Genomic DNA, 235,997 nt, shown 5'->3' with positions numbered 1-235,997 from the left:
TTCAGCCCGATGTGGTCCACCGGTGGCCAACTTCGGAATGTTTAGTAAAACCGGGTTTTCCTAGGTGCGGAAGTGAAGAGCGGAGAGAGGAACGCGGAGAGCGGACTCCACTACTTGTCTTAGGTAATTTAATGTTACTGTTTTCCTAGAAGCGGAGCGGAATCCCTTGTTAATTTCTTTTCCACTCTCCACTCTCCGCTTCCGCACCTAGGAAAACCCAGCTTTAGGACAAAAATATGGGTTTGTAAAACATTGAACTATAGATAAAACATGAGTATATAGTTTTATCCATGTTTAATTAAACGTAGCCCGTTGAAGACGAAGCTCGTTTTTTCGTTTCAATAACAAAAGTGTGATCCTATCAAGTGTCAGTGTCTTAAGTAAACTATATAAACAACTCATATACAATGAGGGTGGAATTACGTAATTTTAAACGTGTAACACCGGTCACACTCTTGATTATTTCTCCATTTACCCATTACGCCACGGCCGCTTTTCCAGGTCGCGGCCTTCGAAATGGCAACGTCGCAAGTCATGGCCCCCACAAGGGTGGGGCTGGCGCAACTCTGGTCACAGGGCCCGGGCCCTCAGGGGGCCCGGGCATACCCATTTTTTTCTTTTTCTTTTTTTCCCCACTGAAGATCACTTTACAGTAGATCATAAATTGAAGATAAAAAATAATATATAAATTTTACAAAAAACAAAAGTTAAATAATTTAAAATGTATTAATTCTAGATTCTAGGCTAGTTTATATTTAAATACTATGGGTGCGTAGGTGCGTATGTACTATACAACAGCAGAACAGCCAGCTCGGGCCCCAGTGGCCGGCCCCACAAACTCCCTCTACCCCTTCCTCCCGCCAGGCGCCTAGCCACTCCTACCCTCACTCCCCCCATAATAAACAAAGTTTGGTTTTATAATTGAACTGATAGTTTCAAGAATGAATCCTTATAGTTATGAGTTAAAATAAAATTTGTAAAGCATTGAAAAATTGACATGTACTATGTACCATAGCTAAGGTGACCAGACGTCCCGTTTTAGGGGGACTGGCTCGTCCCGACAAATCCTCTCGGGACGCTTATTCGTCCCGTTTTATCAACATTTGGTCCCGGTTGCACTTTTATGTAGTTTTAAAAATATGAAAGATTGTAATAATTTTGACCTAAGTTTTCTTCCCAATTCGCACGGTACATAATACTGTACTAAAGCATGGATTGGATAGCATCGGCATCGACAGCATCGGTCATTCTCGGCGTTACTAGTGCACATTCGTTTTTCTCCGTGACCACTCGAGCAAGTTCGGCAGCTCAGGCATCCACTCCCAAAAAATGTAGTATTGTTATAATTCTTGATGAAAATTGTCACTGAATAAAATATGATTTCATTGGTGTAAGCTGTTAAACTCGATTTACGTAAGTTTTTTTCCTACTCCATATTACAAAGTACAATTATAGCAGTTAAGATAGCCAAACCCTTTTACAGGGAAATAAAAAACACAAAATATTAATAGGCATGGAGCTTTTGTGTATTGATATAATAGTTTTAATTGCTGATTTCGTGTAATTTTAAGTCTTATAAAACTCATTGAAGAATTCTTTTCTTCCTTAAAAAAGGCTGCAAAAGTGCCATTTACCACTCACAATTTTAATACCTAGATTGCCTTAAAAACTCACTAAAATACATGACATTTTCAAGATTTTCCCGGGGGAGAACCCCCGGACCCCCCGTCTAGGCTGGGGGGTATTCCATACCCCCCCCGACCCCCCGGTTGGTAGGGGGCCCGAGCCAGATCCTGGTAACAGGGCCCACAATTAAATGTGGGGGCCATGTCGCAAGTAGGTTTGTAACAGCTGTTTTGATTGTAAGCAGCTAATGGTATTTGCGTATTTACGAAAGCTTGGTGACTGCCAGTTCCTGGACTATGAAAATATTGACCCCGCTTAAATTGTACAGATAAAGATTTTCAATTGATATTGTTTTGGTTTTCAATTCTGTATGTATTATTTTCAATAGTTTAATAAGTTTATGTTCACAGATTTAAATTTAAATCAATAAAGTGCGAATAAATGAGCTGATGTCACCTCTGTCTGTCATGTTATCTTATGGGACGTCTGTCACTAAACAACCACGGCCGCCTTTAACTACAGGCCGCGGCCTGGTAGAATTGGCAACGTCGCAAGTGGTGTTGTTGTTGACAGACGTCCCATAAGATAACATGGCAGACAGGTGACATCAGCTCATTTATTTGCGCTTTATTGATTTAAATTTAAGTCTATGAAAATGAACTTATTAAAATATTGAAAATAAAACATACACAGAATTGAAAACCCAAACAATATCTAAATCATTAAATAGATTTAATGATGAACCTTTGTCGATCAGCTCATAGTAGTATTTACAATGTTACGGCCGTTTCAGCATCTTCGTGCCATTATCAGACGTTTATTAGCCTTAGTGGCGTCGTTAATATACAAAAACACAAACTGCCACTAAGGCTGAACGTCTGATGATGGCACGAAGATGCTGAAACGGCCGTAACATTGTAAATTAATACTCTTACGAGCAGATTGACGAAGGTAACTCTATTTAAATGATTTAGCCACAAGATCAGCTCAGTGGATTTTTTCAAACAATGTCAATTGAATCCATATCTGTACAATTTAAGCGGAGTTAATATTTTCATAGTCCAGTAACCACGCGGCAGTCACCAAGATTTCGTAAATACGCAAATACCATTAGCTGCTTACAATCAAAACAGCTGTTACAAACCTACTTGCGACGTTGCCATTTCGAAGGCCGCGACCTGGATCTGGAAAGGCGGCCGTGGCGTAGTTGGTAAATGGAGAAATAATCGAGCCACTTCGAAGGCCGCGGCCTTGAGTCAAAGAGGCGTCCGTGCGCGTAAACTACTTTATTGAATTGAGAAATTGTTTGTTATAAACGTTATAAAATACACAAACTATCAATTGAATTGATATTTTAAGTTTGATAATACCATAGATTAAATGTACGTTGGTTATTCCGTGATAATAGGACGGAGACAGGTGCTAAATTTTCTGTGCTTAAATAAGTATATAGTAAACTATTATTAATTAGTAAAATAGTTCATTAGAATAGCACATTTAACTTTTTGTGTGATTAAACACAAAGTATAACATTTGTTACAGTACTGATTGTTATTGGACTGTAAACTTCAAAGGTTCACTTATGATGCAATAATAAATACGTAACACGACATTGCTTTGGTGAAATGGTATACACATTTTCTTGTATCATTGTAAAGGGAATTGATTATGACATATGGTTACTTTCGAGAAAATGGGTATGCAAAGACATTTTCTGTACCAATTCAGTTGATAGTTTGGTTTAAACTTTATTTTAGAGCTAAAAATCGGTCTTATTTAAACGTGAAATATCGAAAATTGAAGGACTACATTAGGGTTTCAGTCTTCTTCAAGGGCAATGCACTGTGGGTACAATTTGTCCACTGCGCATGCGCAGATCAGTTTACAGTTGGATTTTGTCATAAAATGGCGTCAGCTAAGTTTCTGGAGGAAGCTCTTAATACAGACGTGGATGAGTCGGCAGTGAATGCGTTAGTGGGTTCGTTAGAAACGTCTTTAGTTACTACAACACCCGCGGCTTCTAATCAACAAGGAGTTGCAGTTAGTGTAAATCAGAACCATTTAAATAGTGCTATTTCAAATGGATCCTCACTTTCGTCTCAGAAACACGGTGTCCTCAACGGTGGATCGGATTCTATGAATATAATTCTCAACTCGGATGCTAACAAAGTTATTTCTTGTAGTAATCACCAGAGTGCTATACCTAGTGTAGTCAACACTGTTGTTGCATCTTTGCATGGAGGTGTTCAATCTAGTGGATATATAAATCAAATTTCATCTAATATAGGCTTAGTTCAGTCAAATGTTGCAAGCATAAATAAGTCACAAGACTCAGTGAAGCTTGTTTATCCTTCTAGTACTCAGTCAGTCACTTCTACTGTAGGAGGGACTAACAGAGTTACATATCCTAACAATCAGACAATATCATCCCTTCCTAATGGTAACTTAGGAATTTCTCAAATTAATACACATGGTAATGTCTTAAATGTGTCAAATGCCAATGTTCAAAGTGCAGTTTCTCAGAGTTTCTCTCAATCGGGAACTAATTTAAACAAACAAGTCAGTGGTGTTGGTGTTGTTGGAATGGACCAAAATAAACCTACCGGCACCGCTCTAGTTATTAAGTCTAGTGGTAATAATCATGGACCTCAGGGTATACCTTTGACTCAAGGATTAGTATCTGTGCCTATGACAGTGAACACAACAATGACTTTGACAGGCACTCATGTAAACGCTGCAATGGGAACTACGACCACAAGTGGTGTTCCAGGAGTGGTAACGCTGACTAAACCTATAAACCAGTCAGTAGGATCTCAACAAGGTATCGTAGGAAATAACCCAACAATCATACCTGCAAACGTTCAAATTTTAAACGTCAACGCAATCAGAGCGGGCACTCCGACACAACCAGGACAAAAAACAGCTCCTCAGAGGGTTATGACCATTGGAACACAACAGATGGTGGGGGCTCGTCCAGGACAACCAGGGGTGAGTTTTTAGTTTTTATAATTTGTGTGTTGCAGTTTTGTTACATGGTAGGCCTATTCCAATCCAAACTGAAATACCGAAATACCTCCTCTTCATCGTTGACCAGCCTGGGCCGGATAGATAGCGTTTACTGTGCCCGAGATTGAAACACTAAGTTTAGGTTACTTGTTTTGACTGTATAACTTAAGTTAAATAGTAGGCCTATCTTAGCATGAAGGTGAATAGGGGGGTGTCACACCTTAGTTTACACCCCACATTTAGGCATACGGTAAGTTACTATTTATTATTAGGTCTACATTATACATTAACTACCAGCTGTTTTTAAAATAAAACTGTTCTAAACTAACCTAACCTAACTTAGCCAAACATGCTAAATCCATGACATTTTAATGTTTTTTTCATAGGCCTGCAGCCTTTTGTGTAGGCCTATGTAGGCTATGTGAGTAAATGTGGGTCTTTAACAAAATTGCAGCCGAACAAGCCTACTTAAAGTGAAAATGTGATTCCTTATATTCACTAGTAAGTTAAATTACCTAAACAGTACAGTTAACTTAACCCTTGCACAGTTATCGATAATTTATAGACAGATTAATAAATGGCTTAAATAGGCTACCTTTAACTGTCAGTCATGTGAAAGCCCTATACCTGAGGGCTGAAACTGCGGTAGGCCTAGTGTATTACTACTCCAAGGATCACCTGACAGTTAAATAATTCCCATTTATTAAAAGTGATTGGGAGGCTAACATCATGAAATTATAGACAGAAAATGCAAAAACTATGTATTTATTTGCGAGATTGTCTTTGGACTACTTTTGGCTGTGTGACAATAACTTACAAGTTAGTAACTTAAATTAGATAAAATACACTTAACTGTCAGAATGTAGGAGCTCTTTGAGGGTTTGGAACTGGTTGCTGAGCGCTGTGCTATTTAATTAAGTGGTGTGCTCTGACTATAGAAGTGGTTACACTTAGTATACGTAACTTAGCCTAAGTAACAAAGCTATCAAGATCATCTCATTCCATTCTACAGTCACCCTGCGTACATAAAGGCCTATTTATTTATTTATTTATTTGCCAATGGAATTAAGTAGGCCTACACCAATTTTCAGTTTGATTACAAGTTGTGAATTGCTCATTATGACTAGATAGCCTATATGATTTATTTTATATATTATTATTATATATATAATAATAATAATGAGAGGGATATCAAAATTAACAATACATTAATAAGAAAATACAGTACATGTGAAAACTAGGACAATGAAAGAACTAAGAGTGACGAGAAATAAATAGTTGAACAACACAACTATTCAACATAGTTTATGGTTTATTCAACATAGTTGAATAAATTTCGAAGGTACAATAAATGGCACATGGACTAACCTAGAAAACAATAAATTATATAGCCTAACGGACAATGAAATAGCAATAATCATTAGGCCTATAAATATTTTTATACAAATAGGCTAACAACACTTCAGCGCATTAATAAACACAATGAAATAATAACAATTCAGCGTATAATACCTTACATAGGCCTACACATAAGTTAATATAAATGTTAGGGCCTAGTGCTCATGTAAACATTGTTGTTTACTTTCTGTTGTCATGGAGTATGATCAATAAGTTTAATATATAAAATTTATGAATGAATACTTTTAATACAAACAATACTTTAGTACAAGAACACTTTAAGAGACACATTGCCTTTGTTCAAAATTCAGTCTTGGAATTTAAATTTTGAATAGTTTCCGAAGCAGCCGCTAGGTAGACTATCTCGAACGCACGGCTAAGTCAGCTGACTACTGAGTGAGAGACAGTAAGACAAAGAATCGACAGAGAGAGAGAAGCACGTGACCGTTTCTAGCGGTGGTTGCGTGAAGGTCATTTCGGCGGCAAAATTCCAGTCTATTTTCCATAAGCATTTAGCTTCAACCCTAGTAGTGGCCAATGTTAGAAGTGGGGAATGGCCAACCCATTTTCGCAATTTTGCAGACCTTTTTTTGAAACTTCGTAAGAATTCAACCGTAGGCCTACAAGAAAACCTAGCCAACCTTATATTAATTTTGTTAGGAAAGAATAGGAGAATCTAGAAATAGTAAGAATAGTAGAAATATAGCCTAATAATCATTTAGACAGTGTATTTTTTCGGTGAAGTGAAAAAAATAAAAAAAATATAATCTCTTTTTGAAATTTCAAAAGCAGCCTCGGTAAAAAATTTTCTACAGATTTTTTATGAGAAATTCATTAGGTGGGCCTATATATACATTTTGTAGACAATCTGAATTCCCTAAACTTACATAGAAATAGCCTACCTAGATATGAAGTTTCATTTTATGATTTTGAAAATATTTGAGTTGCCCCGCAAATCCCCCCTTTAAAAGGTAAAGGGTAAAGGGGGGATTTGCGGGGCAACTCAAATATTTTAAAAGTAAACCCCCTTCAAGTGACACCTCATTTTGAAGGGTTTACAAAAACTTAAAGAATGGTGAAAACTAGAGGTTGCTATATCTTTTCTATCCAAAATGGTAGCCAGTCAAATGTTGTGGAAAATCAATAGTAAAATTGGTTCGTAATGGTAATATTGGCTACCATTTTGGATGAAGAGATAGCGAACTATGGTTTTCACCATTCTTTAAGTTTTTGTAAACACTGCAAAACGAAGTGTCACTAAAAGGGGATTTACATTTAAAAGTTTTGAGTGCCCCCCCAAAAGGGGGATTTGGGGGTCACTAAAATTTTTTCAATGTAAACAGGGTTGGTACGGTCAGGGAAAACCTGGAAAACCTGGAAATGTCAGGGAATTTTGTTGGTCTGGAAAAGTCAGGGAATTTTGGAAAAAATCTGGAATTTCTCTTGAAAGACTACATTTTTTACAGATATGCTACATTTTGCATCTACGTCTCAATACTTGGTCAAAAACATCGAAGTTTGACGAAAACATCGATGTAACAAAAACATCGGGAACCTACCATCGATATAAAAAACATCGAACATCAACAGACATTCTGTCATCACCCTCTGATTACTGGCTTAATTGAACGCACCGAGCTCCCAGTGTTTCTACACGACCAAAAGAATATAATCCCGGTCACTTGGTTAAGAAATCCCGTTTAATCCCTTAAGATTTTTGATGTTAAATTCTGAGTGTTGAATTGGACATATTTTGTTTAAATGGTTGTTTTAACATCGCTATTATATTTTGTTAAGGTAATTTTTACGATTGGAGTAAGTTTTTCACTAAAATAAATGCATAGTAAATAAAAACGGACGTCATAGCCAAAACTCCTGTTTTATCCCACATCCCCTTCAAATCCCGCTCATGCTCTAAAAATCCTGTTTTCGGGATAAGTTAATAATCCCACATATGGAAACGGAAACACTGCTAGTACCGCGATGCGCGGAAGAATAGGCCTACATTCATCGTTTCAATTTCAATACGATACTGAATACAATTCCTCATTGAATTTATAAAAATAAATACATCTGCCTTAAAAAATAAGGTTGCCAATGACACAGAAAAAATTATTCAAGTTAAAATTGTATGAGACTAATTAATTTTGATGTTAGCCATATAGATGATTTCTCATTATGGTCAATGAACCTCTTAATGTTTCATGAATAATAATTTTCAAAAAGGATCTGTCCAAATCATATTGTTTCCAAAAGTTCACAAACAATTTTGATAATGTTCCTCTAGAACCAATAAACAATCCAATCACCTCAATTTTCCAAATTTTAAAATTTTGCTTGAAATATTCAAAGGTAGAATCATATTTTTTTTTCTTTTCTTTATTTACTTCGTTAGGTTGATTTATGTTTATTTCAATTGGATCGAGAATTATGCCTTTGTTAGTTTCTCTTTCTATCAATAAAATATCTACTCTTCTGGTGCTTCCGTTAGAAGAAAGACAGTGTACTTCTTCTTGCACTTCCCATGTATTATACCTTTTTCGGAAGGCATTTGCTATGATACTTCTTATTTTGTGGTGCCTAGTGTTTCTTAGAAGTTCACCAAATGGCCAAGGGCATGTGCAAGGGTTTCAATCTCACCACAGGCATGCCTGCAGCGGTTATTGCCCTGACTTCTGCCGTGGAGAACACGCACTGGCGCCACATTTGCAATCATTTTTATACTGTCTTTCCACTCAGATTCTAACAAGCCTTCTTTATTAATAATACTTTTATTTCCCGGAGTCTTTGAAAAGTTCAACACCTTTACCCTTTCAACAACCTTTCAATACTGATTCAACCTTTAATAAACTAAAAAAAACTGCACTTGTAGGAGTTTATAAAAAAATTTTAACCTGTTAGTTGAAACATTTAATAGTTTAGTTTGGTACTACTTTTTGTCTCCGGTACAAGCATGGTAGTTATTTTTCCTATATCACATGTTTCTTCCGATATAAGCCGATGATATCGCAAGCAAAATATCGATATATATCAGTATCATAAGCACCGTATCGTCTATCTGCTAGTGTCAAGTCAAGGCCAAGTAGAACATAAAGTGTGAGGTTAAGTTAGTTGGTACTCTTAATTTTCCAGATTCCAGATGTTTAATTCTTTTCTTATTGGTTTTATGAGTAAACTATTTAGGCCTACATTTTTTCTAATAATTCTTTATTCTGACTATTCGATATTGTCTTACGGTATACCTGGAAAAAGTATAATATCAGTCTGGAAAACCTGGAAAAGTCAGGGAATTTCATTTTCCAAAATCAGTACCAACCCTGGTAAACCACCATCAAGTGACACCTTATTTTGATGTGTTTACAAAAACCTAAAGAATGGTGAAAACCATAGTTCGCTATCTCTTCTCTATCCAAAATGGTAGCCAATATTACCATTACAACCCAATTTTACCATTGATTTTCCACAACATTTTATGGGCTACCATTTTAGATAGAGAAGAGATAGCAACCTCTAGTTTTCACCATTCTTTAAGTTTTTGTAAACCCTTCAAAATGAGGTGTCACTTGCAGGGGGTTTACATTTAAAATGTTCGAGTTGCCCCCCAAATCCCCCCTTTTGGGGGGACACTCAAAAATTTCAAAATCATAAAATGAAATTTTCTGCTAAGATTGCACGACCACCAAAAGGATATCTCTGTATATTTACTTGGAAAAATATTAGATGGGGGGGTCTTGACTTTTTTTCACCCTGTACCTATGTTATAGGTATATAACATGTTAGTAAAATAATTTTTGGGGTGAAATAATATATACAAATGGAGAACCGAAAAAAATGAAAACCGTATACAGTGTTAGTTTTTGTTGTAAAAAGTTATATAGGCCTACCTAACATATGAAGCCTATACTAATAGTGATAGGTATCCTAAATGTTTGTAAAAAGCTAATGAAGTAAGTTAAGGAATCCAAAAAAGTCATAAAGCTTAGGCCTATATGGTAAAAATATTTTTTACTTATAAATGTATGTCGGCTATATAAAATAATGTTTTTATATTTTTGCGATTTTGTGAAAAAATGTTCATCCTTAGTACTTTGTATAAATCTTTTATACCAAATGTGTTTACCTCAAACCAACATAATCATTATTGTAGTGTACCTATTCAATTACCTACATAAAAATTTACAACACGTTGGGTAACAATTTTTGTCTTTATGTGTTAAAGGGGCATACCGGTAATAATAGAGCCCTAATAAACGGAAAACCGCAAAATACAACCGCAAAAAAAATAAGTTAGGCCTAACCTTTTATAAACACAATTCCACACTTTTTAGTAATATTCATGCATAATAAAATGCGTGAAGATTACTGTTAAATACACACACACATTTCTCTTACAATACAAAATAATAACACGCAATGGCGAATGCAAGGCACTTTGTGTATGAGACTGTGACAGTAGTGACGCACTTTCGTCTTCTTCCTGAGAAATAACCCTGAGCGCAGGGCTGTCACTATCACAAGCTACATTTCTTCCTCTTCAAAATGACATAGGCCCTATTAACTTATATGCCTAGTAATAATAACTTATTGTATGTAATTCGTATTTTCTGTACGATCGTCAAGCGACTGTTGGCCATTTGTTATAAATTTTGAAAACCCGCTGTTTTCATAAAATCATACCGGTTGTCCAATCAATATTTCGTTCTAAACTACCACAATGAAGATAAAATCAATGGCTATCCAGTGGTACCACCCGCAACATCCCAAGTCGAAAATTACCAGACCAGGGTAATGCCAAACAAGTTGTGTTTTGCCAGTTCCCAATTGTCGGCTGCAAAAGTCGTGCCATACCAAAAATTCATTTGATTTCTAATCGTCGTGACATTGTTATATACCTGCTACAGTGTTTGTTTATGTAATAAAATAAAAGTTCAGAATGTGATCTTTCGAATGGTAGGCCTATTGTTCTCATCTGAGTTAATTAAGTGTGTTTTTTTACCGTTAAAGTAGGCTAATTTCGGCCCATACAATCGCCTTACAATCCTGGCCGTTCTAAGCATCAACGGTGAGCGATCGTTGGCCACTGCTAGGGTTAAAGGTTTGAATGTTTTCATTAGTAGGTCTATGCCCCTACTTGAAAACTTTGAATTTTACAACAATGTGCCTAGATCAGTTTATCAGGCTAACTAACTTACCAAGACCAAGGCACATGTTTTGCAGCCTAACTTAGTATGTCATGATCTTAACTTTAGCTTTGGCCTAAACGTTTGATGTATATTATAAACAGTGCAATGTTCAATTTATTGGCCTTGAGAAGTAAGTTACCCATGAGGAAAATGTCATTGAATAGGCCTAAATTATGTTAAATTGTATGTATGTTGATGTATATATTTTAAAATTAAACCAGCCAGGGAATAAAGTTAACTTACTCAATACAATTAGGCGTTTCTTTGTAACAACCCTTTTTAACCCTTCCTATTCAACCTTAAAAACGTAATTTCCTAAAGGTCTTTATGCCTGTGAATTTGATTTATTTCTAGAGTTTGCTCTAAAAGATCCATGGGTGCTGACTCTAACTTTCTTAACGGTTCCTTTTAAATGTGTAGGTTTGTTAAACCATCCGTCAGTTTAATGTTTAAGAGGCCTAATCGCAGTTTGAACAAGAGAAAAACATGTTATGAAAATTGAATTTTTGACAGGCTAATTTTGTTGAATGAGGTAGGCTATACGTTAGACTCCATCTTGTCTAGACTCCCCAGGACCGAGGCCAGTCCGAATAATGGGGTTTTCGATTAAGTCTGAAATGAACATTAGTTAACTTTATCTTTGATAGGTAAAAGGACAAGAATAGGATAGCTTATTGTATTTTTGTTTTGCTTTGCAAATAAGTTTTGGTTCTAACTTATTTACAATTGGTTGCACCTGGTGCAATACCCACTAGTCCCCTTGTTTTTAATTATTTATGCCCCAACAATAAACACAATTTTACATTGTTAACTTAGGCCTATGTTTAAAAAACTCAATTATGGCTAAATACAAGATAGATTATTGATAATGTGAAAAACAAATAGCTTTCAACAATTATTGAAATAAGTTGTTGATTCATCTACATGGCTCAAATTTAACAATCTTCTTTGTAAGTTAGATAAGGAAGATTGGCAACATCACCTATGTACTAATAAAATTGTTTTATAAATTCAGTTTTAGAAATTCATTCTAAGTCAGCTAGACCCCTAGCCCCTTACCTTAGAATTCCTTGTGTTGTGTAGATCCTAAACAAATTAAGTCATCTAACTACAGTCTAGTTTGGCGATTTGAGTTAAGTTAACCCTGTGTTGTTTAAGTGCTCTTTGTGAGTTATTTTTATTGAAGGTATATTAACTGAATTTTAAATTAATTTTAATTAAAAATTACAAAGAAAGGTCATTATGGTAGAGTAGGCCTACCTAATTTTATAATCTGGCTTTTTTGAAACAGGAGGTATTTAAAAATGCCTAGGCTATGTTTGGATTTTGTAAACTTAAGTTAGTCAAGCAATTGAAAACAAAATGTATGTAACTAAAAATTTGATTTAAAGCCTTTTTTCAAATTGTAAGACAATATTTTGGTTTAGTAGGCCTAAGCTTAATCTCTTAATAGCTTATTAGGCCTATAGGTATATTCAAAAGTATAGGCCTATAGCAAGTTGATTCTTGTTAACTCTAACTTACACACCTTGGGGAGCGAGCTGGCGTAGTGGTTAGAGCGCGGGACTTCAGTCCCTGAGGTCCCGGGTTCGATCCCCGCCAAGTCACCAATGGATTTTATCTAAGTGATAATGCCGCAACCCCTAGGTCTAGCCTGAAGTAATGTGAAAAACAATTCCAGGCTCGTGCCTAGCGTCCTAGGACAAAAAAAAAAATAAAAAAAAAACTTACACACCTTAGAAACCTTTCATTTCAAAAAAGCTATACGTCACAATTTCCATGGATGGTGTTACAGCAACCAATAACCCTGCAGGCGCTGCAACAGTTGCAAGGAGCGCAGGGCGGCCACCTGTTGTTGAAGACTGAGAACGGCCAGTATCAGTTGCTGCGAGTCGGTCCTGCGCAGACACCAACAGCCGCTATCGCACCTAACAATGCTACCAACACACAGGCCTTCAGAGTGCAATCAGTACCTGCGGTGAGTTTTTAAAAAGCAATCTCAGGTAGGCCTAGTGAGTGACCCTTTTTGATTGATTTTGGACTCGATCATTTAACATTTTAAGAGTGTTTAGAAAAATAACTAAAAGAAAGTAAATTTTGTATAATTGGCTGTAGCCTATGTTATAAATAACTAAAGCCCCTGGAGAAAATCAAGAACAATTTTGATAGGTAGGCTTCCAAGTAATAGGCCTTTAGAGTAATTTTTACACAATATAGGCTATGTTTTATTCCATTATATTAGATGAATTACTGTAGGGTTAGGGTATCTGAAATCATCTAATTAATAGGCCTATTGATAAAATTGAATCTTACCCTTTTACAGTAAAATTAGCCAAGTCCTATTGCCAAAGCCTAGGGTTTTGACTCTAAACCAAATTTATTTGTGTAGACCCCTACTTGATGTTTTACATAATGGGATGAGAAATGAATATGACATATGTAATGCTTTTTTTTAGCTAAATAACAAATGAGGTTATAGGATGCGTCACCAAAATGAAGTCAGTAGCTTAGTCAAATAAAAAAGGTTGCAAGAATTTTCTGTATATGTGTAAATAAGTAATAAAGTTTAACTAGTTGTTAAATAATGATTTGCGTGTTATTTTGAAGGGCGGGGCTGTGGCAGCGACGGTCCAGACGCAGGTTCCTGCTCTCACCACACAGTCCACGGCCGCTGCTACAGCGGTAATGTTTCCGATATCTTACTAGTAGTAGATAGATAGGTAGTGTACCTTGATCATGAAACAGTACCGTTGATGTCAAAAACGTTCCATTATTGTGGAGTTGCTCAAGGTAAATGTAATTTCATTTTGGTTTTTATTTTAAAAATAGTCATAACTTGTTCAGTTTTGAGGACAGTAGGCCTAGTATTCAGACCCATTACTGTATTCAAAATTGTGTCAGAATTGTTAAAAAAAATTGTGTAAATAATTTAAATTAAAATACTTAGTATGAAATATGTGGCACATTGTTTTGGGTTTGTCCTTTTTTGTCGAACTGAGATTTCTATGTACCTACGATATTCTATAGCCTACCGCAGCTGTTTTATTGGGTAGGCCTAGTCTTAGGTGTATTATGCTATCTTATCTTGTTAACTGAAAATAACTTAATACTTAGCCTACGGATGTTTCTCTTTTATAGGGTGGAGTTGATCCCTTTTCATGGCCTTTTGTATTTCCTTTTTCAAACATAAGAGTGGATCTCTTTTGGGAACTTGCATGATTTTATACCTAAAATATGAAAGAATATTCCCAGTAGGTTATAATATTAAAGTGTAGATTCTGAACTATGGTCAGAAGACGTATTATGCATTTGCATTTTTATTTCCCCCTTAAAAAAATCCATTCTTAATTATGGTTTTTCAAAGAGAATTTAATTAGTTAGTGCTTAAATGAAGTTGTTAACTTCGGTGCTATAATGCCATAATATTTATAGGCGACACCGCAACGCCACCCGTCCGCAGATACGGTGAAAGAGAAATGCCGTAAGTTCCTAGCCAACCTGTTGGAGTTGTCCTCGAGAGAGCCCAAGGCGGTAGAGCGCAACGTCAGGACACTTATCCAGGAACTTGTCGACACTAAGGTGGAACCAGAGGAGTTCTGTGACCGATTGGAGAGATTACTCAATGCCTCACCACAGCCTTGTCTCATTGGATTTTTGAAGGTGAGTTGATAACTTATCTTTTGTGTTACAATAAAAAATAATTGGTTTTGCTTTTAGATTGGGAACATAGCTGTAAAGTTTTTTTTTATAGATTACGTGCTTAAGATTTCTTTTGATAACCCTCCTGCAGGTAAGCTTAGAGCTTCAATGGTCGTTAAATCTATATATTTAATACACAGTTGTAACACTGTTTCCTCAGTTATTCCTGGACCGATCTACAAGATGTATGTCTCAAATTAAAGGATACAATGCATAGATTTGCCGAACTTCCTTAGAATTTACGTTTTTTCTAAGGGCTAAGCACTACAGCCCTTCAAAGGTCGAGTCAATACAATTCTTATGGAAGATTATAATACACATTTTATGAATGATTTGTCAGCTGTTTAATGTTTGTCAGACATTTGTTATTATTTTTATAACCTCACTTTCGGTATGTAATTATTAATCTAGAAGTTCCTGTTATAAACAGACACGATTTCGATCAAGGAAAACTGTATTTTGTTAACTTATTATACCAAAATGTGTTATTTAAACAATATTTGTAGCCTATGTTTTGGTGTAAATTTTGTATTTTCGTATACTGTATTAGTTTTCCTGCGAACTGATTTGAAGGAAAGTGCTAATTGATTTTAGGTTTTAGTATGGAACATGAAATAATACCCAAAGTAGGGGACGAAAGGTTTGAGTATGGAACATGAAATAATACCCAAAGTAGGGGACGAAAACTGTTTATTCCGATCAATATAATTTATTCCCTACGGCCACCAGAACAATCATAGTGAAATCCGCTTGCAGGTTGTGTAGAAAATTGCTTATGTGTGGGAAACATACAAACATTTTATCATAGGTGATCAATATTACTCAAGGTAAGTGTTTGGCGTTAAGCAGTACCAAACTTTACCTTCTGGAGATGGCGATTACGAATACGTGTAACTACAATATAAATTTGTATTTTCGAAATGTGTTACTTTTCATGCAAAATGATCCAAAGGAAAGTGGTAATTGAGTTTGAGTTAGGGAATGGATGGAACGTGAAATTATACCGAAAGTAGGGGACGGAAACTGTTTGTTTCGATCAAAATCATTTATCCCACCAGAACAATCATGGGGAAATCCACTTGCAAGGTGTGCAGATAATTGCTAATGAGTGGGAAACATACAAACATTTTATCGTAGGTGATGATGAATCTTACTTAAGATCAGTGTTTGACGTTCAGTAGTACCAATCTTTACCTTCTCGAGATGGCGAGTATTCTAGATATGTAGAACTACAATTTATCAGTGAACTATACCCTAACTATTTTTTCCAGTAGGCACACAGGGAAGTTGCTTGAGAAACTGTGACTTACAATTTTGGTTCTGGCGAAAAAAGTGTGTGATTTGATGTTTAAAGGCAAATTTGACTCGGGTCATTACAGTGTTATACAACTTTATCATAATCCCCAGGGTGTGAAAAGTACAAAAAGAAAAAGAAAAGGTGGAAACTGTGCGTAAAGAGACAACCAGAACGATAAAAACGTGGGGAGCCATGGAACTAAAAAGTAAATAACAGTGATGGTGTTAAATGTGCTCTGGAAGTTCCTAAAAAAAAAACGCCTACTCTTTTGAATTGGGGTCGTTGGATTGGATTTGTTACTACTGCAAATCTATGAATTTAGAGTCAGAACAGACTAACAGGGACACGACACAAGTATTTTCTCCTTATGTTGTCACAAGGGGAAGGTAAAATTAGCTCCTTATCGACATTCTGAGTTCATAGAAAATCTTATCAACATGGACTACATAGGCTATAAATAAAATAAAAAAGAAACAAAAAAAAAACTATTTGAATAATATAAGATCTTACAACTCTGCATTTGCAATGCAGTCTCACTTAGATGAATCATCATTCTGGTAGTATAGGCCTATATAATTTTAAGATCCGGGGCTCCGTTTACCATCGGATTCGTTAATACCCTCTAACATTGAACCAAAGTATGCCCAACTTTATATTATAGCCTATACGACGTATACGCAGCTGTTACTTACAGAATAGGTCAAAGATCCGTGAAATGCGGCCAACTGCTGATGCGTGATTTAAATTACTATCTTTATTCCGCACAACGAATGTAATGAACAAGAAAACAACGAATGTAGGAATATAAAATAACAAATTATCTCCATAGCATAAGTAGCTTATTAGGTTATCAGCATTGTGCAGTTCATACACCATTTATTTTTCAAATGTAACTCGAATTAATTTAAAACATTAATTTGGTTAAACTAATATATTGGTTTGATTAACATAAATTGTTTATACAGGCCCAACTATCCGTTCTACTTCATATAAAAAAGCAGTCCCTAAATAAAATACAAAGATAAACAGTATTTGTTAATTATTAATGTCTTTTATTTTATCTATTTTTTTTTTTCAATTTCTAATATTATTAATTCCTGATAGCGGAAATCTCTCACGCACGGGTAGTAGCCTATGTGAGAGGCATTTCATATTTAATGACTATGTTAGTATATTATTTTATATATTTATATCATTGCATAACTATGAAATTTTTACTGGCAAAGTATTGTAACAATGTATTTACTTACTGAAATAAACATGATTTTGATTAGATTTTATTTGATTTGACAACATTCCCGTGGCAGAGCACGGGCGGCTAACTAGTTATATAAATTATAGGAGGAATACCGTGTGCCCTTTGTAATAGGACCTTCCACACAATGCTTGCTGCTCAGACTCTTCCTTGCTCATAACAAGTATTTTGACCTAGTGCGTATGTAAATGCACACACAACATACTAGAGCTGACAGGGCACGATTGTCTCATGTACTTTACTTCTCTGTGGTTAAACCTAACAACACCCAAATATGTTAATTTGAGGTTTGATTATAGTCAAAAGACAACATATTAGTCTTAAGGTTTAAATAACTTCAGGGTGAGGCTTAAATAAGGTGAAGAGACATACTACACACAGTGGTGTATGTCTCCTCAGGACTTCCTACAACAAACTGCAACTTTTCTAAAGTGAGGTTTGAGGTTTTAAGAAAGTTCACGTCACACTTGAATAATGGCCTCTCTCAGGAGATAAAAGCTCCAATTTCTACTCCTTCAAACCTGCAAGAATGAATGCCAGAGTATGATTTATTCTGGAATTGCATTTGTATTTTTGTATATGTGGGTAATCTAGCTAACCTAGCATGGATTATATTTTTGACTGAGTATTATAAATATTTAAAATACAAAATAGCGTAGGCCCTAACCCTTGGAAAAATATTCTTGAAACCTGGCTATTTCAATGTTTAAAGTTACTCATATATATCTTTAATATTTTCATTTACTAATCACAACTTTACCTTACAGAAAAGTTTACCACTCCTGCGCCAGTCGATGGTGACCAAAGAGCTGATTATAGATGGTATCCGGCCTCCACCTGCCAGTGTCTTGTACAATCAGCAGACGACGGTCGTTCAACAACAGACTTTACAGGTACAAAATCTGAACAGACATAAAATATGCTTTTGACTCATTGCCTGATTGTTAACCGTTCCTGGGAAGGTTACGTTCTGTGGCAAATATTGGAAGCTGATCAATTAATAATAAATTTTCAGCTTTGTTTGTACATATGCTTGTATATAACAGCATGTAGGAAAGGACTCATAAAATAGCATGTCTGAACATTCCTTCATTTACTCAACAAAAAACATTCCCAAAACCCTCTTAAAATCCACAAAAAATTGGGGTTTCTAAAAAAATGATTTAATTAAATTGTTTTGCAACTGGGTTGAAATCAGAACTTACTATTTCCATGCAGTTAGAATAGGACGAATTTAATTAAAAAGGAATATTTAGGATGTCCATTCAACAGAGTTGTATGAAATAATGTTTAGTTACGCAAACCAAGATATATTTGTCACATAGCTGCTGTAGTAATTTTCACGTACAAACTTTGAGGCCTCATAGTATTTCACCACTCACTTGCACCTCCACTAGAGACACGTAAATGTAGCTTATAGAGGATTTTAGTGGAGTTTATTGCTTATAGAGCTAGAATTTCTCTACATAAAGATTCAAATTGTTCATATAAATTTTATCCTGTTGTATTCCTCTACTAGTTTTTTTTTTTTTTCTTGAGGAAAAACACTTGGCTTAGGAATACACTAAGGAAGAAGGAATCAATACACATCTTGTACACAGGTACGAGAATCGTACTTGTACGGGGAATCGTACACATCAATACACATCTAAGTTTAACTTACCTAAGAAAAGAGTACCTGGTAGCCTAGTTAAAAGGATACAGAAAAACAACTCAATAAACTTGATATTTTTGCCCCTACAAGGGGTAGAAAGAAGTTGGATGGTTCAATGTTTAAAGTTCTTTTTTGTTGTGCCTTCAACTACTGGTATCTGGAACTCTTTTCACATAGGTAAGTTAATTGAGTAGGTCTACTTATTCCTTCTATACTAGTAGGCTATTTTGTAATTTCCATCTTCTTGGACTTGAGTAAACTAAGGACTGTTCTAAAAAATTGTGAAATAAAAAGCCGGTTGACAATAGATAATCTGGCTTGTTGAGAACTATGATAGAGCTAGAGCCGGATTTATGAATGCTTTCTGAAAATTGCCGCTAACATTAGGTTAGCAGAAAAACTGCATCAATTTGAGAGGTCAAAAAAGCATTTTCAGTGAATGTTTGACCAGCTAATTGCCTCAAACTCTTCGTTCCCGTCATCTACTGAACACCTAAAGGGCTGTTACATTCTTAAACCGATGCCAAATTATTGAATGTGCCGGATTAGTGAGATTCCAACTAGGATATTCTTTTAAAATAATATTTTTCCCAACTTCACAGTATAGTTGTATGTTGTGTTGGTAAATAATTATACAGGTATAACCAATCAGACCCATACTAATATTTTTATAAACTGTACAAAGTAAACAATTTCTCATTCATAAAATTAAAAAAGAAAGAATGGAGAAACTTGCTCAAGAATAGTCGCAGGCAGTTGACAGCTCATAAAATTTCATGGCACAATTATTTTGATTTTTATCCCTACCAAGGGGTGACATCACAAGGGAGTGGTGCTAGAACTCTCCTCATGGGTACTAAACATCAAATTAATTTTGTGTTGTGAGTTGTGAAATTTTGATGTGTTGTCAACTGCATGAAACTCTTTCTTGAGAAAAATAGTTGTGTATCCATTCCTTCTACCTTAACTGATTCCCAAGCCAACTGCTTATCCTCTAAAAATCCCTCATAACATCATGTGATATACATGACATGAAGCGTAGAATATCATGAGCTAACAGCGTGTACAAGCCTACTTGTTAGGTGTGTGGATGCTAGCATGTTTTGAGTGTTGGGTGTGGTGTTAGCAAGGGCAGGTTCGACCGCAGCAGCCTCCGCAGATGAGAGTGATTACGCAGTCAGCTGCGACTACAGTGTCCGGCACGCCTCCCCGGCCGTCACCAGTGCAGCATCGGATAGTTACTGTGAGTATCTAGTCTGCGGTTATGAGACTGTCGCTTCACTGCCTCTTGAGTTTCTGTACAGTGGAACCTCACTTTAATAAAATTTAGGGATAAATTAGTTTAGCCTATTTGGAATTGCACAGGATATCTGTGTTCTTTATTTCGTTTACTCCCTTCATTCTAGGCCCCCCTGTGGGATGATAAGTTTTGCGTATCTGAAAAAATGACAAATTCCTACGATTAGAATTCTCTGGTCTAATATGTCAAATACTATTAACACTTTTTTTGTTGGAAAAAGGACAACGACATAACTTGAAACACTCAACACAGTAACAAATTCTCTTAAAAATTAATTTTGTAAAGGGAAAGATCCTTTTAACATACTTAAAATAAATCCTCCTTTTGCAGGCCTGACGTTCAGTTTTTTTACTTGGACATAAAAATAGTGCTGAATTAGTGAGATTCTACTGTATATAAATTAAAAAGTTCAAAATAGGACCTAGTCAAGTGAAACTTTTTTCTTACACTAGATTTTTTCCTCTTATGTTTCTTATTCTTTTCCAATTGCCTTTCACTTCTCAGTGCAGCTTTGATATGCTTATGTCAAGATAATTTTAATAAAAAACTGTTATCCTACATGATTAATTAAATCAGTTTGAAACACAAAATAGTTAAATAAGTTTTTAAAAAGTGCAAATTTATTGTGAAAATTGTAACTTTAATACTAAGTCTATTTTAGAAAAATCTAAGTTTGTAAAAAACTCGAAATAAAGGCTATTTTTCTACTAATACATAAATTCTTTTATGATAAGTGGTTTTACCTTTTATAATGTAACTTAGATAAAAATAGTCCGTTACATTTACAGGGTGAATTTACAGTTTGTAAACCTTTTCCTGCGACAAAAAAAATTATAATCCAAGCATATGGGGTTAAGACCGCTTTCCCAAAAGGTGTTGGTGTACCTCTGATTCTTCCTCTTTTTGTATATAAATGTAAATCAAATATAAGAAATACAAGTGCTAAAGAAATAGAAATACAAGACGGTTTAGTAAAACCGTCAATTAAAACCCAGCATTCCACAGCCTTAGGGCACTCAAAGAAGTGCTATGTTACTGTAGACAAACGCTATGTCAAAGTATTATTTCATGTTTAGTATAATTAGTAGTTTATTTTTAATTAGGCTAGTTCAACTTTTATGGTTTTTTAAAAATAAATTTACAGTAAACTTTGGATTATCTGCTGTTGGTTTATCTGTTTTGTACAGGCTCCACATTATAGGCCTATATAGGCTGATTGTGTTTGTTTGCTAAAGCAAACTGCCAAGTTTGCTTAAAAAAAGGTAGTAATTTCAATCAGTCCTCTCAGACCTCTTAATAATCTCAAAACTCATTATTAGCTACTCTTTAATTTTTACCATTTTTTGAAAGAGGGCCCCAAGATCCTCCAGGAAGTAGGGAAGGGGTAAAACTGTTTGCAGGATGCCGATTACCCTAAACCAGGGCTTGGGTGCCTGTAGTAAAACATTTTTTATTCAATATGAGGATTGGCTGAGAAGACCAGATTTATTATGGATTTTTTTTGCTCAGAGAAATATCTCCTGAAACTTCTGATATAATAATGAAAATATCACTATGTTACTGCTGAACAATTATTGAGTTACTATGATACAACTTTAGAACCAACTGTAGCAGTTAAATCCGTATTTTCTCCCCCATTTTGAGTTTAGTGTGAAGATATCCGTTTTGGGCAATCTTGTGGCTTTATCCATGACATTTTTCGCAGTGTTTGCACCAGTCTACATTGCAAACAGTTGGGAATTTACTGTAATGTATAGTCCAAGCTCATCCCGTAAACTACTATTGTTAGTTGTTCCTGTTCTATACTAATGTACCAATAATAAAGATGAACATGTTATTATGTTATATTCATGGATAAAAACAACTGACATCTATATAAAAATCTATAATCAACTTTAAATTGAAATTTTGTTGAGTATTATATGATTTTTTGGACAGAAAACTTCTTTATGAAAATCATTAATTTTTACACTACACTATAAAAGTGTTATTTAACAACTGCATTTTAAAATGAGATCATTTGTTAATTAATATATTTTCAATTTTCATGCTTTGCTGAAGTATTTACAGGTAAATTCCAAAGATTTTATTGCCTGACAATTAAATAGAAACGTTTCACGAGAAACAAAAAATATTGCATGAGTTTTTGGTAGTATTTTATGCATGAAAAACAAACGGTTGATCTGCAATATTATACAATATTCAATTTCATCAAATTAAAATACGAATTTCTATGAACTACGCACTCTTAAAGAATGGTGTATCGCCTTGAAAAAACTTACATTTTAATTCTTTTCTACACTTGATTTCTACAGAAAAGCAAGTACAGAAGTATGGTCTTTATTCCATACTTTCAAGACTCAAGAAATTGTTATGAAAGCAATTGACTTCTGCTAGCATACCTGTGAAAATCAGTCATTAAAATTTCAAAAATTTTTATTTTGAAGGAGTAATAAATGCATGTTAATATGGTTTTATCGAAATGAAAGCATGCTGTAGTAGTGCTTTGGGTATTATTTAGTAATGTAAAATATTTTGGTCTCTATTATCAAAATGATTTTTTTGTAAATACTTAAAAAAAATATACAGTACAAACAGTTATTTGTAACAGTAGGTATAACTAACATGAAAAATGCAATTGTTACAACTTTTTAGGTTTATTATAATTACTACTGGCACTGTACTTGCAATTGTAAGGATAACATCTAAATAAAAAAAACCTCTAGTTATTTTCTGTTTCTAAATGCTCCTCACAATTTAAACAGGTTTTAATATGGCACGGCTAGTTTAGGCTATCCAAAGCTATCAAATTTAGGGAAAAGTAGGCTTTTTAGTTGGATATTTTACAATGTTGGATACACTGAATATATTCAATGTTATGATACACATAGTTATTAAGAACAACACTTTATGTCATTACTCATACTCAAGTTCATCTTAAGTTTTAAGGAACATTGTCAGTATTGTCACGTAAATGTGTGATTCCTACTCAGTTACAAATTTTAATGTACTTTTTGTTCACTGGTTAATTATTTGTTTGTGATTTTGTTTATTTTTGTTTATGTACTATGATAAGAGGGAAGTGTATATTTAAATCCATTAGTTAGTTTATTAACTTTTATAGTTTTGTCTTACAACACTTCTACTAAGTTTTTCAGGTGATAAAAACTCAATGAGTTCCAAAAAGAAAATTGTGATGTGTTGTTTTATATCAATAAATCTACAAAACAATTTCCTTAAGACAATTTTGTACAGCTGTTACTGTTGTTCTGTTTATTTCAATATTTATTTACATCAATTTTTTTGTCAATCATTTTATTTTAAAAGTTTTGAGTATTTTTAATAGTTACATTTATTGATGCAATAAGCATTATTTATACCACTCTTTTGCTTGAATATTTTAGTCTTGTTAATTTTGGATGTTGTGCGAGAAGTGTAAAGCATGCTAGAATCTAAACCAAAGAAAGTGAGTTTTGTGTATATTTTATGATGTTTGTGCATTTAGATTTTTTAATTTTGCTCCAAATGGTATTTCAGTGTTGCATGATTTATTATTGGGATAATTTGCACGAGAGTAAAAGTATAGCTTTGTATTATAAATACCAAGACGTGTTAGTGGTATTCATAAAAGATGTTACTAAGTTGTTAGATTGAGAAGAAGAAAATGTCTAAATTCCTTCAAATTGGTAGTCTAAATTTAATTTTGTAACTTACATAGATGCCTAGTCTACCTAATGTTATTAGTTATTACTGTAATATTTTTTTCATTCTTTTCATTTATGGTAATCAACAACTTGGTATGGTTTAGTTTTCTGTGTGCATTTTCTTATTAGTTTTCAATTACAAAATACAATTTGCCTAGAATAAGCATAAACTAAGATTATTAAATAGTACTCACATTTTGGGGTTTAAGAGCAATATTATTCCTAAATATAATTTGACAGTAAAATCACTATTTCATTGAAAAACCTCATAGTGATTTTCTTTTCTTTTTTTTAACTGCAACAGGGCTTTGCAATTGTGTGATCATAGTAGGCTAACCAATAACAATAATTTAGCTGATATGAACAAAACTAGTTTATTTGTAGTGTAAAAAGAATTCAGTGTGCAACATGTTAATTTTGCTGTTTAGGCTATTGTGATTGTGTTCTTAAGTTTAATCCTAAATTGATGATTTGTCTTAATTCATCATCTATATATAGCTAGTACTGTCCCTTTGATGCCAACATGTTATCATTCACAAAATATCACCTACCTCGCACAGTAGCAATCCTGGCAAAGTACCATACTCTTATCTCCTAAAGCTTGATCTTGCTTTTGTCTATGCTTTGAATTTATAAATCATATTTTCAGTTTAAAAATACATTTTTGGTGAAGTTACAGTACAAATTATTAGACGAGAATCAATTAAACTGTAGAAGAAAAGTAGGCATTTGAGAAAAGATCTATTAATTGCCTTCCAAGCAAACAAAGCTTCATGTAAATTTTTTGTAATTGTTTTAAACCTAAATTAAATTAGTAATGAAAGTACCTAATAATATTTCTAGATAGATATGTCTTGATTGCTATTCTAGATACTGATTGGCTTTAAACGTGTTGGTAGTGTACTTTTGCAAAAATTATATTAGTATACTCCATTAAATATTTGTCCATATGAATTTGAACAGTTAGTTAAGTTTTATGAAGCTCATGTTAGATGCACATAATTGTATTTTGGGTGATTTTTGAAGTGATGGAAGTAACTAAAACGTAAATGATATTGTTTATTAACAATCTAAACTCAATTCCACGTTCACCTATGATATAGTCATAGGTCATAGTAAATGAATAGTGAGAAAATTTTACTACAAACAAACAGTAATGGAAACATGCAGGTTATGTTAACTGGTCTCGCCATCTATCGCGCTACATTCTACATATTTACATCTTTATGATTAATATTAAGATCAATTAATTGATATTTTGACGTAATAATTTTTATTTTGACAGTTGTATAGTCAAGATTAGTTTTAAAACCTGTATAGAAAACGTAAAAATATAGCAGCTTTTAGATGTTTTTATTACGACTAGTATTGCCAAAAGTACCATTTAAAATATATGGCTATGGGCTCTGCATATGCCTACTCAGCGGTGAACGTGAAATAGATTTAAGTCACACAACTACTGTATACTAGGGCCGGAAATTATTTTAGATACTTTGTTTTATCCCCCCAAACTATAAAAAAATGGAAGTTATATTTAAAAATTGTAAATATGTATTTTTTAAAAGCTTGTCCAGAAAGATTACTTAAGTGTAAATACATAACTTTTGAGCCAAATTTTCTGCCTTACTATCTCAAGATGCAAAGGAAAGAGAAGAAAAGTGTCCAGTTTAGTCACACACAAGACTTGCTGTTATTGATTTTGATGGTTTTTAACAGCCTGCTGATGTGTATTCTATGATGTTTTAAATACTTACATATACTGTACATGACTTGGGTGTTGCTGACTAATAATGTTTGATACAGCCAATGCGAGTGCCAGCGCCCGGCACCAAGGTGGCTCCAGGCACACCCATCGTTGGGTTGAGGCCGCAAACAGCGACTGCGAATACCGCTATCAGAGTGCAGACGCCGATACGGACGAACCTGGCCAAGCCCGGGGTCCCGGCGGTAGGCCTCAAGCCTAACCAGCTGCTGGCCAAGGCCACCATAGCCACTCGACCAGTCGGCACCCCTCTGGCCACCACGTCTCTCAGACAACCCATCCACCCCTCCCCCTCCATACTGCTCAAGGCTGTGACCGCTACCAAAGAGAAGGAGAAGAAGAGCTATTCCTCCAGCGGATACACGTAAGTAACTCACCTGGTTGTCGAATATATTGAGCATGATCTATTATGCAATACATATTATATCATACGGTTATATCATATGACTAGGACGGGTGGTGTCATCCTGTAATCCAGCTATTAAGAGGTCACGAATTGTGGATATTTATAGGCATGCACTGTGGATGCGATACTCCCTGGTGTGGATTAACGTCCGCACGAGTGAGTACTATGACTATCCGCAGTACTATCCTGATAATTAGACCAATTCGTATATACCAAGGAAAAATGTGGTTCGGATTCCACTATAAACTGTAGGTCCCTTAGTTGCCATTAGCTGTATGGGCTATTAATTAACAGCTGTGTCGAAGGAATGTCGGCATTAGACACTAACAAGACTACAAGATCGCGTCACTCATCCTACACTCATCTCCATTCATACTTGGCTTAAAATACCTACTATGTATGGTCGCCATTTCATTGAACAGTATTAACAGTATTGTAGACTAAATCAATACAGTGCATACCTGCATACTCAGCACCCAATAAACATCGTACTCCAGATTTCTCACATTTTTTTCACAAGCTAGACTACTGCTACTTCTTTCCATCCTTTTTATGTTACCAATCCATCAAACTCAACCCTTTTTTTACTATTCAAATATTGTCTTGTAACATCCAGAGTGTTATGAACTTGTAGCGTCTCCGCTACAAGCGGAGTGTGTTTGTACCGAATGTAGCCGTGACGTCACAAAGACCACTCGCGACGGTCACGGTCACAATAGCTAGATGCGCCCGCACCCCCAAATTCATCTAAATATGATTTGAGCAGCGACAGGAAATGTGCGCGATTTGGCGGTGATTGGTGGAAGGTCCCAGGTATCTTAATTAACAATCGTTCAACCGCATTTCGCCACAAACTGTAAGACTCACATAGTTTTATCAGATGGTAAGTGACAGTGATGATTGATGTTGAGTGTTGTTGTAGTGGTGACGATGACATCAATGACGTCGCTGCCATGGGAGGAGTCAACCTGGCCGAGGAGACCCAGAGGATACTCGGGTCCACAGAGTTTGTCGGCACCCAGATAAGATCTTGCAAAGACGACATCTACCTTCATTCCACCCCTTTAATACAAAAAATTAGTCAAATCGGTGAGTAAAAGCAATGTCCACTGTTTGTGTTATTTATTTTACACATTCTATCTATTTACCGTGGACCTGCTGTAGCCAATTTTTTAATCAAACGAACATAGTTAAATGAGCCAATCACAGAGTTTGTGCTTTAAATTATATTTTCTCCCTTAGTTTTTTGTTACTTAGATAGTTGATGTGGCATAAAAGACCATATGGCTTACCTAACAGTTTGACTTGGTAAAAAAGTTGGCGTACTCGACACAAATGAGTTATCTGCATCTTAACACTCAGTCAGTCTGTGGCTCCAATCAATTTTTACCACCTTCATAAAAAAAACTTACAACATTAAACGTGAAACATTTACTGATTATTCCCCTGCCTACGAGCCTTTTCAGTTTTGTGAGTTCATGTGTATTGTTTGTTACAGCGGCAAAACATGGGTTGGAAGAACCAAGCTCGGAAGTGGCAGCTCTCATATCACATGCGACCCAAGAGAGATTAAAAAACATTGTTGAAAAGCTAGCTGTGATAGCCGAACATAGGATAGATCTAAATAAAGTAAGTAAAATTGACAGTCAATTAACTCTTACTCCAGAAAGAATTCTTAAATCTTGAGATTTAATTTTAATTGAGTTAGATAAATAAATTTACTTAACCTACCAGAATTTATTGTAAACTTTTCCCTTGTTCATCAGTTTTAAGACCAATCCTAATTATTATAGCCTAGTTCCTTATTATTCAATTCAATTCAATTTAAAAATATCTATTCATTCAACAATACAGCAAAATAACAATTGACAAATAATATACATCACATAGAATACGAGACATAAACCAATACAAATTGAGAATCCTTCATTTTCTCGTGCTGAGGAACCATTACAATCTAAAACAAGTACTGGAGAACAAAAACAAATAATACATATCGTATGTATAAAAATAAAACGTAAATAATGTCAAATTTGTATTCAAACAATTTAAAACTATGGAAGAAATGTTTTTCCACAGATTAAAATAAAACATTTAAGTGATAAATAATAACAATAAAATACAGTACAGGAAAAAATAAAACAATGTGTACTTCCATTTACAACAACTAGGACAAAAATGTTCCAACTCCAGGAAAAGTAAAAAGCCGCTTCTTGTTTTCATAAAATTAACTTTTTCTTGTCACTGGATTATTATCAGTAGTCATCACTGTGTAGCCATTTGCAAAAATTAAATACATTTATTTATTGTAAAGTTTATTTCCATAGCCAATATAGATTAACAATATATGTGTTGTTACAGCTGGACCCTAGGTACGAGCCTACGCAAGATGTCCGAGGGCAGCTCAAGTTTCTGGAGGAGCTGGATCGTGTTGAGCGCAAGAGACACGACGAGCAGGAGCGAGAGTTGTTGTTACGAGCCGCCAAAAGTCGGTCAAAGTCTGAGGATCCGGAACAGGCCAAGCTGAAGGCTAAAGCCAAAGAGGTCAGTGAAACTATAAATACAACATATCCTCCCTCAGGATTATTCCTTTCTTTTGCTTCTTTCCTGGATTGGTTAGGTGTGGACCCTGTTCTAGGAACTGAGCCACTACTCCAGCCAACCCTAATTTCTAAATATTATCAACCCAATAATAAAAATGATCCCTTTATGGGTGAAGCTGCTTATTGTTGGATGGTGCCTGGTAACTCACAGGTACCATTCAAGACACCAGGTAAATGGTGTCGTTCATCCTTTAGCACATAACATAGGGAAAGCCTTGTTTGGCTTGGAACCAAAAGCAGAAGAAGGGGGGAGGGGCAGAAAGGTGGATGAAGATCAAGCAGGAGGCAAAAAAAAAAAAATAAATAAATAAAAGATCAATGTAATAATAAGTGGAATAACATGGATTTATAAGAAGTCCAAAATGTGCCCACTAGGTAATGGATCAGCCAAGCTAATTTTAATATGGTAGAAAGTTTACATCCTGTTTGTTGTTGCACTTTTAACTAATTATTGTTGTTTTAAAGATGCAAAGAGCTGAGATGGAAGAACTGAGACAAAGAGAAGCCAATCTGACAGCCTTGCAAGCCATTGGACCTCGGAAAAAACCTCGACTGGACGGCTCAGACTCCTTCTCCATGGCCGGCCAGGTAAGATTTAAAATCCTTTTTCATACAACACATGTGTATAAACTGTCCAAAATTTAACAGAAATGCTTTTTAAAGCAGTCAATCAATTACACTTTTATCTAAAAGAGTTGGATAAAATCTTTGGCATCCAAAACTTTGTTGAGCCAATGGTAAACTGCTTTACCGAGAATTATATAGTTTAGAGGAGGTATTGGTTGAGGTTGCATGTTGTTATAGGGTAAGGCTCCTATTATATATGTTGCAACTTTGCTTTAGAAACTTTTATTCAGCCCAGTTTTGCCTACATTTTTTAGTAGGGCTTAAACTAAATACTAAATACTCTGTTACAATGAGAGGGACTACTGTAGTGGATTTTCAAACCAATGAAACATACTACTATAACATGTAAGGCTTCAATAAAGAACGGGATACCAAGTTTAATAGAGTGTATGGTAGGATTTGGTCTATTCTACAATGTTAAACAATACATTATCCTTAGAAATTAAACTACACACTAACACAAATGCAAACACAAAAGGCCACAACATAACATCATGATATTTTGTCCTAACAAACTTCTTCTTTAGAGAATAGATTGATGATATAGTACTATAATAAATATTTACAGAGGGAATTTAAGATCTTCCACTGATTTGTCACTAAATGCTGAATGTTACAGTCATTTTTTTGTAGTACATAAACAAAATCAAGTCCCATCGCATGTAAATGTTAAAGAATTGCAATAAATTTAGTTTTCACCCAAGTTTCTAGCATTTAACAGATCCATAACTCTTCTTGGAGCAAAGTTGTAACACATACTGCAATATTGGCCTTTGAGCTGCTTGGGAAAGCCTTTACAACTAATTGTATACTATTTTGATATACAGTATTTTGACTAGAATGTGCTTGCTTTGAAAGTGTTAAATTAAGCTCTTTCAAACAGATTTTTTTCGATAAGAAATTTACATACTACTGCTCTTTTTTGTTAGGAGTTTAAATTTTTTCACACGCTAAATAAATGTATGGATTGTATCTCGAATTTAGATGTACACAGAGCAATTAAATGGTCTATATAAAAATCATGCAAGACTAGTGATGCCTTTGAGAACTGTTTGTAGTGCGTAGAAAATACTGGTAACAAGGGGTGCACTTGATGATACGAGATTTTAGGTGAAATGTTTTTGTTAAGATTACAAAAATTAAAATTGCAAAGTGATCAGACCCTGTTAAAAAAATTTTTTCAAGGAAATGCTCAACTAATCTGCCATCATACACAAGGTATATTTGTATCTTTAGTGATCTATTAAAAACCAGTAATGTAACGGTATAAGTCAGACAGTAAGCCGATGGTGATCACAATTATTCAGCTGGTCTAGAACTAATGTCAATTCTCGCTTAACAATCCAAGCATTACCACTGAGCCATCAAAGGTGGTAATTGACTTGTATATAGGAGGATTTATAGGAAGATATTATTGTAAAAAAATGTGTATGGTTTATTTTAAACCTAACAAAATCAAAGTTTAATTCATAGTAACAAAATATAGTATATTGTAAGACAAAATCAATTATTTGTAGGAATTTGTAAAAATAAATAAATTAAAGGACATGTTTTTTTTTTTTTTTTTTATGACGAAGATAATTTCTAATCAACTAGACCTAAATTTTAGTAAGGTTTTTTTGTGCACTTTCTAAAAAAAAAAAAAAAAACTGCTCATATTTTACCAACTATACTGTACCATGTTCAGTTACTTAGGCCTATTACAGTTTATTTCATTCAGGCGTACAAATTATTTTCTATAAATAATTTTTAAATTAAGAATTTCTACTTAACTGCATGACTTTAGAAACTGATGGAAATTTGGGTGTAATGGACTGTACATTATTGTGCTTCATTATCTTTCTGATCAACCATTCCATTCTACATTTTACATTGTGATGTATTTCTTCTCACCTTTTCCATCCCAATCCTCTGTGTTGATTGGTACATATTCAACTTCTTCCATGACTCTCGTTCTTCTCATTCATTGTCTAAATAGTTTCCTTGGTGCTGGCTATGGTTGGTTCTTGACATTGTTGGTGATGGTGGAATCGGTTCGTCTCTGTCGTGTTGTTGGAAGTTATAGGTTTTTCCGATTGTTTCAGGCCGCTAGTAGTTCCTCCACATCAAATAGCAGTATGAACAGAACACAAGTAAGTGGAATCCTACTGGAATATCTGCATGCCATGAACCGAATTTCCAAACCCGCTTATAAAATTGCCCTTGTCTTTTTATTGATCCGTTTCTTAAGGAATTTGAGTTGGAGAAAATTTAAAGTTACAACTGTCCATTAAAATTATTGATCTAGGTTTTAGCAAATTTCCCTATAGGAAAGTAGCTATTACCGTAGGTGGCACGGTATGACCTAGGCCCGGGACCGATTTACGTTTTGATTTTGTTGTCCCCAGAGGCCAAAAACACCATTCGTTAAATTGTTTATGTATGTATATATATATTTAGGGATGGACTTGATACAAGACGAGACGGGATTTTTTATTTCTCATAAAATTTCGAGACGGGATTTCCCTTCTCATACATAACGGGAAATGCAAGTTTGACATTTTTACCTGATTTTGTAACATTGTTAAATACCTACTGGTTTATGACGGATTACTGTTTAAATACAAAAATAATAATAATAATAGGTAGGGATGGACGGGATTGAATTTTTAGTACGGGACGGGACGGGATCTTTTCCTGTGCATAAATAAGAGTCTGGAGTATTGCAGATACCAAAAAAGACAAACGAAATCAATTTTTACAGTTTCCACTGATCTATAAACCAAAAAAATGGTTTGGTTACTCAAAATGACTCGCGGTCACGGTGCGATAGTCAAAATGACCACGGTCACTGGGTGATCGTCGGTAGAACTCGCGGTCACGGTATGATCGTCAGTATGACTCCGCGGTCACGGCGTGATCGTCGTTATGACTCCGCGGTCACGGCGTGATCGTTGGTATGACTCGCGGTCACGGCATGATCGTCGGTATGACTCGCGGTCACAGCATGATCGTCGGTATGACTCGCGATCACGGCACGATCGTTGGTATGACTCCGTGGTCACGGCTTTGATCGTCGGTATGACTCGCGGTCACGACACAATCGTCGGCATGACTCCGCGGTCACGGCGTGATTGTCGTTATGACTCCGTGGTCACGGCGTGATTGTCGTTATGACTCCGTGGTCATGGCGTGATCGTCGGTATGACTCGCGGTCACGGCATGATCGCCGGTATGACTCGCGATCACAGCATGATGGTCGGTATGAAACCTAGACCATACATAAAGTAATTCATTTACGTAATTAATAAAGTAATAAGGTAATTAATAAAGTAAATCACAGTACGGTGTGTTACCGTATTGTTTGATTACGGTAGATCTGAGTCATACCGATGACTGATCATCGAAATGACTTCGCCTCCTGCGTCCTCGGAACATCTCTCGCGAAGCAACAAAATCGCCGACGGGAAAAATTCCCGAATCAAATGTAATCCCGTCTCGAAAATTGGGAATATTTTTTTCCCGAAAATTTCCCGAAATTTCGGGACCCGTCCATCCCTAATAATAGGCAAGAATATTTAATATCTTTTATTAAAAAACAGCAATCCTAGGTACTTGTTAAACCTAATGTTATTCAAATAGGTTTAATTAAAAATCAATTCTTCAGGCAAATGGAAATTCACTTAGACGGCAGGTTTGCTGCGGCGGGGGTATTTGATTAAATAACAGTTTCCCACTTAGATAATGGATAAAAAAGGTTGTGCTAATTTTAGAAACACTGTTAAGATTAAAATATTTATAATATTATAATTATCTGATTCAAGCTCAGATACAGATTTCATGAATTGAACATTACCCTGTATGAAAATATACCTTTTACAAAACACACATAAAATTACCACATTAACAAATAAAAAAAATTTTCTAAATCAATTGCATATTCCTGATTCCAGTTCCTTTAAATCGGATAAATTGTAAAACTTTTGTTTTTAGATTAACGAACCCCATCAATTTTATTTTTTTACCCAATATTTGTATGAGGGTTGTCTGTAAATTAAGCTCTCCATCAAGTTCACGTCACAGCAATCGGGCTGAGTTAATATCAGAGACCAAAGTCTTTTTTTTTACTTAATCCACTATTATTCTAGCGGGTTCTTACCCTCATAGGACGAGTAGTCTGGTTTTAGTATGAAAAAGCCAAGTGAAAAAACTGACACTCCCGCCAATGAATACACAAACTATAAAGAAGAACAGGTCCTATGGACAATATTCTAACAGTTTTTTCAAATTTGGCGCCGAAATATCTGTAGTTCTGCACTGAACCACCACTCAGCGCTGTAGTCAAGTTTAGCACGCGGTGAAGTGCGAGAGAGAGCGACATACACTGTTTTCGCCCCCTCTCTCTTTCTCTCGTGGCCTGGCCCACAGGGGACGAAAACGGTGTATGTAGCTCTCTCTCGCACTTCACCGCGTGCTAAACTTGACTACAGCGCTGAGTGGTGGTTCAGTGCAGAACTACAGATATTTCGCGCGCCAAATTTGAAAATACTGTTAGAATATTGTCCATAGGACCTGTTCTTCTTTATAGTTTGTGTATTCATTGCTCCCGCTTAGGATGTGAATTATTGTGTATTGTGGTTAGGTTTCTGTAGGATGGGGGTTAATCCTTGGTCCTGTTGCCAGTCGATAGATATATATGCAGAAACAGTGATTTGAAGTAGATAATGTGCAGTAGTGACTTGGGTAGTGTGTAGGTGCCTGTACATATCGGCACAACTGGGCCAGCAGCAGGTGTTCATCAGTTTACATCGTGACAGTAATTTAATTCGAGGATTGCTTGAAGATTGGCGTATTTCAGTTTTTTAGGTCTGACGGTAGTCCTTGAGTTTGATAATCTATCGTTCAGTCACACCACGAACCTCATGCAAAATTTCCTCAATCCTTAATCCATTTGCCAGTTAGTGTACGCCAACAGGTGTTTTGATGTTAAAAAAAAACTGTGCACAAGTAGTGTAGGTATTTTGGAAAATGCTGTACAAATTTGTATGGCCAGATGATCATTAATTTCATACAAGACTGGGAATAATGTTAAATATTGTTGCCGATCAATGTGAGGGATAGCTAACTCATAAAAAGTAGCTAATCGATAAGCAATGTATTAATTTTGCAAAATCTGGCACTTTTAAAAATTGCCAAAACAGTTAATACGTAATTGAAACTTTTGAGTTAAGAAGACAATTTTGTAAAAATGTAATATTTCTCGACCTAATGAAACTGTTGAGTTAGTGCAACAGTAGTTCATATTAAAACTCAATAGTTGATATTTAAATTCACCCGGTGTAAATTTTTACCAAGCGAAGCACATTTACCAGTGAGATAGTATCATGACACTGACTTTACACGTAAACAGATAATGTGTAGTTTTTCACCTAATGAGACCCTGGTGGAGAAAGAGTGTCGCTACGTCCGTGTGGTATGTTTCAGTCGCTGAGACCGAGATTAAAAAGAGTGAACGTGCGAGACCTGCTGTTCCTGCTGGAGACGGAGAAGGAGACGTGTCACAGCTCGTTGCTGTACAAGTCCTACCTCAAGTGATACAACTTCACGCCGCGTTGCCTTCACCTTCGCTTCACCCCACACCTTCATGTCGCGTTGTTATTTATTTTTATAGCTGAATTTTTTATGTGTTGAAGTGAGACAGAAGATAATATAGAAATTAAAATGTATACGGGGTTGTACATTTGTTGTTATGATTTAGTTTGTTTGCAAACTCGTATGTTTTATAGATTGTACAGTTATTTTTAGTTACCATATTGACGAAGTAGAAATCGGGGGCTTGTCGAATGGGTCTGTACTGCCATTCAACGCTATTTATTGTCATTGTTATTTTAAATATTAATATATTCCGTGTCAGTCTGTCGCAAGAGTTAGAGTCACTATGTGTTTAAATTGTCGATATGTGTTTATTAATTTTTAATTAACTTTATTGCACGGTAATCGGATAAACGTAAATCATTAACAATTCTGGCTGTGACTAAAGTTTGTGAAGTCAGATTTTGCAGCTGGTGTGAAAATAAAAAAACCAAAGGGGGAAAAGTTTTATTTCTCATAGGCTACTTCACAAAAGTATGGAGAAGAGCCAAAATAATTGTATTACATTTTTCATTATTGATAATACAACTTAATGGCATATATGCTATTTTGTGTTTAGCAAAATAAGGATAATTCTAGTTTTGTACTGTATTTTATAAATTTTAAATTGTTATATTTAGTTTAGATATACCCTATATTTACTCTGTTTCTCTGTTTCCTTGATTTTAAATTTGTTATTGTTCAGTTAATTTTTAACACTCAAAAAAAGTTATTGAGTATCATTTAAACGAATGAATTGTGTTCTAAGAAGTCTTGTGTAGAGATCAAATAATCAATTATTATTTTCTATCAGTGATCAAGAAAGTGGATTACCACCTTATGTTTAATTAATTAATTATTCTACCAGTTGATTCTGTGTCTTATAAACAAATTTCTTATGTAAAGCAAAACAACCAAAATTGATATAGGTACATTGTTAGTTCTACAACAATCATTTTATAAAATAAAAATGTACCTATACATTTTGTTCCAATTTATTCAGGATTGCACTATTACAGCATCCAGTGCTGTAAAAAGTTTACAATAGCCAAACAAATGTATTTGAAGCCAAAATTCAAGAAAAAAACTTTTCTCTTTGATTAGACAAGTTTATTATTAGTTTTTTAAATGATTATCTTTCACAATTTCAACCTAAACATTAAAATTAACAAAACATTCTAAATGGCGACACGCGTAGTGTTATGCCAATTGACATACTGTAGAGTATTTTTTTTTAGATTTATTTGAGTACTTTTCAATGCACTGTAGCGTATTGTGTATTGCATTACTCATTTAGAAATTGTACTGATATTTTTAAGACTAACTGTTTGGCCTGTCTTATGTACGGGGATCAAGTAGTTAGTTAAAACTAGTTCAGAACAGCTAGTTTACATTTTAAGTTAGATTTTTTTCAAGATCTGTAGATAAAAACATAACCTGCACAAAGGTAAATTCTGACTGTTTTAATTTGAAAATCACCTTGTTAGTAATTATCACGTGGTTATCAATTTTCATCTGAATGTATACAGTAGGCCTATGCATTGGAAAATTGTAATACAATAGTTTTACAATAATACATAATTTTGTCGATATGAAACCCTTGAATTGAGATTGGGGGCTGATTTACATGGTTATTCGTAGCTACATTTACTTTAAATTGCGTAACATTACTTACTTTGTCTTACCTCCGGCCTCACCAAAAACACACCTCAATTTTCTTCTATCACTTGCCTCTTCTAATGTACACCCCAATCTGGTGATGTCTTTCAGTTTTGGTCTTTCAACTTTATTTTTGGTATTTCAAGTCGTCGGTCGTCTACCTTGTGGTATTCCTCAAAAACACTGTTAACAGTTAAAGTATCTTCTCTCCTCCACACATGTTATTATGTTTACGACTAAAGTTGATTATACGAAAGTGTTTAGATGTAATAGAAATTACACATTTCCTGAAAACGCAAATTCTTTATGGTTGGAAAGAACCTAAAAAAAACTCAATTTAGTAAGATCGTAAAAGTCAATCAAATGGACAATGTTCAAGTAAACAACTTGTAACGTAAACATTTTAGTGATAGTTTAAAATTGTGTAAATTTATCCACGACAACTTAAATTAATCCGAGCCTACTTAGTAGTTGGCTTGGCTTGAAGTAAACCGTACAATTTTCTGCTGTATTGTTCGACTACAGTTGGTAAGTTTATTTTAAACACAGAGAAGTATTGTACAGAGGAATCTTGCTTATGGGATGACCGAGTTCATCCAGCTTTAGTATGTTAAGAGGGAAATATACTTGTGACGAGCAAGGAAGAGCCCAAGCAGCGAGCACTGTGCAGAAATCCCTATTGCACAGGGCACAGGATCTTCCTCCTATAAAGACTCATAAGAGTGTCATAGATGTAGGCAGTGTTGGACTTTTCCATAGCGACCAGCAACTAGTGCTAGACACCACTTAGTATACCATTGAATGTTTCCTCTGTACCTTACTTTTCTGAGCTTGAAATTAAATATTACTTTTGTTTAAAGTACAGTATCTTAATTTTAACAAATTTTTTTTTGTTAATTTGATTTTTCCCATGTATCTACATATGAATTTTCTGTTAAATGTTTTTAAATAGAAAGTTGTCCAAACGCCTAACTTAATTTACATGCCAGGGATCGGTTCAATGATTTGTTTCATTCAGTCTTTGAAGTCTGGAATGCTAATCACATGGCTATCAACATACTGTCTTATCATTTTATCTTGTTAGGTTAAAATGAATGTTGCCACAATTAACTAAAATTGCTCCTGTCCAACAAAAATAAAAGTTAATTGAAATAAACTCCATCCAAGGAAATCTCTTAAAGAGTATTCAAAAGGTAGCTTTATTACACGATTTTGAACCAAACTCAATTAATTTTGATCCAATTGTAATTTTAAGTAAATTCACGAGATGTAGTTAGTGAGAAAATAGTATCATTGAGTTATGACATTTTTTTGGTAAAGATGGCCTTAGGCTAAGATTTATAAGGAATTTTTGGCTACTAGGTTTAACAACAGGTACTGACAAAAATAGATGGACTGACAAAAATAAATGAAAATGCACAGAATTTTTGGAGCTAATAGTTTCTTCAGTCTCTTTTTTTTCTTGTAGTTTGTTGTTTTTACTAGTAGCTTCAGAAAAAGTTATATTTGTGCTTTTTCGTCTATTTTGTCAATAAAGTAAGCCTGCTGTTAAACCCAACCACCACATTGTCATTCTAAAATATAATCCTGCAAATTGAAACTCATCAGTTTATTTTGATTTTAAATAGTTTTAATCTAAGGCTTTCTTACTCTTTGGTTTTCAAAAGGAAAATGTCACTTTCTTTTCCTGTAAATCTAACACCAGCTGTTCTAAATAAATGTAAAGTCAACAATGTATCTTAGTCTTGCCACAATTAAGTGGTTGTATATTTTTATATAAGAAACGATGATTAAGCTGTAAAATTTGCATAGTATTACACAAACAGTGAAAATAATTTTACGGATATTTATTTTTGTATTTCATACTTTTTTAGTCAAACATAAAATCCACAACTTGTTAAATGTTGAGCATTAGAAAATTTTGTTGTTTTTAACAGAACCAATTTTTATGCTTTCTCAAAGTGTAAGATAAAATGTTGGTTTCATGTTTTCATTCATGTTAATTGTAAGTGTTGTATTTTACAGTGTAATATAGGTATGGCATAATTCCAGTTTGTTATGAATAAATTTTTGAATAATTTATTTTTTAACAATGACTATTTTATTTCAATCTTTTTCACACTTCTGTTTGTATTTTTTCTCAACATGACATGTCGACAGAAGGTAAAACTACCAATGTTCAACAGATGACCAAATAGTGACCTATAAAATGTATTATGCATCCGTTGGTTGACACAATATCTTTTTAAGTTAACAGTTATTACAATATTGAAGTTTATTGTTTAAAGCACATATTAGAAATACCAGAGTTCATAACCAGAACCTGCAAACTGACAATAAAAACCGGTTCCAGTTAATCTTATCAGCTAGTAAACAAGTGTATTCTTCACACCAACTAGTTAAACAATTAGCAATTTTATAATAATAGACGAACTAGCACTAATTTAAGATGAATGCTAATATGTGTCCTGTCTATTCTCAGAAATTTTATACTTCATCAACAATAAATTCCATGATCTACTCTTTACTAGTTCAGTTGTCTTGACTAGTCTAATTGTCAACATTCGTTCAGGTCAACACCTATTTTATATTTCAAGATAGTTGAAAAGTTTTGATTTTAACACTATTTGTATTTGGGATCTTTTCCGTAAACAATGCATTTGCTCAGTACTTCCCATCTCTACACTCAATTTACATTATGATTATGCAACCTGTTAATATAACCTAGGTATCTTGGTAAAACCTTACATTACTTCCTTCATTACCTACATGACAGTTTTTGACTGTATTCATAATTATTATGGTGATCTTTTGCTATTCCCGACCCATCACAAAAATCATAGGATTTAACTACTGTACTCTTGGAAAAAGATTTGAATCCTATCAGGATATGGATGAGACATTCTGATAAGAAAATAGAGATAGTCCTATTTTTATAGAAATGTTTCAGTTACTAGCACTTATCACTAGCATACTTACATTAAACAAAAAAAACTCTTTGATAGATGATTGCCATAAGATAAAACAATTAGTTGTGTGTATTACGGTTGTTTATTTAATTCATTCTTTAACAAATTTTACAACAAATTAATTTCCCTCCTTAAATTTCAGAGTTATGACAGTTAACAGCAATACTCTAATCATCAATAACCGATAGTATTATTGTTTCCCATTTTACCAAAATCATTACAAAAACATAAACACATATTGTAGAGTGGCTAAAAGTACAGTTGTTTTACAAAGATTCATACTTCTAGGCCTAACTAAAGAGTTGAAATTGTTTAGTTAATTTATTTTACGACAGAAGATGTAAAGAAACATATTTTTTATTTAAATTCAATATAAACAATACCGAAATGGTTACATATTTTTGGTAATTTGATATGTTCTTTGGTTGACTTTAAACACATTCAGCAAAAAAACAAAGACTGTTGCATATTAAAAATATGTGCTTGGATATACAGGAAAAATATGAGTGGGAGTGGATTTCATTACACTCATAAGTCTTTTACACTATGTCTCTTAGTTTTGTTGTTTATTATGGCAGGCCAATAATTTGCGGGTTAAAAATCAATTGGTTATCTGTTGTTTATTGGCTTTTGTGATGGTGGATTGTTGTTTAATTAGTTTACTTTCTGTTGGCTCAACTAAAGTCCTTAGCCATATAATTACTTATTATGATTCTGTTATCCTTAGCTAAAAGTACTAGCCTAGTTGCTTCATAATATTTAGAGGACAATGACCAAATCATTTTATTATTCTAAAATACTTTTGAGACCCAACCACAAACATGTTGGAAATGTCTGTATATACTATTGTATATATTAAGGGTACTGCCGAAAAATATTTTTAAAATGCAAAGTAAAATAATTTTTAAATTGGGATTGACTGTTTACTACTACCATATAAGAAGCCTTACTTATTGGTACCATTGATGTGGTATTACAAGGGGAATTGTAGAGCCTTAATGTTGATAAGTTGTTCGTTATTTTTTTTCCATAAATGATGTTTCAATCAAGAATTTTTTAACTTCACATCAAGTAAACCAATGTAATGGGCATTTAGTTGTAATTATTTTTCTCAACCCTCCATATACTGTTACGTAGGTGTAAGTATTGTAAATAATTGAATATATGTAAATAACACCCACATAATGTTTAAGTGGAGTTTGGCAAGTTTTTCCAAAGAAAGTAAAGTTTGGATAGGCTTAAACATTTCTTAGACCTATATAAGTTATTTGTATATAAGAATATATTGTACAGTAGTGCTTTTTTAAATCAAAACAAGTGTTAAGTTTCAATAAAACAAGAAAACAAAATACCTTTTGTAATTTTTTCTTTTGAAATTATAAAATAACTTGACCAGTTGACTAATATTTTCCTTTTGTGAGTGTCCGAGTTTTCCACATTCCATATTCCTGTTATAGTTTAGAATGGGTATTATAACTCACTTAAGTGATCACCCAAATTTTAAACCAACTTATTTCAACTCAAGAATTCATATACATTTGTTTTGAACAGTACTTCAAATGACTTTCTCCTGAAAAACCAATTTGTTCACAGATTAATTATTTTACTCTACAAATAACTTAGCATGATTTGTTTGTTGACAAAGCATAATTTGCATACTCAAGCGCAGTTATGTCACATTTCATGTTTAATTGACTGTGCCAAATAAGAAAATCTGAATGGATTTTCACTGCCATAGCGGCCAAAGATAAAATTATATCAAGTTATACAAAACAAAAGAAAATGAAACAAAACTCAAAAGGCGATACCATTGACTAAGGAAATAAAAGAGAACTTTTGATTCCCTTGTCTGTGGCGATACTTACTTTAGATAAGAAACCCCATATACAGAATGTCTTGAACATGAAAACTTATCAAGTGATATATCAGGCATAAAACGGTGAGCTTCTTAGTTTTACTCTAAAACCCTTGAATTCAACAAGTGAACTGTCAAATATAAACCCATCATGATAGTATAAAAAAAACCTCTTAATCCTAAACCTTAAATCCAGTAAATACATGCATTATAAATTAATTCACCAAGTAATATATACAACATCAAAAATCAAATAAAAGATAATCCTTATCTCAATCATGAACTTCACAAGTTAACATCTTATTACACTCCTAGGAAACATATAAAACTAATAAATGAGTTCCATTTTTAACACCAAAAGATAAAAAGAAACTTTTCAATTGGGTATTATTAAATTTTTTATAATGTTGTATATGAAAATAAAGTTTAGCTCACAAGAAAAGTCAAATTTTAATCAGTATTGAGATATCTGTATTTACAAGAAAAAATACAAAAAATTAAAAAAATACAGGGCATTAAAAAAATACAAAAATTCCCACTAAAAAAGCTGCCACTTTGAAACAAATTCTGATCCCACGAAAATGTTGGTAGCTTTAAATATGACATGTCATTATTTGACAGTTTTGATATTTGAGCTACTGAACCTCTGTTTTTCGAAAAATCTATTTAAAAAAACTGTATTTTTTACGTCATTCCGGTGTTGGTTTTGTTGGTTTCAGAGTCCAACAGGACAAAAAAACAAACATGCATTGGATTTTATATGTATAGATTAAAAAAACTATGCATTTAAGTACAAAATACGTCATATACAAAAATATTCTATACAAAATTCTAAACAAGATGGTCCTCTTCATTATCTTGTTAAAGTGAACGGGTATAGAGTTACAGAAGCTTAAAAATTGACATTTTTCAACCATCTTTAACGATTTAAAAGTCCCGGAGAGAGCTAAATATTTCAAAAAATGTAAACGATACAGCTACAAAACTTGTCCCCCCTCCCAAAACCCCACACACAAACCCGACGCTCAAATAGGTGTACCTTTTTACAGAACATTATGTGGACTTTACTAAACAACTTGTAGTCAAAAGTATGCTTTCACTTTGGATGCCTGGGTTCTTGGTCCGGGTTTAGGCAAGGCCAATCGTGGAATCGTGTGCTCCCGCTATCTCCGAACCCAAATGTGTCCCGCCACCTCAGAATTCTTGAGTGACCCTTATAATCCCATCACTGCCTGCGATGGTAGCTGTCATTGCATCCACGGCTGCGAAGTGCCGTGGATGGAAGATTTAATAAAAATTTAGCCCGTGGGTTAGGTTAGGTTAGGTTATGTTATGTTAGGACGGAAAGTCTTAACGCAGGTAGTAACCGAGGATTATAGGGGTCACTCTGAAATTCGGAGGTGGCGGGATGCGGAGATAGCGGGGGCCCTTGGTTTAGGACTAATTGCACCATACTATTTAGGACCAACAGTAACTAAAAACAATACTGGACACCTTACCCTATGAGATTCAACTAGCTAATAGAAGCACCATAATCATTTTAAATGTTTTTGTGAGGGACAAACGCAGGTCTTGATACTGTATAATAATGTAAACAATTTATTAGATAGCGCCATTGATTAATTGATAGCCTTATTGAACAATATTTGAGAATTTGATTGTTTGTTGGATGTATTTTTTTTTCAAGTTGATAATTAATACGGTATAGATTTATCAAACTGTAAAACTGGTCATTGTTTTCAACTCCATCATATTTGTAATATTTTTGTATTGGTGTATCGCCGGTTGCAATAAATAAATAGCCCAATTGCATCTAGAACCTAACTTCTCTAACTTGGTATCGAACCAGTGAACTTCATATTTGAAGACGAGTTGTTATATCAAAGTTAAACAATAAGATTAGGGTACTATGACCAAACTACACTTAGGTATTCCCACTGCAACTCATTCAGTAAATGCTAAAAAATCAAATTTTCAATTTAAGTTTGAGATATCAAACTCTCTAAGCTAAGCTGTTCTTGCTTTACAAACAAATGTGTGACTCGGTTGTAAGTTCATAATGCGAGAACAGTATATTATACCAAAATTATTTTAAGCTAAAATTAAATCTAGTTTCTCCTAATTCTATTTTGTAATGAGCCGGGTAAAATCATTTTCTAACAACATGGAACAAAGCGAGTGATGCAAATTGGCAATAAAAGGCTTTAAACCACCTTGTGTCACGAAATGAGGTTTATACTCAATGTGGCACGTTTCAAAGCAAATCACTTTAACGTCATTTTATATGGGCCATCAACGCCATCTTGCTCAAAAGAAGTCATTTCCAAGTTAAATTGTTTCTCAGCTGGTGCAGGATTTAACAGATTTGCAATTTGATGTGAGAATTGCCATGGCGTTGATAACAATACCACATCTTCTGTACAGTTTAGTATCACAACAAGTGAGTTGTAGTAGACCACCTGCCGTGGAGTAAAATTTGAATTTGAGAAAGATAAACATAAATTTACTGCATTTCACCCAACAGTGTAGTTTTCCACATACACACATCAATAAAGTAAATGTTATTTTAGAAATGCCGAGATTAGTATATTAATAAATGTATCCTGTGGTCTGCCTGTCTAGAAAAAATATCGGCCCCGAATTCTGTGCTGAAGAATTCAGTAAAAAAATACAAGTATCCATGTATGGATAAAAATGGGGAGACAACATTAAATCTTTCACATCAGAAAAGCTCAACAAATGAAATCAACAAAATCTTTGCATTTTATATTTTAAGATACATCTAAAACTGACATCTGTAAATGGCAGACATTTTACTGTTAACGTAAACTGGAGGTAAGTTCTAATTAATTAACGTCGTAACCGGAGCTGACGGAAGCAGGTGAAAAATAACTTTAGTATTAGGGAGAGAAGTTTGGAATTAATTATTGGCCGTCATCTCAGCTGACCGTGGCTGAGATCAGCTGATGTTGAGAACAGCTGTTTAGCGTTTACTGTTGCTGACGCTGGTTGACGGGCGCAGGAAATCTCTTGCTACCTCCAAGTCCCAAGTAAAGTAACCAACCATCAATGGACAATGTAAATCAAGTGTGTTTTTTGTCGAAACAACCCAAATTATTGTTACAAATACAGAGAGACACTGTTAGGGCGTTAGGCATAAAACAGCCGCATAAGTTGGTAGTCCTGCTTCCTTTACTCCATTCCCAAGCATCTGATATTGTTGCAATAACTGCCTGCACAGTAAATGTTGTTGTAAATAAGACAATATTACCTGGAAATGGAAACAAAACTAAGAAAAATATGAACCTTTCTTGGCATCAAAAGAAAATCAACACAATCACTGTTTTATTGTAAAATTATCGGATTTAAAATGCATTTCATATAGGCCTTTAACCGGATGAAAGAAATGGGTGGTCAAGTGAGATTTGTTTAGAAGATGATTTTCCCTACTAAAACTGCCAGAATGTGTCTTTTTGCGTGTAAACTATAACTGTTCTGAATTATTTTCAGTTTTAATCGACTACTTGATCCCCGTACGTAGGACGGGCCAACAGCTAGTCTACGTATCTTTCTACAAAATCTGATCTTTGTAAAATCACAGTTTTTGGTATTACAAAGGTATTACGGTCTCATTCACAACATATTACTTATAATCCTAAACCATGGTGGAAGGAAAATACATAGGTGTGCTATTCCCGTCATATTCTGACGTCACTCGGATTGCAAACAAAAGATCACCTGATTGTAACTGTCAAATTAGTATATGTATTTGTTTTGATTTTATTGTTATTGTTTTTTTCCTAAATCTTGTAAATAGCAATGGATAATATAGTTATATAATAAGTTATATCAGCTGATGGGTAATAAAGTAAAGGAAGCAGAATTACCAACTTAGGTGGCGTTTTTGTCCCCATATAGTGACTTTCTATACTTTAAATTTGTGTTGTGTTTTATAAAAAGATTAAGTAAAATGTTTATATTATTAACTAAGTCAGTTGTTAATTGATTCCTCCAACCAGACTAAACAAACCTATAAATTTGTGATATTTTGTGGGAACCACTCATCTTAATTTTTGTCTTTTGATATCCAGGACTCTTCAGATACGATGAAGAGTCCCCTTGCCACGCAATCGTCCTGAAAAATCAAGTCCGACGTTTCACAAAACCCGAAAAACGTACAGCTTCTTCAGGGTTAGAAAACGTTTTCTGTCCCGCAAACGGGTCGAACGCTTAGACAAACCTACCGTTTGGCCAAGAGTTCGTGGGTATATAGTACGTCCCTACTGGACGTGAGGGAACCCCTCAACCTATCGGTCACAGAAATTAAACTCACGAAAATCTTATGTGAAATTACTGTTTTCCATAAGATGTGGAACGGGGCGATGTCTACTTGTACCGGCGTCTAGTTGTACCTGCTGCATTTTGGTGACAGGCGTCTAGTTGTACCCCGTCCAAAGCTGTAGAGACAACTTGACGATGGTGCGGACGTCTAGTTGTACCTACGTCTAGTTGTCTCTACGTCTAGTTGTACCTCTTAAAAATCTACAGGTACAACTAGTCGGGAACGTCACAGTCTACTTGTACCTCATACGTCTGCGTCTACTTGTACCTACGACTACATGTACCTACGACTACTTGTACCTACGACTACTTGTACCTACGACTACTTGTACCTACGACTAGTTGTACCTACGCCTACTTGTACCTACGTCTAGTTGTACCTGCGGCTAGTTGTATCTCCCCTTCAACTTGTCACCAGTTTAAGGGATTTATTTAATTTCTTTAAAAAATCATACAATCTTACAACAATTTATTATAAACAACTTGCTACAAAAGCCAGGAAAATTTGGCTTGTCTGCAGCTCATTGAGAAACCCCTGTTCTTGACAACAACGTACTTGTGTCCCTTGGTCAGTCCTTATCCATATTACACTTTGGTTTTCCTTATTTCTTGTCAAGATCTGCTATCATTGTTTTTTCCACTTAAACTCTACCTTTCTATAGACAACTAACATTAACTAGCTTAAACAACAACTTTAAACAATTATCTTAAATAAATAAATTCAGAGTTTACAAAAACAAGTAATTGAGTATAATGAAGTGTTTTTGTACGGTATTAGTCACGGTGAATATTACAACAAGTTCAAATTAAAAATGTATATGTTATTCTTATGGATATTACGTAAACTGGCGTAGTTTGGTAGTTGATGCATACTTTGACAAATTAGTTTATTTCACACTTAACTACTAACTTTTCTCAAAAAAACATCTTAATTACCTTCTACGCAAACGTAATTAAAGCTCAGTATTGAAATACCATTGAAAAAATAACCCAGATATGACTTTTTTGCCCGCGCTTATTAGTTCTTAGTAAAACTAATCTTTGTTTAGTTGCAGACTACATAGCCAGTGTACACATACCTAGCTCAGTATAAAATTTAGTTGATATACCTCCCTTTGAATATGTCTTCCCAAAAAAAGTTTTCTTTTCAAATAAAATCATATTACACTGATGAAATCACGGAAGTGCTTAACTACAAAAGATCGACCAATACGATTTTAATACTATTTAAAGGTTCTTCCAATGGAAGAGATACCAAATAACATACTAATAATAACTCCGATGACGTACGGTAAGGGGAATATTTTATTCATTGAATGATCAACCGAATTTGGTGACTAACGCAATTAATATCAATATTGTTTTTACACTTATTATTCTTTAAACAATGCTAAATGCTCAAAATATGTAGCCTATATTTCATCCAATTTATCGCAGTTAGGTGAATTAACGTACTCCTTGAAAGTAACCGTCGATTTCGACGGGTTTCACCTAGTTACTATTAAATAGTATTAGTTAATATATCGATGTTCACATGACCGGATGAGTCATCAGCTCTATCCCTAGTCCGTCGGTCATTACCCCTCGAGGCACCGGCCGATGGACCAGGGAACAGCTATGATTTACACTATCACCCTCTACTACGACATTTTTTTTAGGTAAACATTCCAACGCTCATGATGACATCGAACACTCATGCATATTTGTATATAGGCCTAGCCAGTCCAAAACCTGAATACACTGTAGGTATGAATCAGACCGCTTATATCATAAACAACTAAATATTAAGGCTAGTTTCCTAACCAGAGAACACACAAGAATGGCACTTTACAAGACTTTTTATACCAAGCCTTCATAAACTAAGAGTATTTCATAAGTTACGTTGCCTGTGTAGATTTAGACTTAAAATCAGTATAAAATCAGTAATGGATTGAAAATCTAAGTGTTATTTACGTTTTGTTTGCATTACAGTATAATGTAGTGTACCTGTTTCTCGAAATCGACTAATTTTTAAGCTATGTGTATTACCAGGAATTATTTCAAAACTAATAAATAAATAACGTCTTTGTTGGGCAGCGTACATCAGATTATAGATCTGTTTTACATTAAAACTTTTGTCATTCAAGGAGTTTAAAATACTCAACTAAAAGCTTATGTTATTAATAAAAAAATCACACTGTTCATAACAGTTTGATATAATCAACATTTTTTTGAAAATGTTTAATACTGTGAGTGAAAGATTTTTTTTTTAGCAACTACCACAGTACTACGTAAAATCAAAACAATATTTAGGTTGATTGGAGGTCAATCACTTTCTCGCAACTACGCGATGGGGGCTGACCCAACACCCCAATAACTGGAATGGATTGTTGTGAAAGGAAACTCCAAGAATTTGCAAATGAAGTCCATTCTGAGTAACGTGTGGGGATTAACGGGACATTCTGTACGCTGTTTACAAAATATTTCCTTTGCCTTTCCAAGTACTGAATCTATATGGTTTTGCTTATATTAAACAATAAGTCAAATACGTTGTAGCAGATGTCTTTAGCTGCATTTTACAACAGGTATTTCGTTCACCTTTCTCAGAAATAGATGTTCATCGTGTAGCAGATGTCTTTAGCTGCATTTTACAACAGGTATTTCGTTCACCTTTCTCAGAAATAGCTGTTCATGGCGTGTTCCTCCTGAATCAACAATATGGTATATTGTGTTATTGTCCTAATAACTACATGAGACATTCGCCTATCTTTATGCTCGTATTATACAGGGTGTCCCGGAACTCTCTACCAATATTTTAGGGCATTGCTCCTGGGTAAGAAACATACCTAAATATCATATTTAAATTGTCCGGAAGTCCTTAGTTACTCACACAGCCGCCATTTTGTTTTTTTCAGTTATTAATTTTTTTCTAAAGAATGGTTAAACATACGAAATGGAAACTTTGCACAAACATTAATGACAACTAGACAAAGCTACAAAAAAATTATGACGATTTTTCAAATTCATAAAACAAAATGGCGGCCATTTAAAATTTTTATAAAATCAACGGTTTTTGAGCTATTTAAGAAACAACCAGCTATTTAAATGGTCGCCATTTAGTTTTATGAATTTGAAAAATCTTCATAATTTTTTTGTAGCTTTGTCTAGTTGTCATTAATGTTTGTGCAAAGTTTCCATTTCGTATGTTTAACCATTCTTTAGAAAAAAATTAATAACTGGAAAAAACAAAATGGCGGCTGTGTGAGTAACTAAGGACTTCCGGACAGTTTAAATATGATATTTAGGTATGTTTCTTACCCAGGAGCAACGTCCTAAAATATTGGTAGGGAGTTCTGGGACACCCTGTATAAATAACATTGAACTGATTAATTTAACAAATGATCATTGTTAATTTATTGTAACAATTAGGCTATTTATGTACTGTACATTTATGTTTTATGTTTTACATTTATGTTTTATATGTTTGTTTTGTGCTGTATTTGTGTTTTAGTATATATATATACTGTTTAAATATTTATTTATTCAATCAATATCCTGACTAATCAATACACAACCTAAACGATATTAACTAGAGATTTGATCATATTGTCATAGCATCTCTTTATAAGAAATCTGTCCAGAGTATGTGCAATTTTGGTTTATTAAACTTATTGGTAAATTGGTGTAAGATTGTTTTATGTTTATTCGTAATCCGGACGCATAATATCTACACGAAGTTGAAGCTTTTGCTTTGGTATTAACAGTCAAGTAAAATAAATAAATAATTAAAATAAATAAATAATTAAATAATCTTATAAATTTAAGAAAATGGGTTATTCGTTTGGCTCTGCTACCCGACCATTTTTATTATTGAGGTCTCAAATTAAAGGTATGCACGCACAAATTTGCCATGAAGCATCGGTGAATATTTTTTTATTATCTCACTCGGCTTATACGTAAACGAAATTGCTCCCCATGTTTTTCTTATGGGAGTTAAATTTGGTTTTCATGATTTTCTTCGTTAGGCTAAACAAATCATGTTAACAATTTAATTTTTGAGTTGTTCTAATTCTTATAACGTAATTTTCTAAAGTTATCTGTTGTGGCTGCCTAGAAATAATCGGACGTTTGTTCCTCCTTAGAAAATGTATTGATAATTATAATAGTGGTAGTTAATTATGTTACAAGACTATGAAAAATTGCCAATTATTGAGTCAACTTGGTCCCCACGCACAGGCTTCGCATATGTGGGCCCTGTCGATTTTTAGAAATTACGTTCATTCTGTATCTATTATTCTTTTGTTATGAATTGCTTTTGATTTTATTTATTTGATTTAATTTTACTATGGTATTTTTCCGGACAAACTCCATTATACATATAGCACGGGTCGATGTTAATTTAACAACCTAAAACTAATTCATTCAACAATAGTTTGCCTAAAAACTATTTTACTAATATTTGTTTAAAGTTTTACAGAATACACTTACACATGATGCTATTGTATGTTTTTATTTATACACTAGCTGGCCCGACAGACGTAGTCCTGTCCTATTGTGGTTTTATGTCACATGCTCGTACATTTTCAAGATGAGCTAGTTCGCATGGCTTAATCACGTCCTGGTTGAAGTTCGTTCGCTACGATAGTTTAAGAGTATATTTCGTACCTAGGGCCGAAAATGACTTTTTTCAGCTCGGGATCATTTTTAAGTTCGAGACGAAGATGAAATCGGTCCGTGGTACGATTGCTGTTTTTCACCAAACTATACAAAACTGAGAACATATATCAATAATGTAGGCAAGCATGTTTCTTTACAACCTTTTTATCAGCTCGTGAACATCACAGAGAAAATATCCGCATATCGGTGGAAATGTATTTTCCTGTCGATCTACAGAATGCCTTTATAAATTAAAATAGGCTAAAAAGACATAAAAAAAGAATTACAAATGTTTAAAACTAACATGGGTTTAACGGGTTGCTATGCTGGTGACGAAATAACAACTAATTATGAAAATAAAATCAAAACAAATGGAACATATTCCAATCACATTTATTATTTACAGCGTATGTTAAATGGAGAAGTATGTGTAGTATATTGCATAGTTTTTGTCGAGTTTTCAACCGCTGGACCTCAACTTCATTGTTCATTGATCACTGGGAAATCCATTGTAAACTTTAAGATATGCACACTAATCAATGCAAATACTTTAAGGTTATGTGAAAAAATATTTAAATGAATCAGCAAAAATAGTAATACATAATTGCTGGGCAGCGGTCTATTGCAATTCATTAGGGATATACTGCTTGTATATTTAATGATATATATAAATGTTTTAATTAAATAAGCGATTTTCGGTACTAGGGCTGGAAAATTTTAATCACAACTATAGCTGCCATTTCGACCCTGGACAGCAATGCGTAGCTTTCAGCCTCCAATTAACGTCTGTAAAACTACTAAAACATCGTAGTGCGGGGGAAAATATTTGCCAATCATACTCAATCGACTCGGAACACTGCAGTTCCTGATTTAATTAAGGGTATTATTAAAAAGTACTCGTGCAGTAATCAATTAAACAGGGTAACGAATTGAAGGATAGATACAACTAGACTATAAGGACGCAAAATACGCGTAGGTACAACTAGACGTAGGGACTACTAGACGGAGGGACCACTAGTCGTAGGGACTACTAGTCGTAGGGACAACTGGTCGCATCCGTACAAGCTAGGTGATACTACTTGTCGGTGGGATACACGTCTAGTTGTACCTACGTCTACTTGTACCTACGTCTAGTTGTACCTCCTAAAAATCTGCAGGTACAACTAGTCGGGTGAGCCACCGTCTACTTGTACCTACGTCTAGTTGTACCTACGACTAGTTGTCCCTAGGCCTCGAGGTACAAGTAGACGGAGGGACAACGAGACGGAGGGACAACGAGACGCGGTCCCTGTGGAACGTTTAAAATCAACGAACTGGAGTGTAAAGGTTAAGGCCCGCTCTCGGAGTTTTGGCTGCGGTGACGTTTCTTGAGCCTCCTCCGCGTCCTCCACCGAGGAGTCAAGAACTTCACAACAGCCAAGCGCTTTCAGAACAACCTCATAAGGTATAACTGTATAAGCCACCCATCCTCTACATTTAAGGCAAACTGGTTTCTCAACATACTGATACAAAGTAAGTTGCGTTTTTCCAGAGGAAAAGCTACGAGGAAAAAGAGATGTTTGTTTACATGGTTAAATCTATATATACAAAATATTGGTTTTTCTTTTCCAAATCGGTTCGGCACTTCTACCGGACCAATTTTCCTCATTTTGGTCTTAAATTAAAGGTATGACCGCACAGCATTTGCCATTAAATTTAAGGTATTCATTTATCTGGCGTGTATTTCGAGTCATGCATAAAAGTAACTTCCTTCCTGTACATTTCTTAAGGAAGTTAAATTTGGGTTTTTTCCGAGTTCGTTTTTGGATCTTCTAATTCTACCCGACCAATTTTCATAGTTTTTTTCTTAAATTACTGATATTCACGCACAGATTTTCCATAAGGTATCATCATTCCATTGATCATCTTACCATGGGTATGTTTCAATTGTTTACGTAGTTCAGTATTATATATTTTAAAACACAGCAATCATTGTTGCATTACAAATGTTTTGTAAATCCAGTGACACAAGAACCATAGAGTTTGGACGGAGACTTATGTGTTCCAACAAAGAAAAACACATCTGTAGAGCATTTTCCCTTTTGCTATGGACATTGATCAAATCAATTTACATGAAGAACAAGCGCTTAATCAACCAGCAGTTTGCTTTAGACAAGGTGGTGAAGAATCGCTATTATCTTCTCTGCGTTCTTCCCGTGGCGAGGCATGGGCAAAACAACAGTATGGTTGTTGCTAAGACAATTCAATGAAAAATCCAGCCACAGTTTAAAATTTGAGTTATTGGTTGATTACGACGTTACTTGATCGACAAAATTGTAAAAATTATCAACTGTTTTAGGTAATACAACAATTTTCTAATATTAATGCGCTTAAAGTCATGACGGTAATTATGTTTATTATTTAACTTTCCTTGTCTATGTTCACGGGGGTGGGTTGGGTGGACAAACCATTCTCTTGCGGTTGATCCACCCGAATCAAAACTGGCTTGCAGATATACGGGGCGGGAAATTTATATTTTTCATTTCCAATCTCTTAGACAGATGGGAATGATTTTGGCCATATTTTATACGAAAGTAACGTATTGGTCTAAGCAGCCTACACATCTTTAATGTATGAAAGCTGTTTTTCCATACAAGAAAACATTGAGAAAGGTTATAAAAGTACCTTTTTAAATCGTAGTAGACGAAATACAAATTTTCAAAACTATGCATGTATTGTTTCAATTAAAAAAATCTATTAGTTTTCGAAAGTTAACAGTATTGTAAGACCTAGGACAAACGTTACTTTCGTATGATGATTGTAAACTATTCTGTATATGTTGTCCGTTTCACTTTAAACATCTCATCGACACAAATTTTTACCCAAAGTGGATGTAATTAAAGAACACTCATAGGAAGTGAAAATTGAGGTGGAATACTTATTACAATAGTATCATTATCATCCACCAATATTATATTTTCGTAAAGTTTATGTGACTAAATTGGAACGTTTTTACACAAATTACACATACTGTGCCGAGTATGTAAAAAGCATACATAGGTTTTTTACCAACCACAAAATCCCCAAGGGAAGAGTGCGAGAGGAATACGCCGTCGAGTGGAGGGAAGGGAGTTGGTCAAAGTGAAGTGCCCAAACGCCCCGAGTGTACCTCCAGGCGTTCAGCACCTACCTACCCTCGTCTGTTCAGGGTGGATAAAGTTACATTCTCATTTGTGTTGTGGATACGCAATCTTTATTCTGAAGGCTTACCCAACTATTATTTTGGGGTATTTTTTAATACAAATAATTCAGATGGAATTTACATCTTTCACTCTAATCTTCACATTGCAAATTTACGGAAACATATTTATATTTTCGTTTCAAATTATGAAAAATGTTCTCTTTACCATGAATATTTACAATTTTGATGTATTATTTTGCATAGAAATGCAATCAAAATGTGGGACACCTTACGCATTTGTGCAAATTTCACAATTTACTCATATTCCACGAACTATGAAATAGGGGAAAAGTTTAATCAATTAAAAGTCCGTTAAAAACACCACGTAAACTCTTGACAATCTTAAAGTTGACACACGAAACTAAAAATATGGCTAAAATATATGCTGTTACTCACCACGCCAAAGACAAATTAACTTAATCTAAAAAACTTAAATTTTTTACATGTAAATCTTTCATTTCATATAGACTTTTGTAGTAATTTTAAATTTTTGAAAAGACCTATTTTAGGAAAAAAATTATGTTTTCATAGTCTTAAAATGGCGGCCACTAATGTTTAAACTTCAATAAAAAAAATAATAAAAAAATAAAAAACTTACCTAAACAAAACTACTATGAAAACGTTTTATTCAGTTAATTTTATTACAATTCTAGCGATACCAATTTAAGAACGTATAATGTTCACTCGCCTTTGGCTCGCTGGGGGCTCCGCCCCCAGGCCCCCTTTTTTGGTTGGGGGTAAATAGAAATGGGCCATGGCGCAAGACCTGCAATTGAGCCAAATTTCAGATCTTTAGCTAGTCTAGAAGTGGGTAAAATTGATTTAGACCTATGCACCTGTAGAAATAACATTGGGGGGGGGGGGTTTCTAATTTTCGTGTGGGGGGAGTTATATTTGTAAAATGTCACTTTTCGAAAAGGGCGCAAGATCAACAATCATGCAGAATTTCAGATATCCAGTTAATCTAGAAATGGGTAAACGTGATTTAGACTTATGCACCTGGAAGAATAACATTGGGGGGGGGGGGTGGATCGCCATTTTGAAACTAAACATTATAAAAAATAATATTTTCCTATAATATAGGCCGAGGTATTTGCGTTGTTAAACTATGTATCACATTTCAATTCACTACAAAAAGATGTTAGGAAATAAAAATGGTTTTGTGAAAAAGAAAAGTTGACAAAGTTATGTATAAGTATTCAAAGCACCTCTAATAGTTACACAGAAAGAGGATACTATTTGTAAAACAAGTACAAATTGAATTCTTTTCATAGCAAACAGAAACTTCCCTGGAAATAAAACTATTATTCCAGTTTTTTTTTTATTTTTTTATTTTATTTTTTTTTTTTACAAATTGAAACCCTATTCAAATATTTAAAATTCTAAAATGTGTTTAGGGACGTAAGATTATCTAGATCAGCACAATAAAAATACATAGTTACTGAATTAAATAGTTACTCAAGTCCTAAATCTGCCTGTAATCATAAACCCTACTACAAAACTAGTACATGAAACAGTTCTTTCCTCAAACGAAAAATGTAATTACATTGAAACATTTCAAATTCCAAATTGTGCCCGTGGGCCCGCTGTAGGCGCTAAACCAGCGGTCAGGGTGCCCGGGGCTACACTATATTGAGTTGCCACGTTTCTATGGAGATACCGTGCCTGAGGCTTCTATTTACCCTTTGCCTGCATAATTCTACCCTCCCTGTTTTTCGCCTGTCCATTGTTCACCATGTATTGTTTTTACTTCGGTTCTACGTACATTTGCCCCCGCCTTCACAGTTCTAGTATTGTTCTCACAGTATAATTGGTATTAAATTGTGTCACTAATGATCTATTACCTTTTACTCATCTCACCTCACCTTTGTGTCGAAGTTTGTTTTGAATTTAGAGGCTTTATGTGTTAGGTTTGACGTCTTTATTCTAGTGACAATAGTCTGTGTGTATTGTTTCTTGTTGAGAGTGATTTATAGTGTAGGACTAATTTCATTGGTTGATGCAAAACAGAGGTTGAAGTTATAGGAAAGACAATTGTGTGAACCATTCCCTTTTAAAATTGTAAACATTTCGAAAGGGAACACGTTTGGTTTTAATATTAATTGGTGGTGAAACATACGAGCCATATTTAAATAATCCTTTCTTACCCTAAAGCAAAGAATCGCGAGTTTTGTTAGCAATTAAAATGTTTCTTCGACCTAGTTTTGTTCTTAATAGATATATTCTTAACATAAGGCGCAATGTTTGATGCAATAATTAATGGAGATACATGCACTACAAGACATAGGCATCTTTGTAGACGAAATTTATAATCACTTGCAATATTACTTTCACAAATTACGTAGTTGTTCTTTGGACTAATCCTGGAGTAGAACCATTCATAGATTATTTAATAAACTCTCTCTAAAATATTTTTTCCCTTATGGATTGGCTGAAAAACAATTTTAAACATGAGACTCCTCTACGTAAAGGTACAATGGAGTACGTTTTCACGGTTAATTTTATCTTAAGCAAATTTATTGGAAGAACAGAAAATTCCTCAAGTTCATTGAAGAAATATTGAAAACGGAAGGAGGAGACATTGGTAATAAGATATCTTATGCGTATGAGGAGAGTAGAAAAAGAGAGGCATAGTCTAACAGCATTCACTTGGTGAGATGAATAATGTTTGCCAGTTCTGCTATGCAACTTACTTTGGAAGTGAAAAAATACACGAAGGACATAGTGTTGTCACGGTGGTAAAGTAAACTTGCCTAATGTTAGATCAAATGAATGCATGCAAGAAGAAGAAATGTTTACTTCTGACATTGACAGATCGACGAGTCGAGATATTTCAAAACCTTTAGTAGAAACTAAAATAATGCATTGACTATGATAAGTCCGAGTAGTAAGATTAAGTTATACAAAGTCTTTGCAGACAATGGTTTCATTGTAAACTTTGTATTACTCAATCTACTTCAATTGAGAAAAAACGCAAATGGATTGTTTACTTCAAGGTAATGTTGCCAGTTCCTCGGAAAAACTTATACAAAGTGTTTTTGACTGAATTCATCAACACAATCCAGACATTTTAAGTCAAAAACAAGACGCTTCAAAAACTTATTCGCTATTGAAAATTTAGTGGCAGTATTAGACCAAACATAAGTGAAGGAATTCGTGTTTATGTATTCAACGATCGACTAGTTACGATCAAATTTATTTTTATGATTCAGGAGAGGGAAATAATATACGCTGTTCAAAAAAAGAAAATAAAAATTGTTATCCAAATCTTACAGCTACAAGAGTTATCCAACCTATTTCGACAAATGAATCCATACTTTCAAATCTTTGAGACAGGTATTACATCCCAAAGAGAGAAACTCCACTGAACAACGTGAGGACGTTCTGACGCGGGGCATATACTGTGACTGACAGACAGCACGTTAAAATACGTTAACCAACTTTCAATGGTGTTGCTGCTTAGGCTATTCAAAGCAGATCATGGGTGTCCAGTTGGTAACCCAGAGTTTGTGGGTTTGTAGCTCATGACATGGTTGATATCACCATACTTTTCAGGATTCTCTATGGAGAAAATTCGTTTGATTAGAGGGATGTCTCAAATCAAAGAAATAAAATGATCCAACTTAAATTACTTAACACAGGTTATCTGCAAGGCAAGAGTGTTCTTAAATTCTCAATGCTGGAAAAACTCTGTTGTTAACTCGAATTGAAGCAGATTGTTTAGCATTCATTAGAAGTTATCAGTTAAAACTGAGTGCAGAAATAATGTAGGTGAACCTTGATGACTTAAATAGAGATATAATTTCTAACAAGTGTTTAAACAACTCAAAGATGTAACTAGAATTACTCGAATGTAATCATAACGTTTTCCTCGGCGTTATGTTTCATGTTTCATACAATGCGGCTCATTGGATGCATCGATCTCTATTATAATAGAGATCGATGATTGGATGCTAATGCATGAATAAATAATAATCATCGTTATTGATTTTTGTTATTTACCTGATGTACTTAATTGCTCACATGTTGGGAAGCATAAACAAAATGTTTATACTACCAGTTATGGGTTGTTAGTAAACATTTATTTTATAAAAACAAAATTTCATTGTTTACCTTTCAAAATCTTTAGTGACTTGTTATACATTTCCACAAAATACGTCCAAATCGTCAGTTAAACTATTTTAATGCTTGTCTTTCGGTGGTTTATTTTGTGAAATATTTTTAAGTAATCCTTTTTTCAAAATGGAGGATAGTGAAGAGGCATCGCGGCCAAAGAATGCCCAGCCCCAAGCTAGAACAGCGAATGACAATTGTGAAGCAATTGAATTCACTAGATTAAGACAATTATACGACAAAACAGTCCAGGAGTTCGTTGATCTGTTAAACCGGGTGGATCCAGATATAACAAGAAGGCTGCAAGTAACTCCTCAAGCAAATGAAAGTCCTTCATTTTATAGTAGGCCTAATAATAGTTATAGCAATACAAATACTGTGCCGTCAAGTAGAATAAGTGACACGGCATTTCCTGGTCCTCCCGCAAAAACATTTCAGCAACAACCAGACAACACTACGATGTTAAACCGGGTGGATCCAGCTATAACAAGAAGGCTGCAAGTAACTCCTCAAGCAAATGAAAGTCCTTCATTTTACAGTAGGCCTAATAATAGTTATAACAATACAAATACTGTGCCGTCAAGTAGAATAAGTGACACGGCATTTCCTGGTCCTCCCGCAAAAACATTTCAGCAACAACCAGACAACACTACGATGTTAAACCGGGTGGATCCAGCTATAACAAGAAGGCTGCAAGTAACTCCTCAAGCAAATGAAAGTCCTTCATTTTACAGTAGGCCTAATAATAGTTATAACAATACAAATACTGTGCCGTCAAGTAGAATAAGTGACATGGCATTTCCTGGTCCTCCCGCAAAAACATTTCAGCAACAACCAGACAACACTACGATGTTAAACCGGGTGGATCCAGCTATAACAAGAAGGCTGCAAGTAACTCCTCAAGCAAATGAAAGTCCTTCATTTTACAGTAGGCCTAATAATAGTTATAACAATACAAATACTGTGCCGTCAAGTAGAATAAGTGACATGGCATTTCCTGGTCCTCCCGCAAAAACATTTCAGCAACAACCAGACAACACTACGATGTTAAACCGGGTGGATCCAGCTATAACAAGAAGGCTGCAAGTAACTCCTCAAGCAAATGAAAGTCCTTCATTTTACAGTAGGCCTAATAATAGTTATAACAATACAAATACTGTGCCGTCAAGTAGAATAAGTGACATGGCATTTCCTGGTCCTCCCGCACAAATATTTCAGCAACAACCAGGCAACACTACGATGTTAAACCGGGTTGATCAATCTACAACAAGAAGGCTGCAAGTAACTCCTCAAGCAAATGAAAGTCCTTCATTTTATAGTAGGCCTAATAATAGTTATAACAATACAAATACTGTGCCGTCAAGTAGAATAAGTGACATGGCATTTCCTGGTCCTTCCGCACAAACATTTCAGCAACAACCAGAAACAGAGCCTAGTTTAGGGTCTACCATGTCACCAGTACGTACAATGAAAGCACCGAAAACTACAAATCTAATCCCGCAGGTGGCGCCGGTGTTGCTTAAAGTAGCAGCAAGTGCGTTGCTTCCACCTATAGCAAACGCTGTGGGAGAATATGTGGGAGAATATATGGGGGATTATGTGGGGGAATATGTGGGAGAATATGTGGGAGATTATATAGAAAGTTTTTTTGCCAAAGATAAAGACGAAGACATGACAAATCAGCCAGAAAAGAGCGTAACTAATGTTGTTGAAGAGTACATGCAAGAGTTTGATGGAAATGACAATTCTACTTATGTCAGAAGACAGGCAAAATATTACCAACAGTCTTCTCAAAATATACAAACTCCAATAGCAGGCCGATATCCACAAAATGGAAGACAACGTAATCCCGGTGAGCAGCAGGAGGTCTTACGTCCACGAAGTTCTCCGGGCCAGGGAGATCCTAATGGAAATGTTCATGGGACTTACTCCCCTCAGTGGCTTTCATCTCAAAATCAAATACAATCAAGTATGCCTATACAAAACACACGGGAATATAACCTGGATGAACGAAGCCCAACTCCGCCAAGGCAAGTTGGACCACCTTCAACTCCAAACATTCCCCATCAAAATCAAGCTCAAGCAGGATACCAACAAAATTATTCCCAGCCACAAACTCTACCACAACAGATACCTTCTCAACATCTTCAAGGTCCTCAGCAACGGCAAGCTCCTCCAAATGAGGGCCACCCACAAAATAACCAAACTATTACCACAGGTTCTCATGGAACTCCAACTCATCAACTAGATAGGCCTACACATCAATCTAGAACACCATCAGAACTTGGTACTAATCCGAGGTATTCCTATCGTAGTCGTTATCAACCTCAGAAAACTCGCGGCCAACCCACTGTACAATCACTAAAACCTCATAAACCTCAACCTGTCACTGGTAATTTACTAAGTCAATTTCAACAACCACAAGTACCTTACCAACCTCAAACATCATTTCAACAACTACAAAGACCTCACCAACCCCAAAAATCGCAGGTCCAGAGTATGCCACAGGTTTTACAATATCCTTTTCCACAACAAACCACTTCAAGTCAAGTACGCACTAGACCTCAAATAGCTGAGCATGGTTTTTACCAACATCAAACACATTCTTCCATTCATCAGTCAAGTCCTTATAAAACACAGGCTCCCAATCAACTAGATTCCCTTCCTCAACACCCTCCCACAGTAACACTGTGGGAATCTTCATCTTCGAGGAGTGTAGTTAAATCCGTAAACGTGGTTGCAGAAGGCAATGCTACAGCTAATTCTGTTGTTGCAGAAGGCAATTCTAGTGCTGTTGCCGTTGCTCATTCAAGGCCTTTTAAGAAATATCCTAGACCAAAACAATTTGAGCCCAAACCTCCTGCAAATCAAGAAATTGAGATAGAATTTCCACAGCATTCTTACGAGCCGCAATATCCATCCGAAGGACAGACTGTTCCCATGACAAACAACTTTTCAAATCCCCCATACAGGAATAATCAACAGGATACTGTTGACGTTGCTTATCCAAAGCCTTTTGATGGATATCCTGGATCATTTCTGCCCAAACCTCCCCCAATTCAAGAAATTGAGATAGAATACCCACAGCCGTCTTACGAGCAGCAATATCCATTTGAAGGACAGACTGTTCCCATGACAAACAACTTGTCAAATCTCCCATACAGGATTAATCAACGACATACTGTTGACGTTGATTATCCAAATCCTTTAAAGAAATATCCTGGACTAGAACAATTTCAACCCAAACCTTCTCCAAATCAAGAAATTGAGATAGAATTTCCACAGCATTTTTACGAGCCGCAATATCCATTCGAAGGACTGACTGTTCCCATGACAAACAATTTGTCAAATCCCCCAGACAGGAATAATGAACGGCATACTGTTGACGTTGATTTTCCAAAGCCTTTTGAAAAATATCCTGGGTTATTTCTGCCCAAACCTCCCCCAAATCCAGAAATTGAGATAGAATTTCCACAGCCATCTTACGAGCAGCAGTATCCATTCGAAGGACAGACTTTTCCCATGACAAACAACTTGTCAAATCCCCCAGACAGGAATAATGAACGGCATACTGTTGACGTTGATTATCCAAAGCCTTTTAATAAATATCTTGGGTCATATCTGCCCAAACCTCCCCCAAATCCAGAAATTGAGATAGAATTTCCACAGCCATCTTACGAGCAGCAATATCCATTTGAAGGACAGACTGTTCCCATGACAAACAACTTGTCAAATCCCCAAGACAGGAATAATGAACGGCATACTGTTGACGTTGATTATCCAAAGCCTTTTAATAAATATCTTGGGTCATATCTGCCCAAACCTCCCCCAAATCAAGAAATTGAGATAGAATTTCCACAACCGTCTTACGAGCCACAATATCCATTTGAAGGACAGACTGTTCCCATGACAAACAACTTGTCGAATCCCCCAGACAGGAATAATGAATGGCATACTGTTGACGTTGATTATCCAAAGCCCACACATGTGACAGGACAAAGTCAAAACGTTCCCTTTGGACAACCACAGGCTCCCAATCAACCAGAGTTCCTTCTGCAGCAACCTGGGTCTCAACAACCACCCACAGGAACACTGACGGAATCTTCATCTGCGGGGAGTGTAGATGTAAATATAAACGTTTTTGAAGAAGGCAATGCTACAGCTAATGCTGTTGTTGCAGAAGGCAATGCTAGTGCTGTTGCCGTTGCTCATTCAAGGCCTTCTAAGAAATATCGTAGACGAGAACAATTTCAGCCCAAACCTCCTCCAAATCAAGAAATTGAGATAGAATTTCCACAGAATTCTTACGAGCCGCAATATCAATTCAAAGGACAGACTGCTCCCATGACAAACAACTTGTCAAATCCCCCATCATCCTTTTTTGGTACTCTCAACAGTGATAACATTCGAGATGCGCCTATTGCTACATCAACCCCTCAACTTCATCAAACACGACCAGCTTACCTTGGGAGACCGTCAACGAGAGACAAAAGACCGTCTTCTGCAGGATCAAAAGTAAAAACTGATTACTCTTCTCCCATCTCATCTTCAAGTAGTGACTCAATTCATCTTCAAGCATCAAGAACAGCAAGAGGAGTTTCTCCTTCCTCCTCAAGACCCCAAAGTAGAGGCTCTTCGCCCAATTTGGGATCACATAAAGGAGGCTCTTCAAGTCAACAGAAAATTTCTCCTGGTCGTTCTTATACTCCCACTAGACCTTTTGTTGGCTTCAAAGATAGGAATGCTGGGTCCAAAACGTCCCCTGGGAGGAAAACTCCAGGCCGGAATAAATCCGCCGTAGTTGGGAAATTAGAAAGCGAAGTTTTAAGATCCATGAAAGATCTTGACAATCAAATAAATGTTATACTTAACAAGTTTGAAAGATAACTTTAATCTCAATAATGTATTGTCTTATTAAATGTTGTTCTTGATTAAATTCATCAGTTAATTTGTTTTCTTATGATATGCTTTCCAATAAACGAACATTTAATAGAAATTTTAATTTTCCTTCTTAAGACAATATCTTTGACTATTAATACAACAGCTTCTGTATCCAATAGTAAATGATAATATCTTATATTATACATATTATGCATAATCTTTTATTAGGATCTTTGTGATAGTAACGTATTATAGTAGTTTACGCAACGATCGCGTAAATCGACACGAGTAGAAAATGTAAGGTACGAGCATTGACTTTATAAAAGTCAATGGTACGAGCCTTGGCGAGTGCCTTAGAAACGTACGAGTGAGATAAATAGGGCTTTTTACGCGGGTTGCGTACACTACTTTCCCTACGACCGGTTTTTATTTACTAATAATCACTACTCAAAACTTCTAAGAGAGGTTATGTTTTCTTTTATAACCTCTCATTGTCACTGGCATTGATGCATGCAACGACCTATTGTACCAACCGTTAGCAATTAAATTGGTAAACTGCTGATTAGTTTAAGTTCCAAGCATTAAAGTTTTACTTCTTCTCTCTCAATCCTTGAACCTCATTTGTCCGTTACCCGTGTTGTTTTGTCTACAAAACTATGCTGTCATGTAAGTCCACAATGCTGCTTGAAACTTTTTAATTCTAAGAACTGAACTGAAACGGCTACTTTACAAACTGTCGTAGGTATAGTAAGTAAAAAATGCTAAGTGCGAGTGCGGGATTACGATTCCGGTAAATACCGTACATTTTGGACGAGTGACGTACGATATTCTACACCATACCACTCTAAGCTAACTTAACATTAAAAGTCTGTACAAATCCCTTTATATTCCCACCAACTAAAGGACTAACAATCACTACTCTAACGTTTAAGACAGGCTATGTTTATGCTTATAACCTCTCATTGCCAAATAATCAGCTGATTGGTGTCCAGTAATAACTCATTACAGTACAGTAGTATATGTAATGAAACCCGGCCATTTAATTAAGCTGGTGGCAAACAGCTGTTTTCTGGACTAAATTCTTGCGTGGGAAGTTCGTTAAAACAGTATAGTGTGGGTATTTTAAGGGTAAATTTTTACTGAATGGTTTATGAAATAGCAATGATAGTCATTTCGCAAGGAAAGTTGAGTAAAAAACAACTAAGCAATTACAGTTCAACTTAAGCGTTAAAAATCTAATTTAAGATAACTTGGTAAATCATGACCTTGTCCTTGTTTGATTCCAATACAGAATATTAAATATTAAACTGCCCAATGATCCACATTTTGCTGACCAACAATTTGTGGTGATGAACCAAGTTGATATCTCATAAAATTAAAAACGAAAAATAGAAATAAGGACTCATCCAAAGGTCATCCATCCTGTTTATCATGTAAGTAAATCATTCTTAACAAGACTCTCATAGATCCTTTCACAGGTCTCTAAACCCAAAAGTATTTTCTGTTAAGACAAAGCACAAAGAAGACAGGTGTCAGGGGAAGAAGTGGAAGATCAAAGAGTTGGTAACTCGAGATTGTTAGCAACTTTTAATTACCAGCAGGAGTCTAGTTGCCGCACCTTTGACTGTGAAATTGATACTTGCCTCTTCTTTCATAAGTACAGTAATTAAACTAAATTTCCCTCTGGTTGTTTTGTGTTTTTCGTGTAACTTTCCTCTTCGTATTCAAGCCTTTTTTCGTTTTATTGACATATTTAAAGTGTAAATATAAAAAAAAAATGTTTCATGCTCAAAATCTTGAGACAAATTTGAAGAATATTTTTCGTTTTGAAACTAGTTTGGCAGTACAATGGTTGGAAAGGAAAACGGTAGGTTGTTACAAATACAAATTACAAATACAAAGACTTTTTTACTTTAATGAAGTTGTTCAATAAACAGTTCCAACAATCCAAAATAAAGGAATCCAATGTTTTTATTTAATACACAAATATAATATGTTTCACCAATTAATTCCAAAGCCAAAGGTGTATAAACATACTAAGAATAAATAAGTGGCAACCAAATCAAACATTAAATCAAGAGTAAATTAATTATTCTACATTGGCTAAATTATACTACAAATATATTTACATTGGCCTTTTAAGGGGAGCTATGCTGGTGACGAAATAACAACGAAATATAAACAGAAAATCAAAACAAATGGAAGAAATTTCATTTCAGTCACATCTTTTATTTACAGCTTAGGGTGAAAGACATAAGTATGTACTTCTTTAAATAGTAATTTGGTCGAGACGTCTAGTAGTAAATAATTAGGTAGGTTACTGGAAATCATTAAAATTGTCGTCAGTTGATTAAAAGGATGGGAAATTATAGGGAAGTAAATTTTAATTCGCAATTCTGTGAAATAGAGAAGAATTTTTTAAAGTAAACCTTTAAAAAATTAACAAAGCTACTTAACAAATACCCCCGCCGCAGCAAACCTGCTGACTAAGCGAATTTCCATTTACACTCAAATATGTCTCCTTAAAAATATCACATTTATTCCCTATTTAAGGTAACATTAAGTAGTGTAACGAGTACTTAGGTTTGCTGCAACAGGGAGGGTAAAAAAGTGTTTTTTGTAAAATGTTAATAGTTTAGTATGAAATGAATGTATTTCCCAAATTTGATCAAAATATGATCATAAACAAGCAAACTACAACAGTTGACTTATTCTCCATAAGAATAACATGGGAATTTCAAAATTAATTTTTTTTTGAATTTTCTCCGTAACAATTAGGCGCATAATAACGCTTCAATATACTAAATTATTTGTTTTTTTAAGCTCTACAAAATGGTTTAAAAATAAATTGTGAAATTTCGTGTTTTTAGGGACAAAAATGGGAAAAACCTATTTTTACCCCATAAAACCCCCCATAAACCCCCGTTCCCATAGTCCGATCATGCTGGTTCGCGAACTCATTCAAGTTTATCCCGCCTTACACCTTCAAACCAAATTTTATCAAAATCGGACAAATATTACTCAAGCTATCGTGCGGATGGACACACACATATATATATATATACTAGCTGACCCGGCGAACTTCGTATCGCCTAAGTTATAGGTTTCTCCTAAGACAGACCGATGGAAAGAAAGTACCGTTACGTTTAATTTTCAAGATGATCTCGTTCGCATCGCTCAATCACGTCCTGGTTGAAGTTCGTTCGCTACGCTCACTCACCTTTGGGTTGGAGCTCATTCGCTACGCTCACTCACCTTTAGGTTGGAGCTCGTTCGCTGCGCTCACTTGCCTTCAGGTTAGCTCGTTCGCTACGCTAACTCGCCTCCAGGTTGAAGTTCGTTCGCTACGCTCACTCACCTTTGGGTTGGAGCTCGTTCGCTACGCTCACTCACCTTTAGGTTGGAGCTCGTTCGCTGCGCTCACTTGCCTTCAGGTTAGCTCGTTCGCTACGCTAACTCGCCTCCAGGTTGAAGTTCGTTCGCTACGCTCACTCACCTTTTGGTTGCAAATTAGCTGTTGTCATAAATGTAAAAGAAATAATAGTGCTGCACCCTGTTGGTAATCCTTGTAACTTTAATGCTATTGAACATCATAGAACAGAACCAACTTGTTTAATTGAAACAGCTGTTAAGATTCATTAATTCCATTTCTCATAAGGTTTACATGGGAAACTCCACAGCCACTGGGGTGGAGCCCTTTTAAGAATTTCGAAACGGGAAATAGTTTACGTCCGATTCGCATACCTACAGAATTTACACACCAAATTTCATAACGATCGGTGAAGTCGTTCCGGAGGAGTTTGCAGACAAACACTGTGACACGAGAATTTTATATATTAGATATATCAAAATGAAAAAGTAAATCGGTCCCGGGCTTAGGTCTTACCATGAGACCTACGGTAATAGCTACTTCCCTATAGGGAAATTCGCTATAAGGGGTATTTCAAAACCATCATATTCAGTTTTGTGTCTCTTTTTACCAGTATATCGACTACTTTCAGGAGGAAAAGGTTGTAAAAATCATTGAACTTTGTATCAAAACTAACAATAGTTTTAATCATGTAAATTTAAAAAACAAGGAAACTTACAATGTTTTATACATTACATGCGGGATCGAACTAGAATTACAATTTAGTACAAATTGTACACATCACAGGAACTAAACACTGTATAAGACTAAGTCAACTGTATACAGACAAAATTTGATTCGGGAATGATCAAAACTACACAAACAACAGAAATAAAAACTATCAACTAAACTTCAAAATGATCAACAGTGTTAAATACATTTCATAATTAAGTAGTTGCTAATGTAACAAATTATAGATTCACTAGGTATTTAATTTACTAATGTACATTGTATTTACAACAGTTTTATGTACTAGTTTAAACACTGAACACTTATTTATTTACAGTTTTTGTTTGGACGAACTGAATCAAGAACCAGATCAGAAATAGGCTGCTTAGAATAGTGTATCTCAGCTCGAAATACAAAATTAAATTATTATAAAAGGTATTTCATAGCAACATAGACTTAAGAAGGCATTAATTAAGGAACATAGATTTTAGTGTTTTTGGCATTTAAAACACGAAATGTTTTAGAAAATATGTTCTCATTTTGTACTATAAAATTGGTTTTGAAATATTCAAAAAATAGTTTTAAAGATGCTTCAACTGAATTAAAAATAATGATTTCAACTATCAACTGAGGGTGCACCCTACATAACTACATAACAACAATTTAGATCAAGTTATGAGTAACTAAATGTTCATTATTAGAATTAAGTTGTCAATTATAACAACATGCCAATGTTTTTAAGAACATTTCCCTGGTAAACGAATTTGTATTTTGTAATTTAGTCTCAAAATTCAGATTTTTATTCTTGTGATTTTAGAGTCCTATAATAATCTGCAATAGTTTGTCAAGGGAATAAATTGTATGCATATTTCCATTCAATACCTACAATTCAAAAAATTAAAATCCAAAAAAAGTGATACAGTACTACATGTTACTGCCTTGTAAAATACAATTTCCTCTTTAAACACTATTAGCTTTATATTTTATCAAAGTACAACCCAAGTTATCCAAAGTAAGTCCAATAATTGTCTTTTTAACTCAGCAAAACCTTCTTTTACAAAACCCTGAGGTTTTAATAAGAGTACAATAAGTTAAAGCTGATTTTAAGTAAAATAATTTTAGTATATAATACAAAACAAATTGCACACTTAGAAATAAAGTTCCGAACTGTACATAAACTAAAATTAAGTATTAATTACACTAGTTTTAACTTAAATATTCACATTTTATAAAAGTTAACAATGGCTTGTAATAACAAAATCTTGATGGTGATTTTGTATATACATGAGGGTAAACCTTACGAGCACTATAATTCTGACATGAACATTTAGTATTGTGTTGGTCAAAACTTTTAATCGATCTAAAGTTTCAAATTAAGTTCATATTAGAGAACCATACATATAACAGTAGAATCCCTCAATAGCAAGCAGAATCAAACCTTGATCAGACACAAATATATAATAAATAGTTAAAAGAGCATAGATAAAAAACAGAGGAGCAAAAACACAATTGTTCTTAAAGTAGTAAAATTATTCCTAGTAAGAAAAATTGGTATGTTTACAGTCCAAACAGTTGAAAGGTACAATTAATGAGTAATATATAAACAACTATGAAAACTTAAAGATTGATAGAGTTGAATAATAGGAGGGGGGGGGAGGTTCTACTGTATTTTTAAAGCTAATTTTTCTATATTTATAGGTTTGCACCAAGTCTTCTAGACAGACCTTGATTTCAAAATTTATCAAAACTAGCATATTGCTTTACAAGAGTGATCTTGTAATTATCATTTCACCCAAGAATTTAAATGAGTTATTTTTATTCAAGCCTTAAAAACCCTGAAACGCATTTGCAAATCCACTAGCAGGAACTTCCTACTTTAGTTTTGACCCCACAGGAACCTCTGGGCTCTGGTCATCTCTGACCTTTAGGTTCTGAGGCTGCACACAGTATATACAGGGTGTGTCAAAGATCACACCTTCCGGACAAACAGATACTCGGAGAACTGTTGACCCTCCACGCCGCCTCCATTGCTCGCTGCCACCTTGAACCCTGCGTTCAGCAGCCTCGTGATGGCTTGGACGCTGTTCAGCTTGCAGTAGCCGTTGAGGGGGAATCGTATGACGTGCCGGGTGTCGACTTGGTTCCACGCAACACTGGATCGGGAATCCAGCAACGCTTGGTTGGACTCGGGAAACACCTGAAAAAAGACAGTTAATGGTTTTAGATACGAAGTGTTCAAAGCTTAATTCCAAGGTAAAAATAATAATTCAATAGCCTTGAACTTTTGAAAGATCTAGATCTATACCATAAAAACTGAATAGTGAATTACATACATCAATCAGGTTACAATTATCAAAAACGTAAAATTTAAAAATTTATTTAAAATTCATTTTTATAAACAGTCTCTTGTTTACAATCTGACCCTGGTTAAACATTCAATTGAATGATCAGCTGTTAGATTACAATTAATATTAACCCGTTATAAAGAAAGATTGTCAGCAAAACTGGATCTTTGAATGTAGCCTCTAGAAATAATAATTGAAACGCAAGGGGGGCATAACTCTTATGGAAATTATTTTTTTCAATAACATTCGCAAGTGCACACACTGTTAAGTAGGACAGCTAAAAAATGGATGATAAGAGAAACGCTAATTGTTTTAAGTATATAAAGAGGTTTAAGCTTTTTATTTTATGAAATTTGTTACAAGATTTTCTTCATCTTTGTGTATGCATTATGATTACTTTGGATATGGGTAAGGTTATTTCAAATGTAATTTCTCTATAAAAGTTACCAGTTGAAGACAAAAGATGACAAATCAAACCTTAATGTTTGCATCTGCACTTAATTGATAATTGAGCTTAACTTTACTAGAAAATATGAATGTACCTCATCCAGTAGCCCTCGCTCCCCGCTCAACATGATTCTCTCCCCCAGGTCTGGACTGACATGGAGTGCTACACATTCATAACTGCCACCCTCTCCTCTGGTCACCCCAAACCCTCGCTCACTCCCTCTCTCCTCTCCGTTTCCCTGAGGAGTCGTGCATGTCTTCGGGCTCTTCAGCCTATCTTTCTTCAACTGTTCTAGCTGTCTGCACATCGCTGCAATAACAAGAGAACAGGTAAAAATTAGGTGAAAAAATATGTTGTACTTTATTGTGTTTCATTGGTTCAAATGATTGTTTCTGAGGATGTAGCATGAATCAAAAGGTTTTGAGGATGTTAGTATAGAAGGTTCGTGAGAATGCTTTACATAAATAGTTGCTTAGATATTTTTGTTCCTTGAACATGAGTGGAATCTTTCCCTCGTCCAAAAACAAATCGTTATAAACTCAGTTTTCTATTTTCGACCGATTTGATCAGACAAGAGGATGAAAAAGGGCAATCCTAGCTAATCCAGGATCCACCTCATCTTAATTGTCCACAGAACGGATATAAATAAGCTCAAAAATGTTGACAAATAAAGGTTATTGAGATAATTTTAGGTATGTTGCCAAGCAGATATTGTTAGTAGGTAGTACAATAATATTTTTGGACACTAGAGTGACGAGTTTAATTCCCTGTTTTTAAGGAGACCCGAACAGAAATCCACACATCATTTTACTATCAAATAAGTAGACCACACTTATGGAATTCTACATGTCTAAACTTACGGGCAATATCGAAGTACTTGGCCTCTTCCAAGAGTAGGTCTATGTCAGCAAAGTTCTCAGGAATAAGAAGTCTAGAGTTGCGCATGAAGTTAAGGATGTGCCTGAACATTCCGCCGTCTCTATCAATGAAGTAGTGTTGTTTTAGCGAGTCCAGGACGATGGGGATGCTTCCGTTAAAGAGTTTGGCCAGTCTTGAGTCTGGGTATCTGAAAAAGATCAAATAACTGTAAAGATTCTAAAAAATATGTATATTGTACTATTTGGTAGAATTCATTCAAATTACACTACCTCTGAATCCCGATTATTCTATTGACGGTTGTTGGGTAAAAATAAAGTGCCCAAATTAGTTGGAGGAGGGAATATAAAAAGAGGAACTAGGAAGATTATTTAAGAAAGCTGCCTAGAGAATAACTCTCTGATTTAAACCAGGGTTGGAGGGGGACCTACTGACTTCGACCAACCACCTCTTGAACATGTTCTAGAGAGCAGTTTGATGGATACAAGTCAATCTTTCTTCTGCTCCATTTAAGTTCTATTTTCAATGTCAAAAACCAACATCCACTTGCATTAACCAATTGTGAAGGAAATTTTGCATTATATGATAGAGATGCACACTGTAGGCTAATACAGTAGTAGGCTGTGTTGTGTTCATGTTGTAAACGGTTGTGTATGTTCAAAGGAATAAAACTGTGAAACAACTATTTAAACTAGTGTACATGTTGCTCGAATTCGAGCAATTACAAAGTATTACAGGAGTTATTTCAGATTGAATAACAGTCATATTTACAATGAATTTAAAAGAGTCAACTCAAATATTACCGTTGTGTAACTCAGACCCTGTTTATCTTCGTTATTGATAAACCTAAAGCATTCCGGACGGTTCTCTCCTTCTCAAAATGCCTCGCTGTACAGGCAACACAGGTCATTAATAGAGGGCCAATTGAGAACGAAAAGTCGTTTTGGGGTAGTGTAAGGGCGCATTTGTAACCAAATAGTTGAAGTTGTCCAGGTTCATGTTCAGACTGTTAAGCGTTAAGCTGATGAGTTAGAGATGGCTATGGTTAAGCCTATTACGCGCCACTGTTCTGTAGTTGCGGTCGTTATCACGATTGCGCCTCCTGTCTATGTTTCGTTGTCGTTGCGTCGGAGACATTTAAAAGAAATAAACAACAAATAATAAACAAATTATAGCTACACAAAGCAACGATAAATGCACAAATTTAAGTTACAATCATGCTAACACAATCCATCATAGCGACACAAAACAACGATAAATACACAAAATTAAGATACAACCATACTAACACGATCCATCTTGGGGGTTATGTTTACACAAACTCAAATAGTAAATAAATGTACTCAATGTGTTTCATTGAATTGAAAAGTAAATAACAGCAATAAAATTATACAGCTGATCAAAATGTAAACAATTATGTTCTTCATAAGGATAACATGGGAACTTTTAAAGCCACTGGGGCAGAGCCCAAGGGACTTTTTCAAAAATGTAAGGTCAGTTTGCAAATCTACGCGACACGCTCTTTCCAATGAGACGTCAATGGATAAAATCGGTTAAGAAATGGCGGAGGAGTTCAACCGACAAACTTTCGTGTAACGTATTAATTATATAGATTAAGAGACTTATGCATAACTTCATCAACATAACAATCTTCATAACAATAATCTTCATAACAATGGTAGACTAAAGATTGCAGCTTTTTCTGCGGTAGTTTTTTCCAACTTATTTTTCTTATATTTTTTGCACTAATTTTTGTTCTGAATCCCTTTCCACCTGAATTGGTCGGATTATAAGTCGCGAAATATAATGAAACTTGAAGAGATTAACAGAAACAGGAAAAAATTAGCAATTGCATGATGCACCTTCGATTTCAATGGGTAAATCTTGAAAATAAAACATATTCAGAGGACACGTGCGACACTGGGAGGAGCGGCCTGTCCGAGGTGTAGGCGTGGACATCAACAATGGCAAATATCTCACGTGATGAATCAGCGCCTCCACGACGACCACGCATCAGCCTCAGGCAGGGCAGAGCCCTAACCTCGACCTCGCCAGCGAGCCACGGAGAGAACTGACAGGTCGTCAGAGTCATTGGGGGAGACAGGAAAGGAAACTGGCTTGAAAGTTCCTGGTGAATCAATTCTGTATACTTAAATGAAAGTTGCTACACCAGAGCAGAAACACCGAACCTCGATATTCGTAGAATATTGCGTATCCTTTATAGGCCACACTAACAATGGAAACAAGTGGCGTGAGTTGCCAGCATAGAGGTTAGCGTCACGGACCTCGGTGCGGGCGGGTCGACCAATTCCCGGCAAAACTACAAAACATATGGGTTTTGATCTCTTTCCCAAAAAGAGTTTGAGTACTCTCTTCAACATCTCTTATAAAAAATGCCTGCGGCGTGGACATAGATGAAAACAAAAAATAAAATAAAAAGAGCATACTCGTCATGAAAGTGTCCCACCCAGTCAGTAAAAGTCGTTGATTTTGGATTCTGAAGAATACAATTACGAATGGTCAAGCTAAATTACACGTCCAATGATGTAGATATAGCTATAGATATTAATATAATAGTATTTTTGGGATTAAAGAGAAAATCAAATATCTATCTATCCATATCTATTACCCTATTACTTACAGTAGCTCTACTAGTTTAATAAAATTTCTATTGGTCTGGCTCAGTCAGCTATGTATCACAATAACATTAACAGCTTTGTAGACATTCACACGAAGTAAATATTGTGTTTTTCTATATTTTTACATCAATTGTATGAAGTTAGTTTCTTGTCAATAGTTTTTTTTTCAAACTTCTGTAAAACAATGTCATAACACATTGAACAAGAAATACTTAAGTGTTGCACACAGAAAGCTGTTTTTTTCTTTCACTAGACCGATTAGCATTGGATTCTAAAACCTCTAAAATCGAAACTTTTCCACGGAACGCAAACCAAGTAAATTTCTGTAACGTACAAATAGGCATAGAGTACATGACCTACCTTTGAGTAAAATGTCAGTCTTGTCGGTTCAGTCGTTTTAGCGTTCAACCGGACAAGCATGCATGTTTTAAACTCATACAACCAATAACTTACAACATACAGAAAGTACTTCCAGCAGTGTGTCTTTGGTCAAAGCCGTCTTCAACCCTAAAACAAAACTGCACACCTTTTTCGTAAACTTAGGCTATTCATCAAAACCACGTCTTTATATTCCGCACACAAAACGAGATAACAATTTTCCACTGAGGAGAGTCAATGTATTGATGGAGACAGTTGATATTTGATTACAACTTAGTAGGCACCAGTCGGACCAGGTTGGGTAATTAAATATGATATGTGATAATGGGTCTCTTGGCACATAAGACTGAGATCTTGTCCTGATGACGGCACGTCGCAGCGGGCGACTTTTGGCGCTGTTTTCGGGTTTCGGGCCTCACGTCCCACTTGTTCAGATTGTCAACTTTCACATTTCATTTGTGAAAAGTACGCCTACTCCTAGCAACATTGTAGTAAACACATTTTTGACGGGTAATTTTATGTCACTAGCAATTTTATGGATTCTTAGATGAATCGTGGAGATTGGTAAATGTGCAATTTAAGAAAGGGTTTTAAGATTAATTTTTGTGGTTATGATCTTCCAAGAATTCTTTCAGGTGCAGTACGGGGTAGTTATGATAGCCTAGTTGTTTAGTTTTTTTGGCAAATATTTGGTTTATGATATTTTTTAAAGTTTATTATTTGCAACTCTATTTTGCCCCTTAGTTATTGGTACTTTGGTAGTAGAATGTGACATAAGATAAACGTTGCTAATATAAAGTTGTCCATTATTCGTAAAAAATTGGTATTTGATGCGAGTGCTTTCTGTTAGTCGCTCAGTTCAAATACGTCCATTTATTCCATAACTAATTTAGGAAAAATGGTAGAAGCTGAACTGGGCCACCTACAGAGTGCGCTAAAGTCAATCATTTATTTCCTTAGAATATTCTAGCTTTTTAACCAACCGACATTTAAAGGACAATTAATTGTCAACTATAGCATCTTTCATGTCGCATTTAATCCCGTAGAACAAAAAAATCCAAAAGAGAAAATATAATTTTGACAACTGCACACTACTGGGTCTCCTTCGACTATGATGTATTTTAACTATAGTTGTCTACTGCTGATCCTCAAATGGGATGGTTATTTATGTATCCAAAAGTGAATGTTTCAACCTACACCTTAATGACTACGTCTAGTTCCACAGTTAACGTTGATAGCCACACAGTTTCCCACAGGGATTTACAGATTCCCGGACGATCGCACGACAGATGGACCAGATGAGAGCGATGTTGATACTCTACCAGATATAGTGTTATTGCTCTACATCCACATCTCTAGCGGCAGATGGCAGAGTTTCGCGGAAGACCATCCCAGTGACGTGACATCCATGGAGAGCGACGCGATTGAAACATGTCCTGGGGAATTTGCCAGATCTGTCTCCTGAGTTTCCTTCTACAGTGTGATGGAAGTCTTGGCGGAGGTGATGTAAGCGAGCACAATTTAAACATTTATTTTATCTTGTGGACTGCTTCGAAAGGCACTGGTCCGAAAATGAGTTTCGGAGCAGTGTCTGGATCTCAACACATCCAAATAGTCATACAGTCACGTCATATAGTCATAGCTTAACTAATATTATTTCTTAATAGATTAATTGCGCTTAACTGGAAAGTCTCAATAATTAAGAAGTCTGTCAATAGACGGAGAACATGGTAACTTGTTTTATCTTTGATATTAGTGCCAATATAACCACAACTTGGCCCATGTACAGGCATACAAATACCTAAACGAGAACATTTTCTATCGAGTAAAAATTGGCGTGTACCTACCTATTTTTCACATTTGATACACAAAAAAAGTTCTATTAAGTTTGAATCTTGATTTCTAACGTAAATTTATGATTATAAAATGTGCGTAGTGACAAAATGATATTTCGCGTTTTAGTCGATTACGGTCAGAATTGAACTGACAACATTCAGATTTGAAGTCAGCAAATTAACCACTCTATTTCTCAGTAGGTTTTGGCTGGTGTCCATCAAATGATGCAAATACATAAGTTTCAAACGACTGTTTTTAAATACTAAACCATACAGCCAAAATTAAACACACCGATAGTCCACATATATCTAGGATTGTCATAGGCCTATTCACTTCCCTGAGTTCCTCTCGGGCTATGACCCTTGGATGTCCCAAGTTTTGAGGTGAGGTTTTCAAAAGTAAATATTGTGGTCTCCATGTGAGCATGAGAAAATTCAGAACCTTTGTTTACCTTTGTGTTGACATTTCAATGTAAACAATCAGAACTATTGAATCGTGTTGAATCCTTACTGGACAATTTCAGACAGCTGATCCAAACAAATTAAATAAAATATTTTACACAATTATTTCTAAAACTATGTCATTGATTATGAAATTAAAGAAAGATTCTATCACCGTAAGTTATGACAATTATGTTATTGATACATTTTAATGTAAAGTGTAAGACAATGTAGGTCATACTTTTTTGTATAAATTTGGTGGCTTTTTGTTTATAAATTCGAAATACTTTACACGTGTTTGGAATAGGCGGTATAGTACATCTTCCCATTGCGAAGCACGGGTACAGAAGCTAGTCCTAAATAAATATAATTTGTTGGTGGACGTGTAAAAAAGGTGAATGTTATAAAATTGGTCATCCAATCTTAATAAAACCTCATTTAATTACAAATTTTCAAATCATTTAATCCTATCTTTAAAATATTGTACGTTTTGTTAGCACATATCAACAATAATAAAAAAAATTGTTTCATTGTTAATAGAATAGCCAAAACTGTGAATAAACATAAATATAAATGATACATATTCAATAAAATATCTCTTTAGATATAAATCAATACTTTTACCACGTTTGTACACAGAAAAGATTATCACATTAAAATACGGATCTGACTTGCTTTTAAGTATCAACACGTCAGACGCAAGGCTCCCCTAACGTCAAAGAGCCAACGAAAGCTGTTGAAAGGGCAAGTCGGCTTATTGACAGGTTTAATTAATTTAAACACGAAGGAAGAGGCACTGGTATTACAGGAGTTTGTAAAACATAACGGGAGAGTCAAAACAAAGACTTACAAGCTAATGGTCAGTGCTTATCCTTTGTCTTCAACTTACTGACCATCTTGTAACAATGCGATGAACATCGGAAACATCTGCAAAGGCTTTGTGATTGAACATTGTTCAGAGCAACGAAATTAAGTCCAAGCTGTAGGATATTTAGATGAAAGTTTCTGCTGAAGTTTGAATGATTAATGTTTTTGAGGTTATGTGAAGATTGGATGTAATAATTAGTAAGTTTGGAGTATTTCAAACTTTCACGCCTGTTACATTTTTCTGATCTGGTGTGTAGCTGTGGTTTCGGGTACTTTAAAACAGAAATTAAATTTAGACTTTTCATCCAAAAGCTAAGTCTGAAGATTGTCCATGTGTTTCCTAACCGGAGTGTACTCAGGTTGACTAAAATGTCTCCATACTTAACTGTGCAGAGATTCATTTGATCATGGTTTACAATACAAACTAAATGACAAATAGATCGTTTTATTTGCCAACATTTTTAATACTAGGAAGTACGTAACCATTAAGGAAATCAACGCATTCACTGGATATTAACATACCAAAACTGTCTTTATCTAACCCATTAGGGATATAAAATCCATAAGAGATTTTAATGGTTTATTGTAAAGCTGCATATAACTTCAATGACAATTTAAGGAAAATGGGGCTCATTTAGTTCCATGTCCGGCATTTTAATCACAAAAGTCAATATATATTGGTAGCATATTAGAACCACGAATACTAGAATTATTATAGTAATCGTGATTAGAACCAATTCATATAATCGATATTTCTTCAACATAAAAACAGATGGTAAAAGTTTTCATTTAGAAAACAGTGAAATTATTCTATTTGACCCGGTTTCTCCAAGTAGGAATTTAATTTCAAAGCGTTAAAGTTATGCCGAACTTAACCATCAATCGATTTTCCTTAAGTATAAATTTATTCAGGTTGCAAACCTAATACCCTGAAAGATGAATGTTGGCTGCCCTGTCATTTTAGCATTTATTTCATATGTTTAATGCACATTTGGAGGTTATGTTTATTTATTCTCTGTTTGCAATAGTGAGTGGTGTGTTGTCAAAATATTTGCAAATAAAATAAAAAGTGTTGTTAATGTGAGTGTAATAAAAGAAGAGAAAGAGATCTCAAAAAGGAGTAAGAACTTTCATCAATCCGAAATAGATGTTCTGTTGGACCTCGAAGAAAGAAATTCTGGAATGTAAGAAGACCGATCAAATACTGATGTAAGTAAAATTTATTAATTGTGTAAACGATCTAACTAACCAATGAGTATGTTAAAGGTTGGTAGGTTTATGTTGTTACTTGTACAATGATGCATTAATTTATTAGTTTAATTAGTTGTGCCACTTTAATTCAACTACCCCAACATTTCATAAACAAATTTAAAATGTTGTAAACCCCTCTGAATACTCACCAAACTTATTAACTGAAAACCTATTAAATTGCCTTTAACTCAACTAAACTCACAGCTAATTAAAACGCATTTAAAAACCATTCCTATTTCACCTGATGCATTAATACAAACCATACACCATACAGTTATAACACAAAGTTGTGTATTTATACCCCCCAGGGAGTATATGTGTCCACACAGAGCTCGAGGCTAACTGGATAGTTGGAAACTATACTGCGTGACAATGGCTGGCTAGTTTGTACCAAATTGTGTTTATTTAGGTGAATAGACGGCAACAAAGAGACCGTTTATTAGTTTGAGGTGCATTATAGCGCGTGCACTTGCTCATGAAGCTGCACAGTCCGGAGTTGCTATGTAGCCGTCCACTGCACTACTGGCGTTGCTTAGGGCAAATTGAGTTGAATTTAAGTATACAAATTCTGTGTATTTTGTTTGTATTGGTTTCATGTTGATTACTTTAAAGTACATAATTTCACGCACACACGGGCTAGAGTTGCTATGTAGCCGTCCACTGCACTACTGGCGTTGCTTAGGGCAAATTCAGTTGAATTTCAGCATACACATTCTGTGTATTTTGTTTGTATAAAATGTTTATTACTTTAAGTACATCATTTCACGTACACATGCTCATGTAGCTGCACAGTCTGGAGTTGCTATGTAACCGTCCACTGCACTACTGGCGTTGCTTAGGGCAAATTGAGTTGGAACATAAAATTTAAAAATTAGGAGATACAAATATGTGTTTTTATGCAGTGATGAATATCAAATTTTTATTAGTTTGAAGTGCATATAATATGGAGCGCACTTGCTCATATAGCTGTTTTTCGCTTGACTTAACAGCCGTAACAGCCAGGTCCACTGCACTACTGGCATACCTAGTTCATAAGGCAAATGGAGTTGACTCTCTTTGCCTTAATAGATAGAGGTGGTTTTATTACTTTTATTGTAGGGAAAATAAACAAAACACTGCTCATGGAGTGTTGTTATAGGAGTACTCGACTAAAACCAATAGGCTGCCAGTTACTTAATGAGACAATTTGGTAGTATTTTGACGGTTTATAAACTGGACCCAGATATTCCTGACAACTGGACTTTTAGTAAAACAACTGGGCTTTTGATGTCGAGGTTATGAATTTCTAAAATAATTCAATAATCAAACAGCTGATTTAAGAGGGTTCTAGTTCTACCATATAGCCTAGTCAATGGTTCTATCCGGTCAATTCAAGATGGCTTTATACTTTATACTTTTATACTTTTCTTTGAAATGGTGGCAAAACATGCTAATGTTTCTAAACATTAATTTACAATTCAATCTCTCAACACTCTAGAACTAATTTGTTTTCAATTATTGTGTGCTTTTTGTACTCTTAACATATCAGAGCTTGCAATGGATGGGGATAATTTAATGTTTAACTGTTATTAAGAAGCTAAAATCACATGTGAAAAAGACTAATTTACGGATTTTCAAAATTATTTTGTAAAGACTTGGATATTTGTGAATATTTTACAGTTCATTTCAACTCGATTACCACTTTAATAATGACGCCACAGTTCTTTTTTGTAGGACCATGTATACGTAGTAACAGCCGGTGGGTGGAACCCTCATGCCACAATTATTTGAAACAAAAATCACAACGTAATCTTACAGACCTACTATAAGCCTTTTTATGATGGAAAGTGAACTTGTATCACTTGATGACGCATTCACAGTGGCGCGATGCGACCTAGGCTGTGTGAGTGAGGTGGTATTAAGTATGCAGCAGAGGTCTAACATAAGTTGAGCGCGCCGCGGGTTAAAACCCCGAGGGCAACAAACACTGCTCTCTATTCATAACAGAACACTGTTTTACTCTTTGAATTAAACTTTGTAGTCTATTCAACATAGCCAGCCGGAAAGCGCGGGTTTCACTTAGAGTAATTGCAAGTTGTGACAAACTATTTTTAGTTGTTTCTCCACTGTGTGGATTTGTTTGGATTTGTTGTTGTTATAGAGAAGTGGTAGATTTGTTTTGTAACTGTATGTACACAAAAGCGTTTCTTTGAATAGAAAAAAAAACAGTTAGTACAACTGATTACGGAACAGAGGGAAGTTACTACAATAGATAGATAGCTATTCATTTCAACCGAAGTATTTTCAATTCAAACTTTTCGTATCGTACGTACAATGAACTACACGATTTATACTAGGTTGGGTTGTATCAATAATGAAATAATACCATACTTTAAAAGTACATTTCTTTTGTAAGATGTTTTTCTGGGTAGACGAAACAATAGACAACAAATTATTTTTTACTTTAATACAGCTGGATCATCACCACCATCATCATTGATCATCATCAATTTAAGGATCATCACCTTGGAATGCTATTTTGGTTTTGTAATACCTCATCTAACATGTACGTTGTTTTAAACAAAAATGATCTACAAAATGTTGAATCGCGCACTATATGTAACAATTCTGTTATCTTTTCATATATAATTTTGCTAACTCCTTTAGAAAAATCAAATATAGTAAAAAAATCATACTCAAATGAAAGACAAGAGAAAACAATTTTTTTGGTTATAATTAAATTATCATTAATCATAATGCCATGTATCACTGCTATACTAAGTAATGATTTTATCTAACTAAAGTTTGACGGCCTATCCTTTTCAACAGTACACATTGAGTTAGAATACGAAAACATACTAAATGCACACTGAAAGATCTCTAGAGGTTTTTTAGTTATTTCAAGGATATTTTTCCAAAAGACCATAACTCGACGAATGTGTTTAACCTTTTTGCATGTAGAACCCTACCAACCGCCCCCAGTGCTCCTAGCGGATGTTATTTGAGACTCTAGGCCTAAGGCCAGACCGGAGGTGGCCTCCAACAAACATTGTTAGACATGTTTGCGCACCTCTGTAGGCCATTGTTTACCACATTATTGGACCTATTGTCCGTTACGGCCCTTCTGTAGTGCGCCATGCATTTAGACCATTCCATAATGGTTGCAAATTGCTTTTGGGATTGTTACAAATTTGATTGAGCATTTGCTTTTCAAAATCGACAACTTGCTGTATGTGATTTGTTTGATTGAATCCGTTAGTTTAGTTGTTTTTTTGTGGTTCTGTAAAATGAAACTGTTTTGTATTTTAAAGGAGTCTCAATTAAATAAATGATACTTTGAGGATTGAGGTTGTTTTACAAATATTCAAACTTATATAATGATTGAAAACAAGTTTGAACCACAATGACATTAGATTTGATTTCAAACTATAACAAATCCTGATCAAACACTTTTAGAAGAAATTGTAATAAAATAATATTAAGTCATCCCTTTATGATCTAGCATAACATCGCAATAAAAGAAAATTATACGAAACGCTGTTCAAATTAGAAAAATATAATGAGTGAAATTTGTAAATGAACGGTAAAAGAATTATTTGTAATATTTAGACAACGATGCAAATGTATAAAAATATCATAAAGTTTTTATGTTCAATGGAATATGATATTTATTAAGTTTTTAACATTTTATCTTGTAGATGACTCAATGCAACTTTAATGTGCATTTTCTGGTGTTAAATTACTTGTAACGCGGAGTTTCGGATTCAAATCTCGTCACCAATGACCTTTCAACAGTGATAAAGTCGTGACTAAATGGTTAGACACCCCCAGAAACCACAAGGAGAACTTTCTACGTATTGAAGAACTGACTCCACTTTATGCGATAACTCATAGTCCTTGTTTATCGGCCACATAATGCACTACAGACCGAACGAACGGCGGATTAAAGTGCATAAACACAGTAGATGTGGCGGGTGTTTGCGCGCCATATTTACAGCCTCGCCCATCAATATTTGGCTAATTACAGATACACGGGGAATCCATCGCGAAATCCGCTCAAATATTGTTAGTTTTAGAGACAACAACGGCGAGTAAGTGCGTGCATCAAATCAGGATAGTAGCTGAACATTTCTGTCCCATTCGTTTTGATAACCTATTTCACCCCTATTGGAAACTGGATACTGACATGAGATGTATTAAAATAAACATGGATTTGTGTAAAGTTAATTGCTGGCGATGGTAAGTATATGTTTTTGAATGGCTCGTTTTTTCTCTATGTTTTCTAGTAGTTAGTCAAATGTAGAGAATGTCACCAATACTCATTTGAAGAGGGTTAACTAAAATGAATTTAACGTTGTTCTCAAATTATCTTTACTAGTATGTTAAAATAACAAATACTGTATTACGATAATACATACGATTTATGTAATGCAGTTCACTTCTTTGACAAAGAAAATAACAATATTTTATTGAACAAAGTTTTATGGAATGGAGCATTTTTCAAGTCAATGTGAGATAAATTGAATTATGATGGACGCTTACAAAAAATTCAAAGATTTTAGGTATTTAAGATCAGTAGGTGTATTTGTATGGAACAAGCCTGACACACCTGCCACGCTAGTCAAACAACTGAGGAAGGTTTAAATATTTACTATAAGTATAGCGTCCTTGACATAGGTGCTTGAGGGGCTGATTTAAATAGCGACACATCCTCGCAGATTAGGGATATCTTAAGAATTGAGGAGTTCGGACATCTTTCTACTATTTGGGGTTTGGTAAAGAATAGCCACATTAGCAAATAAATTAAGAAGTATGTTTATCCAAATATTCTAAAAAATGTACACACAACTTTACTTGAAATATATAATGAAATTATCTTATATTGATGCACAGTACACCTTCATACATATTTCACAAAATCCCAGCAGTTCACATATAGTTTTCGTTTTCGTATTAGAAGACTCGAACCTCGGGGTTTCACACGCGTCCATGCATGCTGCAAGTAGAGCGAGAGAGGACACGACGCCACGTTTCCCACGCCGTGACGTTCCCTGACGTCACTAGTTACTGCAGAACTTAGAGAAAACTTCATCTAAACGTTCTAAAAGCGTTCTAAAAGATCTTAAAGTTCTAGGAGAGTCAGCGGCTCAGACGGCAACGGAAAACGATATCAAAGTAGCAATGTCGTCGATCGTGTTCAGCTGATGCACAGAAATTAGTTTAAGTCATACTCATACCGCGTAAAAAAACCTTCTCCATCTCTTTTTGATGTTTAGCACAAGCCCAATGCCTATATATGTACGGTTGAATAAAAAAAGCATAAACTTAGTAATTAGAAAAACTATTACTACAAAACACAAACTTGACACACTCGATTTAGTGTAAGTTAAAACTTTTATAACACACTGGATTTGTCCTTAGGCTAGTAAATGTGGTTAGACCCTTAATGTTGAGGAATGAGGTTAGTGCAAGAACCATGTTGAAACCATTTTCCTTAACCCATACTCTTTTTTAAAGGTGAAGAACTTGACAAACCAACACGCAAAACAAAAACTACCCAATGGACTTTGAGGTAACCAATAACTGTAATACAATCAATTTATGCCTGTATGTTTATCCCTGATTCTACCATTCATATCGCCGGGAATGATAAAAAATTGTTTTGTATATGTTCGGGAAGGTTTACATCATCCATCTTATTCCAGTTGCTAAAATCCCTTCAGAATCGGCCTCAGAGATTTCAGAGGTATTGTGCCAAGCCAATGAGAGCTATTTCATTTATTGGTCTTCACTGACGATTCAGAACATGTATAACGTTAGTTTATCTTCTGGCTAGATCATTGATTATGATTATGAAGTTTGTGAGTTTATCAGTGGTATGGTAACTCTACAAATCTTCCACGGTGGATCCAAAGGAGTTACGTTGACATATCTAAGGTCTATGCGAGTTCATATTATCATTCCCCGTTGCAAAGCACTGATAAAACTACCAGTCTTTTTATACACTAATTTACAAATTTTAAAAGTCCCTTCACTACAAGAGACGCTGCGGTTCGCAGAAGCCACTATTCCTCATGTTTACGACGTCACGGTACTGTTGCGCATGCGCATACGTCTAGTGATAAAGCAGATAATGGCGGCCTCAACACAGCCGCGCACTCAGAAGCAGCTAGTCGAGATAAGCGCGGTAACAGATGCTGCTACACTCGCCGCTAACACATGTAGCGCATTACATATTCTGCGCGCGGCCCACTGAAATTTGCGCTATGACAAATGCGAGACCGCCGCGATACAGCGCAGCTTCTGGCGCCGTGCACTGCGCATCTTTAGTACGTTTCTTAGAAGCGTTGCGCACAATGTGCGCTGATGGTTGGGGGTTCCATACACTGGCATGTCAATGGGTCTACTAAAAAGATAGTGCTACGTTAAACGGTGTATAGCTTCAGACTATATTTTATTTGATGCAATTCAAGGTACGATGCCACTATGCCTGTACCAGTTGGAAATCCAGCAATGAATGCAATTTTGCATATTAGAATGTTCTAAAGTGTGTTCTAAATGTAGGATCTAAAAAATTACTAAAGTAACGTACGAAGCCTTACTGTTTTGAAACCACCGTAATACATAATGCAGTGGTTGACAAATCTTGGTCCATAGTTTTACCATTCTATTGGAACAGTCAAAGGTTTTACGTACAAATTTATCTGAGCTTCAGAAAACTTTTTATTCATAAAACAATACATGTCTAGTCCATTTTTGTTGAGGTGTAACCCAAACCCCCCCCCCCATTATATAAATGACAGCGTGTATTTACCCTAATTGTTAACAACATCAAAATAGTTCAATCAATTGATTTATCCTTCAGTCCGATTTACTGTGACACAATACCAAAGCATACGACGATACGAAGACACAAACGAACGATGTATATCCCAATACATGTCTTGACGTTTGACAGAATATGATATTAGCAAAGCAAAACATGGGACATTTAATCAAAGATGGCGATTGCGGTGATAAATTTGAGGCTATCGTCGAAGAACGACGTCGGCGGATGATCGCAGTGGTTTATAAGCATCGGTTAGTAAATTACCGGGACCGATGGCGCTTTCTCCAATTAAATTCCAACGTTTACAGCGCTGCCATGAGAATCTTCGAACAGCAAGTGGCATTCTCTTTCTCCCATAGAATTTATACAGCAGACTATTAAGTTTTATTGTTTAGATCTAATGATATAAATTACGGGCTGATTTGGTATTTTTGTGAATATTGTATGGGTTTTATCCTTTTGGAATTGTAAGAGAAGAGAATGTGTGTTGGAAGAATTAAAAAAAAAGTTGAAATATTTTGATTAAAAAATTCTACGTGGAGGTTATATTTCACTAGATGTAAATTATATAGACTCGAAGTTTCGCACAGAAAAATAAGTGCTTTCCTGTTAAATACATGTAGAACAGAATCCCTTGTAAAACGTTGATATTTATTCGGTTAGAGTACAACAGTCATTAGAGGTAGGTTGTTTTTGAAATTGATGGTGTTGGGTTACATTTCCTTCGTTGAATTAGATAATCATTCAAGTAATGTCACCATGCTAATAGAAAATTCATTATTTTTGCAACAACTTTCTGAAAGTACACAAACCTTCCTTCATAGTACATACAAGTCTACAACCTTTCATGAAAGTATAAAAAACTTCTCCAACCGTGACTATAATGCCGCCATATCAAGCTTTATCACAGACCGAGTCATCTTGATGCAATTCCAGTTCCTCCATTCCCACAGTCCACGTTGCGTCGTAGGGAACGACGGTTTCGGCATAGATGCAGTCAGGGTAATTACCATCGTGATCCCCCAAGTTGCGTCATCTCGTTCATCCTCGCTCATCCTCGACGTTCCCGTCACCTTGGAGGATGCAACAATCGAGGATGGTAGGAAATGTCAAAAGATAGCTCAGTACTGACTGCTCTATCAACACGACCCTATCTGATTGAAAAATAGTTGGTTTATTTTATTCCATAATTTTTTGCGGATGATGACCTTTAGTCCTACAGAAAAATGTGCAACAATTTTTTATTTCCCCATAGTCGAGAAGTTAAACAAAATTAGGTCGATTTAACCTGATAAGACAGTCATGACGATTTTGCATCATGTTTATATCACTACATTACGTGGATGGCCCAATTTGTTACGGTATTGAACTGTTCCCTCAAAACCCCAACGCCAGTAGTAAATGGCCACATTTTCTCATAATGTTAAACTATTCTTTACATGGCAGTATTACGAAAGGCCCCGCTTTAACATCGAAGGGGCTGTTCTTCTTCATTACAGTAATGACACAGTAGGAACTGTTCTACATCACAACTGTGCGGATTGTAAAACTATGACCAAAAGGGAAAGTTTTTCCACATCTCATCTGCACAGATAGTCAAAATTGTATCTTATATCGAACTGTTCTTCATTACAGTTGTGACAGAGGAGGAGGAATTGATCTTTCATATGGCAATACAGTAGTTCTGACAGTTCTATAGCCCCGAGTTCGGAAGCCCCAATAGTGTCACAGCATCGAACTGTTCTTCTACAAGACAGTTGTGCAGACAACCAATAGTGTCACAGTATCGAACCTTACTTCCACATACCAGTAGTGCTAACGGCCCAATTGTGTCACAGCACCGAACTGTGCGGTGTGACAGCGAGGATGGACGGCCAACTGGAGTGATGCGCGTGAGAAGAGCTCTCAACTTCGTGATACCCAGAAGGGCTCCCACGGACACTGGGAATCCCCGCCGGCGCGCCAGATCGCTATCGTAAGGTCCTGGCGAAATGGTACCGTGCAATTTGGGCCCCATTAGGGTCTCCAGATTTATTGACATGACCCTCGACATTCGATTATGCAACGCAACCTTTTGAATCATTGATTTTGACACTCGCATTACCCTATCTCGCGGATTTCATGAATTTATAGGGAATCTCCGTGAGGTGGACGTGAACGCCGACTTTTCCGGGCTCAATAATTCATGACTTGAGGCTTGACGTATGCCTGTGTGCGTATACAGTCGTGGTACACGGATGTGTAAATCAATTGTACAAATCTCCAACTTATGTGAAAATTATAGAAACGAACAAACTTTCTAGGCAGAAAACCACTCAAAATTATGGTGATATGTTAGTCTATACGTATTTTACTTGTACTATCACAAACGGAGAGAGCTGAATATCAAATTATACACCAAATGAATCTTATGTTTCATTTACAAGTAACAACTTAAAACGAGTCCAATAACATTCTGTGTGTAGTCATACTTTTAACTCTTAAAATTTAAACAAAGTAAAATATTAGTACAGATATTCTAATCACAATATCGCGATGAGGAAGTTGGATGAGTGCCAACACTACATAGTAGATTTATTTAATTTATGTTATCTATGGATCTTGTATACATGTTGAACATTTTGACAATGAATTCAGTAATCAACTGTTCTACGTGGGCTCGTAGTAAGCGTAATATCGTAGTAAAACGTTCATTAAATGCTGTAATACGTTTTTGAGATACAGTAAAAGTTTTTGACCGATATCACTCATAGTTCAAAATAAGGTTGAAACGTCCTCACCAAACGTAAACCAATAACGATCTTCAATTACACTTGGAATTCCACTCTGAACATTTCCACATCAAAACCACACGTTGACATTCATCCGAAAGCAAACAGCATTAAGGCCAGCGTCTAAACCAGCAATCAGCAAATCATAATTATCACACCCGGCTCTCGCGAAACAGGTTTGACTCAAAGCGTCTCCTGGCAATAAACATCTACGGTGAATCCTTCAGGATCAGATACGCGCTGAAATGAGATCTGATACAGGGTCAGAACTGTCTGGGACGCGGCTTGTAAACTACGCGGGGATTAATTGCTTAAGCGAAAGTCGCGGCACTCGCGGATGTATAATCTGGATAAGCGAAAAGTTCATTAGAACTTTACGAGCGAGAAAGTGATTAATTGTAACGGAAAGATACGAGGTTTTGTATTTGTAACACAAGTTGAGAGAGGTTAGTGCTCTGGTAATCGGGGTTGCCGGTTCTATCCTAAAGCTGGTAGCTTATTGCTTCGAAACTAGACCTGTCCATGATCATTGGGCAAAATCAACAGCTAATGTTAATTTAGTAAAAAGGCTTGAGCATCTCAATCCATTCTACCTTCTTTATTTCATGAAGGGTAGAATACGCAACATTGTATTCGTGTTTTAATGGCATAACATGAGATAGCGGAGTGATAGTTCTCGGCCATGAATCAGAGTTGTCTGTTTCCCTGAGATATTAATGAAACTAATTGAGGATTTCGAAATTGGACTCAGAGGATCTCGATGATTGGAATTTCTAGTCAACAAAATCAGTAGTTAAATAAATACCTGATCTTAGTCAGTAACAAAGCTGAATGGCCACCTCACTTTATTCTTCACCCTAGATATAATGTATTATCAGAGTCCGAGACGTCTTGATGAAATGAATGGGAACCTATATTATTAAAAGAACTTGTTGGATTTTTGTATGCAGCAAATTTACACCTAAATATTTATTTGTATAGGCATATCGGGTACCAACTTAAAGATCTTGTCCTCTAGATGAGTTTCTGAGGGTTCGGATAATATCCAGTGAAAGCCCTCCTTTCTATAGGCTATTAAAACTTCATAGTTTGTGCTGAATTCTGTTGTCGATCATCTGAACCTTTTAGAGTTTACATTTGTTTACATCAAAACAGATGGCCATGACACAATTTTGTTTACATCCATACGAAACGTAATAAATACGATTTTTTTATACAAACGTAAGAATGGAGTGTTTTGGCAGAAAGAAGGCCTTGGCATAAAATAAGTTTGCGTTGAGTTACGACACTTACTTACTACACATTTCAATTTCTAATGTAGTCTCCAATCGAATTAAAATACAATTTTGGAAATCAATTTTTTGACCGAACAGCCTTAACGTATCGAACGGTTTGGACATATCATACACAGTCATACACATTGTTACACATGTCCTGTGGATATGAAGATAGGAAAGACTTAGTGATGCTTATACAAGTCAGTATATTAACGGTGTAATGAGTAATAAGCCAAAGTGATTGTCGTTGAAAAGCTACGCCGTGAGATTTAGCGAAGGCCTCATTCTCATTATAAATGCATGGAACACTAATAACCAATTATACAGTGTGCGAAAGCTGCACCAGTTTTATTTATAAATGATTTTAAATGGATGGCTATTGAAGTGCATTATGTAGATTAGGCCCGGTCGTGGAGTGTGTGAATTAAGCTGTGGAGATAAAATTACTCTTCTGCGTTTGGTTTGGGACACGATTTAGAAGTTTCTACGTTTTCAATAAGTGAAAATATTGAGAGTGCCTTCTGTATCCATAGTTTAAATGATCTAGTTAATCATATGTACGGCATTTCTCAACATGCGTGCGAAATAGAAATAGGTTGTCCAATATTGTTATAGGTAATTTTCAGTGCCGGATTTACCACTAGGCCGATTAGGCCCCGGCCTAGGGCCGCAAGCAAAAAGGGGCCGCAGAGGATTGAGAAAAACATTTTTTTCATAAAAAAATTATTTAATTTAAACCACTAGTTTGCCGCAATCACAGGTGACCATAATGATGTCTCCGCGGACCGAGGGAGATGATCACAATTTTGCCGTGGCCGCGGGTGACGGTGATGATGTCCCAGTGATTGCAGCCCGCGGGAAACGTTCACGGGCCGCGGGTGACGGTGATGTGTCCTCATGATCGCAGCCCACGGGAGACGTTCAAGAATTAGCCGCTGTCGCGAGTTGTCAATGATGATTTCCCCGTGATTGCGGCCCGCGGGAAACTTTCACGGGCCGCGGGTGACGGTGATGTGTCCTCATGATCGCAGCCTACGGGAGACGTTCAAGAATTAGCCGCTGTCGCGAGTTGTCAATGATGATTTCCCCGTGATTGCGGCCCGCGGGAGACTTTCACGATTTAGCCGTGGCCGAGGGTGACGGTAATGTGTCCTCATGATCGAAGACCGCGGGAGACGTTCAAGAATTAGCCGCTGTCACGAGTGTCGATTCTTTTAACTTTATTTAACATTTTCTGTAGAATATTTCATATTTTATATAACATATGTAACAAAACATGTTGACCTTGTCTATTGTAATGTTTATATTACTAAACGACAATAAAGATTTATTATTATTATTTATTGTAAAAGTTAGGGCCACATGGACCTTTCTTACACTTAACCTATCATAAATATAACACATATATTTTAACAATTACATCAATATACAACAAAACAAAATTTAAATCATGGATACAGAAACTTTAAACGTTGATGATGATGTCCCCGTGATTGCGGCTCACGGGAGATGTTAACGATTTCGCCGCGGCTAAAGGTGTCAATCCCGAGTGGGATGTTTACGTTTTGGCACGGCCGCGGGTAACAATGATGATGTCCTCATGATCTCAGTTTTCAAGAGATGTTTTCAATACGACTTTGCCGCATTCGTAAGTGTCGATGATGATGTCCCCGTGACTGCTGCTTCGCGGGTGGTGTTTACGATTTTGCCATGGTCGCGAGTGTCGATGATGATGTCCCCGTGATTGCGGACCGCGGGAGATGTTCACGATTTTACTGCGGTTGCGGGTGACGGTAATGATGTCCTCAAGGTCACAGCTCACAGAATATGATGACGATTTCGCCGCGGTTGCGAGTGCTGAGGATGATGTCCCTTTGTTGCAGCCCACGGGGGATGTTTACGATTTTGCCGCGGTCACGGATACCTATGATGGCTTTGACTTGGTTTAAGAAAGATGTCCACGATTTCATCCACGATCACGGGTGTTGATGATGATATCTCCTTGATGCATAGGAGATATTCACTATTACTTCCGCGATCGCAAGGAATTTCCACCACAGAGGGAGGGCCGCTCAAGTAATTTGGCCTAGGGCCACAAGTACCCTAAATCCGGCACTGGTAATTTTTCTAAGAGACTAATTTTATAAAGATTTCCATGAAATCGTGAGGGGAATTAGCATGTTTCTGGGTCTAATCCTTCAATCGGTTATAATGCTTCTGATGGATTTACATTAATATTTTTCGGAGACAAGTCCTATAATTTGACAATATAATGAATGGATTTAGGCACCTACTGACTTGAAGGTCAAAGATTTTATTCCCAGAAATCTGAGGACTGCTAAGCTTTTGTACGCATCGTCATGAAAAAAATAAACACAAATTTCGTAAACTAGAAGGTCCTGTCAACGTCAGCCATATTTTTATTTTTTCCCGCTATTTGAAAATGTTTGGTGAATAGTAACTCTTTTTGTGATATTCAACATAAAAATCCTGATAGCAATGTAAATAATTGCGAAAATTTAATTTCAGGGCAGTACAACCTGTTATAGGTAATTTAGTCTAACTTGCTAACTATTATCTAAACTATTATTTAAGAAGTGGTTTTAATATTAGGCCTATGTATGTCGGTCTATTGGTGTAATTATTCCGGGTAGATGTACACATTTTATAAAACCAACTTGGAAGAACCTAAAAAAGTAGATTATGATCTTGGCAACAATATCCAAGGCATATTCATGTCATTGGATTCCTCCCGAACTATGCCCGATGGGTATCCAAAATGTATTTATGGAGTATTTAGAAATGAATATTGCTTGGTATGTATGTTAACAGAAAGAAAAATCTTTACATTTCCTTCATTTACAAACTTAATTTTAAACAATGAGAACTTGTTACATTTATTTTGGTAGACAACTGATTAATTTGATACAAGCTTCTGCTTGAGGGTGATTGGGAACCTCTGACGACGAAATGGAAAATGAACACGATAAAGAACATAAGAGAAACTTAATATCCACAGACATCTCAGCGGGAATTTAGCTAGGCTGCAAGATAGTGAAAGATGAAGAGGATGAAGAATTCAAGCGAGGTAGTTCGCATAGGACTCCTCTAGCAGATTCCTCAGCCTACATAACCTCAACGATTAGTCCCTGTCCACGATCAGGCCCATTGCTGTCGCTAATGAGGACTCATCCTTCGTCATTACCATAGCTCGGAGTCGCCGGAACCATCGAGGTATTTTATAAATTTAAAGAGCGCGCGGACAAAATTACGTGCTTTCCCGTTGAGTATTACATAGAATTCTTTGTTAGCTCGTTTTATTACGAGTACTTTTGTTAATAGTCTTACGGTAGGCTGGTTAAACCACTGGGGTTCTTTAGACGTACAGGGAAATTTTTCTAGTTTGGATTTGGAACCTATATGTCATAATAGTTTAGGTTGGATGGTGTGGTTTAATTAGTTAGGGAAAGGTCAGAGTTGTTTTGAAAAAAATCGTTTAGGGTGAATTTAGGTCAAGATTTGGTAAACATTGGTAAGGTTAGATGATGCAATAAACCAGACGAGGCTGGGATAGAACTAGACAAATCAGGCACTAGAATCGATCATTTTTGACTAGGTAAGTTAATTTCATCTGATATTAGAATATCTAGGTTCGATTTTGATTGATCATTGATAGGTTCAACGAAATATAGATGTAGTATAATTTACTTGGCCTCAATAGAACAATTAACTCACTTCAGAGTCAATAGACATGGTTATAGGCTGTAAGTTAGGTTAGATTAGGCTACAAAAATATAACGAGAGGAAATATGCTATAGGTTAGGTTAGTTGAAGCTAATTTAGGTTACGCTATTGTTTGACTCACTTGACAAACGTATTTAAATAATTTGTTGTAGATTAGGTTATTTGAGGCAAAGTTAGGTCACGCTACAAACGTTTAAATCTCTTGGTCAGCCTCTTTATAGAAGATGTGTTAAATGTTGTAGGTTAGGTTCGTTGAGGCAAAGTTAGGTTACGCTAATAACGTAAATCACTTGGTCAGCCTATCTAAAGAAGAAGTAAGTTACATGTTATAGGTTAGGTTCGTTGATGCTAAGTTAGGTTATGTAACAAAAGTTTCCTCCTTTGGAAAGCGTATCTAAAGAAAATGTACATGTTGTTGGTTAGGTTAGGTTCGTTGAGGATAAGTTAGGTTAGGCTATACAGGTTTGACTCACTTCGTAAGAATATCTAAAGATCATGTAGGCTAATTGTATTTAGGTTAGACTGAAGTTAAGTTGTGTTAGGCTAAAAAAATTGAACTCAATTGATAATTATGGACCCCTAAGAGGATACAGGCTATATGATTTAGGTTAGGTTAGTTGAGGCTAAGTTACATGATTATATAACAAAAGTTGAACTCACTTGGTAAGCGTCTCCAGAGATGAAGTGTAGATGGTGCCGCCGACGTCGATATGGACCGGCGCCGTGTACCGCGACGCCGCCGCCACACAGGGGATGCCTGTGATCTTGTGGTTGTAGTTCAGAGGGGGATGTGACGGTGGTGTAGGGGTGGGCGACGAGGAGTTGGACATGGTAGGCGACGTCGCCGGGGACGTGCTGAAATAAATATCAAAATTAGCCTCTGCAAGATTAATATGCACGGTTAATAGACATTAATCAAAAAATTACATGGTTCTCCATTAACTATGGAGAAGGTGATTCGATTGGATTTACACATATCCCCAGCACATCAGGATGGGTATGGCAAAAACGAGTGAAGGGTAAAGTGTTAAAAAATTAAATGAAATATTATAACTGACTACGATTAGCAGACTTTTTATCTAACACCGATTATTCAAAACAACAGTCTTAAAAAAGGTATAATGGTATAAACCTTATATACACGACCAAAAGTAGCCATTATACTTTATGCAATGGAAATAGATTAAATTACCTAAGAAAGGGTTATGCGTTATGCCAATCCACACTATAAAACAGTTGGCTATCAATACTGTAAGTACATAATACAACTTGATCATATTAATGTAAATAATAAAATCTACACAAAATAACTCGGTTTCCAAAATAGCATTACAAATGAGTAAATGAACAAAATGTAGCATAAGCACAGAAATGTACTAGACATTAACATGCAATTAATAAAATAAACCAATATCATATCCAACGATATCGAAATATAAATTCAAAACATGTTACAAAGTCTTTTGACTCTGTAAGCCTAAACATTTAGTGGAGATAACACATACAAAGTTTACGTTTACCGATACTTAAAAAAATGACAACCCTTTTACATTTATTTTTAACGTGTCATTTTAACCCATTCCCCGTCTATGAACATAATAAGTAAAATAAACATACCTAGTCTAGTACTGTAGTTATTTAAAGAGTATCATAAAAAGTGGACCGTTTAATATTTCAAATCTTCTATTGTAACTTCATTAAAAAAACTCTAACCTAAGCCAGGAAAGCATATACTGTATATAGATCAACGATCGTATAAGACCAATAGATGACAACTTATATCACTTCCGACTGCGATATATCGATCACGATCGTACTCAGTCGGTTCGTAAGTCTCGAGTCAATTATTCATTAATTCGCCCGTCTCGATAAATAGATCGATAAGCGAGTCGATATTTATTAACCGGCGAATGGCTCTCTCTGCTCCAATTAATTCACTCAACATTCAGTTGAATGTTAAATGTCACTAGACTTGTCCCCAACGTGAGATAACATCGGGACAGCGGTGGCGAAACTGGGGACGGGGACGTGCCAAATGTGTGGCTAACTGTGGGAAATGTTGTTTGAATATCAACGTTTGAACCAGTAGTTTGTAAAACTGGGTAGCTAAAGAGGTTATAGCGCTCGCTTAACATTTATAAAACCCAAGTTCGAGGATGATTTAAAACCGGACCCAGCTGTGTTGATTGGGCTGAATAACTGGCTCTAAAAAAACAGCTGATAAGAAACATATCTGCACAGATCATTCGAGTTGTTCATTCTACTCCCAAATTGCATTCTTATTCCGTTTAAATACTTGCACGTACACAAGTACAGTCTGTGTCAAGTAAACAATTTATCAAGAGACACATAAAAAATACTAGTAATGTAAATAGTTGTGAGGGGGATAAAATAACTTGGAGGAATGCCTTTGTATTAACAAAATACATTATCGGTGGATAGCTGAATGTTTTTCGCCGGTTCGATTAAAAAAAAGTGCATAGGTTATTGGTTGGAAATATCTAACAAACTTGTAGTTAATCATTTGTATCAATTCAAAACCTTTAAACGGCTCAGGCCTCACGTTGAAAATGTAGCAAATCCAACAGCTTTGGAATTAACAGCAGGTCTTGAACATTTTCCTAACTACACATACACACAACTATGACTTAATTCCTGCATTTACACAAGGTGTAGAATAATTATTTTTACTGTATGGCATTTGGTGGATAAGATCTTCAACTGAGACACCTCTTGCAAGAGAGCTATATTTTTTCACTCGAGGGTAGTTCTGTTTGTATTAAGAACCACCAGCTACATTGGAGATGGACAAGATTTCAACTTAGGTCTATAGGAAACTCCCTTTTAGTTTTAATTGGTACTGTAAAATACGCTAGTGTTTCGTGGTACTTTTGTTACTACACAATACACATGGAATTTTTAATTCAATAGGCAACAGTGATTACAAAATCGAATTTCAACTACAAGTTAAGTGGTTTCTACAAGAATGAACCGACAACCGTAAACGCCCCATTACCGAACCTACAGCTACCGGATTACCGGACCAGATGTGTTCGTGACCGGGACTGATATTAGTAGCACGATCCACCAGCAATAGCTGTTAAAAGGCTAAGGATAACAGCCACTTTTTGGGGCATTAAAATCAGTTATGATTAAAAACACTGTTTAGGATACAAACTCATACTGTATCTTTGAACATTTAACTACTTAGTAAACCAAATGAGTGATATGTAACTGAATGTTATTAATAGCTATCTCAAAGAACAACAATGCATTTGATAAATAATTTACCCCCACAATTTATATGACTATGCTACTTTACTTTTATATAACAAAAACATGTTTTACCTCATTTTGATCTGTGTGGTGGGAAACATCGCTCTCGCCGTGAGGTCTTTTGGTTCCAGAACCTCCGCCTCCCTCATCTCACATTTCCTCCTGGAACAAATATAAAAAGTTACAATTAGAACAAGTCAATGAGAAACTATTGAATCAGCTGAATTGTACGGTAGCTTGACCTGAAGATGAACTGCTACAATGCGTTCGAAACGTCAACCAGTATTTTGGCATTTCAACGATGCAGTCATCTCCCGTGGACAATTTAATGTACCCTTTATCTGTGATTATGAATATCTACTTCCGAAGAAAATTATATGTATATTTTATCTTAAAATATAAGTACACACTTCCATTTAACAATTATCTTTGTTGCGACCCAAAAACGTGAACCCACGTCACAACTTTCTTGGTTTTTACAAATACTGTAATGATTTGGTTTCCCCATAGAATAAAACATACCCCCTTAGTGTTGGTTAGTCCATGATTTTACCAACTAATCAGTGACAACCCCTGTAAAATACAATATTTTGCATTCCATTTACTACTCCCCCTCCCAACGTATAGTTTACTCAGCCTATATTTCAACATGCTACGTCATCGTTTGAAACTAAGTATCGAACGGTATAAAGGTCAAAAGCCCCGAAGGAAAGTCAAGGCAATTTTATCCCGGGAGTTCTAAAGGGATGAGGGACCGAGTGTTTGCACAAGATATCCGAGACGGCCCGAGGCGCGTAGAGACGAGAGATGGGGTGTCGGGCGGCAGCGCCCTGGGCGTCCAGCTTCAATATCAGGGCAGCCCGCGGCGCCCTGCACTGCTATGGAACGATTAAAACAACATGAGCCTTCCAGCGCTCAAACTGACTTTTGTAAATACGTCGCTTCTTATTATATTTTTATGTGAAATAATGATTCAAATGTTGGTAGTTGTTTTGCATGCACATGTAGTAAACTTGTAAACGTTTCATTTGGTTTGTTTACTGTCAGTCTGTAAGCTAGATTAAAGCGAAATAATTGATTAGTCAATAGACATTTCTTAGAGCTATTTAGGTATAAATGTAATATTCTGCCACCCCATGTGTGTAACTTTTTCCTATCTCAACACAATTGGTTTAATGTTGTGCTAAACGTTATTTTCAAGCTTACTATTTAGTTAATGGTTTATTTCGTCTACAAATGTTGTTCGGATGAAAAAATGTTTTATCTTTACCAATTAGGAAGCACGACTGGGTGTATTCTGACCCAGTTATATTTTAAGTACTTTACAAAAATAAGGAAATACCAAGGGAATACTGATCCTCCATCTACAATTATAGGTCTCACTTCTCTTAACTTTAAAACCCTGTCCAAAACATTACCAATAATTTACCCATCGCAAACCAATTAATTAGGTCAACACACGGACCAACTTCCCGATGGAAAAGCTAGATCATATTCGAGATTAATTTCCAAAGAAAAACACGCCTACCAATCATCGTCGAGTGAACACAGTCGCACCTTTCTTCAGCTGGCCACTTTGCTGAATCAACAGACTGAAGTGGATGGTTGAAATAACACAGGACTGGAAACTCATCAGCAGAAATTACACATGACCGGTCTCATGTGTTTGTGTGTGAGCCTATGTGGAGTATAAAGTTAATGAGCGTAGAAGGCACCCAGGACACTCGATCAAACACACTATTGTTGGTTGGAATAGAGGAAGGCAAATATAGCCGCTATTTGACTACGTGTCATACGGCATTGTTAATTTGACGTTCGATTGTGCACTGCATTTAGATTGGCCTGGGCGTTCAGTAATTCCAACTTGTGTGTGGTAGTTGGGGCTTTCCGCTTTCGTGTAATGAAGGGCACAACTGATTAACTTTCGGGATTGTTGGTTGGTCGGGAAACAATGTGTTGAGTTGTATATGTATGTTTGAAATGTGATTAGACATTGTGTAGGCCTAATTTTAAAAGACAACTCAAAAAAGAATATTGTAAATGAAAGCTATGCTAACATTGTGAGGAGCAAATAAGTAATACTTATTCCTGTTTACATTGTTCGATTCAAAACGAACGAAGGCATTGAATTGACATGGATTTAACATAGATTTACAAATCAATTGCGTGTGTTAACAGTGTAAATATTGGTCCCACTTATCAAATGAGGTACATATCAACATCTTATTACAAGGAAATACTATTACAAATATCACATTTACTTTACTGTTTTGCTATACACAACTCAATTTTTCCCTTAAAGAACTAAAGTTAAATAAGTAAACGAGGAATAACAACAAGCAGCAGCAACACGTAAACATTGAATTTTACAACAATAAAAATCAACACCTCTGCCGACCGTAGTGGGATAAGTCGTAAAAACTATTTTATGGCCTTGTAAAACTTAAGATGCCATGTTTATTGGTCTCGATATCTGATAATTGAAATAGGAAACGTCTAGACAGGCGATGTGTGGGTGGAGGGGGGGAGGGGGTTGGCGGCACGATAGAAGTGTTAAGACGTGGGTGTTGGAGAGTTGAGAGTGGAGTCTGGGAATAAGAGGATAGTGAAACATACAAAGGCATCTAGGAATAGTGGAGAAGACAAGGAGATTAGACATAGTGTAACAGAAAATTGCATTGCTGAATCGTGACATCACACCATTGTAGAAATTATAACGATTGTTATGAATGGTGCAACAGAAATAGGCACTGAGGAAGAGTGGAACGCACAATAGACACTGAAACAATGTACCACGAAGAATGTTGGTTTTGGTACAAACAAGAACACTGAAGAATGGAGGAACAAATAATGGTCACTGAGGAATGGAGGGACAGGAAATGGACACTGAAGAATAGTTATCAGACAATTACAGTTATCAGTTATAGTTATCAATTATAGTTATCAGACACAGACGAATAGTGTAACAGACAATGGACACAGAAGAATAGTGGAACAGACAATATACACTGAAGAATAGTGGAGCATACAATATACACTGACGAATAGTGGAACAGACAATGGACACAGAAGAACAATGGAACAGACAATAGACACAGAAGAATAGTAGAACAGACAATATACACTGAAGAATAGTGGAGCATACAATATACACTGACGAATAGTGGAACAGACAATGGACACAGAAGAACAATGGAACAGACAATGGACACAGAAGAATAAGGGAACAGACAATGGACACAGGAGAATAGTGGAACAGACAATGACACAGAAGAATAGTGGCGCATACAATATACACTGACGAATAGTGGAACAGACAAGGAACACAGAAGAACGATGGAACAGACAATGGACACAGAAGAATGGTATACACAGAAGAATAGTGGAACAGACAATGGACACAGAAGAATAGTGGAGCATACAATATACACTGACGAATAGTGGAACAGACAATGGACACAGAAGAACAATGGAACAGACAATGGACACAGAAGAATAGTATACACAGAAGAATAGTGGAACAGACAATGGACACAGAAGAATAGTGGAGCATACAATATACACTGACGAATAGTGGAACAGACAATGGACACAGAAGAACAATGGAACAGACAATGGACACAGAAGAATAGTATACGCTGAAGGATAGTGGAACAGACAATGGACACAGAAGAATAATGGAATAGACAATGGACACAAGAATAGTGGAACAGACAATGGACACAAAAGAATAGTGGAGCATACAATATACACTGACGAATAGTGGAACAGACAATGGACACAGAAGAATAGTGGAATATACAATATACCCTGAAGGGTGTTAACGGCCAAGAACACTGAATAATGACGGAACAAATAATGGTCACTGAGGAATGTAGGAAAGGGAACGGATGTTGAAGAATATAATGAATATAATATGTAATGAATATCACATTGCATGATTGCGAAATTATAAAGTATACAATAATTCTGAAGAATAGTGGAACTGATAATGATTTTTAGGAATAGTACAACATACAGCGAGCCTGGTAAATTAATGTGTTAAGCGTAATGTACCACAGAGTGTCTGAAAACTGAGCTTTATTGAAGATGAATTAAAAGAGTCTCTTTTGCAGCCTTTTGTATGTATAGTTACATTTAAGTTACATACCCAAACGAAACCCTTTTTAAATCGCTTTTCCAAAAAGTGTACCAGGTATTAGTAAGGATGACTTTATGTTATGTGTGGTGTTTTATGATGTTATTTTTTCTCATAAAGCAAATTAGTACATGACTCTCTTGTAATCATTTATTACTCTTGATTACTGAAGACTAATCAACGAAGAATGTACATCTGGAAAAAGTATATTTTGGAAAACATAACGTGGGAAACCAACCAAAAAAGGAAAAGGAGAAGGCCCACGAAAAGAAAAGAAAATAGTAACGGTGAATCGGTCAGTCAGTAGCAATGTGAATAAATGGCAGCGGCGGCCACCGTGGTAGAGAATCTGGTGGTAATAAATACATTATCATTTTATGGCCGCCGGCTACTCAACACCACGCCGTGCTCTCACTCGCACGCGCCAACACACGCACACACACACAAACGAGGCCGGCTTGGCCACTTTGGAATTTTAAAAAGATGTTATTTTATGTTACCGCAGTCGCATTTTGTAAGAAAAATCTAGAGCAAACTGACGCGTATCAGGTAAAGCGGTCCAAACCTATGAAATGTTAGTGAGAATGTCGGGAATCGAACACGCCCTTTTGCATCAAGCACCGAAGTTCGAGATGCTAACCACTAGGCTAGCAACAGCCTTTACCTTATCAGAGGTTTGGAAATTCGGAATTGAAACTATAACGTAGTAACAAGCGTAAAACTACATCAGGCCTACCAAACCCCCCCTGCCCTGCCAAACATTTTGGAAATTTGTAATATAAAAAATAGAAAGAGTTTAATTCAACGTGTTCTTTCCACGTGTTCCCCAAATAAAAAGGTCAGCACACTAACTTAATTCAGTTAATTTTAACGAACGCTTACTGTATCGACTTTCATATTTTGGAAGGTGTAAATGTAATATTTTGTACTACCTTAAGCATTAGTAACATGCATGGTATGGAACGCGTCACTTTTTAAAACAAGGGACACCATTTTACAAATACATTTACTACATTGAAAAAGGGTTTACAAATAAACGTAGTTTGACAGCAACCAACTTTTAAGTACAAAAGGAGATCTTGTCATTCAATTTGTTTAAACAAAAACACTTAATTTGGCCAACTATAATGACAAAACCAATGCAAGATTAGGTAGTATTTAATTCATTTTCTATTGAAAACGAAAACATTTATAAGATAACATTTAGCCTATTACCTACTGACAATCAATACATCCAAACTTATCTAATTATTACCAAACTTCTAATATACATTAAAAGACATTTCGCAACAAAACGAACCCCATTGTTGTACATCACACTTTAAAATCCCATCACATTTCATTTGACAACACCGGACACCTTTGACTACGTGCAGTCTCACTTACATTATCACAATGAATGCAATGGCAACATCGCGTCTAGCCGATGGCGTCAACCGCAACTATTGTTTCAACTTTTAAGCTTTCCTTTAATTGATTCATTACTTAATTAATACCCTTTGTGGTCAAGGCCTTAGGCCCTTCATCACAGAGTTAGGCCTGAGGCGATGCTAATGCTTAGGCTAATTGGGTATGTGGTCATGTGACCATGTGAACTCCCCCCCCCCTATGACACCTACGTGTGCGTGTATTGTGTGTGTGTGAGTCACCGGTAATCGTCGACGAGACGATCAAATACACCCACGCAATGGTAGCTTCAAACGATATTCAGATGTTACATTAACTTGTAGAGAAAGGAAATTTTGTGAGGTAATGTGATGTTGCAATGAGGAGAAGTTGAGAGGTACTTGAAGAAAAGGGTGAAAAAGTAAGAGGAATTATGTATTGAAGAAAAGTGAAACTTGGAAGAAAATAAATAGAGTAAACAACTAGTGTCTGAGGTTGAATAATTTTTCGCAACTATATAATAACAGTTTATTTGTGAACTTCCGAAAAATGAATAAGCAATGTAAATGTGCATATTATGTAGATTTTATAAGAGCACAATAAGTGTGCCATTAAGTTTAAGTGCCAGATTATTTATATACAAATGCGGAGTGAAAATTAAATGAAAATTTACCTAAACAATGTACAATAATTATATTTCCTAAATTAGTATAAATATATCAAGAAAGCTTCTTATCAACATTTGGAAAGCTTAAGGTTCCACATGGGTCAATACCACTTCTGCGTAAGTTTTAACTTTGATTTTTTGTGGGTAAATCCAAATGTCATCTTTTTCATCGGCATTTCATCACAAATGGCTCGTGTTAGAGCACCTTATGTTGGGGTTTCAACAAGCAAAAAAAGAAGTTTTTTTGTGAACTTTATTTTGAGAACTCTTTCTACCAAAAACCCCTATTCGTAAATTTAAAATTGTACCACAGATAACCGATCTACTGTTTATTACACCCTGATGTCCAATGTGATCTGCCTTCATTCTAATCCCTGTTTCTCTTTGTCATCTACAGATGTTCCAAGTCAGCATCTGCATCCCTTAAAGTCTCTACCTAATCCATGCTTCCTTCATCCACATGCAATACCTTTTCCACCAAATTCTTCCTCCTCCAACATAAAAAATGTTTACTTCTAGTCCCGATTGAATTTTATTCTCCTGTAGCTCACCTAATGTTGACACCAAGATCCAAATCAGCTTCACCGGCTACCTTGCCCATAGCTCTGACATCCAGTATCGGTGATCTCCAATATGATATGCCTACGTTATACTCAGTTAATTTCCTTATCCTACAGTTTACCTAATGTCCCCACCAAGAGCCAAATCTACCGTTGACGGGCTACTTCGCCCCCAGCACTGACATCCGGCGCCGTCGGTCGGGAGCCCCCGATGACGTAAACCTCAAATGTCACTGGGCCAACAGGCTCTAATGGACGATGCGCGATACGTGGAACGAAAACCGCTGTTTCGCCCAAGTCGTTAATTGTCATCCGAACACTTCGCTTATCTTCCTCCGCCTCTGTATCTTCAGCGGGGTAAGTTACATTTGGAAGTAACTGAGTACTTTACAGGTTAGGTTACTGGGAACTGTAGTGTACGTAGAATGTGCATAATCATCGTTAAGTTTTCTAAGTCTCATACATCTTCCTCCGCCTCTGTATCTTCAGCGGGGTAAGTTACCTCTGGAAGTTACTGAGTACTTTACAGGTAAGGTTTGGACACTGGGAACTGTAGTGTACGTAGAATGTGCATAATCATCGTTAAGTTTTCTAAGTCTCGTACATTTTCCTCCGCCTCTGTATCTTCAGCGGGGTAAGTTACCTCTGGAAGTAACTGAGTACTTTACAAGTTAGGTTTGGACACTGGGAACTGTAGTGTACGTAGAATATGCATAATCATCGTAAAGTTTTCTAAGTGTCAGTCTCGTACATCTTCCTCCGCCTCTGTATCTTCATAAGTTACCTCTGGAAGTACAGTAACTGAGTACTTTACAGTTTAGGTTTGGACACTGGGAACTGCAGTGTTCGTAGAATGTGCATAATCATCGTTAGGTTTTCTAAGTCTCATACAACTTGTAAAAAAAAAAATAAAAAAACTAGAATCACGCAATGATATTAGAAGGCGCTGCTTTAAATTATTGATTTATGCTTCACACCAACGAAATACAAACGAAATAAATAACAGCGAAACTATCTAGTATCTTTTAAGTCACAAAAACTATCACGATAAAAAACTAAGGGAAAAATGGAATTTTAGACCAAAGCACTCTCTGTGAGAGACTCGTTTAACTAAGTTATTTTTGGGAAAAAAATATTAAGCTGACCTATATAAATACATATGTCCTCGGTATATAAAATAATGCCAAAAGTCAATGATACAACGGACCGACTTAAAATTTAACGTGTTTAATGTCTTGAAATCCGTGGATTAGTTTAAATTATTGGATTACCTACTTTAGTTTACGTTTTATGTTAATAAATAAATTAGAAAGCTTAAGTTTGGTATAAACTTTAATTTTTCATCAAAGTTCAAGTATACAATCATACAATATTTTTCCTAGTAACCAAATAAACAAAACAAAATGCAAATCACAGCTGTCTAAACTCATTGCATTAACAAGGGTTATACCAAAAGTCAATGAACGTTTGCATGCAGTGTTTTCGGAGGAAAAGATAGGGGGAGGACGCGCCAAATCTGCGACCCGCTCGTTACACCGCTGTCAGCTGATTATTGTGGCATTTGCATCATAAAGGTGTCAGTAATTGAGCCCGCTATTGTGTGCAAAGACTTTGGAATATGTAAACTTATATGTGCCCCAGGCAGCGAGTCCAACTCGAGCATCCACCGGCGATGGAAAATATAGTCTGAATTGCTGAAAGGTTCGAGGTTTATTTTAACCTCGAAAATATATTAGCTTTTACAGGATGTCAAATTTACAATTGAATTATTTATAAGAAATGTAAACAAACAAGTTTTAAATGACATGCAGACATCATAAAATATTTTCCGTCTGTGTTTCGTTTGGTTCAGGTTTACGCTATCACTATTGAACTAAATACTCGTTTAGAGTAGCTTTTAGTTTCGGCAATCAATGGTGGGTGTTTCACGGTTTCCTAGAGGGAATGTATAAAAACACGTCATTCTCTACGAAGATTATGTGCCTTAGCTGACATGTTTTGTAATTAAACATTTATTTGAACCTTTTGTTTAGTCTTCAGGAAGAAAAATCTATTGACTATTGCTGTACATTTGTTCAAAACCAGATACTGTAACATCAAGCTAGCATATTTCTAACCAAACCATTTAAATCCCTCTTAGCTAATAATCGAGCAGTTCTCCTGAAGTTAATTTTTTTAATTTAATTTATTTATAACTAGCGAATTGTAACCTAATAAAATAAATCTAACGTCGTTTAATGTTGTACAATTCCGAACTCGCGGATTGTTGATATTTTTATAGGCATGCACTGTGGATGCGATACTCCCTGGTGTTGATTAACCTTCGCACGAGTGAGTAATACGACTATCCGCAGTACTATTCTGAAAATTGACTACTGTAATTATTTTTTTTTTATTTAAGAGGTTGGCGGCCTCTTTTAACCTTGCATTTGCCCCAGCGAACACAGAATTTTTGCCCGTCCACATAGACTACAGATCTGTGCGTGGAAAGTATCCAGCAAAGCAAGGGGTGGGTGAGCCGGTACAGTACAAAGGTGAACTGTACTGATAAAAGTTTGTGGCAGTGACCAGGATACGAACTCACGACACTACTGCCTTGAGCCCGAAGTCCGCGACGCTACCAACTGAGCCACCGATTCACCAAGGTAAAAATATTTATTGAACTTATATACCAAGGTAAAAATGTGGTTCGGATTCCATTATAAACTGTAGGTCCCTTAGTTGCCATTAGCTGTATGGCTATTAATTAACAGCTGTGTCTAAGGAAAAAGTCGGCCTTAGCCACTAACAATACTACAAGATCACACTACTCATCCTACACTCTCCATTCATACTCCGCTTAAAATACCTACTTTGTATGGTCGCCATTTCATTGAAAAGTATTAAAGTATTCAAACAATATTACTGATACTCTATTATTATATACATTCCTTGCTATGTATATTCCGGGGGCGTAGACGTCTAACAAGATAGCAATATAGCATCCATCACAACTACATTGACCTCGCGTCACTACTAAGTAGGTGAGATACTAAAGGATAAAAATGAAACTCGTCCAAAGATTCATCACTGTCGCCAACACCGGGTTTTTTATGAGGACAGTAAAGTTGAAAAGTGGCAGCGACAGGCGCAGGCGGGCTGGCAGGACATATCATGTGAAATATAACGAATGTTGCTGATGGTGATGTGAATTTATAATGTCTGCTGGAGACAAAGGCAATGATAAGATCTGGGTTGCCGCGGGCTCCGCCTTGCTTTGTAGCTTGTTGAAGGTTGTGCTGCCGGTAGCTTATGTAGCTTGAGCTGTCGGTACGCGGTATAGATTGGAGCTTGTGTATAGCTAGTACTGTTTGTACGTTGCAAATCCTGTAGCTTAGGCTGGAGTAATCTGAATACATTGTTGCTTTATGCGGTTTGAAGCTTGGGCAGTTAGTGCTAACATTGTAAAGCATGTTGTTTGAGCTGCCAGTTGTTCGTATGGTTTGTAGTTTGTGCTGTTTTTTACAGCTAGATTCATGTGCTATAATTACCGTTTGCTGTATGAGCTGTAAGTTTCTTGTAAAGATCGCGTTTTTATGAGGTTCGGGCTGAAACTTAACTGTTAAGCTTGAAACTTGTAAATGTGTATAATGCACCCTAGACCTCATCATAGCTAGGAGAAATAGAATGCGTCATTCGATTTCCATTCCGAAATATAAAAATATCTATGACAGTTTCAAGTTCTATGATAGCATAGCTTAACATGGTCCAGTGACTCAGTAGACCATCAGTCCAGTAGCCCATCAGTCCAGTAGCCCATCAGTCCAGTTGTCCAGTAGCCCAGTAGCCCAGGTAGCCCACTGTAGCCCGCGGCTCCACGGAAGCCCGCCCTCCAACAGTCAGTTATTATCTCTTCTCATTAGTCCATCTCATGTATTGTACAACTGCTTCATCAAGACGAAAATGTTTCACGAGACCGTCAGATTCTCTTTGCTGTGTGTTGCCTAAAAGCAGCGTTTCCCTGGTATGAGGTAGTGGTTACTGTTTTGGTTAAAGATGGTACTTGAAGTAGGTGAACTTTCAACGCAAAAAGTGGACGCTGCACTGGCGTTTTCACACAAATGAGGGTAGTTGTAACTACTGAAAGTTATCAGTTGTGTAGCTGTAATAAGTGTCTGACTAGGAATCACTAAGTATGCTTTAATGGCTCTTCATAATTCATCACTTCGACTTCGTAGTATGAGCGGAGCTGGACTAAGTCCTGCCTTAACGCTTTTGACTTCCAAAATAATGAACGCAAGAACTTTCCACTAATTATCTTTGGTGACTGTCGAAAGAATCCACATAGCCACTCTTAGTAAAATATATATTTTTGTTGAGAAATCAATAAAACTGTGTTAAATTATTACAGTGAGATCGAAATAAGCAAAAGGAGAGTAGGCGAGTTCACAAGATAAGAGTTTGAGTCGCTGCCGTTGAAGTTGAATAGAGAAATCTCTTTGAGTGGGCTCTGACGGATAAAAGATAGCGGAACAGTCAAATACAAGATGTCGATCAAGATCAAGATCTGCTAGAATATTGACTCTTCCAGCCCACTCATGCTGTTTAACAGTCCCAAATTGGACCAGACAAGAGTAGCTACAGCTGTAACTCTGGGCGAGCTGTTGTAGCTGAAGCTAAAGGTGAAGAGCTGTAGGTGTAGCTAACTATGAGTGAGACGAAGACTTGCCTAAGTCAACTTCAGAAGACGACATCGACTTATTCTAATATTGTGGGGACGAGTCTACTTGGAAAATTGAATACAAAACGTGATTCTGTTGTACTTGTGTTTGTCTACATCAGGAAAATATTCGTCAACATCCTTCAACCAGCGTTTGCCAAACTTTATTTGCAGTAAAATTGTAACTCTCACATCTGTTTGATCAAAATTGTTCTTTCTAATCAACAGTGTCAACAGTAGTTTTTCTGTGGCATTAGTCACAACATAAATCCACTTGTGAGACGTAGCTTTGGTACGATGGTGAAATTCTTGAAATCCGAGTACTAATTTTTGGTTAAGGTATCTCAAGAATATTGACAATTGTTTTCTAGTATCTCGTACGATGAAATATTTGTAGGATACATCCGTAATCTTTTTTTATCATCGTAATAGTTACTAAGCATTATTATTTTCTCTGTAAAAAGAACATTTATATGTTTCTACATTATTCGTCTACAGTTTTCATAACTACAACAAATAACTGTCTGAAAAATTTAAACCATGCTAGGAAAAACTAACGTTTGCAAATACATCAACAATATATGACAAAAAGATGTTTAAACATAGTTTAGAATCAACACACTACGAATTATGTTATTTTACCGAAGTACCTTTTTCGTCTACAATCGACCAAACAACATCAAGATGTTATCGAGACGGTAGTGTGCAAATGAAGGAACGGGTCGGATATCAGGACAGCCCACTTGGGGAGTGACTAAGTGAAGTTGAAGGAGTATTCATCCTTCACCGGCCAGCCTTCATCCTTCAACCTGGACTCTGATAGCTAAGGTGTGATTAGTGTCACTTGGACCATTGTCTCGGCGACAGCCACGTAAGGCGAGAGATTATCAAGTCATTCTCAAGAGTTCTCGAGGATGCTTGATGTCGATAATGTTTTATTCGTCGAATTTAGATCGATATATAATTGCACTAGTTGGTAGACGTTCCAACAATGCGTTGTAGGTATAACAACTTGGGAGTTACACTGAATGTATGTAGAGAACATGGTTACTTGTAACTGAATCAAAGTCAAAAATCTAAGATAGTACAATGTTTAAGATCCAGTAGAGTATTTTATCTTGTAGGCTAAGTAGTTTCTTCAATGATGTATTTAGGCCATTAAGCAAAGCAATAGGCTAAGTCACTTACAATACAAATTAAATAATAAATAGTCCATCTCTTGATTAACAAATAAATGGAAGTTAGATAAATATAATAATAAGGAAAAGAACAAAACCATGCAAAACAAAACTGAAGCAAAACCATGCAAAAAAACAGGCAAGAAAATAGCCATGCAAGGCAGTGCATGAGCATTACCTATAACAAAACTGGTAGTCCTAGTTTAAAAAATTCAGACAGGTCATAAAAAGGGGTTTCTATCAACCAGTCCTTCATTACTGCCTTGAACCTTGAAATAGGCAAGTCCCTTATGGCTACTACTGGTAGGTGGTTGAAAAATCTGTAACCTGAAACAGGGAAGCATTTAATTGTTCTGCTCAGCCTGTGTCTATGCGCAAAAACATTTAAACAATTTCTTGTGTCATAGTTATGTACTTGGTTGTTTCTCAAAAGGTGCACTTCATTTGCCTTAATTTCTAAAAGACATTGAAAGATATAAACATTGTATGCAGTCATGATGCGGTTTTGTTGGAACAGAGGACGGCAGTGTTCCAGGTACTGGGGACTCAGCACCCTGACTCTTGTGTGTTTTGGAACGGAATGAGAATGTGGTCTTTTAGGCATACTGCAGAAACCAAGTAGGTTACACACCCACAATTGATTATACACAAAAATATTAATCGTCACATAAGTTTGGTAGAGCAACTTTATTAGATCATAGAAACTATGTCGATGCCTTTTTTATTGATCATCAATAAATGTTATTGAGGGATTGAGAATATCAGTTTGAAAATTATCCAATGAATTATCATACACCTAATCTAAGAAGCCCACAGTATTGCAATAAATAAACAGTACACCGACGAAAGAAAATTACCTAATGTAAATAAGCCACGTAACGAAATTCCCTTCAGTATTTGTTTTCTACTCTTGCAATGATAACAAACAATTTCCTAAACCGCAAGTTTAAATTGCTCAAAGACCACTAAGTGGGCACGGGAGCCGTGTCCGGTAATGTGTACTCGGTGTACCAACAGCTGTAAAATGGCGGGTCGTTACCGTGATTGCAGTTTATGGAGGGAAATGACGTATGACGTCAACACTGTGTACAGCTGATCTGTGGTTGATGTTAATGTGAATAGTGGACTATACATAACCGTGAATAAAACACTGGTGATGAATTTATGGACAGGTTCTGAAAAAAATAAATCAGTGCTCCGAAAAGGTGCGCTGCTGTACTATAGTTTTTTTCTAAATAGTTAAATTTAAAATCATTGCAACTCGAAGTAGGCAACTCTTTGTAATCTATAGATTCATTAACATATCTTCCTATCATAATAGTATGAAGAACTGGTACAGAAATATAATATCGATTGATAATAGAACACTAAAAAGCAAGGTCATGTTGTATGTATTCGAATGTTCAACAAAACTTATCACAACGAGGATGTCTTTATTTAACGTGAACGAATTTCGTCAACAATTTTCTAGGATATCTTTAAAATTAAGAGTACCTGTTGAAGTCCTATGCATTTTCCATAAAAAAATCTGATTGACTAAAATAATTCACTCGAAATACTAAAAACTCCCCAATTTAATAAAATTAGGATTGTATTGACCACCAGTAAGATTTCCTTCACATTGTTGAACGCCAATGTGTTGGTATTCCATGTTTATTGTAAACATTTAAACAAATGTCACCCATAAATCCAAGCATGTCCGGTTTATCAAATATTTAAATGCCTTTGAGCACCAGTTTTGCTGTAAACAACAGTTTATCAACAAACGTTTTTGAATTAAATGTTTTTGTCGTATTCGTACTGATGTTTTTGTGTATTTTTCGGAAGCAGATGAAGAAATATGTTTATGTGTGATTGTTGGACAAAAATACCATAGAACATAAAGGTTTATATTTTCATGTAGCACATTACATGAAAATTTGTCTAAGTCACAATTAAATAAACACAGTAGAATACATAAATAAGAAACATTAAAATATTCATGAAATATTTCAACTCATATTTTTTGTCATCGTAAAATTACATTTATGATAAGCAAAATTCCTCCGCGATAAGTGATTTTCTATATCTATCTATATTAATAGGCAAGCATGTTTCATTAAAACCTTTTTTCTCAGCTTGTGTGCATCGTGGGGTAAATCTGCGCATACCGTTAGAAAGCAATTTTCCTGTAGGCAGAATCCCTTTATAAATTTAAATAGGCTCAAAGATAAGCACAAAAAATGTGTTTAAAAATTTGAAAAAATTAACATGGATCTTATGCGTTGCCATGCTGGTGACGAAATAACAACGAAATATAAACATAAAATCAAAACAAATGGATGAAACTCCAATCACATGTTTTATTTACAGTGTGGGGTGAAAATAGAGAAGTGAGTAAGTTTACATTACATATTTTTGGTCGAGTTTCGACCACTGGACGACCTCTCGTAAATTTAAATAGGCTCAAAGATAAACACAAAAAATGCGTTTACAAATTTGAAAAAATTAACATGGATCTTATGCGTTGCCATGCTGGTGACGAAATAACAACGAAATATAAACAGAAAATCAAAACAAATGGAAGAAACACCAATCACATGTTTTATTTACAGTGTGGGGTCAAAATAGAGAAGTGAGTACATTGCATATTTTTGGTCGAGTTTCGACCACTGGACGACCTCTCGTAATTATTAAATAAGTTAACATTTTGTGATACAAAATATCTGTATACCCTTCAAAACTGATCTAATTGTTGAAGTTTATAGAAACTACTCAATAAATTAATCACAAATTATTAAAATCACAGATTATTTTCTATTAAAGGTTCGAGCAATGCATTCCAAACACTCTTTGGCCTGAAAATATTTTTTGCAACCTTAAAATACTAGCCTAGTAAAAATTGTGAAATACCAAAATAAACTTCAAAACCAACATCGCCTAAAGCAAATAATTACACAAACCTGCGCTAAAACACCGAAACAAAGTCCACACGATCAAACACTTATGGAATAAAACGCGAATTCGACTGTTTGCACTAAAGTTACTCTTGCAAAATAAGATTGGCGGGTAGAGCGGTGAGCGGGAATTATTTGGTTGGCAAACAGGTGGAACCTGCCTGTCTAAATACAACTGTATTGTTACAATACGGGAATGTATTATACCTCACTGTTCTGCGGCAATGTTTGAATAATGAATGAAAATTTGGTTCATATTTAAACAGCTGGTCCCAAGAGTACAGCCCATTGGCTAGCCAGCGCCCGCGCCCGATGTTTATTTTATTCGGTTCTCTTTGCCTAATGTTTTTACAATAAGTTTTATGGTGGAGTGGATTTAAACTTAAAACCGCATGTTTCGTAGATATTTTGTCCTACTTTTACCTAGTAATTTTTTGTGGGTTCGTTTTCCAGTCTTAGTAAGTTGTTCTATGTATGGTTCCTAAATACGTTTCTTACTGTTATGTCAAATATATTTTGTCAGGTAATGTTTTAAGATACATTTGCTTGCTATATTTCCTAGGAGAAGGGGTTAGTGGATACTGAATGCATACTGTAGAACGAGTTTTTAATTGTCCATCACTAGGCATTACCATTGAATGTTGGGTAGATGATTTTGTCTTATGCCACACCATAAATAATACGAATACCAGAGTACCATTTTGATATCCCAAGCCAAACACCAAGAAAACCAACCATATTAGTCCTTACAATGCTATTTTAGATTTTTAGGACATTTTCCTACATAAATGGCTACAATATAAACTGTTGTGTTTTCTAAAACATTGTTTTTTTGTAAAATTTAATTAATTTCAAAATCAACAATTAGTGACTGGAAATGTTTGGAACAATCCTTTGAACAGAATGCACTTACTAATAGCCATCCTTGAAACACTACCTATCAAGAATCAAGGTCCTTTAGAATCAAATCGCCAACGATTAATTCAACCATAATTAACTACCGAATACATACTGAGGATACTAATGTAATATTTTATTTAACACAGACACTCGTCGATTTAAATACATTTCAAGAACATCTCCCTAGCAACACATCATCCATGTACATCATTTACATCGTGTTATAATTCACACTAACCAAGTGTCGGAGATCATCAAATCACTACGCAACGACAGATAGCTCTGATGTAACTATAGTACGTAATTAAATTAAAGTTAGAAAGGGAGAGAGGGATAGCCCTAGGGAGTTGGTGAACGGCGTCCCATATACGCTCAGAGTCTAGAGCTAGGTCACCATACTGGGCACAATTACTACCTTCCTACAGTATTTAGTCCCACCTTCATATCAGACGATAGGTTCTAGCCTGGAACTTTTTCACACATTACTTCAGAGAGTCACGGCATGATCAAATGGATAAAATTGGTGATTGATGGTATTTAAACCGGAAACCTCGGGCTTTGAAGCCATACTACACCAGCTCACTCCCAAGACTTCCTAGAGTGGATGGTATAAAAAATAATTATAAAGTATAACCTCATTCTAACCGTTGCAATCTAGAGTTGGCCGAACTTGTGATTATGATGTTTTCATTAAATTATGATAAAAAACGGCTCAATTGTAAAAGGGATTGTTATTCCGCTTTGTCCCATTTTAAGAACTGTGCGTATTTATGTAGGTACATTTTAGGTCAATTGTGTTCTCTGGGCGCGCTCACATTAACCTGATTTGAACCCGGAAGCTTCAAGACGTAAGGTCTGCGTTTTTACTACTAATCCAGTTTACACTGATAAGGAGCGTTGGAATAGAAGTAAATCAATTGCAATATCAACTTAGAAGTAATTACCATTTGTTTCTTACATTTCCTCAACACACTAATCCACGCACATTTATATAAATATATTCAAACTATTTCAACAAATGAACGACAAACTGACGTTCTCATAAAATAAAATCCAACCGCATTTTCCGAAGAACAAGGTCTGTATAAAACTCAAAATCCAAGATGTAGTCGTCTCCGGGGTGGCCCGGCGGCGCTCCGTGTAAGCGTAACAAGACAACCCTATCCCGCGGCGACCAACCCCCTCCCATACCCTTACATACCCTCAACCACCAACTCTCAACCTGGGATATAAGGTCAGATATGTGAAAATAAATCACCACTCAGAAATAATATGGAATAAACTTAAGTTACTTCTCAGAGCGAAATGAGAAACGGATAAAGAAATAGTATATTTCACTACTAGTCACGAACACTTTTTATCACGATGAAAAAACTACTTAATCAAACTTAAAAAAATGTCTATTAATTTTTCTTCAGTTATAAATTTGTTGATGTCAGGCAAAGTATTGTTTGTGTAGCGAAAGTAATGTTTGTGTCAGGAAAAGTCAGCTGGTCACTATTTGTTTTTGGTGTATGTAAATTGACGATTTTCGATAATCTCAGCTGTATGGAAATGGGCTATTTTCGAATACAGAGTGATGAAAAATAAATTCTTCGATAACTCATTGAATAAAAAAATTAAATGTATAATGGCTGTATTGATGAATAGCTTTGGGAGGGGGTGTCTAGTCAATTGTTGCAGAATAATTGGGTCAGTAATCTTATTCGTCTACACAGTTCGAACAGTACATTAGTCCTTGATAATGTTCATTTTAACAATATACCTACATCATCATGTTTGGATAGAAGTTAAATGATTTAATTTGTATGCACTGTGAAGAAATCTTATCATTATTTTATTGTTATTCTCCACAGATGAAGTAGACATAGCTTGACTTTGTAACTGAAAGGCAATTGTTTCTGCATATGAATTTAATCCCGATAAAAAAATATAAGTACCACTATACTCTGATGTATTTAAAATCCTATAGCTGGATCCATACGCTAAATAAATAATTAATTTCAACCCCAGTCATACAATCTATTGTTACTTGTTGAGTTCAATAACGTTATAATTTAAACCTACCCACTTCTACAGTAAAATCAATAAGACACACTTAACAAAATTTCCAAATCCAATCGCGTTGAACAAAGACATTCAAAAGAACCGAGAGAAATTAATATCGCGATTGAAAAAGAACCGAAGTGACCTTTCTCTTTACAACTAAACGCGAAATCGAAACAATCAGTGATTTCAAAGGGCCCAAACGAGGTCAGAGGGTTATTAAACGCGGGATGGAATTGTTAGTTGAAACTACAGAATTATACATGGTTGGCGCCCAGGGCCGCAACATGGCGTAGCGCCTAGGGCGGTTGCAATTAAACAGCGCGTAACCCAACTGATTTATACACGGACACAGCGCCCAGGGCGCCCAACGCCCGGGGCGGAGCTTAATTAAGTCGCCTTGGGCGTCAGTCATTAGCGCTCTATTTTGTTTCCCGCCATTATCGTCTGTGGATTTTGTCCCTGTGTGGTTTTAAACAAAAATAACGTTTACTTGTTAGCCAATGTGTGTTTAGAGTCGATATATGTGCAATTATAGGTGATTTTATAGTGCAGTTGTTTGGAAAGTACACAGTGGGATGAATCGTTGATATACATACAATATCAGTTGATTAATATTGATGAAATTGAAATTTTTAATTGGGAATAAAAGTGCTAATGTTTTGTTTTGTAAAATTACTGTAGCAATTATTGCTATACAAATTTGATTTCTGATCCTCTTGTTAACTCAGTGAGAACACATATACTTATACAATATCCACACAATTACTCTTGCTAAAGTATCTTGGCAATGCAACGAAGCCAATGCAATGTACAATTGACCTTTTGTGACGTCAAAATGTAGGGTTTAAATGTACAATCGATGTTTAATGCATGTAAACATCAACACCTATTCCACATTTATAGGTTTTTAACCTCCAACTACTAAGCCGTTTTATGTTTAATTAGCTTTCGCAATAGGTGTACATGCAATGTAGCACAACATAAAACACGAAAACCACCTCCTAAATCCAATCCTACAGTAGGCGTTATTTAGGTAGATTCACTTTCTGTGTACATGGCGATAAAAACTTCGGAACCACTTAATTTGCCACGTTATGCTAATCTAGGATCTTGTTCGCGCCAAGTTTATTGGTCAGTGACGTTTGTATTGTTGCGATCAGCTGGCTGGCCGATCAGCTGTTCAGGTGTTGAAACAGATTATCGTTCCCGCCCACGGAGTGGGGGCGACGTTCGTACGTAACATGTATCCTCCGGGTACAATAGTGCTAAACGAACTACGGCTTCTAAGTCTCAATCTATCATACTCATATTGGCGATCTTCTAGTTGAGTCAGCTGTCATTTAACATTTAAATGACCCTTATCAAGGCTAATTCAGAAGCATACGCGCTAATTAGACAATGATATAGTCAATGAGTGCCGTTGCAAAGTTTTCTTTTAACTCAATGAAATGCAAATTGAAGAAAGGTTGCTAGCCTGGTGGTTAGCGATTGGGACTTCGGTGTTTGAGAGAGAGGTTGGATTTTCGGCATATCTACACAAATATGAGAGTGTTTGGCAGCTTTCCCATAAAAATTTCTATGTTCTAAAACAAATTACACTTGCGATGAAACTTAAAAAAGGATCAAATACATGACATTATTGACATAATATACTTTCAAAAGAACGTCGTGACAGTGGGAGTGCCCGTCTTAAAATCTGAAGGTTGCTGATTCGATACCACTCGGAGTCGGATGTAATTCGTCATTGGACACTAAATAAACTATGTAGTCCCTACCACAGAAAATATACTGTTTTCTGTGTCCCTACTGAAGTTTAGTTTTTAGTCACAAGACCAGGTTTTAAACTACAGTGATCTTTACAAAAATTAAAAAAAAATAAATGTATCAACACAAACTCAAATTACAATTTCCCACAAAATTTTGTTTTATTAAAATAGATCCTTTTGAACCATTGACATTCTATATATTATTTATTCTTCAGAGACACAAATACGCGTTTGTGAAACCAGCTCCGCATAAAATTACCGGGGAAAACACAGTGAACTATTTGAATGTAAATGCAAACCGAGTGACAGAAGGAACAGTAACGTATCCGGGGGCAAGACGTCCCAAAGGCTTCTTCAAACCAGCGCAATAATTATGCTAATGTGGCATTCATTCACTTTTGTTTACGGCTCTAATTGTAAATGTACATTAACAAACGGTGAACAAACTAGCTGTATTAATTATCTAGCGTGTTTTACACCGGGAAATCACCATGGATATTGTCACAGTGTGTGTGTATGTGTGTATGTGTGAGCTGCTAGTGGGGTACCCCGAGGGTACATATCCGTACGTCACTCATTTCGGTGAAAATACTCTGTTACATAATTGTGACGCTGCGGGCGCCTGGCCACCGTAACTTTGCTCTGTAGTGTCCTGGATTATACACCGTTGTGTAGTTTATTGTGTGTTTGTCACAATGTAGTTTGTTTTCTCCGGTGAACTGTCGAACGTTAAATATTGAGGACATTTCAACGTTATTTGGGGTGGCTGTTTGGATGGATTGCAATACGTGGCGTTGAAAATGATTAACGATACGTTATTAGCAATACCAACTATTGTAAATGTATATTGTAAAATGTAAAAGCACATACTATTTTCAAATATTGTTGACAAAATATTTGTCCCGCATACTACTTTGTTAATACTGAACTATTCCCACTCAAACATTTCTGTGACTCAAAGATGTTAAATATTTTACGACTGGAGTAAATATACCAAGTGCTGTTTTTTACGACTTTCCAATCTCAATCCTCAATATCGACGAAGACTCCACGAAAAAAATATTTGGCACGACTCTTACAAATGCTGAAAATTATATCAAGTCGTTATATCTTGGTACATTTTTCTTCTTATATAAAATATTCGGAAGCTTACCCACCCATTAATTACACCTTACATCCCGGTAACAATACTGGATTAACATTGATCAAAACAGGCTTAAGATTTTCAACTGGATGGGATTTCTTTTTGCAGTATCCAAATCAAACAAACTTCACTTATATCGGAACTACAGTACATGCTCTATATCCTCTCTTAAACTTACGTACATAAGTCACAGAAAAGCTACAAGGATCTTTATTCCGCCGAACTGATACTGTCAATGTGGACTGATCTGTGAGTTTATGAGGCCGTGGGGCGGAGACCCAAGGTTCCCACAGATGAACCTCTTCCTCCACCGCATACATTAGTCCGGGGGTGACTCACGTGGGAATCCGCCCCCGGCTGCGGTAAGACCGTCCTGTCATGGAGTCGTACCTTAGGAATGTCACATTCGATTATGGTACTACATCAATAACAGAACTATAAAAAAGTTAAAACAAAATTCCTTGAGATAATTTTAATCTAGAGAATTAAAACCGTTCGATTACGGTTAGCTCCATAAATAACCAAACTACAAAAAAGTTAAGAAAAATTCTTTTTCTGTGATTTTATAACTAGAAAGTTAATAACTGTACCCTTTCAATTATGACTACCTAGGAAGGTCTACAAAATGCAATTGTTTGTTTGGTGTCTGTAAACTAGAGATTAGAAGACATCCCAAAATCGTTACATCTATGAATAATTAAAGAATAAGAATAAGAAAGGTATCACAATGCTTTTTACTAACTATTAACCAAGTTAACATTTACCAAGTGTTTTTTTTCTCAAATCGATAAAAAACTATGCTTGAGTTCTTGAACTAGAGGTTTGTTATAATGTGTTGAGTAGGTAGCGTTGATGGATTTTTCCACTTTTTTTTATTTAGTTAGCTGTTTTAAATTTGAACCCTCCAAACATACTCTTGTTCAGCAGTTCTGTTTGCCACTTCCAAGTTTGTATACTAATCGTTTCTTGTACTAGGTTCCTTCTAATTTGAAAACGTGTTTAGATAATATCATTGACTTAAATATATCCCGACACGTTTAAAACTTGATTTCTACTGACGAATACTTTTACTTTCAACAATAATACTTTAGTACAATAGGTTACTCGTAACACAATTATTCATTTTAAACAGTAGTGTCACTTGGCTATTTTTATATCTATCGGGCTTACCGTCAGCTTACTACATCTGTCCAATTTTCCAAACTGATTTACCTGTAACAAAAAAAAAAAACATTATTAACACCTACATTTTAACCACAATAATTACAACAATGGACTGCACTGAGTCATCGCCTGTTGGCCGCATTACCTTCTAGTTGTCCGCATCTAACTCTAACCGCTAACCGCAACTGTCACTTGAGGACACCGCGACCGCAGAGTTGAGTGGAGCTGTAAATCTCACCGTTATGAGTATTTATGTCACAGTTATGTCCCATAACGCCGGTTTACACGTCTGAAATACGGCTAGAGGAAGTGATGATTTTTTCATAAGGGTAATAAACCTGAATTATTAACAGGTTTAGTGCGCTTTCCAAAACTGCGGTTTTAAGTCAGGAGAATAAATTGTATGTGAATTGAATATGTTAGTGAAAGGAGTCACCATATTCAGTTCGCATACAGTTTTATTAGTTACTGTTGAGTGTACACATATTCCATTTGTGTAAATATTGTATTTGCCACAAGATCTGTAGAAATTCAGGTGAAAATGTTCTAAACAATTTAGCACTTGAAATAGTGAAACACTCATCAGAAAGGCTAGGGTTTAAGTCGATCCCTTACTAAAACCACATGTTAAACAAAATACTATAAAGATTCGTAATCTATATGGACCTGTTGTGGTTGAACACTGTATGAGATATATCCGTGATAATTTATTTATTTTCATACAGTAAAAATTAACAAATCAATAATTGAGTATGAATCGCACAAGACATAGCCTATTCTACTACATCAAAAAAACAGACATCCGTTCCTTGATAAAAAAATGTTACAACTTTTATTAGTGTGAAATAAAATTACTAAAACTAATTACTAAACACTTTTTTGGCTGATCTAAATAAGAGTTTTCATCAAAATATTTTTTTACTTCTAACCAATTTGATATTATGGGCCTTACGCTTTTCAGCCGATCATTAAAATCCAACATGAATTTCCTTATTAATTCTGTTTCCATACAATCCTTCATGCTCCTTTTGTCTTTGCGTAACAGAAACAACATTCGAAACTGTAGAAAATGTCTTAAAACCAAAATCACATTAATTACCACCTTATTACGGCTGACATTTCCACAATACGTCTGCGATAATGACGAAGAAACAAAGCCCGGTTCTTGTCAAGCATAATCAAAAGAATCACATTTCATTATCTTTGTTCCAGGGATTATACCATAAGGGTTGGGAGGGAATAATTGAAGGCATAGAGTACGAAGGTTTCCCTTGTCTGAAGTATGCTCGAGGCGTTGCTCGGAGCGCAGTGCTCTGCCTCTAATAAAATACTCTATGTAGCCCTAATGATACACGTTAACCCGATCAGTGGAATTACAGAGGTAATAGTAATGATGTTTCGTACCTGGGGCAGACAGGTGTATGGCTCGCCGAGGGCCAATGGGACGGCTCTGGAAATTGGACATGGGTTAAAATATTCAAAACAACCTGACAAATATTTCCGATCGGAATGTGAAGAGACAATAGATTCTGAGGGCATTTTTAAAGGTTGTAAAAAACCAATTATTCAAAATAGTTGTGTAATTTAGTAATTTGAAATAACTGTCAATTGAATGAATGCACAGTTTAATTTAGATTGAATAGCAACTAATTTGATATAAATTATATTTTGTGAAGTATACTAAATGGAGTGGAAAGATTAGTAAATTAATTAATAAGTTTTTTACATACAACTACAATGTATTGTTTCAATTTTTGCATTTGTTGTAAGGTTAACGGTTCAAACCCTTGTCTCGTTACTACTTAGCTTTGAGAATTTCTTAATTAGTTCTGAGTTGACAATGGCCAATATAAGATGGTATCTGCATAAAACTAGGAACCTTCGGAAAAGCAACATCGATATACATCAGTTTATAGGTTTGAGCTCTGAGCTTCTAAAACCTGTTACGGAATGGTGGGTGTATTCTGCAAAAGCTCCTTACTGCGCTGCACAGTAGACGATAAGGCCGCGACACAAATCTATTCAGAATAAAAAACTTGAAAGTTTGTCTTGTGACATATCCTGTGACACGTGGTAGGCCCGAGGCCTGACCAAGCTTTCCCCCCAAAGGTCACAGGCTGACCTGACCTTTCCGTTGGTTTCTCCGCCCGCACTCCACTTTCGGCTGACCGGTCGTCAGGCCCGGTGTCATCCTTCCGGTCCTGCAAGTCCTACAGGTCCACGGTGGCGAAACTATGGAAATGTCGAATTATAGCCTTGGACCTTGGAGGGAAGAGACATTTCACTGGTAGGCCTGGCCGCAGCACCTTGCAAACTTGAGGTAAACGTTTCCGTTGTAAGAGTGGAACAACTTCACTCTTGCACTGATAGTGCAAACAGCTATGTAACTATAGTAGACGAATAGCATCGTCAAGTACACAAACTTCTTTTCATCCTTATGGATCACATGGAGACTCTTTCAAGGCACATTAATGCCCGGCAAATCCAAGATATGTTATCGTCTACGATAATTTAATAGTTAAACTCTGCCCTTCATATCTGGAGCCATTCTAGAGACCCGTTTAATTAAATCATACAAGAGAGCTCAACGATTATATCCTGTATTATATTATGCGTTGTTGCAGTTAATTGTGTGCTTATGATCAATAAAGTGTTAGTATTGATGGTTGGCCAACAAAATCACACATTTTAAGATTTGCCTTTGCATAGAGTTAGAAGAAGAAAGCACACTCGAAACATTAACTGACATCAAACACAAGTTGTATTAATTAAGTATATTAATTATTTTAGAAGCACATAAACATTCTATGCAATAATGGAAATAACGCAACCATTGAGATTAAATTGGGTAAGTTGATCAGAAATGCACGGTAGCCGCCGAAGACAAAACTTTTGTCTTCGGCGGCTACCGTGCATTTCCGATCAACTTACCCAATTTAATCTCAATGGTTGCGTTATTTCCATTATTGCATAGAGTGTTTATGTGCTTCTAAAATGACAAAACGATGCGTAACTCCATAGAACAATGGAAACAGCATAGCCCTTAAGGTTAAGATTAATATATAGATATAAATTATTAGGCCTTTACCACGGTAGCTACCGAAGACGATGTGATGTCTAACTATCGTAATGAGACAGTGGATGTCCCGCGGCCGTCATGTCGCGGTATACGTCATGCTAAGGTTGCCCAACCTGAGAGCGTGCGATCATATCCCGTGGGAACGTTGGTAACACTGATCCACTCCAGGATTTATCCCTTTTTGGGATATTTCACTTTGAGAGACTATCCAGGAAACAGACAATTAGATATGCCTGTATATGGAGAAGATATTTTACATTATTGTGACTTTATTAAGTTTTCTTTGGTATTGGCAGTTCTGTTATAATTTTTTTTTACGATTTTTAATTTTTATGGAGGTTGTCACTTTTGTAAGAAGTAGGATAAGATTCGAGGAAAATTTATTAGGTAATGATAGATTCCAACAAACCGTCCACATGGTGATGCCACATAACAATGTCACAGCTGTCAACAGGAATACAGGAGTATGACGTCATACTTCTGACATAGAAATGTGGTACCTTACACACACGATGGCAAAGAACTAGTCTACTTAACACTTTACAACAGACAACGCTGGGTCCTTTGGGATTTTTTCACGCTGCTTCCACCTTAATAGACAAGAAGTTTATGAACTCTCTAAGATGTATACTTATAGTTTGTATTTTAAACAACCATTGTAATAATTGCGTCACATCCACGCACAGCTAATAATTTAATTACTCATTTCGCCAGAAGGTGGTAAGGAATATCTCGGACGCAACAGGCCCCCGGGGACCGTACTTTCTAACAAATTAGAGGTTATTTTAGCCTCGATAAGTCAACGCATTAAACCCGAGTAAGTCGCGAGGAAGTGGGAGTAGAAGCAGGGGGAGGGAGAATTTATGAGGCGGCGAGCGACCCCAGGGTTGTAGGACAACCTGTCCCAGGATCTCCTAGCCAAGGGACAGTCAAGAAATATTTTGGCGGGGGTGGGGAAACAGCGTTCATGGGGAACAGTGCTATACTGTTTGGCCGCCCCCGCCAAAATATTTTACGACTGACCCTAGACCCTAGTAGACTCTGGGACAGGGGTTGAAAAGCAGGTAGACGTGAGATGCCCATTGCCCAAATGTGGCTTTGGCAGCGGCTGACAACGAACTGCACTCACGGTCAAAGGAATTTACAAGGGTTGGAAGGGTAGCCCGCCTAAGCCATATGGAACTGCACTCACGGTCAAAAATCGGTCTTTCACGACTGAACGCTTCGCTAGCCCCTTAGACATCTGTTTATTCCGTCCTCTGTCTTACTTTATCCAATACTTTATTTAATACACGTTTTATTGTCTGTCCCAATAAATACAACAATAAATACAACATTAAATAACCTAACCTAACCTTTACAAAAGAAGCTTCGTTATAATAAGAATATAGCCTATCATTTTATCGTAAATACTATGCTAGAATTTTCTGTGCACATATATGTGTATTTTTTACAATGTCAGTAGTAAGTTTATTTTTTGACGTTTAGATTAATTTAATCAAAACTTTTCAATACATTTCAACTAATTTAATAAGTTTTAATCAATTTAATCATGGTGTTGCACAATGTGATATAGGCTAATTAAAAACTGGCCGTGAGTGCAGTTCCGGTACCCCCAGAAAGGCTCAAAGTGACCGTGAGTGCAGTTCAGTAGTTGGATTAGGACCAGGGACTGACCGTGAGTACAGTTCAGTAGTTGGATTAGGACCAGGGACTGACCGTGAGTGCAGTTCAGTAGTTGGATTAGGACCAGGGACTGACCGTGAGTGCAGTTCAGTAGTTGGATTAGGACCAGGGACTGACCGTGAGTGCAGTTCAGTAGTTGGATTAGGACCAGGGACTGACCGTGAGTGCAGTTCAGTAGTTGGATTAGGACCAGGGACTGACCGTGAGTGCAGTTCAGTAGTTGGATTAGGACCAGGGACTGACCGTGAGTGCAGTTCCAGCCCTCCCTTGGCAGCCCGGGCTAGACACAGCGCTACTTAGCCGACTCATAACTACTTCCATGACACTCTTCATTATACACACATATACAACATATTAGATCATGTTCACAATTTCAAGATGGAAACCTCATAAAAATGTGTTGGCTATAATTCTGTTCATAAATATATTGTATCGTTTTAAAATTGTAGAATGTATTTATATTATGTTTTTGTAAAAAATTCTACAATAAATGGATCTAAGTTTTCCACTCAAATAGTTTGCAGTTAGAAAGATATGCAATGCAATGCAGAGTACAACAAAATGTGCACGCGGGACAATAAATAAATTGAATTGAATCATTTAGCTTACATTTAAAACTGAGGAATAGACCTCAAAATGAAAACGTTGAGGGTGAAATAACTGAAGGTATACATGTAGACATCGTCCAATAAACCTTTGATTTCAAAGACTTAAATATAACTTATAGGGACTTGCAAAGAAACTTTAACTGGGCGATGATTAAGGATATACCTCACAACTGGAAGACAATGCAATATTATGAGTAATAAGTCACTCGCATTTTGACACAATGATCCAAAATACACCAAATCAAAGGACTCCATCTCACACGAACTTATAATTAATTATAATCTCTTGAGCTTTTCTACATAAAAGCTTAATGGAAACCCCTATTCCCGTTTTAATATTTAATTTTATCTCTACACTGGTCGTTGTAATTTTCAATGAAAATACGATTAGAGTAGTGTTTATAATTTCGTAAATAAAGGTGTAGGTATAAAGGTGCAAAAAAGTAAACGGCATGTCAGGAGGTATGGATAAATATTTTTATTTTTCATCCCAGAAAACAACTTTTAAGTGTTTAAGGTGTTACATATGCTGTGATTATTTTTTTGGATTGATGCGAATTCCAGCACAGTGACTCTGAAAACCATCGTAGTATGAATCTTAAAGAGCTTCCCTAATTTTATTTTCCAAGATACCTTCAAGTTTTTTCAAGGAATCAGGCGAACTCCCTTGTAAGCGTTCTTTTACATCATTGAACTGCAAAATAATAATAAGTGGTACGTTATGTTTAAAAAATAGTACACAGTAATATAGTTAAAATATAATATGTGGTAAAAATTAAATATAAGTTTGGACGTTCATACTTATTATAATTGTAAAGAAAGAATTACATGTAAACAATATTTTAACTCACGTCTACAACACCATTTCCATGAATAAAATATGTTTGCAATATGCGTAAACTAATACTATGACCAGAACTCAGGAAAATACTTTTAATAGAAAATTTCATCATCGCAGCCTAAAAGGCGACTCTTTTTGCCACGACCTTTAGTTTAATGACCTATGAAAACTGTGTAAAAACCTACCCGGATAATAGCTAGTCTGATAAACTGAATTTTTGGTTTAACTGTAACAGCCAACGAACTAAAAAAAAAAAACATAAATTTCGGACAGGTGCTATTGCAGCCGAATTTGACTTCAGGTGGTTATTTTGTGCTGATGAGAAAGAGCCACTTTGACCCACATTGAAAACAGCGGTTTTTTACGAAAAATATATTTCATAAGAACAACACGTTCTTTTTGTATAATTTAAGGGTTGACATGAAGAATGACAGACGATCTGTCTTGTATCCGTGGTTTGGCGACACTGACTATAAACCCTTATAATAGGCATTGATTAACCAGTGAAATGAAGTTACATTTCTGTCCTATTTTACACGCTATGTTAACGCTATTGCATTGAAGAGGAAGCGGAACGAGTGCCAATCTATTTGTTTACCGTGGAGGTCATAAACTGTCAAAGCCGTCAGGTAGGCCCGAGTGCCACTTGACTCTCCAGAACGTATGAGTGATTTAGGGGAGGGGAATTAGTGAAAGGGGGTGTAGTGGGCAGAATGTTGGAGACCGGGTATAGTTTTTTAACTGGGATATCCTAATATCGATTGAAAATATCGTTTAGATTAGTAAACCATCATTCGATTTTATCATAATCAGCAAGTTTGGTTAGGTCAAGTTAGGTTATAACAGTTTTATTTTATCCATTAAACAGGTTTTGCTCATCCTGTCCCTTCACCTGGTCGATCTTTCCACCACCATACCCACCTTCAATGGTCAATAATTGTTTATTCAGTTTATTACTAACAAGTAATTTCGTTTAGTTACAACATTAGATCACTAGATCACTAGTACACCACATACCCTAATTGTAGTAGCTTCCGTAAATCCATTTATCACGTCATCACAATCCTTCCAGCCTTTGGCTTCCATGTATTCTTTCTTCACGGACAATTTCCCCACTTTATAGAGTAAGGAGGTCTTACTTAAATGGTAACTCGATACTAATAGCTGAATCTGACCAGCATCCAAACCTCCCTTGGTATTAAAAGTGGAGATTACTATCTCAATTAGTCCTTTTTTTAGAGTCTGAATATCTTCCTCCTAAAACATATTGAATTAGTTGAACACTCTTAATAAAATAGATTAGGGGTGTTGCATAGTGACTTTTTTGTTGTTGGTCAAAGGATATAGGTGGTGTTATAGGTGTGCTGTATGTTGACTAATTGTCAATGGAAGTAGTTTGAGGAATTTTTGTTCAATAACGTTAGCAACATACTTATTTTCAAATTAAAGTAAAGACATATTCAATAAAAAAAGTATTGAAAGTCTGTCTGTCACAGTCAAATGAGATGAAGACAAAACTAAAACGTACAGCAACACTACAATATGGATTATAGATAATATATCCAAATTCGTATTAATATGAACAAAAGATAAATGATAGGTAAATTAAACTTATTATAAAGTTTTAATACTGACCATTGGATTCATGGGTATTTTAGCTTTTTTGCAGTGATTAGAAAACTCATAGGAGTATGACTTTTTAAGCGCTTTCTTAATTTCATTGTCGAAGATATCTTCAAGTGTTTTCAAGGAATCACCAGAACTCCCTTGTAAGCGTTCTTTTACATCACTGAACTGCAAAATAATATAAGTGGTAAATTATAGATCAGTATGTTTTATCCATGTTTATGTGTAAAAACTACACAGTTAAATGTAAAAGGTGGTAAATAGTTTTTCGTGTAACCAGTGGGCTTCTCGGGTGCAGCAAAGGCAGTTTGCACTCGTGTTACACATTATATTTTACCTAAATTTACTATAAATCATATAAATAAATTATTCATTCAAACACTGTACAACATGTTGTTAGGTTGGGTTAAATCCAAACATTGAACGAAATGGGAAACGCTGCGGCAGCTGATCGTAGTCGTAATATTTTAAAGTGTTAGTAACTTATTTTCAAGCGTACACGGATTACTGGCATAAAAAGCACGCCGTTTTGTGTTGTTTGGTTGGAATACTGGTTTGCGCCAAAGTAAAAACCGTGCGCCAAAGTAACAAACAAGTATGTAAATACTTTGCGCCAAAGTAAGGGTTTTCTGTACTATAATCTGTGCAAGGAAGCCCACTTCGTCGGGTGACTGTAGAAAAAGTTATTAAAAGGTTAGATATCCAAACCTGGCTATCTTAAGAGCAGCAATGTAAAACCACAGTAAATTCACCATTCTATCTAAATAGCAGCAATGTATAACCACAGTAAACTCACCATTCTATCTAAATATCAGCAATGTAAAGCCACAGTAAACTCACTATTATATCTAAATAGCAGCAATGTATAACCACAGTAAACTCACTATTCTATTTAAATAACAGCAATGTATAACCACAGTAAACTCACCATTCTATCTAAATAGCAGCAATGTATAACCAAAGTAAACTCACCATTCTATCTAAATAGCAGCAATGTATAACCACAGTAAACTCACCATTCTATCTAAATAGCAGCAATGTATAACCAAAGTAAACTCACTATTCTATCTAAATAGCAGCAATGTATAACCAAAGTAAACTCACCATTCTATCTAAATAGCAGCAATGTATAACCACAGTAAACTCACCATTCTATCTAAATAGCAGCAATGTATAACCACAGTAACCTCACCATTCTATCTAAATAGCAGCAATGTATAACCAAAGTAAACTCACTATTCTATCTAAATAGCAGCAATGTATAACCACAGTAAACTCACTATTATATCTAAAGAATGGCAATGTATAGTTAATTAATGTTTATTCAGTCTATTACAAACCAAGTGATTTCGTTTAGTTACAACATTAGATCACTATATCACTAGTAACCCACATACCCTAATTGTAGTAGCTTCTGTCAATCCATTTATCACGTCTTCACAATTCTTCCAACCTTTGGCATTCATGAATTCTCCCGTCACGGACAATATCCCCACTTTATAGACTAAGGAGGCTTTACTTAAATGGTAACTCAATACTAATAGCTGAATCTGACCAGCATCCAAACCTCCCTCGCTTTTAAAAGTGGAGATTGCTTTCTCAATTAGTCCATTTTTTAGAGTCTGAATATCTGCCTCCTAAAACATATTGAATTAGTTGAAAACTCTCAGTAAAATAGATTAGGCGTATTGTATAGTGGCTTGTATGTTGTGGGTCAATGGATATAGGTGGTGTTATAGGTGTACTGTATGTTGACTAATTGTCAATGGAAGTAGTTTGAGGAATTATTTTTGCAAAAGTTAGCAATATACTTATTGTCAAATTAAATTAAAGACATATTCAATCAAAAAAGTATAGAAAGTCTGTCTATCACAATCACATGAGATGAAAACAAAATCAAATCATACAGGCACACTCCACATACTGTATAAACAAAAAGTAATTGCTAGGTAAATGAAATGAATTATTTAGCTCTGTTACCGACCAAGATCGGGTTGTAATGCTGACTAAGATTTTTTAGAACGGTTTGAGCTGTTCCTTTAGTTGAATGTTTGACCACAGTCAGATTGATAACAAGAAACTAAACTTACTTTACTTTTTTTTATTTAAATTTAATGTAGCCGAAAGACCATATTAGGCGCTAACGTGTATCAGTTACAGGGCACAACTAAAATGGTTTGGTCAAACAAATATATCATTAATGTTATATATTAGTCAAAGTTGTGACAGTTTACCGTAACTGCATTTCGACCCTGCATTGTTATGTACCTTCCTCGTCATCTTTTAGTTAGATCCCATAATATTGGTGGTTAAACTTAATCTTAAACTTAACTTGATTAATAATATAACCATGCATTTTAAAGTAGTTAGTATTTACCATGGCTTCATCTCGTTTCTCCTCTTGATTCTTTGGGTTGTTAACTTGATCCACAACATTTTTTCCATTTTCACCCACCGCCATCAGAACAGGAATATTGGTCAATACGAAGAAGACGAGCAATAAGTTGTGGTATACCATTTTCCTTTTCGTGATCATACTAAACAAATTCACAATATTATTCTTCAACCAATAGCTTTTAAGTTTCAAGCTTACATTTTTGGACGAGCTGGTACTTAATGAAATGTTGTGGTGCGTTACATACTTCATAATAATTCAAACCTATAATATACTCGTTCTCGTATACACAGATAACAATAGAATTTAAATTCTTTCTTGAATCCCCAAGTAATCACTAATATAAAATATGAAATTTTTCTTTCCATACGGGACTCAAAGATAAAGAGCAGATAAAAAATGTCGAATACTAAAATGTACAATTTCAATTATTTTATATTTGAATCCCACGGACCTTTAAGCAAAAACTGGCTACATACAACGGTCTCTAGAAAATAGTACATAATATGCTTTAAAATATCACAACAAAAGACCCTCTAAAATTAACAGATTTAACATTCCAAAATGTTTACATCTGTACTATTTAGATGGATTCAAAGTTCGTAAAATTAAAATTGCAGCTATAATTTTAATTTTGTATTGACACAATCTAGCTTTACTTTACTACTAAAGTACTTATCTACTTTACTACTGCTATACTAGGCTATGTATTACTATAACTACTCGATACGATATCTTAATTACAGTATGTACAATGCGTGTCATTGATATTATTTCATGTTTACCATACTTGAGTGCGATAAGAATTGTTATAAACAATATCTTAAACTATATCTTTTGACATAGAATACTATAAGATAAAATATTCGTAGGTTTTCTTCTTCAATGTATAAACCGTAAATAATTACCTGTAAATCGCTTCAAATAGTTCACAGTAAATTTCTCAATAGCAAAATTATAAAACGATAATTACCTTATTACAGCATAAAATAAAAAATATCAACAAATGCCGTTATTTTCAACTAGCTGGCAACTTACAAGTCGATTTTTAAATTAGGTACTTTTAACCTTCATTGGAAAACAGAATAATCAGTTTTAATAAATTGAAATCATCTTCTTCATAAACAAGTAGAATAGTAGTAAAAAAACCCTTACACACACACACATTTCTAAGTATAGCGAAGAAATCTTTAGGTTCTTTAAAGGTCTTGCTAAAAATATCTACTCTTTCATCCAACTCTTTGCTCTTGAAACAACTTACACACAAAAGGACTGCTCATAAACCGTTTCAAGAAATATAATATTTGTTTAAGATAATTTAGCCGAATAGAGTAAGCTTTGATAAGCTCAATTTTCATATGTTAACCATATTAAATAATTAAAGAGCAAATAATAAATTAAAAGTAAATACAAACCAAACGCTATTCGTCCAAACTGTTCAATTATGTAAAAATAAAAAAAAAAATAAAACATAATCACTTTTACAGTTGGGCTGTAAAGTTCTAAGATTTTTGTTAAACGGTTTTCATTCAGAATTATTGTGATTCGTGATTTTGTTTTCTAACAAAAGACTGAAACAAAACTAGCCATTTTACAAAAATAAGGGTGACTATTTTACATAATGGCAGGTGACGATCATCTGATCATCTGATCATCAGGTAACGTTCTGTTTGAAATAAAATCCCAAACGGCAAAAATGCTTAAATTAACGAAATCAACTCGGCCGTTTTGTATTTTTCCTAAATTCGCTTGGCCTAATTGGAATTTTGAAGTATTTTATAATACAGAGGCGTTTTATAAAAAGCCTAGATTTTTTTAATAGCTGATTTTACAATTGTACTGCGATAGATGTATTATGTTGATCAAATTCGGCAAATTTATTTATTTCATACTATACTATTTTGACCTCCCCATAGCAATACTAAAACCTCCTCATAGCAGCAAAGCTAAGTACTTTTTAAATCCAATACTATTTCAAAATCCAATCAGACAAATTGGAATTCGCTTAGTCTGCATTGGGGGTATTATAAAGGCATGTAGTCAACAATATAATAAAAGTTATCAGTTTATAAATTTTAAAACCTTAATTAACAAATTCGACAAAGGACATACTTAGGACAAGCTTACCTTGAGCTGGTAGATAGTTTCAGTGTTGGCGATGTAGTGAAGACTGATCAAAAAACGCTTAACAATTTTTGTCTAATACTTCGACAATTAACCTATCACTTTATGAGTGATGGATGCCTAGTTACACTTGCTCGCGTATTTAACGATGGTTCAAACTATAATTTTATATTTTTAGTAGCAAAATGTTCGATGGAAAATTTGTCATAGTCATCATTTTGCGAATTCAAGTGTTCAGATGACGCAAATCATTAAATGTATTTGCGCAGAAGCCACGTCAATCATTCGTGACATTTTCACCAAAAACCACCTTTTATATAGAAACTCGTAGACTTTGAAAACCACATAAACATGTAAAATTAATAACTAAATAGAAATACAGTATTACCTTCGTCAGCCTGCTCCTGTATTGTAACATTACGGCCGTTTCAGCATCACTGTGTCATCGTCAGACTGTTCAGCCAAAAGGCGTCGTTATAACACAATAACATCTTTACACGAAACACACACATAGTCAAAACGGATTTTTTAAAACCCATTAAAATATATTTGTTACAATACAGGAGCTGGCGGACGAAAGTAATATTTCAATTTAGTAATAGAACCAACTCATGGGCTTGAAAATATAAATTATAATATTAATAGTTGCATAACATTTTCAAACTTCTTACAACACTTCAGACTTTATGTATGATAAACATTTAATCCCACCCAAATTAGAATATCTTAGATGTTTATGGACCGAGGCAAAGCTAAGCTATGTTAGACTAGTTGTAAAACTGTGAAAAACTATTTATTTTTATTTTTAAATGTTTTAAAGTCGTTTTTGATATATTTAATGTGAAAATGTTGAATTAGGCTACCACTATTTTTTATTAGCACATATCTTATACTTTGTGTGCTGATTCCAATTTTTCACCTTACGTACCTAGTTTGAAGTCAATTATTTAAGAAATATAGTTAAGTATTCATTTGTGAAATAAACATACAGAGTTACAGAAAACCAGCGTTTTAAACATGTTCATATTATGTTTTGTTACTATCTCGACCTATGAAACAAATACACAATAAAAAATATGTTTACATTTTCCAGGTAGTTTGTACACACGTTTTTTTGTAGTTTAAATAAATAAATACAAGAATCAAAATTGAATTCGACAGTCGATAATATCGGCAACATATCCGCAGTGTATCGATGACTGGTCAAAAGAGATGTCAATCAATGGCGCGCCCCCAATTCTCCGTCTGAAATGTAAACCGATTGATCATATCGATTATCATCGATTATCAGTTGAATGCGTGCCAATAACTATGCTCGAAGATACTGGTCGGGGGTATATTCCAGCGTCGTTTCTACACAATGTTTTCGATTGTTCTATTTCGATGAAGATACATATAGTAGTTGAGACAAAGGCTGTATATTTGCAGGAATGACATCGGTAAGATAAGAATCATCTATATTGGTACAGTCAAATGATAGTGCCGCAACTCCTAGGTCTAGCCTGAATTAATGTGAAAAACAATCCCAGGCACGTGCTTAGCGTCCTAGAACAAAAATTACTAAATTTAGTCTACTTGTGAAATAAAAAAAAATATGATGAAATTTACAACAATTTCCATGTTACCTTCAACCTTACTTCATTGTAGGTAATGACAAACAAAACATCACCGTTACAACAAACCTGTACACTAAGCAATGTCCCAGTTATTTCCCTTTCATATTTCATAATATAAGATATGTGCAGCTTAATTCACACACAACAGACATAAAATTGGCTCAATGACTACTTAGGATTGCTGCTTTAAGAAACAGAAACAATTTTCTGTTGAATTTGTAAGGTACACAATTGGGTACAGAAATCTGTTATAAGTACTTACATGTTTTTTTATAAATTTAAAAGTTTTATAAGTTTATGAAGTTCTTCTAGCAATCTATTACAGTGGTTAACGCAGCTTGCTTAATATTTCGGTAACTATTAGGTGTATAGGTGTAAAGTGGAATAACGCATAACATTTATAGTATTTTGTGAAAAGTGTTTTGTTCAAATCTTCTCAAAACTTTGTCAATGAAGTAAAAAAAAGACAATAAAAACAAATGTATGAGATCCAAGCCGATTCTAAACCCAAATTACGTTTAAATTGAGTGCGTTCGCTAAAACTTGTTCATATGTATATCAATTTTATCAATTATTTAAGATGGGGACGCCACTATGTGCGTATTTTAACCCAAATATGAGTGAAGGATGAGTGTAGGATGAGTGGCGCGATCTTGTAGTCTTGTTAGTGACTAAGGCCGACATGTTCCTTAGACACAGCTGTTAATTAATAGCCCATACAGCTAATGGCAACTAAGGGACCTACAGTTTATAGTGGAATCCGAACCACATTTTTCCTTGTAATTTACGAATTGGTCTAATTATCAGGATAGTACTGCGGATAGTCGTAGTACTCACTAGTGCGGACGTTAATCCACACCAGTGAGCATCGCATCCACAGTGCATCCCTATAAATATCCACAATTCGTGACCTCCTAGTAGCTGGATTACAGGACGACGCCACCCGTCCCAGTCCCAATTTTAATGTAGATTTACTCATCAAAATCATTAGAAACTACATCTAAAACTAACACAATTATTTATGTTGTCTGAAGTGGTTTGAGTCACTCGTATAATGTGCGTATCAACGTTTTGCTGAATTTATAGGCGAATAACTTAAATCTGTAATCAAAATAAATTCGATCAACCATCATTTACACTATACGCACCTCCCCCCATTATTTAACTAAATATATTCTGCTATAAACTAAGCAGAAGTGCCACACAAACGCGAAGGGAGGTGTAGTGTAGCCCTCAAGTCAGGAATTTATTTTCTCAGAGTTATTAGTTTTTGACTGGAAGGCTTCATCAGTGGGCGCCCTGAGGCGGAGTATAGAGCGCGCCTGTTGGCGGCCTAGAGCAGCGCCCGGGGCGCTCTCTCGCAACACCGGTCCCGGAGATTGCGCCCTCGGGCACAACGCCCTGGGCGCCTCCGCTACAGTACTGCTATGCTACGCCAGTGTTGCAAAACACACTGTGGAAAATATCACTTGAAAATACTGGTTGACTTGTGTTTAAAAGTATTTAAGCATTGTTGTTTTAAAAACTTTTGGGTTTTCGATACTTGGTTTTGTTTTATTACCTTTGTTGGTACTCTGCTGCATGAATTAACTTTGTGAATATTACAAGTGGGTTTAAAACAGGGTACAGAATATTAGTACCTATCTTTATTCGTCATCAAGGTATTATTTGTGTGATGGCTAGTTTTATTCTGTTGGTGAGTAAATTGGGTTACTTCCAGGTAGTGAGTTCACGTTTCCCTTGTCTGTGATAGTATATTACAATAGCCACAGCCGTCTGAGTTTTTGTGAGTTTTGATTGGTTTTATAATACGTAAAAATGCAAGGGTGTAATGGAAGCGTGATGATACTACCAGTTAGTAATGTGAATAATAGTCTTTGTAAGACATTGCAGTATAATAAATCATCGTATACAACCCACTGAGTTCCTGAATACTGTAATTATTTACCATAATCCGAATAGCTGTGCAAGTTTTTCTATGGAAACGTATTTTTTATTCTAGCTAGTTATGTGTACGAAACGATACAAACTAACCATATTTGACACATCCTAACACGGAAAAGTCAAGCCAAAGAAATAGTGACACTAAATCACTAATACTTAATTGAATCGAATAAAACCTAATCCTCATTTCAAGGCGCCAAACTGCTTTCCTACGACTTAATAAATCTGCTCGGTTTCAATAATAATATTCAGCAGTTATTATTCAACGCTTCCTAGGCGCTAAATCGACGCGCCCGCGGGAATTCCAGTTAAATTTGCGCGGCAAAATCAAGGCGTCGTAAATATGATATTTGCATATTTGGATCACCGCTGAAAGATTGACCGATGAGATTTACGACTGTTAGGGCTGGATTTATACAGCTGACCTGCTGAGACTTTACGATCCAATGAGCTTGGACTGATCTCGTACATCAGCTGACTGCTGGGGAGTTATGGGAAAGGTCAGGGGCTGGCGGGAGTGATGAACAGCTGATGCTGTGGTGGCGGGAGAGCAGATTTTTCATCATACTTAAGCAAAAAAGCCGTTTTCAATACATGCATTGCGGATCTAAAGTAGCTCTTTTACTCCCTATTCGTTAAAAAAACCTTTTTAGTCCATAGGGAGTAATTAATCAGCAGTTAAAATTAAGTTGTAAACTCCGACTGTAAGCAATCGTAACTGAAATTATATATCGACTATTTTAATTGGTTCTATATAGCTTATTGTTGCTTGCATATACATTCATTTAATGATGATGTAAAAGTTTGAAATGATGTACGCTGTTACAATCGTAATAAATGAAGTAATTAAATCCCTTACTAAACCGCTGCTGGTTTGCATAAGAAAAATTGAAAACAAGTTGGAAATAGTTTACAGAGGTTATCTTTACATAAAAAGTATTTTGGTGGTGCAGCTGAGATTGCTTAATTAATATGCTCATTTTCTGACCTCGACTTCGCCTCGGTCGTGAAACTTGAGCTCGGGTCGTAAATAGTCACTTTACGCCCTTGTGCTGAAATATTAAATGTAGGATTAGGGATGTTGATAGGTATTGTGAGAGATCGTGTATCATGAATAATGGATTGTAAAATGTGTAAAGTGTAATTCTAGGCTATAGGGCTCATTATTACTCATTATTTCGTGATCAATTATAAAGGAACAACCACAAATATTTAGATGTAATAAACATTGAACTCATTTTGTGTTGTGTGATAAAAATGGACAAACCATTATATTAATTACTCGATGATAAATATAAAATCTTAATTTTTAGGTGATGTAAAAACAAATATTTCCCAAATTTGTCAATAAGGATAGTTCTGATGAATACAAGGAAACGAACAGGTTCGTGTTAAAATATTAGTGCATTTCCAGCGGCAGTAGCACCAGTTTTAATAGCAATAGGTTTTGTTAGAGATAGGCAGGCAGTCCTAATAACCTAAACGCTGCATCTAATTATGGGGATAGACTTCCTAACAAAGTACCGTAATCTATTACATACTTTAACAGCCTTAACATTCAATTAGTATAGTACACCCTTAGTGGAAGAATATTTCGTAGGATTTACAGGGCATTGAAGCAAAATGCCCATGGCCGCAAAAACGTCACGTTCAAGTAACAAAATGGAAACACTTTACTGCCAATTCATTGAACATTTTCACAAGTCGAAAGGATTTTTTAAAGATAAAAACTGCAAGTGGGTGTGAAGATAGTCATTTAAACATTGAAGAGGCGGGATTTAAGTGACGGGGAGGATTGGAGTGATGAGAAGGGGTAGAAAGATCGTGTTAGTCGTAAGCCCCGCCCCGACTTGAAGACGGCAATCTCAACTTACTTGGCACTTTGTTCAGAATTAGGTATGTTGAAAGACAAACAGCCAGAAATAATTGGCAGAACGAGTGAGCCGAGCTGTTTGCATTCTGGGGCGTTTCTTCCCAACTTGGCTACGAGACGATTATTGTTCTTGCGAAAGTAATGTTACATTCGTGGATCTCGGAAAGTCAACGCCAGATGAGAAAGATTAGAGCCAGAATTGACGAATTTCTATTTGAAATTTGCGATGTGGAGATTTTTGTGTGAGTTATGATCTGTGTAGCTTTTTACTGACCCAGTAAACCTGTTTTATGGATAGGATAAATTCAATTGGCATTTTTACAGATTTTTTCTGTAACTTAAATTTTTTTTTATAATTTTGTAAGTAGAAAAAACTTCTGCTACAAGAAAGGAGAACACCTAGATCACCCTAGGAACACCTAGTAGTTGTGGTAGATGTTGTGTATTATGAATCAGAATTTGTATTTTGTGTAAATGATTGATCATTGGTAATTCAAACCCAAAATCATTCGTTTGAGTCCTTACAGAAAAAAGATTCTCTAATAACTCAAAGTGACAAAAAAAACAAAGATAAATTAATAGGAAGTTATAAAAGATACGTCAAACCAATCAAGTAATCGTCAAGTAACCAGTAAGTTGTTTAAATTAGGCATATTCATAAAAAAATATTGTTTAACAGTTGTTTTACTGACTTTTTTCAATTTTTTTCAAAAATGTTAAGAGACTAAAAGAGAAGTTGAGTAATAGTTAATCCAAGTAAATGGTTTCAATTTAAAAGGTCTCTTCTGATGTTTTTATATGTCAAGAATGTTTAACGCTTTTTAACTGATATTTTATTAATGCTCTCTGGGTGGAACCAGTATTAAAACTCCGAGTTCTTTAAGAAGTAGGTCACCAAGAAAATGGAAAGGAACCAAAGAACGTCAGAAAATACCTATTAAAACAGATATTTTACACATAATGCCATTGTTGCGAAGTACATTTTACAAAATGTATACACCTTAATATTCAATGAGCTTGGGGGAGCGAGCTGGTCTAATGGTTAGTGCGCGGGACTTCAGTCTTTAGGCCTTGGGTTCAAATTCCGCCAATCACAAATGGATTTTATTTAAGTGGTAAAGCCGCAACTAGGTCTAGTCTGAAGTAATGCGAAAAACAATTCTAGGCTCGTGTCTAGTGTCTTAGGACGAAAAAAATCAAGGAAGCTAGGCTTAAAGCATAATTAATTAACAAAATTTAAGATGATCTGATTTGTGCAACCATGTTGGATGTTTAAAAAAAACAACAGTTTCTCCAATTTTCTACATATTTTGATCAGCAATAAACACAAACTAAACACAACTGTAAAATGTGCATTCTTTGTAAAAGATGGCACGGAATGCCTTATTGACTCGTCGTTGTTCAGTTCTCATGACCTTTCACGATGAGCATCTCAATAGCATTGACTCACAGCTGTAAAAACACAAGGATGGTTGTAAAACGTAAAAACCGACGTTAAACGGTTGTTAGGCGAGGATTAAAAGCAATTATTGATTTTAAATCTTTTACTTCTTTGTTGTTGAAAACAGAGTGATGAAATTATTTACGAACAATGTTGAAGGTTTTTCTTGTAAATATCTCTATGGGGGTTTGAGGACGTCAAGATATTTCCCAATTTATTTTGATTCAAATTTTGCGATTATTTGTGAGGTTTGGTATTATTGATACATAGTCTATGTTAAAACAAGTTACATTTGCTTTCATGGATTTAGTTTGTTTATTGAATAATTTATCTTAAATTTTGAACATTATTCAGCTTTGTATGATTCTGAAACGATCAATGTAACGTATAAATTATTATATTCAGCACGAAGGAAAATGACAAAATTGTGCTTCAAAAACCCAATGAAATTCAGCTGCTAGTCTCCGTAAAACCCTTTGAAATCCGTTCCTTCTTAATGTTACTTTTAGCAAAGTATGATACCATTTTGATTTGTCTAAAATATATATTTTTTCAACCCAGTGGTTTCTTGTTTAAAAAACCACAAAAATATCTTGCAACGCCTTTTAGAAAGCAAAGGTGACCTGGGTATCTTTTAACATTTACTTTTAAATACCTGTCTTTACTCATCATAGAAATTACAGTTTTACATTTTAACATAATATGTCCTCTTCTTCCCAAAAATCCTAGCTTTCCCAACGAACACACCCGTTTGTTCACTAGGAACATTTATTCTAAACAGTATTAACATTTCCCAAACAACATCTCCATCCATAGACAAATCTGACCTTTTCTGACAGTTTAAAGCAAGCACGTCTTCCTTCCAGTTTAGAAACCGCTGGAGAGGAACGAGTTGGTCGAGTCGGTCCTGGGAAGATGCATTCCCATACCCGCGATCCCATCGCCAAGTTCCGTGCTTGTTGGGATTTTGAGGTTGCATAAACATGCGGAGGCTGATTTACAAGCAGTCAGTCTGGATTTATTAGGAGAGCCAATCGAAATGTAGTTTATGCGTGGTCTGATAGCGGTAGACTCAAAACGGTCCGGCTGGCATTTAGCGCACGTTTTGATGCTCTTTGCTCTTGAGACTTGCACAATTTTTTAAATGTTAGCGTTCAAACGTATGGTTTCTGCATTTTTGGATACATTTGTATTGTATTGTATTGACCAGAAAGGATCGGTCAATGTTAAGGTAAAGCGGTATGCAGTTGATATTGTGCAGTGAGCGTGGGAAGAATTACTAATGAATTTTATCAATTACTCATGAATTCGTTTTAATACTTAACAATATAGGTGATATTTTGCCATCACACCAAGGCTGGTAATTCAAAACGACTTTAACTGTAGTAGAACTGTTGAATGGAGGAGATTATAGCTTGGTACTGACTATGATCATGCGGTTATTTATCCAGAAGCATTTATTAAAACCCCAATAATCAAGTACAGCTGGGTTCTTTACAGAATCGAACCGACAATATTCAGATCAGAGCGGGAGCACTTCACTAATCTACCTACGAGTTAACGTGGTTCAGCCTAAGCTAACGTAGCCATTGAGAACATTGAAAAGTAGGAACAACCTAAGAGGTGATTTTACTGAAATTGACATTTTTTTATCCATGGCAAAGGAATGTCGTCGTCCATTCCTGTTCCATCCCGTTCAAAGCTGGTTTGAAATCTCGAAGGATTCTGGTCATATCAATGGGTCATTTCTACACCTTTCAACATCGCAAACTTATAGTAACAACAAACCAACTGTCAGTTAGGGGGGTTATTCAACTTTGAGGTTTAGTAGTAAGCGAAGTGATCGTTAAAACGACGTCGAAATGTGATGCTTACAACTGTTATGGGATTGTTTATCAACTAATTAAATCTCCAAACAACTTAAGACGACCACCTAGGAAGACACAACAGGATATTGTGGATTAGAGAAGAGGAAACGTTTCCCGGGTGGAAACATTCTAATATTTTTAGAACAATGGTCATAATATTTGCCTTACAAACTAAACATAATTGTAACAATTCTAATCAAAAGATTGTAATATTCCAAGACAAGAAGTGTTTACTAAGAAACCTATGTCAAATCATTAATTCCATACAGCTAACATTACGTTTGTTCACAACAGTCATTATTCAGGGACCAGTAACCTTTAAGTCGCTAAGTGAAAATTTTTCTGTGCAATATTCGACAAATATTTGTAAAATTGAGGACTCTTTACAAAACCGACTTGTATTCTAGATCGGCAAAGTACTGGAAAACAAGATTTGTAGGCCTATAAAAGTGAGCTATGATGCACTCCCAACTCACAATTTGATTCCATTATGGTGGTGACTAAGTGAATGTCAACTAGATCTTGTTGATGAACTAGGTTTGCATTAAAATGAACCACCAGGAAACCGCATGCGACTAGAGGAAGAGTGTCAAAAATGCAATGGCAGAGATTCAGAAAAACGTTTTCCACATATTCATGGGTTGGAGAGTCGAAGATTAAGTCAGTTAAGGAATAAGAGAACCAGAGAGCTGGTGAATATGGTTTAATGTTTAGTGAGTTAAGAAGTTATAAAATCGTAGGCTACAGGAGTATCATGGAGCCAAGAGAATAAAGGACCAAAGAAAGGATACATTATCTATAAACAATGACCAAAGAGCTGAAACGTCAGATAGCTCATGAGTTAGAGATCCGGAGAGCTGGAGAATATTTGATTTTTGTTGGATATTTTATAATTTTGAGAATCGTAGCGCTAAGTCTACAGAATACCATGGACCCCAAGACATTCAGGGCCAAAGAACACATGAGCTATAACTCCAAAGAGCTGAAACATCAGATAGATCATGAGTTAGAGATCCATATGCTAGATAGTCTTCGAACTAAAGAGCGGGAGATTCCGAAGGCAACGCCAGAGAAGCAGAGTCTTCGTCGGGGGCGAAGAGACTGTCACCTCCTCGCATTAGAGCGGTGGGCGGCGCACACATTAGCATAATGGCTCTTACTTCCTGTTCCAAAATGATGGGAGGGTGGGCCCCGAGAACGGAGTCACCGATGAAAACCATCGAAGCCTCAGTTCCTGTGACAATGAACTGGTTACTTTATTGTCACAGTTGTGGGAGTCTCAATTAAAATGTAAATAGCTGGTCACGGCCGCGAGTGGGGGTGTTTGATGGCGCTATTGGATTACCGTAACTGATGCCAAGCTGCTGGTTTCCTGGGGGTTTACCGAAGTAATGGTAGAATTGCAAACAGATTGCATGGGGGATCTGGTAACAAAAGTGTTTAAGTAAATATTACTGTCACCAAGTGGAAAAAATGAAGCATATTCATTTAACCATTAATGTCATTAAATGCATTTCCATCTTTCGTATGAGATGAGGTATAAAGCCATGAGAGAGAATAATAAACTAAATTGTTTCAGAGTATTAAAAACCCCGTCTAGGGGCGGGCTCTGTGCTCGTTATTGAACGTCTGGACATTTTTACGTTTGGTCGGACAAGGGCGAGTTTCAATATCACAGTCAGGCCCAGACTTCATCAACGGGACAATTAAAGAGTTTCAAAGGAAATGGAGGGACACGAGCGATGACAGGCCTTTTGTCGTTCTGGTGACATAAGTGAGCTCATTACGGTCAAAGTAAGAACTCAATAAGGGGACGGAGGACGTCACACACCTGAGAAAAAACAACAAAGCCTTTAGAAACAATCGACGGGGGATAAAAAGCAAATAACCGAGTCCGAGGAAAAAATCCTTTACAAAGTGGCCGGACAAAATGAAAAGTTTGCGTAGCTCTGAATGAGCGGGCGGCCCTGGGGGAAAGGTGGGTTTTTAATAAATCAGACATTTTGGGCAAGAGTGAAACAAGGCGGCCTGGAGCAGTCCCTCAGACGACGGCATAATTAACCACCCTAGCGATGCTGTTTGATTTAGCCTAGAGAGCGCGTATAGAAATTAATATAAATATCCCGTTTTGTTGCTTTCTGCTTCCCAGTAGAGAATTTAATACAAAACTCCTTATTTGACTTTGACTCTTGTTCCACCGTTATTATTATACAATGTTTACTTCCTCTCTAATAAAACGGCTCGTTCTCTCTCTATCTCGGCGCGCGCTCTTTCCGACGATTTTCTCCAGCCCTTGCACCCCCTCCGCTTGATGAACAGTTTACAGACCAATCGTCAAAGAACTTCATTTCTGATTGCAATGTTCGGACCTAAGGCTGTAAACTCTACTTTCCAAACAGATTTATATTCGGCCTTAAAATGTCGATCCTTTCACTTTTTAGGTCCACTTCCTACCCGGTGGGCGCGGTGAAGTGGCAGTGTGCTACGTACATAGATTTACTGGAGTAGAAAGGCTACTTCCATCGAAACGCAGGACATTCTAACCATACTAGTTTGTATGCAATTTATTACTCTTCTTCACACTCCTCTCTGCTAAATAGCCCAAGAGGTAGTCTTAAGAGATCTTCTAAAGTGTCCATTACAAAACTGGTCTCAAAAGCACTTCATAACTATTAACGATCTTTAAAATATGCGGGGAAATATCTTACCAGCATAACATTTTCTATAAACCTAAGTGCTGCGATCTACCCGTCTTTCATAATCTGATCTACAACAAACCGGCAGAGTCCGGCAAGTTCCGGCAAGTGTCGGCAAAGTTCCATGGAGTGATCCATCGATGTGATATGATAACTAGACGTTTTCCAACTTTTAAATTCTGTATAAAAAAATCAAATGGCAAAGTTAGATTAAAAAATGCTTGTTACGAGAAAGTTTTTAGATTGTGATACATTTTCTTAACTATATTTTGTGCTTTTAATAACCCAAATTAAGAACAATAAGTAAAGGAATCGTTCTATTACGCAACCCCCTGAAACCTATTATGGTAAAATACAAATTTTGCATTTTACATTGAAAGCAATATCAATTAATTATATTTACTGACGAATCACCCGACAATGTGATCATTTTTATAACACTAAACATTTATTGACAGCGTCATTCAAGCTTTTAAATTCCCAACAGTTATTTTTCCCAGGCTTCTTTTGCAAGAAAGGGTAATCCGAGTAAATTATCCAATTGGAAATGGCATTGTTTGGAGGCAATGACGGCCTTGGTTGGTCAGAAGAGACGGGGGTATTACCGGAGTGTGAGAGAATATCGAGACCGGTCGCGGCATAACCGGTAACCGGGACCTGACATGATACTGTATGGATCTCTGGGATGGACTCAGGCATTACAGTCTCGTCAGTGGATCTATGTATGATTAAAGATGGATTTATAAATGTGATTGATTGGATTTCCTCCGATGCCTATACAACAGGGTGCTTATTTTCAAGCTAAGGCCCGTATTACACTATCATAGTTCTATGACATATATCTATTATCATATGTCTTTGATGAAAATTATTACAGTGTAATGTACCAACTATTATAATGGTTTTGAACTATGATAATATGTTCTCCTTGAGATAACATATTATCATATATTTGATAATATAATATGTCATAGAACTATGATAGTGTAATACCGGCCTAACACGAGTGAAGGATGAGCGTGTATTGAATGTGGTAATTGCTTTGTCACCAACATATCCTTATTCATTAGTCAGGATCATTAAACAAATTTAAGCTATGATCCAGGACTTTAGGTCCAGCTACGAAACGTCAGCTTCGACATTTTCTGAGGCTAGAACCGACTTTGAACTTATAATGGTAATCTGTTACTGGATGTAACTCATGTAAAAGGTGTAACGTTTGTACCGATCACCGGGTCGATCTCTGGTTTTTTTTTTGTTAATGAAGGTTGAAGAAGATGACTGTCTTTTGCAATGACAATGAGAGGACGATTATCCCTGAGCATGACAAACGCTGAGTAATAAGTGCTCCAAGAATTGACTGAATAAAGATAATACAGTAAATAGGTTATACTGAGTAAATAATAATATAAATATTTGTCATAGTTTATAACTAGGTCTATGACGATTTTCGGTAAAAGTTATGGTTGGTGACAGTACATTTTGAGCAGAGTACCTCGGGACTTGTGATTGTGGTTTGGCAATCTTTGAATGATCATTTTACAGTTATTGCCATTACCGATTTTAATTTTTTCACTTTACCGCTCTAAACATTTGTAGTTTTCACCTATTTGTTTTCAGTGTATACGGGTTTGAGTAATAATCATGTCACTTCTATGGTCCTTTACACCTTATCATCAAATTTCATATCCCGAAACGTCGTGGAACTTTTCACCAATCATTGATAATCCGCAAGGATTCTTTTTTTAAATGAGTTAATCATATCCTATACTTCACAGCTACAGAAACCCGGATACTCGAGGTGTATAAAGTATTCCGAAAGAGCCAACAGCTCGAAGTCGCTAACGCTAAATACTGGAGAACCTCCATATAAATCTCCGGCACCGCGACATCGACAACCTGTACAAATGGCGCGATGTCGAGCGATGTTATCGATGGTGGCGATAATCGATACCTCGAGTCGGTTGTCGCTGTCGGTGTCACTTGGCGGGAGATAACACGACCAGGTGTCGCGGATAACATTTTGGCGGGTAAAGCCAGGGGGGTGTGAACCTGAACGATTCATGAGGAAAGAGGTTAATTCTACTGATCACAAGACAATATGTATATTGATTCTAGTTTTGGGATTCTGTTTTTTTAGCGAATTTCCCATATAGGGAATAAGCTATTACCGTAGGTCTCATGGTAAGACCTGGGCCCATGATCGGACCACGGGAACGGGGGTTTATGGGGGGTTTTATAGGTGAAAAATGGGGGTTTCCCATTTTTGACCCTAAAAACATAAAATTTTGGAATTTCTTTCCCAACCATTTTGTAGAGCTTAAAAAATGAAATAATTTAGTATTTTGAAGCATATTTGTATGCCTAATGGTTACGGAGAAAATTCAAACAAGTGCAAATTTAAAATTCCCATGTTATTCTTATGGAGAAAATGAAAACCGTTGTTGTTTACTTGTTTATGGATATATTTTGATAAAATTTAGCAAATTTATTTATTTCTTCCTATACTGTTGATGTTTGGTCAAAAACACTGATTACTTTCCCCGTAGCAGCAAACCTAAGCACTCGTTAAATCTAATGTCCTTTAAATTGGGAATAAATATGTCTTATTTATGGAAATAGTTTATTAGTTATACAATAAGACAAGTTTAAATTCGCTTACTCTGCAGGTTTGCTGCGGCGGGGGTATTTTTAATATGCTGTAGAGTGAACCAATAAATTGCGTTTAATCTGAACGAACAGAAAATATGTTTCTTTCAGATATACTCCAAAAGATTGTAAAGGAACACAAATAGAAATTTTGAAAAAAATAAAATCCAGTGAGGACATGATCACAACCAAGTAGTCCGAGGTCTCAAGCTAAATTTTGATCTATTTGTTTCAATATGTGTTACCAAACAAAGAATCAATGAACAAAAACATTCATTAACAAGTATAATGGCCGTACATTGTACGATACCATACAAACAAAATGCACAAAATGTCTATGCAAAAAATGGCAGGTTTACACTTTTCTGCGTTTTAGCGAATTTCCCTATAGGGAAGTAGCTATTACCGTAGGTCTCATGGTAAGACCTAGGCCCGGGACCGATTTACTTTTTCATTTTGATGTCCCCAGAGGCCAAAAACACCATTCGTTCAAATTTTTATATATCTATATATAGATATATATATATATATATATATATATTATTAAGCAAATCAAAATACCACAATACCCTAGAAACATTTTATTTTATATTACTTACATGTTTCGGACATTAATGCCATGATCACATGATTCTGGATATTGAAAATAAAGGAGAAAAAATGAATACAAAGGAAGACTTTTATATTTATACTCACCATATTAATGACAAAGACAATTTACTAAACTTGACACAAATTCAAAATCAAAACGTAATATTCAATGAAATTATACATCTTAAAGAAAACACCTCCTTCCCTTAATATAAAAATTATCACCTGTTCTTTAATAAGAAATATCTAATAATGTTTGTAAATAAAAGAAACTAATAGGTTATATACTATACTGTGATCATGGCATTAATGTCCGAAACATGTAAGTAATATAAAATAAAATGTTTCTAGGGTATTGTGGTATTTTGATTTGCTTAATAACATTTAAAGTAGCCCTCATTGATGTATACAATAACAAAATATATATATATATATATATATATATATATATATATATGTGTCCATCCACACGATAACTTGAGTAATTTTTGTCCGATTTTGATAAAATTTGGTTTGAAGGTGTAAGGCGAGATAAACTTGAACGAGTTCGCGAACCAGCATGATCGGACTATGGGAACGGGGGTTTATGGGGGGTTTTATGGGGTAGAAATAGGTTTTTCCCATTTTTGACCCAAAAAACAAAAAAATTTGCAAAATCTTTTCAAACTATTTTGTAGATCTTAAAAAAACAAATAATTTAGTATATTGAAGCGTTACTATGCGCCTAATGGTTACGGAGAAAATTCCAAAAAAAATTAAATTTTAAATTCCCATGTTATTCTTATGGAGAATAAGTAAACTGTTGTAGTTTGCTTGTTTATAAACATATTTTGATCAAATTTGGAAAATGTTTTTATTTCTTACTAACTATTAACATTTTACAAAAAAAGCAGTTTTACCCTTCCTGATGCAGCAAACCTAAGTACCTGTTAAACTAATTCTATTTAAATAGGAAATAAATCTTAAATTTTTAAGTACCGGTAGACATTTTAGTGTAAATCCAATCAGACATATGGAAATTCGCTTAGTCTGCAGGTTTGCTGCGGCGGGGGTATTTGTTTTAAGTTGCGTCTTAACTCACCTACTAGTATTTTTCATAATTTTCAAACTATGACAAATTAACTTTTCCTAAAGGAGGTAAATTAATAAAAATCTACAACCAAAGCATTTTGCACAGTGTCAATTGGCAAAAAACATACTGTACATCCCAAACAATTATTTAAGCTGCATTTCCAGTATCCCCAGGTGCGAGTAGAGAGAGTCGGTAGAAGGGTTTACAGCCGCAGGCGAGGAAGGTCCGGGCATAACGCACGCTCACATAACTCCTTGGAATCTCGGGTTCGATCTCCAATAAAAACTGTATTAGCATAATAAAAATGGAGCGCCCGTGGCCAAGCCTAGGGACAGGGTGGCTCAACACGTGCTCTTAGATATGCATCGGGGATTACAGTGATCGACGCTGATACTGGAGCACAGGATCACCACGTCTCAGCAGTGATAATGTTGTTAGTAGGACTATCTTCGCGTACACTCGTCCTTCGGTTGATTAGGACTGTCGACACTTGATACGTCAAGGTCGTCAGGATAAGTGATTACTGTTGGATGTACAGAAGACCAAGATTGCCAGGGCTTCGAAACTGTTGAGGAAACTGTAAGGACTACTTTATTGTTCACTAATCCTTAGAAGAAACTATTAAGACAGTCGATATTTCCATAACTATTTACATGTCGGGGTCGTCAATATTACCCACTGCTGACTATTAAGAAGCTACAGATAATAGAAACTACACCGAACGATGTATTTTGACAAAAGGGCTAGTTTTGCCTCAATTTGAACTTTAGGTCTTTAGGTGATCGAAGGACGGTTCACACAGTATGCCTAAATACTTTCGTACAGATCACGGTCATCAAGATTGGTACAAAAAAGATCATATCGCTGCTTTAAAGAAAGATGCAACTATTGCGTCCACTCACCTTACATACTTGTTAAGGGTGAACACTAACAAACTACTTTTAATCAAGATGGTTTTGCTGTTGATACCTATGACCTAGACCATCTGAGCTTCCCCGCACAGTTAAAATATTTACACTAGAACAATTTTTGCGTAATATGATTGAAGGACGTCGTTTCGTTTACAGGTTGTAATAATCATGAATAATAATCGCCTTTGGCAAAACTGATGCACTAAGAGCTTCGCCACAGTAATGGAAATGTTGACACTAGGAGTATTTTTGGGGAGACTCAGGTTTTTATGCAGTTAACAAGCATAGTACACTAGATACTTATTTCTGTATTTTTAATATGCGTTGATGATACTGAAGCAGTGGGTTAACAGAGTTCAATAGTAACAGGTAGTTTAACGGTCCAGTAAACCGCATGCGGTATTGGTAGGTAAACTTTATAATTTTTAGGAATGTCCATAAATATGTTTTGGTCATTCTCCCATCAAGAGTCAATTAGTTCAAATTTACGGTAGTCTGCACCATTGCTGAGACCTAGACACTGTTTTGATGGTAATTAAATCAATACGTTTAATTGATATGCATCTTTATTGCTTAATTGATCGATCCAATTACCGCGTTTGCTCACACATATATTGAACTATTACGTAACGCGCTAATTTGACGTCGAGAAAATGTCAAACTGGAAAGCGGTGGTGAAGGGGGCCGTTAAAACTGATTGAAAGCTCAGCCTATCACATTAACCCCGTCAATTAACATATACACATTCATAACGAACTAAACAAACTAATAAGCCATAAAGAATGTCGGAAAAGAAGTCTGATAGGGTTTAATAATTTCAAGACTGCTCGGACTAGAGATATTTAACACACATCAGCTACTGGATAAACGAGTAACGAATGTGTCGTAAATCTAATTCGATCGACTTCTGGTTCTCGGCGACCGTTTTATTACTACCCATACATACTACAGTTAGTTGTCTATGAGGTGAAGTAGTTAAAATGTAAGCAAACAATGATAGTTTACCTTTTATCAAAACTTGACAATTGTATTACCGTACTAATAGGATTAAAAAAGCAGTATAGTAAAAAAATTGGCTAGAATTGTTGATTTTAATACAATTTTTCCACTCTAATCTTTTTTTGAATTAGTAATTCATTCTATCATCGACTTTGAATACAAGTAGACTTCTCATCCCGTTGTATATTGCTAATTCTATTTTAATGTACGTTTACAATTTCATGTTCGGCTAAAATATTCGACATCATATCTCCAAGTAACTCGTGTAAATTTGTTTTAACTTGCTGGCAGCAACGAAAGCTTTCGAAATATTCTTAGCGTAAAATATTTCAAAAGATCTCACAGTTTCGTTTAGAGTTTGAGCTAACATATTTGTGTATTGTACTGACTCACTCCTGGACTGCTTTATAGACAATCCTTCCAGACGAGTCTCTGAGGATCGTGTGGACGAAATACAAGTTTCAAAAAGGCTGCTTAAAGAAAAGAAAAATAGGCTGCAGTCGGCATTGAGAGACGCCGGCGGCAGTTGCTGTAGGAGTGCCTCAAGGTTGCACTCTAGGACCCGTCTTGTTCCCTCTCTGATTGGCCGATATCACATATGGCGTGCAACATGGGTTGCGATTTACATATGCGAGTCATTGTACTTGAGATCTCCTATTGTTGGTGGTGATACGATTAGTGACGTCAGTCTGGTTGCACTACAATGTACGTGATATGTTTGTCTGTAAGCCTGCAGAACAATCAGTCAAGCAAAAAACATATGTTTGACACTGGTTTTCAGTAAAATTCGTATGGCCCATAAATTATTTCCAGGCCGACTCAAGTTTTAGCCAATACTTAAATAAAAATATAAATTGACTTCCTAACGAAAAAACGGGACGAAATCAGTCGTTAACTGCCAATTTCTTTACTATAAGCAACTTATAAACTATTGCAAAACCAGATTATGTTCATCCCACATGTCTCACAGTTAATTAATAGCTTTCGTTGGGGCAGAAGACATATAATCATCTTCATTACAAGACCCTTCAGTCGAATTGCTGAATGGAATAGCAACAAAGTTGTCCATGGTTTTATCCTACCATATGAAAGAAGTTTTTCTATTACGGACTGTTCGCGCCAAAACGGCAAGTGTCGTCCCCACCCCTGGGCTTCGGGGGTGTGAGTGGCACAGGTCGTCAGTAAGGCACCAACGTTCGGTCGCGTCGGTAGTCATTTTCAAGCATTACAATTTCATTCATTTAACATATCTCAATCAAGTTTACATTTCAAGTTTCATGTTACATATTTTCATTTATTCATTATCATATGTACAGTTATAGCATCTTCATCATATTTTCAATAAACAGTGTTTTACTCCATGTGCAGTCTTATATTTCAGCTCCATAAAACCAATTTCATTACATTACATTCAGTGCGTCTGCGTACATCGCGGTGCGTACATATTTTGGTCCTTCGAGCCGGATTTGTTCTGTGAGAGGGAAGTGATCCCATTACTTGTTGGTTTGTTGTAGGCCTGGCCTTGAAATAAATGATACACTGATGGACGATTCGACGAACAAGGTTTCTTGCTCCTAGGGGCCAATATTTTTGACGTATCGATGCTAGTAGAGCTTGAGGTCCAGCGTGTAACTGGCATATGTGTTCGTTGATGGCAATTAGATCGGTAAGGTGTGACTGTTTAGGAAGAACAATAGGATGTTTTGTACTGTATCCCATGTCTGCGTGATTGAGTCGGCCCCCAACTCGTATTAGCCCACTTGAATCTATGAAGGGACTCAGAATTTTTAATTTGCTCTTTCGTGGAATAGGTTGATTGTGGATTAAGCATGAAAGTTCTTTGGAGAAGAAAAATGCTTGCTCTGTGCGGAGTAGTTTTTGTGATGCCGATGACAGTTCCTTGGGATCTAGTGGACCAACCAGCCTTGCAGAAGGTACTTTACAATTGTGTACAAATCTGAGACAAAATGCTACGACTCTTAGAATTTTCTGGTAACTAGAATTCAAAATATGTACGCACCGCGATGTACGCAGACGCACTGAATGTAATGAAATGTGTAATGTAATGAAATTGGTTTTATGGAGCTGAAATATAAGACTGCACATGGAGTAAAACACTGTTTATTGAAAATATGATGAAGATGCTATAACTGTACATATGATAATGAATAAATGAAAATATGTAACATGAAACTTGAAATGTAAACTTGATTGAGATATGTTAAATGAATGAAATTGTAATGCTTGAAAATGACTACCGACGCGACCGAACGTTGGTGCCTTACTGACGACCTGTGCCACTCACACCCCCGAAGCCCAGGGGTGGGGACGACACTTGCCGTTTTGGCGCGAACACGGACCATCAACACAAATCATTTTTACTGCTTTAAAAATGTTATGATACTGTTGAAGATATTAATTTTAAACTCTACATTCATTCTTTATAGCTATCTCTACTCTTCTGTTATTAAAATGATCGATGAAAGATTGCGTTGTGAGGTCAGCGGCCGGTAGACCACCGCGAAACAGACCGCTCGTGCCCGGACGACAGATTTGGAGGGAACCGATGTATTAAGTCATCCAGCTGATAATAATTAAGCAAACAGCTGATCTGCGGATATCGAGACCACCGTTATTATCGTAACCACCGGGCCTGGCTAACCCGTGTAGGGATCACCGTAACTAGGCGTATTATAATGCGATTAAATGGCCGCTCATACCCATTAGGTCCGGACCGGTGATTTGTAACCGAAAATGTTGTAGCTTAGCTGTACTTGGTTGATCACTCGTATTAGTGATGAGGTTGATTGATTTAGTAATTTAATGTTTTTTGACATTTTCGACGTTATTGGGAAGGTATAAGTTATAGTGGTTGTAAAAAGTTGATTGATAAATGTTAGGAAATCTCGAGGTTATGGTTGTGATGATAGTAGACAAGTATAGGATCTAATATTTAAGTTTATATAATTTTAAACATTTAGCTGACTATGTAATACCCGTAAATATTTTTTTATTTTATACCATACAATATTTTAAGCTACATAGTAACACATTTAGTTAAAGTATGGTCAATTAGTTTCCAAGTTGCATGGCTACAAAAAAAATACATGATCCGTAAATTTACAGTTATAATAACATCTTGCATCTATCATTTTGTGAAAGTTAGAGCACATGAAAATTTTAGGGATTGTATTTTAAATTGTCAGTTTGTACTATTCAAATACTAGCCGTCTCTATTGACCGTACGGCAATACTTTATAGCTTACATTTCATTATTATCAAGCATGCTTTAAGTTAAGGCAGGTTACATTTTCTGATTTTAAAAACTTGCTGGACAAATGGAAATCGCACACGTATAAATTAATAAATATAACGAATAACCAACTCACTAACACTAGATCCACAATGCTACCTGCTTACTTCTAAATGCACTAACATTTCAGTACGAGTACTGATTCGCGTCTATGTTTATTTAGTTACATTTTTACAGGTGTTTTGGAAGATCTAACATTTGTTAACAAAGATCAATGAAAATATTTCAGTTCACATAACGGGTTACGTGCAAATATCAGGTTATGGCTAGGCTGCACAGCAGAGCTTCATGTTATGAGATCCATTACATGTTGCTGCACCATGTATCATGCAACCTTGCTTCTCTTGACGTGCTGTACGGATAAACTAGCAGTTCGGATTACAATTTTAATCCTATAGCTAGCTGTAAGTGACTAACTACATCATGCATAATGTGTACATATATCATTAAAACTATAACTATTCCACTTGTTGACAAAAGGTTAGAGGTAAAAATATTAATTAAAATCCCTTTTTGTGTTTTCGAATTAAATCTCTGGTCTTCAAGTTTTGTACAACAGCAAAGTGTAGTTAACAAACTGGCTTGATGGAGGATAGAATTTAGTAGGTCGTGTTGGTTTTCGTAAAGATTATGATAATTTCAGAACCAGGTGTCTACTAGTCTACAGCTGGGTTAATAGATCATCTGATTAGTCACATATGATGTCACAAACTACAGCTGATCGACAGCTAATTAGCATAATAGTCGAAAATTGATCTATCAGTTATAGTAATGGAAATAAATTTTGAATTCTCTGTCTTGGTAGTTTTAGACGTGCGATTTAATTATTGTTATTTTTAATAGTTTTCTATTAAATGATTTTAAAATGCTTAATCATTGTTTCTTACTGTTGGTTGAGTAAAAGCCGGTATTCTATAATTTTTTGTAACCTTTACTAGCCGTATTCATGGGTAGGTGTCAAAGGCTTGTACTTATTAGAAATCACAGGCTAGGTAGTTAAGGCAGCAGGATATCATCGGATATAATCAACAACGATTTTTGCAAGCAGTCAAATAACACATTAAATCTACTTGGAAAATACACTGACAAAAATTTTAAAATTTTTAGATTTTATAAACTAAACATATAATTCTTTAATGTATTTTCTTTAATGTACCTTCGATTCTTCTTTTAGGTAAGACTACGGTAATTAAATAAGAAACGACCGCTATGTATGACTTCCTCAGTCATTTATCATATTTTCCCCCAAAATTTACCTTCGAACCTACATCTCTTGGTCACTGACCTGCATGCAATGTGAAAGGGATAGTTCTTGAGGCCACATATCAAGTTTTTTCCAAAGCCGATATCATATTTCTAATTATGCAAGCATATTTACATGCTACCTTATGGAAACTTGATATCTTTACCGCACGCTCAAAAAACTTACCTCTAGACAGACTCGAAAGCCAGTCTCGGTTGAGGTAGGACTTTCAATAATATTTTATAAATTATATCAATTAAAAGATTAATTATTCATCGCATGGATTTCACTGGACTCTTCAATATGGAGAGACCCATTTCCATCACTAAAGACACCTGTCGTTCTTGGTTTTCTAGATGATCTAGAGCTCAAGGTTGGATTCGAACCCCCGGGCATTGTCAGATGGAGTCGATTTAAATTGTGTGATTGGTTGAATTTATCTTTGTCCTCAAGATAGAAGTTCGTCGTTATAGTTTTGTAATACTTGTAAGATTTTGTAAGACTACGAAAAATTGACGAAAAGAATCGACTCGAGTGTTTATATAAAAGGTTGTTTTCTAAATTAAGACTGGAATAGGAAAATAATAAATATATTTTACACGACTATAGCTTATAGTGTTCTTCTAGCTTTAAAATATACAGATTTAATGAAATATTTGATGAAAGAAAGGTTTTAAATTGTTGTTTTTGCTCAAGCAAACTATTGAGGTACTCACCGAAAATTAATATATGCACTGCAACACTTAATATATTTGACATCCACTTTACGATCTACCCATACTGTATATTCAATACACAGTATATAAAATTCCCCAAATTGAAAACATCCACTGTATAATACATAAATCACACCACCAAAATCCATTCCCACTAACCACCTTCATAAACACTCCCAGACTATTTATACCCGTTTGTGACTTATTTACCGACTATTACCCACAGATTACGGCGGCGCGGTTAATCGCGCGTAAACCGCACAGCTTGGCGGGTAATTTACTCAGCTGGGAATCAGCTGATTTACTCACAACATGAGTGTGGAAATTATAGAAGACAGTCCTGAGTCCTGAGAAGCCTCGCACGCAGCGCCGGGTAAAGTATTCTAGCCTCTCACAGGGTGTGTCCTGTCCTGGTTTCTACATCAATTAGGACTTAATTTTCAGCTTGGTCTGGTTACGCCCGTACACCAGATGGGTAATAGTAAATAGTAATGGTAATGGTTGGTGACCCAACTCTTTCATTACTCAACATTACGTGGTCTATACATTGTTGTTAAAGATTATGTGTCTAACTAGGATATTATGTTTTATTTTCATTGTTTTCTGCATTCAAATGTATTGGCGCTGAACACAAAATATTAATTTAGTCAATAGTTTTTCGTCGTAATCAGTTCCACAGAAAGAATTGATTGACCAACGATCCGATTACTTTTTCAGTTGTCAAGAGCTTGTTTGCACTCCTGGTAGGGTTAATTTAAGGGTTACTATGATTCTTAATTTCACGCAGTTCTTACTTGCTAAATTAGTGTTACACAAACATGCAGTAAATACTGTAGTTATAACCATCGATGTATAACCTATACATCGATGGTTATAACAGATAAGTATAAGAGATTAGATAATTTATTGATTCATATAACGTGTTTAAATCTTGGTTATTCGTTAGTAAGTTAAAACACATAAGTTAAGGTTTAAGGATAGTGTTGTGTAAAAGGAAAATAGAATACTTTTATAGGCTAGAACAAAATGAGGTACATGCCTTTTGTTTTGAATCTTATGCGGTTCCCTGAAACAAAACAATAAAATCAATATTATATCAAACAAAACTAAAAATACAAAATAACAAAAATGTACTCTTACTAAAATAAAACAGCCATTTATCAATTACTTTACTAAAACTATATGTTTTTTATCAGCCGAATAAGTTTAGGTACTTTGATAAAACTTACTATTTATTATGTCAACTAAATTGTCAATTGGGTTTGAAGATGTGGCTAAGACTATCAAATAATCATATAGTCCCGAAAGCGGATTTAATAGCATATCTAATAGCAGTGAATTTGTTTGACATGACATTTCAAACATTCTTTCGGCGGAGTGAAACTTTCTATAACTATTTTTATACATTTAAAAACCGAACTACACCGAACATTTTTTCTTCTCGTTTCACAGAAAGCTGGAAAATACAAAAATTTTTTTAGACAATATACGCCAAACCTCAAACCGCTGTTGGAGTTGAAAGAATCTCTGTTTCTCGTCAGTATTTCTGAGACATTACAAAGATGCGCCTTCAGTACGGCGCCCAAGGCGTAGCGCGTGGCCAAGTTACGCCCGCTTTCTACGCCCCGGGCGGAGCGCCGCATCATAATCAGTTTTTAATGACGCCCAAGCTAGCTTTTAATTCCATTAGGCACGGTTCCGAAGTCGCTGAAAGTGCGATAGTCTACCACGTGATTGTCAATTATTCGACCCCATCTTCCCGCCAAACTTGCCAACTTGTCTGACAACTTGGCGCCTTGGCGGGAAAGTGTTGCGTAGAGAGGGTGTTTAAAAGTGTGTTATCTATCTTCTATATATTAATAGGCAAGCATGTTTCTTTAAAACCTTTTTTCTCAGCTCGTGTGCATCGTAGGGAAAATCTACGCATACCGTTGGAAAGCTATTTTCCTGTAGGTGTGCAGAATCCCTTTATAAATTTAAATAGGCTCAAAGATAAGCACAAAAAATGAGTTTAAAAATTTGAAAAAATTAACATGGATCTTATGCGTTGCTATGCTGGTTACGAAATAACAACGAAATATAAACAGAAAATCAAAACAAATGGAGGAAACTCCAATCACATGTTTTATTTACAGTGTGGGGTGAAAATAGATAAGTGAGTACATTACATATTTTTGGTCGAGTTTCGACCACTGGACGACCTCTCGTAGTGTTTAATACGCACGATGTAGAAAGTACGGTTTATAAGTTTCCAAGTATTCTATTTCTGTCAGCTACCTATCAATAAGTTTATTTGGTATAATTGTGAATATTAAATTAGACAGCGATATATTTTAGGTTGTGCGCTGATGTGTTATACATTTTTTTACCACACTACGATGTTTTTAGCCATTTTAGAAACGTTTATTGGAGGCCGAAAGCTACGTATTGCTGTCCATGCCAGCTGTCATCGTTATGTGGGGATTAAGTTTGTACATCCCTAGGGTCGAAAACCAGCTTATTTACTTAAAACATTAATGTATATTAAATACACAAGCAGTATCCATGTGCATTGTAATATACTTGTTTTATTGTCACCGCTGCCTAGGCAACTATTTATTGTTAGTTTTGCTGACTCCTCGAAATATTTCGCACAACCTTAAAGTTGTAAATGTGTTGACTGTTAATTTGAATTATTATTGTAACAAATAGTGATAATAGAGTACATAGTGTGGACAGTGTGGTGAAAAATGCCGTTCATACTACAGGCCAAAAATGGTTTTGCAGCTCTCGATCGTTGTTCTCGATATCGTCTCGAGCTCATGACCCGATCTCGAGCTGGCAAAACCTCATTTTCGGCCCTAGGTACGAAATATACTATTACGAGTAAAATTGTGTCAAACAAAATATAACATACCATGTAGATGTATTGTGTAATAACAATGATGCACAAACCCTAAAAATATAAACAACGCATTATTATTCATTTTTCAGTTGTGTTTCAAAGTTATACTTTTAGAGAAAAAAGGACAATTATTGACTAATTATACTACTACACAAATAATAAGAACCGTTTCTTGTTGGTTGGTCGGCATCGATCAATCTGAAAATACCGTAGTAAAATATTGATTTAACAATATTCGAAACTGTTGTAATCTCTATAGAGAGTTCACTTGTTAATTTTTGTGTAAATAAAATATACATAACAGCCAAGTTTAGCTGTAAATACACGATCTACCCTAATGATTGAACTTTATTATGTCTGAAAAATTCTAATACCACTAATTAAATCAACAAATTCCTTTTCAATTTCAAAGACATTTAAAATCTTTCTCTAAAACATGAGAAACTCCCGGAGCCTCATCTATGTTCCCGCGGTTCCACACGTCTTACACCAATTACCCTCGAATTTTCCACCGAGCGTGCCGCAATTAATACTTTTCATTACCTATCGATTACAGCGACTAATCTCTGGATCGATATTTGATTCATTTTAATTGCGAGTCTCGTATCGAAACCACGTTCGCTATTCGATACGCCTCAATCACTCCCAATTGGTTTATACGATGGCGAGATAAGCTGGAGTGTGTTTAGATGAAGTACGAGCTTTGCCGCCAGAACCACATACAAATGGCGGGTAATGCGGTTAATTTAATTGACCACTGCTGTGTTATAGTAACAAACTCCAATGAACTCAGGTTTATGGTTGTATTTTGTATTGAGCGATCAACTTGGATATGTTTTAAATTGCTTATACTGTGGTATACTGGTTTTTATAGACTCTCGATGTATGTTATATTGACTATAATATACACTGACGGATGTATCGTATGGACATTATTACACAAAAAATTGTGTTTTATAAAACATGCAGTATGTAAGGGTAAACTTGCTAGCTACTGTACCCGTGCTTTGCAACGGGAAGAAGACTTGAAAGAGAATTTGTTCTTTGAATCTGTTGTACAAAATAGTTACACACCCGTCAACCGTTAAAAACAAAACTCAACCATACCGCTTCATTTGACAAAGGTTTGTGGCTTTTAATGTAGGCGATTAATGTAAACTGCCATTTCGGTTTGTTATAATTTTAAATCTTGTATCTTGTAATGTGAGACAATCCTACAAAATTTTCTAATAACATTTTTTCATATAATTCATTTACCTTCGTCTCCCTTCTTTCCTATCTGTTTCCTTTTTTGGTATTTTGGATTTCAATCTTGAAGTTTCAAAACTACTGATATTTAATTTAAATAAACAATGCCGGGTTAAAATATACTGGATCATCTCTTGCTTGGTTTCGTACCTGCCACACAATGAATCTAGTTTTATGTTGACAAAGAGACCAATTTTTTTTTAAGTTAGAACGTTGGACTTTGTCCTACTTTGATGCCCGCGTTCAAATCTCCCAAGCCTCAAATTATTTTTACATGACAATATTCCGAGACCCGATAGGCCAAAGTTAGTAGTTACCGATTCTCCAACGGAAACCAAGTATTATCTCTCTTAGACAAAATCATATTCTCTATATTAGATCACTTTTCCTGTTAGAAGCTAAACGACTTCTCTATACTATCAGAGATACTGATTTTTAAACATTACACATTCAGTTTGGAGTCAATAAAAGATCATTGGAATTGACGAATTGATTATACAGTTTGGAACCGACTTAGTGATAGACTTCCAGAGCTGGCACAGTAGACTCGTGTCTCCAAGTTGGATAATCTCCTCCAATAGTGTTTGATGCGACGAGTCGGTGACACTCTATATTCTACCAGAACCGCTCCGTAATTGGCATCTTGGGACAAATACGCCCAGTTTTTGTGTCTAGACTGTAGACGAAGAGTTGACTGCTGTGTCTAGAATCTGTTATTAGTCTGCAACAGGTCTAGTCGGACTCGCCATACATTTTAATTGTGCAATGAGTTCGTAAGAAGTGAAGTTACTCGGGGAACTGGAATGAATCAATTTTCTTTTTTGGCGGAGTAACTTATAGCTGTTCATACTCGTGACGGTGACATGTGAACTGTCCTTAATTGTAGAGTAGAGAAACAGAAAAGAATTTTAGAGGGAAAATAATCTGACATTACTTCAGGAGTAAGAAAATGATGAATGTAATATTCATGTTAATCTCTTCCAAAACATGTTCTACAACTGTAATTTTGTAAAAGAATTTTCAAAAACAACTGTAGGCTCTTATTGAATAGCATTGATTAGTTATTGACTTATTTTTGTTCAACATGTACAAATTCGATTCTGAAATATAATTAAATTTAAATTCATACATCCAAATGGTTTTTATCAAGCCTAATAAGCAAAATCAGTTCCTCAGTACCATTCCTAATGTGAAGATCGCTTTGTGTAGCCCTACAATAGTTAGTTAGCAGTGGTGACCAGCAATGTCAATGCAATAATTTTTAAAACAGTTATCTTCATCTAAAACATTATCATTTCGAAGCGAATTCATCTCAAATTAGTATATTCTTTGAATGTTATTATCACAGTTTAAACCTTTCTCGTATATAACACAATAACTTGCAAAATTAAAACACTTTTTACAATTTTTTTTCACCACAGTGGTCTCACCCCAAATATTTTTCACTCACTATTCCGTCAAAGTCTTCCATTCCGTTCCTTCATTAATTTCACTGCATGATTCACAACTAGATTCACTAGATTCACAACTAATCTACAGAGATATAAAAAAGTTCAAATAATAAAAAAAAATTATGCGCTGATAACACTACTATTTTAGTTTTCACTCGCCTACGACCTCGCCTAAAATATATTCTACACATTATACCAACACCGTCAAATATACCATTCCCTCATCGCATACAATGGCGTTTTCCAAAACCCACACTGAGCAAATAATGCAGTTGGGTGAATTTCAGCTGATTAATTATGTATTCCGATAAAGTACAGACGAGTACGCGGTACCTACGCCCGATATCTGACCTTTAGAAGCCTCGCCTTGTGGCCCGGACTGTTATTATGACGTATTGATTAGAAAGGCCTCGAGGCTTGAGGCCCGCTCTCGCTGTGGCCTCTCGAGGCGAAGCCTGAGGCTCGTATTCCCATTCCCGCCAGAAGTTCACCCACTCCCTCCCTTTCGCCATGTAGCTGCGCGATCCGTATATTTTACACTTGAACATGTAGCTGTCAAAACAAAAACAGATTTGTTTGAAAACTGTAAATACAGTTTGAATTATAGGTCGATAAATAACACGTGCACTCTAGGCGCTGTTTCATTGCTGATAAATAGAGCAGGTAAAGATGTGATTGGTGAGATGGTGGATTGAATTGAGTGAGCTGCGTTAGTTGGTGGTGGGAATTGAGACAGTGTGAATAATTGTCACATAATTCTCATTTACAGAAATGTCCCACCTATAAGCAACCTGTTTTTTTGTTTCCTATTCACAGACCTACATCTGAACGTGGGCTAAAACGTCCGAGCATCATATGGTAGTAAATTATCCTTGTGATTGGTGAGGTGTGTACCAGGATCTCCGAGACAACGTGTCTTCCAAACATTACTAGACCAGCTGTGGACCAAAGGTATCACAATTATTTAGTACGGGATGGATCATACTAGAAACTAAAAGCAGAAGTAAGATAGTGAAAAAGTAAGATTGTGGTACAGTGAGATACATAAAATATAGTGAAATGCATAGATATAGTACAATAGTGAGGTTGAGTCTGATACAGAAATAGTGATTTAGTAAGATTGTGAAATACTTATTGAGATAACGAGATGAAAATTTTCGTGTTGTGTTAAAAGTTATTGTGAAAAGGTAAGATTGTGATTTTACAGCGCAATTGTTGTGTGTGTAGTCAGGAAGGGAGGCAGGGGGTTAGTAGGAAAGAGATAGATATATAGTGAGAGATACAGAGGGAGAGAGTGAGAGAGAAGAGGGATGACTTGTCCTTAGTTTGTAATCAGAGGTTGATCTCGAGAGGGTTCTTTAAATTTACTCATCAAATAAACCTCGCGGCAATTTGTAAAGGAGAAGTCTCAAAGATTGCTTATGATGCTTTCTTGGTGAGCCGCGAGATTTAATATTTAGCAGATTGACGTTCGGGGTAACTCGGAGATATTGTGTTTGAATTTGGTGTAGTTCAAGTATTTATAGAGGGGAAGAAGGGATAAATGTTGTGCGGTTTAAAGGTGTTGTTCAAGTTAAATTACTCGCAAATACAAAAAGTGAGCCACAATTTCCAGAAAAAAAACACAAAAACTTAACATTTTCATAACACTCTTTCTTAAATGGCAAATTTGGTCCCAAATAAAGCATGTTTAAGAAGTTTCATAAATATTTTATTTAGCTCATCAATGGTGAGGGTAGCATTTTATGTTGTTTTGTACGTGTTAATACGTCAATGCATTGTTTTAAGGCTTATGAAGTCAGTTATTGTAGATTATTTATTAGGGTTCGACTAATTTTCGAGATCTGAAATCCCGAAATGCGTACAACTTGCTTTTTCTCACCAAAGGATAAAAGTTTCCTAGAAAATTCTTTGAACAATATTTGACCAATTTTAAAAATACTCTACCAATATACAAGTGTAATGTAGAAATATGCTACATTCTTATTTGCAGGACCAGCTTAGAAAAATACCCTATTTTCTTTATTCCTTTTTCTGCGGTCAACTTAAACTAATAATTACATAAAATTAAAGTAAAACACATCACATCATCAAACTGTAAAAACATTAAGAAAATTTGTCCTCTGATACAATTTTAATAGCGTTATATTGAAATGTATTGTTAAGTAACCTAAAAGCCTGTTGACCGTTGCTATTCGAGCACAATTGACCCCAAGGAAGGGCAGTAATGACGCCATAATTTGATTTTCGCGCCAAAGCGGGTGAGCGCCCCAGGTGCGCGCCCTGGGCGGTACACACTCGAGCGCTAACTCAGTTTACCTAAAAGGCTATTTCTCTTTTTCCACTCGTTTGCAATGTAAATTTGGCTAAAAGAATGAAGGTATCTGTGTGTGCGGGTTATAACATTAAACGTTGGATTTGTATACAATCAAGTAGTTGAAAACGTGTTGTAGATTTTGAGGGTTTGAATACGAAGTTATAAGTCGTAACAGTTTTGAGATATACATGTTTTACAGCTTTGCTTTGATATTTAAGTTATTAGAGCGATTGTATAAGCAAGATATACTATCAAAAGTTTGTAGAGAATGAATCGTCAGATTAAATCATCATAAATTAATACGAATGCGTTCAAACATTGTTTTTTTTTTTTTTTTTACAAAATATAAGTCGGAAACAAATGGTAAAGCAACGATGACTTCGACAGGTTATCAACAAACATTCCGCTAGAATGTTTGGTTAGTTAGGCATGTAGAACATTTAACTTATTGGTTGTAGGAGACTTCCTCATGTTCTCTATGGCTGAAGCGAGTTTTGGAATAAAAATGAACGAAGAAAAATGGAGCCAAGGGCAGAGTGTTCTTAAGCCAATGACTCTTTTCTTTCCAATACGCTAACCATTATTTAAACATTCCAACCCGAAAGGGCAGCTTAATGTGAACTATATCATCATTTTAAGTCATATAAACCATAATAGTGGAGAAAACGTATAACAACAAAGGGAGAAAACGTAATTTTACAGTAGCACACAATGGGGTGATTCGTTTAACTATGTCCTACTTGAATAAACAATTGGCCACAACCAGTTCATTTGTATCAGAGAGCACAGAACAGAATTTATTTTCTGGGCTCTCTTATTTTGATGGGATCGGGATGTCTATTTTAGTACCAAAACTCAATGCTAAAGCAACTGTATCTCGGAGACATTCATTCCTTGGGTTCCATCATTTGGAGCGACTCCACACCGGTCCTCCCCGAGGGGCCGCAGCTGTCGACAGGACGCCGCCCCTAGCCAGAGGCGACGCCGCCCCTGGCGATGTCCCCGTGGAATGTGGCGCCGCCCCCGGGTACACCGACATCTGCTAGCGGCTGCCAGGATAATCATCTCATTTACATTGAATACATTTATCATCTAGCGACACGCCGTCGAGGTTCTGGTGATATAGGCGAGAGTGCCTCTGTCGCAGGGAAATGGATTATGTGGCAGTGATGATTGGTTGGATGGTTAGAATCACATTTCGCACTGGTTTGCTAAGTTTTGCGAATTTTATAACTGAAACCAAAGCTACGTATGTGTTACAAGTTACTCGTTAAGTACAATAGATGAGTGATTTTTGTGAAAGAATGCTTTAGCTTTAGGATGTTCATTACACATTATATACATAGCAATGTTTTTTTAAGGATACAGACTTCAACTTAGAGACCTATATTTTTCACTTTTCAAGCTTAAAATGAGCTCCGATTCTACGGGTCAGAGATTATTGTACATCTAAAAGCAATCAATGATCTTTTAGAATTTTGGCTAAAACGCGCTTTAACCATTACTCCAACCACGTCCCATGTTGTAATGATTGTTGCATCTAATGTATTTAAAATACGCAACGGTGGCAGCTACATTTATGTTAAAATATCCTTTGTGTTCCATGAATTTACAAGTTTAGATTAGATAATTTTAACTAGGTGCCCAATACAAGATTGTGTGACTAAAAAACTATTTTGAGACAAAAAATGAGTTTATAGAATTGGGAAAGTTTGTGGCTAATATTCTGTAATGCATTTTGAACCTCCCTCTTTTAATTAGCCATCTTTTAGCCATACAGAAACATATTTTATGAGAAAGGTTTCAACTACGAGATCAGTGTTGTAGAAGAGACACTACGGCGTCCCCCAAGGTAGCACACTGGGGCCACTCATTTCTTGCACAGTGCGACACCGCGGCCCTTGTTAGCGGACCGCGATCATCTCTTGTGTTTACAGCCGTCGCAATCAGTACGTGGTGTTATTGCCATGTAAACACTGACGCAGCTTGTTAGCTCACTGTTTATGTCGCTATCTAACGCGATACCGCCTTTGATAACCACGTGTTTATTTAGGTTCGAGTCGCTTTCTTCACTAATTCACCACTGAAGGGGGGGTTTACAGGTATACAGTTAATCGCATCATCGTACACAGGTGTATTGTATAGGAAGTGAAAGGATAGATTGAATTGACGTATATTAGTAACTTAATTCTTTAAAAAGAGTGATTATGGGACAAAACATACTTTGGGTGACTCCCGAAGTAGCAAGCTATGGCCTTTTGTGTTTTTGTAAATTAAAATTAAATAAATGTTAACAATAATCTTTTTGAATTATTTTATAAGCCAATGTTACATTCAGTAGGCCTTATGTTATGACTAGTAGTAACTCAGACGCAATTTCATAATTACCATTTATCACTGCTTCACTGCTTGTTCACAGTCTTCAATACAGGGGAAGTGTCCAATTCTTGATTTGATTAACGCGTATTATCATAAATATAACAATTATATCATTAATCAAATAAATAAAACAACTAAACTTCAGATACTCTTATTTCAAATTTGACCAGAATATTGATTTTTGCAAAACCTTCTTGTTAAACGCCATGGTCTGCTCAGCTCACAAAAAATTTACTAGTTGTGAGTTTGGTTGTCTTCCCCTGCACCCTTCAAGTGTTTCCCCTTAGTTATCGACACATTCACATACCTATAACCATGAATATCTAGAAAGCTCACTATGAGTAAACCCATTCTCATTTCCTCTTGGAATTGGTCCTTCAACCTGTAAAACGTTGACGCACGCCTAGAGGTGCCATTTAACTACGTGAAAGGTGCGTAAAACGATGAACGATGCGCCACCGGCGTAGCGAGAACAATGCGTCGATTGGCGACTCCAATGCGCCACTCCCACTCGTAATGGCGAGTAGCGGAGAGGCGCGGGATCCAGCTACTCAATGCCACCGTGGTCGTGGCCATCGATAGATGCGATATTTATCGATTGTTGAAGGGTTTCAAGAGATAATATCTGTTAAACTGATAGCGATACAGAAGTAGTAATTAACTTTGGTTCAGCTTTACAGTACTCGATTTTACTCATGCGCTCAATTTTATCTTGACGTCATATGGCTGCGATGAGCAACCACACTTTAATCTTAATTGTTGTCTTAAAGAGACCATTTATTTCTTCATTAATTTGTGATGCACAATCTTTTTATCGCATTTGTAGCAGAACATATAAGTAAGAATGCTATACGTGGATCCAAAGATGCGTGAACCATGAAGGAATACGGGATGGCTACAGATTCTTGTTCTACGTTTTACCTTCACCTAACTATTGCATAAGAAGTGTTTTCAAAGTAATACACATCTCATGGTATAAGACTTCACTAAGTAGGGAAGGAATATAAAAAGGATAGGTACGCTATTTGAAACGCCATTTTGCTATCTCATCTAATTCTCTAATGTTGTATTTCACTATTAGAGAATAGTTCCCCACCTTAATTGGTTAACTCACTTAGATTTGATTTCTCATCCACAAGCACACTTTACCACCTGTCACCAAAATTCTTACCGCTACTGGAGTTTGTTTCGCAGATAATGATGTCTCAAGTGCCATGACATTGCAACGACGGTATCTTGAAAAGGATTGCAGCATGCAGTTATTTAACTTATAATTTCTACCTAAAATATACGAAACTGCATTGCCTCTAGTGTAGTTACATAAACTAGAGTTGGTAGATTCTTTTCTTTGATTTTAATTTAACTACCAACTATTCTTTCAATTACCGTCAAAAACGAACCAGACGAGCCTTTGTCGTTCGTCTTAATTGGCATATATTCATTGTAATTATATTTTTTACCAGAATTTATCTCACAAATTTCAAATAATCAATAGCTTCTTCAATCAACGTACAACTCGCGAATCTCCCGTCCGTCTTCTCTTCCTCTTCCACTTCGGTAGCCAATGAGCCCGATACTTTACAGCGTAGCGCTAATGATAACGTATAGAAGCGAGTTTACTCTTTAGCATTGTTTATGGCCATGAATATTTACAGTCGGGAACAGGTTCCCCTGATAACGTTGATGTATTCGCTTTGTCCGGTCCGAAGCTATATAGGCTACGGGCTCTGTTAACGGTCTACATATAGGATTGAACCATTATACGCGTTATGCAGGCTGATTGGCCGGAATGATGTTTATGGATGTGTGAACATGCTTTGGTACATAAACATGTGTGCATAGTGCCACTTATGTGACACAGAGGCTTAACTGGGCTCAGGTTGCAGAAATGAGTCGTTTTACATAGATCTTTAATGGGAAGTGAAAACATTTCCTATTCTAGCACGTTCTAGCTTCACAATATAATAATGATTCGATACATAACGCTAAAAGGTAAAACTTGAACAGTAAATTAAATAACATTCTAAAATATGTTACGAGCTCTATTCAAATAAGCGCCGTATGCTGTAGTCACTGGTGGAATTCAGTTGAACAAAATTCGTTATCCAAACAAATCGTTGAAAGAAATAAGCTAATATTTAATCGTTGAGAAAGAATTTTTTTTAGTTGACACGTCCCAAATGTAGCATATTTTTCTGTTAGAATTTAGCAATGTGTAAAATCAATAATTTCATTAAAGGTCAGCAGCTTTTGATGGTTCGAAACTGGACCTAGCTTTTCCTAATGAAATAAACGATCCTGGATAATGAAACAGCTGGTATTAGTTAGTATCAACGCTACACAGCTCATCTCACTCCATTCTACATCCTTTACTCGTAGTCGGGTTAAAATACTCACCTATGGGGCGTCCTCATCTCGATTGTTAATTAAAATTGATTAGCAGTTTTGTAAAACATTCAATGATAAAATGGTTTTTGCTTGTTAGGAGGATACGACATGTGTGTTCTTATACCCAACATAATGTTTTTTATGTGTGCCTTCTAACCCTGTATTGTATTGTATTGTAGTTGTAGTGGTAGAGAGCGGTGGCGGTCGAGCACACTTGGCCTCTCACACCCACTCTCCCATTTACATAATCGCTCCATATCACCGTCACCTTCTCGCTAACGTGCCTTCTCGGACCTGCAGCTACCGAATGATTGCAGTTGTAGCGTGAGCTACCGGAACTGTTACTATTTTGACCTCTAGCTACTGGAACTGTTACTTCTTTGGCCCTCGGCTACCGAATGATTGCACTTGTGGCGTGAGCTACCGGAACTGTTACTACTTTGACCTCTAGCTACTGGAACTGTTATACTTTGACCTCTAGCTACTCTGTTACTGCTTTGACCCTCGGCTACCGAATGATTGCACTTGTGGCGTGAGCTACCGGAAATGTTACTACTTTGACCTTTAGCTACTGGAACTGTTACTTCTTTGACCCTCGGCTACCGAATGATTGCACTTGTGGCGTGAGCTACCGGAACTGTTACTACTTTGACCTCTAGCTACTGGAACTGTTACTACTTTGACCTCTAGCTACTGGAACTGTTACTTCTTTGACCCTCGGCTACCGAATGATTGCACTTGTAGCGTGAGCTACCGGAACTGTTACTACTTTGACCTCTAGCTACTCTGTTACTTCGTTGACCCTCGGCTACCGAATGATTGCACTTGTGGCGTGAGCTACCGGAACTGTTACTACTTTGACCTCTAGCTACTGGAACTGTTACTACTTTGACCTCTAGCTACTGGAACCGTTACTTCTTTGAGCCTCGGCTACCGAATGATTGCAGTCTAAACGGTTATTTATCGTGAGTTTAACTACTGGAGCTGTTCATTTCAGGACCTTAGAATCTACAGCCACTATACAATCACTCTCCTTACAGAAAAACCAAAACTGTTCACGGTTTAATATTTTTCATCAGGATTTCTTAATAAGTCCTAAATTATCACTTCATATTTTAAGACTTTTTATACAAAATATCACATCGCTTAAGACGCAGAAAGTTAATATGAAGTGAAACATACTAAAGATTTTCAGAAAATTCAACTCTACGTCTCTTTGTTTAGCAATCACTTACAAAACTATGCATTGTAACTGCAAATAAAAAATCATTGTAAAAATCGTTATTATTGTAATTTGAAACATTAATCAAATTACAAGACTCTGGGTGGCTCAGGCATGTGTGCAAAAACATATATCTCTATGTCGAGTGCGTTTGTATGCTCATCACTCATAACATTGTGTCCCATAGAGTACCGAGTCGTTTGTTACTCTGTGTAAACAAACGCTACCTTTCCTTCATGTGACTTCATCTCCTGCAAGTCCCACGAGAACGGACAGTGAATTAATCTTGTGTCTCTTTAGGGAAAAGTATTTTCCTTTTTCTGCTGTCTCAAACGTTCAAGGTTGAAATTAAAATCCATTCCAGGTTCGAATTTCCAGTGTGTAAGCGGTGTCAGCCTTTGAGAACATGAAAAAGTATTAAAAAGTATGGTTGAAAGCCAAAACAATATAACTGTGATAAATATAAATTAGTTACATACTTTAATGCAATTATATTTGAGCATTATTATTTTTTTATTATTGTACTAACAATTTACCAAGATACGCGTTAACAAGTTAACTAAAAACTAGCCATTGTAGTCTCTGGAAAATTTTATGACAAACTAGGCTTCCTTAACTCAGTATGTATAAATTTTCGTCGTATTGCCGACCGACGTTTTGTTGCAACTACAACAATGCTAATTCTTGTAACACGTGAAAACATCAAAATAAATAACTTCACAAAACATGACACTAGACACAAAACACATGAACTCAACACAACGAACGATTTTCCCATATTTCCAACTTACTCTTTTCCCAACTATAGTACAGTAGACAATATAAAATTCCTCAATGGACCAGATGGATAAGTCAATTTTACGTTCAACAGAGTCCAATTAGCTTTAGCTACCAAAAATGGATTCCTTGACTTGCTCATTCATTCACTTATCCCCTTTATGCTTCTTTTAAGGTTTTCCCATCTTTTCCAGCTTATATTTGAAAGGGGGAAGCGAAGATGCACCTCGGTTGCATCACTGCAGCTACAGTCATTACCTCCAACTAGAGATTGCTACGGCGTAGGTCAAGGACGGTACACCTTCCTCCCCATGTGATATGTGGTATGTAACAGCTGTTAGAGAAGATAACGCAATATAGCAACATGTCGTGATATACTCAGCACATATCAAAGCCTTAACCTATCCAAGGCTGAAGATGGTCTGGTAAGTAACCTCAGTGTACTTTCACCCACGGAAATTTTACTGAAGAAGCGATTAGTTTAGGGTTGAACGTGTAAGCAAGCAACTATCTACGAGTTTGGTGTTTCAGCGTCTACCTACATAGAGGTGATTAGTGTTTTATACACTGTGTGAAATATGAGGTTTCTTATCAATTCGAATTTCGAGCCCCAAATATTTCGTGGTAAAACCTACTCTTACTCGGTTACGTAGTTCTGGCTTCCTTACGAAATAACACTTTTTTATTTGCGCTTATGACAAGTGAATAAGCGCACAATGAAACCAACAACCACATGCAAAACCGCCAAAAAAGATGGAAATCTATCCTAACCTAAGAATTTCACTGAACAGCGAGGAGGGAACACAGAGGATTTAATTTGATGCAGAGGTTGACGCCGAATTTGATGGATTTTGACATCGGCCTCGAAAGTTTACATCCAAAGAAAATGATAAATTCGTAACTAGTATTGTTAAGTAACTCTCTCATTTGTCATTAGATATTACACTGTAAATTCTACACGCCAATAAATTTGCAAATCATTTATCCGACACGCATTTGACATTTATGCGTTTAATCCTACTTACTCGAAATCCCACCGATCATTTCGTACATCGCACTTAAACCACTTATCAATCGGAATTTAATTTATCCTTTGGAAAGTGTAATACGAAATGACACTTGCAGGTTTGCCAACCGACTCTCTCTGTTATGTCTCAGTGTTGCCAACATAAGAGTGATATTGTCTGATGACCGGTTTATCTTGTCAGGTTGGTACTGCCCACGCTCGCCTCGCCTGTATAGTTCGTAATGAATAACAATTTTGTTTATTTTCTTATGCTAACTAAATTTTCTTAAGTGGTTCGGCATTGGTTTTAATGTCCAGGTTGATCAGGTTGATTGGGTGTGGGTGTGATCGTTAGGAATCACTTTGAGTGGCACATAGACCTACTTGTGATGCGGGGAAGGAAAGAAGATCCGGGTCAATTAGGTTACGGAACTTGCTTCGTATATTTTGATAATTGTTTTATTTTATAAAATATAGTACATACAGGGAAATTAGTTCGTTATGTGAAAACTATTATAGGTGGAAGATTTGCTTGCCATTACGTTTGACATATTCAGTTTCAATAAATTATTTATTGTAGTATACACACAATTACGAATCACAATAGCGTTGTAATTAATATAACTAGAGGTCGTCCAGTGGTCGAAAACTCGACCAAAAATATGTAATGTACAGACATCTCTATTTTCACTCCACGCCGTAAATAAAACATGTGATTGTAATTTCTTCAATTTCTTTAGATTTTATATTTATATTTTGTTTTTATTTCGTCCCCAGCATGGCAATACATAAGGCACATGTTAATTTTTTTTAAATTTTATTTTTTTTGTACTTATTTTTTAGCCTATTTTAATTTATAAAGGGATGTTGCACATCTACAGAAAAAATATCTTTCTGACAGTGTGTTTATATTTTCCCAGCGATGCACACGAGCTGAGAAAAAAGGTTTTAAAGAAACATGCTTGCATATTCATTAGATGTTATTGGATCATAAACATTTAAATGTAATTTACAATATAAACTGTAACTGTTTACAGGAAATTTTTAACTGTTACTGAGGAGCACCAATTTGTATTTTACATTAATTTAACATTTAGAAATCTATCTAACTCTTGACCACTGATTTTTATAATATTTTATGTTTATTACAGTGCTTATTTAGTATCAAAAAGCTGAAACTAAAAACACTCCTCACTTTTTATTCCTATTTTAATTAAACAATCTATACCAAAATAAGTAACCAACAAGTAATTTTAACGAAACAAAAAAAAACACTACTGATCAAATTACCACTGACGGTATGAAAATATACAGAGGCTGACCACATTGTTAAATGCGGCCCAATACAATATTGGCCTCAGCCCGATCATATTGGTTACATATCTCTGTACACAGCGATGTACATTGCCTGTAAATATTCCCGGAACAGAATACCACTGCAAATAATAGCTTTGCCAGCGCTCGGGTTAGGCAGGCTTACCTGCAGCTGGATTTGCTAAATCGTTATGGTTTAGTAATATATTGGTTTATTGATTTATAACTGTTTGAACGTGAAGTAATTTTAAATGCTTAAAATACACGTTTTCACAAGTTTACTTAGGTATATTTTATCTATATAGTCTGTGTTGCCTTCATGTGAATGGTATGTTAAATATGCCATGATACGTAAACTAAATGTTCATGAGATAAACTTCCTTGTGTAAAGTATCAACATTCATAGTTGGAAATAGAGGGAAATAATGACGTATACTTACGAAAATTTTAAAAACATTTCTTAAATATTTACAATGAAACAAAAACTAATAGAATCCACGTGTCTATTACTGTCGTACGTGAATAGTATTCAAACAATATAAAAAGCTTACACCATCGTTTATATTACAATGAAACTGCATTTCCGATGTCAAATGTTACTCATGAACCAAACATTTCTAGAAAAACGTTGATTTATATTTTAAACATAAGGAAATTCATTACGTTTGCCTAAAAATACAAAATTAATTTCTTTAACGTTAACAGTACTTTTAAAAACAATAATAAAATACATACTATGTGGGACAAGGACCATTTTGCATGTTATTATTGTTTCATTATTGCTTTACAGAAGTTGAATACTATACATATTATGGTTCAACTTTTTGCGGTGTGAATCATGGTTTGAACTGGAAATTAAACTGATCTAAATCTCTAATCTTTATCGCATCTAATCTTTAGATGCGATAATCCTTCATATTTAAATACTTTTGTCCAAGTCCAATAACCAATTCCTAGCAATACTCATTGTGACAATTGCATGAAAGTCGCCCATGTCGCCAGCACCCCACATGTTCATAAAGTACGCATTTTTCTAAATATATTCACCCACGATGAATAAAATCACTCGTTGGAATATGAAATAACCTCACGAAGAAGACAAAGGGGTCGGGGTGGTGAAAAAGAAAACCCACGGGTATTTTCCCGCCATTATTTAGTGGTCAATATATATGATAAGGAGCGCAGATGAGAGATATTAGCATCGAATGGTGTTCTGTGTGGAGCAGCCGGCGTTGTAGTTGCTCTGGCCGCCGGCGGGAGCGCTGATGTGCCGCGGGCGCTACAAGCGCGGGACGACGGTACGGACGTACCCTTCGGGCAACACAACACCTGGAGTATAAAAGAGTTTACGTGCGCCTCCATGGAGGAATAACGTTTGATTATTTCTCTGTATACCATATAATATAAACTAGCTGAGTGGTTAAAGTACTCGCCTAACAATCAAAAGGTTGCCGGTACTATACTGTGAAATATCAGCAGCTTTTTGATGGTTCGATACTGGACCCAGCTGTCCCTGATCATTGGGCTCTAAATAAACGATCCTGACTGATGCAGCTGATCTTAATCAGTAACAAAGCTACACAAATCTCAAACCAAACTATATACACTAATCCTCCACTCATATTTGGGTTAAAATACACACCTATATAGCGTCTACATCTCATAATGATAATGATAATGTCCATAGTTTAGGACTGTTTTTAGATGTGTAGATTTATTTTAACCTGAGCGGCTTGCAAAGGTTGGTGCAACATACAACCACGAAAGAATTGATAACGTTTTAAATAAAATAAACCATCTGCATAAAACATATTGATTGTATTGTATATTGGATGTAAAGAAACAATTCAGATAATATGCTGCAACAAGGTAATCTGAATGCTAAATCAAAATTATCCCTGAAACACATTTATGAAGCAAGGACTTAAATAACTCAAATTATTTCAATTTTATGCAGGAAAATATTGCAAAAGCAATTCAATAGATTTGTCAGCCAGCGGTCGACAGCAACTTTAGAATATCCAAAGTTGATTATAAATAGTTATCAAAGCAAAACCATTTGGTGTATTCTACAGTTTACTAAACTTGTAATATATACACCCAAATAAATCAAGTATAATTTAAACTATGGGTAACATATAGAGTAGACTAGTTTATTTATAGGGAAACTTAGAGAATTTGGGAACTTATTAGATTGTTCTTTGGTGCTATTGAAATCATTTTTAAAAATCCTTCAAACATACGTTAAAATCTGAGTTCAAAATCTGGCAAAATAGTTCTAACGCTGCGGGAATTGAGGACTCGCATCGTCCGCCTACCTGCTTCCTGGCACAGAAAACGTTTCTGTGTTCCTGGTTGCAAAATAGGAAATATAAATAGAGAAAGGCAGATGGAGTTTTAAGTCAAGAGTAGACACAGGTGGGGATAGGGAAGGTGGGGGTGGAATTAAAGATGAAGTCGTGAAGAGTGCGGCCCCGCTAGTACGGCGAAAGCTCTCTCAGGGACCTCAACTAACTCATGGGCATACATGACAAGTAAAGAACTTTGTGTTTTGGGCTCAGGAGTATTTATTGGAAAGAGGTTTACGGAATTTTAATATATTTTAAATTTGGAAGTGAGTTGCGTTAATATAATGTGTGATAATGCATTCGCAAAGAATGTGCTGAGCTGCATCTTAATTTCTTGGGACTATGAGAAATCCATTGTCTTTTTATTTACTTTGAAATAAATGTATTTATTGTAAACCTTGCAAAATATATTTAAAAAAATTTGAAACATATTGTATAAGCATAGACTTATAAAATACACAAATGAGACAAATAGATTGAAGGTCTTGATGCTGAGAATTGGCACCGTAACTCATTTGTTCAATTCCTCTCTAATACCATTTAAACGATTTCCATTCTGTGAATGTAAATTTTATACTCAAAATCGAGTGATTTTTAACAGTATTTGTTACGGGATCTAGAAATCAACAATGACTTGTAGAGAACATAAATGACGTCTCTATTATACCATAGAATAAATGTCAATACATCAAATCTATGGCTTTGTAATCGCCTTACTGTGAGTTTAACACTAAAACTTGAAAAGTTTAATTATTTAATTAAATCCTTAAATATCGTCCTAGAAGACAAATGTGGAATTTATCAAGGGGACTCCACGGCACGTACAGATACCTAGGATCACGTGCTTGATAACAACTTCAGCTGTTAATTTAATGTTGCCTCAACTTAGGCTCTTAGCGGCACTTTCGGCTCTGAAGCGACTCCATGCTGAATCGAGCGATACCGAGCCATGCGACCGAGTCATAATACAAGAACGGAGTTACAAGCGATTCACGTTTCTTACAAACATCTGAAATATGTCTGGTTTAAATACACCAGAGTGAAAGCAATCATTCAACTCATAGAAGAGTTTAAAAGTGTTTGGTGAATATGCATTGATGTTTTGTTTGATGGATATTGATGGACGTGTTATGTTTACAAGAAATTTTGTCATCGATCTCTGAAAACAACTGGACGACGTTTTGATCCTACCGCGCCACTGCAGCCAAAAACAAAATTTTTTAATTGATAAAAACCAACGCATCGTTACTGATACTTGCTCGATTCAAATTTGGTGTTCACCGTTGCACTTGTCGTAAAAATATGAAGATTTTGGTGTAGTTTTAAGTTATTACAGAATAAAGTTTAGAAATGAATTATTTTAATATAAAATCTATTCCATATTCTTAGCAGTTTTATGCGGAGTGCAAATTTGTTAATTAATTGAAAACCAAGCTACTTTGGACAGAGATATGGCAGTTTTTTTTGTGAGTGCGAAGATGCCTTTACACCAGGGAGAGCCGAGCGGCCGATCAGTTTTAGTAATATAGATCAAAAGATTTCGTAAGTATAGCTTATTTCAAGAATTAATTATCCAACATTAACCAAAAAGGTAAAAATGAAGCCTCGGTGACTGTGTAAAAAAGAGTATTTTGCTGGATATCATTCATTACACTCATTTTAAACTCTCTAAGCTGTAACTGTGTCGCCATTTTTTCCATTATTATAATTTTTTATATTATTACAATGCGTTCTCTATCTTTTCAGTTGGAGTGTTGCCTTATTCATTGAGTAATTAACCTCGTACTATGCCAGTTTTAGCTTACCATTCTCATTTTATTGACCATATATTAGTAATTATAAAGAAAAAAAACTCACCTAAAAATACACGTAAAACGTTCGGGGCAACTTAAGAGTATATTTGTCCAAACCACATCCAAAAACTGAAACTTTTTAATCATTCAAGCTATAAAAACGCATAATTTAATAAACAAAACACACACGTATACAAAAGTGATTCCCCCCAACCGCACTGCCACGACACAGCTGTATGTAGCCAGACAATGTTACCAGCTACAATACCGCCTCGGGGCAGATCTAAGTGGCCGGCCTGGCTCGACACTTTCTATCCGCGGGCGGAATTTTTCAAAACGAACAAAGGACCTCAATCAGCCAGACTTATTTTGGAGTGCCCCGCGGCTGTGCCCCAAGCACGACAATATTTCTCGCTCAGAATTCTTCCAACGCGGATGCTCTCTAGGCATTAAATAACACGGTTTCCTTGGCCGCGCCGTGTACATGCTCTACTTGGAACATTTTATGGTTTTACAAGTTGGGGTTTGTTTTTGGTATGTTAATTTTATTGTTTGGAAATCGTCTCGGCTCCAATCGGAAATTGGAATGGGGGAACTCATGCTTTAACGTGATGCTATAGATGGAAGAATAACCAAAATAAAAACGCACAAAACATATACGATACTAAAACTTGTTGACATAAATTATTCATCAAATATATTGTCTTCATCTGTTCATACCTATGTTGAATTTATTAGGGGGTATGATGTGCCAAAATTCGTTGAAGTTAAAAAGTTCAACTCCAAATAAATTGAAAAAGGTTTAACCAAAACAAACGGTAAAATCTTTATTTATTAGCGCTTAACGTTGAATTTACTTTGAGATCTTTTAAGAAATAAATCGACCTCAGATTGTCATCCTAATGTGCATTCTGTAAAATTTTACTTTTAACCAAAGAATGAGAAGTCTACTTTCAGCGTTAACTATAATCAAAGTTATCTGTTACCTAAGTAAATAGTAATTTGATTTACTCTTCCACAGTGTATACTATAATCAACGTGAGTAACTTATAAACTCGCATATTTTGTAATAATGTTTAGTCATAAATTATCAACATTATACGGTACGCATTATCTCTTACTCACAATCCATACCTAACTAACAAATGTACCGTATTCCTCTTACAAATTTCCAAAGATTTTCACGACATTCTGCCGAAAACGTTAATTTGTTCGATCTAAAATGTAAACGTTACGGCGCGGCGGCGATAGCGCTGTGGGCAAATGGTCGGAACGAAGTGATACTTTATGTAAATGTTAACACCCGAGGTGAGCAGTGTTATCAGAGCGATCGGGCGTGACTGATAAGGTGATAACAAAGATAAGAAGGGACTTTCATCTGCCGAGAGCGTTGCCGCTCCGCGTGATCGTTAGAAGGTATAAAAGGGGAACAAAAAGAAGCGGAGTTAGTACACTACCCTGTGCAACGCCGTAGTGCGTGGGGACGAAGGTGGTATGATTATTTGTGAGGCCTTTGTTGGAATTGATGATGGAAAATGGATAACTTAAAGAATTGAATAAAGAATTTTAGGGAAGAACAGAGACAAATGGGGATTTCTCACTAGGTTGTTTTTATCATATTCATTACTTTGACACAGACGCTTACATTGTTGGGTATTTCAAGCTGATTATGATGGAGGGGAGTGTACAAAGTGAGATTATCTTTGTAGTTTTATTATTGGTGGTACCAGCTGTTTAATTGGAAAGACCTTTTGTTAAACAATCTAAACAAAAATAACTGTATACGATTCCATGTATAAATTTGTACGTACGTTTAAAGTGTTTACACCATATTCGACGGTAAGAAATGCAAAGTACTTACATTTATTTATGAAAGTAGTTAAAAACAAAGATTTCAATAAATTCGAGAATGGCATATCCGATATGATAGAAATCCGCTGACGAGGATACATTACATTGGTTGAAACCAGTCCAGTCCTATACGTAAACATTTTTTTTGGGGGGGGGATTGTAACCTTGCACATTTTTTTATTTGCTTTGATGGTAAACGCATTTGAGAATAATTTTGCAATTTAAATAGGCTTAATATACAAAATTAAGTATATTAAGCAAATATCTATCTTTTGTGAAGTTAAGCATGTACTAACACTATACATACATTTATTATTATCTATTGTAAAAATATGTCATGATGTAACGCACAACACCAATGTTAGCCATAAAATTTTTCATACGTATTGTTTTGTTAGAATTTATAGCATATTAGCATATTATTGTAAATGGTTGTGTATTGTCATGGTTGTAAATGTATTATTGTCAAATAAATAAATAAAAAATAAATAAATACATATATTACATATTTGTACTCTGCGTCTAGAAATGTATCAATCATTCTACTCACTGGTTTTTATCATTTTAATGGGGAATAAATATTGACCATGATATGTACATAAATAGATATTGGCAATGTTCCTTATTCTATTAATGACTCAATAAATTTATCTTAACTGAACTTAGCTGAATGCATACACGCTATAGTTTTGAAAGTAATAATTAACTCCCCATTTTTTTTTTATTGATTACTAAACAATCAGTTCTAACAACTTAAAACCAATCATTAAATCCACAAAACTACAAAATTACTGAATTTTAAATAAAACATTTAACATCACAAGTAATGTCCGCATAAATAACTTAGCCACCGCTGTAGGTCAAGCCATAACATAGAAGTTGTAGCTATTGTCGCATAAGTAGTTGTTACTCTGTGTTAGAAAGTCGCCCGCTGTGATATACTCTGTGGCGAATATAATATAGCTGTGGCTGAGGTGGTACTACTGTATGCGGGGCGAGATTATTATCACACCGAAGACAGTTGTTGCGTTATGTCGTCAACCTTTACAGGCCCCGCCCTCACCCATTTAAATGTGTTTAAAAATCCGGTTCGTATTTTTTTATGTGTGTCAAAGGTTGCATGTTTATTAATGAACGTGTATACATGGGAATAGCTAACCATAAACTTTATGACAAACTTTCGTTCCGGGATTAAGATAGTTTCCAGTTCACGGTGCCTAAAAGCAAAAATATAGTTGGTTTAATGGTAAAATTTTTACACACTGTATAAGGAAGTTTCGTATTGTTAACAATTTTGGTATTTACATTAGTTCTAGTGGATTTGACAGATATTTTAACATATTCCCAATATTTTATATTTTCATGTAAATAGATTTTTTGGGTTTAGGAATATTAATTTGAAGCAGGTGTATATTTACTACAGGTTATTGCAATTGTGTGTATGATAAAAATAATGATAATATCATATTAATTCCGTGCTGCTCCTCCATAAAGATAGCCTTTGTGAAAAGATTTGTAGACGAATGATTTGTTTGAACTATGAAGGAACTAGCAGCACGATGATAACTGATATTAAACTTTTTTAACTTATATTAACCCTTCCAAATATTGAGAAATCGTAAGAGGATGGGATTCAAGGACCGAAAAACGCGTTCCTTATTTTCAACTTTGCTCATCAATATTGGTGCAACAAGTTTTCCATTTTATAATACGTTAAAATAAAATTATCTTACACTTGTGTACTAGGTACCTGTACTGTAGTTTTTTTTAAATCTATTTTGATAGTCCTATTGACAAATTGAATTGGTTTCTGTGTGGGTAGACCTACCTTTATTTTCGGGCGATTGCAAAAAACTACAGAACCAATTGGACTGCAAATTACACACTCGACACTTATGCCTATTCATGCCTTCCCTCGCGGCCACATGAACATCCAGCCGTCGGAGGTTTCAAAGTGGATGTTTTGGAAAGAAATAAATGACAAAATTCTATTGTTTTATCTTCAATAGAACAAAAACTCACAGCAATGTTTACATTTACAGTACTCTATTTTGGCTGTGTTAAAGGTATTAATTTTATTGTACTACGCAAGTGACTGAATTAAACTTGAGGACTTTACAAAACTTAGAGGAATGAGGTTTGTACAGATAACTGCGGGCGTGGAGGAACTATTTCCCACTTCAAAACAAAAAATCGCATTACACTTCTCTTTGCGTCATCACTTCATTGCGGACCAAAAAATCGACTACAGAAGATCTACTAGTTGTTTCAGATACAAAGAGGCGGCGCAACAACTGTTTTTTTTTTAATGTTTTTTGTAATTTTACCTGTAGTTCCTGGATATTGAATAAACTTGTGGTGACATACAAGTCGTACTTTATTCAGTTAACAATTATCACTGAATATACAACTGTTAAGTCCGTAGACAATACAACAGTCAGAATGAAGTAGTTCAAAAGCTCTGACTGAAGCCGGGTGTATAACATTTTGTTTACAACACACAACATATTGAAAGTTTTGTAAGTGAGTGCTGAATTTAATTGAAATATAATTTTAAAAGTTTACACAATAACCTAAATCATTTTTTAAAGATGTTTTACGATTTCTGTTAAAGAGTGTTATTTACAATAAATTCAAGAATAAATTAAATCTTTAGACTGCATCTTGTCGCGTCCAAGAGCAAACAACTTTAACTACAGTACAACTTTTCACCCTAGCGTTACAAGAAACGTGCATTTGGAAATCACACAAAACAAACAGTGTACAAGAATATCCAAAAGCCTACTGTTCCCATCTACAAGCCCAAAATTATAAATTACATTTGTCATTGCAATTCCAACAATTATTCTATAGCATTTCAAAACTTAATATAATTAATATACGAAGTATTAGTCAGATTTACTCATTTTCAAATAACAGTTGATAAACATCAACTGTTGTTGTGATTTTGGGATTTTCCCCACAGCTAATAATAATTAATTAGTCTTGTACTGTATTTCTTTCATGCAATTCATTTGGATCGCCAATCAAAGTTACTTTATGTAAAGGAACTTCCCAACCAATTGTCAAATACCCTAATAATTGTCAAATATACACCCACTGTCAAATGTACAGTACCAACAACACAACCTCTGTTCTAGCAAAAAAAGCTACGCATAAAAAAATCACAGCCAACACTTATTCCGATACAGAAAGGCTAACAATAGAGGTCCTACCATGCGACCCTGTGGTACACCAACAATTACTTTACAATAATATGCAAATCCAACGTTACCTCTTGATGTTGGAGGGGTCCAGGGTTCCTGCTCTGTTCTCCAGCGTGGGGATGCGGATCAGATCGTGTGGGAAAATGTTGACGGTTGTGCGGCACTGATTGTTACTCTATGTCGCGGCACGCGCGGCGCGATGTACTCTGTGGCGTAGAGACGTGAGCGCGACGGCGGCAACTGTGCGACTGTGCGCGGGATGGCGGGAGTTTCCCCTCCCCTACACCCTCCCTAACTGCCCCCGGCTACACTGAACTCTGCCCCCGGCGTTACCAGATATACTGTGAGTACACGGTGGTGTTTGGATGTTCAAATTTTGAATATATATTGGTTAGAGGATTATTTTTTTATACATGTGTACACGATGGTTTAAAGTACCTACCGGGAAGTTAGTGCATTGATTCGTCAATGAATAATAAATCCCTCGATATATAATATAACATCTTATATATATATATATATATATATATATATATATATATATAATAACTACTCGATGTATTATGTGGAGTATTATACATTGATGTCGGTTATTATTATCATTGTGAATTGAGATGAGAACACCACCTAGGTACGTGTAATTTTAACGCAAATCTAAGTGAAGGGTAGAATGGAATGAGATGACGTTTATGTAGCTTTGTTACTGACTAGGATCTGCAGTGACAGCTGGGTCCAGTTTAGAACCTCCAAAAAGTTATAAACTTTTCTCGTGATCGATCCGGAAAATCTTTAGGTTCTTATTTGAGCACTATAATTAAAATAATAATACAGAACATATGTCCCGTCTAGAACTAGTAATCTGTTTTTCAGATCCACGACTAAGTCACAGAGTTCTTATTGTTATCTGTACATTTCGAGTAAACCGAATAAACAAAAATCAGTTATGTGTCATATCCAAACCTTATCCAGCTAAACTGAAACAGATTATTTTTATTTTATTCCAACCAACTCTTTTTTTATTTTACTTTGGAGAAACCAAATCTGTTCATTTAACCAATGATACAGATAAAACTAATAAGCTATCACTTAGTTCGATACAGTACCAAAAAAACTGAACTACTGATACTACTTAATTTATTAATTCGGGATGGTTTTTTATAGAATGATTATAAACCAATACCATTAATAGACAACGCTATAAACTGAAACAACGCTAACTAGTGCTCAGCTAGTATCGCTCAACAACTATCGCTCAACTACTATCGCAAGAGTCGCTTCAGGGACAATGCACCTTTATAATTTAGAACTAGTAATAATTCATTTTGGGTTCGTCTCAAAAACCTCAATCTTACCTTTTTATTTCAATGGTATTTATTTACATATTGTTGTTGATATATGTCAACAGCCGTTTACAAGGAATGCTATTCCACTATTCCTCGTCTCGTATTTCCATTCTCCGCTCCAATTCCACCGATCCTAGGTCCTCGTTCCAACACTCGGTATTGACGCCATCCTACCTAACGGACTCGTATTAATGAGCTCAAGTCCAACGTCAGCCCAATCTCGTCCACTCGACTGCGCTGATTCCGGATTCAAACTTTTCAATATTTACTTTGTCGCCGCGACGACATCGACTTATACGGAGTTCATTTACATAAATTATCCTGTCGCGGGTTTATTTGAAGTTGTTGTCAACGCTGAGCGCCCAGATGGCATGAGGAAAGTGTATAGATTATAGGATAGTGCAGGTTAACAGATTTAGCTTAGTCCTGTAAATTACAATAATCTCTGATGAGGTGGGGATGAATAGTTGCTGAAAATCAATGCAGATTACGATTGTACTAGTTTTACCATTGATTATTGGATTATAGGTTTTAACTGTGTAGTGTCTATGGACTACTCCAGAATTGTGAATAAAAATCAAACATTATTATTTTGTTAATATTACTTATTACCAATTGAGATGGTGACGCCATCTAGGTGCGTATTTTAACCCAAATGAGTGAAGGATGAGTGTATAATGTTGAGAAATGAACTGTGTAGCTTTGTTACTGACTAAGATCAGCTGTTTCATAAGTCAGGATTATTTGAAAGCCCAATGATCAGGGGCAGCTGGGTCCAGTTTCGAACCATCAAAAAGCTATTGATTTTTCTTGGGATCGAACCGGTGACCTTTTGGTTGTTGAGTGATCACTTTGACCACTCACCTACTCAGAGTTTAAAGTATTTCGATCAAATATGAGTAAAGGATGATTGTAGAATGTTGTGAAAATGATCTGAGTAGCTTTGTTACTGACTATGATCAGCTATTTATTTAAAACCCAATGATCATGAACAATTTTGCCCGGTTTCAAACCATCAAAAAGCTACAGACTTGCAAATATTGCATCTTTTACTCAATTTGCATTCACAAAAATGCAAATTTCCCACTCAGACACTATCCGACTACAGCATGATGCTGGACCACATCAGGTACATTTCAGTCTGGCACCACACGACCACCTCGGCAGATGTTCCACCAGTTACGACTAACCTTTACGACGAGTCTCATAATTACATTTGGTCCGACTCTCTCCGAGCCGCTGGCCTTTCCCGGGGCCGATGGTTAGGTTGGCCTCTGCTCAAATTTATTGCTCCGCGGCGGCGAAATCCAAACCCACGAGCGGCGATGAGTACCATCGTAGATAACGGACGTGACGCATCGATAAAGTCAACCGCAAGTAATGGGTATTGACATTTAACTCTTGGTTTATACCGACTGCAATACAACATTTGAACAACTGAGCAATGCTATTTTTGGATCTATAATGTCATATGAAATAGTATATTTCGTACCTAGGGCCAAAAATGAGGTTTTGCCGGCTCGAGATAGTTTTTAAGTTCGAGACGAAGTCGAGAACTTAAATCGATCGAGAGCTGCAAAACCATTTCGGTCCGTGGTACGAACACTATTTTTCACCACACTTTACCCTATTACCACTATTCACCAGTATAATAATGCACACTGATGGTCAACACAACTACAACTTTAAGGTTATGTGAAGAAATAATTTGAGGAATCAGCAAAAATAAAAATAAATAGTTGCTAGGCAACGGTGACAATAACACAATTCTATTGCAATGCTATGGATTTTGATTGTGTATTTAAAATGCATTCATGTTTTAAGTAAGTAAGCGGACAGCTGATTTTGCGGCCCCGGCCTGTAAAAACCTGCTCGGTCCCCAAATTATGGACAGCTGGCATCGCCAGCAAAACGTAACTTTCGGCCACCAATTAACGTATGTAATACAGCCAAAAACATGATAGTGTGGTGAAAATACAATTTCGAATATGGATAGAGTACCTATTTTCATTTCTGTGAAGAAGAATTTTATTGGGCTATTACTCTAGTTCAGAAAATCCGGAATGGGTTATTTGAGGTTGTTCAAGTTTGTCTACTTTGAGTCTACTACGTCTACTAAGTAAAAGTTAGTCACACACAAGATTGTTCCTACCACCATAATTAGCTTATAGTATCACACAGATTAAATTTAGTGATGTATATAAAATATTATTTTGGTTATGTTAAGGTTATGTTATTTGCTAGGTTGTTAAATAACTTGCCGGATCCGCGACTTAGAAATAAGAACCCTCTTTCAGTCTAAATACAAAATCCAATGCTTTTTGTTATCCCACATAGGCTATAATACTTAAAAATTAATATTCTCCAAAGATTTCTTTGGTTGTATTTTTTTAAATACTAGTATAACACTCAATCCTACTGACTAAAGAATACGAAATAGCTGACTTTCACTTATTTTGACTGGAAATCCATCATGGTTCTACCTGTAAAACATGTATACATATTTTTTTACTTCACTCATCGTTATGTGCTTCAGAAAAAATGACCATGTCCACCTCAACTACAGGGTGTATGCCTGTCACTCTGCCAGTTAACCGCTTTGGTTTGCCTGATTATCAGCATTGCTTGATTGGCCAATCAGTCTTTGACCAGGCATCTGCCTGAAGCTACTGTCAAAAGATCATCTGTGTGACATCTTATTGACGTGCATTTTTATTTCTGCACGACTTATTTTATTTGAGAAAGTACTTACAGCTACCACATTTTCAGTATTTATAAACAGAGATTTTAATTAGAGTTTGATATTAACAAGAGGAGATTTTAAAGATTTCTTAAAGTAATAAACTTTAAATATTTTTTAGTCGATGATAGCATGACAGCATAGTGTAGTTAGCGCATTGATATTGCGGAGTTTGCCTGAATTTAGAAGATATGCATGAGTAAAAAAATGGATGGTTTATTTGTATAGCTTAGTTTTAAGTAGAGAAATAACTAAAACTATATCGTAAACATCAAAACGCATACGAGATACAGGATTGAATCGAACGTTACAATTATGTTCACCTGAACCATAAAGATGAAGATGAAAAACATGAATAAACGGTATCAGCATTCTGGCTTCTGACTTTCTCCCGGTATTTTAAGCCAAGTATGAATGGAGACGAGTGTCGTGATCTTGTAGTCTTGTTGGTGACTAAGGCCGACTTATTACTTAGGCACAGCTGTTAATTAATAGCCCATACAGCTAATGGCAACTAAGGGAACTACAGTTTATAATAGAATCCGAACCACATTTTCGCCTTGGTATTAATTCATGGTATTACAGTGGCTTGGCCTCGAAATGTTTCCAACTTCTTAGATGAGGTCCAATTGAGACTCATGAAGGTACAAAAATATACCTTTTCCCCTATAAGATCAAATTGGTTATATACTACGCAAGTCTAATGTAGTTTGTGGCAGGCACATGGAGCAGAGTGTTTGGAAGCAAAACTGTAATACTAGTATAAAGAAACTGTCAATTGCAAACCGTAATTTTTTTCTGAATGCTCATAAATGGTCCCTTGGAAGCATAAATCAACGTTTAAAAAATTAAAACTCTACTAATTTGAACTCAAACCAAAACATAAGCTAAACCGTTCGATAAGTTCTTCATTCGAATTGACCTAATTAATTAGTTAAATTCATTGACACTGTTTAACAATAAATTAACTACAAACTTCTTCAAGTGTACACGGCATTCGTTGAACCGGAAAACTGATAATTATAATTCGTTGTTATTTATTACAAATCGCGGCATCGGAAATGCTCAATACCCATTAGGCCGTGGAGTAATTATCACCATATTTTATGTTCACATTGAACATGGTAATGCGTTTAGCAGCTGTCCGTGGCAATAAAGTAGTCGTGCATTGGACACGCTTGAGCCGTGTTCTCATCTGGCCTCTCGCTGCATTAAAATGTGATAAACTTTGTTATACTGTCAGTGGATCCTGGTATTTTGCAGCAAATCTTTTTGAACAAAAATCAAATGAGTAAATTACTGGGGACTATTTTTGTTGATGTAACATCTTATTGAATTAAATTTGATAAACTTTCTGAAATTGTAACTCAATTAATAAACCACTGTTACTGATTCGACTTAATACGAGTACTTAAATGTAACTGTTTCACAGCAAATAAATTCAGACTTACAAGGTTTTACAAGTAAGCCATTGAGATGTAAACACATATTGTTACATATTGGCAAGGAACTATCCCGGTGACCTGTCTTAAAGAATTCTCAGTTTTGTGTACATTTTCTTGTCATCTACTTCCTCATCCACATTGATTACATGAACTCAGCAAAAGGTTTCTAGAATTCTACACCTAAAAAATTTGCCTATCTTTGTTAAACGAGTTTTAAGATTTTTACTAACTTATCTGTGACTTTAATTTATACAGTTTTATTAATCCCTTCTGAACCATTCCTTACTTCTACCTTGCTTCTACTATAATCAGAAATAATCCAAACAATATCACATCATGGTAGTTTATTGCAAAGATTTATTATCAAATTACTTGCCTCGCCGCCCCTAGAAGTCGCCGCCTCGCCGGTGTCAGAGCTTCGTTGACGTACTCTGCCTGTTCCATTGGCATATCCATGTGCCTTGTAGAGAGATTCCTCTTCACACGTCGTTTTCTTAGGAACTCTTCTTTGTCCAGTCGCCGCACAAACTTGACCATGATACCAGGTGGAGCGTTGTTCGGCCTCGGTTTGTTGCCCAAACGATGACAAGCGTCAATCATAGATTCCTTCACCTCAATATCCAGGGCTCGGCCTACTGCCTTCACAACTCATATGACACCCTCGTTAGGCTGTTGCGGGACACCGTGTATTTCGACTGCATTAAGCCTAGAGTATTGTTCCATTTCATCAACACGCTTTTCAAGTTCAATAACTTTTTTATTTAGTAGTTGATTCTCTGCGACCAGCGTATCTGTAGTTTTCAACATCTATCCAATGAGATCTTCTGTTCTTTAACATTTTTCCATTCAACTTCTTTCCATTCTCTTTCCTTGTTTGGTGCTGCTTTTCTTTCATTTTGATTTAAGTTTTCTCACAATCCAAGCAGCACGTATCCTCTCCTTATCCTCTGCCCCTACCACCAGCCGCACCGCCCGGATGCTGGAGGTGAGGAGGGAGGATGGCTGGAGGAGGGTGAAGAACATGGCAGCCGAGGAAGCGAACCTCCAGAAGGAGGCGGCCCCCTAGTCAGCCGATCCAACACCCAACCTGCAACCAACCCCACACCTACACCTACCACCACCGGACGAATACGACTCATGGTTTCACTATTGATGAAGATTCGGAATAAGTATTTGACAATTGTGTAATGCAATTCTTCAGGAAGTGATTTGTGTTATCAGTTACTATGGATACTTTAATGATGGTTTTAATTTTATAAGGTTTATATTATAAAAATCATTTTAGGTTATTTTTTTACCATCATCCAGTGTAATGTTTTACAATTGGATTTATAATGGGATGAATGCTCTTAAAAATTGAACCATGAGCGAGTGAATTTAAAAATCAGTTTTGTGATGTTAGATGATTATAGATCTGTATCTATCAAGCAAATAATCTTCATTCATTCTGAATTCATGACACGTACATTACTGAACGTACAAAGTAGTACAACGTTTTTTTTTCGAAATATTTTTTGTAAGCAAGTAACACAATAGTGTCAATCTTCGAAACAAATTAACTTGTTTTAGGCAATGCATAAAGTATTCAATGTTAAAAAATTCAATGCTTTTACATTGAAGAACTGATTGTTAACTAAATATTAATATATCCTTGCTTTTACATCATACCTTTTTTGGAACTTCTCACCGTACGTATCATCATAGACAAACCAACGTTTTATCTATGGTGACATTCAGTAGAGCAACCAACGGAAAAATAAACATGAATTATAATATGGAAGAAGGTTTATTGAGTTAAAGTTGTACCTTTGACTATTAATACAACTTCATTATCCAATAGTCAATGGTTGTAGTCCTACAATAAATCAGGGAAATCGGCATTCCACAACTGTCATTATTTACGGGAACCTTCGAGCTTTTCAGTATCGTGCAGAACGTGTGTATGAACCATATATGTTATAACCATGTTATTAACCCTTATTTTGTATTTGGGTTGAAATACGCACCTAGGTGGCGTACCCATCTCAAATAACTGATAATTGAAGATTAGTAATTCATTGAAAGTTGTATTCCATGAACGTTTACTTCGGATAATACATATTGTACTGAAACTCTCATAGAAATCTCTAACCGTAAAACTAGTCACTGAAATATTTAAAGCTCGAATAATATTAACATTTTGATAAATATCCCACATGCAACTAAACCAGAATTGAATAACTCCCACTTCAGCCATCTCATTAACATACAAACATGTGTATTTGAATTCTCTGAGCGGGCTCAATACTCGCACAGTGTTAATAAAATAAACCAAAACCCACAAACCCCGTGGGCGCTGATATGTATAAAGCCCCGGAGCCGGTCCTGCTGCCCACTTTTTTTTACTTTTTCGCAACCAAATGAAGAAGTGTCCTGCTTTCACTGTTTTGTTGAACTTTGACTTTTAAATTCCGGTTGCAGCCGCTGCATTTGCATTTACAGAAACACGATATGGTTCTGTATTTTAGGATCAAAACAGGAGGGTGTGGTTCAAGATTTGTGGATTGTGCAGAAGAAAAAAATCAAAATCAGAATAAATTTTCAACCAAATTGGATAATTATCATTGCTAGATTCGTTGGTAAACAATATATAATTTCTAATAGGTAACAATAATTTAAGTTTTTTTTTATACGAAACAAACCAATTTTATTTTTCGCTAATTAATCCTTACCAAAATTTGTTTACAATGTTAATGGTGATACAAAAAACAATCATTATTCTACAATCGAAGATTTTTTACTAAACAGATATTCATATCTCAGATATTCATTGCTCGTGAGTTTTCAACTGAATACTTTTGGAATTAACTATATCTTAATGTAATCATTAGTTCATAACATTATGAGGTTAATTTTGTTTCTGCATGTGTATCTGTTTGTTCCGCATGAATAACATAACCAATGAACCGACTGATTCCTTACACAGAGGCAAATCATGAACATAAACATTAATAATTACAAGAATTTAAATATCAAAACCCAGAACTTTTTAGAAAGCTAAGAAGCATGGCTACTTAGAATTCCACATTTCAATTAATTTGTCGTTGAAATAGTTAATTATTCAGCAGCTATTTTACATTTTTTTATATACAAATTTTAAATAGAAATCACACTGGCCTGTTACGCCACCCAAATCCTGTTGCACTTTTTACATCTTCTAAATCAATTTTATGAACTAAGGCTAACGTACAGAAAAGCTTGAAATAATGTGTTGTCAAAATTTGTGATTTTATGGTGATTTTATTTTTTTCCACAAGAAAAAAACTATTTAAGTTTGTAACTCAATGTGTGTGTGTTATAACTAAAATGAAATGAAAATCCGAAACTAATCCAAGTTAATGCAAAAATAATTCATCAACTAAAATAAAATAAAACGTATTCATAAATTATTTTTAAGATTAGTTTGGATTACATTACATTATTTAGGTACTAGATATTTATTAATTTATTAACATTAATTTTTAATTTAAATTAAAAAGTCTACATATTAAACAGTATTTAGCAATGCTAAACGACTGTTTCGTTCAAAATCCTATAATTTACCAAGGTAAAATAGGAAAACTGAAAACTACGCCCTACTACTGTTTGTACTATTAACGGAAAGCCCCTTCAATCACATGGTGGCAAAACACGTGGAGTATTCAAATTGCCTATCAGCCCCCTGAAACAACACCTCGTCGTCTCCCATAGTTGTTAAACTATTTTACAGTTTACAGTGCTTAATTTTTTTACTGGAAATACTTTCAAATATTTTTTACCATGAATTTTTCTCAAATCAAAAAACAACACCATAATTCATAAGTTTAGTAATAATTTCGTTATAGATTCTAATAATGTAAATAGATTGAAAACTTTCCAGTCCAGAGAATCTTTTTCTAGAAAGGGAAAAAATGTTTAATGAAAAAAGAATAATGTTAATATTGTTACTTTATTATGCATTATTACACTAATAAATATAGCAAATGGCTTCTTGGTTCATAAACAATTTTGACAAAAATAATATTATCCAATAACCGCAAGTAAATATCATAAATGACACATATTTAGCAAGTTTTAAAAATACAAAAAGACAGGTTATATGTCAAAAAATTGTTTTAACAGTTATTTGATTTATAATACTTAAATGTTCTTTTAATAGATAAATAAGCAATATTTACAAGTTTTAAAAGTCAGTATTAAGTAAATATAGGGAATTATTAAACTGCTTATATGATACAGAATCAATTGTTCTTAACTATCCAAAGCTTTTTGAAACGTTAAAGTAAACAAACATTGTTTTTATGAAAACATCTGATTGAATTAAATTAAAGAACAGTATTTCAGCATACATAACATTTCCCCCTTCCTTCTTTAAATGCCTGGAGGACTAATATTCATCATGGTAATACATTGGCCTTCTTATATTCCGACTTGATTTTCTCTGGTTTGTAGTACCAGATGAAGGTGAAGTTAGTTTTTGTGAAGTTTGTTGTTGAATAGATTGTTAAATGTTTTGATCGATCCTTAATGCTACTTTCTTTTTTTTTTGCGTAAGACCACTTCCTTATAGAACATGTGGTATTTACTATTCCCAGCTTGCCCAGGATTCCTATTTTTCTCCAAATTCAGGAAAAGTCCCCACATCTGGATTAGAAACAGTCAGTGTAAACATTGACTATATAGCTACGTGAGAACTAGCCATAATAGCCGCTGAATCACTGCAATCAGCTGCCCCCTTATTAAGTGATTATCACATGCTAGAGCCCCCCCCCCTCTACATTCGGCCCCCCCTCTTTCTCCCCCACTCTATATTTCTCTATCCTACTTCCACTTCCTATCTAAGTATTTGTCCATTCCTGGCTATGTGGCCACAATTAAGTTAAGATATAGCACCATATGTGTTTAATGATGATAAATTTGAGAGGTGATGATAGGATGATGATAATAGAGGCAGGTAAGACATCGTTCTCAACTTACAGATATTTAGAAAAGTCATCTTGTAAAAACATTTAAGATCTATTATTTTGTGAGAAAATGGTTTGTTTTGTTGAAAATGTAGTTTTTTGTACATTTTTTCTATTATGTACATTGTGGCTTACAATTTCTTAGATTTGTTCGTTGTGGCACTCAAAAGGTTACGGTCAAGACAACTATGTAAACATTTTCATATACAGATTTCTTGGTTAGTCATCTTAGAAACCTTGTGTGTGAGAAAATTCTAAATTTTTGGAAAATGTAGTTTTATGCACCATAACAACAACAGATAAATCTTGTATGGGTATTACACCTTTTTAAACACGGTCTTATATCTTATTTTGACCAAGAGAAATTTAACTATCTTTTAAATAACTGAATATTTCTAAAACAAATCCAGTGGAAATTCCTTCAAGGTTATTCGCATTTTGATAAATAGCACACGCTACTTGTAATTCTAAACATATCCACATAAATGGCTATTTACACCAATGCCACTTACTCCCGCTATTAAACTACATAGAGAGACTTTATACATATGTGTACACATATGTCACTGACAGAACTGAGCGAACACGGCTGGAAACACTTTTGTCACTAACAGATCGCTAAATGCATTGCCGTGTTCATCGTGGACGTAAAATATATAGATAATTACAACAGATATCACTGTAGGTTCTATGATGTATCCGATTAACTATCGGGTAATCGGCTTATATTGCGTTAATAGATGTTCATCATAATGATTCTGTATGATTAATCGTCACCGATATGATTAAATGTTGGATGATTTGTATGTGTTTCGAAGGTTATTAGTGAAATACGTTAACTAATATTAGCTATATGACTGATTAAATTTATATTCGTGATGTATGAGAAAACACACATCCTCACTCTATATGCTATTGCGAAACTTTCATCTTTGATTAATATGACTTATTGTTAATTCACTCTAGCCAAGGTGTTAGCTCAAAGTATGAACTCAGTTCACGTTTAAAATCAATGTCTTGTTTAACATTTCGGTCAAATTTCATATCGTTAAGTGAATCAGGTATTGGTATATTTTAATATCACAATTTTTTTTATTCTTTCGTTTGTGCGAACTGTTTTCTTACTGAGCAATAAAGTTAATTTAACCCCCTTACACTATTAAGGCAACATTTTTCTACAAAAACCATTATCAAAAACCCTAAGAGATTTAAATTCGCATTAATGATATTTTCGATGGTTTAACAAAATATTTTAAAACGTACTATTTTTCAATAAATTTATGAAAGAACATCACAAGAAAACGATTTATTCATACATTTTACAAATTTTGATAAGTTTAGGGATTCTAGCGCTGTGCTAATTTATGTTTCAGTTCTACTGGAGCGCGGCTATTGGTCTAGTACTTTAAAAACTTTAATAGGTCTGGAGGTTTGGGATCAAATCTCGCCAATCACCAATATATTTAGATGATGTACAATGTCCCAACTTTCAGCTATAAAACCATAGATAAAACCCCCTAAATAAGGAATATGTTGCTGAAGAGAGACGAGCTTGATACTTCTGTATCTACAACCCCCTCATTTAAAAATCATACAATAATTGTAATAATAACTTGTACAACAGTGCCTTTTACTTTGAAATAATTTTGTACTTAATGCAGTGATTGGAATCTTCCTCAGTGAAATGATTATACTCCACCAGGTTCTATGATACTGTTGAATGTTTCATTTCTCTGTGGAAATGTAACCCACTTTCTAGTCGAGTTAAATTTCTCTCTTTATGTATTATGATGCTCATTTCAAATGTTCATATCGAGTCCTGGTATAATCTTACACGATGCGTTTGGTCCCATACGTGTAGACTGTAGATGGTCAAATAGAAAAGTACAGTTACTAATTACAAATATTTAATCACTTTAAAGTGTTTGAAAAATTATTGGTGACAATCTTTTGATTAATGTCATTAAATGTAACTCGACTGAATCATGCGCACTCAAGCTTAACCGGATGTGAGAAGCATGAGACGCCTTTAAACACGCTTCACATGAATATGGTTGAATGAGAGGTCGATTTGTAGTTTCAGAATATGTTTTTCTTTTTAAGTACCTGCTGTTGCCTACTATATTGGTTATCTTTTGGTGTTTTATATGTGTTTCATATTATTTAGGAATGTAGTGCTCCAAATTGGACTAAATGTTTCTATTTTATTTTAGGGTAGATTTTACGATCTGTGTTTTACTGTTTGGTAACAGGGTGTTTGATAATCATATAGTTGATTTGTTTGAAATAGTTTTGAAATAATTTGATCGGAAAGAATCAAAATAGTTAACGAACAATTCCCTTCTCGCGAACCGGAGCAGGATAATATTTTAATCATATTCAGCTGATCTATAAGGTCAATGAATTTATGATCTATGGTAACTTACTACCATTGAATTTTGGATTTTAAAGTAGACATCCCATCGACTCGAAACAGCTTTATATAATCGCTTTAGTTGTTGTTTCTGTGATGGTTTATGTGGCATAAAGATGATACTTTACTTTACAATAAGTTGACTATCAGCTTTACCTTGTCAAAAAGTTGGCCTATCCAACAGGAATCAGAAATTACACCAGTGAACTCAATCGTTGGTTGAACTGACCCGTACGTTAATTTTCATCCCGAAACTGTCCACGATTTATCACGGTAATGAGATGTATAGTTTCATCCATAGTAAAAGGCACTACAGTCAATGGTACTGCCTAGTCTACCTATCTCAATGTAATAACGGTAAACACAGAATCAAAGGCATGTAGTACCGCACTCATTTTAAACGGCCTTGGATCCTCAACATATCTCAGCCCAAGGCCAGCGCACTATGCCGTCGACCGTTCCCCGATACAGGATAGAGCCGCTTCGGGCGCAAAAATAAAAAGTTGTCGTCGGCGCAGACCGCCCGACCGGCCCTAGGCGCTACAGGCGTGTCCTTGCTGGGCGCCCGAGGCGTCCGGCCTGTTCACAAGCGTCCGCCGCCGCACACCGGTTCACATTTGTTCACTCTGACCAATCTTGACAAACTCAGAGCTTTGTAGTGATATTGATACAACAGCTGTTGTAACAAGAAGAGGTGGTTTCTGGAATTGTGTATTTGTACATCTGTGCGTTGCTACCATCCCCATTACTTCTGGATGCATATACTGCTGAATATGGATAATTCATGGTGTATAATGGATTGACGTGATCTGTGTAGCCAATAGTTATTGACTACCAGCTGTTTCTGTAGCCACGCCATCGGCTTTAGAGGAACAATTAAATGGCGTAATAAAATTGAGCCACCGTTAGAGTGTGATGCAGTAAATTCCTCCAGTGATGTTTTTCAATTACAAACTTTTAAATTATATGAACTGAATGGAAGTCTTGCTACAACTCCATATATACTCCGTATATGGGATGTAGGTTCAGTTTTTTTAATCGAAGTTAACACTTACTTACTATTTACTTACATAAGTGCTGAATACTACTTCCATTGTTAACTCTGAAATAAGATGAGAATTTCATAGACGTGCATAATAGCAAGCAAACTAAAGCGAATATTAACTCACCATTAAAGATTTATGGTAGAAAGTATGACATCACTAGTATACTTTTCAGTAATACAATCATTACCGGGGATGTAGAACTGCCCCAGGTATGGGTGATTATTTGTACGCAACTTGTTTGGTATTACAACTGTAGGTATAGATGTGGTTAAGACAGGAAACCGAACTGGTTTTTGTAACAGAATCGCATATAGGACATATGACACACTTACTGCGTAATGAAAATAAGCGTTTCCCATGTTAAAATTGTAGAAAGTTTAAGAAAAAAATCGTCGAAAACCATTTGTATGCTAGTATGGAATGTAGTTTCTTTTCCCATGAACATTACACTTTCAACTAAAATAAAAGCTCCACTTATTAGAAACCGTAGCTTCTTCTATGACTTCGTCGACAAGAATTGTCACGAAGTTAATAGGTGTTTTATTTGTTGTCAATTAGGGATTTTTGTGCTGTAGAGGTTAACTGTTAGAAAAAAAACCGTGAGTGAGGAACCCAAGTTTGCCTCAATAAAGAAGGATTTGAATTTCCTTTAAATTGTATGGAAAACTAGATACCTAAATCTAAACTTGAACATACTTTCAGAGAGGCTCATTCTGATATCTTCTCTCCGGGGAAAAACTAGCCACAGATACTTAATATTTTATACCTTTTTTATATCGTACAAATTAAATTATCCGTTTATATTATACAGTATTGCTTATTGCTTCTGTCCTGGTTATAGTAGCTTCGGAGTAAGCCTACGTAGTGTACAATTTTTCCGTAAAGTAAAACATAAATATTTAGTCGACATCAGGGCATTCAATTGCAAGCAATGAGATACTAACATCAAAATTTACAATATGATAATAAATCTACTTGCATGGTTCAAATTCAATGTTTCTATAGTCAGTCAAATTTATACAAAATAATCTCAGAATCTACAGTACAAGAGCTTACCATTTCACGAGCAGTGATGTATCGTTTAACTTGATCACAAAGTGACACATTCTACGATGAAGAGAGTCGGTATATATTTATATCTTCAATTCTGGAAATATAAAATGGGATTATTTTTTCAAAGAACTAAATTTCATTAAAGTAAATGTGTAAGTAACGAATATGCTGTATATATGTTTACCATTAAGCTAGTAATTCCACAATCCCGTTGTCGTCGCCAATAAACACGATTCACGATTAATTGTGATATCACGGACGATTTATGACCGGTAATGAATGGAGCTCAGAAATGACAAAATGCGAGATTAATTTTAGCAGAAAAAATGAGCTTGTGTTCATGAAAAAACAACACACTAAACTTTTTAACATTTCTAACATCTAGTATAAAGTATAATAACACAATATGACTGTAAATAAACAAATGTTTAAAAGAAAATCTGTAGTCTTTCAACAATGAACAAAAGACAGTCCCTCGGTAAAAGATTAAAAATAGATGGTGGACTTTTAAAATAATATACGACACCGTACGTTCAAGGAAAAGTTTGGTTAGAGCATAGACGGTTAGAGTTAGTGATTTTAGCGCTAATCATTTTCAATTTAGTGTAAAAACTCATTCGTTAGTCAGCTTCATCTTCTATAACTTACTGACGGCGCGAAATTCCACCCAAATGCCTCCTTTACCTCTATTCATAAAGTACGGGGAAATAATGTTTTTAAAATATGGCATTACCAGATTTTGAAACAGGCTAAACGCACTTGAACGACGTATTGACTAAGCTGACCAAAATATTTCATTTTGGTTTCGGTGGTAGGTAATTTTGGTCGGTCAATCGTAAACAGATTTGTACCAACATTATCTGTACTGGACGTTCATCATGGACTTAGCCCTATACTTACCCTATACTCTGTGGATACTACCACGCTGCTGACGTCTAAAGATTTTTAAGATTTCTGGTATTAAAAGCCTGTACACATAGCAATATTGAAGTACCCCTGAGGCCTGAGCATATGCATAATTGGTAATCAGGAACACTTCCATAATTCGCTAAAAAACACTGGATCTTTCGACCACAGAGTTCTACAGCGAAGCCCGACCACCTCGCTGCGTTCTCACGCTGTTGATGACCGAGCTTTACCATGTCAAAGGCGCAGTTTGTGGTACGTACGCGGTAGTTACTCGCATTACCATGTTATGGTGCACAACAGACCGCTCTGCATAGAGAACAATGAGTCATTGCGGTCAGCTTACGACCCGGACCGTCAAGTACGGGGCCTGATTTGTGGGGCCCGGGGGGTGCAATAATTTCGAAATATCGCTAGATGGTATCTGTAGCCTCGGGGCCCGGGGCCCTTCCTCCCACGCGCCCTGGGGCCCCAGACACGTGAGAACGCCAAATTGCTCGCCTCTGCCCCACTGGAGGGGGGCCGTGGTGGCCTTATATGGAGTACAGGGTCGTACATATCCTTATCTGTATGCGTGTCATCTTGCTTCGTCTGTGTTGATGAGATTTGCTGAGGTCAACGTGAATTTGATTAGCTCGGTTTTTGGGTAAAATAAACTAGAAGAATTGCTTTCAGTTTTAAATGTTTTTTAAAGTTTGATGACAACACTATTGAATGTAAAGTAGACCTCTCGACCTACTGTATAGTATAAAATCATTAGGATTTACGCTCGGTTACATTTTGAGTGCACCAACTTAGACCTCACTTTTCTCCTATATTAGAGCTTCTTAAACAAAATGATATTTACTCCTTTGTAACAATCTAAAGGGCCGGGACTTTGAACAGTTTACAGATGTTATTTTTATCACAATAGTTCAAACAACGGTAAAATAACAAGGAATAAGAACAGAGAAGTATCGTAGAATAAATAGAAAACATTTAAACCCCCAATTCATATATCAAATAGAAATACATAAATAACTCATTTCTAAGAAAGTGTCTTTTATTTATGTTAATTAACTCTTGACTGAAAAATAAAAGATTTGGTCAGTTTAGTTGAATAGATTATTATGTTACTAGTTAACCGCCCGTGCTCCGCCACGGGAATATTGTCAGCAATAAAATAAATAACAATTAACAAATACTGTTTATCTTTATATTTTATTTAGGGGTTGTTTAATTTTTTACATTAAATAGAACTGATAGTTTGCCTGTATAAACTATGTTATGTTAATCAAACCGATATATTATTTTAACCAAATGAATGTTTTATATTAATTCGAGTTCATTTGAAAAATAAACAGTATACGAACTGGGCAATGCTGATAACCTAATAAGCAGCTATTTTATGCTATTTAGAAAATTTGCTCAAGTATATTCCTATATTCGTCGTTTTTTTTTCATTACATTTGTTGTATGGAATAAAGATAGTCACTTAGCCCACATGTAAATCACGCATCAGCAGCGGGTCGCATTTCACGAATCTTTGACCCTTACTGTGAGTGAAAGCTGTGTTCACGTCGTATATATAAAGTTGGGCATACTTTGTTCAATATTAGAGGGTTTTACCGGTCCAATTTGATGGAAAAGGAGTAGTGGATTTTAAAACTATGTAGACTACCACTACCAGAAAGATGTTGATTCAAGTGAGACTTAGAACTGGCCATTTCAAATGCAGATTTGTATAATATTTTACTCAAATAGTTTTTTGTCTCTTGTGTCCCAGTTAGTCTATTCTGACTCAAAATTCATAGATTTGCAGTACTGACAAATCCAATCTAACGACCCCAATTCAAAAAATTTGTATTTTTTAGAAGGGACTTCCAGAGCACATTTAACACCATCACTGTTCTTTACCTTTTTAGTTCTATGGTTCTCTACATATTTTTTCGTTCTGTATGTCTCTTTACGCCCGGTTAATGATTACCTTTTCTTTTTCTTTTTGTACTTTTCACATCCTGGGGTTAATGATAAAGCTTTATAACGCTAAAATGACCCGAGTCAACATTGCCATTAAACATCAAGTCACATACTTCTTCGCCAGAACCGAATGGTATGTCACAGTTTCTCAAGCAACTTCCCTGTGTACTTGAAAAAAAATTCACTTATATATTGTAGTTCCACGTATCCCAGCGTACTCGCCATCTCGAGAAGGTAGAGTTTGGTACCACTGAACGTCTAACACTGATCTTGAGTAAGATTCGTCACCTACTATAAAATGTGTGTATGTTTCCCACTCATTAGCAATTATATGTTCAACTTGCAAGCGGATTTCCCCATGATTATTCTGGTGGCCGTAGAGAATAAATTATATTGATCAAAACAATAAGTTTCCGTTCCCTACTGTGGGTATTATTTCAAATTCCATACTCAAAATTAAACTCAATTACCACTTTCCTTCAGATCACTTTGCAGGAAAACTAAAACATTTCAAAAATAAGTTAACAAATACACTTTCCTTGATCAAAATCGTGTGTTTATAAACAGAAACTCCAAGTTTAATAATTGCATACTGAAAGTGAGGTTATAAAAATAATAACAAATGTCTGACAAACATTAAACAGCTGACAAATCTATCTATCTATCTATCTATATATATAATACGTGAAGCCGTATTTTGTTAACGCAACTCCTCCCTTATTTGTAGACCAATTTCAACGTTTAAGGTGTCAAAAGATTCGTCTCAATATGTAGTTTTGCAATAAGGTTTTAGAATTTTAAAATTTCTCCTCTTATGGGCGTAAGACCCTTTAAAAGGGCGGGTTTTCCCCATAAGAAATACATAGGACAAATTAAAAAAAAAACAGCTGTTTATAAAAAAGAAACTCATTAGCTTTTTGGGAGTAAATATTAATGTTTGCTATATTGAGTAGTTTAAGCTGGGTTTTCCTAGGCGCGGAGTCGGCCAGCGGAGAGAGGAACGCGGAGAGCGGAATTGAAATTAACATGGCATTGCGCTCCGCTTCTAGGAAAACAGTAACATTAAATTGCCTAAGACAAGCTGAGTCCGCTCTCCGCGTTCCTCTCTCCGCTGGCCGACTCCGCGCCTAGGAAAACCCGGCTTTAATGCGGCTCATTGAGCCGCACGGGTTCTCTAGTAATTTATAAACTGTGTATTATATTCTTCAATAAGAATTGTATTGACTCGACCTTTAAAGGGATGTAGGTCGTAGCCCTTAGAAAAAACGTAAATTCTAAGGAAGTTCGGCAAATCTACACACTATCCCCTTTAATTTGAGACATAAATCTTGTAAATCGGTCAAGTAATTACTGAGAAAACAGTGTTACAACTGTGTATTAAATATATAGACTAGTTAACCGCCCGTGCTCCGCCACGGGAATATTGTCAGCAATAAAAGAAATAATAATGAACAAATACTCTTTATCTTTGTATTTTATTTAGGGGATGTTTATTTTTACATGAAATAGAACTGATAGTTTGCCTGTATAAACTATTTTATGTTAATCAAACCGATATATTATTTTAACCAAATGAATGTTTTATATTAATTCGAGTTTCATTTGAAAAATAAATAGTATACGAACTGGGCAATGCTGATAACCTAATAAGCAGCTATTTAGGATATTTAGATAATTTGCTCAAGTATATTCCTATATTTGTCGTTTTTTTCATTACATTTGTTGAATGGAATAAAGATAGTCACTTAGCCTACATATAAATCACGCATCAGCAGTTGGTCGCATTTCACGAATCTTTGACCCATACTGAGAGTAAAAGCTGTGTTTACGTCGTATATATAAAGTTGGGCATACTTTGTTCAATATTAGAGGGTATTAACGGTCCAATTTGATGGAAAAGGAGTAGTGGATTTTAAAACTATGTAGACTACCACTAACAGAAAGATGTTGATTCAAGTGAGACTTAGAACTGGCCATTTCAAATGCAGATTTGTATTATATTTTACTCAAATAGTTTTTTGTCTCTTTTGACCATTAATACTTTTTTTATAGTCGCTGTTGGTAAGATTTTCCATTTAAACTCAAAATGTTGATAAGGAGTTCATTTTACCTTCCCTTGTGACAACACAAGGAAAAAATATTTGTGTCCCAGTTAGTCGTTCTGACTCAAAATTCATAGATTTGCAGTACTGACAAATCCAATCTAACGACCCCAATTCAAAAAAATTGGTATTTTTTAGAAGGGACTTCCAGAGCACATTTAACACCAACACTGCTCTTTACCTTACTAGTTCGATGGTTCTCAACATTTTTTTCACTCGGTATGTCTCTTTACGCCCAGTTAATGACTACCTTTTCTTTTTCTTTTTGCACTTTTCACACCCTGGGGTTAATGATAAAGTTTTATAACGCTATAATGACCCCAGTCAACATTGCCATTAAATATCAAGTCACATACTTCTTCGCCAGAACCAAATGGTAAGTCACAGCAATTTTTTCTCAAGCAATTTCCCTTTGTACTTGAAAAGAAAATCACTGATATATTGTAGTTCCACGTAGCGTACTCGCCATCTCGAGAAGGTAAAGTTTGGTACCACTGAACGTCTAACACTGATCTTGAGTAAGTTTCGTCACCTACTATAAAATGTTTGTATGTTTCCCACTCATTAGCAATTATATGTACAACTTGCAAGCGGATTTCCCCATGATTATTCTGGTGGCCGTAGAGAATAAATTATATTGATCAAAATAATAAGTATCCGTTCCCTATTATGGGTATTATTTCACATTCCATACTCAAACAATTACCACTTTCATTCAGATCACTTTGCAGGAAAACTAAAACATTTCAAAAATAAGTTAACAAATACACTTTCCTTGAACAAAATCGTGTGTTTTTAAACAGAAACTCCAAGTTTAATAATTGCATACTGAAAGTGAGGTTGTAAAAATAATAACAAATGTCCGACAAACATTAAACAGCTGACGAATAATTTATAAACTGTGTATTATATTCTTCAATAAGAATTGTATTGACTCGACCTTTAAAGGGCTGTAGGTCGTAGCCCTTAGAAAAAACGTAAATTCTAAGGAAGTTCGGCAAATCTACACACTATCCCCTTTAATTTGAGACATAAATCTTGTAGATCGGTCCAGTAATTACTGAGAAAACAGTGTTACAACTGCGTATTAAATATATAGTTTTTTTTCTTAAACTGCTCAGCTGTGTTGTCGCAGAGGCCAGTAACACGTTTTTGGTTAGCCTAAGTGTGTTTGGTTTCTAATCAGAACAGAATCAAACAAAGTTTTTGTAAAGTTTGATTGTGATTCTTTAAGTCAACCTATAAAGCTGACCCTTGTTAACTTATTGTAAAATATGAAGCCTGTTTTGGAGTGTATAACAATAAAGCAAATGGGAAGCTATTTAATTTTTGTGTATATTTTAAATAGGAAATATAATACTTTTTAGGAAAAAATTAAAAAGCCAGGTTTATCAGCTGACTGATTTAGCCCGCGTTTCCTCAACATGTGTCGGCGCTGATAGACGACGCCAGGCTACACGAAACTCCAGTTGTCCGCAGCAGGCCATAGAGCGTGGGAAATGAGGATGACCTCCGTGGAGCCTCTCTAGCCCTCAGCGACGAACGTTAGACAAACCAGGGCTTCGACATGTTTGGACTCGTCAACCTTAGGCAACTTGAATGATGGTTTTCATCCTTCGACCCTTCTCCAATCTCTGATCGGAATTTATGTGAAAACGATTGTCGTGTGGCGTTTAGTGTAGAGATTTCTTCAGTTCAGAGAGTATTCCTTGCCTAGGAGATCTGTCCTTTTTCGCTTTCTATCTAGATGGAGGTTCTGAGGTGGCATATCGTAGAGAGTTAACTGTAGGATTCTTTTGTTTTAAATATAAATGTTTTTCCTACAGTCACCCGACAAAGTAGGCTTCCTTGCACTGATGCTAGTACACAAAGTTGTTAATTGCTGCATTTACTTACCTTTGCCGCACGCTTTTGTTTGCCGCAAGCTTCTTTGCCGCACACTAGTATTCCGACCAAACAACACAAAACAGCGTGCTTTTATTATGCACGTAATCTGTGTACGCTTGGAAATAGGTTGGCAACACTTAAAGATACAGTACTACGACTTCGATCAGTTGGTGCAGCGTTTCCCATTTCGTTCAATGTTTGGATTTAACCTAACCTAAAACGTGTTGTTTAGTGTTTGAAAGATTAATTATTACTATGCTTTATAATAACTGTAGGAAAAATATAATGTGTAACATGAGTGCAAATTGTCCACTTGTTACACAAATAACTATTTACCGTTGTCGATGAAAGAATATGACGGATTTTGTGTTTTAATTTGCGCATAAGCTTCGGTTGACGAGCTTTGACCACGAGTCAAAGCTACAATACCCCCCCCCCCCAAGGCCCTCTCAAAGTACAATACAAAATAGTGCATACTAATAACACGTAGTGCAAATTGATTGTAAAGATGTTAATTTCAAATAATAGGAACATCTTAAGTCATTTTTGTCAACTCTGTGAATGTATGCGGGACAGATAATGCGAAAAAATTTAAATTCCAGAAAACATAGGCCTATACTATTACAAACTGTTTAACTTTAAAATAAAAATAAATTTGCATAGGTATTAGTGTTTAAAGAAGTCCTCATCTAGTAAATGATACAATACAATCAGCACAATACAATCTTCAATGGGATTAACTGAATATCATCGGCATTACCATAATGCATACAGTACATTAGCACTGCAGAATTGTTTCACCACTAACTACTTAAGTGTATCACAACTAGCGAACACGAAGTTGCCAACTTTCTAATCTTTATCACGAAGTAGACAAAATGCATTGAAATCCAATCAAAAGAAGCTGAACGTTTCAGACAACTTTTTTGCTTCTTTGAAAACCCTCGACACTTAAGTTTTTAATTATTTTCGTCCCCCACTTTACCTGACTGGAAAGTGTATTTTACATGCATGGCGATTAGAAAACCCTTTGGTAATATTTTATTTTACACTGTACTGTTCGTGCATCTCGTTTGACCCTAACGAGAAAAGATCATTGAGGGCTGTGTTTCCTTTTGTTTACGAAATTGTCTTCCACGTCAACCAATGGGCACAACACAGTTGGTTGGAAATTGTGATGAATATTGATAGAATAATTAATTGCTGACTGAATTTGTGGTTTCCTTTTATTTGGTACACTATTAATACTATTTATTTCACACTAATTGCAATATTTTAGTGCCTCTTCAGACGCAACCTTACTCTCTGAATTAAAGTACTTAACAAGGCCATCTCAATCAATTAACACAGTTTGATTCTATTTGTAAAACCCGTCTCAAAATTTTGCCAAAAAGCCTCTCTTAATTGCCAAGGAAATTAGTTTCCTTCTTTAGACGCAACCACATATCTACTTTCATAACAAGTTACAACCGAAACACCACTTCATCAACCTGTCACAACCATTTAGCACCACTTCCTCAACCAGTCACCATCATTTTGCACCTTTTCAACTAATCAAACCATTTAGTACCACTTGAACCAGTTCCAGTCAAACTAGTCGCAATACCAACTATTTAAAACTAATCATTCGGCTCATCATAACCATTTATTACCACTCAAACTAGCTCCAACCAAACTAGTCGCAACACGAACTATTTCAAAATGAATCATTTGGCTCATCATAACCACTTAGTAGGCCTACCATTTGACCGGTTCCCCCAAACTATCCACAACTATATACAACTACTCCCTGACTAATCGCAACCATTAGTACCACTGTCTAACTAGTCGCAACCATTTAGCACAACCACAACCGCTCGTCCAACCGTGCGACCGCGGTGCTCGTGACTCTTCATGTTATTTAGCGGGAGGCTTGTTTATTTGGCGGGAAGGATTTAGCATTGCTGAGACTAGAGCACCGCGGGCGGCGACGCGAACAAAACAAGTGCTGCGCGAGGCATATCTTTATCACAAGATTATAATAAATATATAAGGTCTTTGCGGGGCCCGGGGGGCAGCACGAGGCAGGTAATGAGGGCCCCGAGCGCCCCGTGGGAGGCCCGGGCCCCGTCAACACTCGGCCCCAGGCCCCGGGCCCTATCGGATGTCCTTGGGGAGTGGAGAGCGCACGCGATATCTGAAGGTTCTTGGAATGCTGGAGGATTTACTATAGGGTGGAGACTACAGGTTTCTGCCGTGAGATATTAAGTTTGTTTCATTTGAACTTTTGAAGTTCTTCCTTTCTTTGAAGTTCATTATGGTGATGGCATTTTCACTACGTGATTCTTTATAATACGTTAACCTGGTAATAAATCAACCTAGCTGTAGCAACTGTTAATGCAGACTTTACAACTTCTGAAGCATACATTACCAGTTTCTCCTGTTCCAAGTAAACTTTGAAGTATCGTATTTTAACTGAATATCTTTAAGCTATATGCGTATAATTTATCTCCAATGTTGTTTCAGTAGTTGGGTCTACTGTACTTGGGTTTCCTATAGTTGGATCTGTCATAGCTAGGTTGGAAAACCCATAGCTTGGTTTGCCGTTTTTCCCCCTTATCTATTTCTGCCTAATTTCATTTTTCTTAAAACAGCATATATCATATTTATTTATCAAGCTGGGTTACTTGATACCTCACGTAACCTAAATATTTATGGTCTACTATATTTTTATTTGTCATATCTAGGTCTGCTATAGCCACTATATTTGGATTTACCATAACTCAATATATTTTATTGGGTTATCCATGACTCTCTCGCCGTATTTTGATTTCCCATAAGTCTATAAGTATACAAACCAAATCCGATTCTATCTTCCCAGCTGGACATTCAATGTCTGATTGAGGCTTCAGATTCATCGTCTCAATTCATCAGGCTCCCATTGAATCGGATCTTAAAAGGAATTACAAAGAGAATGGCCCTCTGCAAACGGCTGACGGTTCATCATTCATCGTTAACTTTTGAAAGCCCTGCAATCATTTGTTATTTTTCGATCTCGCATGTTGATTTTGTAGCAGTCGGTCAATTGACAGAGCAACTAATGATGTAATGTGTTACTTGATATTTTCACTACTTACAGTATGCTAATTCCTTTTGGTGATTGTGCTTCAGTCAAAATGGAGGTCATGATTAATTCTTTATTAAATTGCTGTAGCAATGTTACTGCTACAGAAGCATAGAAGTAAACGGCATGTTTAATTTAACTTGTAGAGTAGACAAACTATTTGTTATGTCATTATTTTTTACAATTCATACTTAACAACTGTTTTTATAATTAATTTCGCCAAGAGTTATTGTTTAGAAAATGCTGACCTTATGTCGAAATAAAAAGTTCTTTAGAGTTTTTTGGAAGTCATTAATCGTTCATAAAAGTACTGTAACAAAGGGGTTTCACAGGGTTTTATCGAGGGATATGACGTTATTGTTACGTTTTTGGGCTGTCATGGGATCGACGATATTTATTCATGGTAGGTGATGTAAATTATTTTAAAATTTCTTTTTAAGGTTCGTTGTGTTAAGTTTATATACTGTACAGTACATTAACTGTGTGTAGGCTACTACAAGTAGGCTCATTGTAAAAGCTCAAGTGTGTATAAAATTTCTGTTGATGTTTTTAATTGATTGGAAACACAATTTTTTCAGGTTTTTCATGTCTCATTGCTTGTATACTCTTTCAACTGAATGTAACAACACGAAAACATAAATGGCTCGTTTTCCATCCATACAGTGTAAAACGTAATAAAAACAAACCAAATAAACCCAAGCAATATAAAGAAAGAACTCTAATTATTTTTTGAAGATTAGGCCTACACTAGAATATTTTTCCATTTCATCCACATGACATATTCTATTCAGTCCATACATTACACAGCAGAATATACACAGTCCCAATATGAATTATGCCTTGTAATCTCACCAATCTCTCCGTGCATTAAATCACAGTATCCATCTATTTACATCCATCCAGTAAAATACCATATAATCTATTTAGTGATGAACATCAAATTCACCCTATAATCAATCTAATCACACTTTTCATTACATTATAATCTATTCATACATTCCATCGACTACAGGAATACGATTGCTCAATATCAATACAAATACACCACAACTAAATAGACGTATCAGTCCGACTGAAAGGGTGATTTTCGATGCTTGTCAACACAACTTGTCAAGCGCTGGGCTGAGGGCTGTACTTTGAAATATTAGGCTTGAAAAGGGCCTCTAGCGGCTGCCAATCAACTGTATCGATGTCACAGAACACTTTACACTGTCACTATGAGTTGGACCTTTTATCTGATATGATAGCCAGCGAAATGTTTCCCGTTTTGTTGATTTGTTTTTAAATTTCATTTTTGGGGATTTTATTGATTGTTGCGAAGTTTAGTTGCTTGGATTAGTGGTTTGTAGACATTGCAACAAGTGTTATGTATATACGATGAGAGGAATGTCCAGACGTAATTTACTGAATTAGTTATACCTAACCTTATCATGATGTTTTTCTCTCATGGCGGAACACACCTGAATACGACTGCGTCGAATAGTCCATATGAAAACCAACGGTTACATATAGCAGATAATATCAGATAATATAGAAGTATAACAAATCTATAGGGTAATATGTGTAATTTGTGGCACTTACCAATTAAATTACTTTTACCAAAGATTAGCCTACCAATACATTTATCCTCCTCATTAGTCATCTAAAGGGAGTTTTAAGATAAACTTTGGTTCATAGAAAGGGTGTTTTGCTGTTTAATAATTAGGCTCTTAAAATTGTTAAAAATTATTTCGACTTCAATTGAACAGTATGTTTCTAAGCTGTTGCTTATCCTGGAATTATAAAAATTATACATCTCAACTCATAAATGCTGTTCCATAAGAAAGAAACATAGTCCATTAGTGCACTCATTTGTTACCAAAGCGAACTTATAAAAACATACTTCAGATTTTACGATTGGGCGAGTCTTAGCCCTGTTCTTAGTGGATGCTTTTCCTTTTACTGACATCACTAATAACAATGTTGACTTAAGACAACATCTATCCGTTCTATCTATCCGTTTCAGTTCAGTTATAATTGAAAGGATTCACTTAACAGCATTATTTACTTACTTAACAGCATTGTTGTCTTACTTTACAACACGACGGACCAATGAGGTTTAAGGTTTGAGAGAAAAGATGTAAAATATGTTTCGAACGTCAACTTATCAGCTGTTAGAACCAATTTAATTGATTTAAAAAACTTGTGAGTGGTTGGTATAATAAGTCGTTGCATCACAATCAGTGGCTATGAAAGGTTATAAACAAAAAACATAACCTCTCTTGGAAGTCATGAATAGTGATTTTTAGTAACGGTCTTAGGTAGTGTACGCAGCCCGCGTAAGTCTTCAACCATAGATAAAACAAGGGAACGTGTTTTATCTATGCTCAAACATAGATTAAGGAGTAGACAGTGTCTATACTCCTTTTATATATGGACTAAAGGTACCAAGGCTCGTACCTTAAATTTTCAACTCGTGTCTTTAAGACTATCCTTACGCGATCGTTGCGTAAACTACTAAATTGGCACACCTCTAGGGTTTTTACTAAACAGTAATGTAGCACACGCAAACACACAAAAGCCACCTTTATATTGAACAATAGATTAAGTTTACTTTGCTGACATTACTGATAACAATGTTACTGACATGTCTCTAGTGTGTTTACCAAACGGTTCCCGCTACCGCTCTGACCGCACAGCCGCAGTTTACCTCTGACTGATGAGCGCGGGTCGCGCGCGCTCTGACAGCCTCTTATTACGTACAAATTGAATGTGGGTCTAGACTCCCATTAGACAAACCCAGTAGCCGCTACTGCTCCTCCCCTCTCCACGCATCGGCTACTGGGCAACTAGGGGTAAACGGTGGTTGGAAACCTCTTAATTTGTGTGTTTGGGGTTGTTCCAAAAGCCAGAAGAATGGTTTGAGGGTGTTCCAGAAGCCAGAAGAATGGTGTGGGGGTGTTCCAGAAGCCAGAAGAATGGTGTGGGGGTGTTCCAGAAGCCAGAAGAATGATTTTGGGGTGTTCCAGAAGCCAGAAGAATGATTTTGGGGTGTTCCAAAAGCCAGAAGAATGGTTTGAGGAGTTCCAGAAGCCAGAAGAATGATTTTGGGGTGTTCCAGAAGCCAGAAGAATGATTTTCGGGTGTTCCAGAAGCCAGAAGAATGGTTATAGGGTGTTCCAGAAGCCAGAAGAAGGGTTTGAGGGATGTAGATGTATTTCTTACCATTGAAGTTTTCGTAGCATTGGCTTTGGTACATCTTATCGTCTTACATTTAAAACACTCCTTTAAACACTATTTACCATGCTAATGGATCAGCTAAATGCTTCTTTTTATTTGATCAATGTTAACACTTATTTAACCTGCGATTCATTAATTGGTTATTTATTGCTCTATGGTATTGCAAACATAAAAGAAAAATCACATATTCTACTCTAAAATAATATAAATCGTCTAGTCTACATTTGAGCACTCAAATTACACCAAACTTAAAACACTCATACAAAAGGCACCATTTTACAATAATGATAAATTTATTCAATATCAATGTTATTGTGAACACTGAAACCTTTTTTGATGTCTGTATTTTGCTTCTGGTTATGTTTGGGTACGTTTTCGTAGAGTAAACGGTTTTATTTGATTACAATACTCATTTTACAGAGTATGTTGCATCCTTTGGCTACGCAGTACTAGAGGGGAAAGACTAAAGAGTAGTTTAAAATGGATCTAGTTTTGCTTTAAATATGACATTATGACAAAATAAAACATGATTTTAAATTAAACGTAAATTGTATTGTGTGTTGTTTAATTTGAGAACTTTACCATTGTGTACACAATAGTTTCAATTCTTAATTTGAGAAGGCCCTGAAGTGTCCAATTTTTCTAACTTTTTCCAACTTCTAACTGTTTATCCCCGGACAAAGGGTTCATGATAATACTCTAAGTTACGTATGTACTCATGGGTTGACCAAAGAAAAACTACCCCTAAAACTATAAATTATTTTAATAATACAGATGAAGTCATGAAAAATAAATAAATTCAAATCACACAACTATATACCAACGCTAACAATGGTGTGTGGCTTAGAGTGAAAAATGAAAAAGATAAGTGTAGAATAAATTATTATAATAAAGATTTTGTTACTGATAAAGAACCCCAGTTTTTTCGGCCAGGAGCATTTTTAGGAGTGAGACCCCGATGTTAAGTACGTTTTTAAGTTTTCACTGTTTCAGAATTGAATTTTATAACAATGGCATATTGGAAATTCGTTTGTACAATGAAATAAACGTTAAAAATCAATTATTGTACAAGGGCACAGCAGACTTGGTCGTTGCAGTCTTCAGCTTCCTTGATGGAGATGTTGGCAGGACAATCCTTCCTACAAACTCCTCCCAGGCCTTGGCAATCTTTGACGCTGCGACCCACTGCTGACAAAACACACAAATTCTATTAGTGCATTGCAAAATAGTACAGTATTAGTTTCATTTTAAGCGTCTAAAAAGGTGATTGAAATAACTAGTCTTAGGAATAATATGAAGAAGGACTGACAAAATAGGTTAAACATCTCAACACATCTGTTCTACAATCGCCCCATGCTCACCATTTACTCATACTGTATATTTGTTTGAAAGAGGCCTCGATTGTGTTTTTATCCCATAGTTAACCAACTTATCTAATGGATTTTTTTGGAAGATAATCTTTCAATCATAGATAGTTCTGCATGATTCTACTCATAAGACATATATGTCATTTCCCATTCATATTGTTTGACCATTATCATGTCATGAACCAAAATTAAAAATATAAATAAACGTGGAACTGAAAAAAGGAAAACACGGTTCAGTTCCTAAGGTTAACCCTTCCAGGACGGCCTATAGGCCTATACAGACAGCAAAATTAATAAAAAATAAAAAAAATAAAAAATATGTTTTTTACATTTGAAAATTTTAGAATGTTGTAAATAGTTGACCTAAGCAGCACTTTTGTCCAAAATATTTTGTTAATTTTTTATAGAAAAACATTCCTAGTACTTCGGTTAAAAGGTATAATTGAATAAAAGACCGTTTATGTGAAGATTAATGTTGTTATATGCAATCAACTATAACAATAGATGTCGTAATATTCGGCGGATATATCTGCCTACCGTCCTCGGAGCCAAAATAGATAGGCGGATATATCCGCATATAGTAAGGGAAGGGTACTGCGATTCTGATCGTAGCCTAACATAATCTTTTAATGCAACAATATACGTCTGTGTTTGAAGGGGGAAGTCTTAACCATCCGCCAACCACAAGTCTTGTTTTTATTTTTAAACATTTAATTTAAAAAATATATTAATATCATAAATACATACTTTTTGCACATTTTACCTCACGTTTACAAAGACATTGTGATAAAGAGCAAAAATCCTCTTAATTCAACGACTGAGCCAATTATATTGAACATCAGTGCAATGCCCAAGGTAGAAAAGGAGTTTTGTCAAAATATTGGCATCTATAATCAATCATTACCAAAATTTCAAGCGTTTCATAACCTAGCAAATGTATAAACATGATAATAGGTTTAAAATAATTACTATGACTTGCACAAAGTAAGAATAACTCAACCGCAATTCCGAGGCATTGGCCGGGCATGTAGGCCATTGCCGCATTATGTGTTTTGTAACACGTTATGTGGGCAAGTCAATATGGGCACGTGTGGGCAACCGGCATCGCCAATGTTGGCTCAACTTGTTTACGTCTTATTTTAGCACTCAAAATGTCTGGCGGGCATTGTAAAGTCCATATTGTATTGTTTATTTTGCATGGAATTCATATTTTGCTGGCTTATACATAAGGATTAAGATGGTGCGATATGTTGGAAAAGCTGTGCAGATGCAACACCTGGTTGTATGTGTTACAAGCAAACTTCATCATAATTTTGTTTTTAATTGATTATACAAATTATTCTCTGTTTAAAATATTGAGGAAGTTTGAGGGAAAGTTCCCGCAGAACCTTTTCTGCTTAAATGTAAGTTATGTATGTTGATTGACGTTTTGATAAATCTCAGCTGTTATGTTTTATTTTGATAGTAGGATCAAGACTTTAAGGTGATATATTTCTTCCCCTAAAACCGATTGCATTTTGTGAACGGAGTTTTTTTTTAGATAAAAAGACAACACGCAAGGAAAAGAGTTTTAACTTGTAACATGGCTCAAGGATAAGCGGGTTGGACAACTAAGTACAGTTAAGTACCATATAAAATCTGTTAACTATTTTAGAATAAAACTAACAACTAAAGAGTAGCCATAGATTAAATCATGTTTGTTTTATTTTTAAGTCAAAAACATTAATATGTCATGACTACCTCAGAAAACTCTTGTACACTTTATTTAAAAAGACGATTCCATCACTAACGGTTTTTTGTTTCCATTTAAATTAAGTTTTGAAAAGACAGAAGCCAAAGCAATGTATAATTTTTATTAACATTTATTTAGCAGCAATGAATTTTGAAGCTTATATTTAATAACATTTCATGGTGATGATTTCAGTTTGATGATAGCAATTTTATTCAGGATTTGAAGGACTTACTTCCCTACTCGTAGGACCCTTTGGAAATCACAGGGTTATAATCAAAGTGTAAATTTTGTTCTAAGTCTAGCTCTCAAATCCTTTGTGAATCTCCTTTAGACACCTCATTCCTCTTACCTGCCAAACAACACTCTACCCCTCTCTTCTGTTGCTCCGGGCAGAGTCCTCTCTTCTCGGCCAGCTTACCCTCTGGACACTCGGACGTGTCTAGGCACACGCCCCCCTGGCTCGTACAGGGCTCTTCGTTGAACACAGCCATCTTTGAAAACGACAGATTCAGCGGTCCTAGAACACAGTGGAGTTATCAATTATATAAATTGAGCTATAGGAAGACCCAAAATGTGTTGAAACGACGAGATCTGAAAAAGCTTAAAGAGGCTGTGAAAGTACCAGAGCGAAGAAAGTGGAGGTAGTATGATCGTAAGGCTAAAAAACCAAATTTGTTTCAATTGCCATAGGAGTTAGAAGTAATTATAAGTAAATATTTACTTAAAACCTGACAGTAGATGTTATTTTTCTTACTTAAAAATTCGCTTTGACATTAAAAATTTGTAAAATCGGAAGCTTGTTTTCATGAGTGATTTATGTATAGCAACACATCCCAAACGAAAAATGACTAAAGTTTCAATACATTATGCTGATTCATCATGTCCATACTATCATTGACTATATATACAACTGCAGACACTACTGTAGCGAACGCAAACAGCAATATCACAATGTCAAACTTAGTGCTGTATAGATTTGAAGGCGCACCATACTAGAGGCACTTGAAAAACACAAAGTTCGCAAAATAGGCTAACTATTTATTTTCAAATATACAGTATATCCCAAATTTTATATCTGATTTTTAAGTACAAGAAAGTAATGAAAAATTACAACAATTAAATTATTTCTGAAAGGAGTGTGTTACTTTGGCTAAACGCGGGGCTCGAGTACCGCTGGGTATAGTTTCGAACCATCAAAAAGGTGTTCGACCATCAGATTGTTATTGTAACTTCTTAGCCAGACAGCTTTAAAAACTCGTTTCAAAATTGTCAACATTGGTGTTCTAAATATACCAAAGACACCTAACGTTTACCTAAAATCTAATGCTCTAAAAAGTCGATGTATGAGATGTGATTCCTGTATAATTACTGGAGGTCAATCGCAAAAATACTGAATCATCTCGGATAAAAATACATAAAGGATGATTATGAACCCAGCCAAAGCCAACACATGGACCGATGCCCTTTAAAATCTTGTGCTACAACCTTGACTGAAACTGCAATGTTTACATTAGCACTATTAACATTTACTTGTTTAATATTCGATAAAGTTATTTTGTTTCACTCTTTGTTTTACAGTTGAGTCTTAAGTCATGTTTCTATAATTAATAGCGTCTTTAGTACTGTAGATTTGAAACCTCTTGTTATAGAAGATATTATCTTATACGCCTTCACCCCGTTACGAAATATGGGTCGTTCAAGCTTAACTAAACACTCGTCACCAAGCACACATCACATGATCAAAGTGTCAAGCGTCAACGAAGGCCTAGAAACCCCTGGAGAAAGTGCTAATATTATCTAACTGCGACAAGGCCTGACTCGCAAAACACTTCTGTCGTGGGAGTAACCAATGTTGACAATTTTGAAATGAGATTTTACTGTGTGGCTAAGAAGTTACAATAAGAATCTGATACACCTTTTTGATGGTTCGAAACCCCCAGTTGTACTCGATCCCCGCATTTGGCCAAAGTAACAGCTGATCTCCAAAGTAATACCAACTAAGAGTTGGCAGAAACTGTGTTAGCAATTATTACCAGTACTACTATTACAAATCTACTTGTCAAGATGTATGCATGTATGTTGCTCAATCACGTTAGAGCCGCTTGCAAAAATGTAACCTATAGTCGGGGATAAAACATACGTCTATTAGAGTTTCAATATCTTGATATAAGAGTTCAAACCAAACATAAAAGTAATTACTGAAGCTCATGAAGATTATTTATTAGATAAAACAATGCCCATGGAAAATGAACGAAGAATTTGAAACAATAGAGGAATTTATAAATAAACAAAAAATACTCATTTTATTAATAGTGACCATATTACACCTCTTCCCCCATTGATGGGTTAGTATGGATATAAAAGTAACAAAACAATTAAATATTAAGTGAGATAGTATATAAAAAGCTACGTTTTAAAAATTTAGATATAGGATTTTTATGCATAAAAATATAATATTAAAAACTTAAATGTTACATCTCAACAATTACCGTCATCAGCAGAGGTAACGCAGCACAAAGCTGCTGAAAAGAAGACTACGAAGTACATGACGCCTGTCTGGTGATGGTACACAGCACTGACTGATAACTACTCATACTGGTAGTGACTGACATAACCTCAGTGACACAATGACTCAGGAGGACGTCTACATCACGATCTGTCAGGAGGTGCTGTCACTGACTGACTGTTGGATGTAGAAATTACTCACTGATAACTGCATGTATAGGTAGTGACTGACATAACCTCAGTGACACAATGACTCAGGAGGACGTCTACATCACGATCTGTCAGGAGGTGCTGTCACTGACTGTCTGTTGGATGTAGAAATTACTCACTGATAACTGCATGTATAGATAGTGACTGACATAATCTCAGTGACACAATGACTCAGGAGGACGTCTACATCACGATCTGTCAGGAGGTGCTGTCACTGACTGTCTGTTGGATGTAGAAATTACTCACTGATAACTGCATGTATAGATAGTGACTGACATAACCTCAGTGACACAATGACTCAGGAGGACGTCTACATCATGATCTGTCAGGAGGTGCTGTCACTGACTGTCTGTTGGATGTAGAAATTACTCACTGATAACTGCATGTATAGATAGTGACTGACATAATCTCAGTGACACAATGACTCAGGAGGACGTCTACATCACGATCTGTCAGGAAGTGCTGTCACTGACTGTCTGTTGGATGTAGAAATTACTCACTGATAACTGCATGTATAGATAGTGACTGACATAATCTCAGTGACACAATGACTCAGGAGGACGTCTACATCACGATCTGTCAGGAGGTGCTGTCACTGACTGTCTGTTGGATGTAGAAATTACTCACTGATAACTGCATGTATAGATAGTGACTGACATAATCTCAGTGACACAATGACTCAGGAGGACGTCTACATCACGATCTGTCAGGAGGTGCTGTCACTGACTGTCTGTTGGATGTAGAAATTACTCACTGATAACTGCATGTATAGATAGTGACTGACATAACCTCAGTGACACAATGACTCAGGAAGACGTCTACATCACGATCTGTCAGGAGGCGCTGTCACTGACTGTCTGTTGGATGTAGAAATTACTCACTGATAACTGCATGTATAGATAGTGACTGACATAACCTCAGTGACACAATGACTCAGGAGGACGTCTACATCACGATCTGTCAGGAGGTGCTGTCACTGACTGTCTGTTGGATGTAGAAATTACTCACTGATAACTGCATGTATAGATAGTGACTGACATAACCTCAGTGACACAATGACTCAGGAGGACGTCTACATCACGATCTGTCAGGAGGCGCTGTCACTGACTGTCTGTTGGATGTAGAAATTACTCACTGATAACTGCATGTATAGATAGTGACTGACATAACCTCAGTGACACAATGACTCAGGAGGACGTCTACATCACGATCTGTCAGGAGGCGCTGTCACTGACTGTCTGTTGGATGTAGAAATTACTCACTGATAACTGCATGTATAGATAGTGACTGACATAACCTCAGTGACACAATGACTCAGGAGGACGTCTACATCACGATCTGTCAGGAGGTGCTGTCACTGACTGACTGTTGGATGTAGAAATTACTCACTGATAACTGCATGTATAGATAGTGACTGACATAACCTCAGTGACACAATGACTCAGGAGGACGTCTACATCACGATCTGTCAGGAGGTGCTGTCACTGACTGTCTGTTGGATGTAGAAATTACTCACTGACAACTGCATGTATAGATAGTGACTGACATAATCTCAGTGACACAATGACTCAGGAGGACGTCTACATCACGATCTGTCAGGAGGTGCTGTCACTGACTGACTGTTGGATGTAGAAATTACTCACTGATAACTGCATGTATAGATAGTGACTGACATAATCTCAGTGACACAATGACTCAGGAGGACGTCTACATCACGATCTGTCAGGAGGCGCTGTCACTGACTGTCTGTTGGATGTAGAAATTACTCACTGATAACTGCATGTATAGATAGTGACTGACATAACCTCAGTGACACAATGACTCAGGAGGACGTCTACATCACGATCTGTCAGGAGGTGCTGTCACTGACTGACTGTTGGATGTAGAAATTACTCACTGATAACTGCATGTATAGATAGTGACTGACATAATCTCAGTGACACAATGACTCAGGAGGACGTCTACATCACGATCTGTCAGGAGGTGCTGTCACTGACTGTCTGTTGGATGTAGAAATTACTCACTGATAACTGCATGTATAGATAGTGACTGACATAATCTCAGTGACACAATGACTCAGGAGGACGTCTGCATCACGATCTGTCAGGAGGTGCTGTCACTGACTGACTGTTGGATGTAGAAATTACTCACTGATAACTGCATGTATAGATAGTGACTGACATAACCTCAGTGACACAATGACTCAGGAGGACGTCTACATCACGATCTGTCAGGAGGTGCTGTCACTGACTGTCTGTTGGATGTAGAAATTACTCACTGATAACTGCATGTATAGATAGTGACTGACATAATCTCAGTGACACAATGACTCAGGAGGACGTCTACATCACGATCTGTCAGGAGGTGCTGTCACTGACTGTCTGTTGGATGTAGAAATTACTCACTGATAACTGCATGTATAGATAGTGACTGACATAATCTCAGTGACACAATGACTCAGGATGATTTTTACAGCACGATCCGTCAGTTGGGATTTAACTTGTTTAGTTTCGAATCGTTTGGCAGATTTTAACATATCTGATACGTTTATGATGGACTAGCTACTGTGCCCGTGCTTCGCAACGGGAAGATGTACTATACCGCCTAATCCTAACACTTTTTAAGTAGTTTCAATTTACAGTATAATAAAAAATCCTCTAAATGTATTCCAAAAAAGAATAACCTACATTGTAATTATCCTACTGTTTACATGAAAATATACCAATAACATTATTTTTACAACTTTAAGACTTTAATAAATCGGAAACACAGTCTGGGTTGATACAGCAACGGTTATAAAATCTTTTTTCCATAATCAATGACATTGTTTTAGTTACAATCATGACTCGATTGTAAATTGTCTCATGCTTCCATTGAGACCAATTAATATTTACTTTTGAAAACCTCGCCTCAAAACAGCCCCCAGTACACTCTCGCCGAGGCAAGGCGAGTGCGAGAGTGTACTCGGTGCGCTCGTCTTCTCTCGCCTTGACTCGGGTCGCCTCGCCTCGCCCAGCCCGCCCAGCCTCGTGCTTGCCGGCGCTCCGTCTGGAGTCGGTTTTTTGACACGAGTCAAAGGACCCCGATACTGCACGAGTGGCAAGCGCTACTTCCACATCGAAGTTGTTTATATATCGTTGGGCTTAACTCATCACAGTCAGCACCTGACCCTGGACAATCTCAACTATTAGGTTACAAATGTGCTTTAACACTACCCCAAAACGACTTATTGTTCTCAATTGGCCCTCTATCAATGACCTGTGTTGCCTGTACAGCGAGGCATTTTGAGAAGGAGGAAACCGGCCGGAATACTTTAGGTTTATCAATAACGAAGATAAACATGGTCTGAGTTACACACCGGCAATCTTTGAGTTGACTCTTTTAAACTCATTGTAAATATGACTGTTATTCGTTTTGAAATAACTCCTGTAATACTTTGCAATTGCTCGAATTCGAGCAACATGTACACTAGTATATCTCTGTGGGTAGATGTCACAAGCTGATAAGTCATGTTTAGTAAACTTTTCAGGAGAGCAATTTGAAAGTTTGGCATAGGTGCAAAAATCAGCTATTATATTTTTTACTACACATTTTACACTAATATAATCAGCTGATCTTTGGCTATTTAAATATAAAATATCAAGAAATGACAATGTTATTTAAATTAACTATTAATATTTTTTTCAAGTGATGTCAGAGATATCATGTTTTGCCATCTGCCAAATGTCTTAAGTCACAATACAACAGTATAGGAAATATGTTTGAAATTGATTATTTACAAATTTGAATATATTTTTAAATTAATAAATTGGTACTATGTACGAGTATTGATCAAGGTAACCTAACTTGAACTGTTTTCTAAGTTATATGGGTTGTGTAGTTCTCAATTTAGGTTATTTCAGATTCACTGGTAATATAGATTAATCATTAATAATATGAGGGTTACTATGGTTACAATAATCAGCCAAATTCACAAGTAAATGTTTATTATCATGAGCTCAGCTATCCTACTAATATTATAAATGAGAAAGTTTGGATGTATGGATGTATGGATGTATGGATGTATGTTTGTGACAAGTGAACGCGAAAAATACTGGTCGGATTGGGCTGAAATTTGGCATGATGATAGCTCACATTCCCGATTAACATATAGGCATATTCTTATTTCAAAAATCCTTTCGGGCTCCGCCCCAGTGGCTCTGGAGTTTCCCATGTTAACCTTATGAGAAATGGAATTATTGAATCTTAACAGCTGTTTCAATTAAACAAGTTGGTTCTGTTCTATGATGTTCAATAGCATTAAAGTTACAAGGATTACCAACAGGGTGCAGCACTATTATTTCTTTTACATTTACATAATTTATGACAACAGCTAATTTGCAACCAAAAGGTGAGTGAGCGTAGCGAACGAACTTCAACCTGGAGGCGAGTTAGCGTAGCGAACGAGCTAACCTGAAGGCAAGTGAGCGCAGCGAACGAGCTCCAACCTAAAGGTGAGTGAGCGTAGCGAACGAGCTCCAACCTAAAGGTGAGTGAGCGTAGCGAACGAGCTCCAACCTAAAGGGGAGTGAGCGTAGCGAACAAACTTCAACCAGGACGTGATTGAGCCATGCGAACGAGATAATCTTGAAAATTAAGAAGTTAAACGGGGCAAAGCCCGCGGGTTACAGCTAGTTTCTTATACATCAGTCTCTTAGGTAATGTTTATTAAATTTTCTATGAGCCAAGGCTATCAAATCTTGAAATAAACAAGTTAGGTAGTTATTTTAAAAACATTATACCTTATGATAAAAGAGATTGTCAACTTTTTCGAAACAAAAAGGAACAACTTAATCTTCTTCACCCAAGTCATCCAGCTCATCAAACTCAAGACTTTTATTGTCGGTGGCCAGTTTACTGTAGAAAAGGTGGAATTGAGGATCGATGAGGTTGAACATGGAGAGAAGATCTTTCTTCTTTTTTGGGTTTATAGGCAATGGCCCAGCATAGGATCTTGGCAATTCCAAGTTCTCTGGACGGCCCTTCTTACCTCTTAGGATACTGAGAGTTCTAAATGGAGACAATGGATTCAGGTCATACTTAAAATAGATTCGTCCAAACTCTTGAGTGTAGCGTAGCCATCTGATTTTCAACCATTCAACTTTTTGTTTTTCTTCATCAACTTTACGATGGACTAGCACACTTTTCAATAGGCTAGAGAATTCTTTAAAATCAGTTTGGTGCATCTCAATAACTTTGAATTTCTTTTTCCCAGACAAACTACGAACAAACTGACACCAATCCCGTGGTACCATTATTCTGAATATTTCACTGTCTTCACTGCTACTGTTTGTACTTACTGAGGAGTGAAGTCTTTTTTTTGCTCTTTCAATTCGTGCATGATCACTATCACACTCGAGTCGAGTATGGCCAGGCAGCAAAAACTTCTGATTGATGACCTGAATAGTTTTCTTCTTGGTCAGAGCATAAGAAAACATGGTGGCAATGTTGATGTTGCGGTTTTGCCCTCCGCAGGTGTCTGAGTATGTGGTCACATACTCTATATTATCAGGAAGATCCATAATCTTTTTGAAAACACAAGAGGCGATGTCATCAGACCCTCTGCCAGCATCAATTTCACTCCACATACAACAATAGGAAGAATCCTGATCATTTGAACAATTTCTTATCGTGAGGTTGTACATGGACAGAAACCTCTTGTAATAAGCAATATTTGATGATAAGTAAGGTACAGGAAGAACCTGTTGAAGATCGAAAACCAAAACAGTTCTATTGTCAAAGTACTTAGCAAGATTTTTGTCGAGACTTTTCATGTCATAACCCTCTTGTGCCTCCTTGACGTGAGTGTCGTGCATATCAGAAACAATTTGGCGATCAGACTTGTTGGTGGCCTGTCTTTTCTTTAAAATGAACTCATCACATTTGTTACATGTGTCAATAAATGGCTCTTTGAATTTATATCCTTTACTATTGAATTCTTTTCTGAAAACATCATAGCAAGCTGATTTTGTATGGCCATTTTCATGCCTGTATTCACAGTACTCCTTGTACATTATCTTAATATTTAAATTACTTGGCAGAAACACTTTTTTACAGGAGCTATCTCGCCTAGCATAGTGGCTCTCATGCCTAGGATATCTATCTATGAATTCATTAATTTCTTCAATTTCATGGGGTGAAGTTTTGGATGTTTGTGGATGCTTACCTCGCATATCTCCTTGAATAATTCCAGATGAAGAGGCCTTAACCTTTTGAACTATAATGTCCACCTTGCCTCTACTTAAGCCAAAAACACCTGTGAACATAGTTTTACACACTTCATATTCAGTTCCATCAAAGAAAACAAAGTAAGATACAGTTACTAACCGATCATGGGTAACTTTGGTTTCACTATCTTTCCTTTTCCTACTCACTAATGGAGTAGAAATTTTGATTCTGTCAGCTAATGCTGTAAGTTTGGTCTCTTGCACAAACTTGTATGGTATAAAAGTCATTAAATATTTTTCTTTGGTTTTCTGGATTAATCTTCTCATCACACTTTCTTTTGTTGCAGCACTTTTCTACTGGTTTGAACGTTTTCCCTGGAATCAATACACCTTTTCTATTTTTATACTCCAGTCCTTGATCCTTTTTAAACTTTTCTTCTTGTCTTCTCCTAACACCTTTCTTTCTTTTTGCACATTCTGCGTTCTCACTGCAGTTTTCTAGGTTTTCGTTTTCAGCTCCTTTAGATGAAACCGCAACAACTGTAAAAATAAAACTATGCTATATGAAACCTATACAAAGATATTCAAATGCATTTAGCACTTAAGTCAAGTTTTTTTGTTGTATTACTAAAAGTACCCTACAGTGCTGAGTTAATACAAGTTAAATTTGTCTTCTTTCCATTCCACTGGCTTTACTCCACTGTGCTTATAAATTTTGAAAAGTGGTATTAGACAACTAACTGTAGGTCAGAGCTTTATAAAATAATAATGGGCCTACACTTTTTAAACAATACATTGTGTAATAATGCAGGAAACATTAATCATATTCCATAAATTTGGACTTTAATAGTTTAATTTTATGGAATATGATTAATATTTCCTGGATGATTACACAATGAATTATTTAAAAGATGTGAGTAGGCCTACTATTAGTTGTGTTTATACAGCTTTGATCTGTATCTAATACAACTATGCAAAATTTTTAAGCACACTGCTAAGGTTACTAACATTATACCATGAACTTACTTTCTTTCTGTCCTCTCGAACATTTTTTTGTGGTATCATTTTGCATAAGTTTTTGTCTTTTGTCGTATCTTTGTGTCGTATCATCCTGGACATCTCTTCCGATAATGTCCTGAAAACGGTAATGAAGATGAGCATTGATATTTATTTACAAGCATTGATATGAAATATGACAGGATTAAAACATAATCATAGCCTATAATTTCTGTAGTACAAAAGCATACCATACCTCAAAGAGGGTGCTGTGTGTGTTTGCAACAATTTCTTTTAGGCCTAACTCTCTTCCATTTTCACTCATTTCTGCCTCATTAGTCTGGAATGTCTCATTTTCAATAAACTCATAATTGCGCATTTCTGCCTCATTGTTCTCGATTGTGGCACATTCTGTAGTGTGGTATACGTCATTTGCAAGACCATACTGTTCAAAATCAATAGATGAATCCTGTAACAATAACTGGGTTGAGCAGGTAAAAGTGAAATAGGCCTAATCATAAACTTACTTTCTTTGTCCAAAGCAAATCAGTTGCAAAGAAATTGAATAAAACGAATAACGTTAATAGGCTGCGATTAGCTTTCAAAATAATCTTTGATGAAATATGTATAGCTAGCCTAAATACTATGCTCCATTTACTTACATTAAGTTTGGTAATAATATCCACTGAATTTTTTTCAATGTATTCATCTATATCCATTAGGCCTATATCCACATTTTCTGGGAATGGTTCCATGATTGGAATTTCAATACCATCTTCGTCTTGTATGGAGATTGGAAGATTTTCTATATCTAGAAGTTGCTGATTGTCTTCCAGAAAAATATTACCACCTTCAAAACTACTACTAGGTTCAGGCTTATCCTGCAACAAATTATGCATAGTTAATATTATAAATTTAGTTAGCCTAGAGTTTATCGTGTTAATTTAGACCTAATAAAAAGAAAATGTGTCAAAACAAATTAATGAGATAATCTTTATATACATTTTAAGATTTACTTAGGTATGCTAGCTGATAATAGGCCTACACTTTAGGCTGAGCCTTATTGCCTTGTAGGCCTTAGTGGGACATAGTGATTTAAACAGTTTTTGGCATATTCTAAGGACACAATATACACAATAGAAAAGAGAGGTAGACTATTTATCTTTTTACTGAGGTATATGGAAAGAAAATAAAGAAATACAACTAAGTTATGCTATGATAGCTATAAAACCACACTAACCTCAAAGTTTGTAGGCCTATCCTCAGTCAAGTTGTTTTTTGATTGATTAATCCCATCTTCTTTGGTAGCTAAAGAAATTAACAGTTGTGTTCTACTCCTAAACCTTTTGGAACTCATTATTACGTTGTGTTTACTTTAAAATACACATTTTAATAGTGTAACAAAATGCACACAAGACAACAGAAGTAACAGGAGTAAGGGAACATAACCAAACAACAACCTTATAAATAGTAAATTTATTGGCAATGGCAGATGACAAAACATGATATGTTCATTTAACAGCTGACAATCTGGGATTTTTTGATATAACTGAAGCTGACAGACTATGATAAATCGTTTAATCAAGTTTTGTCTTCTGTTAAAAACAACAATATGCCACTATTGTAAGTCAAAGCTCTGGATAAGAGAACATAACAGTTTTTGCCTTCTTACTCTTAGTTAGAAAGCAAACTTATAAAATTAGACAAAAAATGGTACAAACACTTATCCAATTTTGCCATCTTTTGATAATTGGATTATTATACAAACCGAAAGCAGAGTGTTGATATGTATATACTTATCAATATTTGTCATCTTAGGGATTGGAAGAAAATGTTTTATCAGGTTTGGGCAAGGCTTATATCTCAGCTATTTACAGGGATACGACATAACTAGTTTTACCATCTTATAGGTTTAATTTTTCTGAACACATCCATATGCATAACTCAATTTGGCCAAAAATGTGACTTATCAGCTTTTGTCATCTACCCACAGATCTAATTCCGTAAGCCCAAAATTTTACAATGAAATTGTGAGCGAACGGGAGGCCGTAGAAAGCTGGGAGAGGTCTCATTTTAAAGGTCTGGGCATGACATTTTGGGGAAAATTATTCATTTTTCTTAATTATTCGCCAAAAGGTTGTTATGGAATAAAATCATTCACATTTAAATAGCATGGGAATCTAATTTTATGTCTTTTTATTTAGTGTAAACACAGCTGTGATTATACAGTATAAATTGAAAAAAATATAACCACACCTGAATGTGCATCATTATGTTATTGTAAAATTGTTAGTGAAGTAGTATTTAAACAACACAAAGTGAAAATTGAATAAAATATTTTGAACAAACAATTTGATACTTTTAAACTTAATACTTTACAATGGATTGTTCTTTTGCAAAGTAATGTATAATTTCGGAAGACTACCACGCAGAGGTATTGTTCCTCGAAATGAGAACAACACGTACCAGATTTGACACGATATTAACAGAGAAAAAAAATGAGCATCGGATGAACATGAATTTATTCCTGTGTATAGATTGCCACTTTTAAATGAGATTTTGCATTACACAGCGTAGGGCCAATGAACGATGGGTGCATTCATTGTGGTGCATTGCGCAATTTGATTTGGTGAAATTGTGGTGCAAGGCCGAACCTTCACAAAAGTTGGCATTTATTTGAAAAACCCAGTGTCAACTTTTTTTCTTTTAAATAGGTAAAGAGGCCAGATGATGTTAAAATAGTACTAGAACCAAATAAAGACCAAGGGAATCGACCAAAATGGATACTATACAACAAATGTTGTGAGAGATTGTGTTATAGAATTAGCATTTTACAATTAAAATGATGACATTAGGGGCCTTTCTCTATGTGTTTTTCTAAGTGAATTTGTCTATATTTAAAGAAATCTATATAGATTTAAGAGTCATCAAGGTTGTTATTGGAAAATGTTCCTTAGTTGTATTATGATTAGAAAGTTTATACTATAAACTCACCTTTGGAATTTTTATTTTAAACAGAGCAGACATCAAAATGCATTATGCAGGTATGTAATAACTATTATACATATCATAATATACAAAAATGTTAAATGATAATTCAAGGTAGGGTAAACCTATGAGACTAATAATTTGTACAAAATAATTACTAGAATATAGGGGCTTTTGCCCCTACAAGCCACTAGTATTAGTCTATTGTCTTTAATGCTAAATTATTTGTTTAAACATTTTTATAGTATACTAGCTGACCCGGCGAACTTCGTATCGCCTAAGTTATAGGTTTCCCCTAAGACAGACCGATGGAAAGAAAGTACCGTTACGTTTAATTTTCAAGATGATCTCGTTCGCATCGCTCAATCACGTCCTGGTTGAAGTTCGTTCGCTACGCTCACTCACCTTTGGGTTGGAGCTCGTTCGCTACGCTCACTCACCTTTAGGTTGGAGCTCGTTCGCTGCGCTCACTTGCCTTCAGGTTAGCTCGTTCGCTACGCTAACTCGCCTCCAGGTTGAAGTTCGTTCGCTACGCTCACTCACCTTTTGGTTGCAAATTAGCTGTTGTCATAAATGTAAAAGAAATAATAGTGCTGCACCCTGTTGGTAATCCTTGTAACTTTAATGCTATTGAACATCATAGAATAGAACCAACTTGTTTAATTGAAACAGCTGTTAAGATTCATTAATTCCATTTCTCATAAGGTTAACATGGGAAACTCCAGAGCCACTGGGGCGGAGCCCTTTTAAGAATTTCGAAACGGGAAATAGTTTACGTCCGATTCGCATACCTACAGAATTTACACACCAAATTTCATAACGATCGGTGAAGTCGTTCCGGAGGAGTTTGCAGACGAACACTGTGACACGAGAATTTTATATATTAGATTATATAGTTTCTTTAATACTTCAAAAGACCATTGATAAGGCACAAAAATATTTCTTAAGTTTATAACAGATAACTTAGTTTTGCTTATGATTTATTGTGAGTGAAGAAACTGAAGATGGAAGGATTTATGATTTAATATGAAGTAGAGTGAAATATAAAAAAAATGCTCATTTAAATAATAAGTATTTTTGCAACTTCAAAATTGAAATTGAACATGTCAAAATAAATAAAAAGAAATGTATTTAAGGGAGATGAAGGTAAATCATGTGAAGGTTTTATTCGAATATTTTGGTCAGTTTTTGTCATATCAGCCTACACAAGATGATTTAAAAGTCATAACTTAAACCATAGATAAAACATAGTCCGTTGTTATCTATGCTTAAACGTTTCTATTAAGGCCATAAAGGTTGAATTTTGTTTCTATGAGCCTTGGCGGATGTGTAACTATTGTATGCAACAGACAAATGTAAAGATTAAAATGTTTCTAATTTGTGTCATCTTCCCGTTGCAAAGCACGGGTACAACAGATAGTATACAAAAACACATTAATGTTGTAATGAGTTACAAATGGTTCGTATGGTTTTTGTATATTTATGTTATCCAGCTATGTTTTTCTTGATCTTTAAAATACACTCCTGATCTTTTATTTTATCTTTTATCAATCTTTATTGTTCAGGTTACATTATCAATGCATTTTAACGCATAGCGCAAACCGCCATGTTTGCCCCCTCCCCCACACCTTATCGACCATCTTTTGAAATAGGCGACATACGTAATTTTGATCACCACAGTCCATATTACAATAATCAGCAATAATATTGCGTACTACTTTCATGCATACTCAAACCCCCTCAGCTCCTGGACTAACTGTTTCGTCGTCTAAAAGCCACTGTCGACTACGCTAGCGCTACTAGCATGTATCCCCATAACTAAAGCGCGAAACAGTTCGTCTATTCACCGCTAGGTGTCACTCAAACAAAACTTTTAATGTAGTGTAATATTATCAATAATTTAAATTGTATTAAGTACACTAAACAAATTTGACCTTATCCAAACAAATTATAAAGTTATTTATTTCAAATCAGTTACCAACATTCTGGTATTAAACGGTAGTAGAAATATAAAAACGCCGTTTTACTTTTTAGCACTCGCAGATTCTTTGTGTATCTCGCTCATATAAGGATCCTTTCAACTTCATACTATGCATTTATTTTCATCAATATCATATTAAATTCTTTGAAAAGCCGAGAGTCGACCTTTGGTAAGTACAAGGTCGACGATTGGCTTATAAACGGACAATGTACTAATGATCATCATATTATGATGTGGAAGATTTTTGTAATCGTTTAGAGAGTAGCAGTAGGCCTTTAATAGTTGAAAGATAATAGATTTTCAAAACTATTATTCCTACCTTTGTTGATGTTATTTTTTAACATGGTTTGTTTTGATTTCAAAATCGATATTTTCATAACTAATATAAATGTTGAATATTATTTATAACAGAGGATCATGGCCTTTTTAATTTCAAAGGTTGTTTAGAGCACTTTTTGCCTGTTTAGGGCATAGTTTCATTTCTCTAACTTCTGGTAGGTCAATGACTTTACTGAACCGACTGGACAATGTCAACTTGACCTTTTCAAGTAAAGTAAATCCATTCAGTAAAAATTCTGTCCACTAATTAATCAAATTAAAACTGTTTCATCCCTATCTATTTTAGACATTAAGATAGTTCATTCAAAGATGCACTTTTAAAATTTCATGATAATATTTACCCTGGTCCCCGGTATCTTTGTTATGCTGCAATTTTTTTTATCAAGAATATCATTATTTATTTAGTTAATCTATAAGTATAAAAGAGGATGTTTGTATATATATTTGTTTGTTTGTTTGTTTGTTTGATTGTTTGTTTGGCAGGGATAAACTCGGACACCGCTCGACAGATTGTAATGAAACTTTCAGGCATTATTAAGCATTATTCAAGGAAGGTTTGTGTGAAGTTTGGTGCTGATCCGTCAAAAGGGCTCCGCCCCAGTGGCTCTGGAGTTTCCCATGTTAACCTCATGAGAAATGGAATTAATGAATCTTAACAGCTGTTTCAATTAAACAAGTTGTTTCTGTTCTATGATGTTCAATAGCATTAAAGTTACATGGATTACCAACAGGATGCAGCACTATTATTTCTTTTACATTTATGACAACAGCTAATTTGCAACCAAAAGGTGAGTGAGCGTAGCGAACGAACTTCAACCTGGAGGCGAGTTAGCGTAGCGAATGAGCTAACCTGAAGGCAAGTGAGCGTAGCGAACGAGCTAACCTGAAGGCAAGTGAGCGCAGCGAACGAGCTCCAACCTAAAGGTGAGTGAGCGTAGCGAACGAGCTCCAACCTAAAGGTGAGTGAGCATAGCGAACGAACGTCAACCAGGACGTGATTGATCTGTACCTGGTTGTCTTTGTTTCAAATTCAATTTATTACATCTATAAAATTTAATTTACTGTAATAGGTATTCTCGTAAACATCGACAACGTGCTGTGTTAGTGCTCTGTGGTGCTGTGTTTGACGACTACACTAGCGCTACTAACATGTATCCCCGTAACTAAAGCGCGCAACAGTTCGTCGAGTCACCACTAGGGGTCACTGAGCCTAAATCTATAGAAGTGTTTTTAATAATATTAATAATCTCCCACTATCAAGGTACAAAATCAAATTCAGCTTTAGTTGAAGGAAAGCATCAATTTATAAATGATAAAGTATAAAGTAAAGTTTCGCGATTCAAAGCCGTGGTTGTTTACTATGAGAAGTCTGTAATTGTTGGCACTCGCAGGGATTTTTGAGTTGGTAGAACATGACTAGCTACTAAAATCTAAGGGCCTGATTCTATAACAGCCCTGTCCGGGGAGTTTCGGATTCCTGGACTAAATATCACGATTTTTTTTCAGGCAGAAGGCAGGATCCGATCCAGTGATCCAGACGATATTACGAAATGGTAAGGTTGCCTGATGTATAAATATAAATTACCATCAAATAACATTGTTTGAAAAGCCGAGAGTCCAGAGTCGTGTCACCTGAGACCGATGATTGGTTTATAATGAAATAACTTTATAACTGCACTACTGTGAGTTGAGCTATTTTCGGTATGTGCTTACAATCTGCGAAACATCATATTGTCAACTGTCACTCTCCACACAATATTCCTTTTAGGCTAGGCATATTCTATGTTTAATAACAGAACGATATACAAAATTACAAAAGGTATTTTATTGAAACAAAATGAACAGACAGATAGGTAACAAAATTAAAAAGGCCAAGTTAAAATGAAAGGGCTGACAATGGAATGTGGGCTTAAGTTTCAATAAATTGGAAGATTAATTTGAAATTTAGGCTTATTAGGGTCAAATGGACATTAGTCTAATTTAAATGGGCTCATCTCAGGGTAGGGTGTCGTGCTGACTTGAATGCAAAGAATGAATGAATTAAATAAGTTAATGTCCAAATAGTTAAAGTGTTTCACTTACAACATTCCAACAATGAAAATCTAATTTTGAGGCTAAGTCCAAAATGTGCACTGAATTTACTATGTTTAGTGAGTTCAAAATAAAAATGTATACTTTTTTTTTGGAAATAATATTGCACCTAAGTCATCTTGAACTGATTAAAAGAACTGGATTGTATATTAAGTTGTTTGTTGATATTATTCATTCTACTCTAATATCAACAAACAACTTAATATACAAACCAGTTCTTTTAATCAGTTCAAGATAGGATCAGAGATGCAATGAAACATACACTGTATTTGCTATTGCATTTTTTAGTCCTTGATGCTTTGATAATCATATTAGATTTGTCTATGGTCTTTAATGCTAAATTATTTGTTTAAACATTTTTATAGTATATAGTTTTCTTAATACCTCAAAAGACCATTGATAAGGCACAACAATATTTCTAAAGTTTATAACAGATAACTTAGTTTTGCTAATGATTTATTGTGAGTGAAGAAACTGAAGATGGAAGGATTTGTGATTTAATATGAAGTAGAGTCAAATGTAAAAAAATGTTCATTTAAATTTAATAATTAGTATTTTTGCAACTTCAAAATTGAAATGGAACATGTCAAAATAAATAAAAAGAAATTTATTTAAGGGAGATGAAGGTAAATCATGTATGTGAAGGTTTTATTCAAATATTTTGGTCAGTTTTTGTCATATCAGCCTACACAAGATGATTTAAAATTTATCAAAACCAAAATGTTGTTAGCCACTACATCCCAGTGGCGTAGCCTGAGAGGAACTCAGGGAAGTGAATATGCCTATGATAATCCTAGATATGTGGACCATCTTGTGCTTAATTTTGGCTTTATCGGTTTAGTATTTTAGTCGTCACAGCCACCCAAACAGACAGACAGACTTACACAACCTCAATTTTATAATAGTATAGAAAGATAGATAGATAGATAGCTAGAATCTACCAAAGGAGTAGATAAATTATCGAAACTATAAATCTTGAATGAATACTTGATAGTTTTGACTCTTTTGTTAGTTTTTGGATGGTTCGCACACAACATTGTCTGAGTAGTCGATAAGTTAAGGAGCCTTAAAATATGAAGGTTGATGGCGTGATTCAAAAAAGAACAATACTTTCTGGGCCAGATGCCAATATTTGTGAGCTAAATGATGCTACGAGTACATATCAAGAAGGTTGACGATAGTAACAAGACCTAGATATCATTATAGTAACAGTAAATATGATAAAGTAACTATATCATATTTGTTACCTATCGCATTCCTTGCTGTCGTTAATAAAATGGCAAAATGTGCGTGAATTGGCTTAAAAACTACTTAAAGTCTCAACTGAATTTTTAAATCATATATGTTAATATAAATTTCGTTTTGTGTTCTATTAAAAAAAAATGTAAATCTTTACCGTAAAAATTGCATATTTTTCATTTAAGCCATTATATGCTGGACTTAATATATTTGAATAGATTAAAAATAATTATCTACAATTTTACCTCTTCTATCAGTGATCTTAGCGGAGACCATTGTTGGGATGACGACGAAGCACACACAAACACTCACAGACCACATCATGACTGACCAAGGGTTCTGCTCGGTCAGCTCGCAATATTTGTAGGGTTGTGGTGGGCCAAACATTACCAAGTATAATCCCGCTATCACAGGAAGAACACATGTCTTTATCACTAACGGCTGTCGTACAAGAGTTAGAATTAGCAATCTGCCACTCACGCCTCTATAGTGATTGTATTCGGGGAATCGTAAACCTACAAGGAAGTACCTGATAGGACGAATAATTACAGTTATCTACCCTATTAGTGTTTACAATTAACAATTGAGATTGCCAAAATCTTATAGATTGCAAAAATTTTCTTACATATTTCTCAAACGTGGAATGTTTTTAATCTTCCCTTACTAGGTTCAGGTACTTTATGGATTATATCTTTGACTATGAAATCACTGTTCTGAATTAAAGTATTTGATTCTCATTGTAATACATTTTTGAGGATAAATAAACTCAGTTTTCTGAAATTACTGAGTATGCTGTTGCAAAAATCTAGTTTTCTAAAACCTAAAATACCGTACCAAACTAAAAGAGCAACATATATCTTACATATCTTAAATTTCATAGTGTACAACCATGAAGTCCTTTACCAAAAAGGTCCCAGCCACTATATTGTTTCAGCCACTACAAACCCTATAAATTTTTGTTACTTTAATTTCTACGCCATCGGTTTCAGGGGTGCGGTTCGACCTACGTTCTTGTTCACCTCCGTTCACAGAATAAAAAGTAGCAATTCTTATTCTGTAAAATCATTATTCAGTGTTACGATATATCGACGTTTTGTTAAGCATCATTATTAAAATCCTAATGAGAAATTTACATCTGAAGAAACGATCACGCTTTAAATCAAACCGAAACTGTACAAATCGGCTGTAAATTCATCAGCCGACTCCGTGAGCACTCTTTTCGCTTACAATACGTAATAGTTACCGTATTGTCCTCAACTGTTTAAACTATATATACAAAATAAAAAACAATCGTCCAAGACCAAGATATTAATCATACTCGTACGGTAAGCCAACTAAAACGAGTTGGCAGAGTAGCCAACACAACAAATATCGATGTCGAGCGACACAGTAGTGATTGACAGCATTGGTGGCTCTCTTCAAGCATAATATTTCAAAGTGCAGCCCTTAGCCCAAAACACGTTTGATGCATCACTGTTATTGACAATGGATTGTGGTTCTGGCCCGTTTATAGGGTGAAAATATCGAGCAAAGCTTAAACTTTTACAATGGTTTTTTTTTTATAATACAAATAGGTTTTACATGAATTAATCACTCAACATAGTTGAATATCATCGTCACAAACCATCAATGTGCAATAGTTATTTTTTGTAACTACACACGTTTTTTGTAGTTATTTTTGTTAGAGATTTTTGTATCTATTTTTTGAGCGGAGCGAGCGAAGCGAGCGAAGCTCTTTGGGATCAACTTCAATGCAAACAATATAACACCATCACTCAATAACGGCTGAACACATTTCAGCCAAACTTAACAAGACTACTTAGACTAATAATGAGATGGTTGATGGTTTGTAAACAAACAAATTTCAATTAGATAATGCTAATGCAATTTAAAACGAACTTAAAATTTCAAATTTTTAACATTAGGCTTATGGGACTAAAGTAGCTATGACAGTTTTTTTGTTTACGAGAAAAATGTAAACAAGAGAATCATAAGGTATTTCTGAACTTTATATACTTTTCTTTTAAACGTTTTTAAACCATTCCTATGATTTTAATAAACAAGAAAATGACGTTAAAACATTTTTTAAGGCGCGGAATTCACTGAAAATCGAGAAAATATACGGAACTACTTTCTCAATGCGCGGAGCATAAACAAGGAGCGGAGGGATACGGACCGGTGACTACTTTCTTGGGAACCTATTTGTGTTGCCAGCTGATTAGAAACAGCCAATGTTAGAAATCAGGATTTAATAAGCGATATATCGAACCGCATCGAAATCGGTATTTAATCCGATAATACCTCATAGGTTATATTATGTTGAATTACATCGACGGTACAGTAAGTTATTACACTTATTGATAAAACGCAGATTGAACACTGATCTAATTTAGGCATGTGGGGAGGTAGGTCGGGGTTTATGAGTATTCATGACTACATTAAGTGTTTTGAAGTAATGTTAGATTAGGAAGGTAAAGTGTAGGTTATAGGTAGGTGATCGGGTTGTTTATTTGTGTTGCACCATATATTTTTTATCTTTTGGAATGGAATAGTTGGTTAAGGTTAAACGGGGAAACGATTTCAAAAATGCTTGCATATGGTCTTAACTTAACAAACCATATACAGTATTCTAGCTTTGACTTTATATAAAGTCAATGATTCTAGCAAATTATTACATACTGACAAAAAGAAATGAGAACACTTGGATTTGGACCTTTGACCATGGTAAAACTAACATATAATTTATGGAATGTGAAAAGTTGTATTTCATTATATACTATTCTGTAATATTAATAATTGTTCGGTAAATCCTCATTTTAATGGCTCGGCTGAAAATGGAATCTGCATTTTGTGAAACAGTAATTTGGTAACAATTCAGTCATTTCAAATGTTGATAACAGTAGCCTATCCTATATAAATACTGTTATTTGATTGCCAAGCCACGGACTATACATACGTCCAGTTACAACCGTAATAAGTAAACCTGGGCTTATAGACGTACACTTTTAACCACGGTATGGATAATTGTCTAGGCCTGTCCAGAAGTAGGCTACTAATTTCTAATTATAGCCTATTATCTACATTGTATATTTAAGGCATGTCTTCCCTACTTATTATATTATTCTGTTTTCACTTAAATCGGCTGAATGCGATGTTTACTTATTACTTATGTTTATGCCTACATTTCAGCCATCTTATTTTATTGTTCAATAAGTAAATCTTTTTGCAGTTTTTACGTTTTTACACATTGAAATACATGACTGATAATTCAGTTTATTTTAGTCTTTTAAAGGCGTTTTACATTTGAGTCTTACATTAAAATAGCCCTACATTTTTCGTAGGCCTATATTTTATCTTTGACTATCAAAACAACTAGACATTCCATCCCCATGTTGAATTTGTAGCCAGCATTGTCATCAAAATCTACTGTATTCAATGGTCAATAGTATTATTAAGGCCAGTATTAAAATGCCGTCGCTAAATCGTCCTAATAATGGCAGAAGACCTACATTCCAGTTACATTACAATCATATCCTCCATCAAGAATACTTGGTATGTGAAAAGTTGTATATCATTATATACTATTCTGTAATATTAATAATTGTTCGGTAAATCCTCATATTAATGGCTCACGATAATCATAAATAATCATAAATAATCAATAATAAATAATAATGAATAAATAATTCATATAATCATAAACTATCTCCAGCAAAGAAAGCTGAGTTCAACCGATGTTTATGCTGCACAGTTGAATTTAAATGTCACATTTCCTCTCCTGTTGTTATACAATACTCGTTTTTTAATAGGTACCTACTGTTTTTTTATACTTAAATTAACCAATTGTAAGGGTGAAAAATGAAGTCCAATGTTTTTGTTGTAGGCTAAAGTTGAATTTGAATGTTAAATTTCCTTTCTCTTTTTTATACTTTAATGCCCTTTTTGGATGTTAATATCAGATTCGAACTACTGTAATATTTTCCTGGTCAAAACTACCATAATGCACTTCTCGAAGAGGTAAATTTGAATTATTATAATTTTAATCTTTAAAACCAGCATTTAGTAAATAAATCTATTGACCTTTTTACATTTAGTTACTTATACAAATATCAAATCACGTTTGTTCCGCTCAACTGGCTTTCACCTCTCTGAAAGCAACCCTAGTATTTTTGTTGTTTCTTAGGAATCTGGAGTCAACTTAAGTTTACTATAAGTTGTGTACCTCAAAACGATCGTTGTTCAAATTAAACTGCATAACTGTTCCAACCCGTTTAAGAAACATCATACAAAATGTGCCTAATTGTTATTTAAGAATAACTATATTATACAAGCAGAAACTAACGTTTACTAAATATTATTCTAGAATTCATTCAAAGACCAAAGATGCATAGGTACTAAAACTGTTGCTAATTCAACAACAACAAATAGATTCGATGACAACACCGACGCACCTAGTGTGTATTTTAAGGCGAATATGACCGTAGTATAATATTTTTTACAAAAAAATATTAACATTTTTGGTGATGGTTATAACGTTTTTTGTTTCCTGAAAAGTGCAGATTTTACATAAGACATTTTGCATAAACGTCAACGATATGTTGGATGAATGAGATATTATATTGCTTTGTTATTGATTAAGATCAGATGGCTCTAGGACGTATAAGCCCAATTATAAAAGAAAGCTGGGTCCAGCTTCGAACAATTAAAAATACTAGTGAACCTTTTGCTCGCAATCGACCAATTATCAAGTACAGGTATTACAGGAGTTGTTTTAAAACTAACAACAGTAATAATTTTTGGTGAGTTTAAAAGACTCAACTAAAGCTAATGTAAACTGATGGAAATACTCACGCTGTCCATAACAGTTAGATTTAATAAACATTTCTTGAAAATATTGGTTAATCTTTTAGAAGCTGACCTTGTTTTAAATGTTTTCTAAAAGATGTTTCCGACTTACCAATAGCCGCATAAAGTATTCCATGTTGTCTTCGTAATTGTTACTGTAGCCTACCTGGTACCTACCAAAACCAAGATGTATGGAGTAAAAGTGCATTACATTACCTCTATGTTGCAGGCATTTTACAAAATTCAATTATTTTTTTAACAGCGATAAATAGCGATAAATATTGGTCAAATTACTCATCCAAGTATTACCCGATTTCCTGCATAATCTGCATAATCACAGTTTTTGCTTCAAAATGCATTCTTTTGGTTAGTTTTGATGTAATGATGTCGATGTCGATTATATTTAACTGTAAAAATGCAGAGTCAATAGGTCTGATGTTGTTCGGGTTAATCTAACGTAAGTCATTTTCTTATTTACATTATAAACAAATAACGTTACAATATTTTACTTGATTTACCTAAAACATCAATACAACATATTGTGAAAACACAAAATCCTATTACAACACAAAATCTAACACGTACGGTAGTCATTTTCTTATTTACATTATAAACAAATAACATTACAATATTTTACTTGATTTCCTTACATCAATACAACATACAACAAAAACACAAAATCCTATTGCAACACAAAATCTAACGTAACACGTAGTCATTTTCTCCTTTACATTTTATACAAATAGCATTACAACATTTTACTTTAATTCATTGAAACATCTCCAACTACGCATAACCCCATATTTTCGTATGGATGTAAAAAGTTTAATCTATAGCCAAACATAACACACAACTTTCAAAATAATCTTCTCTTGTCCACTAAATAATCATATATAAAAGGTTGAATAATATCATAAATATTCTCAGTTACATTATACAATTTAGAGTGAAGTAAAATATTTTATGGATTGCTGTCTATTTCCTCTGTTGAAATGAAATCATACTTTTTCAATTATTGATTGTAGGGCCTATTTATTAAAATAGGATTTTTGTAGCTAGTCCTACATTATTTATTTGGAAACGAAAAAATGGCAATTAACTGTGTACCTATGACGTTTAGCTGAGTAGATTTCTCAGCCTTATGGAACAGCTGAAGACAATTTTATTGTTAGTTCTGTCAGGTGCACTATAGAGGTCATATTTTGTAAACAATTTATTTCTTGTTATTTCAATCATTTAAAACCTCATTTAACCAATTAAAACGACCTACTCATAAACAATAACTCGTCCTCTACTTATATAACCAACATTCATCAGTGGTCAGTGTCAACATGAAATAGACACGTAAATCGAGCTTCAAAATTTACAATGGGATGTGAAGTTTTCTTTTGTTGGTTAGTC

At 35.6% G+C, this 235,997-nt stretch overlaps 4 protein-coding genes across 9 annotated transcripts; 1 reads left to right on the top strand and 3 right to left on the bottom strand.

Moving 5' to 3' along the window:
* The first annotated feature begins 3,259 nt into the window (after window positions 1-3,259).
* On the top strand, window positions 3,260-41,158 carry LOC128993838 (transcription initiation factor TFIID subunit 4). Of its 3 annotated transcripts, XM_054417883.1 has the most exons (13): window positions 3,260-4,614; window positions 13,009-13,191; window positions 13,821-13,895; window positions 14,646-14,873; window positions 18,232-18,357; window positions 20,245-20,361; window positions 25,926-26,248; window positions 27,213-27,379; window positions 27,789-27,919; window positions 28,652-28,834; window positions 29,359-29,481; window positions 31,605-31,652; window positions 34,984-41,158. In XM_054417883.1, the coding sequence occupies exons 1-13, from the start codon at window positions 3,295-3,297 to the stop codon at window positions 35,092-35,094; spliced, it is 3,135 nt and encodes a 1,044-aa protein (XP_054273858.1). In that variant the 5' UTR covers window positions 3,260-3,294; the 3' UTR covers window positions 35,095-41,158. The 3 variants fall into 3 exon arrangements, with proteins under 3 accessions (XP_054273858.1, XP_054273860.1, XP_054273859.1); XM_054417885.1 differs by lacking the exon at window positions 20,245-20,361; XM_054417884.1 differs by lacking the exon at window positions 31,605-31,652.
* Window positions 41,159-66,847: 25,689 nt separating this feature from the next.
* Window positions 66,848-180,135, bottom strand: LOC128995860 (BTB/POZ domain-containing protein Tiwaz). Its single transcript, XM_054420883.1, has 7 exons — window positions 179,968-180,135; window positions 154,755-154,781; window positions 95,910-95,999; window positions 93,222-93,416; window positions 70,535-70,740; window positions 69,769-69,983; window positions 66,848-69,078 (listed from the first exon to the last, which is right to left on the bottom strand). Exons 3-7 carry the CDS (start codon window positions 95,984-95,986, stop codon window positions 68,851-68,853), a joined length of 921 nt encoding a protein of 306 aa, XP_054276858.1. The 5' UTR covers window positions 95,987-95,999; window positions 154,755-154,781; window positions 179,968-180,135; the 3' UTR covers window positions 66,848-68,850.
* LOC128995861 (uncharacterized) lies at window positions 124,322-130,945 on the bottom strand. 2 transcript variants are annotated; one of them, XM_054420884.1, is made up of 6 exons: window positions 130,787-130,945; window positions 128,642-128,801; window positions 127,662-127,901; window positions 126,274-126,432; window positions 125,656-125,895; window positions 124,322-124,491 (listed from the first exon to the last, which is right to left on the bottom strand). In XM_054420884.1, the coding sequence occupies exons 2-6, from the start codon at window positions 128,798-128,800 to the stop codon at window positions 124,396-124,398; spliced, it is 894 nt and encodes a 297-aa protein (XP_054276859.1). In that variant the 5' UTR covers window position 128,801; window positions 130,787-130,945; the 3' UTR covers window positions 124,322-124,395. The 2 variants fall into 2 exon arrangements, with proteins under 2 accessions (XP_054276859.1, XP_054276860.1); XM_054420885.1 differs by having other exon boundaries at window positions 124,384-124,491; window positions 125,814-125,895.
* A 28,751-nt stretch (window positions 180,136-208,886) lies between the features above and the next one.
* LOC128995992 (U-scoloptoxin(19)-Tl1a) lies at window positions 208,887-230,128 on the bottom strand. 3 transcript variants are annotated; one of them, XM_054421094.1, is made up of 3 exons: window positions 229,997-230,128; window positions 211,546-211,713; window positions 208,887-209,282 (listed from the first exon to the last, which is right to left on the bottom strand). In XM_054421094.1, the coding sequence occupies exons 1-3, from the start codon at window positions 230,073-230,075 to the stop codon at window positions 209,158-209,160; spliced, it is 372 nt and encodes a 123-aa protein (XP_054277069.1). In that variant the 5' UTR covers window positions 230,076-230,128; the 3' UTR covers window positions 208,887-209,157. The 3 variants fall into 3 exon arrangements, with proteins under 3 accessions (XP_054277069.1, XP_054277068.1, XP_054277070.1); XM_054421093.1 differs by having other exon boundaries at window positions 208,887-209,285; window positions 229,997-230,127; XM_054421095.1 differs by lacking the exon at window positions 229,997-230,128 and adding an exon at window positions 213,686-213,766 and having other exon boundaries at window positions 208,887-209,285.
* Window positions 230,129-235,997: the final 5,869 nt, after the last annotated feature.

The sequence above is a fragment of the Macrosteles quadrilineatus genome, unplaced genomic scaffold (assembly GCF_028750875.1).
Source record: "Macrosteles quadrilineatus isolate MER2022 unplaced genomic scaffold, UCM_ALF_1.0 Scaffold_5__1_contigs__length_97177068, whole genome shotgun sequence".
NCBI lineage: Eukaryota > Metazoa > Arthropoda > Insecta > Hemiptera > Cicadellidae > Macrosteles > Macrosteles quadrilineatus.
Note: the sequence above shows the minus strand (reverse complement) of the source record. Positions and strands in the feature narration are given on the sequence as shown.

Bases quoted from the DNA above. Each gene is read 5' to 3' on its own strand.
- LOC128993838 (XM_054417883.1), top strand. From the start codon at position 3,295: ATGACATATGGTTACTTTCGAGAAAATGGGTATGCAAAGACATTTTCT. The intron at 4,615-13,008 runs GTGAGTTTTTAG...ATGGTGTTACAG, and splicing joins CTCGTCCAGGACAACCAGGG to CAACCAATAACCCTGCAGGC. The intron at 20,362-25,925 runs GTGAGTATCTAG...TGTTTGATACAG, and splicing joins TGCAGCATCGGATAGTTACT to CCAATGCGAGTGCCAGCGCC.
- LOC128995860 (XM_054420883.1), bottom strand. From the start codon at position 95,986: ATGAGGGAGGCGGAGGTTCTGGAACCAAAAGACCTCACGGCGAGAGCG. The intron at 69,984-70,534 runs GTAAGTTTAGAC...TTGTTATTGCAG, and splicing joins CAAGTACTTCGATATTGCCC to CGATGTGCAGACAGCTAGAA. The intron at 69,079-69,768 runs GTACATTCATAT...GTCTTTTTTCAG, and splicing joins AGCGAGGGCTACTGGATGAG to GTGTTTCCCGAGTCCAACCA.
- LOC128995861 (XM_054420884.1), bottom strand. From the start codon at position 128,800: ATGATCACGAAAAGGAAAATGGTATACCACAACTTATTGCTCGTCTTC. The intron at 125,896-126,273 runs GTCAGTATTAAA...AATATGTTTTAG, and splicing joins AAATACCCATGAATCCAATG to GAGGAAGATATTCAGACTCT. The intron at 124,492-125,655 runs GTATGTGGTGTA...ATTATTTTGCAG, and splicing joins CGGAAGCTACTACAATTAGG to TTCAATGATGTAAAAGAACG.
- LOC128995992 (XM_054421093.1), bottom strand. From the start codon at position 230,075: ATGATGTGGTCTGTGAGTGTTTGTGTGTGCTTCGTCGTCATCCCAACA. The intron at 211,714-229,996 runs GTAAAATTGTAG...ACTGTGTTCTAG, and splicing joins TAAGATCACTGATAGAAGAG to GACCGCTGAATCTGTCGTTT. The intron at 209,286-211,545 runs GTAAGAGGAATG...GTGTTTTGTCAG, and splicing joins GGTAGAGTGTTGTTTGGCAG to CAGTGGGTCGCAGCGTCAAA.